Source organism: Diceros bicornis, chromosome 27 (genome assembly GCF_020826845.1).
Source record: "Diceros bicornis minor isolate mBicDic1 chromosome 27, mDicBic1.mat.cur, whole genome shotgun sequence".
Classification (NCBI taxonomy): domain Eukaryota; kingdom Metazoa; phylum Chordata; class Mammalia; order Perissodactyla; family Rhinocerotidae; genus Diceros; species Diceros bicornis.
Window position 1 is genome coordinate 416,249 of NC_080766.1, and position 288,358 is coordinate 704,606.

Here is a 288,358-nt window from a genome sequence, read left to right on the forward strand (position 1 = left end):
ATGTTATTTCTAGGAGTTGGAGACATACAACGTTTAGCTCAGTTCTTGGCATCTTTGAAATACCTATACAAACTTGTTCCTACATAGTAACTTGCAACTTTGAATGAGAATGTGCTTGCTTACAGCAACGTGCTACATGTTCAGAATGCCCGAATTGGGAATCTGTGTCAAAACTTTGTTAGGAATTATGTGATCCTTACTAGCTGGAAGTAAGGGAGATGGGGCATGAAGGTTTTTCTAGGAGTTGGAGACATACAACGTTTAGCTCAGTTCTGGGCATCTTTGAAATACCTATACAAACTTGTTCCTACATAGTAACTTGCAACATTGAATGAGAATGTGCTTGCTTACAGCAACGTGCTATATGTTCTGAATGCCCGAATTGGGAATCTCTGTCAAAACTTTGTTAGGAATTATGTGATCCTTACTAGCTGGAAGTAAGGGAGATTGGGCATGAAGTTATTTCTAGCAGTTGGAGACATACAACGTTTAGCTCAGTTCTGGGCATCTTTGAAATACCTATACAAACTTGTTCCTACATAGTACCTTGCAACTTTGAATGAGAATGTGCTTGCTTACAGCAACTTACTATATGTTCTGAATGCCTGAATTGGGAATCTGTGTCAAAACTTTGTTAGGAATTATGCGATCCTTACTAGCTGGAAGTAAGTGAGTTGGGGCATGAAGTTATTTCTAGGAGTTGGAGACATACAACGTTTAGCTCAGTTCTGGGCATCTTTGAAATACCTATACAAACTTGTTCCTACATAGTAACTTGCAACTTTGAATGAGAATGTGCTTGCTTACAGCAACGTGCTATATGTTCTGAATGCCCGAATTGGGAATCTCTGTTAAAACTTTGTTAGAAATTATGTGATCCTTACTGGTTGGAAGTAAGGGAGATGGGGCATGAAGTTATTTCTAGGAGTTGGAGATATACAACGTTTAGCTCAGTTCTGGGCATCTTTGAAATACCTATACAAACTTGTTCCTACATAGTAACTTGCAACTTTGAATGAGAATGTGCTTGCTTACAGCAACGTGCTATATGTTCTGAATGCCCGAATTGGGAATCTGTGTCAAAACTTTGTTAGGAATTATGTGATCCTTACTAGCTGGAAGTAAGGGAGATGGGGCATGAAGTTATTTCTCGTAGTTGGAGAAATACCAAGTTTAGCTCAGTTCTGGGCATCTTTGAAATACCTATTCAAACTTGTTCCTACATAGTAACTTGCAACTTTGAATGAGAATGTGCTTGCTTACAGCAACGTGCTATATGTTCTGAATGCCCGAATTGGGAATCTGTGTCAAAACTTTGTTAGGAATTATGTGATCCTTACTGGCTGGAAGTAAGGGAGTGGGGGCATGAAGGTATTTCTAGGAGTTGGACACATACCAAGTTTAGCACAGTTCTGGGCATCTTTGAAATACCTATACAAACTTTTTCCTACATAATAACTTGCAACTTTGAATGAGAATGTGCTTGCTTACAGCAACGTGCTATATGTTCTGAATGCCCGAATTGGGAATCTGTGTCAAAACTTTGTTAGGAATTATGTGATCCTTACTGGCTAGAAGTAAGGGAGTTGGGTCATGAAGTTATTTCTAGAGGTTGGACACATACCACGTTTAGCTCAGTTCTGGAAATCTTTAAAATACCTATACAAACTTGTTCCTACATAGTAACTTGCAACTTTGAATGAGAATGTGCTTGCTTACAGCAACGTGCTATATGTTCTGAATGCCCGAATTGTGAATCTGTGTCAAAACTTTGTTAGGAATTATGTGATCCTTACTGGCTGGAAGTAAGGGTGATGGGGCATGAAGTTATTTCTAGGAGTTGGGGACATACAACGTTTAGCTCAGTTCTGGTCATCTTTGAAATACCTTTACAAACTTGTTCCTACATAGTAAATTGCAACTTTGAATGAGTATGTGCTTGCTTACAGAAACGTGCTATATGTTCTGAATGCCCGAATTGGGAATCTCTGTTAAAACTTTGTTAGAAATTATGTGATCCTTACTGGTTGGAAGTAAGGGAGATGGGGCATGAAGTTATTTCTAGGAGTTGGAGACATACAACGTTTAGCTCAGTTCTGGGCATCTTTGAAATACCTATACAAACTTGTTCCTACATAGTAACTTGCAACTTTGAATGAGAATGTGCTTGCTTACAGCAACGTGCTATATGTTCTGAATGCCCGAATTGGGAATCTGTGTCAAAACTTTGTTAGGAATTATGTGATCCTTACTAGCTGGAAGTAAGGGAGATGGGGCATGAAGTTAATTCTCGTAGTTGGAGAAATACCAAGTTTAGCTCAGTTCTGGGCATCTTTGAAATACCTATAAAAACTTGTTCCTACATAGTAACTTGCAACTTTGAATGAGAATGTGCTTGCTTACAGCAACGTGCTATATGTTCTGAATGCCCGAATTGGGAATCTGTGTCAAAATTTTGTTAGGAATTATGTGATCCTTACTAGCTGGAAGTAAGGGAGTTGGGGCATGAAGGTATTTCTAGGAGTTGAATACATACCAAGTTTAGCACAGTTCTGGGCATCTTTGAAATACCTATACAAACTTGTTCCTACATAGTAACTTGCAACTTTGAATGAGAATGTGCTTGCTTACAGCAATGTGCTATATGTTCTGAATGCCCGAATTGGGAATCTGTGTCAAAACTTTGTTAGGAATTATGTGATCCTTACTAGCTGGAAGTAAGGGAGATGGGGCATGAAGTTATTTCTAGGAGTTGGACACATACCAAGTTTCGCTCAGTTCTGGGCATCTTTGAAATACCTATACAAACTTGTTCCTACATAGTAAATTGCAACTTTGAATGAGAATGTGCTTGCTTACAGCAACGTGCTATATATTCTGAATGCCCGAATTGGGAATCTGTGTCAAAACTTTGTTAGGAATTATGTGATCCTTACTAGCTGGAAGTAAGGGAGTTGGGGCATGAAGTTCTTTCTAGAGGTTGGACACATACCAAGTTTAGCTCAGTTCTGGGCATCTTTGAAATACCTATACATCTTGTTCCTACATAGTAACTTGCAACTTTGAATGAGAATGTGCTTGCTTACAGCAACGTGCTGTATGTTCTGAATGCCCGAATTGGGAATCTGTGTCAAAACTTTGTTAGGAATTATGTGATCCTTACTAGCTGGAATTAAGGGAGATGGGGCATGAAGTTCTTTCTAGGAGTTGGACACATACCAAGTTTAGCTCAGTTCTGGGCATCTTTGAAATACCTATACAAACTTGTTCCTACATAGTAACTTGCAACTTTGAATGAGAATGTGCTTGCTTACAGCAACGTGCTACATGTTCAGAATGCCCGAATTGGGAATCTGTGTCAAAACTTTGTTAGGAATTATGTGATCCTTACTAGCTGGAAGTAAGGGAGATGGGGCATGATGTTATTTCTAGGAGTTGGAGACATACAACGTTTAGCTCAGTTCTGGGCATCTTTGAAATACCTATACAAACTTGTTCCTACATAGTAACTTGCAACTTTGAATGAGAATGTGCTTGCATACAGCAACGTGCTACATGTTCTGAATGCCCGAATTGGGAATCTGTGTCAAAACTTTGTTAGAAATTATGTGATCCTTACTAGCTGGAAGTAAGTGAGAGGGGGCATGAAGTTATTTCTAGGATTTGGAGACATACATCGTTTAGCTCAGTTCTGGGCATCTTTGAAATACCTATACAAACATGTTCCTACATAGTAACTTGCAACTTTGAATGAGAATGTGCTTGCTTACAGCAACGTGCTACATGTTCTGAATGCCTGAATTGGGAATCTGTGTCAAAACTTTGTTAGGAATACTGTGATCCTTACTAGCTGGAAGTAAGGGAGATGAGGCATGAAGTTATTTCTAGGAGTTGGAGACATACCAAGTTTAGCTCAGTTCTGGGCATCGTTGAAATACCTATACAAACTTGTTCCTACATAGTAACTTGCAACTTTGAATGAGAATGTGCTTGCATACAGCAACGTGCTACATGTTCTAAATGCCGGAATTGGGAATCTGTGTCAAAACTTTGTTAGAAATTATGTGATCCTTATTAGCTGGAAGTAAGGGAGATGGGGCCTGAAGTTATTTCTGGGAGTTGGACACATACCAAGTTTAGCTCAGTTCTGGGCATCTTTGACAGTCCTATTCAAACTTGTTCCTACATAGTAACTTGCAACTTTGAATGAGAATGTGCTTGCTTACAGCAACGTGCTATATGTTCTGAATGCCCGAATTGGGAATCTGTGTTAAAACTTTGTTAGGAATTATGTGATCCTTACTGGCTGGAAGTAAGGGAGTGGGGGCATGAAGGTATTTCTAGGAGTTGGACACATACCAAGTTTAGCACAGTTCTGGGCATCTTTGAAATACCTATACAAACTTGTTCCTACATAGTACCTTGCAACTTTGAATGAGAATGTGCTTGCTTACAGCAACTTACTATATGTTCTGAATGCCTGAATTGGGAATCTGTGTCAAAACTTTGTTAGGAATTATGCGATCCTTACTAGCTGGAAGTAAGTGAGTTGGGGCATGAAGGTATTTCTAGGAGTTGGAGACATACAACGTTTAGCTCAGTTCTGGGCATCTTTGAAATACCTTTACAAACTTGTTCCTACATAGTAACTTGCAACTTTGAATGAGAATGTGCTTGCTTACAGCAACGTGCTATATGTTCTGAATGCCCGAATTGGGAATCTCTGTTAAAACTTTGTTAGAAATTATGTGATCCTTACTGGTTGGAAGTAAGGGAGATGGGGCATGAAGTTATTTCTAGGAGTTGGAGACATACAACGTTTAGCTCAGTTCTGGGCATCTTTGAAATACCTATACAAACTTGTTCCTACATAGTAACTTGCAACTTTGAATGAGAATGTGCTTGCATACAGCAACGTGCTATATGTTCTGAATGCCCGAATTGGGAATCTGTGTCAAAATTTTGTTAGGAATTATGTGATCCTTACTAGCTGGAAGTAAGGGAGTTGGGGCATGAAGGTATTTCTAGGAGTTGGATACATACCTAGTTTAGCACAGTTCTGGGCATCTTTGAAATACCTATACAAACTTGTTCCTACATAGTAACATGCAACTTTGAATGAGAATGTGCTTACTTACAGCAACGTGCTATATGTTCTGAATGCCCGAATTGGGAATCTGTGTCAAAACTTTGTTAGGAATTATGTGATCCTTACTAGCTGGAATTAAGGGAGATGGGGCATGAAGTTATTTCTAGGAGTTGGACACATACCAAGTTTAGCTCAGTTCTGGGCATCTTTGAAATACCTATACAAACTTGTTCCTACATAGTAAATTGCAACTTTGAATGAGAATGTGCTTGCTTACAGCAACGTGCTATATGTTCTGAATGCCCGAATTGGGTATCTGTGTCAAAACTTTGTTAGGAATTATGTGATCCTTACTAGCTGGAAGTAAGGGAGTTGGGGCATGAAGTTCTTTCTAGAGGTTGGACACATACCAAGTTTAGCTCAGTTCTGGGCATCTTTGAAATACCTATACATCTTGTTCCTACATAGTAACTTGCAACTTTGAATGAGAATGTGCTTGCTTACAGCAACGTGCTGTATGTTCTGAATGCCCGAATTGGGAATCTGTGTCAAAACTTTGTTAGGAATTATGTGATCCTTACTAGCTGGAATTAAGGGAGATGGGGCATGAAGTTCTTTCTAGGAGTTGGACACATACCAAGTTTAGCTCAGTTCTGGGCATCTTTGAAATACCTATACAAACTTGTTCCTACATAGTAACTTGCAACTTTGAATGAGAATGTGCTTGCTTACAGCAACGTGCTACATGTTCAGAATGCCCGAATTGGGAATCTGTGTCAAAACTTTGTTAGGAATTATGTGATCCTTACTAGCTGGAAGTAAGGGAGATGGGGCATGATGTTATTTCTAGGAGTTGGAGACATACAACGTTTAGCTCAGTTCTGGGCATCTTTGAAATACCTATACAAACTTGTTCCTACATATTAACTTGCAACTTTGAATGAGAATGTGCTTGCTTACAGCAACGTGCTACATGTTCAGAATGCCCGAATTGGGAATCTGTGTCAAAACTTTGTTAGGAATTATGTGATCCTTACTAGCTGGAAGTAAGGGAGATGGGGCATGATGTTATTTCTAGGAGTTGGACACATACAACGTTTAGCTCAGTTCTGGGCATCTTTGAAATACCTATACAAACTTGTTCCTACATATTAACTTGCAACTTTGAATGAGAATGTGCTTGCTTACAGCAACGTGCTATATGTTCTGAATGCCCGAATTGGGAATCTGTGTCAAAACTTTGTTAGGAATTATGTGATCCTTACTAGCTGGAAGTAAGGGAGATTGGGCATGAAGTTATTTCTAGCAGTTGGAGACATACAACGTTTAGCTCAGTTCTGGGCATCTTTGAAATACCTATACAAACTTGTTCCTACATAGTACCTTGCAACTTTGAATGAGAATGTGCTTGCTTACAGCAACTTACTATATGTTCTGAATGCCTGAATTGGGAATCTGTGTCAAAACTTTGTTAGGAATTATGCGATCCTTACTAGCTGGCAGTAAGTGAGTTGGGGCATGAAGTTATTTCTAGGAGTTGGAGACATACAACGTTTAGCTCAGTTCTGGGCATCTTTGAAATACCTATACAAACTTGTTCCTACATAGTAACTTGCAACTTTGAATGAGAATGTGCTTGCTTACAGCAACGTGCTATATGTTCTGAATGCCCGAATTGGGAATCTCTGTTAAAACTTTGTTAGAAATTATGTGATCCTTACTGGTTGGAAGTAAGGGAGATGGGGCATGAAGTTATTTCTCGTAGTTGGAGAAATACCAAGTTTAGCTCAGTTCTCGGCATCTTTGAAATACCTATACAAACTTGTTCCTACATAGTAACTTGCAACATTGAATGAGAATGTGCTTGCTTACAGCAACGTGCTATATGTTCTGAATGCCCGAATTGGGAATCTGTGTCAAAATTTTGTTAGGAATTATGTGATCCTTACTAGCTGGAATTAAGGGAGTTGGGGCATGAAGGTATTTCTAGGAGTTGGATACATACCAAGTTTAGCACAGTTCTGGGCATCTTTGAAATACCTATACAAACTTGTTCCTACATAGTAACTTGCAACTTTGAATGAGAATGTGCTTGCTTACAGCAACGTGCTATATGTTCTGAATGCCCGAATTGGGAATCTGTGTCAAAACTTTGTTAGGAATTATGTGATCCTTACTAGCTGGAATTAAGGGAGATGGGGCATGAAGTTATTTCTAGGAGTTGGACACATACCAAGTTTAGCTCAGTTCTGGGCATCTTTGAAATACCTATACAAACTTGTTCCTACATAGTAAATTGCAACTTTGAATGAGAATGTGCTTGCTTACAGCAACGTGCTATATGTTCTGAATGCCCGAATTGGGAATCTGTGTCAAAACTTTGTTAGGAATTATGTGATCCTTACTAGCTGGAAGTAAGGGAGTTGGGGCATGAAGTTCTTTCTAGAGGTTGGACACATACCAAGTTTAGCTCAGTTCTGGGCATCTTTGAAATACCTATACATCTTGTTCCTACATAGTAACTTGCAACTTTGAATGAGAATGTGCTTGCTTACAGCAACGTGCTGTATGTTCTGAATGCCCGAATTGGGAATCTGTGTCAAAACTTTGTTAGGAATTATGTGATCCTTACTAGCTGGAAGTAAGGGAGATGGGGCATGATGTTATTTCTAGGAGTTGGAGACATACAACGTTTAGCTCAGTTCTGGGCATCTTTGAAATACCTATACAAACTTGTTCCTACATAGTAACTTGCAACTTTGAATGAGAATGTGCTTGCATACAGCAACGTGCTACATGTTCTGAATGCCCGAATTGGGAATCTGTGTCAAAACTTTGTTAGAAATTATGTGATCCTTACTAGCTGGAAGTAAGTGAGAGGGGGCATGAAGTTATTTCTAGGATTTGGAGACATACATCGTTTAGCTCAGTTCTGGGCATCTTTGAAATACCTATACAAACATGTTCCTACATAGTAACTTGCAACTTTGAATGAGAATGTGCTTGCTTACAGCAACGTGCTACATGTTCTGAATGCCTGAATTGGGAATCTGTGTCAAAACTTTGTTAGGAATACTGTGATCCTTACTAGCTGGAAGTAAGGGAGATGAGGCATGAAGTTATTTCTAGGAGTTGGAGACATACCAAGTTTAGCTCAGTTCTGGGCATCGTTGAAATACCTATACAAACTTGTTCCTACATAGTAACTTGCAACTTTGAATGAGAATGTGCTTGCATACAGCAACGTGCTACATGTTCTAAATGCCGGAATTGGGAATCTGTGTCAAAACTTTGTTAGAAATTATGTGATCCTTATTAGCTGGAAGTAAGGGAGATGGGGCCTGAAGTTATTTCTGGGAGTTGGACACATACCAAGTTTAGCTCAGTTCTGGGCATCTTTGACAGTCCTATTCAAACTTGTTCCTACATAGTAACTTGCAACTTTGAATGAGAATGTGCTTGCTTACAGCAACGTGCTATATGTTCTGAATGCCCGAATTGGGAATCTGTGTTAAAACTTTGTTAGGAATTATGTGATCCTTACTGGCTGGAAGTAAGGGAGTGGGGGCATGAAGGTATTTCTAGGAGTTGGACACATACCAAGTTTAGCACAGTTCTGGGCATCTTTGAAATACCTATACAAACTTGTTCCTACATAGTACCTTGCAACTTTGAATGAGAATGTGCTTGCTTACAGCAACTTACTATATGTTCTGAATGCCTGAATTGGGAATCTGTGTCAAAACTTTGTTAGGAATTATGCGATCCTTACTAGCTGGAAGTAAGTGAGTTGGGGCATGAAGTTATTTCTAGGAGTTGGAGACATACAACGTTTAGCTCAGTTCTGGGCATCTTTGAAATACCTATACAAACTTGTTCCTACATAGTAACTTGCAACTTTGAATGAGAATGTGCTTGCTTACAGCAACGTGCTATATGTTCTGAATGCCCGAATTGGGAATCTCTGTTAAAACTTTGTTAGAAATTATGTGATCCTTACTGGTTGGAAGTAAGGGAGATGGGGCATGAAGTTATTTCTAGGAGTTGGAGACATACAACGTTTAGCTCAGTTCTGGGCATCTTTGAAATACCTATACAAACTTGTTCCTACATAGTAACTTGCAACTTTGAATGAGAATGTGCTTGCATACAGCAACGTGCTATATGTTCTGAATGCCCGAATTGGGAATCTGTGTCAAAATTTTGTTAGGAATTATGTGATCCTTACTAGCTGGAAGTAAGGGAGTTGGGGCATGAAGGTATTTCTAGGAGTTGGATACATACCTAGTTTAGCACAGTTCTGGGCATCTTTGAAATACCTATACAAACTTGTTCCTACATAGTAACATGCAACTTTGAATGAGAATGTGCTTGCTTACAGCAACGTGCTATATGTTCTGAATGCCCGAATTGGGAATCTGTGTCAAAACTTTGTTAGGAATTATGTGATCCTTACTAGCTGGAATTAAGGGAGATGGGGCATGAAGTTATTTCTAGGAGTTGGACACATACCAAGTTTAGCTCAGTTCTGGGCATCTTTGAAATACCTATACAAACTTGTTCCTACATAGTAAATTGCAACTTTGAATGAGAATGTGCTTGCTTACAGCAACGTGCTATATGTTCTGAATGCCCGAATTGGGTATCTGTGTCAAAACTTTGTTAGGAATTATGTGATCCTTACTAGCTGGAAGTAAGGGAGTTGGGGCATGAAGTTCTTTCTAGAGGTTGGACACATACCAAGTTTAGCTCAGTTCTGGGCATCTTTGAAATACCTATACATCTTGTTCCTACATAGTAACTTGCAACTTTGAATGAGAATGTGCTTGCTTACAGCAACGTGCTGTATGTTCTGAATGCCCGAATTGGGAATCTGTGTCAAAACTTTGTTAGGAATTATGTGATCCTTACTAGCTGGAATTAAGGGAGATGGGGCATGAAGTTCTTTCTAGGAGTTGGACACATACCAAGTTTAGCTCAGTTCTGGGCATCTTTGAAATACCTATACAAACTTGTTCCTACATAGTAACTTGCAACTTTGAATGAGAATGTGCTTGCTTACAGCAACGTGCTACATGTTCAGAATGCCCGAATTGGGAATCTGTGTCAAAACTTTGTTAGGAATTATGTGATCCTTACTAGCTGGAAGTAAGGGAGATGGGGCATGATGTTATTTCTAGGAGTTGGAGACATACAACGTTTAGCTCAGTTCTGGGCATCTTTGAAATACCTATACAAACTTGTTCCTACATATTAACTTGCAACTTTGAATGAGAATGTGCTTGCTTACAGCAACGTGCTACATGTTCAGAATGCCCGAATTGGGAATCTGTGTCAAAACTTTGTTAGGAATTATGTGATCCTTACTAGCTGGAAGTAAGGGAGATGGGGCATGATGTTATTTCTAGGAGTTGGAGACATACAACGTTTAGCTCAGTTCTGGGCATCTTTGAAATACCTATACAAACTTGTTCCTACATATTAACTTGCAACTTTGAATGAGAATGTGCTTGCTTACAGCAACGTGCTATATGTTCTGAATGCCCGAATTGGGAATCTGTGTCAAAACTTTGTTAGGAATTATGTGATCCTTACTAGCTGGAAGTAAGGGAGATTGGGCATGAAGTTATTTCTAGCAGTTGGAGACATACAACGTTTAGCTCAGTTCTGGGCATCTTTGAAATACCTATACAAACTTGTTCCTACATAGTACCTTGCAACTTTGAATGAGAATGTGCTTGCTTACAGCAACTTACTATATGTTCTGAATGCCTGAATTGGGAATCTGTGTCAAAACTTTGTTAGGAATTATGCGATCCTTACTAGCTGGCAGTAAGTGAGTTGGGGCATGAAGTTATTTCTAGGAGTTGGAGACATACAACGTTTAGCTCAGTTCTGGGCATCTTTGAAATACCTATACAAACTTGTTCCTACATAGTAACTTGCAACTTTGAATGAGAATGTGCTTGCTTACAGCAACGTGCTATATGTTCTGAATGCCCGAATTGGGAATCTCTGTTAAAACTTTGTTAGAAATTATGTGATCCTTACTGGTTGGAAGTAAGGGAGATGGGGCATGAAGTTATTTCTCGTAGTTGGAGAAATACCAAGTTTAGCTCAGTTCTCGGCATCTTTGAAATACCTATACAAACTTGTTCCTACATAGTAACTTGCAACATTGAATGAGAATGTGCTTGCTTACAGCAACGTGCTATATGTTCTGAATGCCCGAATTGGGAATCTGTGTCAAAATTTTGTTAGGAATTATGTGATCCTTACTAGCTGGAATTAAGGGAGTTGGGGCATGAAGGTATTTCTAGGAGTTGGATACATACCAAGTTTAGCACAGTTCTGGGCATCTTTGAAATACCTATACAAACTTGTTCCTACATAGTAACTTGCAACTTTGAATGAGAATGTGCTTGCTTACAGCAACGTGCTATATGTTCTGAATGCCCGAATTGGGAATCTGTGTCAAAACTTTGTTAGGAATTATGTGATCCTTACTAGCTGGAATTAAGGGAGATGGGGCATGAAGTTATTTCTAGGAGTTGGACACATACCAAGTTTAGCTCAGTTCTGGGCATCTTTGAAATACCTATACAAACTTGTTCCTACATAGTAAATTGCAACTTTGAATGAGAATGTGCTTGCTTACAGCAACGTGCTATATGTTCTGAATGCCCGAATTGGGAATCTGTGTCAAAACTTTGTTAGGAATTATGTGATCCTTACTAGCTGGAAGTAAGGGAGTTGGGGCATGAAGTTCTTTCTAGAGGTTGGACACATACCAAGTTTAGCTCAGTTCTGGGCATCTTTGAAATACCTATACATCTTGTTCCTACATAGTAACTTGCAACTTTGAATGAGAATGTGCTTGCTTACAGCAACGTGCTGTATGTTCTGAATGCCCGAATTGGGAATCTGTGTCAAAACTTTGTTAGGAATTATGTGATCCTTACTAGCTGGAATTAAGGGAGATGGGGCATGAAGTTCTTTCTAGGAGTTGGACACATACCAAGTTTAGCTCAGTTCTGGGCATCTTTGAAATACCTATACAAACTTGTTCCTACATAGTAACTTGCAACTTTGAATGAGAATGTGCTTGCTTACAGCAACGTGCTACATGTTCAGAATGCCCGAATTGGGAATCTGTGTCAAAACTTTGTTAGGAATTATGTGATCCTTACTAGCTGGAAGTAAGGGAGATGGGGCATGATGTTATTTCTAGGAGTTGGAGACATACAACGTTTAGCTCAGTTCTGGGCATCTTTGAAATACCTATACAAACTTGTTCCTACATATTAACTTGCAACATTGAATGAGAATGTGCTTGCTTACAGCAACGTGCTACATGTTCAGAATGCCCGAATTGGGAATCTGTGTCAAAACTTCGTTAGGAATTATGTGATCCTTACTAGCTGGAAGTAAGGGAGATGGGGCATGATGTTATTTCTAGGAGTTGGAGACATACAACGTTTAGCTCAGTTCTGGGCATCTTTGAAATACCTATACAAACTTGTTCCTACATATTAACTTGCAACTTTGAATGAGAATGTGCTTGCTTACAGCAACGTGCTATATGTTCTGAATGCCCGAATTGGGAATCTGTGTCAAAACTTTGTTAGGAATTATGTGATCCTTACTAGCTGGAAGTAAGGGAGATTGGGCATGAAGTTATTTCTAGCAGTTGGAGACATACAACGTTTAGCTCAGTTCTGGGCATCTTTGAAATACCTATACAAACTTGTTCCTACATAGTACCTTGCAACTTTGAATGAGAATGTGCTTGCTTACAGCAACTTACTATATGTTCTGAATGCCTGAATTGGGAATCTGTGTCAAAACTTTGTTAGGAATTATGCGATCCTTACTAGCTGGAAGTAAGTGAGTTGGGGCATGAAGTTATTTCTTGGAGTTGGAGACATACAACGTTTAGCTCAGTTCTGGGCATCTTTGAAATACCTTTACAAACTTGTTCCTACATAGTAACTTGCAACTTTGAATGAGAATGTGCTTGCTTGCAGCAACGTGCTATATGTTCTGAATGCCCGAATTGGGAATCTCTGTTAAAACTTTGTTAGAAATTATGTGATCCTTACTGGTTGGAAGTAAGGGAGATGGGGCATGAAGTTATTTCTAGGAGTTGGAGACATACAACGTTTAGCTCAGTTCTGGGCATCTTTGAAATACCTATACAAACTTGTTCCTACATATTAACTTGCAACTTTGAATGAGAATGTGCTTGCTTACAGCAACGTGCTATATGTTCTGAATGCCCGAATTGGGAATCTGTGTCAAAACTTTGTTAGGAATTATGTGATCCTTACTAGCTGGAAGTAAGGGAGATGGGGCATGAAGTTATTTCTCGTAGTTGGAGAAATACCAAGTTTAGCTCAGTTCTGGGCATCTTTGAAATACCTATACAAACTTGTTCCTACATAGTAACTTGCAACTTTGAATGAGAATGTGCTTGCTTACAGCAACGTGCTATATGTTCTGAATGCCCGAATTGGGAATCTGTGTCAAAATTTTGTTAGGAATTATGTGATCCTTACTAGCTGGAAGTAAGGGAGTTGGGGCATGAAGGTATTTCTAGGAGTTGGATACATACCAAGTTTAGCACAGTTCTGGGCATCTTTGAAATACCTATACAAACTTGTTCCTACATAGTAACTTGCAACTTTGAATGAGAATGTGCTTGCTTACAGCAACGTGCTATATGTTCTGAATGCCCGAATTGGGAATCTGTGTCAAAACTTTGTTAGGAATTATGTGATCCTTACTAGCTGGAATTAAGGGAGATGGGGCATGATGTTATTTCTAGGAGTTGGACACATACCAAGTTTAGCTCAGTTCTGGGCATCTTTGAAATACCTATACAAACTTGTTCCTACATAGTAAATTGCAACTTTGAATGAGAATGTGCTTGCTTACAGCAACGTGCTATATGTTCTGAATGCCCGAATTGGGAATCTGTGTCAAAACTTTGTTAGGAATTATGTGATCCTTACTAGCTGGAAGTAAGGGAGTTAGGGCATGAAGTTCTTTCTAGAGGTTGGACACATACCAAGTTTAGCTCAGTTCTGGGCATCTTTGAAATACCTATACATCTTGTTCCTACATAGTAACTTGCAACTTTGAATGAGAATGTGCTTGCTTACAGCAACGTGCTGTATGTTCTGAATGCCCGAATTGGGAATCTGTGTCAAAACTTTGTTAGGAATTATGTGATCCTTACTAGCTGGAATTAAGGGAGATGGGGCATGAAGTTCTTTCTAGGAGTTGGACACATACCAAGTTTAGCTCAGTTCTGGGCATCTTTGAAATACCTATACAAACTTGTTCCTACATAGTAACTTGCAACTTTGAATGAGAATGTGCTTGCTTACAGCAACGTGCTACATGTTCAGAATGCCCGAATTGGGAATCTGTGTCAAAATTTTGTTAGGAGTTATGTGATCCTTACTAGCTGGAAGTAAGGGAGATGGGGCATGATGTTATTTCTAGGAGTTGGAGACATACAACGTTTAGCTCAGTTCTGGGCATCTTTGAAATACCTATACAAACTTGTTCCTACATATTAACTTGCAACTTTGAATGAGAATGTGCTTGCTTACAGCAACGTGCTACATGTTCAGAATGCCCGAATTGGGAATCTGTGTCAAAACTTTGTTAGGAATTATGCGATCCTTACTAGCTGGAAGTAAGGGAGATGGGGCATGATGTTATTTCTAGGAGTTGGAGACATACAACGTTTAGCTCAGTTCTGGGCATCTTTGAAATACCTATACAAACTTGTTCCTACATATTAACTTGCAACTTTGAATGAGAATGTGCTTGCTTACAGCAACGTGCTATATGTTCTGAATGCCCGAATTGGGAATCTGTGTCAAAACTTGGTTAGGAATTATGTGATCCTTACTAGCTGGAAGTAAGGGAGATGGGGCATGAAGTTATTTCTAGCAGTTGGAGACATACAACGTTTAGCTCAGTTCTGGGCATCTTTGAAATACCTATACAAACTTGTTCCTACATAGTACCTTGCAACTTTGAATGAGAATGTGCTTGCTTACAGCAACTTACTATATGTTCTGAATGCCTGAATTGGGAATCTGTGTCAAAACTTTGTTAGGAATTATGCGAACCTTACTAGCTGGAAGTAAGTGAGTTGGGGCATGAAGTTATTTCTAGGAGTTGGAGACATACAACGTTTAGCTCAGTTCTGGGCATCTTTGAAATACCTATACAAACTTGTTCCTACATAGTACCTTGCAACTTTGAATGAGAATGTGCTTGCTTACAGCAACTTACTATATGTTCTGAATGCCCGAATTGGGAATCTGTGTCAAAACTTTGTTAGGAATTATGCGATCCTTACTAGCTGGAAGTAAGTGAGTTGGGGCATGAAGTTATTTCTAGGAGTTGGAGACATACAACGTTTAGCTCAGTTCTGGGCATCTTTGAAATACCTATACAAACTTGTTCCTACATAGTAACTTGCAACTTTGAATGAGAATGTGCTTGCTTACAGCAACGTGCTATATGTTCTGAATGCCCGAATTGGGAATCTCTGTTAAAACTTTGTTAGAAATTATGTGATCCTTACTGGTTGGAAGTAAGGGAGATGGGGCATGAAGTTATTTCTAGGAGTTGGAGACATACAACGTTTAGCTCAGTTCTGGGCATCTTTGAAATACCTATACAAACTTGTTCCTACATAGTAACTTGCAACTTTGAATGAGAATGTGCTTGCTTACAGCAACGTGCTATATGTTCTGAATGCCCGAATTGGGAATCTGTGTCAAAACTTTGTTAGGAATTATGTGATCCTTACTAGCTGGAAGTAAGGGAGATGGGGCATGAAGGTATTTCTAGGAGTTGGATACATACCAAGTTTAGCACAGTTCTGGGCATCTTTGAAATACCTATACAAACTTGTTCCTACATAGTAACTTGCAACTTTGAATGAGAATGTGCTTGCTTACAGCAACGTGCTATATGTTCTGAATGCCCGAATTGGGAATCTGTGTCAAATCTTTGTTAGGAATTATGTGATCCTTACTAGCTGGAAGTAAGGGAGTTGGGGCATGAAGGTATTTCTAGGAGTTGGATACATACCAAGTTTAGCACAGTTCTGGGCATCTTTGAAATACCTATACAAACTTGTTCCTACATAGTAACTTGCAACTTTGAATGAGAATGTGCTTGCTTACAGCAACGTGCTATATGTTCTGAATGCCCGAATTGGGAATCTGTGTCAAAAGTTTGTTAGGAATTATGTGATCCTTACTAGCTGGAAGTAAGGGAGATGGGGCATGAAGGTATTTCTAGGAGTTGGATACATACCAAGTTTAGCACAGTTCTGGGCATCTTTGAAATACCTATACAAACTTGTTCCTACATAGTAACTTGCAACTTTGAATGAGAATGTGCTTGCTTACAGCAACGTGCTATATGTTCTGAATGCCCGAATTGGGAATCTGTGTCAAAACTTTGTTAGGAATTATGTGATCCTTACTAGCTGGAAGTAAGGGAGTTGGGGCATGAAGGTATTTCTAGGAGTTGGATACATACCAAGTTTAGCACAGTTCTGGGCATCTTTGAAATACCTATACAAACTTGTTCCTACATAGTAACTTGCAACTTTGAATGAGAATGTGCTTGCTTACAGCAACGTGCTATATGTTCTGAATGCCCGAATTGGGAATCTCTGTTAAAACTTTGTTAGAAATTATGTGATCCTTACTGGTTGGAAGTAAGGGAGATGGGGCATGAAGTTATTTCTCGTAGTTGGAGAAATACCAAGTTTAGCTCAGTTCTCGGCATCTTTGAAATACCTATACAAACTTGTTCCTACATAGTAACTTGCAACATTGAATGAGAATGTGCTTGCTTACAGCAACGTGCTATATGTTCTGAATGCCCGAATTGGGAATCTGTGTCAAAATTTTGTTAGGAATTATGTGATCCTTACTAGCTGGAAGTAAGGGAGTTGGGGCATGAAGGTATTTCTAGGAGTTGGATACATACCAAGTTTAGCACAGTTCTGGGCATCTTTGAAATACCTATACAAACTTGTTCCTACATAGTAACTTGCAACTTTGAATGAGAATGTGCTTGCTTACAGCAACGTGCTATATGTTCTGAATGCCCGAATTGGGAATCTGTGTCAAAACTTTGTTAGGAATTATGTGATCCTTACTAGCTGGAATTAAGGGAGATGGGGCATGAAGTTATTTCTAGGAGTTGGACACATACCAAGTTTAGCTCAGTTCTGGGCATCTTTGAAATACCTATACAAACTTGTTCCTACATAGTAAATTGCAACTTTGAATGAGAATGTGCTTGCTTACAGCAACGTGCTATATGTTCTGAATGCCCGAATTGGGAATCTGTGTCAAAACTTTGTTAGGAATTATGTGATCCTTACTAGCTGGAAGTAAGGGAGTTGGGGCATGAAGTTCTTTCTAGAGGTTGGACACATACCAAGTTTAGCTCAGTTCTGGGCATCTTTGAAATACCTATACATCTTGTTCCTACATAGTAACTTGCAACTTTGAATGAGAATTTGCTTGCTTACAGCAACGTGCTGTATGTTCTGAATGCCCGAATTGGGAATCTGTGTCAAAACTTTGTTAGGAATTATGTGATCCTTACTAGCTGGAATTAAGGGAGATGGGGCATGAAGTTCTTTCTAGGAGTTGGACACATACCAAGTTTAGCTCAGTTCTGGGCATCTTTGAAATACCTATACAAACTTGTTCCTACATAGTAACTTGCAACTTTGAATGAGAATGTGCTTGCTTACAGCAACGTGCTACATGTTCAGAATGCCCGAATTGGGAATCTGTGTCAAAACTTTGTTAGGAATTATGTGATCCTTACTAGCTGGAAGTAAGGGAGATGGGGCATGATGTTATTTCTAGGAGTTGGAGACATACAACGTTTAGCTCAGTTCTGGGCATCTTTGAAATACCTATACAAACTTGTTCCTACATATTAACTTGCAACATTGAATGAGAATGTGCTTGCTTACAGCAACGTGCTACATGTTCAGAATGCCCGAATTGGGAATCTGTGTCAAAACTTCGTTAGGAATTATGTGATCCTTACTAGCTGGAAGTAAGGGAGGTGGGGCATGATGTTATTTCTAGGAGTTGGAGACATACAACGTTTAGCTCAGTTCTGGGCATCTTTGAAATACCTATACAAACTTGTTCCTACATATTAACTTGCAACTTTGAATGAGAATGTGCTTGCTTACAGCAACGTGCTATATGTTCTGAATGCCCGAATTGGGAATCTGTGTCAAAACTTTGTTAGGAATTATGTGATCCTTACTAGCTGGAAGTAAGGGAGATTGGGCATGAAGTTATTTCTAGCAGTTGGAGACATACAACGTTTAGCTCAGTTCTGGGCATCTTTGAAATACCTATACAAACTTGTTCCTACATAGTACCTTGCAACTTTGAATGAGAATGTGCTTGCTTACAGCAACTTACTATATGTTCTGAATGCCTGAATTGGGAATCTGTGTCAAAACTTTGTTAGGAATTATGCGATCCTTACTAGCTGGAAGTAAGTGAGTTGGGGCATGAAGTTATTTCTTGGAGTTGGAGACATACAACGTTTAGCTCAGTTCTGGGCATCTTTGAAATACCTTTACAAACTTGTTCCTACATAGTAACTTGCAACTTTGAATGAGAATGTGCTTCCTTGCAGCAACGTGCTATATGTTCTGAATGCCCGAATTGGGAATCTCTGTTAAAACTTTGTTAGAAATTATGTGATCCTTACTGGTTGGAAGTAAGGGAGATGGGGCATGAAGTTATTTCTCGTAGTTGGAGAAATACCAAGTTTAGCTCAGTTCTCGGCATCTTTGAAATACCTATACAAACTTGTTCCTACATAGTAACTTGCAACATTGAATGAGAATGTGCTTGCTTACAGCAACGTGCTATATGTTCTGAATGCCCGAATTGGGAATCTGTGTCAAAATTTTGTTAGGAATTATGTGATCCTTACTAGCTGGAAGTAAGGGAGTTGGGGCATGAAGGTATTTCTAGGAGTTGGATACATACCAAGTTTAGCACAGTTCTGGGCATCTTTGAAATACCTATACAAACTTGTTCCTACATAGTAACTTGCAACTTTGAATGAGAATGTGCTTGCTTACAGCAACGTGCTATATGTTCTGAATGCCCGAATTGGGAATCTGTGTCAAAACTTTGTTAGGAATTATGTGATCCTTACTAGCTGGAATTAAGGGAGATGGGGCATGAAGTTATTTCTAGGAGTTGGACACATACCAAGTTTAGCTCAGTTCTGGGCATCTTTGAAATACCTATACAAACTTGTTCCTACATAGTAAATTGCAACTTTGAATGAGAATGTGCTTGCTTACAGCAACGTGCTATATGTTCTGAATGCCCGAATTGGGAATCTGTGTCAAAACTTTGTTAGGAATTATGTGATCCTTACTAGCTGGAAGTAAGGGAGTTGGGGCATGAAGTTCTTTCTAGAGGTTGGACACATACCAAGTTTAGCTCAGTTCTGGGCATCTTTGAAATACCTATACATCTTGTTCCTACATAGTAACTTGCAACTTTGAATGAGAATTTGCTTGCTTACAGCAACGTGCTGTATGTTCTGAATGCCCGAATTGGGAATCTGTGTCAAAACTTTGTTAGGAATTATGTGATCCTTACTAGCTGGAATTAAGGGAGATGGGGCATGAAGTTCTTTCTAGGAGTTGGACACATACCAAGTTTAGCTCAGTTCTGGGCATCTTTGAAATACCTATACAAACTTGTTCCTACATAGTAACTTGCAACTTTGAATGAGAATGTGCTTGCTTACAGCAACGTGCTACATGTTCAGAATGCCCGAATTGGGAATCTGTGTCAAAACTTTGTTAGGAATTATGTGATCCTTACTAGCTGGAAGTAAGGGAGATGGGGCATGATGTTATTTCTAGGAGTTGGAGACATACAACGTTTAGCTCAGTTCTGGGCATCTTTGAAATACCTATACAAACTTGTTCCTACATATTAACTTGCAACATTGAATGAGAATGTGCTTGCTTACAGCAACGTGCTACATGTTCAGAATGCCCGAATTGGGAATCTGTGTCAAAACTTCGTTAGGAATTATGTGATCCTTACTAGCTGGAAGTAAGGGAGATGGGGCATGATGTTATTTCTAGGAGTTGGAGACATACAACGTTTAGCTCAGTTCTGGGCATCTTTGAAATACCTATACAAACTTGTTCCTACATATTAACTTGCAACTTTGAATGAGAATGTGCTTGCTTACAGCAACGTGCTATATGTTCTGAATGCCCGAATTGGGAATCTGTGTCAAAACTTTGTTAGGAATTATGTGATCCTTACTAGCTGGAAGTAAGGGAGATTGGGCATGAAGTTATTTCTAGCAGTTGGAGACATACAACGTTTAGCTCAGTTCTGGGCATCTTTGAAATACCTATACAAACTTGTTCCTACATAGTACCTTGCAACTTTGAATGAGAATGTGCTTGCTTACAGCAACTTACTATATGTTCTGAATGCCTGAATTGGGAATCTGTGTCAAAACTTTGTTAGGAATTATGCGATCCTTACTAGCTGGAAGTAAGTGAGTTGGGGCATGAAGTTATTTCTTGGAGTTGGAGACATACAACGTTTAGCTCAGTTCTGGGCATCTTTGAAATACCTTTACAAACTTGTTCCTACATAGTAACTTGCAACTTTGAATGAGAATGTGCTTCCTTGCAGCAACGTGCTATATGTTCTGAATGCCCGAATTGGGAATCTCTGTTAAAACTTTGTTAGAAATTATGTGATCCTTACTGGTTGGAAGTAAGGGAGATGGGGCATGAAGTTATTTCTAGGAGTTGGAGACATACAACGTTTAGCTCAGTTCTGGGCATCTTTGAAATACCTATACAAACTTGTTCCTACATAGTAACTTGCAACTTTGAATGAGAATGTGCTTGCTTACAGCAACGTGCTATATGTTCTGAATGCCCGAATTGGGAATCTGTGTCAAAACTTTGTTAGGAATTATGTGATCCTTACTAGCTGGAAGTAAGGGAGATGGGGCATGAAGTTATTTCTCGTAGTTGGAGAAATACCAAGTTTAGCTCAGTTCTGGGCATCTTTGAAATACCTATACAAACTTGTTCCTACATAGTAACTTGCAACTTTGAATGAGAATGTGCTTGCTTACAGCAACGTGCTATATGTTCTGAATGCCCGAATTGGGAATCTGTGTCAAAATTTTGTTAGGAATTATGTGATCCTTACTAGCTGGAAGTAAGGGAGTTGGGGCATGAAGGTATTTCTAGGAGTTGGATACATACCAAGTTTAGCACAGTTCTGGGCATCTTTGAAATACCTATACAAACTTGTTCCTACATAGTAACTTGCAACTTTGAATGAGAATGTGCTTGCTTACAGCAACGTGCTATATGTTCTGAATGCCCGAATTGGGAATCTGTGTCAAAACTTTGTTAGGAATTATGTGATCCTTACTAGCTGGAATTAAGGGAGATGGGGCATGATGTTATTTCTAGGAGTTGGACACATACCAAGTTTAGCTCAGTTCTGGGCATCTTTGAAATACCTATACAAACTTGTTCCTACATAGTAAATTGCAACTTTGAATGAGAATGTGCTTGCTTACAGCAACGTGCTATATGTTCTGAATGCCCGAATTGGGAATCTGTGTCAAAACTTTGTTAGGAATTATGTGATCCTTACTAGCTGGAAGTAAGGGAGTTAGGGCATGAAGTTCTTTCTAGAGGTTGGACACATACCAAGTTTAGCTCAGTTCTGGGCATCTTTGAAATACCTATACATCTTGTTCCTACATAGTAACTTGCAACTTTGAATGAGAATGTGCTTGCTTACAGCAACGTGCTGTATGTTCTGAATGCCCGAATTGGGAATCTGTGTCAAAACTTTGTTAGGAATTATGTGATCCTTACTAGCTGGAATTAAGGGAGATGGGGCATGAAGTTCTTTCTAGGAGTTGGACACATACCAAGTTTAGCTCAGTTCTGGGCATCTTTGAAATACCTATACAAACTTGTTCCTACATAGTAACTTGCAACTTTGAATGAGAATGTGCTTGCTTACAGCAACGTGCTACATGTTCAGAATGCCCGAATTGGGAATCTGTGTCAAAATTTTGTTAGGAGTTATGTGATCCTTACTAGCTGGAAGTAAGGGAGATGGGGCATGATGTTATTTCTAGGAGTTGGAGACATACAACGTTTAGCTCAGTTCTGGGCATCTTTGAAATACCTATACAAACTTGTTCCTACATATTTACTTGCAACTTTGAATGAGAATGTGCTTGCTTACAGCAACGTGCTACATGTTCAGAATGCCCGAATTGGGAATCTGTGTCAAAACTTTGTTAGGAATTATGCGATCCTTACTAGCTGGAAGTAAGGGAGATGGGGCATGATGTTATTTCTAAGAGTTGGAGACATACAACGTTTAGCTCAGTTCTGGGCATCTTTGAAATACCTATACAAACTTGTTCCTACATATTAACTTGCAACTTTGAATGAGAATGTGCTTGCTTACAGCAACGTGCTATATGTTCTGAATGCCCGAATTGGGAATCTGTGTCAAAACTTTGTTAGGAATTATGTGATCCTTACTAGCTGGAAGTAAGGGAGATTGGGCATGAAGTTATTTCTAGCAGTTGGAGACATACAACGTTTAGCTCAGTTCTGGGCATCTTTGAAATACCTATACAAACTTGTTCCTACATAGTACCTTGCAACTTTGAATGAGAATGTGCTTGCTTACAGCAACTTACTATATGTTCTGAATGCCTGAATTGGGAATCTGTGTCAAAACTTTGTTAGGAATTATGCGAACCTTACTAGCTGGAAGTAAGTGAGTTGGGGCATGAAGTTATTTCTAGGAGTTGGAGACATACAACGTTTAGCTCAGTTCTGGGCATCTTTGAAAGACCTATACAAACTTGTTCCTACATAGTACCTTGCAACTTTGAATGAGAATGTGCTTGCTTACAGCAACTTACTATATGTTCTGAATGCCCGAATTGGGAATCTGTGTCAAAACTTTGTTAGGAATTATGCGATCCTTACTAGCTGGAAGTAAGTGAGTTGGGGCATGAAGTTATTTCTAGGAGTTGGAGACATACAACGTTTAGCTCAGTTCTGGGCATCTTTGAAATACCTATACAAACTTGTTCCTACATAGTAACTTGCAACTTTGAATGAGAATGTGCTTGCTTACAGCAACGTGCTATATGTTCTGAATGCCCGAATTGGGAATCTCTGTTAAAACTTTGTTAGAAATTATGTGATCCTTACTGGTTGGAAGTAAGGGAGATGGGGCATGAAGTTATTTCTAGGAGTTGGAGACATACAACGTTTAGCTCAGTTCTGGGCATCTTTGAAATACCTATACAAACTTGTTCCTACATAGTAACTTGCAACTTTGAATGAGAATGTGCTTGCTTACAGCAACGTGCTATATGTTCTGAATGCCCGAATTGGGAATCTGTGTCAAAACTTTGTTAGGAATTATGTGATCCTTACTAGCTGGAAGTAAGGGAGATGGGGCATGAAGGTATTTCTAGGAGTTGGATACATACCAAGTTTAGCACAGTTCTGGGCATCTTTGAAATACCTATACAAACTTGTTCCTACATAGTAACTTGCAACTTTGAATGAGAATGTGCTTGCTTACAGCAACGTGCTATATGTTCTGAATGCCCGAATTGGGAATCTGTGTCAAAACTTTGTTAGGAATTATGTGATCCTTACTAGCTGGAAGTAAGGGAGTTGGGGCATGAAGGTATTTCTAGGAGTTGGATACATACCAAGTTTAGCACAGTTCTGGGCATCTTTGAAATACCTATACAAACTTGTTCCTACATAGTAACTTGCAACTTTGAATGAGAATGTGCTTGCTTACAGCAACGTGCTATATGTTCTGAATGCCCGAATTGGGAATCTGTGTCAAAACTTTGTTAGGAATTATGTGATCCTTACTAGCTGGAAGTAAGGGAGATGGGGCATGAAGGTATTTCTAGGAGTTGGATACATACCAAGTTTAGCACAGTTCTGGGCATCTTTGAAATACCTATACAAACTTGTTCCTACATAGTAACTTGCAACTTTGAATGAGAATGTGCTTGCTTACAGCAACGTGCTATATGTTCTGAATGCCCGAATTGGGAATCTGTGTCAAAACTTTGTTAGGAATTATGTGATCCTTACTAGCTGGAAGTAAGGGAGTTGGGGCATGAAGGTATTTCTAGGAGTTGGATACATACCAAGTTTAGCACAGTTCTGGGCATCTTTGAAATACCTATACAAACTTGTTCCTACATAGTAACTTGCAACTTTGAATGAGAATGTGCTTGCTTACAGCAACGTGCTATATGTTCTGAATGCCCGAATTGGGAATCTGTGTCAAAACTTTGTTAGGAATTATGTGATCCTTACTAGCTGGAATTAAGGGAGATGGGGCATGAAGTTATTTCTAGGAGTTGGACACATACCAAGTTTAGCTCAGTTCTGGGCATCTTTGAAATACCTATACAAACTTGTTCCTACATAGTAAATTGCAACTTTGAATGAGAATGTGCTTGCTTACAGCAACGTGCTATATGTTCTGAATGCCCGAATTGGGAATCTGTGTCAAAACTTTGTTAGGAATTATGTGATCCTTACTAGCTGGAAGTAAGGGAGTTGGGGCATGAAGTTCTTTCTAGAGGTTGGACACATACCAAGTTTAGCTCAGTTCTGGGCATCTTTGAAATACCTATACATCTTGTTCCTACATAGTAACTTGCAACTTTGAATGAGAATGTGCTTGCTTACAGCAACGTGCTGTATGTTCTGAATGCCCGAATTGGGAATCTGTGTCAAAACTTTGTTAGGAATTATGTGATCCTTACAAGCTGGAATTAAGGGAGATGGGGGATGAAGTTCTTTCTAGGAGTTGGACACATACCAAGTTTAGCTCAGTTCTGGGCATCTTTGAAATACCTATACAAACTTTTTCCTACATAGTAACTTGCAACTTTGAATGAGAATGTGCTTGCTTACAGCAACGTGCTACATGTTCAGAATGCCCGAATTGGGAATCTGTGTCAAAACTTTGTTAGGAATTATGTGATCCTTACTAGCTGGAAGTAAGGGAGATGGGGCATGATGTTATTTCTAGGAGTTGGAGACATACAACGTTTAGCTCAGTTCTGGGCATCTTTGAAATACCTATACAAACTTGTTCCTACATATTAACTTGCAACTTTGAATGAGAATGTGCTTGCTTACAGCAACGTGCTACATGTTCAGAATGCCCGAATTGGGAATCTGTGTCAAAACTTTGTTAGGAATTATGTGATCCTTACTAGCTGGAAGTAAGGGAGATTGGGCATGAAGTTATATCTAGCAGTTGGAGACATACAACGTTTAGCTCAGTTCTGGGCATCTTTGAAATACCTATACAAACTTGTTCCTACATAGTACCTTGCAACTTTGAATGAGAATGTGCTTGCTTACAGCAACTTACTATATGTTCTGAATGCCCGAATTGGGAATCTGTGTCAAAACTTTGTTAGGAATTATGCGATCCTTACTAGCTGGAAGTAAGTGAGTTGGGGCATGAAGTTATTTCTAGGAGTTGGAGACATACAACGTTTAGCTCAGTTCTGGGCATCTTTGAAATACCTATACAAACTTGTTCCTACATAGTAACTTGCAACTTTGAATGAGAATGTGCTTGCTTACAGCAACGTGCTATATGTTCTGAATGCCCGAATTGGGAATCTCTGTTAAAACTTTGTTAGAAATTATGTGATCCTTACTGGTTGGAAGTAAGGGAGATGGGGCATGTAGTTATTTCTAGGAGTTGGAGACATACAACGTTTAGCTCAGTTCTGGGCATCTTTGAAATACCTATACAAACTTGTTCCTACATAGTAACTTGCAACTTTGAATGAGAATGTGCTTGCTTACAGCAACGTGCTATATGTTCTGAATGCCCGAATTGGGAATCTGTGTCAAAACTTTGTTAGGAATTATGTGATCCTTACTAGCTGGAAGTAAGGGAGATGGGGCATGAAGTTATTTCTCGTAGTTGGAGAAATACCAAGTTTAGCTCAGTTCTGGGCATCTTTGAAATACCTATACAAACTTGTTCCTACATAGTAACTTGCAACTTTGAATGAGAATGTGCTTGCTTACAGCAACGTGCTATATGTTCTGAATGCCCGAATTGGGAATCTGTGTCAAAACTTTGTTAGGAATTATGTGATCCTTACTAGCTGGAAGTAAGGGAGTTGGGGCATGAAGGTATTTCTAGGAGTTGGATACATACCAAGTTTAGCACAGTTCTGGGCATCTTTGAAATACCTATACAAACTTGTTCCTACATAGTAACTTGCAACTTTGAATGAGAATGTGCTTGCTTACAGCAACGTGCTATATGTTCTGAATGCCCGAATTGGGAATCTGTGTCAAAACTTTGTTAGGAATTATGTGATCCTTACTAGCTGGAATTAAGGGAGATGGGGCATGAAGTTATTTCTAGGAGTTGGACACATACCAAGTTTAGCTCAGTTCTGGGCATCTTTGAAATACCTATACAAACTTGTTCCTACATAGTAAATTGCAACTTTGAATGAGAATGTGCTTGCTTACAGCAACGTGCTATATGTTCTGAATGCCCGAATTGGGAATCTGTGTCAAAACTTTGTGAGGAATTATGTGATCCTTACTAGCTGGAAGTAAGGGAGTTGGGGCATGAAGTTCTTTCTAGAGGTTGGACACATACCAAGTTTAGCTCAGTTCTGGGCATCTTTGAAATACCTATACATCTTGTTCCTACATAGTAACTTGCAACTTTGAATGAGAATGTGCTTGCTTACAGCAACGTGCTACATGTTCAGAATGCCCGAATTGGGAATCTGTGTCAAAACTTTGTGAGGAATTATGTGATCCTTACTAGCTGGAAGTAAGGGAGTTGGGGCATGAAGTTCTTTCTAGAGGTTGGACACATACCAAGTTTAGCTCAGTTCTGGGCATCTTTGAAATACCTATACAAACTTGTTCCTACATAGTAACTTGCAACTTTGAATGAGAATGTGCTTGCTTACAGCAACGTGCTACATGTTCAGAATGCCCGAATTGGGAATCTGTGCCAAAACTTTGTTAGGAATTATGTGATCCTTACTAGCTGGAAGTAAGGGAGATGGGGCATGATGTTATTTCTAGGAGTTGGAGACATACAACGTTTAGCTCAGTTCTGGGCATCTTTGAAATACCTATACAAACTTGTTCCTACATATTAACTTGCAACTTTGAATGAGAATGTGCTTGCTTACAGCAACGTGCTACATGTTCAGAATGCCCGAATTGGGAATCTGTGTCAAAACTTTGTTAGGAATTATGTGATCCTTACTAGCTGGAAGTAAGGGAGATGGGGCATGATGTTATTTCTAGGAGTTGGAGACATACAACGTTTAGCTCATTTCTGGGCATCTTTGAAATACCTATACAAACTTGTTCCTACATATTAACTTGCAACTTTGAATGAGAATGTGCTTGCTTACAGCAACGTGCTATATGTTCTGAATGCCCGAATTGGGAATCTGTGTCAAAACTTTGTTAGGAATTATGTGATCCTTACTAGCTGGAAGTAAGGGAGATTGGGCATGAAGTTATTTCTAGCAGTTGGAGACATACAACGTTTAGCTCAGTTCTGGGCATCTTTGAAATACCTATACAAACTTGTTCCTACATAGTACCTTGCAACTTTGAATGAGAATGTGCTTGCTTACAGCAACTTACTATATGTTCTGAATGCCTGAATTGGGAATCTGTGTCAAAACTTTGTTAGGAATTATGCGCTCCTTACTAGCTGGAAGTAAGTGAGTTGGGGCATGAAGTTATTTCTAGGAGTTGGAGACATACAACGTTTAGCTCAGTTCTGGGCATCTTTGAAATACCTATACAAACTTGTTCCTACATAGTAACTTGCAACTTTTAATGAGAATGTTCTTGCTTACAGCAACGTGCTATATGTTCTGAATGCCCGAATTGGGAATCTCTGTTAAAACTTTGTTAGAAATTATGTGATCCTTACTGGTTGGAAGTAAGGGAGATGGGGCATGAAGTTATTTCTAGGAGTTGGAGACATACATCGTTTAGCTCAGTTCTGGGCATCTTTGAAATACCTATACAAACTTGTTCCTACATAGTAACTTGCAACTTTGAATGAGAATGTGCTTGCTTACAGCAACGTGCTATATGTTCTGAATGCCCGAATTGGGAATCTGTGTCAAAACTTTGTTAGGAATTATGTGATACTTACTAGCTGGAAGTAAGGGAGATGGGGCATGAAGTTATTTCTCGTAGTTGGAGAAATACCAAGTTTAGCTCAGTTCTGGGCATCTTTGAAATACCTATACAAACTTGTTCCTACATAGTAACTTGCAACTTTGAATGAGAATGTGCTTGCTTACAGCAACGTGCTATATGTTCTGAATGCCCGAATTGGGAATCTGTGTCAAAATTTTGTTAGGAATTATGTGATCCTTACTAGCTGGAAGTAAGGGAGTTGGGGCATGAAGGTATTTCTAGGAGTTGGATACAAACCAAGTTTAGCACACTTCTGGGCATCTTTGAAATACCTATACAAACTTGTTCCTACATAGTAACTTGCAACTTTGAATGAGAATGTGCTTGCTTACAGCAACGTGCTATATGTTCTGAATCCCGAATTGGGAATCTGTGTCAAAACTTTGTTAGGAATTATGTGATCCTTACTAGCTGGAATTAAGGGAGATGGGGCATGAAGTTATTTCTAGGAGTTGGACACATACCAAGTTTAGCTCAGTTCTGGGCATCTTTGAAATACCTATACAAACTTGTTCCTACATAGTAAATTGCAACTTTGAATGAGAATGTGCTTGCTTACAGCAACGTGCTGTATGTTCTGAATGCCCGAATTGGGAATCTGTGTCAAAACTTTGTTAGGAATTATGTGATCCTTACTATCTGGAAGTAAGGGAGATGGGGCATGAAGTTATTTCTAGGAGTTGGAGACATACAACGTTTAGCTCAGTTCTGGGCATCTTTGAAATACCTATACAATCTTGTTCCTACATAGTAACTTGCAACTTTGAATGAGAATGTGCTTGCTTACAGCAACGTGCTACATGTTCAGAATGCCCGAATTGGGAATCTGTGTCAAAACTTTGTTAGGAATTTTGTGATCCTTACAAGCTGGAAGTAAGGGAGATGGGGCATGATGTTATTTCTAGGAGTTGGAGACATACAACGTTTAGCTCAGTTCTGGGCATCTTTGAAATACCTATTCAAACTTGTTCCTACATATTAACTTGCAACTTTGAATGAGAATGTGCTTGCTTACAGCAACGTGCTATATGTTCTGAATGCCCGAATTGGGAATATCTGTTAAAACTTTGTTAGAAATTATGTGATCCTTACTGGTTGGAAGTAAGGGAGATGGGGCATGAAGTTATTTCTAGGAGTTGGAGACATACAACGTTTAGCTCAGTTCTGGGCATCTTTGAAATACCTATACAAACTTGTTCCTACATAGTAACTTGCAACTTTGAATGAGAATGTGCTTGCTTACAGCACCGTGCTACATGTTCAGAATGCCCGAATTGGGAATCTGTGTCAAAACTTTGTTAGGAATTATGTGATCCTTACTAGCTGGAAGTAAGGGAGATGGGGCATGATGTTATTTCTAGGAGTTGGAGACATACAACGTTTAGCTCAGTTCTGGGCATCTTTGAAATACCTATACAAACTTGTTCCTACATATTAACTTGCAACTTTGAATGAGAATGTGCTTGCTTACAGCAACGTGCTATATGTTCTGAATGCCCGAATTGGGAATGTGTGTCAAAACTTTGTTAGGAATTATGTGATCCTTACTAGCTGGAAGTAAGGGAGATTGGGCATGAAGATATTTCTAGCAGTTGGAGACATACAACGTTTAGCTCAGTTCTGGGCATCTTTGAAATACCTATACAAACTTGTTCCTACATAGTACCTTGCAACTTTGAATGAGAATGTGCTTGCTTACAGCAACTTACTATATGTTCTGAATGCCTGAATTGGGAATCTGTGTCAAAACTTTGTTAGGAATTATGCGCTCCTTACTAGCTGGAAGTAAGTGAGTTGGGGCATGAAGTTATTTCTAGGAGTTGGAGACATACAACGTTTAGATCAGTTCTGGGCATCTTTGAAATACCTATACAAACTTGTTCCTACATAGTAACTTGCAACTTTCAATGAGAATGTGCTTGCTTACAGCAACGTGCTATATGTTCTGAATGCCCGAATTGGGAATCTCTGTTAAAACTTTGTTAGAAATTATGTGATCCTTACTGGTTGGAAGTAAGGGAGATGGGGCATGAAGTTATTTCTAGGAGTTGGAGACATACAACGTTTAGCTCAGTTCTGGGCATCTTTGAAATACCTATACAAACTTGTTCCTACATAGTAACTTGCAACTTTGAATGAGAATGTGCTTGCTTACAGCAACGTGCTATATGTTCTGAATGCCCGAATTGGGAATCTGTGTCAAAAATTTGTTAGGAATTATGTGATCCTTACTAGCTGGAAGTAAGGGAGATGGGGCATGAAGTTATTTCTAGGAGTTGGACACATACCAAGTTTAGCTCAATTCTGGGCATCTTTGAAATACCTATACATCTTGTTCCTACATAGTAACTTGCAACTTTGAATGAGAATGTGCTTGCTTACAGCAACGTGCTGTATGTTCTGAATGCCCGAATTGGGAATCTGTGTCAAAACTTTGTTAGGAATTATGTGATCCTTACTATCTGGAAGTAAGGGAGATGCGGCATGAAGTTATTTCTAGGAGTTGGAGACATACAACGTTTAGCTCAGTTCTGGGCCTCTTTGAAATACCTATACAAACTTGTTCCTACATAGTAACTTGCAACTTTGAATGAGAATGTGCTTGCTTACAGCAACGTGCTATATGTTCTGAATGCCCGAATTGGGAAACTGTGTCAAAACTTTGTTAGGAATTATGTGATCCTTACTAGCTGGAATTAAGGGAGATGGGGCATGAAGTTATTTCTAGGAGTTGGACACATACCAAGTTTAGCTCAGTTCTGGGCCTCTTTGAAATACCTATACAAACTTGTTCCTACATAGTAACTTGCAACTTTGAATGAGAATGTGCTTGCTTACAGCAACGTGCTATCTCTTCTGAATGCCCGAATTGCGAATCTGTGTCAAAGCTTTGTTAGGAATTATGTGATCCTTACTAGATGGAAGTAAGGGAGATGGGGCATGAAGTTATTTCTAGGAGTTGGAGACATACAACGTTTAGCTCAGTTCTGGGCATCTTTGAAATACCTATACAAACTTGTTCCTACATAGTAACTTGCAACTTTGAATGAGAATGTGCTTGCTTACATCAACGTGCTATATGTTCTGAATGCCCGAATTGGGAATCTGTGTCAAATCTTTCTTAGGAATTATGTGATCCCTACTAGCTGGAAGTAAGGGAGATGGGGCATGAAGTTATTTCTAGGAGTTGGAGACATACAACGTTTAGCTCAGTTCTGGGCATCTTTGAAATACCTATACAAACTTGTTCCTACATAGTAACTTGCAACTTTGAATGAGAATGTGCTTGCTTACAGCAACATGCTACATGTTCTGAATGCCCGAATTGGGAATCTGTGTCAAAACTTTGTTAGGAATTATGTGATCATAACTACCTGGAAGTAGGGGGATGGGGCATGAAGTTATTTCTAGGAGTTGGAGACATACCAAGTTTAGCTCAGTTCTGGGCATCTTTGAAATACCTAAGAAACTTGTTCCTACATAGTAACTTGCAACTTTGAATGAGAATGTGCTTGCTTACAGCAACGTGCTACATGTTCTGAATGCCCGAATTGGGAATCTGTGTCAAAACTTTTTAGAAATTATGTGATCCTTACTAGCTTGAAGTAAGGGAGATTGGGCATGAAGTTATTTCTAGGAGTTGGAGACATACAACGTTTAGCTCAGTTCTGGGGATCTTTGAAATACCTATACAAACTTGTTCCTACATATTAACTTGCAACTTTGAATGAGAATGTGCTTGCTTACAGCAACGTGCTATATGTTCTGAATGCCCGAATTGGGAATCTGTGTCAAAACTTTGTTAGGAATTATGTGATCCTTACTAGCTGGAATTAAGGGAGAAGGGGCATGAAGTTATTTCTAGGAGTTGGACACATACCAATTTAGCTCAGTTCTGGGCATCTTTGAAATACCTATACAAACTTGTTCCTACATAGTAACTTGCAACTTTGAATGAGAATGTGCTTGCTTACAGCAACGTGCTATATGTTCTGAATGACCGAATTGGGAATCTGTGTCAAAATTTTGTTAGGAATTATGTGATCCTTACTGGCTGGAAGTAAGGGAGTTGGGGCATGAAGTTTTTTCTAGAGGTTGGACACATACCAAGTTTAGCTCAGTTCTGGAAATCTTTGAAATACCTATACAAACTTGTTCCTACATAGTAACTTGCAACTTTGAATGAGAATGTTCTTGCTTACAGAAACGTGCTATATGTTCTGAATGCCCGAATTGGGAATCTGTGTCAAAACTTTGTTAGGAATTATGTGATCCTTACTAGCTGGAAGTAAGGGCGTTGGGGCATGAAGTTATTTCTAGAGGTAGGACACATACCAACTTTAGCTCAGTTCTGGGCATCTTTGAAATACCTATACAAACTTGTTCCTACATAGAAACTTGCAACTTTGAATGAGAATGTGCTTGCTTACAGCAACGTGCTATATGTTCTGAATGTCCGAATTGGGAATCTGTGTCAAAACTTTGTTAGGAATTATGTGATCCTTACTAGCTGGAAGTAAGTGAGATGGGGCATGAAGTTATTTCTAGAAGTTGGAGACATACAACATTTAACTCAGTTCTCGGCATCTTTGAAATACCTATACAAACTTGTTCCTACATAGTAACTTGCAACTTTGAATTGAATGTGCTTGCTTACAGCAACGTGCTACATGTTCTGAATGCCCGAATTGGGAATCTGTGTCAAAACTTTGTTAGGAATTATGTGATCCTTACTAGCTGGAAGTAAGGGAGATGGGGCATGAAGTTATTTCTATGAGTTGGAGACATACCAAGTTTAGCTCAGTTCTGGGCATCTTTGATATACCTATACAAACTTGTTCCTACATAGTAACTTGCAACTTTGAATGAGAATGTGCTTGCTTACAGCAACGTGCTATATGTTCTGAATGCCCGAATTGGGAATCTGTGTCAAAACTTTGTTAGGAATTATGTGATCCTTACTAGCTGGAAGTAAGGGAGTTGGGGCATGAAGTTATTTCTAGAGGTTGGACACATACCAAGTTCAGCTCAGTTCTGGGAATCTTTGAAATACCTATACACACTTGTTCTTACATATTAACTTGCAACTTTGAATGAGAATGTGCTTGCTTACAGCAACGTGCTATATGTTCTGAATGCCCGAATTGAGAATCTGTGTCAAAACTTTGTTAGGAATTTTGTGATCCTTACTACCTGGAATTAAGTGAGAAGGGGCATGAAGTTATTTCTAGGAGTTGGACACATACCAAGTTTAGCTCAGTTCTGGGCATCTTTGAAATACCTATACAAACTTGTTCCTACATAGTAACTTTCAACTTTGAATGAGAATGTGCTTGCTTACAGCAACGTGCTATATGTTCTGAATGCCCGAATTGGGAATCTGTGTCAAAATATTGTTAGGAATTATGTGATCCTTACTAGCTGGAATTAAGGGAGATGGGGCATGAAGTTATTTCTAGGAGTTGGACACATACCAAGTTTAGCTCAGTTCTGGGCATCTTTGAAATACCTATACAAACTTGTTCCTACATAGTAACTTGCAACTTTGAATGAGAATGTGCTTGCTTACAGCAACGTGCTATATGTTCTGAATGCCCGAATAGGGAGTCTGTGTCAAAACTTTCTTAGGAATTATGTGATCCTTACTAGCTGGAAGTAAGGGAGATGGGGCATGAAGTTATTTCTAGGAGTTGGACACATACCAAGTTTAGCTCCGTTCTGGGCATCTTTGAAATACCTATACAAACTTGTTCCTACATAGTAACTTGCAACTTTGAATGAGAATGTGCTTGCTTACAGCAACGTGCTATATGTTCTGAATGCCCGAATTGGGAATCTGTGTCATAATTTTGTTAGGAATTATGTGATCCTTACTAGCTGGAAGTAAGGGTGATGGGGCATGAAGTTATTTCTAGGAGTTGATGACATACCAAGTTTAGCTCAGTTCTGGGCATCTTTGAAATATCTTTACAAACTTGTTCCTACATAGTAACTTGCAACTTGGAATGAGAATGTGCTTGCTTACAGCAACGTGCTATACGTTCTGAATGCCCGAATTTGGAATTTGTGTCAAATCTTTGTTAGAAATTATGTGATCCTTACTAGATGGAAGTAAGGGAGATGGGGCATGAAGTTATTTCTAGGAGTTGGAGATATACAACATTTAGCTCAGTTCTGGGCATCTTTGAAATACCTATACAAACTTGTTCCTACATAGTAACTTGCAACTTTGAATGAGAATGTGCTTGCTTACAGCAACGTGCTATATGTTCTGAATGCCCGAATTGGGAATCTGTGTCAAAACTTTGTTAGGAATTATGTGATCCTTACTGGCGGAAGTAAGGGAATTGGGGCATGAAGTTATTTCTAGATGTTGGACACATACCAAGTTTAGCTCAGTTCTGGAAATCTTTGAAATACCTATACAAACTTGTTCCTACATAGTAACTTGCAACTTTGAATGAGAATGTGCTTGCTTACAGAAACGTGCTATATGTTCTGATTGCCCGAATTGGGAATCTTTGTAAAAACTTTGTTAGGAATTATGTGATCCTTACTAGCTGGAAGTAAGGGAGTTGGGGCATGAAGTTATATCTAGAGGCAGGACACATACCAAGTTTAGCTCAGTTCTGGGCATCTTTGAAATACCTAAACAAACTTGTTCCTACATAGAAACTTGCAACTTTGAATGAGAATGTGCTTGCTTACAGCAACGTGCTATGTGTTCTGAATGCCCGAATTGGGAATCTGTGTCAAAACTTTGTTAGGAATTATGTGATCCTTACTAGCTGGAATTAAGGGAGATGGGGCATGAAGTTATTTCTAGGAGTTGGACACATACCAAGTTTAGCTCAGTTCTGGGCATCTTTGAAATACCTATACAAACTTGTTCCTACATAGTAACTTGCAACTTTGAATGAGAATGTGCTTGCTTACAGCAACGTGCTATATGTTCTGAATGCCCGAATTGGGAATCTGTGTCAAAACTTTGTTAGGAATTATGTAATCCTTACTAGCTGGAAGTAAGGGAAATGGGGCATGAAGTTATTTCTAGGAGTTGGACACATACCAAGTTTAGCTCAGTTCTGGGCATCTTTGAAATACCTATACAAACTTGTTCCTACATAGTAACTTTCAACTTTGAATGAGAATGTGCTTGCTTACAGCAACGTGCTATATGTTCTGAATGCCCGAATTCGGAATCTGTGTCAAAACATTGTTAGGAATTATGTGATCCTTACTAGCTGGAATTAAGGGAGATGGGGCATGAAGTTATTTCTAGGAGTTGGACACATACCAAGTTTAGCTCAGTTCTGGGCATCTTTGAAATACCTATACAAACTTGTTCCTACATAGTAACTTGCAACTTTGAATGAGAATGTGCTTGCTTACAGCAACGTGCTATATGTTCTGAATGCCCGAATTGGGAATCTGTGTCAAAACTTTGTTAGGAATTATGTGATCCTTACTAGCTGGAAGTAAGGGTGATGGGGCATGAAGTTATTTCTAGGAGTTGGAGACATACATCGTTTAGCTCAGTTCTGGGCATCTTTGAAATACCTATACAAACTTGTTCCTACATAGTAACTTGCAACTTTGAATGAGAATGTGCTTGCTTACAGCAACGTGCTATATGTTCTGAATGCCCGAATTGGGAATCTGTGTCAAAACTTTGTTAGGAATTATGTGATACTTACTAGCTGGAAGTAAGGGAGATGGGGCATGAAGTTATTTCTCGTAGTTGGAGAAATACCAAGTTTAGCTCAGTTCTGGGCATCTTTGAAATACCTATACAAACTTGTTCCTACATAGTAACTTGCAACTTTGAATGAGAATGTGCTTGCTTACAGCAACGTGCTATATGTTCTGAATGCCCGAATTGGGAATCTGTGTCAAAATTTTGTTAGGAATTATGTGATCCTTACTAGCTGGAAGTAAGGGAGTTGGGGCATGAAGGTATTTCTAGGAGTTGGATACAAACCAAGTTTAGCACACTTCTGGGCATCTTTGAAATACCTATACAAACTTGTTCCTACATAGTAACTTGCAACTTTGAATGAGAATGTGCTTGCTTACAGCAACGTGCTATATGTTCTGAATCCCGAATTGGGAATCTGTGTCAAAACTTTGTTAGGAATTATGTGATCCTTACTAGCTGGAATTAAGGGAGATGGGGCATGAAGTTATTTCTAGGAGTTGGACACATACCAAGTTTAGCTCAGTTCTGGGCATCTTTGAAATACCTATACAAACTTGTTCCTACATAGTAAATTGCAACTTTGAATGAGAATGTGCTTGCTTACAGCAACGTGCTGTATGTTCTGAATGCCCGAATTGGGAATCTGTGTCAAAACTTTGTTAGGAATTATGTGATCCTTACTATCTGGAAGTAAGGGAGATGGGGCATGAAGTTATTTCTAGGAGTTGGAGACATACAACGTTTAGCTCAGTTCTGGGCATCTTTGAAATACCTATACAATCTTGTTCCTACATAGTAACTTGCAACTTTGAATGAGAATGTGCTTGCTTACAGCAACGTGCTACATGTTCAGAATGCCCGAATTGGGAATCTGTGTCAAAACTTTGTTAGGAATTTTGTGATCCTTACAAGCTGGAAGTAAGGGAGATGGGGCATGATGTTATTTCTAGGAGTTGGAGACATACAACGTTTAGCTCAGTTCTGGGCATCTTTGAAATACCTATTCAAACTTGTTCCTACATATTAACTTGCAACTTTGAATGAGAATGTGCTTGCTTACAGCAACGTGCTATATGTTCTGAATGCCCGAATTGGGAATATCTGTTAAAACTTTGTTAGAAATTATGTGATCCTTACTGGTTGGAAGTAAGGGAGATGGGGCATGAAGTTATTTCTAGGAGTTGGAGACATACAACGTTTAGCTCAGTTCTGGGCATCTTTGAAATACCTATACAAACTTGTTCCTACATAGTAACTTGCAACTTTGAATGAGAATGTGCTTGCTTACAGCACCGTGCTACATGTTCAGAATGCCCGAATTGGGAATCTGTGTCAAAACTTTGTTAGGAATTATGTGATCCTTACTAGCTGGAAGTAAGGGAGATGGGGCATGATGTTATTTCTAGGAGTTGGAGACATACAACGTTTAGCTCAGTTCTGGGCATCTTTGAAATACCTATACAAACTTGTTCCTACATATTAACTTGCAACTTTGAATGAGAATGTGCTTGCTTACAGCAACGTGCTATATGTTCTGAATGCCCGAATTGGGAATGTGTGTCAAAACTTTGTTAGGAATTATGTGATCCTTACTAGCTGGAAGTAAGGGAGATTGGGCATGAAGATATTTCTAGCAGTTGGAGACATACAACGTTTAGCTCAGTTCTGGGCATCTTTGAAATACCTATACAAACTTGTTCCTACATAGTACCTTGCAACTTTGAATGAGAATGTGCTTGCTTACAGCAACTTACTATATGTTCTGAATGCCTGAATTGGGAATCTGTGTCAAAACTTTGTTAGGAATTATGCGCTCCTTACTAGCTGGAAGTAAGTGAGTTGGGGCATGAAGTTATTTCTAGGAGTTGGAGACATACAACGTTTAGATCAGTTCTGGGCATCTTTGAAATACCTATACAAACTTGTTCCTACATAGTAACTTGCAACTTTCAATGAGAATGTGCTTGCTTACAGCAACGTGCTATATGTTCTGAATGCCCGAATTGGGAATCTCTGTTAAAACTTTGTTAGAAATTATGTGATCCTTACTGGTTGGAAGTAAGGGAGATGGGGCATGAAGTTATTTCTAGGAGTTGGAGACATACAACGTTTAGCTCAGTTCTGGGCATCTTTGAAATACCTATACAAACTTGTTCCTACATAGTAACTTGCAACTTTGAATGAGAATGTGCTTGCTTACAGCAACGTGCTATATGTTCTGAATGCCCGAATTGGGAATCTGTGTCAAAAATTTGTTAGGAATTATGTGATCCTTACTAGCTGGAAGTAAGGGAGATGGGGCATGAAGTTATTTCTAGGAGTTGGACACATACCAAGTTTAGCTCAATTCTGGGCATCTTTGAAATACCTATACATCTTGTTCCTACATAGTAACTTGCAACTTTGAATGAGAATGTGCTTGCTTACAGCAACGTGCTGTATGTTCTGAATGCCCGAATTGGGAATCTGTGTCAAAACTTTGTTAGGAATTATGTGATCCTTACTATCTGGAAGTAAGGGAGATGCGGCATGAAGTTATTTCTAGGAGTTGGAGACATACAACGTTTAGCTCAGTTCTGGGCCTCTTTGAAATACCTATACAAACTTGTTCCTACATAGTAACTTGCAACTTTGAATGAGAATGTGCTTGCTTACAGCAACGTGCTATATGTTCTGAATGCCCGAATTGGGAAACTGTGTCAAAACTTTGTTAGGAATTATGTGATCCTTACTAGCTGGAATTAAGGGAGATGGGGCATGAAGTTATTTCTAGGAGTTGGACACATACCAAGTTTAGCTCAGTTCTGGGCCTCTTTGAAATACCTATACAAACTTGTTCCTACATAGTAACTTGCAACTTTGAATGAGAATGTGCTTGCTTACAGCAACGTGCTATCTCTTCTGAATGCCCGAATTGCGAATCTGTGTCAAAGCTTTGTTAGGAATTATGTGATCCTTACTAGATGGAAGTAAGGGAGATGGGGCATGAAGTTATTTCTAGGAGTTGGAGACATACAACGTTTAGCTCAGTTCTGGGCATCTTTGAAATACCTATACAAACTTGTTCCTACATAGTAACTTGCAACTTTGAATGAGAATGTGCTTGCTTACATCAACGTGCTATATGTTCTGAATGCCCGAATTGGGAATCTGTGTCAAATCTTTCTTAGGAATTATGTGATCCCTACTAGCTGGAAGTAAGGGAGATGGGGCATGAAGTTATTTCTAGGAGTTGGAGACATACAACGTTTAGCTCAGTTCTGGGCATCTTTGAAATACCTATACAAACTTGTTCCTACATAGTAACTTGCAACTTTGAATGAGAATGTGCTTGCTTACAGCAACATGCTACATGTTCTGAATGCCCGAATTGGGAATCTGTGTCAAAACTTTGTTAGGAATTATGTGATCATAACTACCTGGAAGTAGGGGGATGGGGCATGAAGTTATTTCTAGGAGTTGGAGACATACCAAGTTTAGCTCAGTTCTGGGCATCTTTGAAATACCTAAGAAACTTGTTCCTACATAGTAACTTGCAACTTTGAATGAGAATGTGCTTGCTTACAGCAACGTGCTACATGTTCTGAATGCCCGAATTGGGAATCTGTGTCAAAACTTTTTAGAAATTATGTGATCCTTACTAGCTTGAAGTAAGGGAGATTGGGCATGAAGTTATTTCTAGGAGTTGGAGACATACAACGTTTAGCTCAGTTCTGGGGATCTTTGAAATACCTATACAAACTTGTTCCTACATATTAACTTGCAACTTTGAATGAGAATGTGCTTGCTTACAGCAACGTGCTATATGTTCTGAATGCCCGAATTGGGAATCTGTGTCAAAACTTTGTTAGGAATTATGTGATCCTTACTAGCTGGAATTAAGGGAGAAGGGGCATGAAGTTATTTCTAGGAGTTGGACACATACCAATTTAGCTCAGTTCTGGGCATCTTTGAAATACCTATACAAACTTGTTCCTACATAGTAACTTGCAACTTTGAATGAGAATGTGCTTGCTTACAGCAACGTGCTATATGTTCTGAATGACCGAATTGGGAATCTGTGTCAAAATTTTGTTAGGAATTATGTGATCCTTACTGGCTGGAAGTAAGGGAGTTGGGGCATGAAGTTTTTTCTAGAGGTTGGACACATACCAAGTTTAGCTCAGTTCTGGAAATCTTTGAAATACCTATACAAACTTGTTCCTACATAGTAACTTGCAACTTTGAATGAGAATGTTCTTGCTTACAGAAACGTGCTATATGTTCTGAATGCCCGAATTGGGAATCTGTGTCAAAACTTTGTTAGGAATTATGTGATCCTTACTAGCTGGAAGTAAGGGCGTTGGGGCATGAAGTTATTTCTAGAGGTAGGACACATACCAACTTTAGCTCAGTTCTGGGCATCTTTGAAATACCTATACAAACTTGTTCCTACATAGAAACTTGCAACTTTGAATGAGAATGTGCTTGCTTACAGCAACGTGCTATATGTTCTGAATGTCCGAATTGGGAATCTGTGTCAAAACTTTGTTAGGAATTATGTGATCCTTACTAGCTGGAAGTAAGTGAGATGGGGCATGAAGTTATTTCTAGAAGTTGGAGACATACAACATTTAACTCAGTTCTCGGCATCTTTGAAATACCTATACAAACTTGTTCCTACATAGTAACTTGCAACTTTGAATTGAATGTGCTTGCTTACAGCAACGTGCTACATGTTCTGAATGCCCGAATTGGGAATCTGTGTCAAAACTTTGTTAGGAATTATGTGATCCTTACTAGCTGGAAGTAAGGGAGATGGGGCATGAAGTTATTTCTATGAGTTGGAGACATACCAAGTTTAGCTCAGTTCTGGGCATCTTTGATATACCTATACAAACTTGTTCCTACATAGTAACTTGCAACTTTGAATGAGAATGTGCTTGCTTACAGCAACGTGCTATATGTTCTGAATGCCCGAATTGGGAATCTGTGTCAAAACTTTGTTAGGAATTATGTGATCCTTACTAGCTGGAAGTAAGGGAGTTGGGGCATGAAGTTATTTCTAGAGGTTGGACACATACCAAGTTCAGCTCAGTTCTGGGAATCTTTGAAATACCTATACACACTTGTTCTTACATATTAACTTGCAACTTTGAATGAGAATGTGCTTGCTTACAGCAACGTGCTATATGTTCTGAATGCCCGAATTGAGAATCTGTGTCAAAACTTTGTTAGGAATTTTGTGATCCTTACTACCTGGAATTAAGTGAGAAGGGGCATGAAGTTATTTCTAGGAGTTGGACACATACCAAGTTTAGCTCAGTTCTGGGCATCTTTGAAATACCTATACAAACTTGTTCCTACATAGTAACTTTCAACTTTGAATGAGAATGTGCTTGCTTACAGCAACGTGCTATATGTTCTGAATGCCCGAATTGGGAATCTGTGTCAAAATATTGTTAGGAATTATGTGATCCTTACTAGCTGGAATTAAGGGAGATGGGGCATGAAGTTATTTCTAGGAGTTGGACACATACCAAGTTTAGCTCAGTTCTGGGCATCTTTGAAATACCTATACAAACTTGTTCCTACATAGTAACTTGCAACTTTGAATGAGAATGTGCTTGCTTACAGCAACGTGCTATATGTTCTGAATGCCCGAATAGGGAGTCTGTGTCAAAACTTTCTTAGGAATTATGTGATCCTTACTAGCTGGAAGTAAGGGAGATGGGGCATGAAGTTATTTCTAGGAGTTGGACACATACCAAGTTTAGCTCCGTTCTGGGCATCTTTGAAATACCTATACAAACTTGTTCCTACATAGTAACTTGCAACTTTGAATGAGAATGTGCTTGCTTACAGCAACGTGCTATATGTTCTGAATGCCCGAATTGGGAATCTGTGTCATAATTTTGTTAGGAATTATGTGATCCTTACTAGCTGGAAGTAAGGGTGATGGGGCATGAAGTTATTTCTAGGAGTTGATGACATACCAAGTTTAGCTCAGTTCTGGGCATCTTTGAAATATCTTTACAAACTTGTTCCTACATAGTAACTTGCAACTTGGAATGAGAATGTGCTTGCTTACAGCAACGTGCTATACGTTCTGAATGCCCGAATTTGGAATTTGTGTCAAATCTTTGTTAGAAATTATGTGATCCTTACTAGATGGAAGTAAGGGAGATGGGGCATGAAGTTATTTCTAGGAGTTGGAGATATACAACATTTAGCTCAGTTCTGGGCATCTTTGAAATACCTATACAAACTTGTTCCTACATAGTAACTTGCAACTTTGAATGAGAATGTGCTTGCTTACAGCAACGTGCTATATGTTCTGAATGCCCGAATTGGGAATCTGTGTCAAAACTTTGTTAGGAATTATGTGATCCTTACTGGCGGAAGTAAGGGAATTGGGGCATGAAGTTATTTCTAGATGTTGGACACATACCAAGTTTAGCTCAGTTCTGGAAATCTTTGAAATACCTATACAAACTTGTTCCTACATAGTAACTTGCAACTTTGAATGAGAATGTGCTTGCTTACAGAAACGTGCTATATGTTCTGATTGCCCGAATTGGGAATCTTTGTAAAAACTTTGTTAGGAATTATGTGATCCTTACTAGCTGGAAGTAAGGGAGTTGGGGCATGAAGTTATATCTAGAGGCAGGACACATACCAAGTTTAGCTCAGTTCTGGGCATCTTTGAAATACCTAAACAAACTTGTTCCTACATAGAAACTTGCAACTTTGAATGAGAATGTGCTTGCTTACAGCAACGTGCTATGTGTTCTGAATGCCCGAATTGGGAATCTGTGTCAAAACTTTGTTAGGAATTATGTGATCCTTACTAGCTGGAATTAAGGGAGATGGGGCATGAAGTTATTTCTAGGAGTTGGACACATACCAAGTTTAGCTCAGTTCTGGGCATCTTTGAAATACCTATACAAACTTGTTCCTACATAGTAACTTGCAACTTTGAATGAGAATGTGCTTGCTTACAGCAACGTGCTATATGTTCTGAATGCCCGAATTGGGAATCTGTGTCAAAACTTTGTTAGGAATTATGTAATCCTTACTAGCTGGAAGTAAGGGAAATGGGGCATGAAGTTATTTCTAGGAGTTGGACACATACCAAGTTTAGCTCAGTTCTGGGCATCTTTGAAATACCTATACAAACTTGTTCCTACATAGTAACTTTCAACTTTGAATGAGAATGTGCTTGCTTACAGCAACGTGCTATATGTTCTGAATGCCCGAATTCGGAATCTGTGTCAAAACATTGTTAGGAATTATGTGATCCTTACTAGCTGGAATTAAGGGAGATGGGGCATGAAGTTATTTCTAGGAGTTGGACACATACCAAGTTTAGCTCAGTTCTGGGCATCTTTGAAATACCTATACAAACTTGTTCCTACATAGTAACTTGCAACTTTGAATGAGAATGTGCTTGCTTACAGCAACGTGCTATATGTTCTGAATGCCCGAATTGGGAATCTGTGTCAAAACTTTGTTAGGAATTATGTGATCCTTACTAGCTGGAAGTAAGGGTGATGGGGCATGAAGTAATTTCTAGGAGTTGGAGACATACAAAGTTTAGCTCAGTTCTGGGCATCTTTGAAATACCTATACAAACTTGTTCCTACATAGTAACTTGAAACTTTGAATTGAATGTGCTTGCTTACAGCAACGTGCTACATGTTCTGAATGCCCGAATTGGGAATCTGTGTCAAAACTTTGTTAGGAATTATGTGATCGTTACTAGCTGGAAGTAAGGGAGTTGGGGCATGAAGGTATTTCTAGGAGTTGGATACATACCAAGTTTAGCACAGTTCTGGGCATCTTTGAAATACCTATACAAACTTGTTCCTACATAGTAACTTGCAACTTTGAATGAGAATGTGCTTGCTTACAGCAACGTGCTATATGTTCTGAATGCCCGAATTGGGAATCTGTGTCAAAACTTTGTTAGGAATTATGTGATCCTTACTAGCTGGAATTATGGGAGATGGGGCATGAAGTTATTTCTAGGAGTTGGACACATACCAAGTTTAGTTCAGTTCTGGGCATCTTTGAAATACCTTTACAAACTTGTTCCTACATAGTAACTTGCAACTTTGAATGAGAATGTGCTTGCTTGCAGCAACGTGCTATATGTTCTGAATGCCCGAATTGGGAATCTGTGTCAAAACTTTGTTAGGAATTATGTGATCCTTACTAGCTGGAAGTAAGGGAGTTGGGGCATGAAGTTATTTCTAGGAGTTGGAGACATACCAAGTTTAGCTCAGTTCTGGGCATCTTTGAAATACCTATACAAACTTGTTCCTACATAGTAACTTGCAACTTTGAATGAGAATGTGCTTGCTTACAGCAACGTGCTCCATGTTCTGAATGCCCGAATTGGGAATCTGTGTCAAAACTTTGTTAGAAATTATGTGATCCTTACTAGCTGGAAGTAAGGGAGATTGGGCATGAAGTTATTTCTAGGAGTTGGAGACATACAATGTTTAGCTCAGTTCTGGGGATCTTTGAAATACCTATACGAACTTGTTCCTACATAGTAACTTGAAACTTTGAATGAGAATGTGCTTGCATACAGCAACGTGCTATATGTTCTGAATGCCCGAATTGGGAATCTGTGTCAAAACTTTGTTAGGAATTATGTGATCCTTACTAGCTGGAGGTAGGGGAGTTGGGGCATGAAGTTATTTCTAGAGGTTGGACACACACCAAGTTTAGCTCAGTTCTGGGCATCTTTGAAATACCTATACAAACTTGTTCCTACATAGTAACTTGCAACTTTGAATGAGAATGTGCTTGCTTACAGCAACGTGCTTTATGTTCTGAATGCCCGAATTGGGAATCTGTGTCAAAACTTTCTTAGGAATTATGTGATCCTTACTAGCTGGAAGTAAGGGAGATGGGCCATGCAGTTATTTCTAGGAGTTGGACACATACCAAGTTTAGCTCACTTCTGGGCATCTTTGAAAGACCTATACAAACTTGTTCCTACATAGTAACTTGCAACTTTGAATGAGAATGTGCTTGCTTATAGCAACGTGCTATATGTTCTGAATGCCCGAATTGGGAATCTGTGTCAAAACTTTGTTAGGAATTATGTGATCCTTACTAGCTGGAAGTAAGGGAGTTGGGGCATGAAGTTATTTGTAAAGGTAGGACACATACCAAGTTTAGCTCAGTTCTGGGCATCTTTGAAATACCTATACAAACTTGTTCCTACATAGTAACTTGCATCTTTGAATGAGAATGTGCTTGCTTACAGCAACGTGCTATATGTTCTGAATGCCCGAATTGGGAATCTGTGTCAAAACTTTGTTAGGAATTATGTGATCCTTACTAGCTGGAAGTAAGGGAGATGGGGCATGAAGTTAATTCTAGGAGTTGGAGACATACCAAGTTTAGCTCTTTTCTGGGCATGTTTGAAATACCTACACAAGCTTGTTCCTACATAGTAACTTGCAACTTTGAATGAGAATGTGCTTGCTTACATCAACGTGCTACATTTTCTGAATGCCCGATTTGGCATTCTGTGTCAAAACTTTGTTAGAAATTATGTGATCCTTACTAGCTGGATTTAAGGGAGATGGGGCATGAAGTTATTTCTAGGAGTTGGAGACATACAACGTTTAGCTCAGTTCTGGGCATCTTTGAAATACCTATACAAACTTGTTCCTACATAGTAACTTGAAACTTTGAATGAGAATGTGCTTGCTTACAGCAACGTGCTACATGTTCTAAATGCCCGAATTGGGAATCTGTGTCAAAACTTTGTTAGAAATTATGTGATCCTTACTAGCTGGAAGTAAGGGAGATGGGGCATGAAGTTATTTCTACGAGTTGGAGACATACAACGTTTAGCTCAGTTCTGGGCATCTTTGAAATACCTATACAAACCTGTTCCTACATAGTAACTTGCAACATTGAATGAGAATGTGCTTGCTTACAGCAACGTGCTATATGTTCTGAATGCCCGAATTGGGAATCTGTGTCAAAACTTTGTTAGGAATTATGTGATCCTTACTAGCTGGAAGTAAGGGAGATGGGGCATGAAGTTATTTCTAGGAGTTGGACACATACCAAGTTTAGCTCAGTTCTGGGCATCTTTGAAATACCTATACAAACTTGTTCCTACATAGTAACTTGCAACTTTGAATGAGAATGTGCTTGCTTACAGCAACGTGCTATATGTTCTGAATGCCCGAATTGGGAATCTGTGTCAAAATTTTGTTAGGAATTATGTGATCCTTACTAGCTGGAAGTAAGGGAGATGGGATATGAAGTTATTTCTAGGAGTTGATGACATACCGGGTTTAGCTCAGTTCTGGGCATCTTTGAAATACCTTTACAAACTTGTTCCTACATAGTAACTTGCAACTTTGAATGAGAATGTGCTTGCTTACAGCAACGTGCTATATGTTCTGAATGCCCGAATTTGGAATTTGTGTCAAAACTTTGTTAGAAATTATGTTATCCTTACTAGATGGAAGTAAGGGAGATGGGGCATGAAGTTATTTCTAGGAGTTGGAGACATACAACATTTAGCTCAGTTCTGGGCATCTTTGAAATACCTATACAAACTTGTTCCTACATAGTAACTTGCAACTTTGAATTGAATGTGCTTGCTTACAGCAACGTGCTACATGTTCTGAATGCCCGAATTGGGAATCTGTGTCAAAACTTTGTTAGGAATTATGTGATCCTTACTTGCTGGAAGTAAGGGAGATGGGGCATGAAGTTGTTTCTAGTAGTTGGAGACATACCAAGTTTAGCTCAGTTCTGGGCATCTTTGATACACCTATACAAACTTGTTCCTACATAGTAACTTGCAACTTTGAATGAGAATGTGCTTGCTTACAGCAACGTGCTATATGTTCTGAATGCCCGAATTGGGAATCTGTGTCAAAACTTTGTTAGGAATTATGTGATCCTTACTGGCTGGAAGTAAGGGTGATGGGGCATGAAGTTATTTCTAGGAGTTGGAGACATACAACGTTTAGCTCAGTTCTGGGCATCTTTGAAATACCTTTACAAACTTGTTCCTACACAGTAACTTGCAACTTTGAATGAGAATGTGCTTGCTTACAGAAACGTGCTACATGTTCTGAATGCCCTAATTGGGAATCTGAGTCAAAACTTTGTCAGAAATTTTGTGATCCTTACTAGCTGGAAGTAAGGGTGATGGTGCATGAAGTTATTTCTAGGAGTTGATGACATACCAAGTTTAGCTCAGTTCTGGGCATCTTTGAAATACCTTTACAAACTTGTTCCTACATAGTAACTTGCAACTTTGAATGAGAATGTGCTTGCTTACAGCAACGTGCTATATGTTCTGAATGCCCGAATTTGGAATTTGTGTCAAAACTTTGTTAGAAATTATGTGATCCTTACTAGATGAAAGTAAGGGAGATGGGGCATGAAGTTATTTCTAGGAGTTGGAGACATACAACATTTAGCTCAGTTCTGGGCATCTTTGAAATACCTATACAAACTTGTTCCTACATAGTAACTTGCAACTTTGAATTGAATGTGCTTGCTTACAGCAACGTGCTATATGTTCTGAATGCCCGAATGGGAATCTGTGTCAAAACTTTGTTAGGAATTATGTGATCCTTACTGGCTGGAAGTAAGGGAGTTGGGGCATGAAGTTATTTCTAGAGGTTGGACACATACCAAGTTTAGCTCAGTTCTGGAAATCTTTGAAATACCTATACAAACTTGTTCCTACATAGTAACTTGCAACTTTGAATGAGAATGTGCTTGCTTACAACAACGTGCTATATGTTCTGAATGCCCGAATTTGGAATTTGTGTCAAAACTTTGTTAGGAATTATGTGATCCTTACTAGCTGGAAGTATGGGAGATGGGGCATGAAGTTATTTCTAGAGGTTGGAGACATACAACGTTTAGCTCAGTTCTGGGCATCTTTGAAATACCTATACAAACTTGTTCCTACATAGTAACTTGCAACTTTGAATGAGAATGTGCTTGCTTACAGCAACGTGCTATATGTTCTGAATGCCCGAATTGGGAATCTGTGTCAAAACTTTGTTAGGAATTATGTGATCCTTACTGGCTGGAAGTAAGGGAGTTGGGGCATGAAGTTATTTCTAGAGGTTGGACACATACCAAGTTTAGCTCAGTTCTGGAAATCTTTGAAATACCTATACAAACTTGTTCCTACATAGTAACTTGCAACTTTGAATGAGAATGTGCTTGCTTACAGCAACGTGCTATATGTTCTGAATGCCCGAATTGGGAATCTGTGTCAAAACTTTGTTAGGAATTATGTGATCCTTACTAGATGGAAGTAAGGGAGATGGGGCATGAAGTTATTTCTAGGAGTTGGAGACATACAACGTTTAGCTCAGTTCTGGGCATCTTTGAAATACCTATACAAACTTGTTCCTACATAGTAACTTGCAACTTTGAATGAGAATGTGCTTGCTTACATCAACGTGCTATATGTTCTGAATGCCCGAATTGGGAATCTGTGTCAAATCTTTGTTAGGAATTATGTGATCCTTACTAGCTGGAAGTAAGGGAGATGGGGCATGAAGTTATTTCTAGGAGTTGGAGACATACAACGTTTAGCTCAGTTCTGGGCATCTTTGAAATACCTATACAAACTTGTTCCTACATAGTAACTTGCAACTTTGAATGAGAATGTGCTTGCTTACAGCAACGTGCTACATGTTCTGAATGCCCGAATTGGGAATCTGTGTCAAAACTTTGTTAGGAATTATGTGATCCTTACTACCTGGAAGTAGGGGGATGGGGCATGAAGTTATTTCTAGGAGTTAGAGACATACAACTTTTAGCTCAGTTCTGGGCATCTTTGAAATACCTATACAAACTTGTTCCTACATAGTAACTTGCAACTTTGAATGAGAATGTGCTTGCTTACAGCAACGTGCTATATGTTCTGAATGCCCGAATTGGGAATCTGTGTCAAAATATTGTTAGGAATTATGTGATCCTTACTAGCTGAAATTAAGGGAGATGGGGCATGAAGTTATTTCTAGGAGTTGGACACATACCAAGTTTAGCTCAGTTCTGGGCATCTTTGAAATACCTATACAAACTTGTTCCTACATAGTAACTTGCAACTTTGAATGAGAATGTGCTTGCTTACAGCAACGTGCTATATGTTCTGAATGCCCGAATTGGGAATCTGTTTCAAAACTTTCTTAGGAATTATGTGATCCTTACTAGCTGGAAGTAAGGGAGAAGGGGCATGAAGTTATTTCTAGGAGTTGGACACATACCAAGTTTAGCTCAGTTCTGGGCATCTTTGAAATACCTATACAAACTTGTTCCTACATAGTAACTTGCAACTTTGAATGAGAATGTGCTTGCTTACAGCAACGTGCTATATGTTCTGAATGCCCGAATTGGGAATGTGTGTCAAAATTTTGTTAGAAATTATGTGATCCTTACTAGCTGGAAGTAAGGGAGATGGGATATGAAGTTATTTCTAGGAATTGATGACATACCAAGTTTAGCTCAGTTCTGGGCATCTTTGAAATACCTATACAAACTTGTTCCTACATAGTAACTTGCAACTTTGAATGAGAATGTGCTTGCTTACAACAACGTGCTATATGTTCTGAATGCCCGAATTTGGAATTTGTGTCAAAACTTTGTTAGAAATTATGTGATCCTTACTAGATGGAAGTAAGGGAGATGGGGCATGAAGTTATTTCTAGGAGTTGGAGACATACAACATTTAGCTCAGTTCTGGGCATCTTTGAAATACCTATACAAACTTGTTCCTACATAGTAACTTGCAACATTGAATTGAATGTGCTTGCTTACAGCAACGTGCTACATGTTCTGAATGCCCGAATTGGGAATGTGTTTCAAAACTTTGTTAGGAATTATGTGATCCTTACTAGCTGGAAGTAAGGGAGATGAGGCATGAAGTTATTTCTAGTAGTTGGAGACATACCAAGTTTAGCTCAGTTCTGGGCATCTTTGATATACCTATACAAACTTGTTCCTACATAGTAACTTGCAACTTTGAATGAGAATGTGCTTGCTTACATCAACGTACTATATGTTCTGAATGCCCGAATTGGGAATCTGTGTCAAAACTTTGTTAGGAATTATGTGATCCTTACTAGCTGGAAGTATGGGAGATGGGGCATGAAGTTATTTCTAGAGGTTGGAGACATACAACGTTTAGCTCAGTTCTGGGCATCTTTGAAATACCTATACAAACTTTTTCCTACATAGTAACTTGCAACTTTGAATGAGAATGTGCTTGCTTACAGCAACGTGCTATATGTTCTGAATGCCCGAATTGGGAATCTGTGTCAAAACTTTGTTAGGAATTATGTGATCCTTACTAGCTGGAAGTATGGGAGATGGGGCATGAAGTTATTTCTAGGAGTTGGACACATACCAAGTTTAGCTCAGTTCTGGGCATCTTTGAAATACCTATACAAACTTGTTCCTACATAGTAACTTGCAACTTTGAATGAGAATGTGCTTGCTTACAGCAACGAGCTATATGTTCTGAATGCCCGAATTTGGAATTTGTATCAAATCTTTGTTAGAAATTATGTGATCCTTACTAGATGGAAGTAAGGGAGATGGGGCATGAAGTTATTTCTAGGAGTTGGAGACATACAACATTTAGCTCAGTTCTGGGCATCTTTGAAATACCTATACAAACTTGTTCCTACATAGTAACTTGCAACTTTGAATTGAATGTGCTTGATTACAGCAACGTGCTATATGTTCTGAATGCCCGAATTGGGAATCTGTGTCAAAACTTTGTTAGGAATTATGTGATCCTTACTAGCTGGAAGTAAGGGAGATGGGGCATGAAGTTATTTCTAGGAGTTGGACACATACCAAGTTTAGCTCAGTTCTGGGCATCTTTGAAATACCTATACAAACTTGTTCCTACATAGTAACTTGCATCTTTGAATGAGAATGTGCTTGCTTACAGCAACGTGCTATATGTTCTGAATGCCCGAATTGGGAATCTGTGTCAAAACTTTGTTAGGAATTATGTGATCCTTACTAGCTGGAAGTAAGGGAGATGGGGCATGAAGTTATTTCTAGGAGTTGGACACATACCAAGTTTAGCTCAGTTCTGGGCATCTTTGAAATACCTATACAAACTTGTTCCTACATAGTAACTTGCATCTTTGAATGAGAATGTGCTTGCTTACAGCAACGTGCTATATGTTCTGAATGCCCGAATTGGGAATCTGTGTCAAAACTTTGTTAGGAATTATGTGATCCTTACTAGCTGGAAGTAAGGGAGATGGGGCATGAAGTTATTTCTCGGAGTTGGACACTTACCAAGTTTAGCTCAGTTCTGGGCATCCTTGAAATACCTATACAAACTTGTTCCTACATAGTAACTTGCATCTTTGAATGAGAATGTGCTTGCTTACAGCAACGTGCTATATGTTCTGAATGCCCGAATTGGGAATCTGTGTCAAAACTTTGTTAGGAATTATGTGATCCTTACTAGCTGGAAGTAAGGGAGATGGGGCATGAAGTTATTTCTCGGAGTTGGACACATACCAAGTTTAGCTCAGTTCTGGGCATCTTTGAAATACCTATACAAACTTGTTCCTACATAGTAACTTGCATCTTTGAATGAGAATGTGCTTGCTTACAGCAACGTGCTATATGTTCTGAATGCCCGAATTGGGAATCTGTGTCAAAACTTTGTTAGGAATTATGTGATCCTTACTAGCTGGAAGTAAGGGAGATGGGGCATGAAGTTATTTCTAGGAGTTGGACACATACCAAGTTTAGCTCAGCTCTGGGCATCTTTGAAATACCTATACAAACTTGTTCCTACATAGTAACTTGCATCGTTGAATGAGAATGTGCTTGCTTACAGCAACGTGCTATATGTTCTGAATGCCCGAATTGGGAATCTGTGTCAAAACTTTGTTAGGAATTATGTGATCCTTACTAGCTGGAAGTAAGGGAGATGGGGCATGAAGTTATTTCTCGGAGTTGGACACTTACCAAGTTTAGCTCAGTTCTGGGCATCCTTGAAATACCTATACAAACTTGTTCCTACATAGTAACTTGCATCTTTGAATGAGAATGTGCTTGCTTACAGCAACGTGCTATATGTTCTGAATGCCCGAATTGGGAATCTGTGTCAAAACTTTGTTAGGAATTATGTGATCCTTACTAGCTGGAAGTAAGGGAGATGGGGCATGAAGTTATTTCTCGGAGTTGGACACATACCAAGTTTAGCTCAGTTCTGGGCATCTTTGAAATACCTATACAAACTTGTTCCTACATAGTAACTTGCATCTTTGAATGAGAATGTGCTTGCTTACAGCAACGTGCTATATGTTCTGAATGCCCGAATTGGGAATCTGTGTCAAAACTTTGTTAGGAATTATGTGATCCTTACTAGCTGGAAGTAAGGGAGATGGGGCATGAAGTTATTTCTAGGAGTTGGACACATACCAAGTTTAGCTCAGCTCTGGGCATCTTTGAAATACCTATACAAACTTGTTCCTACATAGTAACTTGCATCTTTGAATGAGAATGTGCTTGCTTACAGCAACGTGCTATATGTTCTGAATGCCCGAATTGGGAATCTGTGTCAAAACTTTGTTAGGAATTATGTGATCCTTACTAGCTGGAAGTAAGGGAGATGGGGCATGAAGTTATTTCTAGGAGTTGGACACATACCAAGTTTAGCTCAGCTCTGGGCATCTTTGAAATACCTATACAAACTTGTTCCTACATAGTAACTTGCATCTTTGAATGAGAATGTGCTTGCTTACAGCAACGTGCTATATGTTCTGATTGCCCGAATAGGCAATCTGTGTCAAAACTTTGTTAGGAATTATGTGATCCGTACTAGCTGGAAGTAAGGGAGATGGGGCATGAAGTTATTTCTAGGAGTTGGACACATACCAAGTTTAGCTCAGTTCTGGGCATCTTTGAAATACCTATACAAACTTGTTCCTACATAGTAACTTGCATCTTTAATGAGAATCTGCTTGCTTACAGCAACGTGCTATATGTTCTGAATGCCCGAATTGGGAATCTGTGTCAAAACTTTGTTAGGAATTATGTGATCCTTACTAGCTGGAAGTAAGGGAGATGGGGCATGAAGTTATTTCTAGGAGTTGGACACATACCAAGTTTAGCTCAGTTCTGGGCATCTTTGAAATACCTATACAAACTTGTTCCTACATAGTAACTTGCATCTTTGAATGAGAATCTGCTTGCTTACAGCAACGTGCTATATGTTCTGAATGCCCGAATTGGGAATCTGTGTCAAAACTTTGTTAGGAATTATATGATCCTTACTAGCTGGAAGTAAGGCAGATGGGGCATGAAGTTATTTCTAGGAGTTGGACACATACCAAGTTTAGCTCAGTTCTGGGCATCTTTGAAATACCTATACAAACTTGTTCCTACATAGTAACTTGCAACTTTGAATGAAAATGTGCTTGCTTACAGCAACGTGCTATATGTTCTTAATGCCCGAATTGGGAATCTGTGTCAAAACTTTGTTAGGAATTATGTGATCCTTACTAGCTGGAAGTAAGGGAGATGGGGCATGAAGTTATTTCTAGGAGTTGGACACATACCAAGTTTAGCTCAGTTCTGGGCATCTTTGAAATACCTATACAAACTTGTTCCTACATAGTAACTTGCAACTTTTAATGAAAATGTGCTTGCTTACAGCAACGTGCTATATGTTCTGAATGCCCGAATTGGGAATCTGTGTCAAAACTTTGTTAGGAATTATGTGATCCTTACTAGCTGGAAGTAAGGGAGATGGGGCATGAAGTTATTTCTAGGAGTTGGACACATACCAAGTTTAGCTCAGTTCTGGGCATCTTTGAAATACCTATACAAACTTGTTCCTACATAGTAACTTGCATCTTTGAATGAGAATGTGCTTGCTTACAGCAACGTGCTATATGTTCTGAATGCCCGAATTGGGAATCTGTGTCAAAACTTTGTTAGGAATTATGTGATCCTTACTAGCTGGAAGTAAGGGAGATGGGGCATGAAGTTATTTCTCGGAGTTGGACACATACCAAGTTTAGCTCAGTTCTGGGCATCCTTGAAATACCTATACAAACTTGTTCCTACATAGTAACTTGCATCTTTGAATGAGAATGTGCTTGCTTACAGCAACGTGCTATATGTTCTGAATGCCCGAATTGGGAATCTGTGTCAAAACTTTGTTAGGAATTATGTGATCCTTACTAGCTGGAAGTAAGGGAGATGGGGCATGAAGTTATTTCTCGGAGTTGGACACATACCAAGTTTAGCTCAGTTCTGGGCATCTTTGAAATACCTATACAAACTTGTTCCTACATAGTAACTTGCATCTTTGAATGAGAATGTGCTTGCTTACAGCAACGTGCTATATGTTCTGAATGCCCGAATTGGGAATCTGTGTCAAAACTTTGTTAGGAATTATGTGATCCTTACTAGCTGGAAGTAAGGGAGATGGGGCATGAAGTTATTTCTAGGAGTTGGACACATACCAAGTTTAGCTCAGCTCTTGGCATCTTTGAAATACCTATACAAACTTGTTCCTACATAGTAACTTGCATCTTTGAATGAGAATGTGCTTGCTTACAGCAACGTGCTATATGTTCTGAATGCCCGAATTGGGAATCTGTGTCAAAACTTTGTTAGGAATTATGTGATCCTTACTAGCTGGAAGTAAGGGAGATGGGGCATGAAGTTATTTCTAGGAGTTGGACACATACCAAGTTTAGCTCAGCTCTGGGCATCTTTGAAATACCTATACAAACTTGTTCCTACATAGTAACTTGCATCTTTGAATGAGAATGTGCTTGCTTACAGCAACGTGCTATATGTTCTGATTGCCCGAATAGGCAATCTGTGTCAAAACTTTGTTAGGAATTATGTGATCCGTACTAGCTGGAAGTAAGGGAGATGGGGCATGAAGTTATTTCTAGGAGTTGGACACATACCAAGTTTAGCTCAGTTCTGGGCATCTTTGAAATACCTATACAAACTTGTTCCTACATAGTAACTTGCATCTTTAATGAGAATCTGCTTGCTTACAGCAACGTGCTATATGTTCTGAATGCCCGAATTGGGAATCTGTGTCAAAACTTTGTTAGGAATTATGTGATCCTTACTAGCTGGAAGTAAGGGAGATGGGGCATGAAGTTATTTCTAGGAGTTGGACACATACCAAGTTTAGCTCAGTTCTGGGCATCTTTGAAATACCTATACAAACTTGTTCCTACATAGTAACTTGCATCTTTGAATGAGAATCTGCTTGCTTACAGCAACGTGCTATATGTTCTGAATGCCCGAATTGGGAATCTGTGTCAAAACTTTGTTAGGAATTATATGATCCTTACTAGCTGGAAGTAAGGCAGATGGGGCATGAAGTTATTTCTAGGAGTTGGACACATACCAAGTTTAGCTCAGTTCTGGGCATCTTTGAAATACCTATACAAACTTGTTCCTACATAGTAACTTGCAACTTTGAATGAAAATGTGCTTGCTTACAGCAACGTGCTATATGTTCTTAATGCCCGAATTGGGAATCTGTGTCAAAACTTTGTTAGGAATTATGTGATCCTTACTAGCTGGAAGTAAGGGAGATGGGGCATGAAGTTATTTCTAGGAGTTGGACACATACCAAGTTTAGCTCAGTTCTGGGCATCTTTGAAATACCTATACAAACTTGTTCCTACATAGTAACTTGCAACTTTTAATGAAAATGTGCTTGCTTACAGCAACGTGCTATATGTTCTGAATGCCCGAATTGGGAATCTGTGTCAAAACTTTGTTAGGAATTATATGATTCTTACTAGCTGGAAGTAAGGGAGATGGGGCATGAAGTTATTTCTAGGAGTTGGACACATACCAAGTTTAGCTCAGTTCTGGACATCTTTGAAATACCTATACAAACTTGTTCCTACATAGTAACTTGCAACTTTGAATGAGAATGTGCTTGCTTACAGCAACGTGCTATATGTTCTGAATGCCCGAATTGGGAATCTGTGTCAAAACTTTGTTAGGAATTATGTGATCCTTACTAGCTGGAAGTAAGGGAGATGGGGCATGAAGTTATTTCTAGGAGTTGGACACATACCAAGTTTAGCTCAGTTCTGGGCATCTTTGAAATACCTATACAAACTTGTTCCTACATAGTAACTTGCATCTTTGAATGAGAATGTGCTTGCTTACAGCAACGTGCTATATGTTCTGAATGCCCGAATTGGGAATCTGTGTCAAAACTTTGTTAGGAATTATGTGATCCTTACTAGCTGCAAGTAAGAGAGATGGGGCACGAAGTTATTTCTAGGAGATGGACACATACCAAGTTTAGCTCAGTTCTGGGCATCTTTGAAATACCTATACAAACTTGTTCCTACATAGTAACTTGCATCTTTGAATGAGAATGTGCTTGCTTACAGCAACGTGCTATATGTTCTGAATGCCCGAATTGGGAATCTGTGTCAAAACTTTGTTAGGAATTATGTGATCCTTACTAGCTGGAAGTAAGGGAGATGGGGCATGAAGTTATTTCTAGGAGTTGGACACATACCAAGTTTAGCTCAGTTCTGGGCATCTTTGAAATACCTATACAAACTTGTTCCTACATAGTAACTTGCATCTTTGAATGAGAATGTGCTTGCTTACAGCAACGTGCTATATGTTCTGATTGCCCGAATTGGGAATCTGTGTCAAAACTTTGTTAGGAATTATGTGATCCTTACTAGCTGGAAGTAAGAGAGATGGGGCATGAAGTTATTTCTAGGAGTTGGACACATACCAAGTTTAGCTCAGTTCTGGGCATCTTTGAAATACCTATACAAACTTGTTCCTACATAGTAACTTGCATCTTTGAATGAGAATGTGCTTGCTTACAGCAACGTGCTATATGTTCTGAATGCCCGAATTGGGAATCTGTGTCAAAACTTTGTTAGGAATTATGTGATCCTTACTAGCTGGAAGTAAGGGAGATGGGGCATGAAGTTATTTCTAGGAGTTGGACACATACCAAGTTTAGCTCAGTTCTGGGCATCTTTGAAATACCTATACAAACTTGTTCCTACATAGTAACTTGCATCTTTGAATGAGAATGTGCTTGCTTACAGCAACGTGCTATATGTTCTGAATGCCCGAATTGGGAATCTGTGTCAAAACTTTGTTAGGAATTATGTGATCCTTACTAGCTGGAAGTAAGGGAGATGGGATATGAAGTTATTTCTAGGAATTGATGACATACCAAGTTTAGCTCAGTTCTGGGCATCTTTGAAATACCTATACAAACTTGTTCCTACATAGTAACTTGCAACTTTGAATGAGAATGTGCTTGCTTACAACAACGTGCTATATGTTCTGAATGCCCGAATTTGGAATTTGTGTCAAAACTTTGTTAGAAATTATGTGATCCTTACTAGATGGAAGTAAGGGAGATGGGGCATGAAGTTATTTCTAGGAGTTGGAGACATACAACATTTAGCTCAGTTCTGGGCATCTTTGAAATACCTATACAAACTTGTTCCTACATAGTAACTTGCAACATTGAATTGAATGTGCTTGCTTACAGCAACGTGCTACATGTTCTGAATGCCCGAATTGGGAATGTGTTTCAAAACTTTGTTAGGAATTATGTGATCCTTACTAGCTGGAAGTAAGGGAGATGAGGCATGAAGTTATTTCTAGTAGTTGGAGACATACCAAGTTTAGCTCAGTTCTGGGCATCTTTGATATACCTATACAAACTTGTTCCTACATAGTAACTTGCAACTTTGAATGAGAATGTGCTTGCTTACATCAACGTACTATATGTTCTGAATGCCCGAATTGGGAATCTGTGTCAAAACTTTGTTAGGAATTATGTGATCCTTACTAGCTGGAAGTATGGGAGATGGGGCATGAAGTTATTTCTAGAGGTTGGAGACATACAACGTTTAGCTCAGTTCTGGGCATCTTTGAAATACCTATACAAACTTTTTCCTACATAGTAACTTGCAACTTTGAATGAGAATGTGCTTGCTTACAGCAACGTGCTATATGTTCTGAATGCCCGAATTGGGAATCTGTGTCAAAACTTTGTTAGGAATTATGTGATCCTTACTAGCTGGAAGTATGGGAGATGGGGCATGAAGTTATTTCTAGGAGTTGGACACATACCAAGTTTAGCTCAGTTCTGGGCATCTTTGAAATACCTATACAAACTTGTTCCTACATAGTAACTTGCAACTTTGAATGAGAATGTGCTTGCTTACAGCAACGAGCTGTATGTTCTGAATGCCCGAATTTGGAATTTGTATCAAAACTTTGTTAGAAATTATGTGATCCTTACTAGATGGAAGTAAGGGAGATGGGGCATGAAGTTATTTCTAGGAGTTGGAGACATACAACATTTAGCTCAGTTCTGGGCATCTTTGAAATACCTATACAAACTTGTTCCTACATAGTAACTTGCAACTTTGAATTGAATGTGCTTGATTACAGCAACGTGCTATATGTTCTGAATGCCCGAATTGGGAATCTGTGTCAAAACTTTGTTAGGAATTATGTGATCCTTACTAGCTGGAAGTAAGGGAGATGGGGCATGAAGTTATTTCTCGGAGTTGGACACATACCAAGTTTAGCTCAGTTCTGGGCATCTTTGAAATACCTATACAAACTTGTTCCTACATAGTAACTTGCATCTTTGAATGAGAATGTGCTTGCTTACAGCAACGTGCTATATGTTCTGAATGCCCGAATTGGGAATCTGTGTCAAAACTTTGTTAGGAATTATGTGATCCTTACTAGCTGGAAGTAAGGGAGATGGGGCATGAAGTTATTTCTCGGAGTTGGACACATACCAAGTTTAGCTCAGTTCTGGGCATCTTTGAAATACCTATACAAACTTGTTCCTACATAGTAACTTGCATCTTTGAATGAGAATGTGCTTGCTTACAGCAACGTGCTATATGTTCTGAATGCCCGAATTGGGAATCTGTGTCAAAACTTTGTTAGGAATTATGTGATCCTTACTAGCTGGAAGTAAGGGAGATGGGGCATGAAGTTATTTCTAGGAGTTGGACACATACCAAGTTTAGCTCAGCTCTGGGCATCTTTGAAATACCTATACAAACTTGTTCCTACATAGTAACTTGCATCTTTGAATGAGAATGTGCTTGCTTACAGCAACGTGCTATATGTTCTGAATGCCCGAATTGGGAATCTGTGTCAAAACTTTGTTAGGAATTATGTGATCCTTACTAGCTGGAAGTAAGGGAGATGGGGCATGAAGTTATTTCTAGGAGTTGGACACATACCAAGTTTAGCTCAGCTCTGGGCATCTTTGAAATACCTATACAAACTTGTTCCTACATAGTAACTTGCATCTTTGAATGAGAATGTGCTTGCTTACAGCAACGTGCTATATGTTCTGATTGCCCGAATAGGCAATCTGTGTCAAAACTTTGTTAGGAATTATGTGATCCGTACTAGCTGGAAGTAAGGGAGATGGGGCATGAAGTTATTTCTAGGAGTTGGACACATACCAAGTTTAGCTCAGTTCTGGGCATCTTTGAAATACCTATACAAACTTGTTCCTACATAGTAACTTGCATCTTTAATGAGAATCTGCTTGCTTACAGCAACGTGCTATATGTTCTGAATGCCCGAATTGGGAATCTGTGTCAAAACTTTGTTAGGAATTATGTGATCCTTACTAGCTGGAAGTAAGGGAGATGGGGCATGAAGTTATTTCTAGGAGTTGGACACATACCAAGTTTAGCTCAGTTCTGGGCATCTTTGAAATACCTATACAAACTTGTTCCTACATAGTAACTTGCAACTTTGAATGAAAATGTGCTTGCTTACAGCAACGTGCTATATGTTCTTAATGCCCGAATTGGGAATCTGTGTCAAAACTTTGTTAGGAATTATGTGATCCTTACTAGCTGGAAGTAAGGGAGATGGGGCATGAAGTTATTTCTAGGAGTTGGACACATACCAAGTTTAGCTCAGTTCTGGGCATCTTTGAAATACCTATACAAACTTGTTCCTACATAGTAACTTGCAACTTTTAATGAAAATGTGCTTGCTTACAGCAACGTGCTATATGTTCTGAATGCCCGAATTGGGAATCTGTGTCAAAACTTTGTTAGGAATTATATGATCCTTACTAGCTGGAAGTAAGGGAGATGGGGCATGAAGTTATTTCTAGGAGTTGGACACATACCAAGTTTAGCTCAGTTCTGGACATCTTTGAAATACCTATACAAACTTGTTCCTACATAGTAACTTGAAACTTTGAATGAGAATGTGCTTGCTTACAGCAACGTGCTATATGTTCTGAATGCCCGAATTGGGAATCTGTGTCAAAACTTTGTTAGGAATTATGTGATCCTTACTAGCTGGAAGTAAGGGAGATGGGGCATGAAGTTATTTCTAGGAGTTGGACACATACCAAGTTTAGCTCAGTTCTGGGCATCTTTGAAATACCTATACAAACTTGTTCCTACATAGTAACTTGCATCTTTGAATGAGAATGTGCTTGCTTACAGCAACGTGCTATATGTTCTGAATGCCCGAATTGGGAATCTGTGTCAAAACTTTGTTAGGAATTATGTGATCCTTACTAGCTGCAAGTAAGAGAGATGGGGCATGAAGTTATTTCTAGGAGATGGACACATACCAAGTTTAGCTCAGTTCTGGGCATCTTTGAAATACCTATACAAACTTGTTCCTACATAGTAACTTGCATCTTTGAATGAGAATGTGCTTGCTTACAGCAACGTGCTATATGTTCTGAATGCCCGAATTGGGAATCTGTGTCAAAACTTTGTTAGGAATTATGTGATCCTTACTAGCTGGAAGTAAGGGAGATGGGGCATGAAGTTATTTCTAGGAGTTGGACACATACCAAGTTTAGCTCAGTTCTGGGCATCTTTGAAATACCTATACAAACTTGTTCCTACATAGTAACTTGCATCTTTGAATGAGAATGTGCTTGCTTACAGCAACGTGCTATATGTTCTGATTGCCCGAATTGGGAATCTGTGTCAAAACTTTGTTAGGAATTATGTGATCCTTACTAGCTGGAAGTAAGAGAGATGGGGCATGAAGTTATTTCTAGGAGTTGGACACATACCAAGTTTAGCTCAGTTCTGGGCATCTTTGAAATACCTATACAAACTTGTTCCTACATAGTAACTTGCATCTTTGAATGAGAATGTGCTTGCTTACAGCAACGTGCTATATGTTCTGAATGCCCGAATTGGGAATCTGTGTCAAAACTTTGTTAGGAATTATGTGATCCTTACTAGCTGGAAGTAAGGGAGATGGGGCATGAAGTTATTTCTAGGAGTTGGACACATACCAAGTTTAGCTCAGTTCTGGGCATCTTTGAAATACCTATACAAACTTGTTCCTACATAGTAACTTGCATCTTTGAATGAGAATGTGCTTGCTTACAGCAACGTGCTATATGTTCTGAATGCCCGAATTGGGAATCTGTGTCAAAACTTTGTTAGGAATTATGTGATCCTTACTAGCTGGAAGTAAGGGAGATGGGGCATGAAGTTATTTCTAGGAGTTGGACACATACCAAGTTTAGCTCAGTTCTGGGCATCTTTGAAATACCTATACAAACTTGTTCCTACATAGTAACTTGCATCTTTGAATGAGAATGTGCTTGCTTACAGCAACGTGCTATATGTTCTGATTGCCCGAATTGGGAATCTGTGTCAAAACTTTGTTAGGAATTATGTGATCCTTACTAGCTGGAAGTAAGAGAGATGGGGCATGACGTTATTTCTAGGAGTTGGACACATACCAAGTTTAGCTCAGTTCTGGGCATCTTTGAAATACCTATACAAACTTGTTCCTACATAGTAACTTGCATCTTTGAATGAGAATGTGCTTGCTTACAGCAACGTGCTATATGTTCTGAATGCCCGAATTGGGAATCTGTGTCAAAACTTTGTTAGGAATTATGTGATCCTTACTAGCTGGAAGTAAGGGAGATGGGGCATGAAGTTATTTCTCGGAGTTGGACACATACCAAGTTTAGCTCAGTTCTGGGCATCTTTGAAATACCTATACAAACTTGTTCCTACATAGTAACTTGCATCTTTGAATGAGAATGTGCTTGCTTACAGCAACGTGCTATATGTTCTGAATGCCCGAATTGGGAATCTGTGTCAAAACTTTGTTAGGAATTATGTGATCCTTACTAGCTGGAAGTAAGGGAGATGGGGCATGAAGTTATTTCTAGGAGTTGGACACATACCAAGTTTAGCTCAGCTCTGGGCATCTTTGAAATACCTATACAAACTTGTTCCTACATAGTAACTTGCATCTTTGAATGAGAATGTGCTTGCTTACAGCAACGTGCTATATGTTCTGAATGCCCGAATTGGGAATCTGTGTCAAAACTTTGTTAGGAATTATGTGATCCTTACTAGCTGGAAGTAAGGGAGATGGGGCATGAAGTTATTTCTAGGAGTTGGACACATACCAAGTTTAGCTCAGCTCTGGGCATCTTTGAAATACCTATACAAACTTGTTCCTACATAGTAACTTGCATCTTTGAATGAGAATGTGCTTGCTTACAGTAACGTGCTATATGTTCTGATTGCCCGAATAGGCAATCTGTGTCAAAACTTTGTTAGGAATTATGTGATCCGTACTAGCTGGAAGTAAGGGAGATGGGGCATGAAGTTATTTCTAGGAGTTGGACACATACCAAGTTTAGCTCAGTTCTGGGCATCTTTGAAATACCTATACAAACTTGTTCCTACATAGTAACTTGCATCTTTGAATGAGAATGTGCTTGCTTACAGCAACGTGCTATATGTTCTGATTGCCCGAATTGGGAATCTGTGTCAAAACTTTGTTAGGAATTATGTGATCCTTACTAGCTGGAAGTAAGAGAGATGGGGCATGACGTTATTTCTAGGAGTTGGACACATACCAAGTTTAGCTCAGTTCTGGGCATCTTTGAAATACCTATACAAACTTGTTCCTACATAGTAACTTGCATCTTTGAATGAGAATGTGCTTGCTTACAGCAACGTGCTATATGTTCTGAATGCCCGAATTGGGAATCTGTGTCAAAACTTTGTTAGGAATTATGTGATCCTTACTAGCTGGAAGTAAGGGAGATGGGGCATGAAGTTATTTCTCGGAGTTGGACACATACCAAGTTTAGCTCAGTTCTGGGCATCTTTGAAATACCTATACAAACTTGTTCCTACATAGTAACTTGCATCTTTGAATGAGAATGTGCTTGCTTACAGCAACGTGCTATATGTTCTGAATGCCCGAATTGGGAATCTGTGTCAAAACTTTGTTAGGAATTATGTGATCCTTACTAGCTGGAAGTAAGGGAGATGGGGCATGAAGTTATTTCTAGGAGTTGGACACATACCAAGTTTAGCTCAGCTCTGGGCATCTTTGAAATACCTATACAAACTTGTTCCTACATAGTAACTTGCATCTTTGAATGAGAATGTGCTTGCTTACAGCAACGTGCTATATGTTCTGAATGCCCGAATTGGGAATCTGTGTCAAAACTTTGTTAGGAATTATGTGATCCTTACTAGCTGGAAGTAAGGGAGATGGGGCATGAAGTTATTTCTAGGAGTTGGACACATACCAAGTTTAGCTCAGCTCTGGGCATCTTTGAAATACCTATACAAACTTGTTCCTACATAGTAACTTGCATCTTTGAATGAGAATGTGCTTGCTTACAGTAACGTGCTATATGTTCTGATTGCCCGAATAGGCAATCTGTGTCAAAACTTTGTTAGGAATTATGTGATCCGTACTAGCTGGAAGTAAGGGAGATGGGGCATGAAGTTATTTCTAGGAGTTGGACACATACCAAGTTTAGCTCAGTTCTGGGCATCTTTGAAATACCTATACAAACTTGTTCCTACATAGTAACTTGCATCTTTAATGAGAATCTGCTTGCTTACAGCAACGTGCTATATGTTCTGAATGCCCGAATTGGGAATCTGTGTCAAAACTTTGTTAGGAATTATGTGATCCTTACTAGCTGGAAGTAAGGGAGATGGGGCATGAAGTTATTTCTAGGAGTTGGACACATACCAAGTTTAGCTCAGTTCTGGGCATCTTTGAAATACCTATACAAACTTGTTCCTACATAGTAACTTGCATCTTTGAATGAGAATCTGCTTGCTTACAGCAACGTGCTATATGTTCTGAATGCCCGAATTGGGAATCTGTGTCAAAACTTTGTTAGGAATTATATGATCCTTACTAGCTGGAAGTAAGGCAGATGGGGCATGAAGTTATTTCTAGGAGTTGGACACATACCAAGTTTAGCTCAGTTCTGGGCATCTTTGAAATACCTATACAAACTTGTTCCTACATAGTAACTTGCAACTTTGAATGAAAATGTGCTTGCTTACAGCAACGTGCTATATGTTCTTAATGCCCGAATTGGGAATCTGTGTCAAAATTTTGTTAGGAATTATGTGATCCTTACTAGCTGGAAGTAAGGGAGATGGGGCATGAAGTTATTTCTAGGAGTTGGACACATACCAAGTTTAGCTCAGTTCTGGGCATCTTTGAAATACCTATACAAACTTGTTCCTACATAGTAACTTGCAACTTTTAATGAAAATGTGCTTGCTTACAGCAACGTGCTATATGTTCTGAATGCCCGAATTGGGAATCTGTGTCAAAACTTTGTTAGGAATTATATGATCCTTACTAGCTGGGAGTAAGGGAGATGGGGCATGAAGTTATTTCTAGGAGTTGGACACATACCAAGTTTAGCTCAGTTCTGGACATCTTTGAAATACCTATACAAACTTGTTCCTACATAGTAACTTGAAACTTTGAATGAGAATGTGCTTGCTTACAGCAACGTGCTATATGTTCTGAATGCCCGAATTGGGAATCTGTGTCAAAACTTTGTTAGGAATTATGTGATCCTTACTAGCTGGAAGTAAGGGAGATGGGGCATGAAGTTATTTCTAGGAGTTGGACACATACCAAGTTTAGCTCAGTTCTGGGCATCTTTGAAATACCTATACAAACTTGTTCCTACATAGTAACTTGCATCTTTGAATGAGAATGTGCTTGCTTACAGCAACGTGCTATATGTTCTGAATGCCCGAATTGGGAATCTGTGTCAAAACTTTGTTAGGAATTATGTGATCCTTATTAGCTGCAAGTAAGAGAGATGGGGCATGAAGTTATTTCTAGGAGATGGACACATACCAAGTTTAGCTCAGTTCTGGGCATCTTTGAAATACCTATACAAACTTGTTCCTACATAGTAACTTGCATCTTTGAATGAGAATGTGCTTGCTTACAGCAACGTGCTATATGTTCTGAATGCCCGAATTGGGAATCTGTGTCAAAACTTTGTTAGGAATTATGTGATCCTTACTAGCTGGAAGTAAGGGAGATGGGGCATGAAGTTATTTCTAGGAGTTGGACACATACCAAGTTTAGCTCAGTTCTGGGCATCTTTGAAATACCTATACAAACTTGTTCCTACATAGTAACTTGCATCTTTGAATGAGAATGTGCTTGCTTACAGCAACGTGCTATATGTTCTGATTGCCCGAATTGGGAATCTGTGTCAAAACTTTGTTAGGAATTATGTGATCCTTACTAGCTGGAAGTAAGAGAGATGGGGCATGAAGTTATTTCTAGGAGTTGGACACATACCAAGTTTAGCTCAGTTCTGGGCATCTTTGAAATACCTATACAAACTTGTTCCTACATAGTAACTTGCATCTTTGAATGAGAATGTGCTTGCTTACAGCAACGTGCTATATGTTCTGAATGCCCGAATTGGGAATCTGTGTCAAAACTTTGTTAGGAATTATGTGATCCTTACTAGCTGGAAGTAAGGGAGATGGGGCATGAAGTTATTTCTAGGAGTTGGACACATACCAAGTTTAGCTCAGTTCTGGGCATCTTTGAAATACCTATACAAACTTGTTCCTACATAGTAACTTGCATCTTTGAATGAGAATGTGCTTGCTTACAGCAACGTGCTATATGTTCTGAATGCCCGAATTGGGAATCTGTGTCAAAACTTTGTTAGGAATTATGTGATCCTTACTAGCTGGAAGTAAGGGAGATGGGGCATGAAGTTATTTCTAGGAGTTGGACACATACCAAGTTTAGCTCAGTTCTGGGCATCTTTGAAATACCTATACAAACTTGTTCCTACATAGTAACTTGCATCTTTGAATGAGAATGTGCTTGCTTACAGCAACGTGCTATATGTTCTGATTGCCCGAATTGGGAATCTGTGTCAAAACTTTGTTAGGAATTATGTGATCCTTACTAGCTGGAAGTAAGAGAGATGGGGCATGACGTTATTTCTAGGAGTTGGACACATACCAAGTTTAGCTCAGTTCTGGGCATCTTTGAAATACCTATACAAACTTGTTCCTACATAGTAACTTGCATCTTTGAATGAGAATGTGCTTGCTTACAGCAACTTGCTATATGTTCTGAATGCCCGAATTGGGAATCTGTGTCAAAAATTTGTTAGGAATTATGTGATCCTTACTAGCTGGAAGTAAGGGAGATGGGGCATGAAGTTATTTCTAGGAGTTGGACACATACCAAGTTTAGCTCAGTTCTGGGCATCTTTGAAATACCTACACAAACTTGTTCCTACATAGTAACTTGCATCTTTGAATGAGAATGTGCTTGCTTACAGCAACGTGCTATATGTTCTGAATGCCCGAATTGGGAATCTGTGTCAAAACTTTGTTAGGAATTATGTGATCCTTACTAGCTGGAAGTAAGGGAGATGGGGCATGAAGTTATTTCTAGGAGTTGGACACATACCAAGTTTAGCTCAGTTCTGGGCATCTTTGAAATACCTATACAAACTTGTTCCTACATAGTAACTTGCATCTTTGAATGAAAATGTGCTTGCTTACAGCAACGTGCTATATGTTCTGAATGCCCGAATCGGGAATCTGTGTCAAAACTTTGTTAGGAATTATGTGATCCTTACTAGCTGGAAGTAAGGGAGATGGGGCATGAAGTTATTTCTAGGAGTTGGACACATACCAAGTTTAGCTCAGTTCTGGGCATCTTTGAAATACCTATACAAACTTGTTCCTACATAGTAACTTGCATCTTTGAATGAGAATGTGCTTGCTTACAGCAACGTGCTATATGTTCTGAATGCCCGAATTGGGAATCTGTGTCAAAACTTTGTTAGGAATTATGTGATCCTTACTAGCTGGAAGTAAGGGAGATGGGGCATGAAGTTATTTCTAGGAGTTGGACACATACCAAGTTTAGCTCAGTTCTGGGCATCTTTGAAATACCTATACAAACTTGTTCCTACATAGTAACTTGCATCTTTGAATGAGAATGTGCTTGCTTACAGCAACGTGCTATATGTTCTGAATGCCCGAATTGGGAATCTGTGTCAAAACTTTGTTAGGAATTATGTGATCCTTACTAGCTGGAAGTAAGGGAGATGGGGCATGAAGTTATTTCTAGGAGTTGGACACATACCAAGTTTAGCTCAGTTCTGGGCATCTTTGAAATACCTATACAAACTTGTTCCTACATAGTAACTTGCATCTTTGAATGAAAATGTGCTTGCTTACAGCAACGTGCTATATGTTCTGAATGCCCGAATCGGGAATCTGTGTCAAAACTTTGTTAGGAATTATGTGATCCTTACTAGCTGGAAGTAAGGGAGATGGGGCATGAAGTTATTTCTAGGAGTTGGACACATACCAAGTTTAGCTCAGTTCTGGGCATCTTTGAAATACCTATACAAACTTGTTCCTACATAGTAACTTGCATCTTTGAATGAGAATGTGCTTGCTTACAGCAACGTGCTATATGTTCTGAATGCCCGAATTGGGAATCTGTGTCAAAACTTTGTTAGGAATTATGTGATCCTTACTAGCTGGAAGTAAGGGAGATGGGGCATGAAGTTATTTCTAGGAGTTGGACACATACCAAGTTTAGCTCAGTTCTGGGCATCTTTGAAATACCTATACAAACTTGTTCCTACATAGTAACTTGCATCTTTGAATGAGAATGTGCTTGCTTACAGCAACGTGCTATATGTTCTGAATGCCCGAATTGGGAATCTGTGTCAAAACTTTGTTAGGAATTATGTGATCCTTACTAGCTGGAAGTAAGGGAGATGGGGCATGAAGTTATTTCTAGGAGTTGGACACATACCAAGTTTAGCTCAGTTCTGGGCATCTTTGAAATACCTATACAAACTTGTTCCTACATAGTAACTTGCATCTTTGAATGAGAATGTGCTTGCTTACAGCAACGTGCTATATGTTCTGAATGCCCGAATTGGGAATCTGTGTCAAAACTTTGTTAGGAATTATGTGATCCTTACTAGCTGGGAGTAAGGGAGATGGGGCATGAAGTTATTTCTAGGAGTTGGACACGTACCAAGTTTAGCTCAGTTCTGGGCATCCTTGAAATACCTATACAAACTTGTTCCTACATAGTAACTTGCATCTTTGAATGAGAATGTGCTTGCTTACAGCAACGTGCTATATGTTCTAAATGCCCGAATTGGGAATCTGTGTCAAAACTTTGTTAGGAATTATGTGATCCTTACTAGCTGGAAGTAAGGGAGATGGGGCATGAAGTTATTTCTAGGAGTTGGACACGTACCAAGTTTAGCTCAGTTCTGGGCATCTTTGAAATACCTATACAAACTTGTTCCTAAATAGTAACTTGCAACTTTGAATGAGAATGTGCTTGCTTACAGCAACGTGCTATATGTTCTGAATGCCCGAATAGGGAATCTGTGTCAAAACTTTGTTAGGAATTATGTGATCCTTACTAGCTGGAAGTAAGGGAGATGGGGCATGAAGTTATTTCTAGGAGTTGGACACATACCAAGTTTAGCTCAGTTCTGGGCATCTTTGAAATACCTATACAAACTTGTTCCTACATAGTAACTTGCATCTTTGAATCAGAATCTGCTTGCTTACAGCAACGTGCTATATGTTCTGAATGCCCGAATTGGCAATCTGTGTCAAAACTTTGTTAGGAATTATGTGATCCTTACTAGCTGGAAGTAAGGGAGATGGGGCATGAAGTTATTTCTAGGAGTTGGACACATACCAAGTTTAGCTCAGTTCTGGGCATCTTTGAAAAACCTATACAAACTTGTTCCTACATAGTAACTTGCATCTTTGAATGAGAATGTGCTTGCTTACAGCAACGTGCTATATGTTCTGAATGCCCGAATTGGCAATCTGTGTCAAAACTTTGTTAGGAATTATGTGATCCTTACTAGCTGGAAGTAAGGGAGATGGGGCATGAAGTTATTTCTAGGAGTTGGACACATACCAAGTTTAGCTCAGTTCTGTGCATCTTTGAAATACCTATACAAACTTGTTGTTACATAGTAACTTGCATCATTAATGAGAATGTGCTTGCTTACAGCAACGTGCTATATGTTCTGAATGCCCGAATTGGGAATCTGTGTCAAAACTTTGTTAGGAATTATGTGATCCTTACTAGCTGGAAGTAAGGGAGATGGGGCATGAAGTTATTTCTAGGAGTTGGACACATACCAAGTTTAACTCAGTTCTGGGCATCTTTGAAATACCTATACAAACTTGTTCCTACATAGTAACTTGCAACTTTGAATGAGAATGTGCTTGCTTACAGCAACGTGCTATATGTTCTGAATGCCCGAATTGGGAATCTGTGTCAAAACTTTGTTAGGAATTATGTGATCCTTACTAGCTGGAAGTAAGGGAGATGGGGCATGAAGTTATTTCTAGGAGTTGGACACATACCAAGTTTAGCTCAGTTCTGGGCATCTTTGAAATACCTATACAAACTTGTTCCTAAATAGTAACTTGCAACTTTGAATGAGAATGTGCTTGCTTACAGCAACGTGCTATATGTTCTGAATGCCCGAATAGGGAATCTGTGTCAAAACTTTGTTAGGAATTATGTGATCCTTACTAGCTGGAAGTAAGGGAGATGGGGCATGAAGTTATTTCTAGGAGTTGGACACATACCAAGTTTAGCTCAGTTCTGGGCATCTTTGAAATACCTATACAAACTTGTTCCTACATAGTAACTTGCATCTTTGAATGAGAATCTGCTTGCTTACAGCAACGTGCTATATGTTCTGAATGCCCGAATTGGGAATCTGTGTCAAAACTTTGTTAGGAATTATGTGATCCTTACTAGCTGGAAGTAAGGGAGATGGGGCATGAAGTTATTTCTAGGAGTTGGACACATACCAAGTTTAGCTCAGTTCTGGGCATCTTTGAAAAACCTATACAAACTTGTTCCTACATAGTAACTTGCATCTTTGAATGAGAATCTGCTTGCTTACAGCAACGTGCTATATGTTCTGAATGCCCGAATTGGCAATCTGTGTCAAAACTTTGTTAGGAATTATGTGATCCTTACTAGCTGGAAGTAAGGGAGATGGGGCATGAAGTTATTTCTAGGAGTTGGACACATACCAAGTTTAGCTCAGTTCTGTGCATCTTTGAAATACCTATACAAACTTGTTGTTACATAGTAACTTGCATCATTAATGAGAATGTGCTTGCTTACAGCAACGTGCTATATGTTCTGAATGCCCGAATTGGGAATCTGTGTCAAAACTTTGTTAGGAATTATGTGATCCTTACTAGCTGGAAGTAAGGGAGATGGGGCATGAAGTTATTTCTAGGAGTTGGACACATACCAAGTTCAGCTCAGTTCTGGGCATCTTTGAAATACCTATACAAACTTGTTCCTACATAGTAACTTGCAACTTTGAATGAGAATGTGCTTGCTTACAGCAACGTGCTATATGTTCTGAATGCCCGAATTGGGAATCTGTGTCAAAACTTTGTTAGGAATTATGTGATCCTTACTAGCTGGAAGTAAGGGAGATGGGGCATGAAGTTATTTCTAGGAGTTGGACACATACCAAGTTTAGCTCAGTTCTGGACATCTTTGAAATACCTATACAAACTTGTTCCTACATAGTAACTTGCATCTTTGAATGAGAATCTGCTTGCTTACAGCAACGTGCTATATGTTCTGAATGCCCGAATTGGGAATCTGTGTCAAAACTTTGTTAGGAATTATGTGATCCTTACTAGCTGGAAGTAAGGGAGATGGGGCATGAAGTTATTTCTAGGAGTTGGACACATACCAAGTTTAGCTCAGTTCTGGGCATCTTTGAAATACCTATACAAACTTGTTCCTACATAGTAACTTGCATCTTTGAATGAGAATGTGCTTGCTTACAGCAACGTGCTATATGTTCTGAATGCCCGAATTGGGAATCTGTGTCAAAACTTTGTTAGGAATTATGTGATCCTTACTAGCTGGAAGTAAGGGAGATGGGGCATGAAGTTATTTCTAGGAGTTGGACACATACCAAGTTTAGCTCAGTTCTGGACATCTTTGAAATACCTATACAAACTTGTTCCTACATAGTAACTTGCATCTTTGAATGAGAATGTGCTTGCTTACAGCAACGTGCTATATGTTCTGAATGCCCGAATTGGGAATCTGTGTCAAAACTTTGTTAGGAATTATGTGATCCTTACTAGCTGGAAGTAAGGGAGATGGGGCATGAAGTTATTTCTAGGAGTTGGACACATACCAAGTTTAGCTCAGTTCTGGGCATCTTTGAAATACCTATACAAACTTGTTCCTACATAGTAACTTGCATCTTTGAATGAGAATGTGCTTGCTTACAGCAACGTGCTATATGTTCTGATTGCCCGAATAGGCAATCTGTGTCAAAACTTTGTTAGGAATTATGTGATCCGTACTAGCTGGAAGTAAGGGAGATGGGGCATGAAGTTATTTCTAGGAGTTGGACACATACCAAGTTTAGCTCAGTTCTGGGCATCTTTGAAATACCTATACAAACTTGTTCCTACATAGTAACTTGCATCTTTGAATGAGAATGTGCTTGCTTACAGCAACGTGCTATATGTTCTGAATGCCCGAATTGGGAATCTGTGTCAAAACTTTGTTAGGAATTATGTGATCCTTACTAGCTGGAAGTAAGGGAGATGGGGCATGAAGTTATTTCTAGGAGTTGGACACATACCAAGTTTAGCTCAGTTCTGGGCATCTTTGAAATACCTATACAAACTTGTTCCTACATAGTAACTTGCATCTTTGAATGAGAATGTGCTTGCTTACAGCAACGTGCTATATGTTCTGAATGCCCGAATTGGGAATCTGTGTCAAAACTTTGTTAGGAATTATGTGATCCTTACTAGCTGGAAGTAAGGGAGATGGGGCATGAAGTTATTTCTAGGAGTTGGACACATACCAAGTTTAGCTCAGTTCTGGGCATCTTTGAAATACCTATACAAACTTGTTCCTACATAGTAACTTGCATCTTTGAATGAGAATGTGCTTGCTTACAGCAACGTGCTATATGTTCTGATTGCCCGAATAGGCAATCTGTGTCAAAACTTTGTTAGGAATTATGTGATCCGTACTAGCTGGAAGTAAGGGAGATGGGGCATGAAGTTATTTCTAGGAGTTGGACACATACCAAGTTTAGCTCAGTTCTGGGCATCTTTGAAATACCTATACAAACTTGTTCCTACATAGTAACTTGCATCTTTAATGAGAATCTGCTTGCTTACAGCAATGTGCTATATGGTCTGAATGCCCGAATTGGGAATCTGTGTCAAAACTTTGTTAGGAATTATGTGATCCTTACTAGCTGGAAGTAAGGGAGATGGGGCATGAAGTTATTTCTAGGAGTTGGACACATACCAAGTTTAGCTCAGTTCTGGGCATCTTTGAAATACCTATACAAACTTGTTCCTACTTAGTAACTTGCAACTTTGAATGAAAATGTGCTTGCTTACAGCAACGTGCTATATGTTCTGAATGCCCGAATTGGGAATCTGTGTCAAAACTTTGTTAGGAATTATGTGATCCTTACTAGCTGGAAGTAAGGGAGATGGGGCATGAAGTTATTTCTAGGAGTTGGACACATACCAAGTTTAGCTCAGTTCTGGACATCTTTGAAATACCTATACAAACTTGTTCCTACATAGTAACTTCCAACTTTGAATGAGAATGTGCTTGCTTACAGCAACGTGCTATATGTTCTGAATGCCCGAATTGGGAATCTGTGTCAAAACTTTGTTAGGAATTATATGATCCCTACTAGCTGGAAGTAAGGGAGATGGGGCATGAAGTTATTTCTAGCAGTTGGACACATACCAAGTTTAGCTCAGTTCTGGGCATCTTTGAAATACCTATACAAACTTGTTCCTACATAGTAACTTGCAACTTTGAATGAGAATGTGCTTGCTTACAGCAACGTGCTATATGTTCTGAATGCCCGAATTGGGAATCTGTGTCAAAACTTTGTTAGGAATTATGTGATCCTTACTAGCTGGAAGTAAGGGAGATGGGGCATGAAGTTATTTCTAGGAGTTGGACACATACCAAGTTTAGCTCAGTTCTGGGCATCTTTGAAATACCTATACAAACTTGTTCCTACATAGTAACTTGCATCTTTGAATGAGAATGTGCTTGCTTACAGCAACGTGCTATATGTTCTGAATGCCCGAATTGGCAATCTGTGTCAAAACTTTGTTAGGAATTATGTGATCCTTACTAGCTGGAAGTAAGGGAGATGGGGCATGAAGTTATTTCTAGGAGTTGGACACATACCAAGTTTAGCTCAGTTCTGGGCATCTTTGAAATACCTATACAAACTTGTTCCTACATAGTAACTTGCATCTTTGAATGAGAATGTGCTTGCTTACAGCAACGTGCTATATGTTCTGAATGCCCGAATTGGGAATCTGTGTCAAAACTTTGTTAGGAATTATGTGATCCTTACTAGCTGGAAGTAAGGGAGATGGGGCATGAAGTTATTTCTAGGAGTTGGACACATACCAAGTTTAGCTCAGTTCTGGGCATCTTTGAAATACCTATACAAACTTGTTCCTACATAGTAACTTGCATCTTTGAATGAGAATCTGCTTGCTTACAGCAACGTGCTATATGTTCTGAATGCCCGAATTGGGAATCTGTGTCAAAACTTTGTTAGGAATTATGTGATCCTTACTAGCTGGAAGTAAGGGAGATGGGGCATGAAGTTATTTCTAGGAGTTGGACACATACCAAGTTTAGCTCAGTTCTGGGCATCTTTGAAATACCTATACAAACTTGTTCCTACATAGTAACTTGCATCTTTGAATGAGAATCTGCTTGCTTACAGCAACGTGCTATATGTTCTGAATGCCCGAATTGGCAATCTGTGTCAAAACTTTGTTAGGAATTATGTGATCCTTACTAGCTGGAAGTAAGGGAGATGGGGCATGAAGTTATTTCTAGGAGTTGGACACATACCAAGTTTAGCTCAGTTCTGGGCATCTTTGAAATACCTATACAAACTTGTTCCTACATAGTAACTTGCATCTTTGAATGAGAATGTGCTTGCTTACAGCAACGTGCTATATGTTCTGAATGCCCGAATTGGGAATCTGTGTAAAAACTTTGTTAGGAATTATGTGATCCTTACTAGCTGGAAGTAAGGGAGATGGGGCATGAAGTTATTTCTAGGAGTTGGACACATACCAAGTTTAGCTCAGTTCTGGGCATCTTTGAAATACCTATACAAACTTGTTCCTACATAGTAACTTGCATCTTTGAATGAGAATGTGCTTGCTTACAGCAACGTGCTATATGTTCTGAATGCCCGAATTGGGATTCTGTGTCAAAACTTTGTTAGGAATTATGTGATCCTTACTAGCTGGAAGTAAGGGAGATGGGGCATGAAGTTATTTCTAGGAGTTAGACACATACCAAGTTTAGCTCAGTTCTGGGCATCTTTGAAATACCTATACAAACTTGTTCCTACATAGTAACTTGCATCTTTGAATGAGAATGTGCTTGCTTACAGCAACGTGCTATATGTTCTGAATGCCCGAATTGGGATTCTGTGTCAAAACTTTGTTAGGAATTATGTGATCCTTACTAGCTGGAAGTAAGGGAGATGGGGCATGAAGTTATTTCTAGGAGTTGGACACATACCAAGTTTAGCTCAGTTCTGGGCATCTTTGGAATACCTATACAAACTTGTTCCTACATAGTAACTTGCATCTTTGAATGAGAATGTGCTTGCTTACAGCAACGTGCTATATGTTCTGAATGCCCGAATTGGGAATCTGTGTCAAAACTTTGTTAGGAATTACGTGATCCTTACTAGCTGGAAGTAAGGGAGATGGGGCATGAAGTTATTTCTAGGAGTTGGACACATACCAAGTTTAGCTCAGTTCTGGGCATCTTTGAAATACCTATACAAACTTGTTCCTACATAGTAACTTGCATCTTTGAATGAGAATCTGCTTGCTTACAGCAACGTGCTATATGTTCTGAATGCCCGAATTGGGAATCTGTGTCAAAACTTTGTGAGGAATTACGTGATCCTTACTAGCTGGAAGTAAGGGAGATGGGGCATGAAGTTATTTCTAGGAGTTGGACACATACCAAGTTTAGCTCAGTTCTGGGCATCTTTGAAATACCTATACAAACTTGTTCCTACATAGTAACTTGCATCTTTGCATGAGAATGTGCTTGCTTGCAGCAACGTGCTATATGTTCTGAATGCCCGAATTGGGAATCTGTGTCAAAACTTTGTTAGGAATTATGTGATCCTTACTAGCTGGAAGTAAGGGAGATGGGGCATGAAGTTATTTCTAGGAGTTGGACACATACCAAGTTTAGCTCAGTTCTGGGCATCTTTGAAATACCTATACAAACTTGTTCCTACATAGTAACTTGCAACTTTGAATGAGAATGTGCTTGCTTACAGCAACGTGCTATATGTTCTGAATGCCCGAATAGGGAATCTGTGTCAAAACTTTGTTAGGAATTATGTGATCCTTACTAGCTGGAAGTAAGGGAGATGGGGCATGAAGTTATTTCTAGGAGTTGGACACATACCAAGTTTAACTCAGTTCTGGGCATCTTTGAAATACCTATACAAACTTGTTCCTACATGGTAACTTGCATCTTTGAATGAGAATCTGCTTGCTTACAGCAACGTGCTATATGTTCTGAATGCCCGAATTGGGAATCTGTGTCAAAACTTTGTTAGGAAGTATGTGATCCTTACTAGCTGGAAGTAAGGGAGATGGGGCATGAAGTTATTTCTAGGAGTTGGACACATACCAAGTTTAGCTCAGTTCTGGGCATCTTTGAAATACCTATACAAACTTGTTCCTACATAGTAACTTGCATCTTTGAATGAGAATCTGCTTGCTTACAGCAACGTGCTATATGTTCTGAAAGCCCGAATTGGCAATCTGTGTCAAAACTTTGTTAGGAATTATGTGATCCTTACTAGCTGGAAGTAAGGGAGATGGGGCATGAAGTTATTTCTAGGAGTTGGACACATACCAAGTTTAGCTCAGTTCTGGGCATCTTTGAAATACCTATACAAACTTGTTGTTACATAGTAACTTGCATCATTAATGAGAATGTGCTTGCTTACAGCAACGTGCTATATGTTCTGAATGCCCGAATTGGGAATCTGTGTCAAAACTTTGTTAGGAATTATGTGATCCTTACTAGCTGGAAGTAAGGGAGATGGGGCATGAAGTTATTTCTAGGAGTTGGACACATACCAAGTTTAGCTCAGTTCTGGGCATCTTTGAAATACCTATACAAACTTGTTCCTACATAGTAACTTGCAACTTTGAATGAGAATGTGCTTGCTTACAGCAACGTGCTATATGTTCTGAATGCCCGAATTGGGAATCTGTGTCAAAACTTTGTTAGGAATTATGTGATCCTTACTAGCTGGAAGTAAGGGAGATGGGGCATGAAGTTATTTCTAGGAGTTGGACACATACCAAGTTTAGCTCAGTTCTGGGCATCTTTGAAATACCTATACAAACTTGTTCCTACATAGTAACTTGCATCTTTGAATGAGAATGTGCTTGCTTACAGCAACGTGCTATATGTTCTGAATGCCCGAATTGGGAATCTGTGTCAAAACTTTGTTAGGAATTATGTGATCCTTACTAGCTGGAAGTAAGGGAGATGGGGCATGAAGTTATTTCTAGGAGTTAGACACATACCAAGTTTAGCTCAGTTCTGGGCATCTTTGAAATACCTATACAAACTTGTTCCTACATAGTAACTTGCATCTTTGAATGAGAATGTGCTTGCTTACAGCAACGTGCTATATGTTCTGAATGCCCGAATTGGGAATCTGTGTCAAAACTTTGTTAGGAATTATGTGATCCTTACTAGCTGGAAGTAAGGGAGATGGGGCATGAAGTTATTTATAGGAGTTGGACACATACCAAGTTTAGCTCAGTTCTGGGCATCTTTGAAATACCTATACAAACTTGTTCCTACATAGTAACTTGCATCTTTGAATGAGAATCTGCTTGCTTACAGCAACGTGCTATATGTTCTGAATGCCCGAATTGGCAATCTGTGTCAAAACTTTGTTAGGAATTATGTGATCCTTACTAGCTGGAAGTAAGGGAGATGGGGCATGAAGTTATTTCTAGGAGTTGGACACATACCAAGTTTAGCTCAGTTCTGGGCATCTTTGAAATACCTATACAAACTTGTTCCTACATAGTAACTTGCATCTTTGAATGAGAATGTGCTTGCTTACAGCAACGTGCTATATGTTCTGAATGCCCGAATTGGGAATCTGTGTCAAAACTTTGTTAGGAATTATGTGATCCTTACTAGCTGGGAGTAAGGGAGATGGGGCATGAAGTTATTTCTAGGAGTTGGACACGTACCAAGTTTAGCTCAGTTCTGGGCATCCTTGAAATACCTATACAAACTTGTTCCTACATAGTAACTTGCATCTTTGAATGAGAATGTGCTTGCTTACAGCAACGTGCTATATGTTCTAAATGCCCGAATTGGGAATCTGTGTCAAAACTTTGTTAGGAATTATGTGATCCTTACTAGCTGGAAGTAAGGGAGATGGGGCATGAAGTTATTTCTAGGAGTTGGACACGTACCAAGTTTAGCTCAGTTCTGGGCATCTTTGAAATACCTATACAAACTTGTTCCTAAATAGTAACTTGCAACTTTGAATGAGAATGTGCTTGCTTACAGCAACGTGCTATATGTTCTGAATGCCCGAATAGGGAATCTGTGTCAAAACTTTGTTAGGAATTATGTGATCCTTACTAGCTGGAAGTAAGGGAGATGGGGCATGAAGTTATTTCTAGGAGTTGGACACATACCAAGTTTAGCTCAGTTCTGGGCATCTTTGAAATACCTATACAAACTTGTTCCTACATAGTAACTTGCATCTTTGAATCAGAATCTGCTTGCTTACAGCAACGTGCTATATGTTCTGAATGCCCGAATTGGCAATCTGTGTCAAAACTTTGTTAGGAATTATGTGATCCTTACTAGCTGGAAGTAAGGGAGATGGGGCATGAAGTTATTTCTAGGAGTTGGACACATACCAAGTTTAGCTCAGTTCTGGGCATCTTTGAAAAACCTATACAAACTTGTTCCTACATAGTAACTTGCATCTTTGAATGAGAATGTGCTTGCTTACAGCAACGTGCTATATGTTCTGAATGCCCGAATTGGCAATCTGTGTCAAAACTTTGTTAGGAATTATGTGATCCTTACTAGCTGGAAGTAAGGGAGATGGGGCATGAAGTTATTTCTAGGAGTTGGACACATACCAAGTTTAGCTCAGTTCTGGGCATCTTTGAAATACCTATACAAACTTGTTCCTACATAGTAACTTGCATCTTTGAATGAGAATGTGCTTGCTTACAGCAACGTGCTATATGTTCTGAATGCCCGAATTGGGAATCTGTGTCAAAACTTTGTTAGGAATTATGTGATCCTTACTAGCTGGAAGTAAGGGAGATGGGGCATGAAGTTATTTCTAGGAGTTGGACACATACCAAGTTTAACTCAGTTCTGGGCATCTTTGAAATACCTATACAAACTTGTTCCTACATAGTAACTTGCAACTTTGAATGAGAATGTGCTTGCTTACAGCAACGTGCTATATGTTCTGAATGCCCGAATTGGGAATCTGTGTCAAAACTTTGTTAGGAATTATGTGATCCTTACTAGCTGGAAGTAAGGGAGATGGGGCATGAAGTTATTTCTAGGAGTTGGACACATACCAAGTTTAGCTCAGTTCTGGGCATCTTTGAAATACCTATACAAACTTGTTCCTAAATAGTAACTTGCAACTTTGAATGAGAATGTGCTTGCTTACAGCAACGTGCTATATGTTCTGAATGCCCGAATAGGGAATCTGTGTCAAAACTTTGTTAGGAATTATGTGATCCTTACTAGCTGGAAGTAAGGGAGATGGGGCATGAAGTTATTTCTAGGAGTTGGACACATACCAAGTTTAGCTCAGTTCTGGGCATCTTTGAAATACCTATACAAACTTGTTCCTACATAGTAACTTGCATCTTTGAATGAGAATCTGCTTGCTTACAGCAACGTGCTATATGTTCTGAATGCCCGAATTGGGAATCTGTGTCAAAACTTTGTTAGGAATTATGTGATCCTTACTAGCTGGAAGTAAGGGAGATGGGGCATGAAGTTATTTCTAGGAGTTGGACACATACCAAGTTTAGCTCAGTTCTGGGCATCTTTGAAAAACCTATACAAACTTGTTCCTACATAGTAACTTGCATCTTTGAATGAGAATCTGCTTGCTTACAGCAACGTGCTATATGTTCTGAATGCCCGAATTGGCAATCTGTGTCAAAACTTTGTTAGGAATTATGTGATCCTTACTAGCTGGAAGTAAGGGAGATGGGGCATGAAGTTATTTCTAGGAGTTGGACACATACCAAGTTTAGCTCAGTTCTGTGCATCTTTGAAATACCTATACAAACTTGTTGTTACATAGTAACTTGCATCATTAATGAGAATGTGCTTGCTTACAGCAACGTGCTATATGTTCTGAATGCCCGAATTGGGAATCTGTGTCAAAACTTTGTTAGGAATTATGTGATCCTTACTAGCTGGAAGTAAGGGAGATGGGGCATGAAGTTATTTCTAGGAGTTGGACACATACCAAGTTCAGCTCAGTTCTGGGCATCTTTGAAATACCTATACAAACTTGTTCCTACATAGTAACTTGCAACTTTGAATGAGAATGTGCTTGCTTACAGCAACGTGCTATATGTTCTGAATGCCCGAATTGGGAATCTGTGTCAAAACTTTGTTAGGAATTATGTGATCCTTACTAGCTGGAAGTAAGGGAGATGGGGCATGAAGTTATTTCTAGGAGTTGGACACATACCAAGTTTAGCTCAGTTCTGGACATCTTTGAAATACCTATACAAACTTGTTCCTACATAGTAACTTGCATCTTTGAATGAGAATCTGCTTGCTTACAGCAACGTGCTATATGTTCTGAATGCCCGAATTGGGAATCTGTGTCAAAACTTTGTTAGGAATTATGTGATCCTTACTAGCTGGAAGTAAGGGAGATGGGGCATGAAGTTATTTCTAGGAGTTGGACACATACCAAGTTTAGCTCAGTTCTGGGCATCTTTGAAATACCTATACAAACTTGTTCCTACATAGTAACTTGCATCTTTGAATGAGAATGTGCTTGCTTACAGCAACGTGCTATATGTTCTGAATGCCCGAATTGGGAATCTGTGTCAAAACTTTGTTAGGAATTATGTGATCCTTACTAGCTGGAAGTAAGGGAGATGGGGCATGAAGTTATTTCTAGGAGTTGGACACATACCAAGTTTAGCTCAGTTCTGGACATCTTTGAAATACCTATACAAACTTGTTCCTACATAGTAACTTGCATCTTTGAATGAGAATGTGCTTGCTTACAGCAACGTGCTATATGTTCTGAATGCCCGAATTGGGAATCTGTGTCAAAACTTTGTTAGGAATTATGTGATCCTTACTAGCTGGAAGTAAGGGAGATGGGGCATGAAGTTATTTCTAGGAGTTGGACACATACCAAGTTTAGCTCAGTTCTGGGCATCTTTGAAATACCTATACAAACTTGTTCCTACATAGTAACTTGCATCTTTGAATGAGAATGTGCTTGCTTACAGCAACGTGCTATATGTTCTGATTGCCCGAATAGGCAATCTGTGTCAAAACTTTGTTAGGAATTATGTGATCCGTACTAGCTGGAAGTAAGGGAGATGGGGCATGAAGTTATTTCTAGGAGTTGGACACATACCAAGTTTAGCTCAGTTCTGGGCATCTTTGAAATACCTATACAAACTTGTTCCTACATAGTAACTTGCATCTTTGAATGAGAATGTGCTTGCTTACAGCAACGTGCTATATGTTCTGAATGCCCGAATTGGGAATCTGTGTCAAAACTTTGTTAGGAATTATGTGATCCTTACTAGCTGGAAGTAAGGGAGATGGGGCATGAAGTTATTTCTAGGAGTTGGACACATACCAAGTTTAGCTCAGTTCTGGGCATCTTTGAAATACCTATACAAACTTGTTCCTACATAGTAACTTGCATCTTTGAATGAGAATGTGCTTGCTTACAGCAACGTGCTATATGTTCTGAATGCCCGAATTGGGAATCTGTGTCAAAACTTTGTTAGGAATTATGTGATCCTTACTAGCTGGAAGTAAGGGAGATGGGGCATGAAGTTATTTCTAGGAGTTGGACACATACCAAGTTTAGCTCAGTTCTGGGCATCTTTGAAATACCTATACAAACTTGTTCCTACATAGTAACTTGCATCTTTGAATGAGAATGTGCTTGCTTACAGCAACGTGCTATATGTTCTGATTGCCCGAATAGGCAATCTGTGTCAAAACTTTGTTAGGAATTATGTGATCCGTACTAGCTGGAAGTAAGGGAGATGGGGCATGAAGTTATTTCTAGGAGTTGGACACATACCAAGTTTAGCTCAGTTCTGGGCATCTTTGAAATACCTATACAAACTTGTTCCTACATAGTAACTTGCATCTTTAATGAGAATCTGCTTGCTTACAGCAACGTGCTATATGGTCTGAATGCCCGAATTGGGAATCTGTGTCAAAACTTTGTTAGGAATTATGTGATCCTTACTAGCTGGAAGTAAGGGAGATGGGGCATGAAGTTATTTCTAGGAGTTGGACACATACCAAGTTTAGCTCAGTTCTGGGCATCTTTGAAATACCTATACAAACTTGTTCCTACTTAGTAACTTGCAACTTTGAATGAAAATGTGCTTGCTTACAGCAACGTGCTATATGTTCTGAATGCCCGAATTGGGAATCTGTGTCAAAACTTTGTTAGGAATTATGTGATCCTTACTAGCTGGAAGTAAGGGAGATGGGGCATGAAGTTATTTCTAGGAGTTGGACACATACCAAGTTTAGCTCAGTTCTGGACATCTTTGAAATACCTATACAAACTTGTTCCTACATAGTAACTTCCAACTTTGAATGAGAATGTGCTTGCTTACAGCAACGTGCTATATGTTCTGAATGCCCGAATTGGGAATCTGTGTCAAAACTTTGTTAGGAATTATATGATCCCTACTAGCTGGAAGTAAGGGAGATGGGGCATGAAGTTATTTCTAGCAGTTGGACACATACCAAGTTTAGCTCAGTTCTGGGCATCTTTGAAATACCTATACAAACTTGTTCCTACATAGTAACTTGCAACTTTGAATGAGAATGTGCTTGCTTACAGCAACGTGCTATATGTTCTGAATGCCCGAATTGGGAATCTGTGTCAAAACTTTGTTAGGAATTATGTGATCCTTACTAGCTGGAAGTAAGGGAGATGGGGCATGAAGTTATTTCTAGGAGTTGGACACATACCAAGTTTAGCTCAGTTCTGGGCATCTTTGAAATACCTATACAAACTTGTTCCTACATAGTAACTTGCATCTTTGAATGAGAATGTGCTTGCTTACAGCAACGTGCTATATGTTCTGAATGCCCGAATTGGGAATCTGTGTCAAAACTTTGTTAGGAATTATGTGATCCTTACTAGCTGGAAGTAAGGGAGATGGGGCATGAAGTTATTTCTAGGAGTTGGACACATACCAAGTTTAGCTCAGTTCTGGGCATCTTTGAAATACCTATACAAACTTGTTCCTACATAGTAACTTGCATCTTTGAATGAGAATGTGCTTGCTTACAGCAACGTGCTATATGTTCTGAATGCCCGAATTGGGAATCTGTGTCAAAACTTTGTTAGGAATTATGTGATCCTTACTAGCTGGAAGTAAGGGAGATGGGGCATGAAGTTATTTCTAGGAGTTGGACACATACCAAGTTTAGCTCAGTTCTGGGCATCTTTGAAATACCTATACAAACTTGTTCCTACATAGTAACTTGCATCTTTGAATGAGAATCTGCTTGCTTACAGCAACGTGCTATATGTTCTGAATGCCCGAATTGGGAATCTGTGTCAAAACTTTGTTAGGAATTATGTGATCCTTACTAGCTGGAAGTAAGTGAGATGGGGCATGAAGTTATTTCTAGGAGTTGGACACATACCAAGTTTAGCTCAGTTCTGGGCATCTTTGAAATACCTATACAAACTTGTTCCTACATAGTAACTTGCATCTTTGAATGAGAATCTGCTTGCTTACAGCAACGTGCTATATGTTCTGAATGCCCGAATTGGCAATCTGTGTCAAAACTTTGTTAGGAATTATGTGATCCTTACTAGCTGGAAGTAAGGGAGATGGGGCATGAAGTTATTTCTAGGAGTTGGACACATACCAAGTTTAGCTCAGTTCTGGGCATCTTTGAAATACCTATACAAACTTGTTCCTACATAGTAACTTGCATCTTTGAATGAGAATGTGCTTGCTTACAGCAACGTGCTATATGTTCTGAATGCCCGAATTGGGAATCTGTGTAAAAACTTTGTTAGGAATTATGTGATCCTTACTAGCTGGAAGTAAGGGAGATGGGGCATGAAGTTATTTCTAGGAGTTGGACACATACCAAGTTTAGCTCAGTTCTGGGCATCTTTGAAATACCTATACAAACTTGTTCCTACATAGTAACTTGCATCTTTGAATGAGAATGTGCTTGCTTACAGCAACGTGCTATATGTTCTGAATGCCCGAATTGGGATTCTGTGTCAAAACTTTGTTAGGAATTATGTGATCCTTACTAGCTGGAAGTAAGGGAGATGGGGCATGAAGTTATTTCTAGGAGTTAGACACATACCAAGTTTAGCTCAGTTCTGGGCATCTTTGAAATACCTATACAAACTTGTTCCTACATAGTAACTTGCATCTTTGAATGAGAATGTGCTTGCTTACAGCAACGTGCTATATGTTCTGAATGCCCGAATTGGGATTCTGTGTCAATACTTTGTTAGGAATTATGTGATCCTTACTAGCTGGAAGTAAGGGAGATGGGGCATGAAGTTATTTCTAGGAGTTGGACACATACCAAGTTTAGCTCAGTTCTGGGCATCTTTGGAATACCTATACAAACTTGTTCCTACATAGTAACTTGCATCTTTGAATGAGAATGTGCTTGCTTACAGCAACGTGCTATATGTTCTGAATGCCCGAATTGGGAATCTGTGTCAAAACTTTGTTAGGAATTACGTGATCCTTACTAGCTGGAAGTAAGGGAGATGGGGCATGAAGTTATTTCTAGGAGTTGGACACATACCAAGTTTAGCTCAGTTCTGGGCATCTTTGAAATACCTATACAAACTTGTTCCTACATAGTAACTTGCATCTTTGAATGAGAATCTGCTTGCTTACAGCAACGTGCTATATGTTCTGAATGCCCGTATTGGGAATCTGTGTCAAAACTTTGTGAGGAATTACGTGATCCTTACTAGCTGGAAGTAAGGGAGATGGGGCATGAAGTTATTTCTAGGAGTTGGACACATACCAAGTTTAGCTCAGTTCTGGGCATCTTTGAAATACCTATACAAACTTGTTCCTACATAGTAACTTGCATCTTTGCATGAGAATGTGCTTGCTTGCAGCAACGTGCTATATGTTCTGAATGCCCGAATTGGGAATCTGTGTCAAAACTTTGTTAGGAATTATGTGATCCTTACTAGCTGGAAGTAAGGGAGATGGGGCATGAAGTTATTTCTAGGAGTTGGACACATACCAAGTTTAGCTCAGTTCTGGGCATCTTTGAAATACCTATACAAACTTGTTCCTACATAGTAACTTGCAACTTTGAATGAGAATGTGCTTGCTTACAGCAACGTGCTATATGTTCTGAATGCCCGAATAGGGAATCTGTGTCAAAACTTTGTTAGGAATTATGTGATCCTTACTAGCTGGAAGTAAGGGAGATGGGGCATGAAGTTATTTCTAGGAGTTGGACACATACCAAGTTTAGCTCAGTTCTGGGCATCTTTGAAATACCTATACAAACTTGTTCCTACATGGTAACTTGCATCTTTGAATGAGAATCTGCTTGCTTACAGCAACGTGCTATATGTTCTGAATGCCCGAATTGGGAATCTGTGTCAAAACTTTGTTAGGAAGTATGTGATCCTTACTAGCTGGAAGTAAGGGAGATGGGGCATGAAGTTATTTCTAGGAGTTGGACACATACCAAGTTTAGCTCAGTTCTGGGCATCTTTGAAATACCTATACAAACTTGTTCCTACATAGTAACTTGCATCTTTGAATGAGAATCTGCTTGCTTACAGCAACGTGCTATATGTTCTGAAAGCCCGAATTGGCAATCTGTGTCAAAACTTTGTTAGGAATTATGTGATCCTTACTAGCTGGAAGTAAGGGAGATGGGGCATGAAGTTATTTCTAGGAGTTGGACACATACCAAGTTTAGCTCAGTTCTGGGCATCTTTGAAATACCTATACAAACTTGTTGTTACATAGTAACTTGCATCATTAATGAGAATGTGCTTGCTTACAGCAACGTGCTATATGTTCTGAATGCCCGAATTGGGAATCTGTGTCAAAACTTTGTTAGGAATTATGTGATCCTTACTAGCTGGAAGTAAGGGAGATGGGGCATGAAGTTATTTCTAGGAGTTGGACACATACCAAGTTTAGCTCAGTTCTGGGCATCTTTGAAATACCTATACAAACTTGTTCCTACATAGTAACTTGCAACTTTGAATGAGAATGTGCTTGCTTACAGCAACGTGCTATATGTTCTGAATGCCCGAATTGGGAATCTGTGTCAAAACTTTGTTAGGAATTATGTGATCCTTACTAGCTGGAAGTAAGGGAGATGGGGCATGAAGTTATTTCTAGGAGTTGGACACATACCAAGTTTAGCTCAGTTCTGGGCATCTTTGAAATACCTATACAAACTTGTTCCTACATAGTAACTTGCATCTTTGAATGAGAATGTGCTTGCTTACAGCAACGTGCTATATGTTCTGAATGCCCGAATTGGGAATCTGTGTCAAAACTTTGTTAGGAATTATGTGATCCTTACTAGCTGGAAGTAAGGGAGATGGGGCATGAAGTTATTTCTAGGAGTTAGACACATACCAAGTTTAGCTCAGTTCTGGGCATCTTTGAAATACCTATACAAACTTGTTCCTACATAGTAACTTGCATCTTTGAATGAGAATGTGCTTGCTTACAGCAACGTGCTATATGTTCTGAATGCCCGAATTGGGAATCTGTGTCAAAACTTTGTTAGGAATTATGTGATCCTTACTAGCTGGAAGTAAGGGAGATGGGGCATGAAGTTATTTATAGGAGTTGGACACATACCAAGTTTAGCTCAGTTCTGGGCATCTTTGAAATACCTATACAAACTTGTTCCTACATAGTAACTTGCATCTTTGAATGAGAATCTGCTTGCTTACAGCAACGTGCTATATGTTCTGAATGCCCGAATTGGCAATCTGTGTCAAAACTTTGTTAGGAATTATGTGATCCTTACTAGCTGGAAGTAAGGGAGATGGGGCATGAAGTTATTTCTAGGAGTTGGACACATACCAAGTTTAGCTCAGTTCTGGGCATCTTTGAAATACCTATACAAACTTGTTTCTACATAGTAACTTGCAACTTTGAATGAGAATCTGCTTGCTTACAGCAACGTGCTATATGTTCTGAATGCCCGAATTGGGAATCTGTGTCAAAACTTTGTTAGGAATTATGTGATCCTTACTAGCTGGAAGTAAGGGAGATGGGGCATGAAGTTATTTCTAGGAGTTGGACACATACCAAGTTTAGCTCAGTTCTGGGCATCTTTGAAATACCTATACAAACTTGTTCCTACATAGTAACTTGCAACTTTGAATGAGAATGTGCTTGCTTACAGCAACGTGCTATATGTTCTGAATGCCCGAATAGGGAATCTGTGTCAAAACTTTGTTAGGAATTATGTGATCCTTACTAGCTGGAAGTAAGGGAGATGGGGCATGAAGTTATTTCTAGGAGTTGGACACATACCAAGTTTAGCTCAGTTCTGGGCATCTTTGAAATACCTATACAAACTTGTTCCTACATAGCAACTTGCAACTTTGAATGAGAATGTGCTTGCTTACAGCAACGTGCTATATGTTCTGAATGCCCGAATTGGGAATCTGTGTCAAAACTTTGTTAGGAATTATGTGATCCTTACTAGCTGGAAGTAAGGGAGATGGGGCATGAAGTTATTTCTAGGAGTTGGACACATACCAAGTTTAGCTCAGTTCTGGGCATCTTTGAAATACCTATACAAACTTGTTCCTACATAGTAACTTGCATCTTTGAATGAGAATGTGCTTGCTTACAGCAACGTGCTATATGTTCTGAATGCCCGAATTGGGAATCTGTGTCAAAACTTTGTTAGGAATTATGTGATCCTTACTAGCTGGAAGTAAGGGAGATGGGGCATGAAGTTATTTCTAGGAGTTAGACACATACCAAGTTTAGCTCAGTTCTGGGCATCTTTGAAATACCTATACAAACTTGTTCCTACATAGTAACTTGCATCTTTGAATGAGAATGTGCTTGCTTACAGCAACGTGCTATATGTTCTGAATGCCCGAATTGGGATTCTGTGTCAAAACTTTGTTAGGAATTATGTGATCCTTACTAGCTGGAAGTAAGGGAGATGGGGCATGAAGTTATTTCTAGGAGGTGGACACATACCAAGTTTAGCTCAGTTCTGGGCATCTTTGAAATACCTATACAAACTTGTTCCTACATAGTAACTTGCATCTTTGAATGAGAATGTGCTTGCTTACAGCAACGTGCTATATGTTCTGAATGCCCGAATTGGGAATCTGTGTCAAAACTTTGTTAGGAATTATGTGATCCTTACTAGCTGGAAGTAAGGGAGATGGAGCATGAAGTTATTTCTAGTAGTTGGACACATACCAAGTTTAGCTCAGTTCTGGGCATCTTTGAAATACGTATACAAACTTGTTCCTACATAGTAACTTGCAACTTTGAATGAAAATGTGCTTGCTTACAGCAACGTGCTATATGTTCTGAATGCCCGAATTGGGAATCTGTGTCAAAACTTTGTTAGGAATTATATGATCCTTACTAGCTGGAAGTAAGGGAGATGGGGCATGAAGTTATTTCTAGGAGTTGGACACATACCAAGTTTAGCTCAGTTCTGGACATCTTTGAAATACCTATACAAACTTGTTTCTACATAGTAACTTGCAACTTTGAATGAGAATGTGCTTGCTTACAGCAACGTGCTATATGTTCTGAATGCCCGAATTGGGAATCTGTGTCAAAACTTTGTTAGGAATTATGTGATCCTTACTAGCTGGAAGTAAGGGAGATGGGGCATGAAGTTATTTCTAGGAGTTGGACACATACCAAGTTTAGCTCAGTTCTGGGCATCTTTGAAATACCTATACAAACTTGTTCCTACATAGTAACTTGCATCTTTGAATGAGAATGTGCTTGCTTACAGCAACGTGCTATATGTTCTGAATGCCCGAATTGGGAATCTGTGTCAAAACTTTGTTAGGAATTATGTGATCCTTACTAGCTGGAAGTAAGGGAGATGGGGCATGAAGTTATTTCTAGGAGTTGGACACATACCAAGTTTAGCTCAGTTCTGGGCATCTCTGAAATACCTATACAAACTTGTTCCTACATAGTAACTTGCATCTTGGAATGAGAATGTGCTTGCTTACAGCAACGTGCTATATGTTCTGAATGCCCGAATTGGGAATCTGTGTCAAAACTTTGTTATTAATTATGTGATCCTTACTAGCTGGAAGTAAGGGAGATGGGGCATGAAGTTATTTCTAGGAGTTGGACACATACCAAGTTTAGCTCAGTTCTGGGCATCTCTGAAATACCTATACAAACTTGTTCCTACATAATAACTTGCATCTTTGAATGAGAATGTGCTTGCTTACAGCAACGTGCTATATGTTCTGAATGCCCGAATTGGGAATCTGTGTCAAAACTTTGTTAGGAATTATGTGATCCTTACTAGCTGGAAGTAAGGGAGATGGGGCATGAAGTTATTTCTAGGAGTTTGACACATACCTAGTTTAGCTCAGTTCTGGGCATCTCTGAAATACCTATACAAACTTGTTCCTACATAGTAACTTGCATCTTTGAATGAGAATGTGCTTGCTTACAGCAACGTGCTATATGTTCTGAATGCCCGAATTGGGAATCTGTGTCAAAACTTTGTTAGGAATTATGTGATCCTTACTAGCTGGAAGTAAGGGAGATGGGGCATGAAGTTATTTCTAGGAGTTGGACACATACCAAGTTTAGCTCAGTTCTGGGCATCTTTGAAATACCTATACAAACTTGTTCCTACATAGCAACTTGCAACTTTGAATGAGAATGTGCTTGCTTACAGCAACGTGCTATATGTTCTGAATGCCCGAATTGGGATTCTGTGTCAAAACTTTGTTAGGAATTATGTGATCCTTACTAGCTGGAAGTAAGGGAGATGGGGCATGAAGTTATTTCTAGGAGTTGGACACATACCAAGTTTAGCTCAGTTCTGGGCATCTTTGAAATACCTATACAAACTTGTTCCTACATAGTAACTTGCATCTTTGAATGAGAATGTGCTTGCTTACAGCAACGTGCTATATGTTCTGAATGCCCGAATTGGGAATCTGTGTCAAAACTTTGTTAGGAATTATGTGATCCTTACTAGCTGGAAGTAAGGGAGATGGGGCATGAAGTTATTTCTAGGAGTTAGACACATACCAAGTTTAGCTCAGTTCTGGGCATCTTTGAAATACCTATACAAACTTGTTCCTACATAGTAACTTGCATCTTTGAATGAGAATGTGCTTGCTTACAGCAACGTGCTATATGTTCTGAATGCCCGAATTGGGATTCTGTGTCAAAACTTTGTTAGGAATTATGTGATCCTTACTAGCTGGAAGTAAGGGAGATGGGGCATGAAGTTATTTCTAGGAGTTGGACACATACCAAGTTTAGCTCAGTTCTGGGCATCTTTGAAATACCTATACAAACTTGTTCCTACATAGTAACTTGCATCTTTGAATGAGAATGTGCTTGCTTACAGCAACGTGCTATATGTTCTGAATGCCCGAATTGGGAATCTGTGTCAAAACTTTGTTAGGAATTATGTGATCCTTACTAGCTGGAAGTAAGGGAGATGGAGCATGAAGTTATTTCTAGGAGTTGGACACATACCAAGTTTAGCTCAGTTCTGGGCATCTTTGAAATACGTATACAAACTTGTTCCTACATAGTAACTTGCAACTTTGAATGAAAATGTGCTTGCTTACAGCAACGTGCTATATGTTCTGAATGCCCGAATTGGGAATCTGTGTCAAAACTTTGTTAGGAATTATATGATCCTTACTAGCTGGAAGTAAGGGAGATGGGGCATGAAGTTATTTCTAGGAGTTGGACACATACCAAGTTTAGCTCAGTTCTGGACATCTTTGAAATACCTATACAAACTTGTTTCTACATAGTAACTTGCAACTTTGAATGAGAATGTGCTTGCTTACAGCAACGTGCTATATGTTCTGAATGCCCGAATTGGGAATCTGTGTCAAAACTTTGTTAGGAATTATGTGATCCTTACTAGCTGGAAGTAAGGGAGATGGGGCATGAAGTTATTTCTAGGAGTTGGACACATACCAAGTTTAGCTCAGTTCTGGGCATCTTTGAAATACCTATACAAACTTGTTCCTACATAGTAACTTGCATCTTTGAATGAGAATGTGCTTGCTTACAGCAACGTGCTATATGTTCTGAATGCCCGAATTGGGAATCTGTGTCAAAACTTTGTTAGGAATTATGTGATCCTTACTAGCTGGAAGTAAGGGAGATGGGGCATGAAGTTATTTCTAGGAGTTGGACACATACCAAGTTTAGCTCAGTTCTGGGCATCTCTGAAATACCTATACAAACTTGTTCCTACATAGTAACTTGCATCTTGGAATGAGAATGTGCTTGCTTACAGCAACGTGCTATATGTTCTGAATGCCCGAATTGGGAATCTGTGTCAAAACTTTGTTATTAATTATGTGATCCTTACTAGCTGGAAGTAAGGGAGATGGGGCATGAAGTTATTTCTAGGAGTTGGACACATACCAAGTTTAGCTCAGTTCTGGGCATCTCTGAAATACCTATACAAACTTGTTCCTACATAATAACTTGCATCTTTGAATGAGAATGTGCTTGCTTACAGCAACGTGCTATATGTTCTGAATGCCCGAATTGGGAATCTGTGTCAAAACTTTGTTAGGAATTATGTGATCCTTACTAGCTGGAAGTAAGGGAGATGGGGCATGAAGTTATTTCTAGGAGTTTGACACATACCTAGTTTAGCTCAGTTCTGGGCATCTCTGAAATACCTATACAAACTTGTTCCTACATAGTAACTTGCATCTTTGAATGAGAATGTGCTTGCTTACAGCAACGTGCTATATGTTCTGAATGCCCGAATTGGGAATCTGTGTCAAAACTTTGTTAGGAATTATGTGATCCTTACTAGCTGGAAGTAAGGGAGATGGGGCATGAAGTTATTTCTAGGAGTTGGACACATACCAAGTTTAGCTCAGTTCTGGGCATCTTTGAAATACCTATACAAACTTGTTCCTACATAGTAACTTGCATCTTTGAATGAGAATGTGCTTGCTTACAGCAACGTGCTATATGTTCTGAATGCCCGAATTGGGAATCTGTGTCAAAACTTTGTTAGGAATTATGTGATCCTTACTAGCTGGAAGTAAGGGAGATGGGGCATGAAGTTATTTCTAGGAGTTGGACACATACCAAGTTTAGCTCAGTTCTGGGCATCTTTGAAATACCTATACAAACTTGTTCCTACATAGTAACTTGCATCTTTGAATGAGAATGTGCTTGCTTACAGCAACGTGCTATATGTTCTGAATGCCCGAATTGGGAATCTGTGTCAAAACTTTGTTAGGAATTATGTGATCCTTACTAGCTGGAAGTAAGGGAGATGGGGCATGAAGTTATTTCTAGGAGTTGGACACATACCAAGTTTAGCTCAGTTCTGGGCATCTTTGAAATACCTATACAAACTTGTTCCTACATAGTAACTTGCAACTTTGAATGAGAATCTGCTTGCTTACAGCAACGTGCGATATGGTCTGAATGCCCGAATTGGGAATCTGTGTCAAAACTTTGTTAGGAATTATGTGATCCTTACTAGCTGGAAGTAAGGGAGATGGGGCATGAAGTTATTTCTAGGAGTTGGACACATACCAAGTTTAGCTCAGTTCTGGGCATCTTTGAAATACCTATACAAACTTGTTCCTACATAGTAACTTGCAACTTTGAATGAGAATGTGCTTGCTTACAGCAACGTGCTATATGTTCTGAATGCCCGAATTGGGAATCTGTGTGAAAACTTTGTTAGGAATTATGTGATCCTTACTAGCTGGAAGTAAGGGAGATGGGGCATGAAGTTATTTCTAGGAGTTGGACACATACCAAGTTTAGCTCAGTTCTGGGCATCTTTGAAATACCTATACAAACTTGTTCCTACATAGTAACTTGCATCTTTGAATGAGAATCTGCTTGCTTACAGCAACGTGCTATATGTTCTGAATGCCCGAATTGGCAATCTGTGTCAAAACTTTGTTAGGAAGTATGTGATCCTTACTAGCTGGAAGTAAGGGAGATGGGGCATGAAGTTATTTCTAGGAGTTGGACACATACCAAGTTTAGCTCAGTTCTGGGCATCTTTGAAAAACCTATACAAACTTGTTCCTACATAGTAACTTGCATCTTTGAATGAGAATCTGCTTGCTTACAGCAACGTGCTATATGTTCTGAAAGCCCGAATTGGCAATCTGTGTCTAAACTTTGTTAGGAATTATGTGATCCTTACTAGCTGGAAGTAAGGGAGATGGGGCATGAAGTTATTTCTAGGAGTTGGACTCATACCAAGTTTAGCTCAGTTCTGGGCATCTTTGAAATACCTATACAAACTTGTTCCTACATAGTAACTTGCATCTTTGAATGAGAATGTGCTTGCTTACAGCAACGTGCTATATGTTCTGAATGCCCGAATTGGGAATCTGTGTCAAAACTTTGTTAGGAATTATGTGATCCTTACTAGCTGGAAGTAAGGGAGATGGGGCATGAAGTTATTTCTAGGAGTTAGACACATACCAAGTTTAGCTCAGTTCTGGGCATCTTTGAAATACCTATACAAACTTGTTCCTACATAGTAACTTGCAACTTTGAATGAGAATGTGCTTGCTTACAGCAACGTGCTATATGTTCTGAATGCCCGAATTGGGAATCTGTGTCAAAACTTTGTTAGGAATTATGTGATCCTTACTAGCTGGAAGTAAGGGAGATGGGGCATGAAGTTATTTATAGGAGTTGGACACATACCAAGTTTAGCTCAGTTCTGGGCATCTTTGAAATACCTATACAAACTTGTTCCTACATAGTAACTTGCATCTTTGAATGAGAATCTGCTTGCTTACAGCAACGTGCTATATGTTCTGAATGCCCGAATTGGCAATCTGTGTCAAAACTTTGTTAGGAATTATGTGATCCTTACTAGCTGGAAGTAAGGGAGATGGGGCATGAAGTTATTTCTAGGAGTTGGACACATACCAAGTTTAGCTCAGTTCTGGGCATCTTTGAAATACCTATACAAACTTGTTTCTACATAGTAACTTGCAACTTTGAATGAGAATCTGCTTGCTTACAGCAACGTGCTATATGTTCTGAATGCCCGAATTGGGAATCTGTGTCAAAACTTTGTTAGGAATTATGTGATCCTTACTAGCTGGAAGTAAGGGAGATGGGGCATGAAGTTATTTCTAGGAGTTGGACACATACCAAGTTTAGCTCAGTTCTGGGCATCTTTGAAATACCTATACAAACTTGTTCCTACATAGTAACTTGCAACTTTGAATGAGAATGTGCTTGCTTACAGCAACGTGCTATATGTTCTGAATGCCCGAATAGGGAATCTGTGTCAAATTTTTGTTAGGAATTATGTGATCCTTACTAGCTGGAAGTAAGGGAGATGGGGCATGAAGTTATTTCTAGGAGTTGGACACATACCAAGTTTAGCTCAGTTCTGGGCATCTTTGAAATACCTATACAAACTTGTTCCTACATAGCAACTTGCAACTTTGAATGAGAATGTGCTTGCTTACAGCAACGTGCTATATGTTCTGAATGCCCGAATTGGGAATCTGTGTCAAAACTTTGTTAGGAATTATGTGATCCTTACTAGCTGGAAGTAAGGGAGATGGGGCATGAAGTTATTTCTAGGAGTTGGACACATACCAAGTTTAGCTCAGTTCTGGGCATCTTTGAAATACCTATACAAACTTGTTCCTACATAGTAACTTGCATCTTTGAATGAGAATGTGCTTGCTTACAGCAACGTGCTATATGTTCTGAATGCCCGAATTGGGAATCTGTGTCAAAACTTTGTTAGGAATTATGTGATCCTTACTAGCTGGAAGTAAGGGAGATGGGGCATGAAGTTATTTCTAGGAGTTAGACACATACCAAGTTTAGCTCAGTTCTGGGCATCTTTGAAATACCTATACAAACTTGTTCCTACATAGTAACTTGCATCTTTGAATGAGAATGTGCTTGCTTACAGCAACGTGCTATATGTTCTGAATGCCCGAATTGGGATTCTGTGTCAAAACTTTGTTAGGAATTATGTGATCCTTACTAGCTGGAAGTAAGGGAGATGGGGCATGAAGTTATTTCTAGGAGTTGGACACATACCAAGTTTAGCTCAGTTCTGGGCATCTTTGAAATACCTATACAAACTTGTTCCTACATAGTAACTTGCATCTTTGAATGAGAATGTGCTTGCTTACAGCAACGTGCTATATGTTCTGAATGCCCGAATTGGGAATCTGTGTCAAAACTTTGTTAGGAATTATGTGATCCTTACTAGCTGGAAGTAAGGGAGATGGAGCATGAAGTTATTTCTAGGAGTTGGACACATACCAAGTTTAGCTCAGTTCTGGGCATCTTTGAAATACGTATACAAACTTGTTCCTACATAGTAACTTGCAACTTTGAATGAAAATGTGCTTGCTTACAGCAACGTGCTATATGTTCTGAATGCCCGAATTGGGAATCTGTGTCAAAACTTTGTTAGGAATTATATGATCCTTACTAGCTGGAAGTAAGGGAGATGGGGCATGAAGTTATTTCTAGGAGTTGGACACATACCAAGTTTAGCTCAGTTCTGGGCATCTCTGAAATACCTATACAAACTTGTTCCTACATAGTAACTTGCATCTTGGAATGAGAATGTGCTTGCTTACAGCAACGTGCTATATGTTCTGAATGCCCGAATTGGGAATCTGTGTCAAAACTTTGTTATTAATTATGTGATCCTTACTAGCTGGAAGTAAGGGAGATGGGGCATGAAGTTATTTCTAGGAGTTGGACACATACCAAGTTTAGCTCAGTTCTGGGCATCTCTGAAATACCTATACAAACTTGTTCCTACATAATAACTTGCATCTTTGAATGAGAATGTGCTTGCTTACAGCAACGTGCTATATGTTCTGAATGCCCGAATTGGGAATCTGTGTCAAAACTTTGTTAGGAATTATGTGATCCTTACTAGCTGGAAGTAAGTGAGATGGGGCATGAAGTTATTTCTAGGAGTTTGACACATACCAAGTTTAGCTCAGTTCTGGGCATCTCTGAAATACCTATACAAACTTGTTCCTACATAGTAACTTGCATCTTTGAATGAGAATGTGCTTGCTTACAGCAACGTGCTATATGTTCTGAATGCCCGAATTGGGAATCTGTGTCAAAACTTTGTTAGGAATTATGTGATCCTTACTAGCTGGAAGTAAGGGAGATGGGGCATGAAGTTATTTCTAGGAGTTGGACACATACCAAGTTTAGCTCAGTTCTGGGCATCTTTGAAATACCTATACAAACTTGTTCCTACATAGTAACTTGCATCTTTGAATGAGAATGTGCTTGCTTACAGCAACGTGCTATATGTTCTGAATGCCCGAATTGGGAATCTGTGTCAAAACTTTGTTAGGAATTATGTGATCCTTACTAGCTGGAAGTAAGGGAGATGGGGCATGAAGTTATTTCTAGGAGTTGGACACATACCAAGTTTAGCTCAGTTCTGGGCATCTTTGAAATACCTATACAAACTTGTTCCTACATAGTAACTTGCATCTTTGAATGAGAATGTGCTTGCTTACAGCAACGTGCTATATGTTCTGAATGCCCGAATTGGGAATCTGTGTCAAAACTTTGTTAGGAATTATGTGATCCTTACTAGCTGGAAGTAAGGGAGATGGGGCATGAAGTTATTTCTAGGAGTTGGACACATACCAAGTTTAGCTCAGTTCTGGGCATCTTTGAAATACCTATACAAACTTGTTCCTACATAGTAACTTGCAACTTTGAATGAGAATCTGCTTGCTTACAGCAACGTGCGATATGGTCTGAATGCCCGAATTGGGAATCTGTGTCAAAACTTTGTTAGGAATTATGTGATCCTTACTAGCTGGAAGTAAGGGAGATGGGGCATGAAGTTATTTCTAGGAGTTGGACACATACCAAGTTTAGCTCAGTTCTGGGCATCTTTGAAATACCTATACAAACTTGTTCCTACATAGTAACTTGCATCTTTGAATGAGAATGTGCTTGCTTACAGCAACGTGCTATATGTTCTGAATGCCCGAATTGGCAATCTGTGTCAAAACTTTGTTAGGAAGTATGTGATCCTTACTAGCTGGAAGTAAGGGAGATGGGGCATGAAGTTATTTCTAGGAGTTGGACACATACCAAGTTTAGCTCAGTTCTGGGCATCTTTGAAAAACCTATACAAACTTGTTCCTACATAGTAACTTGCATCTTTGAATGAGAATCTGCTTGCTTACAGCAACGTGCTATATGTTCTGAAAGCCCGAATTGGCAATCTGTGTCAAAACTTTGTTAGGAATTATGTGATCCTTACTAGCTGGAAGTAAGGGAGATGGGGCATGAAGTTATTTCTAGGAGTTGGACACATACCAAGTTTAGCTCAGTTCTGGGCATCTTTGAAATACCTATACAAACTTGTTGTTACATAGTAACTTGCATCATTAATGAGAATGTGCTTGCTTACAGCAACGTGCTATATGTTCTGAATGCCCGAATTGGGAATCTGTGTCAAAACTTTGTTAGGAATTATGTGATCCTTACTAGCTGGAAGTAAGGGAGTTGGGGCATGAAGTTATTTCTAGGAGTTGGACACATACCAAGTTTAGCTCAGTTCTGGGCATCTTTGAAATACCTATACAAACTTGTTCCTACATAGTAACTTGCAACTTTGAATGAGAATGTGCTTGCTTACAGCAACGTGCTATATGTTCTGAATGCCCGAATTGGGAATCTGTGTCAAAACTTTGTTAGGAATTATGTGATCCTTACTAGCTGGAAGTAAGGGAGATGGGGCATGAAGTTATTTCTAGGAGTTGGACACATACCAAGTTTAGCTCAGTTCTGGGCATCTTTGAAATACCTATACAAACTTGTTCCTACATAGTAACTTGCATCTTTGAATGAGAATGTGCTTGCTTACAGCAACGTGCTATATGTTCTGAATGCCCGAATTGGGAATCTGTGTCAAAACTTTGTTAGGAATTATGTGATCCTTACTAGCTGGAAGTAAGGGAGATGGGGCATGAAGTTATTTCTAGGAGTTAGACACATACCAAGTTTAGCTCAGTTCTGGGCATCTTTGAAATACCTATACAAACTTGTTCCTACATAGTAACTTGCATCTTTGAATGAGAATGTGCTTGCTTACAGCAACGTGCTATATGTTCTGAATGCCCGAATTGGGAATCTGTGTCAAAACTTTGTTAGGAATTATGTGATCCTTACTAGCTGGAAGTAAGGGAGATGGGGCATGAAGTTATTTCTAGGAGTTGGACACATACCAAGTTTAGCTCAGTTCTGGGCATCTTTGAAATACCTATACAAACTTGTTCCTACATAGTAACTTGCATCTTGGAATGAGAATGTGCTTGCTTACAGCAACGTGCTATATGTTCTGAATGCCCGAATTGGGAATCTGTGTCAAAACTTTGTTAGGAATTATGTGATCCTTACTAGCTGGAAGTAAGGGAGATGGGGCATGAAGTTATTTCTAGGAGTTGGACACATACCAAGTTTAGCTCAGTTCTGGGCATCTTTGAAATACCTATACAAACTTGTTCCTACATAGTAACTTGCATCTTTGAATGAGAATGTGCTTGCTTACAGCAACGTGCTATATGTTCTGATTGCCCGAATAGGCAATCTGTGTCAAAACTTTGTTAGGAATTATGTGATCCTTACTAGCTGGAAGTAAGGGAGATGGGGCATGAAGTTATTTCTAGGAGTTGGACACATACCGAGTTTAGCTCAGTTCTGGGCATCTTTGAAATACCTATAAAAACTTGTTCCTACATAGTAACTTGCAACTTTGAATGAGAATCTGCTTGCTTACAGCAACGTGCGATATGGTCTGAATGCCCGAATTGGGAATCTGTGTCAAAACTTTGTTAGGAATTATGTGATCCTTACTAGCTGGAAGTAAGGGAGATGGGGCATGAAGTTATTTCTAGGAGTTGGACACATACCAAGTTTAGCTCAGTTCTGGGCATCTTTGAAATACCTATACAAACTTGTTCCTACATAGTAACTTGCATCTTTGAATGAGAATGTGCTTGCTTACAGCAACGTGCTATATGTTCTGAATGCCCGAATTGGGAATCTGTGTCAAAACTTTGTTAGGAATTATGTGATCCTTACTAGCTGGAAGTAAGGGAGATGGGGCATGAAGTTATTTCTAGGAGTTGGACACATACCAAGTTTAGCTCAGTTCTGGGCATCTTTGAAATACCTATACAAACTTGTTCCTACATAGTAACTTGCATCTTTGAATGAGAATGTGCTTGCTTACAGCAACGTGCTATATGTTCTGAATGCCCGAATTGGGAATCTGTGTCAAAACTTTGTTAGGAATTATGTGATCCTTACTAGCTGGAAGTAAGGGAGATGGGGCATGAAGTTATTTCTAGGAGTTGGACACATACCAAGTTTAGCTCAGTTCTGGGCATCTTTGAAATACCTATACAAACTTGTTCCTACATAGTAACTTGCATCTTTGAATGAGAATGTGCTTGCTTACAGCAACGTGCTATATGTTCTGAATGCCCGAATTGGGAATCTGTGTCAAAACTTTGTTAGGAATTATGTGATCCTTACTAGCTGGAAGTAAGGGAGATGGGGCATGAAGTTATTTCTAGGAGTTGGACACATACCAAGTTTAGCTCAGTTCTGGGCATCTTTGAAATACCTATACAAACTTGTTCCTACATAGTAACTTGCATCTTTGAATGAGAACGTGCTTGCTTACAGCAACGTGCTATATGTTCTGAATGCCCGAATTGGGAATCTGTGTCAAATCTTTGTTAGGAATTATGTGATCCTTACTAGCTGGAAGTAAGGGAGATGGGGCATGAAGTTATTTCTAGGAGTTGGACACATACCAAGTTTAGCTCAGTTCTGGGCATCTTTGAAATACCTATACAAACTTGTTCCTACATAGTAACTTGCATCTTTGAATGAGAATGTGCTTGCTTACAGCAACGTGCTATATGTTCTGAATGCCCGAATTGGGAATCTGTGTCAAAACTTTGTTAGGAATTATGTGATCCTTACTAGCTGGAAGTAAGGGAGATGGGGCATGAAGTTATTTCTAGGAGTTGGACACATACCAAGTTTAGCTCAGTTCTGGGCATCTTTGAAATACCTATACAAACTTGTTCCTACATAGTAACTTGCATCTTTGAATGAGAATCTGCTTGCTTACAGCAACGTGCTATATGTTCTGAATGCCCGAATTGGGAATCTGTGTCAAAACTTTGTTAGGAATTATGTGATCCTTACTAGCTGGCAGTAAGAGAGATGGGGCATGAAGTTATTTCTAGGAGTTGGACACATACCAAGTTTAGCTCAGTTCTGGGCATCTTTGAAATACCTATACAAACTTGTTCCTACATAGTAACTTGCATCTTTGAATGAGAATGTGCTTGCTACAGCAACGTGCTATATGTTCTGAATGCCCGAATTGGGAATCTGTGTCAAAACTTTGTTAGGAATTATGTGATCCTTACTAGCTGGAAGTAAGGGAGATGGGGCATGAAGTTATTTCTAGGAGTTGGACACATACCAAGTTTAGCTCAGTTCTGGGCATCTTTGAAATACCTATACAAACTTGTTCCTACATAGTAACTTGCATCTTTGAATGAGAATGTGCTTGCTTACAGCAACGTGCTATATGTTCTGAATGCCCGAATTGGGAATCTGTGTCGAAACTTTGTTAGGAATTATGTGATCCTTACTAGCTGGAAGTAAGGGAGATGGGGCATGAAGTTATTTCTAGGAGTTGGACACATACCAAGTTTAGCTCAGTTCTGGGCATCTTTGAAATACCTATACAAACTTGTTCCTACATAGTAACTTGCAACTTTGAATGAGAATCTGCTTGCTTACAGCAACGTGCGATATGGTCTGAATGCCCGAATTGGGAATCTGTGTCAAAACTTTGTTAGGAATTATGTGATCCTTACTAGCTGGAAGTAAGGGAGATGGGGCATGAAGTTATTTCTAGGAGTTGGACACATACCAAGTTTAGCTCAGTTCTGGGCATCTTTGAAATACCTATACAAACTTGTTCCTACATAGTAACTTGCAACTATGAATGAGAATGTGCTTGCTTACAGCAACGTGCTATATGTTCTGAATGCCCGAATAGGGAATCTGTGTCAAAACTTTGTTAGGAATTATGTGATCCTTACTAGCTGGAAGTAAGGGAGATGGGGCATGAAGTTATTTCTAGGAGTTGGACACATACCAAGTTTAGCTCAGTTCTGGGCATCTTTGAAATACCTATACAAACTTGTTCCTACATAGTAACTTGCATCTTTGAATGAGAATCTGCTTGCTTACAGCAACGTGCTATATGTTCTGAATGCCCGAATTGGCAATCTGTGTCAAAACTTTGTTAGGAAGTATGTGATCCTTACTAGCTGGAAGTAAGGGAGATGGGGCATGAAGTTATTTCTAGGAGTTGGACACATACCAAGTTTAGCTCAGTTCTGGGCATCTTTGAAAAACCTATACAAACTTGTTCCTACATAGTAACTTGCATCTTTGAATGAGAATCTGCTTGCTTACAGCAACGTGCTATATGTTCTGAAAGCCCGAATTGGCAATCTGTGTCAAAACTTTGTTAGGAATTATGTGATCCTTACTAGCTGGAAGTAAGGGAGATGGGGCATGAAGTTATTTCTCGGAGTTGGACACATACCAAGTTTAGCTCAGTTCTGGGCATCTTTGAAATACCTATACAAACTTGTTGTTACATAGTAACTTGCATCATTAATGAGAATGTGCTTGCTTACAGCAACGTGCTATATGTTCTGAATGCCCGAATTGGGAATCTGTGTCAAAACTTTGTTAGGAATTATGTGATCCTTACTAGCTGGAAGTAAGGGAGATGGGGCATGAAGTTATTTCTAGGAGTTGGACACATACCAAGTTTAGCTCAGTTCTGGGCATCTTTGAAATACCTATACAAACTTGTTCCTACATAGTAACTTGCAACTTTGAATGAGAATGTGCTTGCTTACAGCAACGTGCTATATATTCTGAATGCCCGAATTGGGAATCTGTGTCAAAACTTTGTTAGGAATTATGTGATCCTTACTAGCTGGAAGTAAGGGATATGGGGCATGAAGTTATTTCTAGGAGTTGGACACATACCAAGTTTAGCTCAGTTCTGGGCATCTTTGAAATACCTATACAAACTTGTTCCTACATAGTAACTTGCATCTTTGAATGAGAATGTGCTTGCTTACAGCAACGTGCTATATGTTCTGAATGCCCGAATTGGGAATCTGTGTCAAAACTTTGTTAGGAATTATGTGATCCTTACTAGCTGGAAGTAAGGGAGATGGGGCATGAAGTTATTTCTAGGAGTTAGACACATACCAAGTTTAGCTCAGTTCTGGGCATCTTTGAAATACCTATACAAACTTGTTCCTACATAGTAACTTGCATCTTTGAATGAGAATGTGCTTGCTTACAGCAACGTGCTATATGTTCTGAATGCCCGAATTGGGAATCTGTGTCAAAACTTTGTTAGGAATTATGTGATCCTTACTAGCTGGAAGTAAGGGAGATGGGGCATGAAGTTATTTCTAGGAGTTGGACACATACCAAGTTTAGCTCAGTTCTGGGCATCTTTGAAATACCTATACAAACTTGTTCCTACATAGTAACTTGCATCTTGGAATGAGAATGTGCTTGCTTACAGCAACGTGCTATATGTTCTGAATGCCCGAATTGGGAATCTGTGTCAAAACTTTGTTAGGAATTATGTGATCCTTACTAGCTGGAAGTAAGGGAGATGGGGCATGAAGTTATTTCTAGGAGTTGGACACATACCGAGTTTAGCTCAGTTCTGGGCATCTTTGAAATACCTATAAAAACTTGTTCCTACATAGTAACTTGCAACTTTGAATGAGAATCTGCTTGCTTACAGCAACGTGCGATATGGTCTGAATTCCCGAATTGGGAATCTGTGTCAAAACTTTGTTAGGAATTATGTGATCCTTACTAGCTGGAAGTAAGGGAGATGGGGCATGAAGTTATTTCTAGGAGTTGGACACATACCAAGTTTAGCTCAGTTCTGGGCATCTTTGAAATACCTATAAAAACTTGTTCCTACATAGTAACTTGCAACTTTGAATGAGAATGTGCTTGCTTACAGCAACGTGCTATATGTTCTGAATGCCCGAATAGGGAATCTGTGTCAAAACTTTGTTAGGAATTATGTGATCCTTACTAGCTGGAAGTAAGGGAGATGGGGCATGAAGTTATTTCTAGGAGTTGGACACATACCAAGTTTAGCTCAGTTCTGGGCATCTTTGAAATACCTATACAAACTTGTTCCTACATAGTAACTTGCATCTTTGAATGAGAATGTGCTTGCTTACAGCAACGTGCTATATGTTCTGAATGCCCGAATTGGCAATCTGTGTCAAAACTTTGTTAGGAAGTATGTGATCCTTACTAGCTGGAAGTAAGGGAGATGGGGCATGAAGTTATTTCTAGGAGTTGGACACATACCAAGTTTAGCTCAGTTCTGGGCATCTTTGAAATACCTATACAAACTTGTTCCTACATAGTAACTTGCATCTTTGAATGAGAATCTGCTTGCTTACAGCAACGTGCTATATGTTCTGAAAGCCCGAATTGGGAATCTGTGTCAAAACTTTGTTAGGAATTATGTGATCCTTACTAGCTGGAAGTAAGGGAGATGGGGCATGAAGTTATTTCTAGGAGTTGGACACATACCAAGTTTAGCTCAGTTCTGGGCATCTTTGAAATACCTATACAAACTTGTTCCTACATAGTAACTTGCATCATTAATGAGAATGTGCTTGCTTACAGCAACGTGCTATATGTTCTGAATGCCCGAATTGGGAATCTGTGTCAAAACTTTGTTAGGAATTATGTGATCCTTACTAGCTGGAAGTAAGGGAGATGGGGCATGAAGTTATTTCTAGGAGTTGGACACATACCAAGTTTAGCTCAGTTCTGGGCATCTTTGAAATACCTATACAAACTTGTTCCTACATAGTAACTTGCAACTTTGAATGAGAATGTGCTTGCTTACAGCAACGTGCTATATGTTCTGAATGCCCGAATTGGGAATCTGTGTCAAAACTTTGTTAGGAATTATGTGATCCTTACTAGCTGGAAGTAAGGGAGATGGGGCATGAAGTTATTTCTAGGAGTTGGATACATACCAAGTTTAGCTCAGTTCTGGGCATCTTTGAAATACCTATACACACTTGTTCCTACATAGTAACTTGCATCTTTGAATGAGAATGTGCTTGCTTACAGCAACGTGCTATATGTTCTGAATGCCCGAATTGGGAATCTGTGTCAAAACTTTGTTAGGAATTATGTGATCCTTACTAGCTGGAAGTAAGGGAGATGGGGCATGAAGTTATTTCTAGGAGTTGGACACATACCAAGTTTAGCTCAGTTCTGGGCATCTTTGAAATACCTATACAAACTTGTTCCTACATAGTAACTTGCATCTTTGAATGAGAATGTGCTTGCTTACAGCAACGTGCTATATGTTCTGAATGCCCGAATTGGGAATCTGTGTCAAAACTTTGTTAGGAATTATGTGATCCGTACTGGCTGGAAGTAAGGGAGATGGAGCATGAAGTTATTTCTAGGAGTTGGACACATATCAAGTTTAGCTCAGTTCTGGGTATCTTTGAAATACCTATACAAACTTGTTCCTACATAGTAACTTGCATCTTTGAATGAGAATGTGCTTGCTTACAGCAACGTGCTATATGTTCTGATTGCCCGAATAGGCAATCTGTGTCAAAACTTTGTTAGGAATTATGTGATCCGTACTAGCTGGAAGTAAGGGAGATGGGGCATGAAGTTATTTCTAGGAGTTGGACACATACCAAGTTTAGCTCAGTTCTGGACATCTTTGAAATACCTATACAAACTTGTTCCTACATAGTAACTTCCAACTTTGAATGAGAATGTGCTTGCTTACAGCAACGTGCTATATGTTCTGTATGCCTGAATTGGGAATCTGTGTCAAAACTTTGTTAGGAATTATGTGATCCTTACTAGCTGGAAGTAAGGGAGATGGGGCATGAAGTTATTTCTAGGAGTTGGACACATACCAAGTTTAGCTCAGTTCTGGGCATCTTTGAAATACCTATACAAACTTGTTCCTACATAGTAACTTGCATCTTTGAATGAGAATGTGCTTGCTTACAGCAACGTGCTATATGTTCTGAAAGCCCGAATTGGCAATCTGTGTCAAAACTTTGTTAGGAATTATGTGATCCTTACTAGCTGGAAGTAAGGGAGATGGGGCATGAAGTTATTTCTAGGAGTTGGACACATACCAAGTTTAGCTCAGTTCTGGGCATCTTTGAAATACCTATACAAACTTGTTCCTACATAGTAACTTGCATCTTTGAATGAGAATGTGCTTGCTTACAGCAACGTGCTATATGTTCTGAATGCCCGAATTGGGAATCTGTGTCAAAACTTTGTTAGGAATTATGTGATCCTTACTAGCTGGAAGTAAGAGAGATGGGGCATGAAGTTATTTCTAGGAGTTGGACACATACCAAGTTTAGCTCAGTTCTGGGCATCTTTGAAATACCTATACAAACTTGTTCCTACATAGTAACTTGCATCTTTGAATGAGAATGTGCTTGCTTACAGCAACGTGCTATATGTTCTGAATGCCCGAATTGGGAATCTGTGTCAAAACTTTGTTAGGAATTATGTGATCCTTACTAGCTGGAAGTAAGGGAGATGGGGCATGAAGTTATTTCTAGGAGTTGGACACATACCAAGTTTAGCTCAGTTCTGGGCATCTTTGAAATACCTATACAAACTTGTTCCTACATAGTAACTTGCATCTTTGAATGAGAATGTGCTTGCTTACAGCAACGTGCTATATGTTCTGAATGCCCGAATTGGGAATCTGTGTCAAAACTTTGTTAGGAATTATGTGATCCTTACTAGCTGGAAGTAAGGGAGATGGGGCATGAAGTTATTTCTAGGAGTTGGACACATACCAAGTTTAGCTCAGTTCTGGGCATCTTTGAAATACCTATACAAACTTGTTCCTACATAGTAACTTGCATCTTTGAATGAGAATGTGCTTGCTTACAGCAACGTGCTATATGTTCTGATTGCCCGAATTGGGAATCTGTGTCAAAACTTTGTTAGGAATTATGTGATCCTTACTAGCTGGAAGTAAGAGAGATGGGGCATGAAGTTATTTCTAGGAGTTGGACACATACCAAGTTTAGCTCAGTTCTGGGCATCTTTGAAATACCTATACAAACTTGTTCCTACATAGTAACTTGCATCTTTGAATGAGAATGTGCTTGCTTACAGCAACGTGCTATATGTTCTGAATGCCCGAATTGGGAATCTCTGTCAAAACTTTGTTAGGAATTATGTGATCCTTACTAGCTGGAAGTAAGGGAGATGGGGCATGAAGTTATTTCTAGGAGTTGGACACATACCAAGTTTAGCTCAGTTCTGGGCATCTTTGAAATACCTATACAAACTTGTTCCTGCATAGTAACTTGCATCTTTGAATGAGAATGTGCTTGCTTACAGCAACGTGCTATATGTTCTGAATGCCCGAATTGGGAATCTGTGTCAAAACTTTGTTAGGAATTATGTGATCCTTACTAGCTGGAAGTAAGGGAGATGGGGCATGAAGTTATTTCTAGGAGTTGGACACATACCAAGTTTAGCTCAGTTCTGGGCATCTTTGAAATACCTATACAAACTTGTTCCTGCATAGTAACTTGCATCTTTGAATGAGAATCTGCTTGCTTACAGCAACGTGCTATATGTTCTGAATGCCCGAATTGGGAATCTGTGTCAAAACTTTGTGAGGAATTATGTGATCCTTACTAGCTGGAAGTAAGGGAGATGGGGCATGAAGTTATTTCTAGGAGTTGGACACATACCAAGTTTAGCTCAGTTCTGGGCATCTTTGAAATACCTATACAAACTTGTTCCTGCATAGTAACTTGCATCTTTGAATGAGAATGTGCTTGCTTACAGCAACGTGCTATATGTTCTGAATGCTCGAATTGGGAATCTGTGTCAAAACTTTGTGAGGAATTATGTGATCCTTACTAGCTGGAAGTAAGGGAGATGGGGCATGAAGTTATTTCTAGGAGTTGGACACATACCAAGTTTAGCTCAGTTCTGGGCATCTTTGAAATACCTATACAAACTTGTTCCTACATAGTAACTTGCATCTTTGAATGAGAATGTGCTTGCTTACAGCAACGTGCTATATGTTCTGAATGCCCGAATTGGGAATCTGTGTCAAAACTTTGTGAGGAATTATGTGATCCTTACTAGCTGGAAGTAAGGGAGATGGGGCATGAAGTTATTTCTAGGAGTTGGACACATACCAAGTTTAGCTCAGTTCTGGGCATCTTTGAAATACCTATACAAACTTGTTCCTACATAGTAACTTGCATCTTTGAATGAGAATGTGCTTGCTTACAGCAACGTGCTATATGTTCTGAATGCCCGAATTGGGAATCTGTGTCAAAACTTTGTGAGGAATTATGTGATCCTTACTAGCTGGAAGTAAGGGAGATGGGGCATGAAGTTATTTCTAGGAGTTGGACACATACCAAGTTTAGCTCAGTTCTGGGCATCTTTGAAATACCTATACAAACTTGTTCCTACATAGTAACTTGCATCTTTGAATGAGAATGTGCTTGCTTACAGCAACGTGCTATATGTTCTGAATGCCCGAATTGGGAATCTGTGTCAAAACTTTGTGAGGAATTATGTGATCCTTACTAGCTGGAAGTAAGGGAGATGGGGCATGAAGTTATTTCTAGGAGTTGGACACATACCAAGTTTAGCTCAGTTCTGGGCATCTTTGAAATACCTATACAAACTTGTTCCTACATAGTAACTTGCATCTTTGAATGAGAATGTGCTTGCTTACAGCAACGTGCTATATGTTCTGAATGCTCGAATTGGGAATCTGTGTCAAAATTTTGTGAGGAATTATGTGATCCTTACTAGATGGAAGTAAGGGAGATGGGGCATGAAGTTATTTCTAGGAGTTGGACACATACCAAGTTTAGCTCAGTTCTGGGCATCTTTGAAATACCTATACAAACTTGTTCCTACATAGTAACTTGCATCTTTGAATGAGAATGTGCTTGCTTACAGCAACGTGCTATATGTTCTGAATGCCCGAATTGGGAATCTGTGTCAAAACTTTGTGAGGAATTATGTGATCCTTACTAGCTGGAAGTAAGGGAGATGGGGCATGAAGTTATTTCTAGGAGTTGGACACATACCAAGTTTAGCTCAGTTCTGGGCATCTTTGAAATACCTATACAAACTTGTTCCTACATAGTAACTTGCATCTTTGAATGAGAATGTGCTTGCTTACAGCAACGTGCTATATGTTCTGAATGCCCGAATTGGGAATCTGTGTCAAAACTTTGTGAGGAATTATGTGATCCTTACTAGCTGGAAGTAAGGGAGATGGGGCATCAAGTTATTTCTAGGAGTTGGACACATACCAAGTTTAGCTCAGTTCTGGGCATCTTTGAAATACCTATACAAACTTGTTCCTACATAGTAACTTGCATCTTTGAATGAGAATGTGCTTGCTTACAGCAACGTGCTATATGTTCTGAATGCCCGAATTGGGAATCTGTGTCAAAACTTTGTGAGGAATTATGTGATCCTTACTAGCTGGAAGTAAGGGAGATGGGGCATGGAGTTATTTCTAGGAGTTGGACACATACCAAGTTTAGCTCAGTTCTGGGCATCTTTGAAATACCTATACAAACTTGTTCCTACATAGTAACTTGCATCTTTGAATGAGAATGTGCTTGCTTACAGCAACGTGCTATATGTTCTGAATGCCCGAATTGGGAATCTGTGTCAAAACTTTGTGAGGAATTATGTGATCCTTACTAGCTGGAAGTAAGGGAGATGGGGCATGAAGTTATTTCTAGGAGTTGGACACATACCAAGTTTAGCTCAGTTCTGGGCATCTTTGAAATACCTATACAAACTTGTTCCTACATAGTAACTTGCATCTTTGAATGAGAATCTGCTTGCTTACAGCAACGTGCTATATGTTCTGAATGCCCGAATTGGGAATCTGTGTCAAAACTTTGTGAGGAATTATGTGATCCTTACTAGCTGGAAGTAAGGGAGATGGGGCATGAAGTTATTTCTAGGAGTTGGACACATACCAAGTTTAGCTCAGTTCTGGGCATCTTTGAAATACCTATACAAACTTGTTCCTACATAGTAACTTGCATCTTTGAATGAGAATGTGCTTGCTTACAGCAACGTGCTATATGTTCTGAATGCCCGAATTGGGAATCTGTGTCAAAACTTTGTGAGGAATTATGTGATCCTTACTAGCTGGAAGTAAGGGAGATGGGGCATGAAGTTATTTCTTGGAGTTGGACACATACCAAGTTTAGCTCAGTTCTGGGCATCTTTGAAATACCTATACAAACTTGTTCCTGCATAGTAACTTGCATCTTTGAATGAGAATCTGCTTGCTTACAGCAACGTGCTATATGTTCTGAATGCCCGAATTGGGAATCTGTGTCAAAACTTTGTGAGGAATTATGTGATCCTTACTAGCTGGAAGTAAGGGAGATGGGGCATGAAGTTATTTCTAGGAGTTGGACACATACCAAGTTTAGCTCAGTTCTGGGCATCCTTGAAATACCTATACAAACTTGTTCCTGCATAGTAACTTGCATCTTTGAATGAGAATGTGCTTGCTTACAGCAACGTGCTATATGTTCTGAATGCCCGAATTGGGAATCTGTGTCAAAACTTTGTTAGGAATTATGTGATCCTTACTAGCTGGAAGTAAGGGAGATGGGGCATGAAGTTATTTCTAGGAGTTGGACACATACCAAGTTTAGCTCAGTTCTGGGCATCCTTGAAATACCTATACAAACTTGTTCCTGCATAGTAACTTGCATCTTTGAATGAGAATGTGCTTGCTTACAGCAACGTGCTATATGTTCTGAATGCCCGAATTGGGAATCTGTGTCAAAACTTTGTTAGGAATTATGTGATCCTTACTAGCTGGAAGTAAGGGAGATGGGGCATGAAGTTATTTCTAGGAGTTGGGCACATACCAAGTTTAGCTCAGTTCCGGGCATCCTTGAAATACCTATACAAACTTGTTCCTACATAGTAACTTGCATCTTTGAATGAGAATGTGCTTGCTTGCAGCAACGTGCTATATGTTCTGAATGCCCGAATTGGGAATCTGTGTCAAAACTTTGTTAGGAATTACGTGATCCTTACTAGCTGGAAGTAAGGGAGATGGGGCATGAAGTTATTTCTAGGAGTTGGGCACATACCAAGTTTAGCTCAGTTCCGGGCATCTTTGAAATACCTATACAAACTTGTTCCTACATAGTAACTTGCATCTTTGAATGAGAATGTGCTTGCTTACAGCAACGTGCTATATGTTCTGAATGCACGAATTGGGAATCTGTGTCAAAACTTTGTTAGGAATTACGTGATCCTTACTAGCTGGAAGTAAGGGAGATGGGGCATGAAGTTATTTCTAGGAGTTGGGCACATACCGAGTTTAGCTCAGTTCTGGGCATCTTTGAAATACCTATACAAACTTGTTCCTACATAGTAACTTGCATCTTTGAATGAGAATGTGCTTGCTTACAGCAACGTGCTATATGTTCTGAATGCCCGAATTGGGAATCTGTGTCAAAACTTTGTTAGGAATTATGTGATCCTTACTAGCTGGAAGTAAGGGAGATGGGGCATGAAGTTATTTCTAGGAGTTGGGCACATACCGAGTTTAGCTCAGTTCTGGGCATCTTTGAAATACCTATACAAACTTGTTCCTACATAGTAACTTGCATCTTTGAATGAGAATGTGCTTGCTTACAGCAACGTGCTATATGTTCTGAATGCCCGAATTGGGAATCTGTGTCAAAACTTTGTTAGGAATTATGTGATCCTTACTAGCTGGAAGTAAGGGAGATGGGGCATGAAGTTATTTCTAGGAGTTGGGCACATACCGAGTTTAGCTCAGTTCTGGGCATCTTTGAAATACCTATACAAACTTGTTCCTACATAGTAACTTGCATCTTTGAATGAGAATGTGCTTGCTTACAGCAACGTGCTATATGTTCTGAATGCCCGAATTGGGAATCTGTGTCAAAACTTTGTTAGGAATTATGTGATCCTTACTAGCTGGAAGTAAGGGAGATGGGGCATGAAGTTATTTCTAGGAGTTCGACACATACCGAGTTTAGCTCAGTTCTGGGCATCTTTGAAATACCTATACAAACTTGTTCCTACATAGTAACTTGCATCTTTGAATGAGAATGTGCTTGCTTACAGCAACGTGCTATATGTTCTGAATGCCCGAATTGGGAATCTGTGTCAAAACTTTGTTAGGAATTACGTGATCCTTACTAGCTGGAAGTAAGGGAGATGGGGCATGAAGTTATTTCTAGGAGTTGGACACATACCGAGTTTAGCTCAGTTCTGGGCATCTTTGAAATACCTATACAAACTTGTTCCTACATAGTAACTTGCATCTTTGAATGAGAATGTGCTTGCTTACAGCAACGTGCTATATGTTCTGAATGCCCGAATTGGGAATCTGTGTCAAAACTTTGTTAGGAATTACGTGAGCCTTACTAGCTGGAAGTAAGGGAGATGGGGCATGAAGTTATTTCTAGGAGTTGGACACATACCGAGTTTAGCTCAGTTCTGGGCATCTTTGAAATACCTATACAAACTTGTTCCTACATAGTAACTTGCATCTTTGAATGAGAATGTGCTTGCTTGCAGCAACGTGCTATATGTTCTGAATGCCCGAATTGGGAATCTGTGTCAAAACTTTGTTAGGAATTACGTGATCCTTACTAGCTGGAAGTAAGGGAGATGGGGCATGAAGTTATTTCTAGGAGTTGGACACATACCAAGTTTAGCTCAGTTCTGGGCATCTTTGAAATACCTATACAAACTTGTTCCTACATAGTATCTTGCATCTTTGAATGAGAATGTTCTTGCTTGCAGCAACGTGCTATATGTTCTGAATGCCCGAATTGGGAATCTGTGTCAAAACTTTGTTAGGAATTACGTGATCCTTACTAGCTGGAAGTAAGGGAGATGGGGCATGAAGTTATTTCTAGGAGTTGGACACATACCAAGTTTAGCTCAGTTCTGGGCATCTTTGAAATACCTATACAAACTTGTTCCTACATAGTAACTTGCATCTTTGAATGAGAATGTGCTTGCTTGCAGCAACGTGCTATATGTTCTGAATGCCCGAATTGGGAATCTGTGTCAAAACTTTGTTAGGAATTATGTGATCCTTACTAGCTGGAAGTAAGGGAGATGGGGCATGAAGTTATTTCTAGGAGTTGGACACATACCGAGTTTAGCTCAGTTCTGGGCATCTTTGAAATACCTATACAAACTTGTTCCTACATAGTAACTTGCATCTTTGAATGAGAATGTGCTTGCTTACAGCAACGTGCTATATGTTCTGAATGCCCGAATTGGGAATCTGTGTCAAAACTTTGTTAGGAATTATGTGATCCTTACTAGCTGGAAGTAAGGGAGATGGGGCATGAAGTTATTTCTAGGAGTTGGACACATACCGAGTTTAGCTCAGTTCTGGGCATCTTTGAAATACCTATACAAACTTGTTCCTACATAGTAACTTGCATCTTTGAATGAGAATGTGCTTGCTTACAGCAACGTGCTATATGTTCTGAATGCCCGAATTGGGAATCTGTGTCAAAACTTTGTTAGGAATTATGTGATCCTTACTAGCTGGAAGTAAGGGAGATGGGGCATGAAGTTATTTCTAGGAGTTGGACACATACCGAGTTTAGCTCAGTTCTGGGCATCTTTGAAATACCTATACAAACTTGTTCCTACATAGTAACTTGCAACTTTGAATGAGAATGTGCTTGCTTACAGCAACGTGCTATATGTTCTGAATGCCCGAATTGGGAATCTGTGTCAAAACTTTGTTAGGAATTACGTGATCCTTACTAGCTGGAAGTAAGGGAGATGGGGCATGAAGTTATTTCTAGGAGTTGGACACATACCGAGTTTAGCTCAGTTCTGGGCATCTTTGAAATACCTATACAAACTTGTTCCTACATAGTAACTTGCATCTTTGAATGAGAATGTGCTTGCTTACAGCAACGTGCTATATGTTCTGAATGCCCGAATTGGGAATCTGTGTCAAAACTTTGTTAGGAATTACGTGATCCTTACTAGCTGGAAGTAAGGGAGATGGGGCATGAAGTTATTTCTAGGAGTTGGACACATACCGAGTTTAGCTCAGTTCTGGGCATCTTTGAAATACCTATACAAACTTGTTCCTACATAGTAACTTGCATCTTTGAATGAGAATGTGCTTGCTTACAGCAACGTGCTATATGTTCTGAATGCCCGAATTGGGAATCTGTGTCAAAACTTTGTTAGGAATTACGTGATCCTTACTAGCTGGAAGTAAGGGAGATGGGGCATGAAGTTATTTCTAGGAGTTGGACACATACCGAGTTTAGCTCAGTTCTGGGCATCTTTGAAATACCTATACAAACTTGTTCCTACATAGTAACTTGCATCTTTGAATGAGAATGTGCTTGCTTACAGCAACGTGCTATATGTTCTGAATGCCCGAATTGGGAATCTGTGTCAAAACTTTGTTAGGAATTACGTGATCCTTACTAGCTGGAAGTAAGGGAGATGGGGCATGAAGTTATTTCTAGGAGTTGGACACATACCGAGTTTAGCTCAGTTCTTGGCATCTTTGAAATACCTATACAAACTTGATCCTACATAGTAACTTGCATCTTTGAATGAGAATGTGCTTGCTTACAGCAACGTGCTATATGTTCTGATTGCCCGAATTGGGGATCTGTGTCAAAACTTTGTTAGAAATTATGTGATCCTTACTAGCTGGAAGTAAGGGAGATGGGGCATGAAGTTATTTCTAGGAGTTGGACACATACCAAGTTTAGCTCAGTTCTGGGCATCCTTGAAATACCTATACAAACTTGTTCCTGCATAGTAACTTGCATCTTTGAATGAGAATGTGCTTGCTTACAGCAACGTGCTATATGTTCTGAATGCCCGAATTGGGAATCTGTGTCAAAACTTTGTTAGGAATTATGTGATCCTTACTAGCTGGAAGTAAGGGAGATGGGGCATGAAGTTATTTCTAGGAGTTGGACACATACCAAGTTTAGCTCAGTTCTGGGCATCCTTGAAATACCTATACAAACTTGTTCCTGCATAGTAACTTGCATCTTTGAATGAGAATGTGCTTGCTTACAGCAACGTGCTATATGTTCTGAATGCCCGAATTGGGAATCTGTGTCAAAACTTTGTTAGGAATTACGTGATCCTTACTAGCTGGAAGTAAGGGAGATGGGGCATGAAGTTATTTCTAGGAGTTGGACACATACCAAGTTTAGCTCAGTTCTGGGCATCTTTGAAATACCTATACAAACTTGTTCCTACATAGTAACTTGCATCTTTGAATGAGAATGTGCTTGCTTGCAGCAACGTGCTATATGTTCTGAATGCCCGAATTGGGAATCTGTGACAAAACTTTGTTAGGAATTATGTGATCCTTACTAGCTGGAAGTAAGGGAGATGGGGCATGAAGTTATTTCAAGGAGTTGGACGCATACCGAGTTTAGCTCAGTTTTGGGCATCTTTGAAATACCTATACAAACTTGTTCCTACATAGTAACTTGCATCTTTGAATGAGAATGTGCTTGCTTACAGCAACGTGCTATATGTTCTGAATGCCCGAATTGGGAATCTGTGTCAAAACTTTGTTAGGAATTATGTGATCCTTACTAGCTGGAAGTAAGGGAGATGGGGCATGAAGTTATTTCTAGGAGTTGGACACATACCGAGTTTAGCTCAGTTCTGGGCATCTTTGAAATACCTATACAAACTTGTTCCTACATAGTAACTTGCATCTTTGAATGAGAATGTGCTTGCTTACAGCAACGTGCTATATGTTCTGAATGCCCGAATTGGGAATCTGTGTCAAAACTTTGTTAGGAATTATGTGATCCTTACTAGCTGGAAGTAAGGGAGATGGGGCATGAAGTTATTTCTAGGAGTTGGACACATACCGAGTTTAGCTCAGTTCTGGGCATCTTTGAAATACCTATACAAACTTGTTCCTACATAGTAACTTGCATCTTTGAATGAGAATGTGCTTGCTTACAGCAACGTGCTATATGTTCTGAATGCCCGAATTGGGAATCTGTGTCAAAACTTTGTTAGGAATTATGTGATCCTTACTAGCTGGAAGTAAGGGAGATGGGGCATGAAGTTATTTCTAGGAGTTGGACACATACCGAGTTTAGCTCAGTTCTGGGCATCTTTGAAATACCTATACAAACTTGTTCCTACATAGTAACTTGCATCTTTGAATGAGAATGTGCTTGCTTACAGCAACGTGCTATATGTTCTGAATGCCCGAATTGGGAATCTGTGTCAAAACTTTGTTAGGAATTATGTGATCCTTACTAGCTGGAAGTAAGGGAGATGGGGCATGAAGTTATTTCTAGGAGTTGGACACATACCGAGTTTAGCTCAGTTCTGGGCATCTTTGAAATACCTATACAAACTTGTTCCTACATAGTAACTTGCATCTTTGAATGAGAATGTGCTTGCTTACAGCAACGTGCTATATGTTCTGAATGCCCGAATTGGGAATCTGTGTCAAAACTTTGTTAGGAATTATGTGATCCTTACTAGCTGGAAGTAAGGGAGATGGGGCATGAAGTTATTTCTAGGAGTTGGACACATACCGAGTTTAGCTCAGTTCTGGGCATCTTTGAAATACCTATACAAACTTGTTCCTACATAGTAACTTGCAACTTTGAATGAGAATGTGCTTGCTTACAGCAACGTGCTATATGTTCTGAATGCCCGAATTGGGAATCTGTGTCAAAACTTTGTTAGGAATTACGTGATTCTTACAAGCTGGAAGTAAGGGAGATGGGGCATGAAGTTATTTCTAGGAGTTGGACACATACCGAGTTTAGCTCAGTTCTGGGCATCTTTGAAATACCTATACAAACTTGTTCCTACATAGTAACTTGCATCTTTGAATGAGAATGTGCTTGCTTACAGCAACGTGCTATATGTTCTGAATGCCCGAATTGGGAATCTGTGTCAAAACTTTGTTAGGAATTACGTGATCCTTACTAGCTGGAAGTAAGGGAGATGGGGCATGAAGTTATTTCTAGGAGTTGGACACATACCGAGTTTAGCTCAGTTCTGGGCATCTTTGAAATACCTATACAAACTTGTTCCTACATAGTAACTTGCAACTTTGAATGAGAATGTGCTTGCTTACAGCAACGTGCTATATGTTCTGAATGCCCGAATTGGGAATCTGTGTCAAAACTTTGTTAGGAATTACGTGATCCTTACAAGCTGGAAGTAAGGGAGATGGGGCATGAAGTTATTTCTAGGAGTTGGACACATACCGAGTTTAGCTCAGTTCTGGGCATCTTTGAAATACCTATACAAACTTGTTCCTACATAGTAACTTGCATCTTTGAATGAGAATGTGCTTGCTTACAGCAACGTGCTATATGTTCTGAATGCCCGAATTGGGAATCTGTGTCAAAACTTTGTTAGGAATTATGTGATCCTTACTAGCTGGAAGTAAGGGAGATGGGGCATGAAGTTATTTCTAGGAGTTGGACACATACCGAGTTTAGCTCAGTTCTGGGCATCTTTGAAATACCTATACAAACTTGTTCCTACATAGTAACTTGCAACTTTGAATGAGAATGTGCTTGCTTACAGCAACGTGCTATATGTTCTGAATGCCCGAATTGGGAATCTGTGTCAAAACTTTGTTAGGAATTACGTGATTCTTACAAGCTGGAAGTAAGGGAGATGGGGCATGAAGTTATTTCTAGGAGTTGGACACATACCGAGTTTAGCTCAGTTCTGGGCATCTTTGAAATACCTATACAAACTTGTTCCTACATAGTAACTTGCATCTTTGAATGAGAATGTGCTTGCTTACAGCAACGTGCTATATGTTCTGAATGCCCGAATTGGGAATCTGTGTCAAAACTTTGTTAGGAATTACGTGATCCTTACTAGCTGGAAGTAAGGGAGATGGGGCATGAAGTTATTTCTAGGAGTTGGACACATACCGAGTTTAGCTCAGTTCTGGGCATCTTTGAAATACCTATACAAACTTGATCCTACATAGTAACTTGCATCTTTGAATGAGAATGTGCTTGCTTACAGCAACGTGCTATATGTTCTGATTGCCCGAATTGGGAATCTGTGTCAAAACTTTGTTAGAAATTACGTGATCCTTACTAGCTGGAAGTAAGGGAGATGGGGCATGAAGTTATTTCTAGGAGTTGGACACATACCAAGTTTAGCTCAGTTCTGGGCATCTTTGAAATACCTATACAAACTTGATCCTACATAGTAACTTGCATCTTTGAATGAGAATCTGCTTGCTTACAGCAACGTGCTATATGTTCTGATTGCCCGAATTGGGAATCTGTGTCAAAACTTTGTTAGGAATTATGTGATCCTTACTAGCTGGAAGTAGGCACATGGGGCATGAAGTTATTTCTAGGAGTTGGACACATACCAAGTTTAGCTCAGTTCTGGGCATCTTTGAAATACCTATACAAACTTGTTCCTACATAGTAACTTGCATCTTTGAATGAGAATCTGCTTGCTTACAGCAACGTGCTATATGTTCTGATTGCCCGAATTGGGAATCTGTGTCAAAACTTTGTTAGGAATTATGTGATCCTTACTAGCTGGAAGTAAGGGAGATGGGGCATGAAGTTATTTCTAGGAGTTGGACACATACCAAGTTTAGCTCAGTTCTGGGCATCTTTGAAATACCTATACAAACTTGTTCCTACATAGTAACTTGCATCTTTGAATGAGAATGTGCTTGCTTACAGCAACGTGCTATATGTTCTGAATGCCCGAATTGGGAATCTGTGTCAAAACTTTGTTAGGAATTATGTGATCCTTACTAGGTGGAAGTAAGGGAGATGGGGCATGAAGTTATTTCTAGGAGTTGGACACATACCAAGTTTAGCTCAGTTCTGGGCATCTTTGAAATACCTATACAAACTTGTTCCTACATAGTAACTTGCATCTTTGCATGAGAATGTGCTTGCTTACAGCAACGTGCTATATGTTCTGAATGCCCGAATTGGGAATCTGTGTCAAAACTTTGTTAGGAATTATGTGATCCTTACTAGGTGGAAGTAAGGGAGATGGGGCATGAAGTTATTTCTAGGAGTTGGACACATACCGAGTTTAGCTCAGTTCTGGGCATCTTTGAAATACCTATACAAACTTGTTCCTACATAGTAACTTGCAACTTTGAATGAGAATGTGCTTGCTTACAGCAACGTGCTATATGTTCTGAATGCCCGAATTGGGAATCTGTGTCAAAACTTTGTTAGGAATTACGTGATCCTTACTAGCTGGAAGTAAGGGAGATGGGGCATGAAGTTATTTCTAGGAGTTGGACACATACCGAGTTTAGCTCAGTTCTGGGCATCTTTGAAATACCTATACAAACTTGTTCCTACATAGTAACTTGCATCTTTGAATGAGAATGTGCTTGCTTACAGCAACGTGCTATATGTTCTGAATGCCCGAATTGGGAATCTGTGTCAAAACTTTGTTAGGAATTACGTGATCCTTACTAGCTGGAAGTAAGGGAGATGGGGCATGAAGTTATTTCTAGGAGTTGGACACATACCGAGTTTAGCTCAGTTCTGGGCATCTTTGAAATACCTATACAAACTTGTTCCTACATAGTAACTTGCATCTTTGAATGAGAATGTGCTTGCTTACAGCAACGTGCTATATGTTCTGAATGCCCGAATTGGGAATCTGTGTCAAAACTTTGTTAGGAATTACGTGATCCTTACTAGCTGGAAGTAAGGGAGATGGGGCATGAAGTTATTTCTAGGAGTTGGACACATACCGAGTTTAGCTCAGTTCTTGGCATCTTTGAAATACCTATACAAACTTGTTCCTACATAGTAACTTGCATCTTTGAATGAGAATGTGCTTGCTTACAGCAACGTGCTATATGTTCTGAATGCCCGAATTGGGAATCTGTGTCAAAACTTTGTTAGGAATTACGTGATCCTCACTAGCTGGAAGTAAGGGAGATGGGGCATGAAGTTATTTCTAGGAGTTGGACACATACCGAGTTTAGCTCAGTTCTGGGCATCTTTGAAATACCTATACAAACTTGATCCTACATAGTAACTTGCATCTTTGAATGAGAATGTGCTTGCTTACAGCAACGTGCTATATGTTCTGATTGCCCGAATTGGGAATCTGTGTCAAAACTTTGTTAGAAATTACGTGATCCTTACTAGCTGGAAGTAAGGGAGATGGGGCATGAAGTTATTTCTAGGAGTTGGACACATATCAAGTTTAGCTCAGTTCTGGGCATCTTTGAAATACCTATACAAACTTGATGCTACATAGTAACTTGCATCTTTGAATGAGAATCTGCTTGCTTACAGCAACGTGCTATATGTTCTGATTGCCCGAATTGGGAATCTGTGTCAAAACTTTGTTAGGAATTATGTGATCCTTACTAGCTGGAAGTAAGGCAGATGGGGCATGAAGTTATTTCTAGGAGTTGGACACATACCAAGTTTAGCTCAGTTCTGGGCATCTTTGAAATACCTATACAAACTTGTTCCTACATAGTAACTTGCATCTTTGAATGAGAATCTGCTTGCTTACAGCAACGTGCTATATGTTCTGATTGCCCGAATTGGGAATCTGTGTCAAAACTTTGTTAGGAATTATGTGATCCTTACTAGCTGGAAGTAAGGGAGATGGGGCATGAAGTTATTTCTAGGAGTTGGACACATACCAAGTTTAGCTCAGTTCTGGGCATCTTTGAAATACCTATACAAACTTGTTCCTACATAGTAACTTGCATCTTTGAATGAGAATGTGCTTGCTTACAGCAACGTGCTATATGTTCTGAATGCCCGAATTGGGAATCTGTGTCAAAACTTTGTTAGGAATTATGTGATCCTTACTAGGTGGAAGTAAGGGAGATGGGGCATGAAGTTATTTCTAGGAGTTGGACACATACCAAGTTTAGCTCAGTTCTGGGCATCTTTGAAATACCTATACAAACTTGTTCCTACATAGTAACTTGCATCTTTGCATGAGAATGTGCTTGCTTACAGCAACGTGCTATATGTTCTGAATGCCCGAATTGGGAATCTGTGTCAAAACTTTGTTAGGAATTATGTGATCCTTACTAGGTGGAAGTAAGGGAGATGGGGCATGAAGTTATTTCTAGGAGTTGGACACATACCAAGGTTAGCTCAGTTCTGGGCATCTTTGAAATACATATACAAACTTGTTCCTACATAGTAACTTGCATCTTTGCATGAGAATGTGCTTGCTTACAGCAACGTGCTATATGTTCTGAATGCCCGAATTGGGAATCTGTGTCAAAACTTTGTTAGGAATTATGTGATCCTTACTAGCTGGAAGTAAGGGAGATGGGGCATGAAGTTATTTCTAGGAGTTGGACACATACCGAGTTTAGCTCAGTTCTGGGCATCTTTGAAATACCTATACAAACTTGTTCCTACATAGAAACTTGCATCTTTGAATGAGAATGTGCTTGCTTGCAGCAACGTGCTATATGTTCTGAATGCCCGAATTGGGAATCTGTGTCAAAACTTTGTTAGGAATTATGTGATCCTTACTAGCTGGAAGTAAGGGAGATGGGGCATGAAGTTATTTCTAGGAGTTGGACACATACCGAGTTTAGCTCAGTTCTGGGCATCTTTGAAATACCTATACAAACTTGTTCCTACATAGTAACTTGCATCTTTGAATGAGAATGTGCTTGCTTACAGCAACGTGCTATATGTTCTGAATGCCCGAATTGGGAATCTGTGTCAAAACTTTGTTAGGAATTATGTGATCCTTACTAGCTGGAAGTAAGAGAGATGGGGCATGAAGTTATTTCTAGGAGTTGGACACATACCGAGTTTAGCTCAGTTCTGGGCATCTTTGAAATACCTATACAAACTTGTTCCTACATAGTAACTTGCATCTTTGAATGAGAATGTGCTTGCTTACAGCAACGTGCTATATGTTCTGAATGCCCGAATTGGGAATCTGTGTCAAAACTTTGTTAGGAATTATGTGATCCTTACTAGCTGGAAGTAAGGGAGATGGGGCATGAACTTATTTCTAGGAGTTGGACACATACCGAGTTTAGCTCAGTTCTGGGCATCTTTGAAATACCTATACAAACTTGTTCCTACATAGTAACTTGCAACTTTGAATGAGAATCTGCTTGCTTACAGCAAGGTGCTATATGTTCTGAATGCCCGAATTGGGAATCTGTGTCAAAACTTTGTTAGGAATTATGTGATCCTTACTAGCTGGAAGTAAGGGAGATGGGGCATGAAGTTATTTCTAGGAGTTGGACACATACCAAGTTTAGCTCAGTTCTGGGCATCTTTGAAATACCTATACAAACTTGTTCCTACATAGTAACTTGCATCTTTGCATGAGAATGTGCTTGCTTACAGCAACGTGCTATATGTTCTGAATGCCCGAATTGGGAATCTGTGTCAAAACTTTGTTAGGAATTATGTGATCCTTACTAGCTGGAAGTAAGGGAGATGGGGCATGAAGTTATTTCTAGGAGTTGGACACATACCAAGTTTAGCTCAGTTCTGGGCATCTTTGAAATACCTATACAAACTTGTTCCTACATAGTAACTTGCATCTTTGAATGAGAATGTGCTTGCTTACAGCAACGTGCTATATGTTCTGAATGCCCGAATTAGCAATCTGTGTCAAAACTTTGTTAGGAATTATGTGACCCTTACTAGCTGGAAGTAAGGGAGATGGGGCATGAAGTTATTTCTAGGAGTTGGACACATACCAAGTTTAGCTCAGTTCTGGGCATCTTTGAAATACCTATACAAACTTGTTGCTACATAGTAACTTGCATCATTAATGAGAATGTGCTTGCTTACAGCAACGTGCTATATGTTCTGAATGCCCGAATTGGGAATCTGTGTCAAAACTTTGTTAGGAATTATGTGATCCTTACTAGCTGGAAGTAAGGGAGATCGGGCATGAAGTTATTTCTAGGAGTTGGACAGATACCAAGTTTAGCTCAGTTCTGGGCATCTTTGAAATACCTATACAAACTTGTTGCTACATAGTAACTTGCAACTTTGCATGAGATTGTGCTTGCTTACAGCAACGTGCTATATGTTCTGAATGCCCGAATTGGGAATCTGTGTCAAAACTTTGTTAGGAATTATGTGATCCTTACTAGCTGGAAGTAAGGGAGATGGGGCATGAAGTTATTTCTAGGAGTTGGGCACATACCAAGTTTAGCTCAGTTCTGGGCATCTTTGAAATACCTATACAAACTTGTTCCTACATAGTAACTTGCAACTTTGAATGAGAATGTGCTTGCTTGCAGCAACGTGCTATATGTTCTGAATGCCCGAATTGGGAATCTGTGTCAAAACTTTGTTAGGAATTATGTGATCCTTACTAGCTGGAAGTAAGGGAGATGGGGCATGAAGTTATTTCTAGGAGTTGGACACATACCGAGTTTAGCTCAGTTCTGGGCATCTTTGAAATACCTATACAAACTTGTTCCTACATAGTAACTTGCATCTTTGAATGAGAATGTGCTTGCTTACAGCAACGTGCTATATGTTCTGAATGCCCGAATTGGGAATCTGTGTCAAAACTTTGTTAGGAATTACGTGATCCTTACTAGCTGGAAGTAAGGGAGATGGGGCATGAAGTTATTTCTAGGAGTTGGACACATACCGAGTTTAGCTCAGTTCTGGGCATCTTTGAAATACCTATACAAACTTGTTCCTACATAGTAACTTGCATCTTTGAATGAGAATCTGCTTGCTTACAGCAACGTGCTATATGTTCTGATTGCCCGAATTGGGAATCTGTGTCAAAACTTTGTTAGGAATTATGTGATCCTTACTAGCTGGAAGTAAGGGAGATGGGGCATGAAGTTATTTCTAGGAGTTGGACACATACCAAGTTTAGCTCAGTTCTGGGCATCTTTGAAATACCTATACAAACTTGTTCCTACATAGTAACTTGCATCTTTGAATGAGAATGTGCTTGCTTACAGCAACGTGCTATATGTTCTGAATGCCCGAATTGGGAATCTGTGTCAAAACTTTGTTAGGAATTATGTGATCCTTACTAGGTGGAAGTAAGGGAGATGGGGCATGAAGTTATTTCTAGGAGTTGGACACATACCAAGTTTAGCTCAGTTCTGGGCATCTTTGAAATACCTATACAAACTTGTTCCTACATAGTAACTTGCATCTTTGCATGAGAATGTGCTTGCTTACAGCAACGTGCTATATGTTCTGAATGCCCGAATTGGGAATCTGTGTCAAAACTTTGTTAGGAATTATGTGATCCTTACTAGGTGGAAGTAAGGGAGATGGGGCATGAAGTTATTTCTAGGAGTTGGACACATACCGAGTTTAGCTCAGTTCTGGGCATCTTTGAAATACCTATACAAACTTGTTCCTACATAGTAACTTGCATCTTTGAATGAGAATGTGCTTGCTTACAGCAACGTGCTATATGTTCTGAATGCCCGAATTGGGAATCTGTGTCAAAACTTTGTTAGGAATTATGTGATCCTTACTAGCTGGAAGTAAGGGAGATGGGGCATGAACTTATTTCTAGGAGTTGGACACATACCGAGTTTAGCTCAGTTCTGGGCATCTTTGAAATACCTATACAAACTTGTTCCTACATAGTAACTTGCAACTTTGAATGAGAATCTGCTTGCTTACAGCAACGTGCTATATGTTCTGAATGCCCGAATTGGGAATCTGTGTCAAAACTTTGTTAGGAATTATGTGATCCTTACTAGCTGGAAGTAAGGGAGATGGGGCATGAAGTTATTTCTAGGAGTTGGACACATACCAAGTTTAGCTCAGTTCTGGGCATCTTTGAAATACCTATACAAACTTGTTCCTACATAGTAACTTGCATCTTTGCATGAGAATGTGCTTGCTTACAGCAACGTGCTATATGTTCTGAATGCCCGAATTGGGAATCTGTGTCAAAACTTTGTTAGGAATTATGTGATCCTTACTAGCTGGAAGTAAGGGAGATGGGGCATGAAGTTATTTCTAGGAGTTGGACACATACCAAGTTTAGCTCAGTTCTGGGCATCTTTGAAATACCTATACAAACTTGTTCCTACATAGTAACTTGCATCTTTGAATGAGAATGTGCTTGCTTACAGCAACGTGCTATATGTTCTGAATGCCCGAATTAGCAATCTGTGTCAAAACTTTGTTAGGAATTATGTGACCCTTACTAGCTGGAAGTAAGGGAGATGGGGCATGAAGTTATTTCTAGGAGTTGGACACATACCAAGTTTAGCTCAGTTCTGGGCATCTTTGAAATACCTATACAAACTTGTTGCTACATAGTAACTTGCATCATTAATGAGAATGTGCTTGCTTACAGCAACGTGCTATATGTTCTGAATGCCCGAATTGGGAATCTGTGTCAAAACTTTGTTAGGAATTATGTGATCCTTACTAGCTGGAAGTAAGGGAGATCGGGCATGAAGTTATTTCTAGGAGTTGGACAGATACCAAGTTTAGCTCAGTTCTGGGCATCTTTGAAATACCTATACAAACTTGTTGCTACATAGTAACTTGCAACTTTGCATGAGATTGTGCTTGCTTACAGCAACGTGCTATATGTTCTGAATGCCCGAATTGGGAATCTGTGTCAAAACTTTGTTAGGAATTATGTGATCCTTACTAGCTGGAAGTAAGGGAGATGGGGCATGAAGTTATTTCTAGGAGTTGGGCACATACCAAGTTTAGCTCAGTTCTGGGCATCTTTGAAATACCTATACAAACTTGTTCCTACATAGTAACTTGCAACTTTGAATGAGAATGTGCTTGCTTGCAGCAACGTGCTATATGTTCTGAATGCCCGAATTGGGAATCTGTGTCAAAACTTTGTTAGGAATTATGTGATCCTTACTAGCTGGAAGTAAGGGAGATGGGGCATGAAGTTATTTCTAGGAGTTGGACACATACCGAGTTTAGCTCAGTTCTGGGCATCTTTGAAATACCTATACAAACTTGTTCCTACATAGTAACTTGCATCTTTGAATGAGAATGTGCTTGCTTACAGCAACGTGCTATATGTTCTGAATGCCCGAATTGGGAATCTGTGTCAAAACTTTGTTAGGAATTACGTGATCCTTACTAGCTGGAAGTAAGGGAGATGGGGCATGAAGTTATTTCTAGGAGTTGGACACATACCGAGTTTAGCTCAGTTCTGGGCATCTTTGAAATACCTATACAAACTTGTTCCTACATAGTAACTTGCATCTTTGAATGAGAATCTGCTTGCTTACAGCAACGTGCTATATGTTCTGATTGCCCGAATTGGGAATCTGTGTCAAAACTTTGTTAGGAATTATGTGATCCTTACTAGCTGGAAGTAAGGGAGATGGGGCATGAAGTTATTTCTAGGAGTTGGACACATACCAAGTTTAGCTCAGTTCTGGGCATCTTTGAAATACCTATACAAACTTGTTCCTACATAGTAACTTGCATCTTTGAATGAGAATGTGCTTGCTTACAGCAACGTGCTATATGTTCTGAATGCCCGAATTGGGAATCTGTGTCAAAACTTTGTTAGGAATTATGTGATCCTTACTAGGTGGAAGTAAGGGAGATGGGGCATGAAGTTATTTCTAGGAGTTGGACACATACCAAGTTTAGCTCAGTTCTGGACATCTTTGAAATACCTATACAAACTTGTTCCTACATAGTAACTTGCATCTTTGCATGAGAATGTGCTTGCTTACAGCAACGTGCTATATGTTCTGAATGCCCGAATTGGGAATCTGTGTCAAAACTTTGTTAGGAATTATGTGATCCTTACTAGGTGGAAGTAAGGGAGATGGGGCATGAAGTTATTTCTAGGAGTTGGACACATACCAAGTTTAGCTCAGTTCTGGGCATCTTTGAAATACATATACAAACTTGTTCCTACATAGTAACTTGCATCTTTGCATGAGAATGTGCTTGCTTACAGCAACGTGCTATATGTTCTGAATGCCCGAATTGGGAATCTGTGTCAAAACTTTGTTAGGAATTATGTGATCCTTACTAGCTGGAAGTAAGGGAGATGGGGCATGAAGTTATTTCTAGGAGTTGGACACATACCGAGTTTAGCTCAGTTCTGGGCATCTTTGAAATACCTATACAAACTTGTTCCTACATAGAAACTTGCATCTTTGAATGAGAATGTGCTTGCTTGCAGCAACGTGCTATATGTTCTGAATGCCCGAATTGGGAATCTGTGTCAAAACTTTGTTAGGAATTATGTGATCCTTACTAGCTGGAAGTAAGGGAGATGGGGCATGAAGTTATTTCTAGGAGTTGGACACATACCGAGTTTAGCTCAGTTCTGGGCATCTTTGAAATACCTATACAAACTTGTTCCTACATAGTAACTTGCATCTTTGAATGAGAATGTGCTTGCTTACAGCAACGTGCTATATGTTCTGAATGCCCGAATTGGGAATCTGTGTCAAAACTTTGTTAGGAATTATGTGATCCTTACTAGCTGGAAGTAAGAGAGATGGGGCATGAAGTTATTTCTAGGAGTTGGACACATACCGAGTTTAGCTCAGTTCTGGGCATCTTTGAAATACCTATACAAACTTGTTCCTACATAGTAACTTGCATCTTTGAATGAGAATGTGCTTGCTTACAGCAACGTGCTATATGTTCTGAATGCCCGAATTGGGAATCTGTGTCAAAACTTTGTTAGGAATTATGTGATCCTTACTAGCTGGAAGTAAGGGAGATGGGGCATGAACTTATTTCTAGGAGTTGGACACATACCGAGTTTAGCTCAGTTCTGGGCATCTTTGAAATACCTATACAAACTTGTTCCTACATAGTAACTTGCAACTTTGAATGAGAATCTGCTTGCTTACAGCAACGTGCTATATGTTCTGAATGCCCGAATTGGGAATCTGTGTCAAAACTTTGTTAGGAATTATGTGATCCTTACTAGCTGGAAGTAAGGGAGATGGGGCATGAAGTTATTTCTAGGAGTTGGACACATACCAAGTTTAGCTCAGTTCTGGGCATCTTTGAAATACCTATACAAACTTGTTCCTACATAGTAACTTGCATCTTTGCATGAGAATGTGCTTGCTTACAGCAACGTGCTATATGTTCTGAATGCCCGAATTGGGAATCTGTGTCAAAACTTTGTTAGGAATTATGTGATCCTTACTAGCTGGAAGTAAGGGAGATGGGGCATGAAGTTATTTCTAGGATTTGGACACATACCAAGTTTAGCTCAGTTCTGGGCATCTTTGAAATACCTATACAAACTTGTTCCTACATAGTAACTTGCATCTTTGAATGAGAATGTGCTTGCTTACAGCAACGTGCTATATGTTCTGAATGCCCGAATTAGCAATCTGTGTCAAAACTTTGTTAGGAATTATGTGACCCTTACTAGCTGGAAGTAAGGGAGATGGGGCATGAAGTTATTTCTAGGAGTTGGACACATACCAAGTTTAGCTCAGTTCTGGGCATCTTTGAAATACCTATACAAACTTGTTGCTACAGAGTAACTTGCATCATTAATGAGAATGTGCTTGCTTACAGCAACGTGCTATATGTTCTGAATGCCCGAATTGGGAATCTGTGTCAAAACTTTGTTAGGAATTATGTGATCCTTACTAGCTGGAAGTAAGGGAGATCGGGCATGAAGTTATTTCTAGGAGTTGGACAGATACCAAGTTTAGCTCAGTTCTGGGCATCTTTGAAATACCTATACAAACTTGTTGCTACATAGTAACTTGCAACTTTGCATGAGATTGTGCTTGCTTACAGCAACGTGCTATATGTTCTGAATGCCCGAATTGGGAATCTGTGTCAAAACTTTGTTAGGAATTATGTGATCCTTACTAGCTGGAAGTAAGGGAGATGGGGCATGAAGTTATTTCTAGGAGTTGGGCACATACCAAGTTTAGCTCAGTTCTGGGCATCTTTGAAATACCTATACAAACTTGTTCCTACATAGTAACTTGCAACTTTGAATGAGAATGTGCTTGCTTGCAGCAACGTGCTATATGTTCTGAATGCCCGAATTGGGAATCTGTGTCAAAACTTTGTTAGGAATTATGTGATCCTTACTAGCTGGAAGTAAGGGAGATGGGGCATGAAGTTATTTCTAGGAGTTGGACACATACCGAGTTTAGCTCAGTTCTGGGCATCTTTGAAATACCTATACAAACTTGTTCCTACATAGTAACTTGCATCTTTGAATGAGAATGTGCTTGCTTACAGCAACGTGCTATATGTTCTGAATGCCCGAATTGGGAATCTGTGTCAAAACTTTGTTAGGAATTACGTGATCCTTACTAGCTGGAAGTAAGGGAGATGGGGCATGAAGTTATTTCTAGGAGTTGGACACATACCGAGTTTAGCTCAGTTCTGGGCATCTTTGAAATACCTATACAAACTTGTTCCTACATAGTAACTTGCATCTTTGAATGAGAATCTGCTTGCTTACAGCAACGTGCTATATGTTCTGATTGCCCGAATTGGGAATCTGTGTCAAAACTTTGTTAGGAATTATGTGATCCTTACTAGCTGGAAGTAAGGGAGATGGGGCATGAAGTTATTTCTAGGAGTTGGACACATACCAAGTTTAGCTCAGTTCTGGGCATCTTTGAAATACCTATACAAACTTGTTCCTACATAGTAACTTGCATCTTTGAATGAGAATGTGCTTGCTTACAGCAACGTGCTATATGTTCTGAATGCCCGAATTGGGAATCTGTGTCAAAACTTTGTTAGGAATTATGTGATCCTTACTAGGTGGAAGTAAGGGAGATGGGGCATGAAGTTATTTCTAGGAGTTGGACACATACCAAGTTTAGCTCAGTTCTGGGCATCTTTGAAATACCTATACAAACTTGTTCCTACATAGTAACTTGCATCTTTGCATGAGAATGTGCTTGCTTACAGCAACGTGCTATATGTTCTGAATGCCCGAATTGGGAATCTGTGTCAAAACTTTGTTAGGAATTATGTGATCCTTACTAGGTGGAAGTAAGGGAGATGGGGCATGAAGTTATTTCTAGGAGTTGGACACATACCAAGTTTAGCTCAGTTCTGGGCATCTTTGAAATACATATACAAACTTGTTCCTACATAGTAACTTGCATCTTTGCATGAGAATGTGCTTGCTTACAGCAACGTGCTATATGTTCTGAATGCCCGAATTGGGAATCTGTGTCAAAACTTTGTTAGGAATTATGTGATCCTTACTAGCTGGAAGTAAGGGAGATGGGGCATGAAGTTATTTCTAGGAGTTGGACACATACCGAGTTTAGCTCAGTTCTGGGCATCTTTGAAATACCTATACAAACTTGTTCCTACATAGAAACTTGCATCTTTGAATGAGAATGTGCTTGCTTGCAGCAACGTGCTATATGTTCTGAATGCCCGAATTGGGAATCTGTGTCAAAACTTTGTTAGGAATTATGTGATCCTTACTAGCTGGAAGTAAGGGAGATGGGGCATGAAGTTATTTCTAGGAGTTGGACACATACCGAGTTTAGCTCAGTTCTGGGCATCTTTGAAATACCTATACAAACTTGTTCCTACATAGTAACTTGCATCTTTGAATGAGAATGTGCTTGCTTACAGCAACGTGCTATATGTTCTGAATGCCCGAATTGGGAATCTGTGTCAAAACTTTGTTAGGAATTATGTGATCCTTACTAGCTGGAAGTAAGAGAGATGGGGCATGAAGTTATTTCTAGGAGTTGGACACATACCGAGTTTAGCTCAGTTCTGGGCATCTTTGAAATACCTATACAAACTTGTTCCTACATAGTAACTTGCATCTTTGAATGAGAATGTGCTTGCTTACAGCAACGTGCTATATGTTCTGAATGCCCGAATTGGGAATCTGTGTCAAAACTTTGTTAGGAATTATGTGATCCTTACTAGCTGGAAGTAAGGGAGATGGGGCATGAACTTATTTCTAGGAGTTGGACACATACCGAGTTTAGCTCAGTTCTGGGCATCTTTGAAATACCTATACAAACTTGTTCCTACATAGTAACTTGCAACTTTGAATGAGAATCTGCTTGCTTACAGCAACGTGCTATATGTTCTGAATGCCCGAATTGGGAATCTGTGTCAAAACTTTGTTAGGAATTATGTGATCCTTACTAGCTGGAAGTAAGGGAGATGGGGCATGAAGTTATTTCTAGGAGTTGGACACATACCAAGTTTAGCTCAGTTCTGGGCATCTTTGAAATACCTATACAAACTTGTTCCTACATAGTAACTTGCATCTTTGCATGAGAATGTGCTTGCTTACAGCAACGTGCTATATGTTCTGAATGCCCGAATTGGGAATCTGTGTCAAAACTTTGTTAGGAATTATGTGATCCTTACTAGCTGGAAGTAAGGGAGATGGGGCATGAAGTTATTTCTAGGATTTGGACACATACCAAGTTTAGCTCAGTTCTGGGCATCTTTGAAATACCTATACAAACTTGTTCCTACATAGTAACTTGCATCTTTGAATGAGAATGTGCTTGCTTACAGCAACGTGCTATATGTTCTGAATGCCCGAATTAGCAATCTGTGTCAAATCTTTGTTAGGAATTATGTGACCCTTACTAGCTGGAAGTAAGGGAGATGGGGCATGAAGTTATTTCTAGGAGTTGGACACATACCAAGTTTAGCTCAGTTCTGGGCATCTTTGAAATACCTATACAAACTTGTTGCTACATAGTAACTTGCATCATTAATGAGAATGTGCTTGCTTACAGCAACGTGCTATATGTTCTGAATGCCCGAATTGGGAATCTGTGTCAAAACTTTGTTAGGAATTATGTGATCCTTACTAGCTGGAAGTAAGGGAGATCGGGCATGAAGTTATTTCTAGGAGTTGGACAGATACCAAGTTTAGCTCAGTTCTGGGCATCTTTGAAATACCTATACAAACTTGTTGCTACATAGTAACTTGCAACTTTGCATGAGATTGTGCTTGCTTACAGCAACGTGCTATATGTTCTGAATGCCCGAATTGGGAATCTGTGTCAAAACTTTGTTAGGAATTATGTGATCCTTACTAGCTGGAAGTAAGGGAGATGGGGCATGAAGTTATTTCTAGGAGTTGGGCACATACCAAGTTTAGCTCAGTTCTGGGCATCTTTGAAATACCTATACAAACTTGTTCCTACATAGTAACTTGCAACTTTGAATGAGAATGTGCTTGCTTGCAGCAACGTGCTATATGTTCTGAATGCCCGAATTGGGAATCTGTGTCAAAACTTTGTTAGGAATTATGTGATCCTTACTAGCTGGAAGTAAGGGAGATGGGGCATGAAGTTATTTCTAGGAGTTGGACACATACCGAGTTTAGCTCAGTTCTGGGCATCTTTGAAATACCTATACAAACTTGTTCCTACATAGTAACTTGCATCTTTGAATGAGAATGTGCTTGCTTACAGCAACGTGCTATATGTTCTGAATGCCCGAATTGGGAATCTGTGTCAAAACTTTGTTAGGAATTACGTGATCCTTACTAGCTGGAAGTAAGGGAGATGGGGCATGAAGTTATTTCTAGGAGTTGGGCACATACCGAGTTTAGCTCAGTTCTGGGCATCTTTGAAATACCTATACAAACTTGTTCCTACATAGTAACTTGCATCTTTGAATGAGAATGTGCTTGCTTACAGCAACGTGCTATATGTTCTGAATGCCCGAATTGGGAATCTGTGTCAAAACTTTGTTAGGAATTACGTGATCCTTACTAGCTGGAAGTAAGGGAGATGGGGCCTGAAGTTATTTCTAGGAGCTGGACACATACCGAGTTTAGCTCAGTTCTGGGCATCTTTGAAATACCTATACAAACTTGTTCCTACATAGTAACTTGCATCTTTGAATGAGAATGTGCTTGCTTGCAGCAACGTGCTATATGTTCTGAATGCCCGAATTGGGAATCTGTGTCAAAACTTTGTTAGGAATTACGTGATCCTTACTAGCTGGAAGTAAGGGAGATGGGGCATGAAGTTATTTCTAGGAGTTGGACACATACCGAGTTTAGCTCAGTTCTGGGCATCTTTGAAATACCTATACAAACTTGTTCCTACATAGTAACTTGCATCTTTGAATGAGAATGTGCTTGGTTGCAGCAACGTGCTATATGTTCTGAATGCCCGAATTGGGAATCTGTGTCAAAACTTTGTTAGGAATTACGTGATCCTTACTAGCTGGAAGTAAGGGAGATGGGGCATGAAGTTATTTCTAGGAGTTGGACACATACCGAGTTTAGCTCAGTTCTGGGCATCTTTGAAATACCTATACAAACTTGTTCCTACATAGTAACTTGCATCTTTGAATGAGAATGTGCTTGCTTGCAGCAACGTGCTATATGTTCTGAATGCCCGAATTGGGAATCTGTGTCAAAACTTTGTTAGGAATTACGTGATCCTTACTAGCTGGAAGTAAGGGAGATGGGGCATGAAGTTATTTCTAGGAGTTGGACACATACCAAGTTTAGCTCAGTTCTGGGCATCTTTGAAATACCTATACAAACTTGTTCCTACATAGTAACTTGCATCTTTGAATGAGAATGTGCTTGCTTGCAGCAACGTGCTATATGTTCTGAATGCCCGAATTGGGAATCTGTGTCAAAACTTTGTTAGGAATTACGTGATCCTTACTAGCTGGAAGTAAGGGAGATGGGGCATGAAGTTATTTCTAGGAGTTGGACACATACCAAGTTTAGCTCAGTTCTGGGCATCTTTGAAATACCTATACAAACTTGTTCCTACATAGTAACTTGCAACTTTGAATGAGAATGTGCTTGCTTGCAGCAACGTGCTATATGTTCTGAATGCCCGAATTGGGAATCTGTGTCAAAACTTTGGTAGGAATTACGTGATCCTTACTAGCTGGAAGTAAGGGAGATGGGGCATGAAGTTATTTCTAGGAGTTGGGCACATACCAAGTTTAGCTCAGTTCTGGGCATCTTTGAAATACCTATACAAACTTGTTCCTACATAGTAACTTGCATCTTTGAATGAGAATGTGCTTGCTTACAGCAATGTGCTATATGTTCTGAATGCCCGAATTGGGAATCTGTGTCAAAACTTTGTTAGGAATTACGTGATCCTTACTAGCTGGAAGTAAGGGAGATGGGGCATGAAGTTATTTCTAGGAGTTGGGCACATACCGAGTTTAGCTCAGTTCTGGGCATCTTTGAAATACCTATACAAACTTGTTCCTACATAGTAACTTGCATCTTTGAATGAGAATGTGCTTGCTTACAGCAACGTGCTATATGTTCTGAATGCCCGAATTGGGAATCTGTGTCAAAACTTTGTTAGGAATTACGTGATCCTTACTAGCTGGAAGTAAGGGAGATGGGGCATGAAGTTATTTCTAGGAGTTGGGCACATACCGAGTTTAGCTCAGTTCTGGGCATCTTTGAAATACCTATACAAACTTGTTCCTACATAGTAACTTGCATCTTTGAATGAGAATGTGCTTGCTTACAGCAACGTGCTATATGTTCTGAATGCCCGAATTGGGAATCTGTGTCAAAACTTTGTTAGGAATTATGTGATCCTTACTAGCTGGAAGTAAGGGAGATGGGGCATGAAGTTATTTCTAGGAGTTGGGCACATACCGAGTTTAGCTCAGTTCTGGGCATCTTTGAAATACCTATACAAACTTGTTCCTACATAGTAACTTGCATCTTTGAATGAGAATGTGCTTGCTTACAGCAACGTGCTATATGTTCTGAATGCCCGAATTGGGAATCTGTGTCAAAACTTTGTTAGGAATTATGTGATCCTTACTAGCTGGAAGTAAGGGAGATGGGGCATGAAGTTATTTCTAGGAGTTGGGCACATACCGAGTTTAGCTCAGTTCTGGGCATCTTTGAAATACCTATACAAACTTGTTCCTACATAGTAACTTGCATCTTTGAATGAGAATGTGCTTGCTTACAGCAACGTGCTATATGTTCTGAATGCCCGAATTGGGAATCTGTGTCAAAACTTTGTTAGGAATTATGTGATCCTTACTAGCTGGAAGTAAGGGGGATGGGGCATGAAGTTATTTCTAGGAGTTGGGCACATACCGAGTTTAGCTCAGTTCTGGGCATCTTTGAAATACCTATACAAACTTGTTCCTACATAGTAACTTGCATCTTTGAATGAGAATGTGCTTGCTTACAGCAACGTGCTATATGTTCTGAATGCCCGAATTGGGAATCTGTGTCAAAACTTTGTTAGGAATTACGTGATCCTTACTAGCTGGAAGTAAGGGAGATGGGGCCTGAAGTTATTTCTAGGAGCTGGACACATACCGAGTTTAGCTCAGTTCTGGGCATCTTTGAAATACCTATACAAACTTGTTCCTACATAGTAACTTGCATCTTTGAATGAGAATGTGCTTGCTTGCAGCAACGTGCTATATGTTCTGAATGCCCGAATTGGGAATCTGTGTCAAAACTTTGTTAGGAATTACGTGATCCTTACTAGCTGGAAGTAAGGGAGATGGGGCATGAAGTTATTTCTAGGAGTTGGACACATACCGAGTTTAGCTCAGTTCTGGGCATCTTTGAAATACCTATACAAACTTGTTCCTACATAGTAACTTGCATCTTTGAATGAGAATGTGCTTGGTTGCAGCAACGTGCTATATGTTCTGAATGCCCGAATTGGGAATCTGTGTCAAAACTTTGTTAGGAATTACGTGATCCTTACTAGCTGGAAGTAAGGGAGATGGGGCATGAAGTTATTTCTAGGAGTTGGACACATACCGAGTTTAGCTCAGTTCTGGGCATCTTTGAAATACCTATACAAACTTGTTCCTACATAGTAACTTGCAACTTTGAATGAGAATGTGCTTGCTTGCAGCAACGTGCTATATGTTCTGAATGCCCGAATTGGGAATCTGTGTCAAAACTTTGGTAGGAATTACGTGATCCTTACTAGCTGGAAGTAAGGGAGATGGGGCATGAAGTTATTTCTAGGAGTTGGGCACATACCAAGTTTAGCTCAGTTCTGGGCATCTTTGAAATACCTATACAAACTTGTTCCTACATAGTAACTTGCATCTTTGAATGAGAATGTGCTTGCTTACAGCAATGTGCTATATGTTCTGAATGCCCGAATTGGGAATCTGTGTCAAAACTTTGTTAGGAATTACGTGATCCTTACTAGCTGGAAGTAAGGGAGATGGGGCATGAAGTTATTTCTAGGAGTTGGGCACATACCGAGTTTAGCTCAGTTCTGGGCATCTTTGAAATACCTATACAAACTTGTTCCTACATAGTAACTTGCATCTTTGAATGAGAATGTGCTTGCTTACAGCAACGTGCTATATGTTCTGAATGCCCGAATTGGGAATCTGTGTCAAAACTTTGTTAGGAATTACGTGATCCTTACTAGCTGGAAGTAAGGGAGATGGGGCATGAAGTTATTTCTAGGAGTTGGGCACATACCGAGTTTAGCTCAGTTCTGGGCATCTTTGAAATACCTATACAAACTTGTTCCTACATAGTAACTTGCATCTTTGAATGAGAATGTGCTTGCTTACAGCAACGTGCTATATGTTCTGAATGCCCGAATTGGGAATCTGTGTCAAAACTTTGTTAGGAATTATGTGATCCTTACTAGCTGGAAGTAAGGGAGATGGGGCATGAAGTTATTTCTAGGAGTTGGGCACATACCGAGTTTAGCTCAGTTCTGGGCATCTTTGAAATACCTATACAAACTTGTTCCTACATAGTAACTTGCATCTTTGAATGAGAATGTGCTTGCTTACAGCAACGTGCTATATGTTCTGAATGACCGAATTGGGAATCTGTGTCAAAACTTTGTTAGGAATTATGTGATCCTTACTAGCTGGAAGTAAGGGAGATGGGGCATGAAGTTATTTCTAGGAGTTGGGCACATACCGAGTTTAGCTCAGTTCTGGGCATCTTTGAAATACCTATACAAACTTGTTCCTACATAGTAACTTGCATCTTTGAATGAGAATGTGCTTGCTTACAGCAACGTGCTATATGTTCTGAATGCCCGAATTGGGAATCTGTGTCAAAACTTTGTTAGGAATTATGTGATCCTTACTAGCTGGAAGTAAGGGGGATGGGGCATGAAGTTATTTCTAGGAGTTGGGCACATACCGAGTTTAGCTCAGTTCTGGGCATCTTTGAAATACCTATACAAACTTGTTCCTACATAGTAACTTGCATCTTTGAATGAGAATGTGCTTGCTTGCAGCAACGTGCTATATGTTCTGAATGCCCGAATTGGGAATCTGTGTCAAAACTTTGGTAGGAATTACGTGATCCTTACTAGCTGGAAGTAAGGGAGATGGGGCATGAAGTTATTTCTAGGAGTTGGGCACATACCAAGTTTAGCTCAGTTCTGGGCATCTTTGAAATACCTATACAAACTTGTTCCTACATAGTAACTTGCATCTTTGAATGAGAATGTGCTTGCTTACAGCAATGTGCTATATGTTCTGAATGCCCGAATTGGGAATCTGTGTCAAAACTTTGTTAGGAATTACGTGATCCTTACTAGCTGGAAGTAAGGGAGATGGGGCATGAAGTTATTTCTAGGAGTTGGGCACATACCGAGTTTAGCTCAGTTCTGGGCATCTTTGAAATACCTATACAAACTTGTTCCTACATAGTAACTTGCATCTTTGAATGAGAATGTGCTTGCTTACAGCAACGTGCTATATGTTCTGAATGCCCGAATTGGGAATCTGTGTCAAAACTTTGTTAGGAATTACGTGATCCTTACTAGCTGGAAGTAAGGGAGATGGGGCATGAAGTTATTTCTAGGAGTTGGGCACATACCGAGTTTAGCTCAGTTCTGGGCATCTTTGAAATACCTATACAAACTTGTTCCTACATAGTAACTTGCATCTTTGAATGAGAATGTGCTTGCTTACAGCAACGTGCTATAGGTTCTGAATGCCCGAATTGGGAATCTGTGTCAAAACTTTGTTAGGAATTATGTGATCCTTACTAGCTGGAAGTAAGGGAGATGGGGCATGAAGTTATTTCTAGGAGTTGGGCACATACCGAGTTTAGCTCAGTTCTGGGCATCTTTGAAATACCTATACAAACTTGTTCCTACATAGTAACTTGCATCTTTGAATGAGAATGTGCTTGCTTACAGCAACGTGCTATATGTTCTGAATGCCCGAATTGGGAATCTGTGTCAAAACTTTGTTAGGAATTATGTGATCCTTACTAGCTGGAAGTAAGGGAGATGGGGCATGAAGTTATTTCTAGGAGTTGGGCACATACCGAGTTTAGCTCAGTTCTGGGCATCTTTGAAATACCTATACAAACTTGTTCCTACATAGTAACTTGCATCTTTGAATGAGAATGTGCTTGCTTACAGCAACGTGCTATATGTTCTGAATGCCCGAATTGGGAATCTGTGTCAAAACTTTGTTAGGAATTATGTGATCCTTACTAGCTGGAAGTAAGGGGGATGGGGCATGAAGTTATTTCTAGGAGTTGGGCACATACCGAGTTTAGCTCAGTTCTGGGCATCTTTGAAATACCTATACAAACTTGTTCCTACATAGTAACTTGCATCTTTGAATGAGAATGTGCTTGCTTGCAGCAACGTGCTATATGTTCTGAATGCCCGAATTGGGAATCTGTGTCAAAACTTTGTTAGGAATTACGTGATCCTTACTAGCTGGAAGTAAGGGAGATGGGGCATGAAGTTATTTCTAGGAGTTGGACACATACCGAGTTTAGCTCAGTTCTGGGCATCTTTGAAATACCTATACAAACTTGTTCCTACATAGTAACTTGCATCTTTGAATGAGAATGTGCTTGCTTGCAGCAACGTGCTATATGTTCTGAATGCCCGAATTGGGAATCTGTGTCAAAACTTTGTTAGGAATTACGTGATCCTTACTAGCTGGAAGTAAGGGAGATGGGGCATGAAGTTATTTCTAGGAGTTGGACACATACCGAGTTTAGCTCAGTTCTGGGCATCTTTGAAATACCTATACAAACTTGTTCCTACATAGTAACTTGCATCTTTGAATGAGAATGTGCTTGCTTGCAGCAACGTGCTATATGTTCTGAATGCCCGAATTGGGAATCTGTGTCAAAACTTTGTTAGGAATTACGTGATCCTTACTAGCTGGAAGTAAGGGAGATGGGGCATGAAGTTATTTCTAGGAGTTGGACACATACCGAGTTTAGCTCAGTTCTGGGCATCTTTGAAATACCTATACAAACTTGTTGCTACATAGTAACTTGCATCATTAATGAGAATGTGCTTGCTTACAGCAACGTGCTATATGTTCTGAATGCCCGAATTGGGAATCTGTGTCAAAACTTTGTTAGGAATTATGTGATCCTTACTAGCTGGAAGTAAGGGAGATCGGGCATGAAGTTATTTCTAGGAGTTGGACAGATACCAAGTTTAGCTCAGTTCTGGGCATCTTTGAAATACCTATACAAACTTGTTGCTACATAGTAACTTGCAACTTTGCATGAGATTGTGCTTGCTTACAGCAACGTGCTATATGTTCTGAATGCCCGAATTGGGAATCTGTGTCAAAACTTTGTTAGGAATTATGTGATCCTTACTAGCTGGAAGTAAGGGAGATGGGGCATGAAGTTATTTCTAGGAGTTGGGCACATACCAAGTTTAGCTCAGTTCTGGGCATCTTTGAAATACCTATACAAACTTGTTCCTACATAGTAACTTGCAACTTTGAATGAGAATGTGCTTGCTTGCAGCAACGTGCTATATGTTCTGAATGCCCGAATTGGGAATCTGTGTCAAAACTTTGTTAGGAATTATGTGATCCTTACTAGCTGGAAGTAAGGGAGATGGGGCATGAAGTTATTTCTAGGAGTTGGACACATACCGAGTTTAGCTCAGTTCTGGGCATCTTTGAAATACCTATACAAACTTGTTCCTACATAGTAACTTGCATCTTTGAATGAGAATGTGCTTGCTTACAGCAACGTGCTATATGTTCTGAATGCCCGAATTGGGAATCTGTGTCAAAACTTTGTTAGGAATTACGTGATCCTTACTAGCTGGAAGTAAGGGAGATGGGGCATGAAGTTATTTCTAGGAGTTGGACACATACCGAGTTTAGCTCAGTTCTGGGCATCTTTGAAATACCTATACAAACTTGTTCCTACATAGTAACTTGCATCTTTGAATGAGAATCTGCTTGCTTACAGCAACGTGCTATATGTTCTGATTGCCCGAATTGGGAATCTGTGTCAAAACTTTGTTAGGAATTATGTGATCCTTACTAGCTGGAAGTAAGGGAGATGGGGCATGAAGTTATTTCTAGGAGTTGGACACATACCAAGTTTAGCTCAGTTCTGGGCATCTTTGAAATACCTATACAAACTTGTTCCTACATAGTAACTTGCATCTTTGAATGAGAATGTGCTTGCTTACAGCAACGTGCTATATGTTCTGAATGCCCGAATTGGGAATCTGTGTCAAAACTTTGTTAGGAATTATGTGATCCTTACTAGGTGGAAGTAAGGGAGATGGGGCATGAAGTTATTTCTAGGAGTTGGACACATACCAAGTTTAGCTCAGTTCTGGGCATCTTTGAAATACCTATACAAACTTGTTCCTACATAGTAACTTGCATCTTTGCATGAGAATGTGCTTGCTTACAGCAACGTGCTATATGTTCTGAATGCCCGAATTGGGAATCTGTGTCAAAACTTTGTTAGGAATTATGTGATCCTTACTAGGTGGAAGTAAGGGAGATGGGGCATGAAGTTATTTCTAGGAGTTGGACACATACCAAGTTTAGCTCAGTTCTGGGCATCTTTGAAATACATATACAAACTTGTTCCTACATAGTAACTTGCATCTTTGCATGAGAATGTGCTTGCTTACAGCAACGTGCTATATGTTCTGAATGCCCGAATTGGGAATCTGTGTCAAAACTTTGTTAGGAATTATGTGATCCTTACTAGCTGGAAGTAAGGGAGATGGGGCATGAAGTTATTTCTAGGAGTTGGACACATACCGAGTTTAGCTCAGTTCTGGGCATCTTTGAAATACCTATACAAACTTGTTCCTACATAGAAACTTGCATCTTTGAATGAGAATGTGCTTGCTTGCAGCAACGTGCTATATGTTCTGAATGCCCGAATTGGGAATCTGTGTCAAAACTTTGTTAGGAATTATGTGATCCTTACTAGCTGGAAGTAAGGGAGATGGGGCATGAAGTTATTTCTAGGAGTTGGACACATACCGAGTTTAGCTCAGTTCTGGGCATCTTTGAAATACCTATACAAACTTGTTCCTACATAGTAACTTGCATCTTTGAATGAGAATGTGCTTGCTTACAGCAACGTGCTATATGTTCTGAATGCCCGAATTGGGAATCTGTGTCAAAACTTTGTTAGGAATTATGTGATCCTTACTAGCTGGAAGTAAGAGAGATGGGGCATGAAGTTATTTCTAGGAGTTGGACACATACCGAGTTTAGCTCAGTTCTGGGCATCTTTGAAATACCTATACAAACTTGTTCCTACATAGTAACTTGCATCTTTGAATGAGAATGTGCTTGCTTACAGCAACGTGCTATATGTTCTGAATGCCCGAATTGGGAATCTGTGTCAAAACTTTGTTAGGAATTATGTGATCCTTACTAGCTGGAAGTAAGGGAGATGGGGCATGAACTTATTTCTAGGAGTTGGACACATACCGAGTTTAGCTCAGTTCTGGGCATCTTTGAAATACCTATACAAACTTGTTCCTACATAGTAACTTGCAACTTTGAATGAGAATCTGCTTGCTTACAGCAACGTGCTATATGTTCTGAATGCCCGAATTGGGAATCTGTGTCAAAACTTTGTTAGGAATTATGTGATCCTTACTAGCTGGAAGTAAGGGAGATGGGGCATGAAGTTATTTCTAGGAGTTGGACACATACCAAGTTTAGCTCAGTTCTGGGCATCTTTGAAATACCTATACAAACTTGTTCCTACATAGTAACTTGCATCTTTGCATGAGAATGTGCTTGCTTACAGCAACGTGCTATATGTTCTGAATGCCCGAATTGGGAATCTGTGTCAAAACTTTGTTAGGAATTATGTGATCCTTACTAGCTGGAAGTAAGGGAGATGGGGCATGAAGTTATTTCTAGGAGTTGGGCACATACCAAGTTTAGCTCAGTTCTGGGCATCTTTGAAATACCTATACAAACTTGTTCCTACATAGTAACTTGCATCTTTGAATGAGAATGTGCTTGCTTACAGCAACGTGCTATATGTTCTGAATGCCCGAATTAGCAATCTGTGTCAAAACTTTGTTAGGAATTATGTGACCCTTACTAGCTGGAAGTAAGGGAGATGGGGCATGAAGTTATTTCTAGGAGTTGGACACATACCAAGTTTAGCTCAGTTCTGGGCATCTTTGAAATACCTATACAAACTTGTTGCTACATAGTAACTTGCATCATTAATGAGAATGTGCTTGCTTACAGCAACGTGCTATATGTTCTGAATGCCCGAATTGGGAATCTGTGTCAAAACTTTGTTAGGAATTATGTGATCCTTACTAGCTGGAAGTAAGGGAGATCGGGCATGAAGTTATTTCTAGGAGTTGGACAGATACCAAGTTTAGCTCAGTTCTGGGCATCTTTGAAATACCTATACAAACTTGTTGCTACATAGTAACTTGCAACTTTGCATGAGATTGTGCTTGCTTACAGCAACGTGCTATATGTTCTGAATGCCCGAATTGGGAATCTGTGTCAAAACTTTGTTAGGAATTATGTGATCCTTACTAGCTGGAAGTAAGGGAGATGGGGCATGAAGTTATTTCTAGGAGTTGGGCACATACCAAGTTTAGCTCAGTTCTGGGCATCTTTGAAATACCTATACAAACTTGTTCCTACATAGTAACTTGCAACTTTGAATGAGAATGTGCTTGCTTGCAGCAACGTGCTATATGTTCTGAATGCCCGAATTGGGAATCTGTGTCAAAACTTTGTTAGGAATTATGTGATCCTTACTAGCTGGAAGTAAGGGAGATGGGGCATGAAGTTATTTCTAGGAGTTGGACACATACCGAGTTTAGCTCAGTTCTGGGCATCTTTGAAATACCTATACAAACTTGTTCCTACATAGTAACTTGCATCTTTGAATGAGAATGTGCTTGCTTACAGCAACGTGCTATATGTTCTGAATGCCCGAATTGGGAATCTGTGTCAAAACTTTGTTAGGAATTACGTGATCCTTACTAGCTGGAAGTAAGGGAGATGGGGCATGAAGTTATTTCTAGGAGTTGGGCACATACCGAGTTTAGCTCAGTTCTGGGCATCTTTGAAATACCTATACAAACTTGTTCCTACATAGTAACTTGCATCTTTGAATGAGAATGTGCTTGCTTACAGCAACGTGCTATATGTTCTGAATGCCCGAATTGGGAATCTGTGTCAAAACTTTGTTAGGAATTACGTGATCCTTACTAGCTGGAAGTAAGGGAGATGGGGCCTGAAGTTATTTCTAGGAGCTGGACACATACCGAGTTTAGCTCAGTTCTGGGCATCTTTGAAATACCTATACAAACTTGTTCCTACATAGTAACTTGCATCTTTGAATGAGAATGTGCTTGCTTGCAGCAATGTGCTATATGTTCTGAATGCCCGAATTGGGAATCTGTGTCAAAACTTTGTTAGGAATTACGTGATCCTTACTAGCTGGAAGTAAGGGAGATGGGGCATGAAGTTATTTCTAGGAGTTGGACACATACCGAGTTTAGCTCAGTTCTGGGCATCTTTGAAATACCTATACAAACTTGTTCCTACATAGTAACTTGCATCTTTGAATGAGAATGTGCTTGGTTGCAGCAACGTGCTATATGTTCTGAATGCCCGAATTGGGAATCTGTGTCAAAACTTTGTTAGGAATTACGTGATCCTTACTAGCTGGAAGTAAGGGAGATGGGGCATGAAGTTATTTCTAGGAGTTGGACACATACCGAGTTTAGCTCAGTTCTGGGCATCTTTGAAATACCTATACAAACTTGTTCCTACATAGTAACTTGCATCTTTGAATGAGAATGTGCTTGCTTGCAGCAACGTGCTATATGTTCTGAATGCCCGAATTGGGAATCTGTGTCAAAACTTTGTTAGGAATTACGTGATCCTTACTAGCTGGAAGTAAGGGAGATGGGGCATGAAGTTATTTCTAGGAGTTGGACACATACCAAGTTTAGCTCAGTTCTGGGCATCTTTGAAATACCTATACAAACTTGTTCCTACATAGTAACTTGCATCTTTGAATGAGAATGTGCTTGCTTGCAGCAACGTGCTATATGTTCTGAATGCCCGAATTGGGAATCTGTGTCAAAACTTTGTTAGGAATTACGTGATCCTTACTAGCTGGAAGTAAGGGAGATGGGGCATGAAGTTATTTCTAGGAGTTGGACACATACCAAGTTTAGCTCAGTTCTGGGCATCTTTGAAATACCTATACAAACTTGTTCCTACATAGTAACTTGCAACTTTGAATGAGAATGTGCTTGCTTGCAGCAACGTGCTATATGTTCTGAATGCCCGAATTGGGAATCTGTGTCAAAACTTTGGTAGGAATTACGTGATCCTTACTAGCTGGAAGTAAGGGAGATGGGGCATGAAGTTATTTCTAGGAGTTGGGCACATACCAAGTTTAGCTCAGTTCTGGGCATCTTTGAAATACCTATACAAACTTGTTCCTACATAGTAACTTGCATCTTTGAATGAGAATGTGCTTGCTTACAGCAATGTGCTATATGTTCTGAATGCCCGAATTGGGAATCTGTGTCAAAACTTTGTTAGGAATTACGTGATCCTTACTAGCTGGAAGTAAGGGAGATGGGGCATGAAGTTATTTCTAGGAGTTGGGCACATACCGAGTTTAGCTCAGTTCTGGGCATCTTTGAAATACCTATACAAACTTGTTCCTACATAGTAACTTGCATCTTTGAATGAGAATGTGCTTGCTTACAGCAACGTGCTATATGTTCTGAATGCCCGAATTGGGAATCTGTGTCAAAACTTTGTTAGGAATTACGTGATCCTTACTAGCTGGAAGTAAGGGAGATGGGGCATGAAGTTATTTCTAGGAGTTGGGCACATACCGAGTTTAGCTCAGTTCTGGGCATCTTTGAAATACCTATACAAACTTGTTCCTACATAGTAACTTGCATCTTTGAATGAGAATGTGCTTGCTTACAGCAACGTGCTATATGTTCTGAATGCCCGAATTGGGAATCTGTGTCAAAACTTTGTTAGGAATTATGTGATCCTTACTAGCTGGAAGTAAGGGAGATGGGGCATGAAGTTATTTCTAGGAGTTGGGCACATACCGAGTTTAGCTCAGTTCTGGGCATCTTTGAAATACCTATACAAACTTGTTCCTACATAGTAACTTGCATCTTTGAATGAGAATGTGCTTGCTTACAGCAACGTGCTATATGTTCTGAATGCCCGAATTGGGAATCTGTGTCAAAACTTTGTTAGGAATTATGTGATCCTTACTAGCTGGAAGTAAGGGAGATGGGGCATGAAGTTATTTCTAGGAGTTGGGCACATACCGAGTTTAGCTCAGTTCTGGGCATCTTTGAAATACCTATACAAACTTGTTCCTACATAGTAACTTGCATCTTTGAATGAGAATGTGCTTGCTTACAGCAACGTGCTATATGTTCTGAATGCCCGAATTGGGAATCTGTGTCAAAACTTTGTTAGGAATTATGTGATCCTTACTAGCTGGAAGTAAGGGGGATGGGGCATGAAGTTATTTCTAGGAGTTGGGCACATACCGAGTTTAGCTCAGTTCTGGGCATCTTTGAAATACCTATACAAACTTGTTCCTACATAGTAACTTGCATCTTTGAATGAGAATGTGCTTGCTTACAGCAACGTGCTATATGTTCTGAATGCCCGAATTGGGAATCTGTGTCAAAACTTTGTTAGGAATTACGTGATCCTTACTAGCTGGAAGTAAGGGAGATGGGGCCTGAAGTTATTTCTAGGAGCTGGACACATACCGAGTTTAGCTCAGTTCTGGGCATCTTTGAAATACCTATACAAACTTGTTCCTACATAGTAACTTGCATCTTTGAATGAGAATGTGCTTGCTTGCAGCAACGTGCTATATGTTCTGAATGCCCGAATTGGGAATCTGTGTCAAAACTTTGTTAGGAATTACGTGATCCTTACTAGCTGGAAGTAAGGGAGATGGGGCATGAAGTTATTTCTAGGAGTTGGACACATACCGAGTTTAGCTCAGTTCTGGGCATCTTTGAAATACCTATACAAACTTGTTCCTACATAGTAACTTGCATCTTTGAATGAGAATGTGCTTGGTTGCAGCAACGTGCTATATGTTCTGAATGCCCGAATTGGGAATCTGTGTCAAAACTTTGTTAGGAATTACGTGATCCTTACTAGCTGGAAGTAAGGGAGATGGGGCATGAAGTTATTTCTAGGAGTTGGACACATACCGAGTTTAGCTCAGTTCTGGGCATCTTTGAAATACCTATACAAACTTGTTCCTACATAGTAACTTGCATCTTTGAATGAGAATGTGCTTGCTTGCAGCAACGTGCTATATGTTCTGAATGCCCGAATTGGGAATCTGTGTCAAAACTTTGTTAGGAATTACGTGATCCTTACTAGCTGGAAGTAAGGGAGATGGGGCATGAAGTTATTTCTAGGAGTTGGACACATACCAAGTTTAGCTCAGTTCTGGGCATCTTTGAAATACCTATACAAACTTGTTCCTACATAGTAACTTGCATCTTTGAATGAGAATGTGCTTGCTTGCAGCAACGTGCTATATGTTCTGAATGCCCGAATTGGGAATCTGTGTCAAAACTTTGTTAGGAATTACGTGATCCTTACTAGCTGGAAGTAAGGGAGATGGGGCATGAAGTTATTTCTAGGAGTTGGACACATACCAAGTTTAGCTCAGTTCTGGGCATCTTTGAAATACCTATACAAACTTGTTCCTACATAGTAACTTGCAACTTTGAATGAGAATGTGCTTGCTTGCAGCAACGTGCTATATGTTCTGAATGCCCGAATTGGGAATCTGTGTCAAAACTTTGGTAGGAATTACGTGATCCTTACTAGCTGGAAGTAAGGGAGATGGGGCATGAAGTTATTTCTAGGAGTTGGGCACATACCAAGTTTAGCTCAGTTCTGGGCATCTTTGAAATACCTATACAAACTTGTTCCTACATAGTAACTTGCATCTTTGAATGAGAATGTGCTTGCTTACAGCAATGTGCTATATGTTCTGAATGCCCGAATTGGGAATCTGTGTCAAAACTTTGTTAGGAATTACGTGATCCTTACTAGCTGGAAGTAAGGGAGATGGGGCATGAAGTTATTTCTAGGAGTTGGGCACATACCGAGTTTAGCTCAGTTCTGGGCATCTTTGAAATACCTATACAAACTTGTTCCTACATAGTAACTTGCATCTTTGAATGAGAATGTGCTTGCTTACAGCAACGTGCTATATGTTCTGAATGCCCGAATTGGGAATCTGTGTCAAAACTTTGTTAGGAATTACGTGATCCTTACTAGCTGGAAGTAAGGGAGATGGGGCATGAAGTTATTTCTAGGAGTTGGGCACATACCGAGTTTAGCTCAGTTCTGGGCATCTTTGAAATACCTATACAAACTTGTTCCTACATAGTAACTTGCATCTTTGAATGAGAATGTGCTTGCTTACAGCAACGTGCTATATGTTCTGAATGCCCGAATTGGGAATCTGTGTCAAAACTTTGTTAGGAATTATGTGATCCTTACTAGCTGGAAGTAAGGGAGATGGGGCATGAAGTTATTTCTAGGAGTTGGGCACATACCGAGTTTAGCTCAGTTCTGGGCATCTTTGAAATACCTATACAAACTTGTTCCTACATAGTAACTTGCATCTTTGAATGAGAATGTGCTTGCTTACAGCAACGTGCTATATGTTCTGAATGCCCGAATTGGGAATCTGTGTCAAAACTTTGTTAGGAATTATGTGATCCTTACTAGCTGGAAGTAAGGGAGATGGGGCATGAAGTTATTTCTAGGAGTTGGGCACATACCGAGTTTAGCTCAGTTCTGGGCATCTTTGAAATACCTATACAAACTTGTTCCTACATAGTAACTTGCATCTTTGAATGAGAATGTGCTTGCTTACAGCAACGTGCTATATGTTCTGAATGCCCGAATTGGGAATCTGTGTCAAAACTTTGTTAGGAATTATGTGATCCTTACTAGCTGGAAGTAAGGGGGATGGGGCATGAAGTTATTTCTAGGAGTTGGGCACATACCGAGTTTAGCTCAGTTCTGGGCATCTTTGAAATACCTATACAAACTTGTTCCTACATAGTAACTTGCATCTTTGAATGAGAATGTGCTTGCTTGCAGCAACGTGCTATATGTTCTGAATGCCCGAATTGGGAATCTGTGTCAAAACTTTGTTAGGAATTACGTGATCCTTACTAGCTGGAAGTAAGGGAGATGGGGCATGAAGTTATTTCTAGGAGTTGGACACATACCGAGTTTAGCTCAGTTCTGGGCATCTTTGAAATACCTATACAAACTTGTTCCTACATAGTAACTTGCATCTTTGAATGAGAATGTGCTTGCTTGCAGCAACGTGCTATATGTTCTGAATGCCCGAATTGGGAATCTGTGTCAAAACTTTGTTAGGAATTACGTGATCCTTACTAGCTGGAAGTAAGGGAGATGGGGCATGAAGTTATTTCTAGGAGTTGGACACATACCGAGTTTAGCTCAGTTCTGGGCATCTTTGAAATACCTATACAAACTTGTTCCTACATAGTAACTTGCATCTTTGAATGAGAATGTGCTTGCTTGCAGCAACGTGCTATATGTTCTGAATGCCCGAATTGGGAATCTGTGTCAAAACTTTGTTAGGAATTACGTGATCCTTACTAGCTGGAAGTAAGGGAGATGGGGCATGAAGTTATTTCTAGGAGTTGGACACATACCGAGTTTAGCTCAGTTCTGGGCATCTTTGAAATACCTATACAAACTTGTTCCTACATAGTAACTTGCATCTTTGAATGAGAATGTGCTTGCTTGCAGCAACGTGCTATATGTTCTGAATGCCCGAATTGGGAATCTGTGTCAAAACTTTGTTAGGAATTACGTGATCCTTACTAGCTGGAAGTAAGGGAGATGGGGCATGAAGTTATTTCTAGGAGTTGGACACATACCGAGTTCAGCTCAGTTCTGGGCATCTTTGAAATACCTATACAAACTTGTTCCTACATAGTAACTTGCATCTTTGAATGAGAATGTGCTTGCTTGCAGCAACGTGCTATATGTTCTGAATGCCCGAATTGGGAATCTGTGTCAAAACTTTGTTAGGAATTATGTGATCCTTACTAGCTGGAAGTAAGGGAGATGGGGCATGAAGTTATTTCTAGGAGTTGGACACATACCGAGTTTAGCTCAGTTCTGGGCATCTTTGAAATACCTATACAAACTTGTTCCTACATAGTAACTTGCAACTTTGAATGAGAATGTGCTTGCTTACAGCAACGTGCTATATGTTCTGAATGCCCGAATTGGGAATCTGTGTCAAAACTTTGTTAGGAATTATGTGATCCTTACTAGCTGGAAGTAAGGGAGATGGGGCATGAAGTTATTTCTAGGAGTTGGACACATACCGAGTTTAGCTCAGTTCTGGGCATCTTTGAAATACCTATACAAACTTGTTCCTACATAGTAACTTGCATCTTTGAATGAGAATGTGCTTGCTTACAGCAACGTGCTATATGTTCTGAATGCCCGAATTGGGAATCTGTGTCAAAACTTTGTTAGGAATTATGTGATCCTTACTAGCTGGAAGTAAGGGAGATGGGGCATGAAGTTATTTCTAGGAGTTGGACACATACCGAGTTTAGCTCAGTTCTGGGCATCTTTGAAATACCTATACAAACTTGTTCCTACATAGTAACTTGCATCTTTGAATGAGAATGTGCTTGCTTACAGCAACGTGCTATATGTTCTGAATGCCCGAATTGGGAATCTGTGTCAAAACTTTGTTAGGAATTATGTGATCCTTACTAGCTGGAAGTAAGGGAGATGGGGCATGAAGTTATTTCTAGGAGTTGGACACATACCGAGTTTAGCTCAGTTCTGGGCATCTTTGAAATACCTATACAAACTTGTTCCTACATAGTAACTTGCATCTTTGAATGAGAATGTGCTTGCTTACAGCAACGTGCTATATGTTCTGAATGCCCGAATTGGGAATCTGTGTCAAAACTTTGTTAGGAATTACGTGATCCTTACTAGCTGGAAGTAAGGGAGATGGGGCATGAAGTTATTTCTAGGAGTTGGACACATACCGAGTTTAGCTCAGTTCTGGGCATCTTTGAAATACCTATACAAACTTGTTCCTACATAGTAACTTGCATCTTTGAATTAGAATGTGCTTGCTTACAGCAACGTGCTATATGTTCTGAATGCCCGAATTGGGAATCTGTGTCAAAACTTTGTTAGGAATTACGTGATCCTTACTAGCTGGAAGTAAGGGAGATGGGGCATGAAGTTATTTCTAGGAGTTGGACACATACCGAGTTTAGCTCAGTTCTGGGCATCTTTGAAATACCTATACAAACTTGTTCCTACATAGTAACTTGCAACTTTGAATGAGAATGTGCTTGCTTACAGCAACGTGCTATATGTTCTGAATGCCCGAATTGGGAATCTGTGTCAAAACTTTGTTAGGAATTACGTGATCCTTACTAGCTGGAAGTAAGGGAGATGGGGCATGAAGTTATTTCTAGGAGTTGGACACATACCGAGTTTAGCTCAGTTCTGGGCATCTTTGAAATACCTATACAAACTTGTTCCTACATAGTAACTTGCATCTTTGAATGAGAATGTGCTTGCTTACAGCAACGTGCTATATGTTCTGAATGCCCGAATTGGGAATCTGTGTCAAAACTTTGTTAGGAATTACGTGATCCTTACTAGCTGGAAGTAAGGGAATGGGGCATGAAGTTATTTCTAGGAGTTGGACACATACCGAGTTTAGCTCAGTTCTGGGCATCTTTGAAATACCTATACAAACTTGTTCCTACATAGTAACTTGCATCTTTGAATGAGAATGTGCTTGCTTACAGCAACGTGCTATATGTTCTGAATGCCCGAATTGGGAATCTGTGTCAAAACTTTGTTAGGAATTATGTGATCCTTACTAGCTGGAAGTAAGGGAGATGGGGCATGAAGTTATTTCTAGGAGTTGGACACATACCGAGTTTAGCTCAGTTCTGGGCATCTTTGAAATACCTATACAAACTTGTTCCTACATAGTAACTTGCATCTTTGAATGAGAATCTGCTTGCTTACAGCAACGTGCTATATGTTCTGATTGCCCGAATTGGGAATCTGTGTCAAAACTTTGTTAGGAATTACGTGATCCTTACTAGCTGGACGTAAGGCAGATGGGGCATGAAGTTATTTCTAGGAGTTGGACACATACCAAGTTTAGCTCAGTTCTGGGCATCTTTGAAATACCTATACAAACTTGTTCCTACATAGTAACTTGCATCTTTGAATGAGAATGTGCTTGCTTACAGCAACGTGCTATATGTTCTGAATGCCCGAATTGGGAATCTGTGTCAAAACTTTGTTAGGAATTATGTGATCCTTACTAGCTGGAAGTAAGGGAGATGGGGCATGAAGTTATTTCTAGGAGTTGGACACATACCAAGTTTAGCTCAGTTCTGGGCATCTTTGAAATACCTATACAAACTTGTTCCTACATAGTAACTTGCATCTTTGAATGAGAATGTGCTTGCTTACAGCAACGTGCTATATGTTCTGAATGCCCGAATTGGGAATCTGTGTCAAAACTTTGTTAGGAATTATGTGATCCTTACTAGCTGGAAGTAAGGGAGATGGGGCATGAAGTTATTTCTAGGAGTTGGACACATACCAAGTTTAGCTCAGTTCTGGGCATCTTTGAAATACCTATACAAACTTGTTCCTACATAGTAACTTGCATCTTTGAATGAGAATGTGCTTGCTTACAGCAACGTGCTATATGTTCTGAATGCCCGAATTGGGAATCTGTGTCAAAACTTTGTTAGGAATTATGTGATCCTTACTAGCTGGAAGTAAGGGAGATGGGGCATGAAGTTATTTCTAGGAGTTGGACACATACCAAGTTTAGCTCAGTTCTGGGCATCTTTGAAATACCTATACAAACTTGTTCCTACATAGTAACTTGCATCTTTGCATGAGAATGTGCTTGCTTACAGCAACGTGCTATATGTTCTGAATGCCCGAATTGGGAATCTGTGTCAAAACTTTGTTAGGAATTATGTGATCCTTACTAGCTGGAAGTAAGGGAGATGGGGCATGAAGTTATTTCTAGGAGTTGGACACATACCAAGTTTAGCTCAGTTCTGGGCATCTTTGAAATACCTATACAAACTTGTTCCTACATAGTAACTTGCATCTTTGCATGAGAATGTGCTTGCTTGCAGCAACGTGCTATATGTTCTGAATGCCCGAATTGGGAATCTGTGTCAAAACTTTGTTAGGAATTATGTGATCCTTACTAGCTGGAAGTAAGGGAGATGGGGCATGAAGTTATTTCTAGGAGTTGGACACATACCAAGTTTAGCTCAGTTCTGGGCATCTTTGAAATACCTATACAAACTTGTTGCTACATAGTAACTTGCATCTTTGAATGAGAATGTGCTTGCTTACAGCAACGTGCTATATGTTCTGAATGCCCGAATTGGGAATCTGTGTCAAAACTTTGTTAGGAATTATGTGATCCTTACTAGCTGGAAGTAAGGGAGATGGGGCATGAAGTTATTTCTAGGAGTTGGACACATACCAAGTTTAGCTCAGTTCTGGGCATCTTTGAAATACCTATACAAACTTGTTGCTACATAGTAACTTGCATCATTGAATGAGAATCTGCTTGCTTACAGCAACGTGCTATATGTTCTGAATGCCCGAATTGGGAATCTGTGTCAAAACTTTGTTAGGAATTATGTGATCCTTACTAGCTGGAAGTAAGGGAGATGGGGCATGAAGTTATTTCTAGGAGTTGGACACATACCAAGTTTAGCTCAGTTCTGGGCATCTTTGAAATACCTATACAAACTTGTTGCTACATAGTAACTTGCATCATTGAATGAGAATCTGCTTGCTTACAGCAACGTGCTATATGTTCTGAATGCCCGAATTGGGAATCTGTGTCAAAACTTTGTTAGGAATTATGTGATCCTTACTAGCTGGAAGTAAGGGAGATGGGGCATGAAGTTATTTCTAGGAGTTGGACACATACCAAGTTTAGCTCAGTTCTGGGCATCTTTGAAATACCTATACAAACTTGTTGCTACATAGTAACTTGCAACATTGAATGAGAATCTGCTTGCTTACAGCAACGTGCTATATGTTCTGAATGCCCGAATTGGGAATCTGTGTCAAAACTTTGTTAGGAATTATGTGATCCTTACTAGCTGGAAGTAAGGGAGATGGGGCATGAAGTTATTTCTAGGAGTTGGACACATACCAAGTTTAGCTCAGTTCTGGGCATCTTTGAAATACCTATACAAACTTGTTCCTACATAGTAACTTGCAACTTTGAATGAGAATCTGCTTGCTTACAGCAACGTGCTATATGTTCTGAATGCCCGAATTGGGAATCTGTGTCAAAACTTTGTTAGGAATTATGTGATCCTTACTAGCTGGAAGTAAGGGAGATGGGGCATGAAGTTATTTCTAGGAGTTGGACACATACCAAGTTTAGCTCAGTTCTGGGCATCTTTGAAATACCTATACAAACTTGTTCCTACATAGTAACTTGCAACTTTGAATGAGAATGTGCTTGCTTACAGCAACGTGCTATATGTTCTGAATGCCCGAATTGGGAATCTGTGTCAAAACTTTGTTAGGAATTATGTCATCCTTACTAGGTGGAAGTAAGGGAGATGGGGCATGAAGTTATTTCTAGGAGTTGGACACATACCAAGTTTAGCTCAGTTCTGGGCATCTTTGAAATACCTATACAAACTTGTTCCTACATAGTAACTTGCATCTTTGAATGAGAATGTGCTTGCTTACAGCAACGTGCTATATGTTCTGAATGCCTGAATTGGGAATCTGTGTCAAAACTTTGTTAGGAATTATGTGATCCTTACTAGCTGGAAGTAAGGGAGATGGGGCATGAAGTTATTTCTAGGAGTTGGACACATACCAATTTAGCTCAGTTCTGGGCATCTTTGAAATACCTATACAAACTTGTTCCTACATAGTAACTTGCATCTTTGAATGAGAATGTGCTTGCTTGCAGCAACGTGCTATATGTTCTGAATGCCCGAATTGGGAATCTGTGTCAAAACTTTGTTAGGAATTATGTGATCCTTACTAGCTGGAAGTAAGGGAGATGGGGCATGAAGTTATTTCTAGGAGTTGGACACATACCAAGTTTAGCTCAGTTCTGGGCATCTTTGAAATACCTATACAAACTTGTTCCTACATAGTAACTTGCATCATTGAATGAGAATGTGCTTGCTTACAGCAACGTGCTATATGTTCTGAATGCCCGAATTGGGAATCTGTGTCAAAACTTTGTTAGGAATTATGTGATCCTTACTAGCTGGAAGTAAGGGAGATGGGGCATGAAGTTATTTCTAGGAGTTGGACACATACCAAGTTTAGCTCAGTTCTGGGCATCTTTGAAATACCTATACAAACTTGTTGCTACATAGTAACTTGCATCATTGAATGAGAATCTGCTTGCTTACAGCAACGTGCTATATGTTCTGAATGCCCGAATTGGGAATCTGTGTCAAAACTTTGTTAGGAATTATGTGATCCTTACTAGCTGGAAGTAAGGGAGATGGTGCATGAAGTTATTTCTAGGAGTTGGACACATACCAAGTTTAGCTCAGTTCTGGGCATCTTTGAAATACCTATACAAACTTGTTCCTACATAGTAACTTGCAACTTTGAATGAGAATGTGCTTGCTTACAGCAACGTGCTATATGTTCTGAATGCCCGAATTGGGAATCTGTGTCAAAACTTTGTTAGGAATTATGTGATCCTTACTAGCTGGAAGTAAGGGAGATGGTGCATGAAGTTATTTCTAGGAGTTGGACACATACCAAGTTTAGCTCAGTTCTGGGCATCTTTGAAATACCTATACAAACTTGTTCCTACATAGTAACTTGCATCTTTGAATGAGAATGTGCTTGCTTACAGCAACGTGCTATATGTTCTGAATGCCCGAATTGGGAATCTGTGTCAAAACTTTGTTAGGAATTATGTGATCCTTACTAGCTGGAAGTAAGGCAGATGGGGCATGAAGTTATTTCTAGGAGTTGGACACATACCAAGTTTAGCTCAGTTCTGGGCATCTTTGAAATACCTATACAAACTTGTTCCTACATAGTAACTTGCATCTTTGAATGAGAATGTGCTTGCTTACAGCAACGTGCTATATGTTCTGAATGCCCGAATTGGGAATCTGTGTCAAAACTTTGTTAGGAATTATGTGATCCTTACTAGCTGGAAGTAAGGGAGATGGGGCATGAAGTTATTTCTAGGAGTTGGACACATACCAAGTTTAGCTCAGTTCTGGGCATCTTTGAAATACCTATACAAACTTGTTCCTACATAGTAACTTGCATCTTTGCATGAGAATGTGCTTGCTTACAGCAACGTGCTATATGTTCTGAATGCCCGAATTGGGAATCTGTGTCAAAACTTTGTTAGGAATTATGTGATCCTTACTAGCTGGAAGTAAGGGAGATGGGGCATGAAGTTATTTCTAGGAGTTGGACACATACCAAGTTTAGCTCAGTTCTGGGCATCTTTGAAATACCTATACAAACTTGTTCCTACATAGTAACTTGCATCTTTGAATGAGAATGTGCTTGCTTACAGCAACGTGCTATATGTTCTGAATGCCCGAATTGGGAATCTGTGTCAAAACTTTGTTAGGAATTATGTGATCCTTACTAGCTGGAAGTAAGGGAGATGGGGCATGAAGTTATTTCTAGGAGTTGGACACATACCAAGTTTAGCTCAGTTCTGGGCATCTTTGAAATACCTATACAAACTTGTTCCTACATAGTAACTTGCATCTTTGCATGAGAATGTGCTTGCTTGCAGCAACGTGCTATATGTTCTGAATGCCCGAATTGGGAATCTGTGTCAAAACTTTGTTAGGAATTATGTGATCCTTACTAGCTGGAAGTAAGGGAGATGGGGCATGAAGTTATTTCTAGGAGTTGGACACATACCAAGTTTAGCTCAGTTCTGGGCATCTTTGAAATACCTATACAAACTTGTTCCTACATAGTAACTTGCATCTTTGAATGAGAATGTGCTTGCTTACAGCAACGTGCTATATGTTCTGAATGCCCGAATTGGGAATCTGTGTCAAAACTTTGTTAGGAATTATGTGATCCTTACTAGCTGGAAGTAAGGGAGATGGGGCATGAAGTTATTTCTAGGAGTTGGACACATACCAAGTTTAGCTCAGTTCTGGGCATCTTTGAAATACCTATACAAACCTGTTGCTACATAGTAACTTGCATCATTGAATGAGAATGTGCTTGCTTACAGCAACGTGCTATATGTTCTGAATGCCCGAATTGGGAATCTGTGTCAAAACTTTGTTAGGAATTATGTGATCCTTACTAGCTGGAAGTAAGGGAGATGGGGCATGAAGTTATTTCTAGGAGTTGGACACATACCAAGTTTAGCTCAGTTCTGGGCATCTTTGAAATACCTATACAAACTTGTTGCTACATAGTAACTTGCAACATTGAATGAGAATCTGCTTGCTTACAGCAACGTGCTATATGTTCTGAATGCCCGAATTGGGAATCTGTGTCAAAACTTTGTTAGGAATTATGTGATCCTTACTAGCTGGAAGTAAGGGAGATGGGGCATGAAGTTATTTCTAGGAGTTGGACACATACCAAGTTTAGCTCAGTTCTGGGCATCTTTGAAATACCTATACAAACTTGTTCCTACATAGTAACTTGCATCTTTGCATGAGAATGTGCTTGCTTACAGCAACGTGCTATATGTTCTGAATGCCCGAATTGGGAATCTGTGTCAAAACTTTGTTAGGAATTATGTGATCCTTACTAGCTGGAAGTAAGGGAGATGGGGCATGAAGTTATTTCTAGGAGTTGGACACATACCAAGTTTAGCTCAGTTCTGGGCATCTTTGAAATACCTATACAAACTTGTTCCTACATAGTAACTTGCATCTTTGAATGAGAATGTGCTTGCTTACAGCAACGTGCTATATGTTCTGAATGCCCGAATTGGGAATCTGTGTCAAAACTTTGTTAGGAATTATGTGATCCTTACTAGCTGGAAGTAAGGGAGATGGGGCATGAAGTTATTTCTAGGAGTTGGACACATACCAAGTTTAGCTCAGTTCTGGGCATCTTTGAAATACCTATACAAACTTGTTCCTACATAGTAACTTGCATCTTTGCATGAGAATGTGCTTGCTTGCAGCAACGTGCTATATGTTCTGAATGCCCGAATTGGGAATCTGTGTCAAAACTTTGTTAGGAATTATGTGATCCTTACTAGCTGGAAGTAAGGGAGATGGGGCATGAAGTTATTTCTAGGAGTTGGACACATACCAAGTTTAGCTCAGTTCTGGGCATCTTTGAAATACCTATACAAACTTGTTCCTACATAGTAACTTGCATCTTTGAATGAGAATGTGCTTGCTTACAGCAACGTGCTATATGTTCTGAATGCCCGAATTGGGAATCTGTGTCAAAACTTTGTTAGGAATTATGTGATCCTTACTAGCTGGAAGTAAGGGAGATGGGGCATGAAGTTATTTCTAGGAGTTGGACACATACCAAGTTTAGCTCAGTTCTGGGCATCTTTGAAATACCTATACAAACCTGTTGCTACATAGTAACTTGCATCATTGAATGAGAATGTGCTTGCTTACAGCAACGTGCTATATGTTCTGAATGCCCGAATTGGGAATCTGTGTCAAAACTTTGTTAGGAATTATGTGATCCTTACTAGCTGGAAGTAAGGGAGATGGGGCATGAAGTTATTTCTAGGAGTTGGACACATACCAAGTTTAGCTCAGTTCTGGGCATCTTTGAAATACCTATACAAACTTGTTGCTACATAGTAACTTGCAACATTGAATGAGAATCTGCTTGCTTACAGCAACGTGCTATATGTTCTGAATGCCCGAATTGGGAATCTGTGTCAAAACTTTGTTAGGAATTATGTGATCCTTACTAGCTGGAAGTAAGGGAGATGGGGCATGAAGTTATTTCAAGGAGTTGGACACATACCAAGTTTAGCTCAGTTCTGGGCATCTTTGAAATACCTATACAAACTTGTTGCTACATAGTAACTTGCAACTTTGAATGAGAATCTGCTTGCTTACAGCAACGTGCTATATGTTCTGAATGCCCGAATTGGGAATCTGTGTCAAAACTTTGTTAGGAATTATGTGATCCTTACTAGCTGGAAGTAAGGGAGATGGGGCATGAAGTTATTTCTAGGAGTTGGACACATACCAAGTTTAGCTCAGTTCTGGGCATCTTTGAAATACCTATACAAACTTGTTCCTACATAGTAACTTGCAACTTTGAATGAGAATGTGCTTGCTTACAGCAACGTGCTATATGTTCTGAATGCCCGAATTGGGAATCTGTGTCAAAACTTTGTTAGGAATTATGTGATCCTTACTAGCTGGAAGTAAGGGAGATGGGGCATGAAGTTATTTCTAGGAGTTGGACACATACCAAGTTTAGCTCAGTTCTGGGCATCTTTGAAATACCTATACAAACTTGTTCCTACATAGTAACTTGCAACTTTGAATGAGAATGTGCTTGCTTACAGCAACGTGCTATATGTTCTGAATGCCCGAATTGGGAATCTGTGTCAAAACTTTGTTAGGAATTATGTGATCCTTACTAGCTGGAAGTAAGGGAGATGGGGCATGAAGTTATTTCTAGGAGTTGGACACATACCAAGTTTAGCTCAGTTCTGGGCATCTTTGAAATACCTATACAAACTTGTTCCTACATAGTAACTTGCATCTTTGAATGAGAATGTGCTTGCTTACAGCAACGTGCTATATGTTCTGAATGCCCGAATTGGGAATCTGTGTCAAAACTTTGTTAGGAATTATGTGATCCTTACTAGCTGGAAGTAAGGGAGATGGGGCATGAAGTTATATCTAGGAGTTGGACACATACCAAGTTTAGCTCAGTTCTGGGCATCTTTGAAATACCTATACAAACTTGTTCCTACATAGTAACTTGCATCTTTGAATGAGAATGTGCTTGCTTACAGCAACGTGCTATATGTTCTGAATGCCCGAATTGGGAATCTGTGTCAAAACTTTGTTAGGAATTATGTGATCCTTACTAGCTGGAAGTAAGGGAGATGGGGCATGAAGTTATTTCTAGGAGTTGGACACATACCAAGTTTAGCTCAGTTCTGGGCATCTTTGAAATACCTATACAAACTTGTTCCTACATAGTAACTTGCATCTTTGAATGAGAATGTGCTTGCTTACAGCAACGTGCTATATGTTCTGAATGCCCGAATTGGGAATCTGTGTCAAAACTTTGTTAGGAATTATGTGATCCTTACTAGCTGGAAGTAAGGGAGATGGGGCATGAAGTTATTTCTAGGAGTTGGACACATACCAAGTTTAGCTCAGTTCTGGGCATCTTTGAAATACCTATACAAACTTGTTCCTACATAGTAACTTGCATCTTTGAATGAGAATGTGCTTGCTTACAGCAACGTGCTATATGTTCTGATTGCCCGAATTGGCAATCTGTGTCAAAACTTTGTTAGGAATTATGTGATCCTTACTAGCTGGAAGTAAGGGAGATGGGGCATGAAGTTATTTCTAGGAGTTGGACACATAACAAGTTTAGCTCAGTTCTGGGCATCTTTGAAATACCTATACAAACTTGTTCCTACATAGTAACTTGCATCTTTGAATGAGAATGTGCTTGCTTACAGCAACGTGCTATATGTTCTGAATGCCCGAATTGGGAATCTGTGTCAAAACTTTGTTAGGAATTATGTGATCCTTACTAGCTGGAAGTAAGGGAGATGGGGCATGAAGTTATTTCTAGGAGTTGGACACATAACAAGTTTAGCTCAGTTCTGGGCATCTTTGAAATACCTATACAAACTTGTTCCTACATAGTAACTTGCATCTTTAATGAGAATCTGCTTGCTTGCAGCAACGTGCTATATGTTCTGAATGCCCGAATTGGGAATCTGTGTCAAAATTTGTTAGGAATTATGTGATCCTTACTAGCTGGAAGTAAGGCAGATGGGGCATGAAGTTATTTCTAGGAGTTGGACACATATCAAGTTTAGCTCAGTTCTGGGCATCTTTGAAATACCTATACAAACTTGTTGCTACATAGTAACTTGCATCTTTGCATGAGAATCTGCTTGCTTACAGCAACGTGCTATATGTTCTGAATGCCCGAATTGGGAATCTGTGTCAAAACTTTGTTAGGAATTATGTGATCCTTACTAGCTGGAAGTAAGGGAGATGGGGCATGAAGTTATTTCTAGGAGTTGGACACATACCAAGTTTAGCTCAGTTCTGGGCATCTTTGAAATACCTATACAAACTTGTTGCTACATAGTAACTTGCAACCTTGAATGAGAATCTGCTTGCTTACAACAACGTGCTATATGTTCTGAGCCCGAATTGGCAATCTGTGTCAAAACTTTGTTAGGAATTATGTGATCCTTACTAGCTGGAAGTAAGGGAGATGGGGCATGAAGTTATTTCTAGGAGTTGGACACATACCAAGTTTAGCTCAGTTCTGGGCATCTTTGAAATACCTATACAAACTTGTTCCTACATAGTAACTTGCAACTTTGAATGAGAATGTGCTTGCTTACACAACGTGCTATATGTTCTGAATGCCCGAATTGGGAATCTGTGTCAAAACTTTGTTAGGAATTATGTGATCCTTACTAGCTGGAAGTAAGGGAGATGGGGCATGAAGTTATTTCTCGGAGTTGGACACATACCAAGTTTAGCTCAGTTCTGGGCATCTTTGAAATACCTATACAAACTTGTTCCTACATAGTAACTTGCAACTTTGAATGAGAACCTGCTTGCTTACAGCAACGTGCTATATGTTCTGAATGCCCGAATTGGGAATCTGTGTCAAAACTTTGTTAGGAATTATGTGATCCTTACTAGCTGGAAGTAAGGGAGATGGGGCATGAAGTTATTTCTAGGAGTTGGACACATACCAAGTTTAGCTCAGTTCTGGGCATCTTTGAAATACCTATACAAACTTGTTCCTACATAGTAACTTCCATCTTTGAATGAGAATGTGCTTGCTTACAGCAACGTGCTATATGTTCTGAATGCCCGAATTGGGAATCTGTGTCAAAACTTTGTTAGGAATTATGTGATCCTTACTAGCTGGAAGTAAGGCAGATGGGGCATGAAGTTATTTCTAGGAGTTGGACACATATCAAGTTTAGCTCAGTTCTGGGCATCTTTGAAATACCTATACAAACTTGTTGCTACATAGTAACTTGCATCTTTAATGAGAATCTGCTTGCTTACAGCAACGTGCTATATGTTCTGAATGCCCGAATTGGGAATCTGTGTCAAAACTTTGTTAGGAATTATGTGATCCTTACTAGCTGGAAGTAAGGGAGATGGGGCATGAAGTTATTTCTAGGAGTTGGACACATACCAAGTTTAGCTCAGTTCTGGGCATCTTTGAAATACCTATACAAACTTGTTGCTACCTAGTAACTTGCAACATTGAATGAGAATCTGCTTGCTTACAGCAACGTGCTATATGTTCTGAATGCCCGAATTGGCAATCTGTGTCAAAACTTTGTTAGGAATTATGTGATCCTTACTAGCTGGAAGTAAGGGAGATGGGGCATGAAGTTATTTCTAGGAGTTGGACACATACCAAGTTTAGCTCAGTTCTGGGCATCTTTGAAATACCTATACAAACTTGTTCCTACATAGTAACTTGCAACTTTGAATGAGAATGTGCTTGCTTACACAACGTGCTATATGTTCTGAATGCCCGAATTGGGAATCTGTGTCAAAACTTTGTTAGGAATTATGTGATCCTTACTAGCTGGAAGTAAGGGAGATGGGGCATGAAGTTATTTCTAGGAGTTGGACACATACCAAGTTTAGCTCAGTTCTGGGCATCTTTGAAATACCTATACAAACTTGTTCCTACATAGTAACTTGCAACTTTGAATGAGAATGTGCTTGCTTACAGCAACGTGCTATATGTTCTGAATGCCCGAATTGGGAATCTGTGTCAAAACTTTGTTAGGAATTATGTGATCCTTACTAGCTGGAAGTAAGGGAGATGGGGCATGAAGTTATTTCTAGGAGTTGGACACATACCAAGTTTAGCTCAGTTCTGGGCATCTTTGAAATACCTATACAAACTTGTTCCTACATAGTAACTTGCATCTTTGAATGAGAATGTGCTTGCTTACAGCAACGTGCTATATGTTCTGAATGCCCGAATTGGGAATCTGTGTCAAAACTTTCTTAGGAATTATGTGATCCTTACTAGCTGGAAGTAAGGGAGATGGGGCATGAAGTTATTTCTAGGAGTTGGACACATACCAAGTTTAGCTCAGTTCTGGGCATCTTTGAAATACCTATACAAACTTGTTCCTACATAGTAACTTGCAACTTTGAATGAGAATGTGCTTGCTTACAGCAACGTGCTATATGTTCTGATTGCCCGAATTGGCAATCTGTGTCAAAACTTTGTTAGGAATTATGTGATCCTTACTAGCTGGAAGTAAGGGAGATGGGGCATGAAGTTATTTCTAGGAGTTGGACACATACCAAGTTTAGCTCAGTTCTGGGCATCTTTGAAATACCTATACAAACTTGTTCCTACATAGTAACTTGCATCTTTAATGAGAATCTGCTTGCTTACAGCAACGTGCTATATGTTCTGAATGCCCGAATTGGGAATCTGTGTCAAAATTTGTTAGGAATTATGTGATCCTTACTAGCTGGAAGTAAGGGAGAAGGGGCATGAAGTTATTTCTAGGAGTTGGACACATACCACGTTTAGCTCAGTTCTGGGCATCTTTGAAATACCTATACAAACTTGTTCCTACATAGTAACTTGCATCTTTGAATGAGAATCTGCTTGCTTACAGCAACGTGCTATATGTTCTGAATGCCCGAATTGGGAATCTGTGTCAAAACTTTGTTAGGAATTATGTGATCCTTACTAGCTGGAAGTAAGGCAGATGGGGCATGAAGTTATTTCTAGGAGTTGGACACATACCAAGTTTAGCTCAGTTCTGGGCATCTTTGAAATACCTATACAAACTTGTTCCTACATAGTAACTTGCAACTTTGAATGAAAATGTGCTTGCTTACAGCAACGTGCTATATGTTCAGAATGCCCGAATTGGGAATCTGTGTCAAAACTTTGTTAGGAATTATGTGATCCTTACTAGCTGGAAGTAAGGGAGATGGGGCATGAAGTTATTTCTAGGAGTTGGACACATACCAAGTTTAGCTCAGTTCTGGGCATCTTTGAAATACCTATACAAACTTGTTCCTACATAGTAACTTGCAACTTTGAATGAAAATGTGCTTGCTTACAGCAACGTGCTATATGTTCTGAATGCCCGAATTGGGAATCTGTGTCAAAACTTTGTTAGGAATTATGTGATCCTTACTAGCTGGAAGTAAGGGAGATGGGGCATGAAGTTATTTCTAGGAGTTGGACACATACCAAGTTTAGCTCAGTTCTGGGCATCTTTGAAATACCTATACAAACTTGTTCCTACATAGTAACTTGCATCTTTGAATGAGAATGTGCTTGTTTACAGAAACGTGCTATATGTTCTGAATGCCCGAATTGGGAATCTGTGTCAAAACTTTGTTAGGAATTATGTGATCCTTACTAGCTGGAAGTAAGAGAGATGGGGCATGAAGTTATTTCTAGGAGTTGGACACATACCAAGTTTAGCTCAGTTCTGGGCATCTTTGAAATACCTATACAAACTTGTTCCTACATAGTAACTTGCAACTTTGAATGAAAATGTGCTTGCTTACAGCAACGTGCTATATGTTCTGAATGCCCGAATTGGGAATCTGTGTCAAAACTTTGTTAGGAATTATGTGATCCTTACTAGCTGGAAGTAAGGGAGATGGGGCATGAAGTTATTTCTAGGAGTTGGACACATACCAAGTTTAGCTCAGTTCTGGGCATCTTTGAACTACCTATACAAACTTGTTCCTACATAGTAACTTGCATCTTTGAATGAGAATGTGCTTGCTTACAGCAACGTGCTATATGTTCTGAATGCCCGAATTGGGAATCTGTGTCAAAACTTTGTTAGGAATTATGTGATCCTTACTAGCTGGAAGTAAGGGAGATGGGGCATGAAGTTATTTCTAGGAGTTGGACACATACCAAGTTTAGCTCAGTTCTGGGCATCTTTGAAATACCTATACAAACTTGTTCCTACATAGTAACTTGCATCTTTTAATGAGAATGTGCTTGCTTACAACAACGTGCTATATGTTCTGAATGCCCGAATTGGGAATCTGTGTCAAAACTTTGTTAGGAATTATGTGATCCTTACTAGCTGGAAGTAAGGGAGATGGGGCATGAAGTTATTTCTAGGAGTTGGACACATACCAAGTTTAGCTCAGTTCTGGGCATCTTTGAAATACCTATACAAACTTGTTCCTACATAGTAACTTGCATCTTTGAATGAGAATGTGCTTGCTTACAGCAACGTGCTATATGTTCTGAATGCCCGAATTGGGGATCTGTGTCAAAACTTTGTTAGGAATTATGTGATCCTTACTAGCTGGAAGTAAGGGAGATGGGGCATGAAGTTATTTCTAGGAGTTGGACACATACCAAGTTTAGCTCAGTTCTGGGCATCTTTGAAATACCTATACAAACTTGTTCCTACATAGTAACTTGCATCTTTGAATGAGAATGTGCTTGCTTACAGCAACGTGCTATATGTTCTGATTGCCCGAATTGGGAATCTGTGTCAAAACTTTGTTAGGAATTATGTGATCCTTACTAGCTGGAAGTAAGGGAGATGGGGCATGAAGTTATTTCTAGGAGTTGGACACATACCAAGTTTAGCTCAGTTCTGGGCATCTTTGAAATACCTATACAAACTTGTTCCTACATAGTAACTTGCAACTTTGAATGAAAATGTGCTTGCTTACAGCAACGTGCTATATGTTCTGATTGCCCGAATTGGGAATCTGTGTCAAAACTTTGTTAGGAATTATGTGATCCTTACTAGCTGGAAGTAAGGCAGATGGGGCATGAAGTTATTTCTAGGAGTTGGACACATACCAAGTTTAGCTCAGTTCTGGGCATCTTTGAAATACCTGTACAAACTTGTTCCTACATAGTAACGTGCATCTTTGAATGAGAATCTGCTTGCTTACAGCAACGTGCTATATGTTCTGATTGCCCGAATTGGGAATCTGTGTCAAAACTTTGTTAGGAATTATGTGATCCTTACTAGCTGGAAGTAAGGGAGATGGGGCATGAAGTTATTTCTAGGAGTTGGACACATACCGAGTTTAGCTCAGTTCTGGGCATCTTTGAAATACCTATACAAACTTGTTCCTACATAGTAACTTGCAACTTTGAATGAGAATCTGCTTGCTTACAGCAACGTGCTATATGTTCTGAATGCCCGAATTGGGAATCTGTGTCAAAACTTTGTTAGGAATTATGTGATCCTTACTAGCTGGAAGTAAGGGAGATGGGGCATGAAGTTATTTCTAGGAGTTGGACACATACCAAGTTTAGCTCAGTTCTGGGCATCTTTGAAATACCTATACAAACTTGTTCCTACATAGTAACTTGCAACTTTGAATGAAAATGTGCTTGCTTACAGCAACGTGCTATATGTTCTGAATGCCCGAATTGGGAATCTGTGTCAAAACTTTGTTAGGAATTATGTGATCCTTACTAGCTGGAAGTAAGGCAGATGGGGCATGAAGTTATTTCTAGGAGTTGGACACATACCGAGTTTAGCTCAGTTCTGGGCATCTTTGAAATACCTATACAAACTTGTTCCTACATAGTAACTTGCATCTTTGAATGAGAATGTGCTTGCTTACAGCAACGTGCTATATGTTCTGAATGCCCGAATTGGGAATCTGTGTAAAAACTTTGTTAGGAATTATGTGATCCTTCCTAGCTGGAAGTAAGAGAGATGGGGCATGAAGTTATTTCTAGGAGTTGGACACATACCGAGTTTAGCTCAGTTCTGGGCATCTTTGAAATACCTATACAAACTTGTTCCTACATAGTAACTTGCATCTTTGAATGAGAATGTGCTTGCTTACAGCAACGTGCTATATGTTCTGAATGCCCGAATTGGGAATCTGTGTCAAAACTTTGTTAGGAATTATGTGATCCTTCCTAGCTGGAAGTAAGCGAGATGGGGCATGAAGTTATTTCTAGGAGTTGGACACATACCAAGTTTAGCTCAGTTCTGGGCATCTTTGAAATACCTATACAAACTTGTTCCTACATAGTAACTTGCATCTTTGAATGAGAATGTGCTTGCTTACAGCAACGTGCTATATGTTCTGAATGCCCGAATTGGGAATCTGTGTCAAAACTTTGTTAGGAATTATGTGATCCTTACTAGCTGGAAGTAAGGGAGATGGGGCATGAAGTTAATTCTAGGAGTTGGACACATACCAAGTTTAGCTCAGTTCTGGGCATCTTTGAAATACCTATACAAACTTGTTCCTACATAGTAACTTGCATCTTTGAATGAGAATCTGCTTGCTTACAGCAACGTGCTATGTGTTCTGAATGCCCGAATTGGGAATCTGTGTCAAAACTTTGTTAGGAATTATGTGATCCTTACTAGCTGGAAGTAAGGGAGATGGGGCATGAAGTTATTTCTAGGAGTTGGACACATACCAAGTTTAGCTCAGTTCTGGGCATCTTTGAAATACCTATACAAACTTGTTCCTACATAGTAACTTGCATCTTTGAATGAGAATGTGCTTGCTTACAGCAACGTGCTATATGTTCTGAATGCCCGAATTGGGAATCTGTGTCAAAACTTTGTTAGGAATTATGTGATCCTTACTAGCTGGAAGTAAGGGAGATGGGGCATGAAGTTATTTCTAGGAGTTGGACACATACCGAGTTTAGCTCAGTTCTGGGCATCTTTGAAATACCTATACAAACTTGTTCCTACATAGTAACTTGCATCTTTGAATGAGAATGTGCTTGCTTACAGCAACGTGCTATATGTTCTGATTGCCCGAATTGGGAATCTGTGTCAAAACTTTGTTAGGAATTATGTGATCCTTACTAGCTGAAAGTAAGGGAGATGGGGCATGAAGTTATTTCTAGGAGTTGGACACATACCAAGTTTAGCTCAGTTCTGGGCATCTTTGAAATACCTATACAAACTTGTTCCTACATAGTAACTTGCATCTTTGAATGAGAATGTGCTTGCTTACAGCAACGTGCTATATGTTCTGATTGCCCGAATTGGGAATCTGTGTCAAAACTTTGTTAGGAATTATGTGATCCTTACTAGCTGGAAGTAAGGGAGATGGGGCATGAAGTTATTTCTAGGAGTTGGACACATACCGAGTTTAGCTCAGTTCTGGGCATCTTTGAAATACCTATACAAACTTGTTCCTACATAGTAACTTGCATCTTTGAATGAGAATGTGCTTGCTTACAGCAACGTGCTATATGTTCTGATTGCCCGAATTGGGAATCTGTGTCAAAACTTTGTTAGGAATTATGTGATCCTTACTAGCTGGAAGTAAGGCAGATGGGGCATGAAGTTATTTCTAGGAGTTGGACACATACCGAGTTTAGCTCAGTTCTGGGCATCTTTGAAATACCTATACAAACTTGTTCCTACATAGTAACTTGCATCTTTGAATGAGAATGTGCTTGCTTACAGCAACGTGCTATATGTTCTGATTGCCCGAATTGGGAATCTGTGTCAAAACTTTGTTAGGAATTATGTGATCCTTACTAGCTGGAAGTAAGGGAGATGGGGCATATAGTTATTTCTAGGAGTTGGACACATACCGAGTTTAGCTCAGTTCTGGGCATCTTTGAAATACCTATACAAACTTGTTCCTACATAGTAACTTGCATCTTTGAATGAGAATGTGCTTGCTTACAGCAACGTGCTATATGTTCTGAATGCCCGAATTGGGAATCTGTGTCAAAACTTTGTTAGGAATTATGTGATCCTTACTAGCTGGAAGTAAGGCAGATGGGGCATGAAGTTATTTCTAGGAGTTGGACACATACCAAGTTTAGCTCAGTTCTGGGCATCTTTGAAATACCTATACAAACTTGTTCCTACATAGTAACTTGCAACTTTGAATGAGAATGTGCTTGCTTACAGCAACGTGCTATATGTTCTGAATGCCCGAATTGGGAATCTGTGTCAAAACTTTGTTAGGAATTATGTGATCCTTACTAGCTGGAAGTAAGGGAGATGGGGCATGAAGTTATTTCTAGGAGTTGGACACATACCAAGTTTAGCTCAGTTCTGGGCATCTTTGAAATACCTATACAAACTTGTTCCTACATAGTAACTTGCAACTTTGAATGAAAATGTGCTTGCTTACAGCAACGTGCTCTATGTTCTGAATGCCCGAATTGGGAATCTGTGTCAAAACTTTGTTAGGAATTATGTGATCCTTACTAGCTGGAAGTAAGGCAGATGGGGCATGAAGTTATTTCTAGGAGTTGGACACATACCGAGTTTAGCTCAGTTCTGGGCATCTTTGAAATACCTATACAAACTTGTTCCTACATAGTAACTTGCATCTTTGAATGAGAATGTGCTTGCTTACAGCAACGTGCTATATGTTCTGATTGCCCGAATTGGGAATCTGTGTCAAAACTTTGTTAGGAATTATGTGATCCTTACTAGCTGGAAGTAAGGGAGATGGGGCATATAGTTATTTCTAGGAGTTGGACACATACCGAGTTTAGCTCAGTTCTGGGCATCTTTGAAATACCTATACAAACTTGTTCCTACATAGTAACTTGCATCTTTGAATGAGAATGTGCTTGCTTACAGCAACGTGCTATGTTCTGAATGCCCGAATTGGGAATCTGTGTCAAAACTTTGTTAGGAATTATGTGATCCTTACTAGCTGGAAGTAAGGCAGATGGGGCATGAAGTTATTTCTAGGAGTTGGACACATACCAAGTTTAGCTCAGTTCTGGGCATCTTTGAAATACCTATACAAACTTGTTCCTACATAGTAACTTGCAACTTTGAATGAGAATGTGCTTGCTTACAGCAACGTGCTATATGTTCTGAATGCCCGAATTGGGAATCTGTGTCAAAACTTTGTTAGGAATTATGTGATCCTTACTAGCTGGAAGTAAGGGAGATGGGGCATGAAGTTATTTCTAGGAGTTGGACACATACCAAGTTTAGCTCAGTTCTGGGCATCTTTGAAATACCTATACAAACTTGTTCCTACATAGTAACTTGCAACTTTGAATGAGAATGTGCTTGCTTACAGCAACGTGCTATATGTTCTGAATGCCCGAATTGGGAATCTGTGTCAAAACTTTGTTAGGAATTATGTGATCCTTACTAGCTGGAAGTAAGGCAGATGGGGCATGAAGTTATTTCTAGGAGTTGGACACATACCAAGTTTAGCTCAGTTCTGGGCATCTTTGAAATACCTATACAAACTTGTTCCTACATAGTAACTTGCAACTTTGAATGAAAATGTGCTTGCTTACAGCAACGTGCTATATGTTCTGAATGCCCGAATTGGGAATCTGTGTCAAAACTTTGTTAGGAATTATGTGATCCTTACTAGCTGGAAGTAATGGAGATGGGGCATGAAGTTATTTCTAGGAGTTGGACACATACCAAGTTTAGCTCAGTTCTGGGCATCTTTGAAATACCTATACAAACTTGTTCCTACATAGTAACTTGCATCTTTGAATGAGAATGTGCTTGCTTACAGCAACGTGCTATATGTTCTGAATGCCCGAATTGGGAATCTGTGTCAAAACTTTGTTAGGAATTATGTGATCCTTACTAGCTGGAAGTAAGGGAGATGGGGCATGAAGTTATTTCTAGGAGTTGGACACATACCAAGTTTAGCTCAGTTCTGGGCATCTTTGAAATACCTATACAAACTTGTTCCTACATAGTAACTTGCATCTTTGAATGAGAATGTGCTTGCTTACAACAACGTGCTATATGTTCTGAATGCCCGAATTGGGAATCTGTGTCAAAACTTTGTTAGGAATTATGTGATCCTTACTAGCTGGAAGTAAGGGAGATGGGGCATGAAGTTATTTCTAGGAGTTGGACACATACCAAGTTTAGCTCAGTTCTGGGCATCTTTGAAATACCTATACAAACTTGTTCCTACATAGTAACTTGCATCTTTGAATGAGAATGTGCTTGCTTACAGCAACGTGCTATATGTTCTGAATGCCCGAATTGGGAATCTGTGTCAAAACTTTGTTAGGAATTATGTGATCCTTACTAGCTGGAAGTAAGGGAGATGGGGCATGAAGTTATTTCTAGGAGTTGGACACATACCAAGTTTAGCTCAGTTCTGGGCATCTTTGAAATACCTATACAAACTTGTTCCTACATAGTAACTTGCATCTTTGAATGAGAATGTGCTTGCTTACAGCAACGTGCTATATGTTCTGATTGCCCGAATTGGGAATCTGTGTCAAAACTTTGTTAGGAATTATGTGATCCTTACTAGCTGGAAGTAAGGGAGATGGGGCATGAAGTTATTTCTAGGAGTTGGACACATACCAAGTTTAGCTCAGTTCTGGGCATCTTTGAAATACCTATACAAACTTGTTCCTACATAGTAACTTGCAACTTTGAATGAAAATGTGCTTGCTTACAGCAACGTGCTATATGTTCTGATTGCCCGAATTGGGAATCTGTGTCAAAACTTTGTTAGGAATTATGTGATCCTTACTAGCTGGAAGTAAGGCAGATGGGGCATGAAGTTATTTCTAGGAGTTGGACACATACCAAGTTTAGCTCAGTTCTGGGCATCTTTGAAATACCTGTACAAACTTGTTCCTACATAGTAACGTGCATCTTTGAATGAGAATCTGCTTGCTTACAGCAACGTGCTATATGTTCTGATTGCCCGAATTGGGAATCTGTGTCAAAACTTTGTTAGGAATTATGTGATCCTTACTAGCTGGAAGTAAGGGAGATGGGGCATGAAGTTATTTCTAGGAGTTGGACACATACCGAGTTTAGCTCAGTTCTGGGCATCTTTGAAATACCTATACAAACTTGTTCCTACATAGTAACTTGCAACTTTGAATGAGAATCTGCTTGCTTACAGCAACGTGCTATATGTTCTGAATGCCCGAATTGGGAATCTGTGTCAAAACTTTGTTAGGAATTATGTGATCCTTACTAGCTGGAAGTAAGGGAGATGGGGCATGAAGTTATTTCTAGGAGTTGGACACATACCGAGTTTAGCTCAGTTCTGGGCATCTTTGAAATACCTATACAAACTTGTTCCTACATAGTAACTTGCAACTTTGAATGAGAATCTGCTTGCTTACAGCAACGTGCTATATGTTCTGAATGCCCGAATTGGGAATCTGTGTCAAAACTTTGTTAGGAATTATGTGATCCTTACTAGCTGGAAGTAAGGGAGATGGGGCATGAAGTTATTTCTAGGAGTTGGACACATACCAAGTTTAGCTCAGTTCTGGGCATCTTTGAAATACCTATACAAACTTGTTCCTACATAGTAACTTGCAACTTTGAATGAAAATGTGCTTGCTTACAGCAACGTGCTATATGTTCTGAATGCCCGAATTGGGAATCTGTGTCAAAACTTTGTTAGGAATTATGTGATCCTTACTAGCTGGAAGTAAGGCAGATGGGGCATGAAGTTATTTCTAGGAGTTGGACACATACCGAGTTTAGCTCAGTTCTGGGCATCTTTGAAATACCTATACAAACTTGTTCCTACATAGTAACTTGCATCTTTGAATGAGAATGTGCTTGCTTACAGCAACGTGCTATATGTTCTGAATGCCCGAATTGGGAATCTGTGTCAAAACTTTGTTAGGAATTATGTGATCCTTCCTAGCTGGAAGTAAGAGAGATGGGGCATGAAGTTATTTCTAGGAGTTGGACACATACTGAGTTTAGCTCAGTTCTGGGCATCTTTGAAATACCTATACAAACTTGTTCCTACATAGTAACTTGCATCTTTGAATGAGAATGTGCTTGCTTACAGCAACGTGCTATATGTTCTGAATGCCCGAATTGGGAATCTGTGTCAAAACTTTGTTAGGAATTATGTGATCCTTACTAGCTGGAAGTAAGGGAGATGGGGCATGAAGTTATTTCTAGGAGTTGGACACATACCAAGTTTAGCTCAGTTCTGGGCATCTTTGAAATACCTATACAAACTTGTTCCTACATAGTAACTTGCATCTTTGAATGAGAATCTGCTTGCTTACAGCAACGTGCTATATGTTCTGAATGCCCGAATTGGGAATCTGTGTCAAAACTTTGTTAGGAATTATGTGATCCTTACTAGCTGGAAGTAAGGGAGATGGGGCATGAAGTTATTTCTAGGAGTTGGACACATACCAAGTTTAGCTCAGTTCTGGGCATCTTTGAAATACCTATACAAACTTGTTCCTACATAGTAACTTGCATCTTTGAATGAGAATGTGCTTGCTTACAGCAACGTGCTATATGTTCTGAATGCCCGAATTGGGAATCTGTGTCAAAACTTTGTTAGGAATTATGTGATCCTTACTAGCTGGAAGTAAGGGAGATGGGGCATGAAGTTATTTCTAGGAGTTGGACACATACCGAGTTTAGCTCAGTTCTGGGCATCTTTGAAATACCTATACAAACTTGTTCCTACATAGTAACTTGCATCTTTGAATGAGAATGTGCTTGCTTACAGCAACGTGCTATATGTTCTGATTGCCCGAATTGGGAATCTGTGTCAAAACTTTGTTAGGAATTATGTGATCCTTACTAGCTGAAGGTAAGGGAGATGGGGCATGAAGTTATTTCTAGGAGTTGGACACATACCGAGTTTAGCTCAGTTCTGGGCATCTTTGAAATACCTATACAAACTTGTTCCTACATAGTAACTTGCATCTTTGAATGAGAATGTGCTTGCTTACAGCAACGTGCTATATGTTCTGATTGCCCGAATTGGGAATCTGTGTCAAAACTTTGTTAGGAATTATGTGATCCTTACTAGCTGGAAGTAAGGGAGATGGGGCATGAAGTTATTTCTAGGAGTTGGACACATACCGAGTTTAGCTCAGTTCTGGGCATCTTTGAAATACCTATACAAACTTGTTCCTACATAGTAACTTGCATCTTTGAATGAGAATGTGCTTGCTTACAGCAACGTGCTATATGTTCTGATTGCCCGAATTGGGAATCTGTGTCAAAACTTTGTTAGGAATTATGTGATCCTTACTAGCTGGAAGTAAGGCAGATGGGGCATGAAGTTATTTCTAGGAGTTGGACACATACCGAGTTTAGCTCAGTTCTGGGCATCTTTGAAATACCTATACAAACTTGTTCCTACATAGTAACTTGCATCTTTGAATGAGAATGTGCTTGCTTACAGCAACGTGCTATATGTTCTGATTGCCCGAATTGGGAATCTGTGTCAAAACTTTGTTAGGAATTATGTGATCCTTACTAGCTGGAAGTAAGGGAGATGGGGCATATAGTTATTTCTAGGAGTTGGACACATACCGAGTTTAGCTCAGTTCTGGGCATCTTTGAAATACCTATACAAACTTGTTCCTACATAGTAACTTGCATCTTTGAATGAGAATGTGCTTGCTTACAGCAACGTGCTATATGTTCTGAATGCCCGAATTTTGAATCTGTGTCAAAACTTTGTTAGGAATTATGTGATCCTTACTAGCTGGAAGTAAGGCAGATGGGGCATGAAGTTATTTCTAGGAGTTGGACACATACCAAGTTTAGCTCAGTTCTGGGCATCTTTGAAATACCTATACAAACTTGTTCCTACATAGTAACTTGCAACTTTGAATGAGAATGTGCTTGCTTACAGCAACGTGCTATATGTTCTGAATGCCCGAATTGGGAATCTGTGTCAAAACTTTGTTAGGAATTATGTGATCCTTACTAGCTGGAAGTAAGGGAGATGGGGCATGAAGTTATTTCTAGGAGTTGGACACATACCAAGTTTAGCTCAGTTCTGGGCATCTTTGAAATACCTATACAAACTTGTTCCTACATAGTAACTTGCATCTTTGAATGAGAATGTGCTTGCTTACAGCAACGTGCTATGTTCTGAATGCCCGAATTGGGAATCTGTGTCAAAACTTTGTTAGGAATTATGTGATCCTTACTAGCTGGAAGTAAGGCAGATGGGGCATGAAGTTATTTCTAGGAGTTGGACACATACCAAGTTTAGCTCAGTTCTGGGCATCTTTGAAATACCTATACAAACTTGTTCCTACATAGTAACTTGCAACTTTGAATGAGAATGTGCTTGCTTACAGCAACGTGCTATATGTTCTGAATGCCCGAATTGGGAATCTGTGTCAAAACTTTGTTAGGAATTATGTGATCCTTACTAGCTGGAAGTAAGGGAGATGGGGCATGAAGTTATTTCTAGGAGTTGGACACATACCAAGTTTAGCTCAGTTCTGGGCATCTTTGAAATACCTATACAAACTTGTTCCTACATAGTAACTTGCAACTTTGAATGAAAATGGGCTTGCTTACAGCAACGTGCTCTATGTTCTGAATGCCCGAATTGGGAATCTGTGTCAAAACTTTGTTAGGAATTATGTGATCCTTACTAGCTGGAAGTAAGGCAGATGGGGCATGAAGTTATTTCTAGGAGTTGGACACATACCAAGTTTAGCTCAGTTCTGGGCATCTTTGAAATACCTATACAAACTTGTTCCTACATAGTAACTTGCATCTTTGAGTGAGAATCTGCTTGCTTACAGCAACGTGCTATATGTTCTGAATGCCCGAATTGGGAATCTGTGTCAAAACTTTGTTAGGAATTATGTGATCCTTACTAGCTGGAAGTAAGAGAGATGGGGCATGAAGTTATTTCTAGGAGTTGGACACATACCGAGTTTAGCTCAGTTCTGGGCATCTTTGAAATACCTATACAAACTTGTTCCTACATAGTAACTTGCAACTTTGAATGAGAATCTGCTTGCTTACAGCAACGTGCTATATGTTCTGAATGCCCGAATTGGGAATCTGTGTCAAAACTTTGTTAGGAATTATGTGATCCTTACTAGCTGGAAGTAAGGGAGATGGGGCATGAAGTTATTTCTAGGAGTTGGACACATACCAAGTTTAGCTCAGTTCTGGGCATCTTTGAAATACCTATACAAACTTGTTCCTACATAGTAACTTGCATCTTTGCATGAGAATGTGCTTGCTTACAGCAACGTGCTATATGTTCTGAATGCCCGAATTGGGAATCTGTGTCAAAACTTTGTTAGGAATTATGTGATCCTTACTAGCTGGAAGTAAGGGAGATGGGGCATGAAGTTATTTCTAGGAGTTGGACACATACCAAGTTTAGCTCATTTCTGGGCATCTTTGAAATACCTATACAAACTTGTTCCTACATAGTAACTTGCATCTTTGAATGAGAATGTGCTTGCTTACAGCAACGTGCTATATGTTCTGATTGCCCGAATTGGGAATCTGTGTCAAAACTTTGTTAGGAATTATGTGATCCTTCCTAGCTGGAAGTAAGGGAGATGGGGCATGAAGTTATTTCTAGGAGTTGGACACATACCAAGTTTAGCTCAGTTCTGGGCATCTTTGAAATACCTATACAAACTTGTTGCTACATAGTAACTTGCATCATTAATGAGAATGTGCTTGCTTACAGCAACGTGCTATATGTTCTGAATGCCCGAATTGGGAATCTGTGTCAAAACTTTGTTAGGAATTATGTGATCCTTACTAGCTGGAAGTAAGGGAGATGGGGCATGAAGTTATTTCTAGGAGTTGGACAGATACCAAGTTTAGCTCAGTTCTGGGCATCTTTGAAATACCTATACAAACTTGTTCCTACATAGTAACTTGCAACTTTGCATGAGATTGTGCTTGCTTACAGCAACGTGCTATATGTTCTGAATGCCCGAATTGGGAATCTGTGTCAAAACTTTGTTAGGAATTATGTGATCCTTACTAGCTGGAAGTAAGGGAGATGGGGCATGAAGTTATTTCTAGGAGTTGGACACATACCAAGTTTAGCTCAGTTCTGGGCATCTTTGAAATACCTATACAAACTTGTTCCTACATAGTAACTTGCATCTTTGAATGAGAATGTGCTTGCTTACAGCAACGTGCTATATGTTCTGAATGCCCGAATTGGGAATCTGTGTCAAAACTTTGTTAGGAATTATGTGATCCTTACTAGCTGGAAGTAAGGGAGATGGGGCATGAAGTTATTTCTAGGAGTTGGGCACATACCGAGTTTAGCTCAGTTCTGGGCATCTTTGAAATACCTATACAAACTTGTTCCTACATAGTAACTTGCATCTTTGAATGAGAATGTGCTTGCTTACAGCAACGTGCTATATGTTCTGAATGCCCGAATTGGGAATCTGTGTCAAAACTTTGTTAGGAATTATGTGATCCTTACTAGCTGGAAGTAAGGGAGATGGGGCATGAAGTTATTTCTAGGAGTTGGACACATACCGTGTTTAGCTCAGTTCTGGGCATCTTTGAAATACCTATACAAACTTGTTCCTACATAGTAACTTGCATCTTTGAATGAGAATGTGCTTGCTTACAGCAACGTGCTATATGTTCTGAATGCCCGAATTGGGAATCTGTGTCAAAACTTTGTTAGGAATTATGTGATCCTTACTAGCTGGAAGTAAGGGATATGGGGCATGAAGTTATTTCTAGGAGTTGGACACATACCGAGTTTAGCTCAGTTCTGGGCATCTTTGAAATACCTATACAAACTTGTTCCTACATAGTAACTTGCATCTTTGAATGAGAATGTGCTTGCTTACAGCAACGTGCTATATGTTCTGAATGCCCGAATTGGCAATCTGTGTCAAAACTTTGTTAGGAATTATGTGATCCTTACTAGCTGGAAGTAAGGGAGATGGGGCATGAAGTTATTTCTAGGAGTTGGACACATACCGAGTTTAGCTCAGTTCTGGGCATCTTTGAAATACCTATACAAACTTGTTCCTACATAGTAACTTGCATCTTTGAATGAGAATGTGCTTGCTTACAGCAACGTGCTATATGTTCTGAATGCCCGAATTGGGAATCTGTGTCAAAACTTTGTTAGGAATTATGTGATCCTTACTAGCTGGAAGTAAGGGAGATGGGGCATGAAGTTATTTCTAGGAGTTGGACACATACCGAGTTTAGCTCAGTTCTGGGCATCTTTGAAATACCTATACAAACTTGTTCCTACATAGTAACTTGCATCTTTGAATGAGAATGTGCTTGCTTACAGCAACGTGCTATATGTTCTGAATGCCCGATTTGGGAATCTGTGTCAAAACTTTGTTAGGAATTATGTGATCCTTACTAGCTGGAAGTAAGGGAGATGGGGCATGAAGTTATTTCTAGGAGTTGGACACATACCGAGTTTAGCTCAGTTCTGGGCATCTTTGAAATACCTATACAAACTTGTTCCTACATAGTAACTTGCATCTTTGAATGAGAATGTGCTTGCTTACAGCAACGTGCTATATGTTCTGAATGCCCGAATTGGGAATCTGTGTCAAAACTTTGTTAGGAATTATGTGATCCTTACTAGCTGGAAGTAAGGGAGATGGGGCATGAAGTTATTTCTAGGAGTTGGACACATACCGAGTTTAGCTCAGTTCTGGGCATCTTTGAAATACCTATACAAACTTGTTCCTACATAGTAACTTGCATCTTTGAATGAGAATGTGCTTGCTTACAGCAACGTGCTATATATTCTGAATGCCCGAATTGGGAATCTGTGTCAAAACTTTGTTAGGAATTATGTGATCCTTACTAGCTGGAAGTAAGGGAGATGGGGCATGAAGTTATTTCTAGGAGTTGGACACATACCGAGTTTAGCTCAGTTCTGGGCATCTTTGAAATACCTATACAAACTTGTTCCTACATAGTAACTTGCATCTTTGAATGAGAATGTGCTTGCTTACAGCAACGTGCTATATGTTCTGAATGCCCGATTTGGGAATCTGTGTCAAAACTTTGTTAGGAATTATGTGATCCTTACTAGCTGGAAGTAAGGGAGATGGGGCATGAAGTTATTTCTAGGAGTTGGACACATACCAAGTTTAGCTCAGTTCTGGGCATCTTTGAAATACCTATACAAACTTGTTCCTACATAGTAACTTGCATCTTTGAATGAGAATGTGCTTGCTTACAGCAACGTGCTATATGTTCTGAATGCCCGAATTGGGAATCTGTGTCAAAACTTTGTTAGGAATTACGTGATCCTTACTAGCTGGAAGTAAGGGAGATGGGGCATGAAGTTATTTCTAGGAGTTGGACACATACCAAGTTTAGCTCAGTTCTGGGCATCTTTGAAATACCTATACAAACTTGTTCCTACATAGTAACTTGCATCTTTGAATGAGAATGTGCTTGCTTACAGCAACGTGCTATATGTTCTGAATGCCCGAATTGGGAATCTGTGTCAAAACTTTGTTAGGAATTACGTGATCCTTACTCGCTGGAAGTAAGGGAGATGGGGCATGAAGTTATTTCTAGGAGTTGGACACATACCAAGTTTAGCTCAGTTCTGGGCATCTTTGAAATACCTATACAAACTTGTTCCTACATAGTAACTTGCATCTTTGAATGAGAATGTGCTTGCTTGCAGCAACGTGCTATATGTTCTGAATGCCCGAATTGGGAATCTGTGTCAAAACTTTGTTAGGAATTACGTGATCCTTACTAGCTGGAAGTAAGGGAGATGGGGCATGAAGTTATTTCTAGGAGTTGGACACATACCAAGTTTAGCTCAGTTCTGGGCATCTTTGAAATACCTATACAAACTTGTTCCTACATAGTAACTTGCAACTTTGAATGAAAATGTGCTTGCTTACAGCAACGTGCTATATGTTCTGAATGCCCGAATTGGGAATCTGTGTCAAAACTTTGTTAGGAATTATGTGATCCTTACTAGCTGGAAGTAAGGGAGATGGGGCATGAAGTTATTTCTAGGAGTTGGACACATACCAAGTTTAGCTCAGTTCTGGGCATCTTTGAAATACCTATACAAACTTGTTCCTACATAGTAACTTGCAACTTTGAATGAAAATGGGCTTGCTTACAGCAACGTGCTCTATGTTCTGAATGCCCGAATTGGGAATCTGTGTCAAAACTTTGTTAGGAATTATGTGATCCTTACTAGCTGGAAGTAAGGCAGATGGGGCATGAAGTTATTTCTAGGAGTTGGACACATACCAAGTTTAGCTCAGTTCTGGGCATCTTTGAAATACCTATACAAACTTGTTCCTACATAGTAACTTGCATCTTTGAGTGAGAATCTGCTTGCTTACAGCAACGTGCTATATGTTCTGAATGCCCGAATTGGGAATCTGTGTCAAAACTTTGTTAGGAATTATGTGATCCTTACTAGCTGGAAGTAAGAGAGATGGGGCATGAAGTTATTTCTAGGAGTTGGACACATACCGAGTTTAGCTCAGTTCTGGGCATCTTTGAAATACCTATACAAACTTGTTCCTACATAGTAACTTGCATCTTTGAATGAGAATGTGCTTGCTTACAGCAACGTGCTCTATGTTCTGAATGCCCGAATTGGGAATCTGTGTCAAAACTTTGTTAGGAATTATGTGATCCTTACTAGCTGGAAGTAAGGGAGATGGGGCATGAAGTTATTTCTAGGAGTTGGACACATACCGAGTTTAGCTCAGTTCTGGGCATCTTTGAAATACCTATACAAACTTGTTCCTACATAGTAACTTGCAACTTTGAATGAGAATCTGCTTGCTTACAGCAACGTGCTATATGTTCTGAATGCCCGAATTGGGAATCTGTGTCAAAACTTTGTTAGGAATTATGTGATCCTTACTAGCTGGAAGTAAGGGAGATGGGGCATGAAGTTATTTCTAGGAGTTGGACACATACCAAGTTTAGCTCAGTTCTGGGCATCTTTGAAATACCTATACAAACTTGTTCCCACATAGTAACTTGCATCTTTGCATGAGAATGTGCTTGCTTACAGCAACGTGCTATATGTTCTGAATGCCCGAATTGGGAATCTGTGTCAAAACTTTGTTAGGAATTATGTGATCCTTACTAGCTGGAAGTAAGGGAGATGGGGCATGAAGTTATTTCTAGGAGTTGGACACATACCAAGTTTAGCTCATTTCTGGGCATCTTTGAAATACCTATACAAACTTGTTCCTACATAGTAACTTGCATCTTTGAATGAGAATGTGCTTGCTTACAGCAACGTGCTATATGTTCTGATTGCCCGAATTGGGAATCTGTGTCAAAACTTTGTTAGGAATTATGTGATCCTTCCTAGCTGGAAGTAAGGGAGATGGGGCATGAAGTTATTTCTAGGAGTTGGACACATACCAAGTTTAGCTCAGTTCTGGGCATCTTTGAAATACCTATACAAACTTGTTGCTACATAGTAACTTGCATCATTAATGAGAATGTGCTTGCTTACAGCAACGTGCTATATGTTCTGAATGCCCGAATTGGGAATCTGTGTCAAAACTTTGTTAGGAATTATGTGATCCTTACTAGCTGGAAGTAAGGGAGATGGGGCATGAAGTTATTTCTAGGAGTTGGACAGATACCAAGTTTAGCTCAGTTCTGGGCATCTTTGAAATACCTATACAAACTTGTTCCTACATAGTAACTTGCAACTTTGCATGAGATTGTGCTTGCTTACAGCAACGTGCTATATGTTCTGAATGCCCGAATTGGGAATCTGTGTCAAAACTTTGTTAGGAATTATGTGATCCTTACTAGCTGGAAGTAAGGGAGATGGGGCATGAAGTTATTTCTAGGAGTTGGACACATACCAAGTTTAGCTCAGTTCTGGGCATCTTTGAAATACCTATACAAACTTGTTCCTACATAGTAACTTGCATCTTTGAATGAGAATGTGCTTGCTTACAGCAACGTGCTATATGTTCTGAATGCCCGAATTGGGAATCTGTGTCAAAACTTTGTTAGGAATTATGTGATCCTTACTAGCTGGAAGTAAGGGAGATGGGGCATGAAGTTATTTCTAGGAGTTGGGCACATACCGAGTTTAGCTCAGTTCTGGGCATCTTTGAAATACCTATACAAACTTGTTCCTACATAGTAACTTGCATCTTTGAATGAGAATGTGCTTGCTTACAGCAACGTGCTATATGTTCTGAATGCCCGAATTGGGAATCTGTGTCAAAACTTTGTTAGGAATTATGTGATCCTTACTAGCTGGAAGTAAGGGAGATGGGGCATGAAGTTATTTCTAGGAGTTGGACACATACCGTGTTTAGCTCAGTTCTGGGCATCTTTGAAATACCTATACAAACTTGTTCCTACATAGTAACTTGCATCTTTGAATGAGAATGTGCTTGCTTACAGCAACGTGCTATATGTTCTGAATGCCCGAATTGGGAATCTGTGTCAAAACTTTGTTAGGAATTATGTGATCCTTACTAGCTGGAAGTAAGGGATATGGGGCATGAAGTTATTTCTAGGAGTTGGACACATACCGAGTTTAGCTCAGTTCTGGGCATCTTTGAAATACCTATACAAACTTGTTCCTACATAGTAACTTGCATCTTTGAATGAGAATGTGCTTGCTTACAGCAACGTGCTATATGTTCTGAATGCCCGAATTGGCAATCTGTGTCAAAACTTTGTTAGGAATTATGTGATCCTTACTAGCTGGAAGTAAGGGAGATGGGGCATGAAGTTATTTCTAGGAGTTGGACACATACCGAGTTTAGCTCAGTTCTGGGCATCTTTGAAATACCTATACAAACTTGTTCCTACATAGTAACTTGCATCTTTGAATGAGAATGTGCTTGCTTACAGCAACGTGCTATATGTTCTGAATGCCCGAATTGGGAATCTGTGTCAAAACTTTGTTAGGAATTATGTGATCCTTACTAGCTGGAAGTAAGGGAGATGGGGCATGAAGTTATTTCTAGGAGTTGGACACATACCGAGTTTAGCTCAGTTCTGGGCATCTTTGAAATACCTATACAAACTTGTTCCTACATAGTAACTTGCATCTTTGAATGAGAATGTGCTTGCTTACAGCAACGTGCTATATGTTCTGAATGCCCGATTTGGGAATCTGTGTCAAAACTTTGTTAGGAATTATGTGATCCTTACTAGCTGGAAGTAAGGGAGATGGGGCATGAAGTTATTTCTAGGAGTTGGACACATACCGAGTTTAGCTCAGTTCTGGGCATCTTTGAAATACCTATACAAACTTGTTCCTACATAGTAACTTGCATCTTTGAATGAGAATGTGCTTGCTTACAGCAACGTGCTATATGTTCTGAATGCCCGAATTGGGAATCTGTGTCAAAACTTTGTTAGGAATTATGTGATCCTTACTAGCTGGAAGTAAGGGAGATGGGGCATGAAGTTATTTCTAGGAGTTGGACACATACCGAGTTTAGCTCAGTTCTGGGCATCTTTGAAATACCTATACAAACTTGTTCCTACATAGTAACTTGCATCTTTGAATGAGAATGTGCTTGCTTACAGCAACGTGCTATATGTTCTGAATGCCCGAATTGGGAATCTGTGTCAAAACTTTGTTAGGAATTATGTGATCCTTACTAGCTGGAAGTAAGGGAGATGGGGCATGAAGTTATTTCTAGGAGTTGGACACATACCGAGTTTAGCTCAGTTCTGGGCATCTTTGAAATACCTATACAAACTTGTTCCTACATAGTAACTTGCATCTTTGAATGAGAATGTGCTTGCTTACAGCAACGTGCTATATGTTCTGAATGCCCGATTTGGGAATCTGTGTCAAAACTTTGTTAGGAATTATGTGATCCTTACTAGCTGGAAGTAAGGGAGATGGGGCATGAAGTTATTTCTAGGAGTTGGACACATACCAAGTTTAGCTCAGTTCTGGGCATCTTTGAAATACCTATACAAACTTGTTCCTACATAGTAACTTGCATCTTTGAATGAGAATGTGCTTGCTTACAGCAACGTGCTATATGTTCTGAATGCCCGAATTGGGAATCTGTGTCAAAACTTTGTTAGGAATTACGTGATCCTTACTAGCTGGAAGTAAGGGAGATGGGGCATGAAGTTATTTCTAGGAGTTGGACACATACCAAGTTTAGCTCAGTTCTGGGCATCTTTGAAATACCTATACAAACTTGTTCCTACATAGTAACTTGCATCTTTGAATGAGAATGTGCTTGCTTACAGCAACGTGCTATATGTTCTGAATGCCCGAATTGGGAATCTGTGTCAAAACTTTGTTAGGAATTACGTGATCCTTACTCGCTGGAAGTAAGGGAGATGGGGCATGAAGTTATTTCTAGGAGTTGGACACATACCAAGTTTAGCTCAGTTCTGGGCATCTTTGAAATACCTATACAAACTTGTTCCTACATAGTAACTTGCATCTTTGAATGAGAATGTGCTTGCTTGCAGCAACGTGCTATATGTTCTGAATGCCCGAATTGGGAATCTGTGTCAAAACTTTGTTAGGAATTACGTGATCCTTACTAGCTGGAAGTAAGGGAGATGGGGCATGAAGTTATTTCTAGGAGTTGGACACATACCAAGTTTAGCTCAGTTCTGGGCATCTTTGAAATACCTATACAAACTTGTTCCTACATAGTAACTTGCAACTTTGAATGAAAATGTGCTTGCTTACAGCAACGTGCTATATGTTCTGAATGCCCGAATTGGGAATCTGTGTCAAAACTTTGTTAGGAATTATGTGATCCTTACTAGCTGGAAGTAAGGGAGATGGGGCATGAAGTTATTTCTAGGAGTTGGACACATACCGAGTTTAGCTCAGTTCTGGGCATCTTTGAAATACCTATACAAACTTGTTCCTACATAGTAACTTGCAACTTTGAATGAAAATGTGCTAGCTTACAGCAACGTGCTATATGTTCTGAATGCCCGAATTGGGAATCTGTGTCAAAACTTTGTTAGGAATTATGTGATCCTTACTAGCTGGAAGTAAGGCAGATGGGGCATGCAGTTATTTCTAGGAGTTGGACACATACCAAGTTTAGCTCAGTTCTGGGCATCTTTGAAATACCTATACAAACTTGTTCCTACATAGTAACTTGCATCTTTGAATGAGAATGTGCTTGCTTACAGCAACGTGCTATATGTTCTGAATGCCCGAATTGGGAATCTGTGTCAAAACTTTGTTAGGAATTATGTGATCCTTACTAGCTGGAAGTAAGAGAGATGGGGCATGAAGTTATTTCTAGGAGTTGGACACATACCGAGTTTAGCTCAGTTCTGGGCATCTTTGAAATACCTATACAAACTTGTTCCTACATAGTAACTTGCATCTTTGCATGAGAATGTGCTTGCTTACAGCAACGTGCTATATGTTCTGAATGCCCGAATTGGGAATCTGTGTCAAAACTTTGTTAGGAATTATGTGATCCTTACTAGCTGGAAGTAAGGGAGATGGGGCATGAAGTTATTTCTAGGAGTTGGACAGATACCAAGTTTAGCTCAGTTCTGGGCATCTTTGAAATACCTATACAAACTTGTTCCTACATAGTAACTTGCATCTTTGAATGAGAATGTGCTTGCTTACAGCAACGTGCTATATGTTCTGAATGCCCGAATTGGGAATCTGTGTCAAAACGTTGTTAGGAATTATGTGATCCTTACTAGCTGGAAGTAAGGGAGATGGGGCATGAAGTTATTTCTAGGAGTTGGACACATACCGAGTTTAGCTCAGTTCTGGGCATCTTTGAAATACCTATACAAACTTGTTCCTACATAGTAACTTGCATCTTTGAATGAGAATGTGCTTGCTTACAGCAACGTGCTATATGTTCTGAATGCCCGAATTGGGAATCTGTGTCAAAACTTTGTTAGGAATTATGTGATCCTTACTAGCTGGAAGTAAGGGAGATGGGGCATGAAGTTATTTCTAGGAGTTGGGCACATACCGAGTTTAGCTCAGTTCTGGGCATCTTTGAAATACCTATACAAACTTGTTCCTACATAGTAACTTGCATCTTTGAATGAGAATGTGCTTGCTTACAGCAACGTGCTATATGTTCTGAATGCCCGAATTGGGAATCTGTGTCAAAACTTTGTTAGGAATTATGTGATCCTTACTAGCTGGAAGTAAGGGAGATGGGGCATGAAGTTATTTCTAGGAGTTGGACACATACCGAGTTTAGCTCAGTTCTGGGCATCTTTGAAATACCTATACAAACTTGTTCCTACATAGTAACTTGCATCTTTGAATGAGAATGTGCTTGCTTACAGCAACGTGCTATATGTTCTGAATGCCCGAATTGGGAATCTGTGTCAAAACTTTGTTAGGAATTATGTGATCCTTACTAGCTGGAAGTAAGGGATATGGGGCATGAAGTTATTTCTAGGAGTTGGACACATACCGAGTTTAGCTCAGTTCTGGGCATCTTTGAAATACCTATACAAACTTGTTCCTACATAGTAACTTGCATCTTTGAATGAGAATGTGCTTGCTTACAGCAACGTGCTATATGTTCTGAATGCCCGAATTGGGAATCTGTGTCAAAACTTTGTTAGGAATTATGTGATCCTTACTAGCTGGAAGTAAGGGAGATGGGGCATGAAGTTATTTCTAGGAGTTGGACACATACCGAGTTTAGCTCAGTTCTGGGCATCTTTGAAATACCTATACAAACTTGTTCCTACATAGTAACTTGCATCTTTGAATGAGAATGTGCTTGCTTACAGCAACGTGCTATATGTTCTGAATGCCCGAATTGGGAATCTGTGTCAAAACTTTGTTAGGAATTATGTGATCCTTACTAGCTGGAAGTAAGGGAGATGGGGCATGAAGTTATTTCTAGGAGTTGGACACATACCGAGTTTAGCTCAGTTCTGGGCATCTTTGAAATACCTATACAAACTTGTTCCTACATAGTAACTTGCATCTTTGAATGAGAATGTGCTTGCTTACAGCAACGTGCTATATGTTCTGAATGCCCGATTTGGGAATCTGTGTCAAAACTTTGTTAGGAATTATGTGATCCTTACTAGCTGGAAGTAAGGGAGATGGGGCATGAAGTTATTTCTAGGAGTTGGACACATACCGAGTTTAGCTCAGTTCTGGGCATCTTTGAAATACCTATACAAACTTGTTCCTACATAGTAACTTGCATCTTTGAATGAGAATGTGCTTGCTTACAGCAACGTGCTATATGTTCTGAATGCCCGAATTGGGAATCTGTGTCAAAACTTTGTTAGGAATTATGTGATCCTTACTAGCTGGAAGTAAGGGAGATGGGGCATGAAGTTATTTCTAGGAGTTGGACACATACCGAGTTTAGCTCAGTTCTGGGCATCTTTGAAATACCTATACAAACTTGTTCCTACATAGTAACTTGCATCTTTGAATGAGAATGTGCTTGCTTGCAGCAACGTGCTATATGTTCTGAATGCCCGAATTGGGAATCTGTGTCAAAACTTTGTTAGGAATTATGTGATCCTTACAAGCTGGAAGTAAGGGAGATGGGGCATGAAGTTATTTCTAGGAGTTGGACACATACCGAGTTTAGCTCAGTTCTGGGCATCTTTGAAATACCTATACAAACTTGTTCCTACATAGTAACTTGCATCTTTGAATGAGAATGTGCTTGCTTACAGCAACGTGCTATATGTTCTGAATGCCCGATTTGGGAATCTGTGTCAAATCTTTGTTAGGAATTATGTGATCCTTACTAGCTGGAAGTAAGGGAGATGGGGCATGAAGTTATTTCTAGGAGTTGGACACATACCAAGTTTAGCTCAGTTCTGGGCATCTTTGAAATACCTGTACAAACTTGTTCCTACATAGTAACTTGCATCTTTGAATGAGAATGTGCTTGCTTACAGCAACGTGCTATATGTTCTGAATGCCCGAATTGGGAATCTGTGTCAAAACTTTGTTAGGAATTACGTGATCCTTACTAGCTGGAAGTAAGGGAGATGGGGCATGAAGTTATTTCTAGGAGTTGGACACATACCAAGTTTAGCTCAGTTCTGGGCATCTTTGAAATACCTATACAAACTTGTTCCTACATAGTAACTTGCATCTTTGAATGAGAATGTGTTTGCTTACAGCAACGTGCTATATGTTCTGAATGCCCGAATTGGGAATCTGTGTCAAAACTTTGTTAGGAATTACGTGATCCTTACTAGCTGGAAGTAAGGGAGATGGGGCATGAAGTTATTTCTAGGAGTTGGACACATACCGAGTTTAGCTCAGTTCTGGGCATCTTTGAAATACCTATACAAACTTGTTCCTACATAGTAACTTGCAACTTTGAATGAAAATGTGCTTGCTTACAGCAACGTGCTATATGTTCTGAATGCCCGAATTGGGAATCTGTGTCAAAACTTTGTTAGGAATTATGTGATCCTTACTAGCTGGAAGTAAGGGAGATGGGGCATGAAGTTATTTCTAGGAGTTGGACACATACCGAGTTTAGCTCAGTTCTGGGCATCTTTGAAATACCTATACAAACTTGTTCCTACATAGTAACTTGCAACTTTGAATGAAAATGTGCTTGCTTACAGCAACGTGCTATATGTTCTGAATGCCCGATTTGGGAATCTGTGTCAAAACTTTGTTAGGAATTATGTGATCCTTACTAGCTGGAAGTAAGGCAGATGGGGCATGCAGTTATTTCTAGGAGTTGGACACATACCAAGTTTAGCTCAGTTCTGGGCATCTTTGAAATACCTATACAAACTTGTTCCTACATAGTAACTTGCATCTTTGAATGAGAATCTGCTTGCTTACAGCAACGTGCTATATGTTCTGAATGCCCGAATTGGGAATCTGTGTCAAAACTTTGTTAGGAATTATGTGATCCTTACTAGCTGGAAGTAAGAGAGATGGGGCATGAAGTTATTTCTAGGAGTTGGACACATACCGAGTTTAGCTCAGTTCTGGGCATCTTTGAAATACCTATACAAACTTGTTCCTACATAGTAACTTGCATCTTTGCATGAGAATGTGCTTGCTTACAGCAACGTGCTATATGTTCTTAATGCCCGAATTGGGAATCTGTGTCAAAACTTTGTTAGGAATTATGTGATCCTTACTAGCTGGAAGTAAGGGAGATGGGGCATGAAGTTATTTCTAGGAGTTGGACACATACCGAGTTTAGCTCAGTTCTGGGCATCTTTGAAATACCTATACAAACTTGTTCCTACATAGTAACTTGCATCTTTGAATGAGAATCTGCTTGCTTACAGCAACGTGCTATATGTTCTGAATGCCCGAATTGGGAATCTGTGTCAAAACTTTGTTAGGAATTATGTGATCCTTACTAGCTGGAAGTAAGGGAGATGGGGCATGAAGTTATTTCTAGGAGTTGGACACATACCGAGTTTAGCTCAGTTCTGGGCATCTTTGAAATACCTATACAAACTTGTTCCTACATAGTAACTTGCATCTTTGAATGAGAATCTGCTTGCTTACAGCAACGTGCTATATGTTCTGAATGCCCGAATTGGGAATCTGTGTCAAAACTTTGTTAGGAATTATGTGATCCTTACTAGCTGGAAGTAAGGGAGATGGGGCATGAAGTTATTTCTAGGAGTTGGACACATACCGAGTTTAGCTCAGTTCTGGGCATCTTTGAAATACCTATACAAACTTGTTCCTACATAGTAACTTGCATCTTTGCATGAGAATGTGCTTGCTTACAGCAACGTGCTATATGTTCTGAATGCCCGAATTGGGAATCTGTGTCAAAACTTTGTTAGGAATTATGTGATCCTTACTAGCTGGAAGTAAGGGAGATGGGGCATGAAGTTATTTCTAGGAGTTGGACACATACCAAGTTTAGCTCAGTTCTGGGCATCTTTGAAATACCTATACAAACTTGTTCCTACATAGTAACTTGCATCTTTGAATGAGAATGTGCTTGCTTACAGCAACGTGCTATATGTTCTGAATGCCCGAATTGGGAATCTGTGTCAAAACTTTGTTAGGAATTATGTGATCCTTACTAGCTGGAAGTAAGGGAGATGGGGCATGAAGTTATTTCTAGGAGTTGGACACATACCAAGTTTAGCTCAGTTCTGGGCATCTTTGAAATACCTATACAAACTTGTTCCTACATAGTAACTTGCAACTTTGAATGAAAATGTGCTTGCTTACAGCAACGTGCTATATGTTCTGAATGCCCGAATTGGGAATCTGTGTCAAAACTTTGTTAGGAATTATGTGATCCTTACTAGCTGGAAGTAAGGCAGATGGGGCATGAAGTTATTTCTAGGAGTTGGACACACCAAGTTTAGCTCAGTTCTGGGCATCTTTGAAATACCTATACAAACTTGTTCCTACATAGTAACTTGCATCTTTGAATGAGAATGTGCTTGCTTACAGCAACGTGCTATATGTTCTGAATGCCCGAATTGGGAATCTGTGTCAAAACTTTGTTAGGAATTATGTGATCCTTCCTAGCTGGAAGTAAGAGAGATGGGGCATGAAGTTATTTCTAGGAGTTGGACACATACCGAGTTTAGCTCAGTTCTGGGCATCTTTGAAATACCTATACAAACTTGTTCCTACATAGTAACTTGCATCTTTGAATGAGAATGTGCTTGCTTACAGCAACGTGCTATATGTTCTGAATGCCCGAATTGGGATCTGTGTCAAAACTTTGTTAGGAATTATGTGATCCTTACTAGCTGGAAGTAAGGGAGATGGGGCATGAAGTTATTTCTAGGAGTTGGACACATACCAAGTTTAGCTCAGTTCTGGGCATCTTTGAAATACCTATACAAACTTGTTCCTACATAGTAACTTGCATCTTTGAATGAGAATGTGCTTGCTTACAGCAACGTGCTATATGTTCTGAATGCCCGAATTGGGAATCTGTGTCAAAACGTTGTTAGGAATTATGTGATCCTTACTAGCTGGAAGTAAGGGAGATGGGGCATGAAGTTATTTCTAGGAGTTGGACACATACCAAGTTTAGCTCAGTTCTGGGCATCTTTGAAATACCTATACAAACTTGTTCCTACATAGTAACTTGCATCTTTGAATGAGAATGTGCTTGCTTACAGCAACGTGCTATATGTTCTGATTGCCCGAATTGGGAATCTGTGTCAAAACTTTGTTAGGAATTATGTGATCCTTACTAGCTGGAAGTAAGGGAGATGGGGCATGAAGTTATTTCTAGGAGTTGGACACATACCGAGTTTAGCTCAGTTCTGGGCATCTTTGAAATACCTATACAAACTTGTTCCTACATAGTAACTTGCATCTTTGAATGAGAATGTGCTTGCTTACAGCAACGTGCTATATGTTCTGAATGCCCGAATTGGGAATCTGTGTCAAAACTTTGTTAGGAATTACGTGATCCTTACTAGCTGGAAGTAAGGGAGATGGGGCATGAAGTTATTTCTAGGAGTTGGACACATACCAAGTTTAGCTCAGTTCTGGGCATCTTTGAAATACCTATACAAACTTGTTCCTACATAGTAACTTGCATCTTTGAATGAGAATGTGCTTGCTTACAGCAACGTGCTATATGTTCTGAATGCCCGAATTGGGAATCTGTGTCAAAACTTTGTTAGGAATTACGTGATCCTTACTAGCTGGAAGTAAGGGAGATGGGGCATGAAGTTATTTCTAGGAGTTGGACACATACCAAGTTTAGCTCAGTTCTGGGCATCTTTGAAATACCTATACAAACTTGTTCCTACATAGTAAATTGCATCTTTGAATGAGAATGTGCTTGCTTACAGCAACGTGCTATATGTTCTGAATGCCCGAATTGGGAATCTGTGTCAAAACTTTGTTAGGAATTACGTGATCCTTACTAGCTGGAAGTAAGGGAGATGGGGCATGAAGTTATTTCTAGGAGTTGGACACATACCAAGTTTAGCTCAGTTCTGGGCATCTTTGAAATACCTATACAAACTTGTTCCTACATAGTAACTTGCATCTTTGAATGAGAATGTGCTTGCTTGCAGCAACGTGCTATATGTTCTGAATGCCGAATTGGGAATCTGTGTCAAAACTTTGTTAGGAATTACGTGATCCTCACTAGCTGGAAGTAAGGGAGATTGGGCATGAAGTTATTTCTAGGAGTTGGACACATACCAAGTTTAGCTCAGTTCTGGGCATCTTTGAAATACCTATACAAACTTGTTCCTACATAGTAACTTGCAACTTTGAATGAAAATGTGCTTGCTTGCAGCAACGTGCTATATGTTCTGATTGCCCGAATTGGGAATCTGTGTCAAAACTTTGTTAGGAATTATGTGATCCTCACTAGCTGGAAGTAAGGCAGATGGGGCATGAAGTTATTTCTAGGAGTTGGACACATACCGAGTTTAGCTCAGTTCTGGGCATCTTTGAAATACCTATACAAACTTGTTCCTACATAGTAACTTGCATCTTTGAATGAGAATCTGCTTGCTTACAGCAACGTGCTATATGTTCTGATTGCCCGAATTGGGAATCTGTGTCAAAACTTTGTTAGGAATTATGTGATCCTTACTAGCTGGAAGTAAGGGAGATGGGGCATGAAGTTATTTCTAGGAGTTGGACACATACCGAGTTTAGCTCAGTTCTGGGCATCTTTGAAATACCTATACAAACTTGTTCCTACATAGTAACTTGCATCTTTGAATGAGAATGTGCTTGCTTACAGCAACGTGCTATATGTTCTGAATGCCCGAATTGGGAATCTGTGTCAAAACTTTGTTAGGAATTATGTGATCCTTACTAGCTGGAAGTAAGGCAGATGGGGCATGAAGTTATTTCTAGGAGTTGGACACATACCGAGTTTAGCTCAGTTCTGGGCATCTTTGAAATACCTATACAAACTTGTTCCTACATAGTAACTTGCAACTTTGAATGAAAATGTGCTTGCTTACAGCAACGTGCTATATGTTCTGAATGCCCGAATTGGGAATCTGTGTCAAAACTTTGTTAGGAATTATGTGATCCTTACTACCTGGCAGTAAGGCAGATGGGGCATGAAGTTATTTCTAGGAGTTGGACACATACCAAGTTTAGCTCAGTTCTGGGCATCTTTGAAATACCTATACAAACTTGTTCCTACATAGTAACTTGCATCTTTGAATGAGAATCTGCTTGCTTACAGCAACGTGCTATATGTTCTGAATGCCCGAATTGGGAATCTGTGTCAAAACTTTGTTAGGAATTATGTGATCCTTACTAGCTGGAAGTAAGAGAGATGGGGCATGAGGTTATTTCTAGGAGTTGGACACATACCGAGTTTAGCTCAGTTCTGGGCATCTTTGAAATACCTATACAAACTTGTTCCTACATAGTAACTTGCATCTTTGAATGAGAATGTGCTTGCTTACAGCAACGTGCTATATGTTCTGAATGCCCGAATTGGGAATCTGTGTCAAAACTTTGTTAGGAATTATGTGATCCTTACTAGCTGGAAGTAAGGGAGATGGGGCATGAAGTTATTTCTAGGAGTTGGACACATACCGAGTTTAGCTCAGTTCTGGGCATCTTTGAAATACCTATACAAACTTGTTCCTACATAGTAACTTGCAACTTTGAATGAGAATCTGCTTGCTTACAGCAACGTGCTATATGTTCTGAATGCCCGAATTGGGAATCTGTGTCAAAACTTTGTTAGGAATTATGTGATCCTTACTAGCTGGAAGTAAGGGAGATGGGGCATGAAGTTATTTCTAGGAGTTGGACACATACCAAGTTTAGCTCAGTTCTGGGCATCTTTGAAATACCTATACAAACTTGTTCCTACATAGTAACTTGCATCTTTGCATGAGAATGTGCTTGCTTACAGCAACGTGCTATATGTTCTGAATGCCCGAATTGGGAATCTGTGTCAAAACTTTGTTAGGAATTACGTGATCCTTACTAGCTGGAAGTAAGGGAGATGGGGCATGAAGTTATTTCTAGGAGTTGGACACATACCAAGTTTAGCTCAGTTCTGGGCATCTTTGAAATACCTATACAAACTTGTTCCTACATAGTAACTTGCAACTTTGAATGAAAATGTGCTTGCTTGCAGCAACGTGCTATATGTTCTGATTGCCCGAATTGGGAATCTGTGTCAAAACTTTGTTAGGAATTATGTGATCCTCACTAGCTGGAAGTAAGGCAGATGGGGCATGAAGTTATTTCTAGGAGTTGGACACATACCGAGTTTAGCTCAGTTCTGGGCATCTTTGAAATACCTATACAAACTTGTTCCTACATAGTAACTTGCATCTTTGAATGAGAATCTGCTTGCTTACAGCAACGTGCTATATGTTCTGATTGCCCGAATTGGGAATCTGTGTCAAAACTTTGTTAGGAATTATGTGATCCTTACTAGCTGGAAGTAAGGGAGATGGGGCATGAAGTTATTTCTAGGAGTTGGACACATACCGAGTTTAGCTCAGTTCTGGGCATCTTTGAAATACCTATACAAACTTGTTCCTACATAGTAACTTGCATCTTTGAATGAGAATGTGCTTGCTTACAGCAACGTGCTATATGTTCTGAATGCCCGAATTGGGAATCTGTGTCAAAACTTTGTTAGGAATTATGTGATCCTTACTAGCTGGAAGTAAGGCAGATGGGGCATGAAGTTATTTCTAGGAGTTGGACACATACCGAGTTTAGCTCAGTTCTGGGCATCTTTGAAATACCTATACAAACTTGTTCCTACATAGTAACTTGCAACTTTGAATGAAAATGTGCTTGCTTACAGCAACGTGCTATATGTTCTGAATGCCCGAATTGGGAATCTGTGTCAAAACTTTGTTAGGAATTATGTGATCCTTACTACCTGGCAGTAAGGCAGATGGGGCATGAAGTTATTTCTAGGAGTTGGACACATACCAAGTTTAGCTCAGTTCTGGGCATCTTTGAAATACCTATACAAACTTGTTCCTACATAGTAACTTGCATCTTTGAATGAGAATCTGCTTGCTTACAGCAACGTGCTATATGTTCTGAATGCCCGAATTGGGAATCTGTGTCAAAACTTTGTTAGGAATTATGTGATCCTTACTAGCTGGAAGTAAGAGAGATGGGGCATGAGGTTATTTCTAGGAGTTGGACACATACCGAGTTTAGCTCAGTTCTGGGCATCTTTGAAATACCTATACAAACTTGTTCCTACATAGTAACTTGCATCTTTGAATGAGAATGTGCTTGCTTACAGCAACGTGCTATATGTTCTGAATGCCCGAATTGGGAATCTGTGTCAAAACTTTGTTAGGAATTATGTGATCCTTACTAGCTGGAAGTAAGGGAGATGGGGCATGAAGTTATTTCTAGGAGTTGGACACATACCGAGTTTAGCTCAGTTCTGGGCATCTTTGAAATACCTATACAAACTTGTTCCTACATAGTAACTTGCAACTTTGAATGAGAATCTGCTTGCTTACAGCAACGTGCTATATGTTCTGAATGCCCGAATTGGGAATCTGTGTCAAAACTTTGTTAGGAATTATGTGATCCTTACTAGCTGGAAGTAAGGGAGATGGGGCATGAAGTTATTTCTAGGAGTTGGACACATACCAAGTTTAGCTCAGTTCTGGGCATCTTTGAAATACCTATACAAACTTGTTCCTACATAGTAACTTGCATCTTTGCATGAGAATGTGCTTGCTTACAGCAACGTGCTATATGTTCTGAATGCCCGAATTGGGAATCTGTGTCAAAACTTTGTTAGGAATTACGTGATCCTTACTAGCTGGAAGTAAGGGAGATGGGGCATGAAGTTATTTCTAGGAGTTGGACACATACCAAGTTTAGCTCAGTTCTGGGCATCTTTGAAATACCTATACAAACTTGTTCCTACATAGTAACTTGCATCTTTGAATGAGAATGTGCTTGCTTGCAGCAACGTGCTATATGTTCTGAATGCCGAATTGGGAATCTGTGTCAAAACTTTGTTAGGAATTACGTGATCCTCACTAGCTGGAAGTAAGGGAGATGGGGCATGAAGTTATTTCTAGGAGTTGGACACATACCAAGTTTAGCTCAGTTCTGGGCATCTTTGAAATACCTATACAAACTTGTTCCTACATAGTAACTTGCAACTTTGAATGAAAATGTGCTTGCTTGCAGCAACGTGCTATATGTTCTGATTGCCCGAATTGGGAATCTGTGTCAAAACTTTGTTAGGAATTATGTGATCCTCACTAGCTGGAAGTAAGGCAGATGGGGCATGAAGTTATTTCTAGGAGTTGGACACATACCGAGTTTAGCTCAGTTCTGGGCATCTTTGAAATACCTATACAAACTTGTTCCTACATAGTAACTTGCATCTTTGAATGAGAATCTGCTTGCTTACAGCAACGTGCTATATGTTCTGATTGCCCGAATTGGGAATCTGTGTCAAAACTTTGTTAGGAATTATGTGATCCTTACTAGCTGGAAGTAAGGGAGATGGGGCATGAAGTTATTTCTAGGAGTTGGACACATACCGAGTTTAGCTCAGTTCTGGGCATCTTTGAAATACCTATACAAACTTGTTCCTACATAGTAACTTGCATCTTTGAATGAGAATGTGCTTGCTTACAGCAACGTGCTATATGTTCTGAATGCCCGAATTGGGAATCTGTGTCAAAACTTTGTTAGGAATTATGTGATCCTTACTAGCTGGAAGTAAGGGAGATGGGGCATGAAGTTATTTCTAGGAGTTGGACACATACCGAGTTTAGCTCAGTTCTGGGCATCTTTGAAATACCTATACAAACTTGTTCCTACATAGTAACTTGCAACTTTGAATGAAAATGTGCTTGCTTACAGCAACGTGCTATATGTTCTGAATGCCCGAATTGGGAATCTGTGTCAAAACTTTGTTAGGAATTATGTGATCCTTACTACCTGGCAGTAAGGCAGATGGGGCATGAAGTTATTTCTAGGAGTTGGACACATACCAAGTTTAGCTCAGTTCTGGGCATCTTTGAAATACCTATACAAGCTTGTTCCTACATAGTAACTTGCATCTTTGAATGAGAATCTGCTTGCTTACAGCAACGTGCTATATGTTCTGAATGCCCGAATTGGGAATCTGTGTCAAAACTTTGTTAGGAATTATGTGATCCTTACTAGCTGGAAGTAAGAGAGATGGGGCATGAGGTTATTTCTAGGAGTTGGACACATACCGAGTTTAGCTCAGTTCTGGGCATCTTTGAAATACCTATACAAACTTGTTCCTACATAGTAACTTGCATCTTTGAATGAGAATGTGCTTGCTTACAGCAACGTGCTATATGTTCTGAATGCCCGAATTGGGAATCTGTGTCAAAACTTTGTTAGGAATTATGTGATCCTTACTAGCTGGAAGTAAGGGAGATGGGGCATGAAGTTATTTCTAGGAGTTGGACACATACCGAGTTTAGCTCAGTTCTGGGCATCTTTGAAATACCTATACAAACTTGTTCCTACATAGTAACTTGCAACTTTGAATGAGAATCTGCTTGCTTACAGCAACGTGCTATATGTTCTGAATGCCCGAATTGGGAATCTGTGTCAAAACTTTGTTAGGAATTATGTGATCCTTACTAGCTGGAAGTAAGGGAGATGGGGCATGAAGTTATTTCTAGGAGTTGGACACATACCAAGTTTAGCTCAGTTCTGGGCATCTTTGAAATACCTATACAAACTTGTTCCTACATAGTAACTTGCATCTTTGCATGAGAATGTGCTTGCTTACAGCAACGTGCTATATGTTCTGAATGCCCGAATTGGGAATCTGTGTCAAAACTTTGTTAGGAATTATGTGATCCTTACTAGCTGGAAGTAAGGGAGATGGGGCATGAAGTTATTTCTAGGAGTTGGACACATACCAAGTTTAGCTCATTTCTGGGCATCTTTGAAATACCTATACAAACTTGTTCCTACATAGTAACTTGCATCTTTGAATGAGAATGTGCTTGCTTACAGCAACGTGCTATATGTTCTGATTGCCCGAATTGGGAATCTGTGTCAAAACTTTGTTAGGAATTATGTGATCCTTACTAGCTGGAAGTAAGGGAGATGGGGCATGAAGTTATTTCTAGGAGTTGGACACATACCAAGTTTAGCTCAGTTCTGGGCATCTTTGAAATACCTATACAAACTTGTTCCTACATAGTAACTTGCATCTTTGAATGAGAATGTGCTTGCTTACAGCAACGTGCTATATGTTCTGAATGCCCGAATTGGCAATCTGTGTCAAAACTTTGTTAGGAATTATGTGACCCTTACTAGCTGGAAGTAAGGGAGATGGGGCATGAAGTTATTTCTAGGAGTTGGACACATACCAAGTTTAGCTCAGTTCTGGGCATCTTTGAAATACCTATACAAACTTGTTGCTACATAGTAACTTGCATCATTAATGAGAATGTGCTTGCTTACAGCAACGTGCTATATGTTCTGAATGCCCGAATTGGTAATCTGTGTCAAAACTTTGTTAGGAATTATGTGATCCTTACTAGCTGGAAGTAAGGGAGATGGGGCATGAAGTTATTTCTAGGAGTTGGACACATACCAAGTTTAGCTCAGTTCTGGGCATCTTTGAAATACCTATACAAACTTGTTCCTACATAGTAACTTGCATCTTTGAATGAGAATGTGCTTGCTTGCAGCAACGTGCTATATGTTCTGAATGCCCGAATTGGGAATCTGTGTCAAAACTTTGTTAGGAATTACGTGATCCTTACTAGCTGGAAGTAAGGGAGATGGGGCATGAAGTTATTTCTAGGAGTTGGACACATACCAAGTTTAGCTCAGTTCTGGGCATCTTTGAAATACCTATACAAACTTGTTCCTACATAGTAACTTGCAACTTTGAATGAAAATGTGCTTGCTTGCAGCAACGTGCTATATGTTCTGAATGCCCGAATTGGCAATCTGTGTCAAAACTTTGTTAGGAATTACGTGATCCTTACTAGCTGGAAGTAAGAGAGATGGGGCATGAAGTTATTTCTAGGAGTTGGACACATACCGAGTTTAGCTCAGTTCTGGGCATCTTTGAAATACCTATACAAACTTGTTCCTACATAGTAACTTGCATCTTTGAATGAGAATGTGCTTGCTTACAGCAACGTGCTATATGTTCTGAATGCCCGAATTGGGAATCTGTGTCAAAACTTTGTTAGGAATTATGTGATCCTTACTAGCTGGAAGTAAGGGAGATGGGGCATGAAGTTATTTCTAGGAGTTGGACACATACCGAGTTTAGCTCAGTTCTGGGCATCTTTGAAATACCTATACAAACTTGTTCCTACATAGTAACTTGCATCTTTGCATGAGAATGTGCTTGCTTACAGCAACGTGCTATATGTTCTGAATGCCCGAATTGGGAATCTGTGTCAAAACTTTGTTAGGAATTATGTGATCCTTACTAGCTGGAAGTAAGGGAGATGGGGCATGAAGTTATTTCTAGGAGTTGGACACATACCAAGTTTAGCTCATTTCTGGGCATCTTTGAAATACCTATACAAACTTGTTCCTACATAGTAACTTGCATCTTTGAATGAGAATCTGCTTGCTTACAGCAACGTGCTATATGTTCTGATTGCCCGAATTGGGAATCTGTGTCAAAACTTTGTTAGGAATTATGTGATCCTTACTAGCTGGAAGTAAGGGAGATGGGGCATGAAGTTATTTCTAGGAGTTGGACACATACCAAGTTTAGCTCAGTTCTGGGCATCTTTGAAATACCTATACAAACTTGTTCCTACATAGTAACTTGCATCTTTGAATGAGAATGTGCTTGCTTACAGCAACGTGCTATATGTTCTGAATGCCCGAATTGGCAATCTGTGTCAAAACTTTGTTAGGAATTATGTGACCCTTACTAGCTGGAAGTAAGGGAGATGGGGCATGAAGTTATTTCTAGGAGTTGGACACATACCAAGTTTAGCTCAGTTCTGGGCATCTTTGAAATACCTATACAAACTTGTTGCTACATAGTAACTTGCATCATTAATGAGAATGTGCTTGCTTACAGCAACGTGCTATATGTTCTGAATGCCCGAATTGGGAATCTGTGTCAAAACTTTGTTAGGAATTATGTGATCCTTACTAGCTGGAAGTAAGGGAGATGGGGCATGAAGTTATTTCTAGGAGTTGGAAAGATACCAAGTTTAGCTCAGTTCTGGGCATCTTTGAAATACCTATACAAACTTGTTCCTACATAGTAACTTGCAACTTTGCATGAGAATGTGCTTGCTTACAGCAACGTGCTATATGTTCTGAATGCCCGAATTGGGAATCTGTGTCAAAACTTTGTTAGGAATTATGTGATCCTTACTAGCTGTAAGTAAGGGAGATGGGGCATGAAGTTATTTCTAGGAGTTGGACACATACCGAGTTTAGCTCAGTTCTGGGCATCTTTGAAATACCTATACAAACTTGTTCCTACATAGTAACTTGCATCTTTGAATGAGAATGTGCTTGCTTGCAGCAACGTGCTATATGTTCTGAATGCCCGAATTGGGAATCTGTGTCAAAACTTTGTTAGGAATTATGTGATCCTTACTAGCTGGAAGTAAGGGAGATGGGGCATGAAGTTATTTCTAGGAGTTGGACACATACCGAGTTTAGCTCAGTTCTGGGCATCTTTAAAATACCTATACAAACTTGTTCCTACATAGTAACTTGCATCTTTGAATGAGAATGTGCTTGCTTACAGCAACGTGCTATATGTTCTGAATGCCCGAATTGGGAATCTGTGTCAAAACTTTGTTAGGAATTACGTGATCCTTACTAGCTGGAAGTAAGGGAGATGGGGCATGAAGTTATTTCTAGGAGTTGGGCACATACCGAGTTTAGCTCAGTTCTGGGCATCTTTGAAATACCTATACAAACTTGTTCCTACATAGTAACTTGCATCTTTGAATGAGAATGTGCTTGCTTACAGCAACGTGCTATATGTTCTGAATGCCCGAATTGGGAATCTGTGTCAAAACTTTGTTAGGAATTACGTGATCCTTACTAGCTGGAAGTAAGGGAGATGGGGCATGAAGTTATTTCTAGGAGTTGGACACATACCAAGTTTAGCTCAGTTCTGGGCATCTTTGAAATACCTATACAAACTTGTTCCTACATAGTAACTTGCATCTTTGAATGAGAATGTGCTTGCTTGCAGCAACGTGCTATATGTTCTGAAGGCCCGAATTGGGAATCTGTGTCAAAACTTTGTTAGGAATTACGTGATCCTTACTAGCTGGAAGTAAGGGAGATGGGGCATGAAGTTATTTCTAGGAGTTGGACACATACCAAGTTTAGCTCAGTTCTGGGCATCTTTGAAATACCTATACAAACTTGTTCCTACATAGTAACTTGCAACTTTGAATGAAAATGTGCTTGCTTGCAGCAACGTGCTATATGTTCTGAATGCCCGAATTGGCAATCTGTGTCAAAACTTTGTTAGGAATTACGTGATCCTTACTAGCTGGAAGTAAGGGAGATGGGGCATGAAGTTATTTCTAGGAGTTGGACACATACCAAGTTTAGCTCAGTTCTGGGCATCTTTGAAATACCTATGCAAACTTGTTCCTACATAGTAACTTGCAACTTTGAATGAGAATGTGCTTGCTTGCAGCAACGTGCTATATGTTCTGATTGCCCGAATTGGGAATCTGTGTCAAAACTTTGTTAGGAATTATGTGATCCTTACTAGCTGGAAGTAAGGCAGATGGGGCATGAAGTTATTTCTAGGAGTTGGACACATACCTAGTTTAGCTCAGTTCTGGGCATCTTTGAAATACCTATACAAACTTGTTCCTACATAGTAACTTGCATCTTTGAATGAGAATCTGCTTGCTTACAGCAACGTGCTATATGTTCTGATTGCCCGAATTGGGAATCTGTGTCAAAACTTTGTTAGGAATTATGTGATCCTTACTAGCTGGAAGTAAGGGAGATGGGGCATGAAGTTATTTCTAGGAGTTGGACACATACCGAGTTTAGCTCAGTTCTGGGCATCTTTGAAATACCTATACAAACTTGTTCCTACATAGTAACTTGCATCTTTGAATGAGAATCTGCTTGCTTACAGCAACGTGCTATATGTTCTGATTGCCCGAATTGGGAATCTGTGTCAAAACTTTGTTAGGAATTATGTGATCCTTACTAGCTGGAAGTAAGGGAGATGGGGCATGAAGTTATTTCTAGGAGTTGGACACATACCGAGTTTAGCTCAGTTCTGGGCATCTTTGAAATACCTATACAAACTTGTTCCTACATAGTAACTTGAATCTTTGAATGAGAATGTGCTTGCTTACAGCAACGTGCTATATGTTCTGAATGCCCGAATTGGGAATCTGTGTCAAAACTTTGTTAGGAATTATGTGATCCTTACTAGCTGGAAGTAAGGCAGATGGGGCATGAAGTTATTTCTAGGAGTTGGACACATACCGAGTTTAGCTCAGTTCTGGGCATCTTTGAAATACCTATACAAACTTGTTCCTACATAGTAACTTGCAACTTTGAATGAAAATGTGCTTGCTTACAGCAACGTGCTATATGTTCTGAATGCCCGAATTGGGAATCTGTGTCAAAACTTTGATAGGAATTATGTGATCCTTACTAGCTGGAAGTAAGGGAGATGGGGCATGAAGTTATTTCTAGGAGTTGGACACATACCGAGTTTAGCTCAGTTCTGGGCATCTTTGAAATACCTATACAAACTTGTTCCTACATAGTAACTTGCATCTTTGAATGAGAATGTGCTTGCTTACAGCAACGTGCTATATGTTCTGAATGCCCGAATTGGGAATCTGTGTCAAAACTTTGTTAGGAATTATGTGATCCTTACTAGCTGGAAGTAAGGGAGATGGGGCATGAATTTATTTCTAGGAGTTGGACACATACCGAGTTTAGCTCAGTTCTGGGCATCTTTGAAATACCTATACAAACTTGTTCCTACATAGTAACTTGCAACTTTGAATGAGAATCTGCTTGCTTACAGCAACGTGCTATATGTTCTGAATGCCCGAATTGGGAATCTGTGTCAAAACTTTGTTAGGAATTATGTGATCCTTACTAGCTGGAAGTAAGGGAGATGGGGCATGAAGTTATTTCTAGGAGTTGGACACATACCAAGTTTAGCTCAGTTCTGGGCATCTTTGAAATACCTATACAAACTTGTTCCTACATAGTAACTTGCATCTTTGCATGAGAATGTGCTTGCTTACAGCAACGTGCTATATGTTTTGAATGCCCGAATTGGCAATCTGTGTCAAAACTTTGTTAGGAATTATGTGATCCTTACTAGCTGGAAGTAAGGGAGATGGGGCATGAAGTTATTTCTAGGAGTTGGACACATACCAAGTTTAGCTCAGTTCTGGGCATCTTTGAAATACCTATACAAACTTGTTGCTACATAGTAACTTGCATCATTAATGAGAATGTGCTTGCTTACAGCAACGTGCTATATGTTCTGAATGCCCGAATTGGGAATCTGTGTCAAAACTTTGTTAGGAATTATGTGATCCTTACTAGCTGGAAGTAAGGGAGATGGGGCATGAAGTTATTTCTAGGAGTTGGACAGATACCAAGTTTAGCTCAGTTCTGGGCATCTTTGAAATACCTATACAAACTTGTTCCTACATAGTAACTTGCAACTTTGCATGAGATTGTGCTTGCTTACAGCAACGTGCTATATGTTCTGAATGCCCGAATTGGGAAACTGTGTCAAAACTTTGTTAGGAATTATGTGATCCTTACTAGCTGGAAGTAAGGGAGATGGGGCATGAAGTTATTTCTAGGAGTTGGACACATACCAAGTTTAGCTCAGTTCTGGGCATCTTTGAAATACCTATACAAACTTGTTCCTACATAGTAACTTGCAACTTTGCATGAGAATGTGCTTGCTTGCAGCAACGTGCTATATGTTCTGAATGCCCGAATTGGGAATCTGTGTCAAAACTTTGTTAGGAATTATGTGATCCTTACTAGCTGGAAGTAAGGGAGATGGGGCATGAAGTTATTTCTAGGAGTTGGAAAGATACCAAGTTTAGCTCAGTTCTGGGCATCTTTGAAATACCTATACAAACTTGTTCCTACATAGTAACTTGCATCTTTGAATGAGAATGTGCTTGCTTACAGCAACGTGCTATATGTTCTGAATGCCCGAATTGGGAATCTGTGTCAAAACTTTGTTAGGAATTATGTGATCCTTACTAGCTGGAAGTAAGGGAGATGGGGCATGAAGTTATTTCTAGGAGTTGGACACATACCGAGTTTAACTCAGTTCTGGGCATCTTTGAAATACCTATACAAACTTGTTCCTACATAGTAACTTGCATCTTTGAATGAGAATGTGCTTGCTTACAGCAACGTGCTATATGTTCTGAATGCCCGAATTGGGAATCTGTGTCTAAAGTTTGTTAGGAATTATGTGATCCTTACTAGCTGGAAGTAAGGGAGATGGGGCATGAAGTTATTTCTAGGAGTTGGACACATACCGAGTTTAGCTCAGTTCTGGGCATCTTTGAAATACCTATACAAACTTGTTCCTACATAGTAACTTGCATCTTTGAATTAGAATGTGCTTGCTTACAGCAACGTGCTATATGTTCTGAATGCCCGAATTGGGAATCTGTGTCAAAACTTTGTTAGGAATTATGTGATCCTTACTAGCTGGAAGTAAGGGATATGGGGCATGAAGTTATTTCTAGGAGTTGGACACATACCGAGTTTAGCTCAGTTCTGGGCATCTTTGAAATACCTATACAAACTTGTTCCTACATAGTAACTTGCATCTTTGAATGAGAATGTGCTTGCTTACAGCAACGTGCTATATGTTCTTAATGCCCGAATTGGGAATCTGTGTCAAAACTTTGTTAGGAATTATGTGATCCTTACTAGCTGGAAGTAAGGGATATGGGGCATGAAGTTATTTCTAGGAGTTGGACACATACCGAGTTTAGCTCAGTTCTGGGCATCTTTGAAATACCTATACAAACTTGTTCCTACATAGTAACTTGCAACTTTGAATGAGAATGTGCTTGCTTACAGCAACGTGCTGTATGTTCTGAATGCCCGAATTGGGAATCTGTGTCAAAACTTTGTTAGGAATTATGTGATCCTTACTAGCTGGAAGTAAGGGAGATGGGGCATGAAGTTATTTCTAGGAGTTGGACACATACCGAGTTTAGCTCAGTTCTGGGCATCTTTGAAATACCTATACAAACTTTTTCCTACATAGTAACTTGCAACTTTGAATGAGAATGTGCTTGCTTACAGCAACGTGCTATATGTTCTGAATGCCCGAATTGGGAATCTGTGTCAAAACTTTGTTAGGAATTACGTGATCCTTACTAGCTGGAAGTAAGGGAGATGGGGCATGAAGTTATTTCTAGGAGTTGGACACATACCGAGTTTAGCTCAGTTCTGGGCATCTTTGAAATACCTATACAAACTTGTTCCTACATAGTAACTTGCAACTTTGAATGAGAATGTGCTTGCTTGCAGCAACGTGCTATATGTTCTGAATGCCCGAATTGGCAATCTGTGTCAAAACTTTGTTAGGAATTACGTGATCCTTACAAGCTGGAAGTAAGGGAGATGGGGCATGAAGTTATTTCTAGGAGTTGGACACATACCAAGTTTAGCTCAGTTCTGGGCATCTTTGAAATACCTATACAAACTTGTTCCTACATAGTAACTTGCAACTTTGAATGCGAATGTGCTTGCTTGCAGCAACGTGCTATATGTTCTGAATGCCCGAATTGGCAATCTGTGTCAAAACTTTGTTAGGAATTATGTGATCCTTACTAGCTGGAAGTAAGGGAGATGGGGCATGAAGTTATTTCTAGGAGTTGGACACATACCAAGTTTAGCTCAGTTCTGGGCATCTTTGAAATACCTATACAAACTTGTTCCTACATAGTAACTTGCAACTTTGAATGAGAATGTGCTTGCTTGCAGCAACGTGCTAGATGTTCTGAATGCCCGAATTGGGAATCTGTGTCAAAACTTTGTTAGGAATTATGTGATCCTTACTAGCTGGAAGTAAGGGAGATGGGGCATGAAGTTATTTCTAGGAGTTGGACACATACCAAGTTTAGCTCAGTTCTGGGCATCTTTGAAATACCTATACAAACTTGTTCCTACATAGTAACTTGCAACTTTGAATGAGAATGTGCTTGCTTGCAGTAACGTGCTATATGTTCTGAATGCCCGAATTGGGAATCTGTGTCAAAACTTTGTTAGGAATTATGTGATCCTTACTAGCTGGAAGTAAGGGAGATGGGGCATGAAGTTATTTCTAGGAGTTGGACACATACCAAGTTTAGCTCAGTTCTGGGCATTTTTGAAATACCTATACAAACTTGTTCCTACATAGTAACTTGCATCTTTGAATGAGAATGTGCTTGCTTACAGCAACGTGCTATATGTTCTGAATGCCCGAATTGGGAATCTGTGTCAAAACTTTGTTAGGAATTATGTGATCCTTACTAGCTGGAAGTAAGGGAGATGGGGCATGAAGTTATTTCTAGGAGTTGGACACATACCGAGTTTAGCTCAGTTCTGGGCATCTTTGAAATACCTATACAAACTTGTTCCTAATTAGTAACTTGCATCTTTGAATGAGAATCTGCTTGCTTACAGCAACGTGCTATATGTTCTGATTGCCCGAATTGGGAATCTGTGTCTAAACTTTGTTAGGAATTATGTGATCCTTACTAGCTGGAAGTAAGGCAGATGGGGCATGAAGTTATTTCTAGGAGTTGGACACATACCGAGTTTAGCTCAGTTCTGGGCATCTTTGAAATACCTATACAAACTTGTTCCTACATAGTAACTTGCAACTTTGAATGAAAATGTGCTTGCTTACAGCAACGTGCTATATGTTCTGAATGCCCGAATTGGGAATCTGTGTCAAAACTTTGATAGGAATTATGTGATCCTTACTAGCTGGGAGTAAGGGAGATGGGGCATGAAGTTATTTCTAGGAGTTGGACACATACCAAGTTTAGCTCAGTTCTGGGCATCTTTGAAATACCTATACAAACTTGTTCCTACATAGTAACTTGCAACTTTGAATGAAAATGTGCTTGCTTACAGCAACGTGCTATATGTTCTGAATGCCCGAATTGGGAATCTGTGTCAAAACTTTGTTAGGAATTATGTGATCCTTACTAGCTGGAAGTAAGGCAGATGGGGCATGAAGTTATTTCTAGGAGTTGGACACATACCAAGTTTAGCTCAGTTCTGGGCATCTTTGAAATACCTATACAAACTTGTTCCTACATAGTAACTTGCATCTTTGAATGAGAATCTGCTTGCTTACAGCAACGTGCTATATGTTCTGAATGCCCGAATTGGGAATCTGTGTCAAAACTTTGTTAGGAATTATGTGATCCTTACTAGCTGGAAGTAAGGGAGATGGGGCATGAAGTTATTTCTAGGAGTTGGACACATACCGAGTTTAGCTCAGTTCTGGGCATCTTTGAAATACCTATACAAACTTGTTCCTACATAGTAACTTGCATCTTTGCATGAGAATGTGCTTGCTTACAGCAACGTGCTATATGTTCTGAATGCCCGAATTGGGAATCTGTGTCAAAACTTTGTTAGAAATTATGTGATCCTTACTAGCTGGAAGTAAGGGAGATGGGGCATGAAGTTATTTCTAGGAGTTGGACACATACCAAGTTTAGCTCATTTCTGGGCATCTTTGAAATACCTATACAAACTTGTTCCTACATAGTAACTTGCATCTTTGAATGAGAATGTGCTTGCTTACAGCAAGGTGCTATATGTTCTGATTGCCCGAATTGGGAATCTGTGTCAAAACTTTGTTAGGAATTATGTGATCCTTACTAGCTGGAAGTAAGGGAGATGGGGCATGAAGTTATTTCTAGGAGTTGGACACATACCAAGTTTAGCTCAGTTCTGGGCATCTTTGAAATACCTATACAAACTTGTTCCTACATAGTAACTTGCATCTTTGAATGAGAATGTGCTTGCTTACAGCAACGTGCTATATGTTCTGAATGCCCGAATTGGCAATCTGTGTCAAAACTTTGTTAGGAATTATGTGATCCTTACTAGCTGGAAGTAAGGGAGATGGGGCATGAAGTTATTTCTAGGAGTTGGACACATACCAAGTTTAGCTCAGTTCTGGGCATCTTTGAAATACCTATACAAAATTGTTGCTACATAGTAACTTGCATCATTAATGAGAATGTGCTTGCTTACAGCAACGTGCTATATGTTCTGAATGCCCGAATTGGGAATCTGTGTCAAAACTTTGTTAGGAATTATGTGATCCTTACTAGCTGGAAGTAAGGGAGATGGGGCATGAAGTTATTTCTAGGAGTTGGACAGATACCAAGTTTAGCTCAGTTCTGGGCATCTTTGAAATACCTATACAAACTTGTTCCTACATAGTAACTTGCAACTTTGCATGAGATTGTGCTTGCTTACAGCAACGTGCTATATGTTCTGAATGCCCGAATTGGGAATCTGTGTCAAAACTTTGTTAGGAATTATGTGATCCTTACTAGCTGGAAGTAAGGGAGATGGGGCATGAAGTTATTTCTAGGAGTTGGACACATACCAAGTTTAGCTCAGTTCTGGGCATCTTTGAAATACCTATACAAACTTGTTCCTACATAGTAACTTGCAACTTTGCATGAGAATGTGCTTGCTTGCAGCAACGTGCTATATGTTCTGAATGCCCGAATTGGGAATCTGTGTCAAAACTTTGTTAGGAATTATGTGATCCTTACTAGCTGGAAGTAAGGGAGATGGGGCATGAAGTTATTTCTAGGAGTTGGACACATACCAAGTTTAGCTCAGTTCTGGGCATCTTTGAAATACCTATACAAACTTGTTCCTACATAGTAACTTGCATCTTTGAATGAGAATGTGCTTGCTTACAGCAACGTGCTATATGTTCTGAATGCCGGAATTGGGAATCTGTGTCAAAACTTTGTTAGGAATTATGTGATCCTTACTAGCTGGAAGTAAGGGAGATGGGGCATGAAGTTATTTCTAGGAGTTGGACACATACCGAGTTTAGCTCAGTTCTGGGCATCTTTGAAATACCTATACAAACTTGTTCCTACATAGTAACTTGCATCTTTGAATGAGAAGGTGCTTGCTTACAGCAACGTGCTATATGTTCTGAATGCCCGAATTGGGAATCTGTGTCAAAACTTTGTTAGGAATTATGTGATCCTTACTAGCTGGAAGTAAGGGAGATGGGGCATGAAGTTATTTCTAGGAGTTGGACACATACCGAGTTTAGCTCAGTTCTGGGCATCTTTGAAATACCTATACAAACTTGTTCCTACATAGTAACTTGCATCTTTGAATGAGAATGTGCTTGCTTACAGCAACGTGCTATATGTTCTGAATGCCCGAATTGGGAATCTGTGTCAAAACTTTGTTAGGAATTATGTGATCCTTACTAGCTGGAAGTAAGGGAGATGGGGCATGAAGTTATTTCTAGGAGTTGGACACATACCGAGTTTAGCTCAGTTCTGGGCATCTTTGAAATACCTATACAAACTTGTTCCTACATAGTAACTTGCATCTTTGAATGAGAATGTGCTTGCTTACAGCAACGTGCTATATGTTCTGAGTGCCCGAATTGGGAATCTGTGTCAAAACTTTGTTAGGAATTACGTGATCCTTACTAGCTGGAAGTAAGGGAGATGGGGCATGAAGTTATTTCTAGGAGTTGGACACATACCGAGTTTAGCTCAGTTCTGGGCATCTTTGAAATACCTATACAAACTTGTTCCTACATAGTAACTTGCATCTTTGAATGAGAATGTGCTTGCTTGCAGCAACGTGCTATATGTTCTGAATGCCCGAATTGGGAATCTGTGTCAAAACTTTGTTAGGAATTACGTGATCCTTACTAGCTGGAAGTAAGGGAGATGGGGCATGAAGTTATTTCTAGGAGTTGGACACATACCGAGTTTAGCTCAGTTCTGGGCATCTTTGAAATACCTATACAAACTTGTTCCTACATAGTAACTTGCAACTTTGAATGAGAATGTGCTTGCTTGCAGCAACGTGCTATATGTTCTGAATGCCCGAATTGGGAATCTGTGTCAAAACTTTGTTAGGAATTACGTGATCCTTACTAGCTGGAAGTAAGGGAGATGGGGCATGAAGTTATTTCTAGGAGTTGGACACATACCGAGTTTAGCTCAGTTCTGGGCATCTTTGAAATACCTATACAAACTTGTTCCTACATAGAAACTTGCAACTTTGAATGCGAATGTGCTTGCTTGCAGCAACGTGCTATATGTTCTGAATGCCCGAATTGGCAATCTGTGTCAAAACTTTGTTAGGAATTATGTGATCCTTACTAGCTGGAAGTAAGGGAGATGGGGCATGAAGTTATTTCTAGGAGTTGGACACATACCGAGTTTAGCTCAGTTCTGGGCATCTTTGAAATACCTATACAAACTTGTTCCTACATAGTAACTTGCAACTTTGAATGAGAATGTGCTTGCTTGCAGCAACGTGCTATATGTTCTGAATGCCCGAATTGGGAATCTGTGTCAAAACTTTGTTAGGAATTATGTGATCCTTACTAGCTGGAAGTAAGGGAGATGGGGCATGAAGTTATTTCTAGGAGTTGGACACATACCAAGTTTAGCTCAGTTCTGGGCATCTTTGAAATACCTATACAAACTTGTTCCTACATAGTAACTTGCAACTTTGAATGAGAATGTGCGTGCTTGCAGTAACGTGCTATATGTTCTGAATGCCCGAATTGGAAATCTGTGTCAAAACTTTGTTAGGAATTATGTGATCCTTACTAGCTGGAAGTAAGGGAGATGGGGCATGAAGTTATTTCTAGGAGTTGGACACATACCGAGTTTAGCTCAGTTCTGGGCATCTTTGAAATACCTATACAAACTTGTTCCTACCTAGTAACTTGCATCTTTGAATGAGAATGTGCTTGCTTACAGCAACGTGCTATATGTTCTGAATGCCCGAATTGGGAATCTGTGTCAAAACTTTGTTAGGAATTATGTGATCCTTACTAGCTGGAAGTAAGGGAGATGGGGCATGAAGTTATTTCTAGGAGTTGGACACATACCGAGTTTAGCTCAGTTCTGGGCATCTTTGAAATACCTATACAAACTTGTTCCTACATAGTAACTTGCATCTTTGAATGAGAATCTGCTTGCTTACAGCAACGTGCTATATGTTCTGATTGCCCGAATTGGGAATCTGTGTCAAAACTTTGTTAGGAATTATGTGATCCTTACTAGCTGGCAGTAAGGCAGATGGGGCATGAAGTTATTTCTAGGAGTTGGACACATACCGAGTTTAGCTCAGTTCTGGGCATCTTTGAAATACCTATACAAACTTGTTCCTACATAGTAACTTGCAACTTTGAATGAAAATGTGCTTGCTTACAGCAACGTGCTATATGTTCTGAATGCCAGAATTGGGAATCTGTGTCAAAACTTTGATAGGAATTATGTGATCCTTACTAGCTGGGAGTAAGGGAGATGGGGCATGAAGTTATTTCTAGGAGTTGGACACATACCGAGTTTAGCTCAGTTCTGGGCATCTTTGAAATACCTATACAAACTTGTTCCTACATAGTAACTTGCAACTTTGAATGAAAATGTGCTTGCTTACAGCAACGTGCTATATGTTCTGAATGCCCGAATTGGGAATCTGTGTCAAAACTTTGTTAGGAATTATGTGATCCTTACTAGCTGGAAGTAAGGGAGATGGGGCATGAAGTTATTTCTAGGAGTTGGACACATACCGAGTTTAGCTCAGTTCTGGGCATCTTTGAAATACCTATACAAACTTGTTCCTACATAGTAACTTGCATCTTTGAATGAGAATGTGCTTGCTTACAGCAACGTGCTATATGTTCTGAATGCCCGAATTGGCAATCTGTGTCAAAACTTTGTTAGGAATTATGTGATCCTTACTAGCTGGAAGTAAGGGAGATGGGGCATGAAGTTATTTCTAGGAGTTGGACACATACCAAGTTTAGCTCAGTTCTGGGCATCTTTGAAATACCTATACAAAATTGTTGCTACATAGTAACTTGCATCATTAATGAGAATGTGCTTGCTTACAGCAACGTGCTATATGTTCTGAATGCCCGAATTGGGAATCTGTGTCAAAACTTTGTTAGGAATTATGTGATCCTTACTAGCTGGAAGTAAGGGAGATGGGGCATGAAGTTATTTCTAGGAGTTGGACAGATACCAAGTTTAGCTCAGTTCTGGGCATCTTTGAAATACCTATACAAACTTGTTCCTACATAGTAACTTGCAACTTTGCATAAGATTGTGCTTGCTTACAGCAACGTGCTATATGTTCTGAATGCCCGAATTGGGAATCTGTGTCAAAACTTTGTTAGGAATTATGTGATCCTTACTAGCGGGAAGTAAGGGAGATGGGGCATGAAGTTATTTCTAGGAGTTGGACACATACCGAGTTTAGCTCAGTTCTGGGCATCTTTGAAATACCTATACAAACTTGTTCCTACATAGTAACTTGCATCTTTGAATGAGAATGTGCTTGCTTACAGCAACGTGCTATATGTACTGAATGCCCGAATTGGGAATCTGTGTCAAAACTTTGTTAGGAATTATGTGATCCTTACTAGCTGGAAGTAAGGGAGATGGGGCATGAAGTTATTTCTAGGAGTTGGACACATACCGAGTTTAGCTCAGTTCTGGGCATCTTTGAAATACCTATACAAACTTGTTCCTACATAGTAACTTGCATCTTTGAATGAGAATGTGCTTGCTTACAGCAACGTGCTATATGTTCTGAATGCCCGAATTGGGAATCTGTGTCAAAACTTTGTTAGGAATTATGTGATCCTTACTAGCTGGAAGTAAGGGAGATGGGGCATGAAGTTATTTCTAGGAGTTGGACACATACCGAGTTTAGCTCAGTTCTGGGCATCTTTGAAATACCTATACAAACTTGTTCCTACATAGTAACTTGCATCTTTGAATGAGAATGTGCTTGCTTACAGCAACGTGCTATATGTTCTGAATGCCCGAATTGGGAATCTGTGTCAAAACTTTGTTAGGAATTACGTGATCCTTACTAGCTGGAAGTAAGGGAGATGGGGCATGAAGTTATTTCTAGGAGTTGGACACATACCGAGTTTAGCTCAGTTCTGGGCATCTTTGAAATACCTATACAAACTTGTTCCTACATAGTAACTTGCAACTTCGAATGAGAATGTGCTTGCTTACAGCAACGTGCTATATGTTCTGAATGCCCGAATTGGGAATCTGTGTCAAAACTTTGTTAGGAATTACGTGATCCTTACTAGCTGGAAGTAAGGGAGATGGGGCATGAAGTTATTTCTAGGAGTTGGACACATACCGAGTTTAGCTCAGTTCTGGGCATCTTTGAAATACCTATACAAACTTGTTCCTACATAGTAACTTGCATCTTTGAATGAGAATGTGCTTGCTTACAGCAACGTGCTATATGTTCTGAATGCCCGAATTGGGAATCTGTGTCAAAACTTTGTTAGGAATTACGTGATCCTTACTAGCTGGAAGTAAGGGAGATGGGGCATGAAGTTATTTCTAGGAGTTGGACACATACCGAGTTTAGCTCAGTTCTGGGCATCTTTGAAATACCTATACAAACTTGTTCCTACATAGTAACTTGCATCTTTGAATGAGAATGTGCTTGCTTACAGCAACGTGCTATATGTTCTGAATGCCCGAATTGGGAATCTGTGTCAAAACTTTGTTAGGAATTACGTGATCCTTACTAGCTGGAAGTAAGGGAGATGGGGCATGAAGTTATTTCTAGGAGTTGGACACATACCGAGTTTAGCTCAGTTCTGGGCATCTTTGAAATACCTATACAAACTTGTTCCTACATAGTAACTTGCATCTTTGAATGAGAATGTGCTTGCTTACAGCAACGTGCTATATGTTCTGAATGCCCGAATTGGGAATCTGTGTCAAAACTTTGTTAGGAATTACGTGATCCTTACTAGCTGGAAGTAAGGGAGATGGGGCATGAAGTTATTTCTAGGAGTTGGACACATACCGAGTTTAGCTCAGTTCTGGGCATCTTTGAAATACCTATACAAACTTGTTCCTACATAGTAACTTGCATCTTTGAATGAGAATGTGCTTGCTTACAGCAACGTGCTATATGTTCTGAATGCCCGAATTGGGAATCTGTGTCAAAACTTTGTTAGGAATTATGTGATCCTTACTAGCTGGAAGTAAGGCAGATGGGGCATGAAGTTATTTCTAGGAGTTGGACACATACCGAGTTTAGCTCAGTTCTGGGCATCTTTGAAATACCTATACAAACTTGTTCCTACATAGTAACTTGCAACTTTGAATGAGAATGTGCTTGCTTACAGCAACGTGCTATATGTTCTGAATGCCCGAATTGGAAATCTGTGTCAAAACTTTGTTAGGAATTACGTGATCCTTACTAGCTGGAAGTAAGGGAGATGGGGCATGAAGTTATTTCTAGGAGTTGGACACATACCGAGTTTAGCTCAGTTCTGGGCATCTTTGAAATACCTATACAAACTTGTTCCTACATAGTAACTTGCATCTTTGAATGAGAATGTGCTTGCTTACAGCAACGTGCTATATGTTCTGAATGCCCGAATTGGGAATCTGTGTCAAAACTTTGTTAGGAATTACGTGATCCTTACTAGCTGGAAGTAAGGGAGATGGGGCATGAAGTTATTTCTAGGAGTTGGACACATACCGAGTTTAGCTCAGTTCTGGGCATCTTTGAAATACCTATACAAACTTGTTCCTACATAGTAACTTGCATCTTTGAATGAGAATGTGCTTGCTTACAGCAACGTGCTATATGTTCTGATTGCCCGAATTGGGAATCTGTGTCAAAACTTTGTTAGGAATTACGTGATCCTTACTAGCTGGAAGTAAGGGAGATGGGGCATGAAGTTATTTCTAGGAGTTGGACACATACCGAGTTTAGCTCAGTTCTGGGCATCTTTGAAATACCTATACAAACTTGTTCCTACATAGTAACTTGCATCTTTGAATGAGAATGTGCTTGCTTACAGCAACGTGCTATATGTTCTGATTGCCCGAATTGGGAATCTGTGTCAAAACTTTGTTAGGAATTACGTGATCCTTACTAGCTGGAAGTAAGGGAGATGGGGCATGAAGTTATTTCTAGGAGTTGGACACATACCAAGTTTAGCTCAGTTCTGGGCATCTTTGAAATACCTATACAAACTTGTTCCTACATAGTAACTTGCATCTTTGAATGAGAATGTGCTTGCTTACAGCAACGTGCTATATGTTCTGAATGCCCGAATTGGCAATCTGTGTCAAAACTTTGTTAGGAATTATGTGATCCTTACTAGCTGGAAGTAAGGGAGATGGGGCATGAAGTTATTTCTAGGAGTTGGACACATACCGAGTTTAGCTCAGTTCTGGGCATCTTTGAAAACCTATACAAACTTGTTCCTACATAGTAACTTGCATCTTTGAATGAGAATGTGCTTGCTTACAGCAACGTGCTATATGTTCTGAATGCCCGAATTGGGAATCTGTGTCAAAACTTTGTTAGGAATTATGTGATCCTTACTAGCTGGAAGTAAGGGAGATGGAGCATGAAGTTATTTCTAGGAGTTGGACACATACCGAGTTTAGCTCAGTTCTGGGCATCTTTGAAATACCTATACAAACTTGTTCCTACATAGTAACTTGCATCTTTGAATGAGAATGTGCTTGCTTACAGCAACGTGCTATATGTTCTGAATGCCCGAATTGGGAATCTGTGTCAAAACTTTGTTAGGAATTATGTGATCCTTACTAGCTGGAAGTAAGGGAGATGGGGCATGAAGTTATTTCTAGGAGTTGGACACATACCGAGTTTAGCTCAGTTCTGGGCATCTTTGAAATACCTATACAAACTTGTTCCTACATAGTAACTTGCATCTTTGAATGAGAATGTGCTTGCTTACAGCAACGTGCTATATGTTCTGAATGCCCGAATTGGGAATCTGTGTCAAAACTTTGTTAGGAATTATGTGATCCTTACTAGCTGGAAGTAAGGGAGATGGGGCATGAAGTTATTTCTAGGAGTTGGACACATACCGAGTTTAGCTCAGTTCTGGGCATCTTTGAAATACCTATACAAACTTGTTCCTACATAGTAACTTGCATCTTTGAATGAGAATGTGCTTGCTTACAGCAACGTGCTATATGTTCTGAATGCCCGAATTGGGAATCTGTGTCAAAACTTTGTTAGGAATTATGTGATCCTTACTAGCTGGAAGTAAGGGAGATGGGGCATGAAGTTATTTCTAGGAGTTGGACACATACCGAGTTTAGCTCAGTTCTGGGCATCTTTGCAATACCTATACAAACTTGTTCCTACATAGTAACTTGCAACTTTGAATGAGAATGTGCTTGCTTGCAGCAACGTGCTATATGTTCTGAATGCCCGAATTGGCAATCTGTGTCAAAACTTTGTTAGGAATTACGTGATCCTTACTAGCTGGAAGTAAGGGAGATGGGGCATGAAGTTATTTCTAGGAGTTGGACACATACCGAGTTTAGCTCAGTTCTGGGCATCTTTGAAATACCTATACAAACTTGTTCCTACATAGTAACTTGCATCTTTGAATGAGAATGTGCTTGCTTACAGCAACGTGCTATATGTTCTGAATGCCCGAATTGGGAATCTGTGTCAAAACTTTGTTAGGAATTACGTGATCCTTACTAGCTGGAAGTAAGGGAGATGGGGCATGAAGTTATTTCTAGGAGTTGGACACATACCGAGTTTAGCTCAGTTCTGGGCATCTTTGAAATACCTATACAAACTTGTTCCTACATAGTAACTTGCATCTTTGAATGAGAATGTGCTTGCTTACAGCAACGTGCTATATGTTCTGAATGCCCGAATTGGGAATCTGTGTCAAAACTTTGTTAGGAATTACGTGATCCTTACTAGCTGGAAGTAAGGGAGATGGGGCATGAAGTTATTTCTAGGAGTTGGACACATACCGAGTTTAGCTCAGTTCTGGGCATCTTTGAAATACCTATACAAACTTGTTCCTACATAGTAACTTGCATCTTTGAATGAGAATGTGCTTGCTTACAGCAACGTGCTATATGTTCTGAATGCCCGAATTGGGAATCTGTGTCAAAACTTTGTTAGGAATTACGTGATCCTTACTAGCTGGAAGTAAGGGAGATGGGGCATGAAGTTATTTCTAGGAGTTGGACACATACCGAGTTTAGCTCAGTTCTGGGCATCTTTGAAATACCTATACAAACTTGTTCCTACATAGTAACTTGCATCTTTGAATGAGAATGTGCTTGCTTACAGCAACGTGCTATATGTTCTGAATGCCCGAATTGGGAATCTGTGTCAAAACTTTGTTAGGAATTACGTGATCCTTACTAGCTGGAAGTAAGGGAGATGGGGCATGAAGTTATTTCTAGGAGTTGGACACATACCGAGATTAGCTCAGTTCTGGGCATCTTTGAAATACCTATACAAACTTGTTCCTACATAGTAACTTGCATCTTTGAATGAGAATGTGCTTGCTTACAGCAACGTGCTATATGTTCTGATTGCCCGAATTGGGAATCTGTGTCAAAACTTTGTTAGGAATTACGTGATCCTTACTAGCTGGAAGTAAGGGAGATGGGGCATGAAGTTATTTCTAGGAGTTGGACACATACCGAGTTTAGCTCAGTTCTGGGCATCTTTGAAATACCTATACAAACTTGTTCCTACATAGTAACTTGCATCTTTGAATGAGAATGTGCTTGCTTACAGCAACGTGCTATATGTTCTGATTGCCCGAATTGGGAATCTGTGTCAAAACTTTGTTAGGAATTACGTGATCCTTACTAGCTGGAAGTAAGGGAGATGGGGCATGAAGTTATTTCTAGGAGTTGGACACATACCAAGTTTAGCTCAGTTCTGGGCATCTTTGAAATACCTATACAAACTTGTTCCTACATAGTAACTTGCATCTTTGAATGAGAATGTGCTTGCTTACAGCAACGTGCTATATGTTCTGAATGCCCGAATTGGCAATCTGTGTCAAAACTTTGTTAGGAATTATGTGATCCTTACTAGCTGGAAGTAAGGGAGATGGGGCATGAAGTTATTTCTAGGAGTTGGACACATACCGAGTTTAGCTCAGTTCTGGGCATCTTTGAAAACCTATACAAACTTGTTCCTACATAGTAACTTGCATCTTTGAATGAGAATGTGCTTGCTTACAGCAACGTGCTATATGTTCTGAATGCCCGAATTGGGAATCTGTGTCAAAACTTTGTTAGGAATTATGTGATCCTTACTAGCTGGAAGTAAGGGAGATGGGGCATGAAGTTATTTCTAGGAGTTGGACACATACCGAGTTTAGCTCAGTTCTGGGCATCTTTGAAATACCTATACAAACTTGTTCCTACATAGTAACTTGCATCTTTGAATGAGAATGTGCTTGCTTACAGCAACGTGCTATATGTTCTGAATGCCCGAATTGGGAATCTGTGTCAAAACTTTGTTAGGAATTATGTGATCCTTACTAGCTGGAAGTAAGGGAGATGGGGCATGAAGTTATTTCTAGGAGTTGGACACATACCGAGTTTAGCTCAGTTCTGGGCATCTTTGAAATACCTATACAAACTTGTTCCTACATAGTAACTTGCATCTTTGAATGAGAATGTGCTTGCTTACAGCAACGTGCTATATGTTCTGAATGCCCGAATTGGGAATCTGTGTCAAAACTTTGTTAGGAATTATGTGATCCTTACTAGCTGGAAGTAAGGGAGATGGGGCATGAAGTTATTTCTAGGAGTTGGACACATACCGAGTTTAGCTCAGTTCTGGGCATCTTTGAAATACCTATACAAACTTGTTCCTACATAGTAACTTGCATCTTTGAATGAGAATGTGCTTGCTTACAGCAACGTGCTATATGTTCTGAATGCCCGAATTGGGAATCTGTGTCAAAACTTTGTTAGGAATTATGTGATCCTTACTAGCTGGAAGTAAGGGAGATGGGGCATGAAGTTATTTCTAGGAGTTGGACACATACCGAGTTTAGCTCAGTTCTGGGCATCTTTGAAATACCTATACAAACTTGTTCCTACATAGTAACTTGCAACTTTGAATGAGAATGTGCTTGCTTGCAGCAACGTGCTATATGTTCTGAATGCCCGAATTGGGAATCTGTGTCAAAACTTTGTTAGGAATTACGTGATCCTTACTAGCTGGAAGTAAGGGAGATGGGGCATGAAGTTATTTCTAGGAGTTGGACACATACCGAGTTTAGCTCAGTTCTGGGCATCTTTGAAATACCTATACAAACTTGTTCCTACATAGTAACTTGCATCTTTGAATGAGAATGTGCTTGCTTGCAGCAACGTGCTATATGTTCTGAATGCCCGAATTGGGAATCTGTGTCAAAACTTTGTTAGGAATTACGTGATCCTTACTAGCTGGAAGTAAGGGAGATGGGGCATGAAGTTATTTCTAGGAGTTGGACACATACCGAGTTTAGCTCAGTTCTGGGCATCTTTGAAATACCTATACAAACTTGTTCCTACATAGTAACTTGCAACTTTGAATGAGAATGTGCTTGCTTGCAGCAACGTGCTATATGTTCTGAATGCCCGAATTGGGAATCTGTGTCAAAACTTTGTTAGGAATTACGTGATCCTTACTAGCTGGAAGTAAGGGAGATGGGGCATGAAGTTATTTCTAGGAGTTGGACACATACCGAGTTTAGCTCAGTTCTGGGCATCTTTGAAATACCTATACAAACTTGTTCCTACATAGTAACTTGCATCTTTGAATGAGAATGTGCTTGCTTACAGCAACGTGCTATATGTTCTGCTTGCCCGAATTGGGAATCTGTGTCAAAACTTTGTTAGGAATTACGTGATCCTTACTAGCTGGAAGTAAGGGAGATGGGGCATGAAGTTATTTCTAGGAGTTGGACACATACCAAGTTTAGCTCAGTTCTGGGCATCTTTGAAATACCTATACAAACTTGTTCCTACATAGTAACTTGCATCTTTGAATGAGAATGTGCTTGCTTACAGCAACGTGCTATATGTTCTGATTGCCCGAATTGGGAATCTGTGTCAAAACTTTGTTAGGAATTACGTGATCCTTACTAGCTGGAAGTAAGGGAGATGGGGCATGAAGTTATTTCTAGGAGTTGGACACATACCGAGTTTAGCTCAGTTCTGGGCATCTTTGAAATACCTATACAAACTTGTTCCTACATAGTAACTTGCATCTTTGAATGAGAATGTGCTTGCTTACAGCAACGTGCTATATGTTCTGATTGCCCGAATTGGGAATCTGTGTCAAAACTTTGTTAGGAATTACGTGATCCTTACTAGCTGGAAGTAAGGGAGATGGGGCATGAAGTTATTTCTAGGAGTTGGACACATACCAAGTTTAGCTCAGTTCTGGGCATCTTTGAAATACCTATACAAACTTGTTCCTACATAGTAACTTGCATCTTTGAATGAGAATGTGCTTGCTTACAGCAACGTGCTATATGTTCTGAATGCCCGAATTGGCACTCTGTGTCAAAACTTTGTTAGGAATTATGTGATCCTTACTAGCTGGAAGTAAGGGAGATGGGGCATGAAGTTATTTCTAGGAGTTGGACACATACCGAGTTTAGCTCAGTTCTGGGCATCTTTGAAAACCTATACAAACTTGTTCCTACATAGTAACTTGCATCTTTGAATGAGAAAGTGCTTGCTTACAGCAACGTGCTATATGTTCTGAATGCCCGAATTGGGAATCTGTGTCAAAACTTTGTTAGGAATTATGTGATCCTTACTAGCTGGAAGTAAGGGAGATGGGGCATGAAGTTATTTCTAGGAGTTGGACACATACCGAGTTTAGCTCAGTTCTGGGCATCTTTGAAATACCTATACAAACTTGTTCCTACATAGTAACTTGCATCTTTGAATGAGAATGTGCTTGCTTACAGCAACGTGCTATATGTTCTGAATGCCCGAATTGGGAATCTGTGTCAAAACTTTGTTAGGAATTATGTGATCCTTACTAGCTGGAAGTAAGGGAGATGGGGCATGAAGTTATTTCTAGGAGTTGGACACATACCGAGTTTAGCTCAGTTCTGGGCATCTTTGAAATACCTATACAAACTTGTTCCTACATAGTAACTTGCATCTTTGAATGAGAATGTGCTTGCTTACAGCAACGTGCTATATGTTCTGAATGCCCGAATTGGGAATCTGTGTCAAAACTTTGTTAGGAATTATGTGATCCTTACTAGCTGGAAGTAAGGGAGATGGGGCATGAAGTTATTTCTAGGAGTTGGACACATACCGAGTTTAGCTCAGTTCTGGGCATCTTTGAAATACCTATACAAACTTGTTCCTACATAGTAACTTGCATCTTTGAATGAGAATGTGCTTGCTTACAGCAACGTGCTATATGTTCTGAATGCCCGAATTGGGAATCTGTGTCAAAACTTTGTTAGGAATTATGTGATCCTTACTAGCTGGAAGTAAGGGAGATGGGGCATGAAGTTATTTCTAGGAGTTGGACACATACCGAGTTTAGCTCAGTTCTGGGCATCTTTGAAATACCTATACAAACTTGTTCCTACATAGTAACTTGCAACTTTGAATGAGAATGTGCTTGCTTGCAGCAACGTGCTATATGTTCTGAATGCCCGAATTGGGAATCTGTGTCAAAACTTTGTTAGGAATTACGTGATCCTTACTAGCTGGAAGTAAGGGAGATGGGGCATGAAGTTATTTCTAGGAGTTGGACACATACCGAGTTTAGCTCAGTTCTGGGCATCTTTGAAATACCTATACAAACTTGTTCCTACATAGTAACTTGCATCTTTGAATGAGAATGTGCTTGCTTGCAGCAACGTGCTATATGTTCTGAATGCCCGAATTGGGAATCTGTGTCAAAACTTTGTTAGGAATTACGTGATCCTTACTAGCTGGAAGTAAGGGAGATGGGGCATGAAGTTATTTCTAGGAGTTGGACACATACCGAGTTTAGCTCAGTTCTGGGCATCTTTGAAATACCTATACAAACTTGTTCCTACATAGTAACTTGCAACTTTGAATGAGAATGTGCTTGCTTGCAGCAACGTGCTATATGTTCTGAATGCCCGAATTGGGAATCTGTGTCAAAACTTTGTTAGGAATTACGTGATCCTTACTAGCTGGAAGTAAGGGAGATGGGGCATGAAGTTATTTCTAGGAGTTGGACACATACCGAGTTTAGCTCAGTTCTGGGCATCTTTGAAATACCTATACAAACTTGTTCCTACATAGTAACTTGCAACTTTGAATGAGAATGTGCTTGCTTGCAGCAACGTGCTATATGTTCTGAATGCCCGAATTGGCAATCTGTGTCAAAACTTTGTTAGGAATTACGTGATCCTTACTAGCTGGAAGTAAGGGAGATGGGGCATGAAGTTATTTCTAGGAGTTGGACACATACCGAGTTTAGCTCAGTTCTGGGCATCTTTGAAATACCTATACAAACTTGTTCCTACATAGTAACTTGCAACTTTGAATGAGAATGTGCTTGCTTGCAGCAACGTGCTATATGTTCTGAATGCCCGAATTGGCAATCTGTGTCAAAACTTTGTTAGGAATTACGTGATCCTTACTAGCTGGAAGTAAGGGAGATGGGGCATGAAGTTATTTCTAGGAGTTGGACACATACCGAGTTTAGCTCAGTTCTGGGCATCTTTGAAATACCTATACAAACTTGTTCCTACATAGTAACTTGCATCTTTGAATGAGAATGTGCTTGCTTACAGCAACGTGCTATATGTTCTGAATGCCCGAATTGGGAATCTGTGTCAAAACTTTGTTAGGAATTACGTGATCCTTACTAGCTGGAAGTAAGGGAGATGGGGCATGAAGTTATTTCTAGGAGTTGGACACATACCGAGTTTAGCTCAGTTCTGGGCATCTTTGAAATACCTATACAAACTTGTTCCTACATAGTAACTTGCATCTTTGAATGAGAATGTGCTTGCTTACAGCAACGTGCTATATGTTCTGAATGCCCGAATTGGGAATCTGTGTCAAAACTTTGTTAGGAATTACGTGATCCTTACTAGCTGGAAGTAAGGGAGATGGGGCATGAAGTTATTTCTAGGAGTTGGACACATACCGAGTTTAGCTCAGTTCTGGGCATCTTTGAAATACCTATACAAACTTGTTCCTACATAGTAACTTGCATCTTTGAATGAGAATGTGCTTGCTTACAGCAACGTGCTATATGTTCTGAATGCCCGAATTGGCAATCTGTGTCAAAACTTTGTTAGGAATTATGTGATCCTTACTAGCTGGAAGTAATGGAGATGGGGCATGAAGTTATTTCTAGGAGTTGGACACATACCGAGTTTAGCTCAGTTCTGGGCATCTTTGAAATACCTATACAAACTTGTTCCTACATAGTAACTTGCAACTTTGAATGAGAATGTGCTTGCTTACAGCAACGTGCTATATGTTCTGAATGCCCGAATTGGGAATCTGTGTCAAAACTTTGTTAGGAATTACGTGATCCTTACTAGCTGGAAGTAAGGGAGATGGGGCATGAAGTTATTTCTAGGAGTTGGACACATACCGAGTTTAGCTCAGTTCTGGGCATCTTTGAAATACCTATACAAACTTGTTCCTACATAGTAACTTGCATCTTTGCATGAGAATGTGCTTGCTTACAGCAACGTGCTATATGTTCTGAATGCCCGAATTGGGAATCTGTGTCAAAACTTTGTTAGGAATTACGTGATCCTTACTACCTGGAAGTAAGGGAGATGGGGCATGAAGTTATTTCTAGGAGTTGGACACATACCGAGTTTAGCTCAGTTCTGGGCATCTTTGAAATACCTATACAAACTTGTTCCTACATAGTAACTTGCATCTTTGAATGAGAATGTGCTTGCTTACAGCAACGTGCTATATGTTCTGAATGCCCGAATTGGGAATCTGTGTCAAAACTTTGTTAGGAATTACGTGTTCCTTACTAGCTGGAAGTAAGGGAGATGGGGCATGAAGTTATTTCTAGGAGTTTGACACATACCGAGTTTAGCTCAGTTCTGGGCATCTTTGAAATACCTATACAAACTTGTTCCTACATAGTAACTTGCATCTTTGAATGAGAATGTGCTTGCTTACAGCAACGTGCTATATGTTCTGAATGCCCGAATTGGGAATCTGTGTCAAAACTTTGTTAGGAATTACGTGATCCTTACTAGCTGGAAGTAAGGGAGATGGGGCATGAAGTTATTTCTAGGAGTTGGACACATACCGAGTTTAGCTCAGTTCTGGGCATCTTTGAAATACCTATACAAACTTGTTCCTACATAGTAACTTGCATCTTTGAATGAGAATGTGCTTGCTTACAGCAACGTGCTATATGTTCTGATTGCCCGAAATAGGAATCTGTGTCAAAACTTTGTTAGGAATTACGTGATCCTTACTAGCTGGAAGTAAGGGAGATGGGGCATGAAGTTATTTCTAGGAGTTGGACACATACCGAGTTTAGCTCAGTTCTGGGCATCTTTGAAATACCTATACAAACTTGTTCCTACATAGTAACTTGCATCTTTGAATGAGAATGTGCTTGCTTACAGCAACGTGCTATATGTTCTGAATGCCCGAATTGGCAATCTGTGTCAAAACTTTGTTAGGAATTACGTGATCCTTACTAGCTGGAAGTAAGGGAGATGGGGCATGAAGTTATTTCTAGGAGTTGGACACATACCGAGTTTAGCTCAGTTCTGGGCATCTTTGAAATACCTATACAAACTTGTTCCTACATAGTAACTTGCATCTTTGAATGAGAATGTGCTTGCTTACAGCAACGTGCTATATGTTCTGAATGCCCGAATTGGGAATCTGTGTCAAAACTTTGTTAGGAATTACGTGATCCTTACTAGCTGGAAGTAAGGGAGATGGGGCATGAAGTTATTTCTAGGAGTTGGACACATACCGAGTTTAGCTCAGTTCTGGGCATCTTTGAAATACCTATACAAACTTGTTCCTACATAGTAACTTGCATCTTTGAATGAGAATGTGCTTGCTTACAGCAACGTGCTATATGTTCTGAATGCCCGAATTGGGAATCTGTGTCAAAACTTTGTTAGGAATTATGTGATCCTTACTAGCTGGAAGTAAGGGAGATGGGGCATGAAGTTATTTCTAGGAGTTGGACACATACCGAGTTTAGCTCAGTTCTGGGCATCTTTGAAATACCTATACAAACTTGTTCCTACATAGTAACTTGCAACTTTGAATGAGAATGTGCTTGCTTGCAGCAACGTGCTATATGTTCTGAATGCCCGAATTGGGAATCTGTGTCAAAACTTTGTTAGGAATTATGTGATCCTTACTAGCTGGAAGTAAGGGAGATGGGGCATGAAGTTATTTCTAGGAGTTGGACACATACCGAGTTTAGCTCAGTTCTGGGCATCTTTGAAATACCTATACAAACTTGTTCCTACATAGTAACTTGCATCTTTGAATGAGAATGTGCTTGCTTGCAGCAACGTGCTATATGTTCTGAATGCCCGAATTGGGAATCTGTGTCAAAACTTTGTTAGGAATTACGTGATCCTTACTAGCTGGAAGTAAGGGAGATGGGGCATGTAGTTATTTCTAGGAGTTGGACACATACCAAGTTTAGCTCAGTTCTGGGCATCTTTGAAATACCTATACAAACTTGTTCCTACATAGTAACTTGCAACTTTGAATGAGAATGTGCTTGCTTGCAGCAACGTGCTATATGTTCTGAATGCCCGAATTGGGAATCTGTGTCAAAACTTTGTTAGGAATTACGTGATCCTTACTAGCTGGAAGTAAGGGAGATGGGGCATGAAGTTATTTCTAGGAGTTGGACACATACCAAGTTTAGCTCAGTTCTGGGCATCTTTGAAATACCTATACAAACTTGTTCCTACATAGTAACTTGCAACTTTGAATGAGAATGTGCTTGCTTGCAGCAACGTGCTATATGTTCTGAATGCCCGAATTGGCAATCTGTGTCAAAACTTTGTTAGGAATTACGTGATCCTTACTAGCTGGAAGTAAGGGAGATGGGGCATGAAGTTATTTCTAGGAGTTGGACACATACCAAGTTTAGCTCAGTTCTGGGCATCTTTGAAATACCTATACAAACTTGTTCCTACATAGTAACTTGCAACTTTGAATGAGAATGTGCTTGCTTGCAGCAACGTGCTATATGTTCTGAATGCCCGAATTGGCAATCTGTGTCAAAACTTTGTTAGGAATTACGTGATCCTTACTAGCTGGAAGTAAGGGAGATGGGGCATGAAGTTATTTCTAGGAGTTGGACACATACCAAGTTTAGCTCAGTTCTGGGCATCTTTGAAATACCTATACAAACTTGTTCCTACATAGTAACTTGCAACTTTGAATGAGAATGTGCTTGCTTGCAGCAACGTGCTATATGTTCTGAATGCCCGAATTGGCAATCTGTGTCAAAACTTTGTTAGGAATTACGTGATCCTTACTATTTGGAAGTAAGGGAGATGGGTCATGAAGTTATTTCTAGGAGTTGGACACATACCGAGTTTAGCTCAGTTCTGGGCATCTTTGAAATACCTATACAAACTTGTTCCTACATAGTAACTTGCAACTTTGAATGAGAATGTGCTTGCTTGCAGCAACGTGCTATATGTTCTGAATGCCCGAATTGGGAATCTGTGTCAAAACTTTGTTAGGAATTACGTGATCCTTACTAGCTGGAAGTAAGGGAGATGGGGCATGAAGTTATTTCTAGGAGTGGGACACATACCGAGTTTAGCTCAGTTCTGGGCATCTTTGAAATACCTATACAAACTTGTTCCTACTTAGTAACTTGCAACTTTGAATGAGAATGTGCTTGCTTGCAGCAACGTGCTATATGTTCTGAATGCCCGAATTGGGAATCTGTGTCAAAACTTTGTTAGGAATTACGTGATCCTTACTAGCTGGAAGTAAGGGAGATGGGGCATGAAGTTATTTCTAGGAGTTGGACACATACCGAGTTTAGCTCAGTTCTGGGCATCTTTGAAATACCTATACAAACTTGTTCCTACATAGTAACTTGCATCTTTGAATGAGAATGTGCTTGCTTACAGCAACGTGCTATATGTTCTGAATGCCCGAATTGGGAATCTGTGTCAAAACTTTGTTAGGAATTATGTGATCCTTACTAGCTGGAAGTAAGGGAGATGGGGCATGAAGTTATTTCTAGGAGTTGGACACATACCGAGTTTAGCTCAGTTCTGGGCATCTTTGAAATACCTATACAAACTTGTTCCTACATAGTAACTTGCAACTTTGAATGAGAATGTGCTTGCTTACAGCAACGTGCTATATGTTCTGAATGCCCGAATTGGCAATCTGTGTCAAAACTTTGTTAGGAATTACGTGATCCTTACTAGCTGGAAGTAAGGGAGATGGGGCATGAAGTTATTTCTAGGAGTTGGACACATACCGAGTTTAGCTCAGTTCTGGGCATCTTTGAAATACCTATACAAACTTGTTCCTACATAGTAACTTGCATCTTTGCATGAGAATGTGCTTGCTTACAGCAACGTGCTATATGTTCTGAATGCCCGAATTGGGAATCTGTGTCAAAACTTTGTTAGGAATTACGTGATCCTTACTAGCTGGAAGTAAGGGAGATGGGGCATGAAGTTATTTCTAGGAGTTGGACACATACCGAGTTTAGCTCAGTTCTGGGCATCTTTGAAATACCTATACAAACTTGTTCCTACATAGTAACTTGCATCTTTGAATGAGAATGTGCTTGCTTACAGCAACGTGCTATATGTTCTGAATACCCGAATTGGGAATCTGTGTCAAAACTTTGTTAGGAATTACGTGATCCTTACTAGCTGGAAGTAAGGGAGATGGGGCATGAAGTTATTTCTAGGAGTTGGACACATACCGAGTTTAGCTCAGTTCTGGGCATCTTTGAAATACCTATACAAACTTGTTCCTACATAGTAACTTGCATCTTTGAATGAGAATGTGCTTGCTTACAGCAACGTGCTATATGTTCTGATTGCCCGAATTGGGAATCTGTGTCAAAACTTTGTTAGGAATTACGTGATCCTTACTAGCTGGAAGTAAGGGAGATGGGGCATGAAGTTATTTCTAGGAGTTGGACACATACCGAGTTTAGCTCAGTTCTGGGCATCTTTGAAATACCTATACAAACTTGTTCCTACATAGTAACTTGCATCTTTGAATGAGAATGTGCTTGCTTACAGCAACGTGCTATATGTTCTGATTGCCCGAATTGGGAATCTGTGTCAAAACTTTGTTAGGAATTACGTGATCCTTACTAGCTGGAAGTAAGGGAGATGGGGCATGAAGTTATTTCTAGGAGTTGGACACATACCGAGTTTAGCTCAGTTCTGGGCATCTTTGAAATACCTATACAAACTTGTTCCTACATAGTAACTTGCATCTTTGAATGAGAATGTGCTTGCTTACAGCAACGTGCTATATGTTCTGATTGCCCGAATTGGGAATCTGTGTCAAAACTTTGTTAGGAATTACGTGATCCTTACTAGCTGGAAGTAAGGGAGATGGGGCATGAAGTTATTTCTAGGAGTTGGACACATACCGAGTTTAGCTCAGTTCTGGGCATCTTTGAAATACCTATACAAACTTGTTCCTACATAGTAACTTGCATCTTTGAATGAGAATGTGCTTGCTTACAGCAACGTGCTATATGTTCTGAATGCCCGAATTGGGAATCTGTGTCAAAACTTTGTTAGGAATTACGTGATCCTTACTAGCTGGAAGTAAGGGAGATGGGGCATGAAGTTATTTCTAGGAGTTGGACACATACCGAGTTTAGCTCAGTTCTGGGCATCTTTGAAATACCTATACAAACTTGTTCCTACATAGTAACTTGCATCTTTGAATGAGAATGTGCTTGCTTACAGCAACGTGCTATATGTTCTGAATGCCCGAATTGGGAATCTGTGTCAAAACTTTGTTAGGAATTATGTGATCCTTACTAGCTGGAAGTAAGGGAGATGGGGCATGAAGTTATTTCTAGGAGTTGGACACATACCGAGTTTAGCTCAGTTCTGGGCATCTTTGAAATACCTATACAAACTTGTTCCTACATAGTAACTTGCATCATTAATGAGAATGTGCTTGCTTACAGCAACGTGCTATATGTTCTGAATGCCCGAATTGGGAATCTGTGTCAAAACTTTGTTAGGAATTATGTGATCCTTACTAGCTGGAAGTAAGGGAGATGGGGCATGAAGTTATTTCTAGGAGTTGGACACATACCGAGTTTAGCTCAGTTCTGGGCATCTTTGAAATACCTATACAAACTTGTTCCTACATAGTAACTTGCAACTTTGAATGAGAATGTGCTTGCTTACAGCAACGTGCTATATGTTCTGAATGCCCGAATTGGGAATCTGTGTCAAAACTTTGTTAGGAATTACGTGATCCTTACTAGCTGGAAGTAAGGGAGATGGGGCATGAAGTTATTTCTAGGAGTTGGACACATACCGAGTTTAGCTCAGTTCTGGGCATCTTTGAAATACCTATACAAACTTGTTCCTACATAGTAACTTGCAACTTTGAATGAGAATGTGCTTGCTTGCAGCAACGTGCTATATGTTCTGAATGCCCGAATTGGGAATCTGTGTCAAAACTTTGTTAGGAATTACGTGATCCTTACTAGCTGGAAATAAGGGAGATGGGGCATGAAGTTATTTCTAGGAGTTGGACACATACCGAGTTTAGCTCAGTTCTGGGCATCTTTGAAATACCTATACAAACTTGTTCCTACATAGTAACTTGCAACTTTGAATGAGAATGTGCTTGCTTGCAGCAACGTGCTATATGTTCTGAATGCCCGAATTGGGAATCTGTGTCAAAACTTTGTTAGGAATTACGTGATCCTTACTAGCTGGAAGTAAGGGAGATGGGGCATGAAGTTATTTCTAGGAGTTGGACACATACCAAGTTTAGCTCAGTTCTGGGCATCTTTGAAATACCTATACAAACTTGTTCCTACATAGTAACTTGCAACTTTGAATGAGAATGTGCTTGCTTGCAGCAACGTGCTATATGTTCTGAATGCCCGAATTGGGAATCTGTGTCAAAACTTTGTTAGGAATTATGTGATCCTTACTAGCTGGAAGTAAGGGAGATGGGGCATGAAGTTATTTCTAGGAGTTGGACACATACCAAGTTTAGCTCAGTTCTGGGCATCTTTGAAATACCTATACAAACTTGTTCCTACATAGTAACTTGCATCTTTGAATGAGAATGTGCTTGCTTGCAGCAACGTGCTATATGTTCTGAATGCCCGAATTGGGAATCTGTGTCAAAAGTTTGTTAGGAATTATGAGATCCTTACTAGCTGGAAGTAAGGGAGATGGGGCATGAAGTTATTTCTAGGAGTTGGACACATACCAAGTTTAGCTCAGTTCTGGGCATCTTTGAAATACCTATACAAACTTGTTCCTACATAGTAACTTGCATCTTTGAATGAGAATGTGCTTGCTTGCAGCAACGTGCTATATGAACTGAATGCCCGAATTGGGAATCTGTGTCAAAAGTTTGTTAGGAATTATGTGATCCTTACTAGCTGGAAGTAAGGGAGATGGGGCATGAAGTTATTTCTAGGAGTTGGACACATACCAAGTTTAGCTCAGTTCTGGGCATCTTTGAAATACCTATACAAACTTGTTCCTACATAGTAACTTGCATCTTTGAATGAGAATGTGCTTGCTTGCAGCAACGTGCTATATGTTCTGAATGCCCGAATTGGGAATCTGTGTCAAAAGTTTGTTAGGAATTATGTGATCCTTACTAGCTGGAAGTAAGGGAGATGGGGCATGAAGTTATTTCTAGGAGTTGGACACATACCAAGTTTAGCTCAGTTCTGGGCATCTTTGAAATACCTATACAAACTTGTTCCTACATAGTAACTTGCATCTTTGAATGAGAATGTGCTTGCTTGCAGCAACGTGCTATATGTTCTGAATGCCCGAATTGGGAATCTGTGTCAAAACTTTGTTAGGAATTATGTGATCCTTACTAGCTGGAAGTAAGGGAGATGGGGCATGAAGTTATTTCTAGGAGTTGGACACATACCAAGTTTAGCTCAGTTCTGGGCATCTTTGAAATACCTATACAAACTTGTTCCTACATAGTAACTTGCATCTTTGAATGAGAATGTGCTTGCTTGCAGCAACGTGCTATATGTTCTGAATGCCCGAATTGGGAATCTGTGTCAAAACTTTGTTAGGAATTATGTGATCCTTACTAGCTGGAAGTAAGGGAGATGGGGCATGAAGTTATTTCTAGGAGTTGGACACATACCAAGTTTAGCTCAGTTCTGGGCATCTTTGAAATACCTATACAAACTTGTTCCTACATAGTAACTTGCATCTTTGAATGAGAATGTGCTTGCTTACAGCAACGTGCTATATGTTCTGAATGCCCGAATTGGGAATCTGTGTCAAAACTTTGTTAGGAATTATGTGATCCTTACTAGCTGGAAGTAAGGGAGATGGGGCATGAAGTTATTTCTAGGAGTTGGACACATACCAAGTTTAGCTCAGTTCTGGGCATCTTTGAAATACCTATACAAACTTGTTCCTACATAGTAACTTGCATCTTTGAATGAGAATGTGCTTGCTTACAGCAACGTGCTATATGTTCTGAATGCCCGAATTGGGAATCTGTGTCAAAAGTTTGTTAGGAATTATGTGATCCTTACTAGCTGGAAGTAAGGGAGATGGGGCATGAAGTTATTTCTAGGAGTTGGACACATACCAAGTTTAGCTCAGTTCTGGGCATCTTTGAAATACCTATACAAACTTGTTCCTACATAGTAACTTGCATCTTTGAATGAGAATGTGCTTGCTTACAGCAACGTGCTATATGTTCTGAATGCCCGAATTGGGAATCTGTGTCAAAAGTTTGTGAGGAATTATGTGATCCTTACTAGCTGGAAGTACGGGAGATGGGGCATGAAGTTATTTCTAGGAGTTGGACACATACCAAGTTTAGCTCAGTTCTGGGCATCTTTGAAATACCTATACAAACTTGTTCCTACATAGTAACTTGCATCTTTGAATGAGAATGTGCTTGCTTACAGCAACGTGCTATATGTTCTGAATGCCCGAATTGGGAATCTGTGTCAAAACTTTGTTAGGAATTATATGATCCTTACTAGCTGGAAGTAAGGGAGATGGGGCATGAAGTTATTTCTAGGAGTTGGACACATACCAAGTTTAGCTCAGTTCTGGGCATCTTTGAAATACCTATACAAACTTGTTCCTACATAGTAACTTGCATCTTTGAATGAGAATCTGCTTGCTTACAGCAACGTGCTATATGTTCTGAATGCCCGAATTGGGAATCTGTGTCAAAACTTTGTTAGGAATTATGTGATCCTTACTAGCTGGAAGTAAGGCAGATGGGGCATGAAGTTATTTCTAGGAGGTGGACACATACCAAGTTTAGCTCAGTTCTGGGCATCTTTGAAATACCTATACAAACTTGTTCCTACATAGTAACTTGCATCTTTGAATGAGAATCTGCTTGCTTACAGCAACGTGCTATATGTTCTGATTGCCCGAATTGGGAATCTGTGTCAAAACTTTGTTAGGAATTATGTGATCCTTACTAGCTGGAAGTAAGGCAGATGGGGCATGAAGTTATTTCTAGGAGTTGGACACATACCAAGTTTAGCTCAGTTCTGGGCATCTTTGAAATACCTATACAAACTTGTTCCTACATAGTAACTTGCATCTTTGAATGAGAATCTGCTTGCTTACAGCAACGTGCTATATGTTCTGAATGCCCGAATTGGGAATCTGTGTCAAAACTTTGTTAGGAATTATGTGATCCTTACTAGCTGGAAGTAAGGCAGATGGGGCATGAAGTTATTTCTAGGAGTTGGACACATACCAAGTTTAGCTCAGTTCTGGGCATCTTTGAAATACCTATACAAACTTGTTCCTACATAGTAACTTGCATCTTTGAATGAGAATCTGCTTGCTTACAGCAACGTGCTATATGTTCTGAATGCCCGAATTGGGAATCTGTGTCAAAACTTTGTTAGGAATTATGTGATCCTTACTAGCTGGAAGTAAGGCAGATGGGGCATGAAGTTATTTCTAGGAGTTGGACACATACCAAGTTTAGCTCAGTTCTGGGCATCTTTGAAATACCTATACAAACTTGTTCCTACATAGTAACTTGCATCTTTAATGAGAATCTGCTTGCTTACAGCAACGTGCTATATGTTCTGAATGCCCGAATTGGGAATCTGTGTCAAAACTTTGTTAGGAATTATGTGATCCTTACTAGCTGGAAGTAAGGCAGATGGGGCATGAAGTTATTTCTAGGAGTTGGACACATACCAAGTTTAGCTCAGTTCTGGGCATCTTTGAAATACCTATACAAACTTGTTCCTACATAGTAACTTGCAACTTTGAATGAGAATCTGCTTGCTTACAGCAACGTGCTATATGTTCTGAATGCCCGAATTGGGAATCTGTGTCAAAACTTTGTTAGGAATTATGTGATCCTTACTAGCTGGAAGAAAGGCAGATGGGGCATGAAGTTATTTCTAGGAGTTGGACACATACCAAGTTTAGCTCAGTTCTGGGCATCTTTGAAATACCTATACAAACTTGTTCCTACATAGTAACTTGCAACTTTGAATGAAAATGTGCTTGCTTACAGCAACGTGCTATATGTTCTGAATGCCCGAATTGGGAATCTGTGTCAAAACTTTGTTAGGAATTATGTGATCCTTACTAGCTGGAAGTAAGGGAGATGGGGCATGAAGTTATTTCTAGGAGTTGGACACATACCAAGTTTAGCTCAGTTCTGGGCATCTTTGAAATACCTATACAAACTTGTTCCTACATAGTAACGTGCAACTTTGAATGAGAATGTGCTTGCTTACAGCAACGTGCTATATGTTCTGAATGCCCGAATTGGGAATCTGTGTCAAAACTTTGTTAGGAATTATGTGATCCTTACTAGCTGGAAGTAAGGGAGATGGGGCATGAAGTTATTTCTAGGAGTTGGACACATACCAAGTTTAGCTCAGTTCTGGGCATCTTTGAAATACCTATACAAACTTGTTCCTACATAGTAACTTGCATCTTTGAATGAGAATGTGCTTGCTTACAGCAACGTGCTATATGTTCTGAATGCCCGAATTGGGAATCTGTGTCAAAACTTTGTTAGGAATTATGTGATCCTTACTAGCTGGAAGTAAGGCAGATGGGGCATGAAGTTATTTCTAGGAGTTGGACACATACCAAGTTTAGCTCAGTTCTGGGCATCTTTGAAATACCTATACAAACTTGTTCCTACATAGTAACTTGCATCTTTGAATGAGAATCTGCTTGCTTACAGCAACGTGCTATATGTTCTGAATGCCCGAATTGGGAATCTGTGTCAAAACTTTGTTAGGAATTATGTGATCCTTACTAGCTGGAAGTAAGGGAGATGGGGCATGAAGTTATTTCTAGGAGTTGGACACATACCAAGTTTAGCTCAGTTCTGGGCATCTTTGAAATAACTATACAAACTTGTTCCTACATAGTAACTTGCATCTTTGAATGAGAATCTGCTTGCTTACAGCAACGTGCTATATGTTCTGAATGCCCGAATTGGGAATCTGTGTCAAAACTTTGTTAGGAATTATGTGATCCTTACTAGCTGGAAGTAAGGGAGATGGGGCATGAAGTTATTTCTAGGAGTTGGACACATACCAAGTTTAGCTCAGTTCTGGGCATCTTTGAAATACCTATACAAACTTGTTCCTACATAGTAACTTGCATCTTTGAATGAGAATCTGCTTGCTTACAGCAACGTGCTATATGTTCTGATTGCCCGAATTGGGAATCTGTGTCAAAACTTTGTTAGGAATTATGTGATCCTTACTAGCTGGAAGTAAGGGAGATGGGGCATGAAGTTTTTTCTAGGAGTTGGACACATACCGAGTTTAGCTCAGTTCTGGGCATCTTTGAAATACCTATACAAACTTGTTCCTACATAGTAACTTGCATCTTTGAATGAGAATCTGCTTGCTTACAGCAACGTGCTATATGTTCTGAATGCCCGAATTGGGAATCTGTGTCAAAACTTTGTTAGGAATTATGTGATCCTTACTAGCTGGAAGTAAGGCAGATGGGGCATGAAGTTATTTCTAGGAGTTGGACACATACCGAGTTTAGCTCAGTTCTGGGCATCTTTGAAATACCTATACAAACTTGTTCCTACATAGTAACTTGTATCTTTGCATGAGAATGTGCTTGCTTACAGCAACGTGCTATATGTTCTGATTGCCCGAATTGGGAATCTGTGTCAAAACTTTGTTAGGAATTATGTGATCCTTACTAGCTGGAAGTAAGGGAGATGGGGCATGAAGTTATTTCTAGGAGTTGGACACATACCAAGTTTAGCTCAGTTCTGGGCATCTTTGAAATACCTATACAAACTTGTTCCTACATAGTAACTTGCATCTTTGAATGAGAATGTGCTTGCTTACAGCAACGTGCTATATGTTCTGAATGCCCGAATTGGGAATCTGTGTCAAAACTTTGTTAGGCATTATGTGATCCTTACTAGCTGGAAGTAAGGGAGATGGGGCATGAAGTTATTTCTAGGAGTTGGACACATACCAAGTTTAGCTCAGTTCTGGGCATCTTTGAAATACCTATACAAACTTGTTGATACATAGTAACTTGCATCATTAATGAGAATGTGCTTGCTTACAGCAACGTGCTATATGTTCTGAATGCCCGAATTGGGAATCTGTCTCAAAACTTTGTTAGGAATTATGTGATCCTTACTAGCTGGAAGTAAGGGAGATGGGGCATGAAGTTATTTCTAGGAGTTGGACAGATACCAAGTTTAGCTCAGTTCTGGGCATCTTTGAAATACCTATACAAACTTGTTCCTACATAGTAACTTGCAACTTTGCATGAGATTGTGCTTGCTTACAGCAACGTGCTATATGTTCTGAATGCCCGAATTGGGAATCTGTGTCAAATCTTTGTTAGGAATTATGTGATCCTTACTAGCTGGAAGTAAGGGAGATGGGGCATGAAGTTATTTCTAGGAGTTGGACACATACCGAGTTTAGCTCAGTTCTGGGCATCTTTGAAATACCTATACAAACTTGTTCCTACATAGTAACTTGCATCTTTGAATGAGAATCTGCTTGCTTACAGCAACGTGCTATATGTTCTGAATGCCCGAATTGGGAATCTGTGTCAAAACTTTGTTAGGAATTATGTGATCCTTACTAGCTGGAAGTAAGGGAGATGGGGCATGAAGTTATTTCTAGGAGTTGGACACATACCGAGTTTAGCTCAGTTCTGGGCATCTTTGAAATACCTATACAAACTTGTTCCTACATAGTAACTTGCATCTTTGAATGAGAATGTGCTTGCTTACAGCAACGTGCTATATGTTCTGAATGCCCGAATTGGGAATCTGTGTCAAAACTTTGTTAGGAATTATGTGATCCTTACTAGCTGGAAGTAAGGGAGATGGGGCATGAAGTTATTTCTAGGAGTTGGACACATACCAAGTTTAGCTCAGTTCTGGGCATCTTTGAAATACCTATACAAACTTGTTGATACATAGTAACTTGCATCATTAATGAGAATGTGCTTGCTTACAGCAACGTGCTATATGTTCTGAATGCCCGAATTGGGAATCTGTCTCAAAACTTTGTTAGGAATTATGTGATCCTTACTAGCTGGAAGTAAGGGAGATGGGGCATGAAGTTATTTCTCGGAGTTGGACAGATACCAAGTTTAGCTCAGTTCTGGGCATCTTTGAAATACCTATACAAACTTGTTCCTACATAGTAACTTGCAACTTTGCATGAGATTGTGCTTGCTTACAGCAACGTGCTATATGTTCTGAATGCCCGAATTGGGAATCTGTGTCAAATCTTTGTTAGGAATTATGTGATCCTTACTAGCTGGAAGTAAGGGAGATGGGGCATGAAGTTATTTCTAGGAGTTGGACACATACCGAGTTTAGCTCAGTTCTGGGCATCTTTGAAATACCTATACAAACTTGTTCCTACATAGTAACTTGCATCTTTGAATGAGAATCTGCTTGCTTACAGCAACGTGCTATATGTTCTGAATGCCCGAATTGGGAATCTGTGTCAAAACTTTGTTAGGAATTATGTGATCCTTACTAGCTGGAAGTAAGGGAGATGGGGCATGAAGTTATTTCTAGGAGTTGGACACATACCGAGTTTAGCTCAGTTCTGGGCATCTTTGAAATACCTATACAAACTTGTTGATACATAGTAACTTGCATCATTAATGAGAATGTGCTTGCTTACAGCAACGTGCTATATGTTCTGAATGCCCGAATTGGGAATCTGTGTCAAAACTTTGTTAGGAATTATGTGATCCTTACTAGCTGGAAGTAAGGGAGATGGGGCATGAAGTTATTTCTAGGAGTTGGACAGATACCAAGTTTAACTCAGTTCTGGGCATCTTTGAAATACCTATACAAACTTGTTCCTACATAGTAACTTGCAACTTTGCATGAGATTGTGCTTGCTTACAGCAACGTGCTATATGTTCTGAATGCCCGAATTGGGAATCTGTGTCAAAACTTTGTTAGGAATTATGTGATCCTTACTAGCTGGAAGTAAGGGAGATGGGGCATGAAGTTATTTCTAGGAGTTGGACAGATACCAAGTTTAGCTCAGTTCTGGGCATCTTTGAAATACCTATACAAACTTGTTCCTACATAGTAACTTGCAACTTTGCATGAGAATGTGCTTGCTTGCAGCAACGTGCTATATGTTCTGAATGCCCGAATTGGGAATCTGTGTCAAAACTTTGTTAGGAATTATGTGATCCTTACTAGCTGGAAGTAAGGGAGATGGGGCATGAAGTTATTTCTAGGAGTTGGACACATACCGAGTTTAGCACAGTTCTGGGCATCTTTGAAATACCTATACAAACTTGTTCCTACATAGTAACTTGCATCTTTGAATGAGAATGTGCTTGCTTGCAGCAACGTGCTATATGTTCTGAATGCCCGAATTGGGAATCTGTGTCAAAACTTTGTTAGGAATTATGTGATCCTTACTAGCTGGAAGTAAGGGAGATGGGGCATGAAGTTATTTCTAGGAGTTGGACACATACCGAGTTTAGCTCAGTTCTGGGCATCTTTGAAATACCTATACAAACTTGTTCCTACATACTAACTTGCATCTTTGAATGAGAATGTGCTTGCTTACAGCAACGTGCTATATGTTCTGAATGCCCGAATTGGGAATCTGTGTCAAAACTTTGTTAGGAATTATGTGATCCTTACTAGCTGGAAGTAAGGGATATGGGGCATGAAGTTATTTCTAGGAGTTGGACACATACCGAGTTTAGCTCAGTTCTGGGCATCTTTGAAATACCTATACAAACTTGTTCCTACATAGTAACTTGCATCTTTGCATGAGAATGTGCTTGCTTACAGCAACGTGCTATATGTTCTGAATGCCCGAATTGGGAATCTGTGTCAAAACTTTGTTAGGATTTATGTGATCCTTACTAGCTGGAAGTAAGGGAGATGGGGCATGAAGTTATTTCTAGGAGTTGGACACATACCAAGTTTAGCTCAGTTCTGGGCATCTTTGAAATACCTATACAAACTTGTTCCTACATAGTAACTTGCATCTTTGAATGAGAATGTGCTTGCTTACAGCAACGTGCTATATGTTCTGAATGCCCGAATTGGGAATCTGTGTCAAAACTTTGTTAGGAATTATGTGATCCTTACTAGCTGGAAGTAAGGGAGATGGGGCATGAAGTTATTTCTAGGAGTTGGACACATACCAAGTTTAGCTCAGTTCTGGGCATCTTTGAAATACCTATACAAACTTGTTCCTACATAGTAACTTGCATCTTTGCATGAGAATGTGCTTGCTTACAGCAACGTGCTATATGTTCTGAATGCCCGAATTGGGAATCTGTGTCAAAACTTTGTTAGGAATTATGTGATCCTTACTAGCTGGAAGTAAGGGAGATGGGGCATGAAGTTATTTCTAGGAGTTGGACACATACCAAGTTTAGCTCAGTTCTGGGCATCTTTGAAATACCTATACAAACTTGTTCCTACATAGTAACTTGCATCTTTGATTGAGAATGTGCTTGCTTACAGCAACGTGCTATATGTTCTGAATGCCCGAATTGGGAATCTGTGTCAAAACTTTGTTAGGAATTATGTGATCCTTACTAGCTGGAAGTAAGGGAGATGGGGCATGAAGTTATTTCTAGGAGTTGGACACATACCAAGTTTAGCTCAGTTCTGGGCATCTTTGAAATACCTATACAAACTTGTTCCTACATAGTAACTTGCATCTTTAATGAGAATCTGCTTGCTTACAGCAACGTGCTATATGGTCTGAATGCCCGAATTGGGAATCTGTGTCAAAACTTTGTTAGGAATTATGTGATCCTTACTAGCTGGAAGTAAGGGAGATGGGGCATGAAGTTATTTCTAGGAGTTGGACACATACCAAGTTTAGCTCAGTTCTGGGCATCTTTGAAATACCTATACAAACTTGTTCCTACATAGTAACTTGCATCTTTGAATGAGAATGTGCTTGCTTACAGCAACGTGCTATATGTTCTGATTGCCCGAATTGGGAATCTGTGTCAAAACTTTGTTAGGAATTATGTGATCCTTACTAGCTGGAAGTAAGGGAGATGGGGCATGAAGTTATTTCTAGGAGTTGGACACATACCAAGTTTAGCTCAGTTCTGGGCATCTTTGAAATACCTATACAAACTTGTTCCTACATAGTAACTTGCATCTTTGAATGAGAATGTGCTTGCTTACAGCAACGTGCTATATGTTCTGATTGCCCGAATTGGGAATCTGTGTCAAAACTTTGTTAGGAATTATGTGATCCTTACTAGCTGGAAGTAAGGGAGATGGGGCATGAAGTTATTTCTAGGAGTTGGACACATACCGAGTTTAGCTCAGTTCTGGGCATCTTTGAAATACCTATACAAACTTGTTCCTACATAGTAACTTGCATCTTTGAATGAGAATCTGCTTGCTTACAGCAACGTGCTATATGTTCTGATTGCCCGAATTGGGAATCTGTGTCAAAACTTTGTTAGGAATTATGTGATCCTTACTAGCTGGAAGTAAGGCAGATGGGGCATGAAGTTATTTCTAGGAGTTGGACACATACCGAGTTTAGCTCAGTTCTGGGCATCTTTGAAATACCTATACAAACTTGTTCCTACATAGTAACTTGCATCTTTGAATGAGAATGTGCTTGCTTACAGCAACGTGCTATATGTTCTGAATGCCCGAATTGGGAATCTGTGTCAAAACTTTCTTAGGAATTATGTGATCCTTACTAGCTGGAAGTAAGGCAGATGGGGCATGAAGTTATTTCTAGGAGTTGGACACATACCGAGTTTAGCTCAGTTCTGGGCATCTTTGAAATACCTATACAAACTTGTTCCTACATAGTAACTTGCATCTTTGAATGAGAATGTGCTTGCTTACAGCAACGTGCTATATGTTCTGAATGCCCGAATTGGGAATCTGTGTCAAAACTTTGTTAGGAATTATGTGATCCTTACTAGCTGGAAGTAAGGCAGATGGGGCATGAAGTTATTTCTAGGAGTTGGACACATACCGAGTTTAGCTCAGTTCTGGGCATCTTTGAAATACCTATACAAACTTGTTCCTACATAGTAACTTGCAACTTTGAATGAAAATGTGCTTGCTTACAGCAACGTGCTATATGTTCTGAATGCCCGAATTGGGAATCTGTGTCAAAACTTTGTTAGGAATTATGTGATCCTTACTAGCTGGAAGTAAGGGAGATGGGGCATGAAGTTATTTCTAGGAGTTGGACACATACCGAGTTTAGCTCAGTTCTGGGCATCTTTGAAATACCTATACAAACTTGTTCCTACATAGTAACTTGCATCTTTGAATGAGAATCTGCTTGCTTACAGCAACGTGCTATATGTTCTGAATGCCCGAATTGGGAATCTGTGTCAAAACTTTGTTAGGAATTATGTGATCCTTACTAGCTGGAAGTAAGGGAGATGGGGCATGAAGTTATTTCTAGGAGTTGGACACATACCGAGTTTAGCTCAGTTCTGGGCATCTTTGAAATACCTATACAAACTTGTTCCTACATAGTAACTTGCATCTTTGAATGAGAATCTGCTTGCTTACAGCAACGTGCTATATGTTCTGAATGCCCGAATTGGGAATCTGTGTCAAAACTTTGTTAGGAATTATGTGATCCTTACTAGCTGGAAGTAAGGCAGATGGGGCATGAAGTTATTTCTAGGAGTTGGACACATACCGAGTTTAGCTCAGTTCTGGGCATCTTTGAAATACCTATACAAACTTGTTCCTACATAGTAACTTGCATCTTTGAATGAGAATCTGCTTGCTTACAGCAACGTGCTATATGTTCTGAATGCCCGAATTGGGAATCTGTGTCAAAACTTTGTTAGGAATTATGTGATCCTTACTAGCTGGAAGTAAGGGAGATGGGGCATGAAGTTATTTCTAGGAGTTGGACACATACCAAGTTTAGCTCAGTTCTGGGCATCTTTGAAATACCTATACAAACTTGTTCCTACATAGTAACTTGCATCTTTGCATGAGAATGTGCTTGCTTACAGCAACGTGCTATATGTTCTGATTGCCCGAATTGGGAATCTGTGTCAAAACTTTGTTAGGAATTATGTGATCCTTACTAGCTGGAAGTAAGGGAGATGGGGCATGAAGTTATTTCTAGGAGTTGGACACATACCAAGTTTAGCTCAGTTCTGGGCATCTTTGAAATACCTATACAAACTTGTTCCTACATAGTAACTTGCATCTTTGCATGAGAATGTGCTTGCTTACAGCAACGTGCTATATGTTCTGAATGCCCGAATTGGGAATCTGTGTCAAAACTTTGTTAGGAATTATGTGATCCTTACTAGCTGGAAGTAAGGGAGATGGGGCATGAAGTTATTTCTAGGAGTTGGACACATACCAAGTTTAGCTCAGTTCTGGGCATCTTTGAAATACCTATACAAACTTGTTGATACATAGTATCTTGCATCATTAATGAGAATGTGCTTGCTTACAGCAACGTGCTATATGTTCTGAATGCCCGAATTGGGAATCTGTGTCAAAACTTTGTTAGGAATTATGTGATCCTTACTAGCTGGAAGTAAGGGAGATGGGGCATGAAGTTATTTCTAGGAGTTGGACAGATACCAAGTTTAGCTCAGTTCTGGGCATCTTTGAAATACCTATACAAACTTGTTCCTACATAGTAACTTGCAACTTTGCATGAGAATGTGCTTGCTTGCAGCAACGTGCTATATGTTCTGAATGCCCGAATTGGGAATCTGTGTCAAAACTTTGTTAGGAATTATGTGATCCTTACTAGCTGGAAGTAAGGGAGATGGGGCATGAAGTTATTTCTAGGAGTTGGACACATACCGAGTTTAGCATAGTTCTGGGCATCTTTGAAATACCTATACAAACTTGTTCCTACATAGTAACTTGCAACTTTGCATGAGAATGTGCTTGCTTGCAGCAACGTGCTATATGTTCTGAATGCCCGAATTGGGAATCTGTGTCAAAACTTTGTTAGGAATTATGTGATCCTTACTAGCTGGAAGTAAGGGAGATGGGGCATGAAGTTATTTCTAGGAGTTGGACACATACCGAGTTTAGCACAGTTCTGGGCATCTTTGAAATACCTATACAAACTTGTTCCTACATAGTAACTTGCATCTTTGAATGAGAATGTGCTTGCTTGCAGCAACGTGCTATATGTTCTGAATGCCCGAATTGGGAATCTGTGTCAAAACTTTGTTAGGAATTATGTGATCCTTACTAGCTGGAAGTAAGGGAGATGGGGCATGAAGTTATTTCTAGGAGTTGGACACATACCGAGTTTAGCTCAGTTCTGGGCATCTTTGAAATACCTATACAAACTTGTTCCTACATAGTAACTTGCATCTTTGAATGAGAATGTGCTTGCTTACAGCAACGTGCTATATGTTCTGAATGCCCGAATTGGGAATCTGTGTCAAAACTTTGTTAGGAATTATGTGATCCTTACTAGCTGGAAGTAAGGGAGATGGGGCATGAAGTTATTTCTAGGAGTTGGACACATACCGAGTTTAGCTCAGTTCTGGGCATCTTTGAAATACCTATACAAACTTGTTCCTACATAGTAACTTGCATCTTTGAATGAGAATGTGCTTGCTTACAGCAACGTGCTATATGTTCTGAATGCCCGAATTGGGAATCTGTGTCAAAACTTTGTTAGGAATTATGTGATCCTTACTAGCTGGAAGTAAGGGAGATGGGGCATGAAGTTATTTCTAGGAGTTGGACACATACCGAGTTTAGCTCAGTTCTGGGCATCTTTGAAATACTTATACAAACTTGTTCCTACATAGTAACTTGCATCTTTGCATGAGAATGTGCTTGCTTACAGCAACGTGCTATATGTTCTGAATGCCCGAATTGGGAATCTGTGTCAAAACTTTGTTAGGAATTATGTGATCCTTACTAGCTGGAAGTAAGGGAGATGGGGCATGAAGTTATTTCTAGGAGTTGGACACATACCGAGTTTAGCTCAGTTCTGGGCATCTTTGAAATACCTATACAAACTTGTTCCTACATAGTAACTTGCATCTTTGCATGAGAATGTGCTTGCTTACAGCAACGTGCTATATGTTCTGAATGCCCGAATTGGGAATCTGTGTCAAAAGTTTGTTAGGAATTATGTGATCCTTACTAGCTGGAAGTAAGGGAGATGGGGCATGAAGTTATTTCTAGGAGTTGGACACATACCGAGTTTAGCTCAGTTCTGGGCATCTTTGAAATACCTATACAAACTTGTTCCTACATAGTAACTTGCATCTTTGCATGAGAATGTGCTTGCTTACAGCAACGTGCTATATGTTCTGAATGCCCGAATTGGGAATCTGTGTCAAAACTTTGTTAGTAATTATGTGATCCTTACTAGCTGGAAGTAAGGGAGATGGGGCATGAAGTTATTTCTAGGAGTTGGACACATACCGAGTTTAGCTCAGTTCTGGGCATCTTTGAAATACCTATACAAACTTGTTCCTACATAGTAACTTGCATCTTTGAATGAGAATGTGCTTGCTTACAGCAACGTGCTATATGTTCTGAATGCCCGAATTGGGAATCTCTGTCAAAACTTTGTTAGGAATTATGTGATCCTTACTAGCTGGAAGTAAGGGAGATGGGGCATGAAGTTATTTCTAGGAGTTGGACACATACCAAGTTTAGCTCAGTTCTGGGCATCTTTGAAATACCTATACAAACTTGTTGATACATAGTAACTTGCATCATTAATGAGAATGTGCTTGCTTACAGCAACGTGCTATATGTTCTGAATGCCCGAATTGGGAATCTGTCTCAAAACTTTGTTAGGAATTATGTGATCCTTACTAGCTGGAAGTAAGGGAGATGGGGCATGAAGTTATTTCTAGGAGTTGGACAGATACCAAGTTTAGCTCAGTTCTGGGCATCTTTGAAATACCTATACAAACTTGTTCCTACATAGTAACTTGCAACTTTGCATGAGATTGTGCTTGCTTACAGCAACGTGCTATATGTTCTGAATGCCCGAATTGGGAATCTGGGTCAAAACTTTGTTAGGAATTATGTGATCCTTACTAGCTGGAAGTAAGGGAGATGGGGCATGAAGTTATTTCTAGGAGTTGGACAGATACCAAGTTTAGCTCAGTTCTGGGCATCTTTGAAATACCTATACAAACTTGTTCCTACATAGTAACTTGCAACTTTGCATGAGAATGTGCTTGCTTGCAGCAACGTGCTATATGTTCTGAATGCCCGAATTGGGAATCTGTGTCAAATCTTTGTTAGGAATTATGTGATCCTTACTAGCTGGAAGTAAGGGAGATGGGGCATGAAGTTATTTCTAGGAGTTGGACACATACCGCGTTTAGCACAGTTCTGGGCATCTTTGAAATACCTATACAAACTTGTTCCTACATAGTAACTTGCATCTTTGAATGAGAATGTGCTTGCTTGCAGCAACGTGCTATATGTTCTGAATGCCCGAATTGGGAATCTGTGTCAAAACTTTGTTAGGAATTATGTGATCCTTAATAGCTGGAAGTAAGGGAGATGGGGCATGAAGTTATTTCTAGGAGTTGGACACATACCGAGTTTAGCTCAGTTCTGGGCATCTTTGAAATACCTATACAAACTTGTTCCTACATAGTAACTTGCATCTTTGAATGAGAATGTGCTTGCTTACAGCAACGTGCTATATGTTCTGAATGCCCGAATTGGGAATCTGTGTCAAAACTTTGTTAGGAATTATGTGATCCTTACTAGCTGGAAGTAAGGGAGATGGGGCATGAAGTTATTTCTAGGAGTTGGACACATACCGAGTTTAGCTCAGTTCTGGGCATCTTTGAAATACCTATACAAACTTGTTCCTACATAGTAACTTGGATCTTTGAATGAGAATGTGCTTGCTTACAGCAACGTGGTATATGTTCTGATTGCCCGAATTGGGAATCTGTGTCAAAACTTTGTTAGGAATTATGTGATCCTTACTAGCTGGAAGTAAGGGAGATGCGGCATGAAGTTATTTCTAGGAGTTGGACACATACCAAGTTTAGCTCAGTTCTGGGCATCTTTGAAATACCTATACAAACTTGTTCCTACATAGTAACTTGCATCTTTGCATGAGAATGTGCTTGCTTACAGCAACGTGCTATATGTTCTGAATGCCCGAATTGGGAATCTGTGTCAAAAGTTTGTTAGGAATTATGTGATCCTTACTAGCTGGAAGTAAGGGAGATGGGGCATGAAGTTATTTCTAGGAGTTGGACACATACCAAGTTTAGCTCATTTCTGGGCATCTTTGAAATACCTACACAAACTTGTTCCTACATAGTAACTTGCAACTTTGAATGAGAATGTGCTTGCTTACAGCAACGTGCTATATGTTCTGAATGCCCGAATTGGGAATCTGTGTCAAAACTTTGTTAGGAATTATGTGATCCTTACTAGCTGGAAGTAAGGGAGATGGGGCATGAAGTTATTTCTAGGAGTTGGACACATACCAAGTTTAGCCAAGTTCTGGGCATCTTTGAAATACCTATACAAACTTGTTCCTACATAGTAACTTGCAACTTTGAATGAGAATGTGCTTGCTTACAGCAACGTGCTATATGTTCTGAATGCCCGAATTGGGAATCTGTGTCAAAACTTTGTTAGGAATTATGTGATCCTTACTAGCTGGAAGTAAGGGAGATGGGGCATGAAGTTATTTCTAGGAGTTGGACACATACCAAGTTTAGCTCAGTTCTGGGCATCTTTGAAATACCTATACAAACTTGTTCCTACATAGTAACTTGCATCTTTGCATGAGAATGTGCTTGCTTACAGCAACGTGCTATATGTTCTGAATGCCCGATTTGGGAATCTGTGTCAAAACTTTGTTAGGAATTATGTGATCCTTACTAGCTGGAAGTAAGGGAGATGGGGCATGAAGTTATTTCTAGGAGTTGGACACATACCAAGTTTAGCTCAGTTCTGGGCATCTTTGAAATACCTATACAAACTTGTTCCTACATAGTAACTTGCATCTTTGCATGAGAATGTGCTTGCTTACAGCAACGTGCTATATGTTCTGAATGCCCGAATTGGGAATCTGTGTCAAAACTTTGTTAGGAATTATGTGATCCTTACTAGCTGGAAGTAAGGGAGATGGGGCATGAAGTTATTTCTAGGAGTTGGACACATACCAAGTTTAGCTCAGTTCTGGGCATCTTTGAAATACCTATACAAACTTGTTCCTACATAGTAACTTGCATCTTTGAATGAGAATGTGCTTGCTTACAGCAACGTGCTATATGTTCTGATTGCCCGAATTGGGAATCTGTGTCAAAACTTTGTTAGGAATTATGTGATCCTTACTAGCTGGAAGTAAGGGAGATGGGGCATGAAGTTATTTCTAGGAGTTGGACACATACCAAGTTTAGCTCAGTTCTGGGCATCTTTGAAATACCTATACAAACTTGTTCCTACATAGTAACTTGCATCTTTGAATGAGAATGTGCTTGCTTACAGCAACGTGCTATATGTTCTGATTGCCCGAATTGGGAATCTGTGTCAAAACTTTGTTAGGAATTATGTGATCCTTACTAGCTGGAAGTAAGGCAGATGGGGCATGAAGTTATTTCTAGGAGTTGGACACATACCGAGTTTAGCTCAGTTCTGGGCATCTTTGAAATACCTATACAAACTTGTTCCTACATAGTAACTTGCATCTTTGAATGAGAATCTGCTTGCTTACAGCAACGTGCTATATGTTCTGATTGCCCGAATTGGGAATCTGTGTCAAAACTTTGTTAGGAATTATGTGATCCTTACTAGCTGGAAGTAAGGGAGATGGGGCATGAAGTTATTTCTAGGAGTTGGACACATACCGAGTTTAGCTCAGTTCTGGGCATCTTTGAAATACCTATACAAACTTGTTCCTACATAGTAACTTGCATCTTTGAATGAGAATGTGCTTGCTTACAGCAACGTGCTATATGTTCTGAATGCCCGAATTGGGAATCTGTGTCAAAACTTTGTTAGGAATTATGTGATCCTTACTAGCTGGAAGTAAGGCAGATGGGGCATGAAGTTATTTCTAGGAGTTGGACACATACCGAGTTTAGCTCAGTTCTGGGCATCTTTGAAATACCTATACAAACTTGTTCCTACATAGTAACTTGCAACTTTGAATGAGAATGTGCTTGCTTACAGCAACGTGCTATATGTTCTGAATGCCCGAATTGGGAATCTGTGTCAAAACTTTGTTAGGAATTATGTGATCCTTACTAGCTGGAAGTAAGGCAGATGGGGCATGAAGTTATTTCTAGGAGTTGGACACATACCGAGTTTAGCTCAGTTCTGGGCATCTTTGAAATACCTATACAAACTTGTTCCTACATAGTAACTTGCAACTTTGAATGAGAATGTGCTTGCTTACAGCAACGTGCTATATGTTCTGAATGCCCGAATTGGGAATCTGTGTCAAAACTTTGTTAGGAATTATGTGATCCTTACTAGCTGGAAGTAAGGGAGATGGGGCATGAAGTTATTTCTAGGAGTTGGACACATACCAAGTTTAGCTCAGTTCTGGGCATCTTTGAAATACCTATACAAACTTGTTCCTACATAGTAACTTGCATCTTTGAATGAGAATCTGCTTGCTTACAGCAACGTGCTATATGTTCTGAATGCCCGAATTGGGAATCTGTGTCAAAACTTTGTTAGGAATTATGTGATCCTTACTAGCTGGAAGTAAGGGAGATGGGGCATGAAGTTATTTCTAGGAGTTGGACACATACCGAGTTTAGCTCAGTTCTGGGCATCTTTGAAATACCTATACAAACTTGTTCCTACATAGTAACTTGCATCTAAGAATGAGAATCTGCTTGCTTACAGCAACGTGCTATATGTTCTGAATGCCCGAATTGGGAATCTGTGTCAAAACTTTGTTAGGAATTATGTGATCCTTACTAGCTGGAAGTAAGGGAGATGGGGCATGAAGTTATTTCTAGGAGTTGGACACATACCGAGTTTAGCTCAGTTCTGGGCATCTTTGAAATACCTATACAAACTTGTTCCTACATAGTAACTTGCATCTTTGAATGAGAATCTGCTTGCTTACAGCAACGTGCTATATGTTCTGAATGCCCGAATTGGGAATCTGTGTCAAAACTTTGTTAGGAATTATGTGATCCTTACTAGCTGGAAGTAAGGGAGATGGGGCATGAAGTTATTTCTAGGAGTTGGACACATACCGAGTTTAGCTCAGTTCTGGGCATCTTTGAAATACCTATACAAACTTGTTCCTACATAGTAACTTGCATCTTTGAATGAGAATCTGCTTGCTTACAGCAACGTGCTATATGTTCTGAATGCCCGAATTGGGAATCTGTGTCAAAACTTTGTTAGGAATTATGTGATCCTTACTAGCTGGAAGTAAGGGAGATGGGGCATGAAGTTATTTCTAGGAGTTGGACACATACCAAGTTTAGCTCAGTTCTGGGCATCTTTGAAATACCTATACAAACTTGTTCCTACATAGTAACTTGCATCTTTGCATGAGAATGTGCTTGCTTACAGCAACGTGCTATATGTTCTGATTGCCCGAATTGGGAATCTGTGTCAAAACTTTGTTAGGAATTATGTGATCCTTACTAGCTGGAAGTAAGGGAGATGGGGCATGAAGTTATTTCTAGGAGTTGGACACATACCAAGTTTAGCTCAGTTCTGGGCATCTTTGAAATACCTATACAAACTTGTTCCTACATAGTAACTTGCATCTTTGCATGAGAATGTGCTTGCTTACAGCAACGTGCTATATGTTCTGAATGCCCGAATTGGGAATCTGTGTCAAAACTTTGTTAGGAATTATCTGATCCTTACTAGCTGGAAGTAAGGGAGATGGGGCATGAAGTTATTTCTAGGAGTTGGACACATACCAAGTTTAGCTCAGTTCTGGGCATCTTTGAAATACCTATACAAACTTGTTGATACATAGTATCTTGCATCATTAATGAGAATGTGCTTGCTTACAGCAACGTGCTATATGTTCTGAATGCCCGAATTGGGAATCTGTGTCAAAACTTTGTTAGGAATTATGTGATCCTTACTAGCTGGAAGTAAGGGAGATGGGGCATGAAGTTATTTCTAGGAGTTGGACAGATACCAAGTTTAGCTCAGTTCTGGGCATCTTTGAAATACCTATACAAACTTGTTCCTACATAGTAACTTGCAACTTTGCATGAGAATGTGCTTGCTTGCAGCAACGTGCTATATGTTCTGAATGCCCGAATTGGGAATCTGTGTCAAAACTTTGTTAGGAATTATGTGATCCTTACTAGCTGGAAGTAAGGGAGATGGGGCATGAAGTTATTTCTAGGAGTTGGACACATACCGAGTTTAGCACAGTTCTGGGCATCTTTGAAATACCTATACAAACTTGTTCCTACATAGTAACTTGCAACTTTGCATGAGAATGTGCTTGCTTGCAGCAACGTGCTATATGTTCTGAATGCCCGAATTGGGAATCTGTGTCAAAACTTTGTTAGGAATTATGTGATCCTTACTAGCTGGAAGTAAGGGAGATGGGGCATGAAGTTATTTCTAGGAGTTGGACACATACCGAGTTTAGCACAGTTCTGGGCATCTTTGAAATACCTATACAAACTTGTTCCTACATAGTAACTTGCATCTTTGAATGAGAATGTGCTTGCTTGCAGCAACGTGCTATATGTTCTGAATGCCCGAATTGGGAATCTGTGTCAAAACTTTGTTAGGAATTATGTGATCCTTACTAGCTGGAAGTAAGGGAGATGGGGCATGAAGTTATTTCTAGGAGTTGGACACATACCGAGTTTAGCTCAGTTCTGGGCATCTTTGAAATACCTATACAAACTTGTTCCTACATAGTAACTTGCATCTTTGAATGAGAATGTGCTTGCTTACAGCAACGTGCTATATGTTCTGAATGCCCGAATTGGGAATCTGTGTCAAAACTTTGTTAGGAATTATGTGATCCTTACTAGCTGGAAGTAAGGGAGATGGGGCATGAAGTTATTTCTAGGAGTTGGACACATACCGAGTTTAGCTCAGTTCTGGGCATCTTTGAAATACCTATACAAACTTGTTCCTACATAGTAACTTGCATCTTTGAATGAGAATGTGCTTGCTTACAGCAACGTGCTATATGTTCTGAATGCCCGAATTGGGAATCTGTGTCAAAACTTTGTTAGGAATTATGTGATCCTTACTAGCTGGAAGTAAGGGAGATGGTTCATGAAGTTATTTCTAGGAGTTGGACACATACCGAGTTTAGCTCAGTTCTGGGCATCTTTGAAATACCTATACAAACTTGTTCCTACATAGTAACTTGCATCTTTGCATGAGAATGTGCTTGCTTACAGCAACGTGCTATATGTTCTGAATGCCCGAATTGGGAATCTGTGTCAAAACTTTGTTAGGAATTATGTGATCCTTACTAGCTGGAAGTAAGGGAGATGGGGCATGAAGTTATTTCTAGGAGTTGGACACATACCGAGTTTAGCTCAGTTCTGGGCATCTTTGAAATACCTATACAAACTTGTTCCTACATAGTAACTTGCATCTTTGCATGAGAATGTGCTTGCTTACAGCAACGTGCTATATGTTCTGAATGCCCGAATTGGGAATCTGTGTCAAAACTTTGTTAGTAATTATGTGATCCTTACTAGCTGGAAGTAAGGGAGATGGGGCATGAAGTTATTTCTAGGAGTTGGACACATACCGAGTTTAGCTCAGTTCTGGGCATCTTTGAAATACCTATACAAACTTGTTCCTACATAGTAACTTGCATCTTTGAATGAGAATGTGCTTGCTTACAGCAACGTGCTATATGTTCTGAATGCCCGAATTGGGAATCTGTGTCAAAACTTTGTTAGGAATTACGTGATCCTTACTAGCTGGAAGTAAGGGAGATGGGGCATGAAGTTATTTCTAGGAGTTGGACACATACCGAGTTTAGCTCAGTTCTGGGCATCTTTGAAATACCTATACAAACTTGTTCCTACATAGTAACTTGCATCTTTGAATGAGAATGTGCTTGCTTGCAGCAACGTGCTATATGTTCTGAATGCCCGAATTGGGAATCTGTGTCAAAACTTTGTTAGGAATTACGTGATCCTTACTAGCTGGAAGTAAGGGAGACGGGGCATGAAGTTATTTCTAGGAGTTGGACACATACCAAGTTTAGCTCAGTTCTGGGCATCTTTGAAATACCTATACAAACTTGTTCCTACATAGTAACTTGCATCTTTGAATGAGAATGTGCTTGCTTGCAGCAACGTGCTATATGTTCTGAATGCCCGAATTGGGAATCTGTGTCAAAACTTTGTTAGGAATTACGTGATCCTTACTAGCTGGAAGTAAGGAAGATGGGGCATGAAGTTATTTCTAGGAGTTGCACACATACCAAGTTTAGCTCTGTTCTGGGCATCTTTGAAATACCTATACAAACTTGTTCCTACATAGTAACTTGCATCTTTGAATGAGAATGTGCTTGCTTGCAGCAACGTGCTATATGTTCTGAATGCCCGAATTGGGAATCTGTGTCAAAACTTTGTTAGGAATTACGTGATCCTTACTAGCTGGAAGTAAGGGAGATGGGGCATGAAGTTATTTCTAGGAGTTGGACACATACCAAGTTTAGCTCAGTTCTGGGCATCTTTGAAATACCTATACAAACTTGTTCCTACATAGTAACTTGCATCTTTGAATGAGAATGTGCTTCCTTGCAGCAACGTGCTATATGTTCTGAATGCCCGAATTGGGAATCTGTGTCAAAACTTTGTTAGGAATTACGTGATCCTTACTAGCTGGAAGTAAGGCAGATGGGGCATGAAGTTATTTCTAGGAGTTGGACACATACCAAGTTTAGCTCAGTTCTGGGCATCTTTGAAATACCTATACAAACTTGTTCCTACATAGTAACTTGCAACTTTGAATGAGAATGTGCTTGCTTGCAGCAACGTGCTATATGTTCTGAATGCCCGAATTGGCAATCTGTGTCAAAACTTTGTTAGGAATTACGTGATCCTTACTAGCTGGAAGTAAGGGAGATGGGGCATGAAGTTATTTCTAGGAGTTGGACACATACCAAGTTTAGCTCAGTTCTGGGCATCTTTGAAATACCTATACAAACTTGTTCCTACATAGTAACTTGCAACTTTGAATGAGAATGTGCTTGCTTGCAGCAACGTGCTATATGTTCTGAATGCCCGAATTGGGAATCTGTGTCAAAACTTTGTTAGGAATTATGTGATCCTTACTAGCTGGAAGTAAGGGAGATGGGGCATGAAGTTATTTCTAGGAGTTGGACACATACCAAGTTTAGCTCAGTTCTGGGCATCTTTGAAATACCTATACAAACTTGTTCCTACATAGTAACTTGCATCTTTGAATGAGAATGTGCTTGCTTGCAGCAACGTGCTATATGTTCTGAATGCCCGAATTGGGAATCTGTGTCAAAACTTTGTTAGGAATTATGTGATCCTTACTAGCTGGAAGTAAGGGAGATGGGGCATGAAGTTATTTCTAGGAGTTGGACACATACCAAGTTTAGCTCAGTTCTGGGCATCTTTGAAATACCTATACAAACTTGTTCCTACATAGTAACTTGCATCTTTGAATGAGAATGTGCTTGCTTACAGCAACGTGCTATATGTTCTGAATGCCCGAATTGGGAATCTGTGTCAAAAGTTTGTTAGGAATTATGTGATCCTTACTAGCTGGAAGTAAGGGAGATGGGGCATGAAGTTATTTCTAGGAGTTGGACACATACCAAGTTTAGCTCAGTTCTGGGCATCTTTGAAATACCTATACAAACTTGTTCCTACATAGTAACTTGCATCTTTGAATGAGAATCTGCTTGCTTACAGCAACGTGCTATATGTTATGAATGCCCGAATTGGGAATCTGTGTCAAAACTTTGTTAGGAATTATGTGATCCTTACTAGCTGGAAGTAAGGGAGATGGGGCATGAAGTTATTTCTAGGAGTTGGACACATACCAAGTTTAGCTCAGTTCTGGGCATCTTTGAAATACCTATACAAACTTGTTCCTACATAGTAACTTGCAACTTTGAATGAGAATGTGCTTGCTTACAGCAACGTGCTATATGTTCTGAATGCCCGAATTGGGAATCTGTGTCAAAACTTTGTTAGGAATTATGTGATCCTTACTAGCTGGAAGTAAGGGAGATGGGGCATGAAGTTATTTCTAGGAGTTGGACACATACCAAGTTTAGCTCAGTTCTGGGCATCTTTGAAATACCTATACAAACTTGTTCCTACATAGTAACTTGCATCTTTGAATGAGAATCTGCTTGCTTACAGCAACGTGCTATATGTTCTGAATGCCCGAATTGGCAATCTGTGTCAAAACTTTGTTAGGAATTATGTGATCCTTACTAGCTGGAAGTAAGGGAGATGGGGCATGAAGTTATTTCTAGGAGTTGGACACATACCAAGTTTAGCTCAGTTCTGGGCATCTTTGAAATACCTATACAAACTTGTTCCTACATAGTAACTTGCATCTTTGAATGAGAATCTGCTTGCTTACAGCAACGTGCTATATGTTCTGAATGCCCGAATTGGGAATCTGTGTCAAAACTTTGTTAGGAATTATGTGATCCTTACTAGCTGGAAGTAAGGGAGATGGGGCATGAAGTTATTTCTAGGAGTTGGACACATACCAAGTTTAGCTCAGTTCTGGGCATCTTTGAAATACCTATACAAACTTGTTCCTACATAGTAACTTGCATCTTTGAATGAGAATGTGCTTGCTTACAGCAACGTGCTATATGTTCTGAATGCCCGAATTGGGAATCTGTGTCAAAACTTTGTTAGGAATTATGTGATCCTTACTAGCTGGAAGTAAGGGAGATGGGGCATGAAGTTATTTCTAGGAGTTGGACACATACCAAGTTTAGCTCAGTTCTGGGCATCTTTGAAATACCTATACAAACTTGTTCCTACATAGTAACTTGCAACTTTGAATGAGAATGTGCTTGCTTACAGCAACGTGCTATATGTTCTGAATGCCCGAATTGGGAATCTGTGTCAAAACTTTGTTAGGAATTATGTGATCCTTACTAGCTGGAAGTAAGGGAGATGGGGCATGAAGTTATTTCTAGGAGTTGGACACATACCAAGTTTAGCTCAGTTCTGGGCATCTTTGAAATACCTATACAAACTTGTTCCTACATAGTAACTTGCAACTTTGAATGAGAATGTGCTTGCTTACAGATATGTTCTGAATGCCCGAATTGGGAATCTGTGTCAAAACTTTGTTAGGAATTATGTGATCCTTACTAGCTGGAAGTAAGGGAGATGGGGCATGAAGTTATTTCTAGGAGTTGGACACATACCAAGTTTAGCTCAGTTCTGGGCATCTTTGAAACACCTATACAAACTTGTTCCTACATAGTAACTTGCATCTTTGAATGAGAATCTGCTTGCTTACAGCAACGTGCTATATGTTCTGAATGTCCGAATTGGGAATCTGTGTCAAAACTTTGTTAGGAATTATGTGATCCTTACTAGCTGGAAGTAAGGGAGATGGGGCATGAAGTTATTTCTAGGAGTTGGACACATACCAAGTTTAGCTCAGTTCTGGGCATCTTTGAAATACCTATACAAACTTGTTCCTACATAGTAACTTGCATCTTTGAATGAGAATGTGCTTGCTTACAGCAACGTGCTATATGTTCTGATTGCCCGAATTGGCAATCTGTGTCAAAACTTTGTTAGGAATTATGTGATCCTTACTAGCTGGAAGTAAGGGAGATGGGGCATGAAGTTATTTCTAGGAGTTGGACACATACCAAGTTTAGCTCAGTTCTGGGCATCTTTGAAATACCTATACAAACTTGTTCCTACATAGTAACTTGCATCTTTAATGAGAATCTGCTTGCTTACAGCAACGTGCTATATGTTCTGAATGCCCGGATTGGGAATCTGTGTCAAAACTTTGTTAGGAATTATGTGATCCTTACTAGCTGGAAGTAAGGGAGATGGGGCATGAAGTTATTTCTAGGAGTTGGACACATACCAAGTTTAGCTCAGTTCTGGGCATCTTTGAAATACCTATACAAACTTGTTCCTACATAGTAACTTGCATCTTTGAATGAGAATGTGCTTGCTTACAGCAACGTGCTATATGTTCTGATTGCCCGAATTGGGAATCTGTGTCAAAACTTTGTTAGGAATTATGTGATCCTTACTAGCTGGAAGTAAGGGAGATGGGGCATGAAGTTATTTCTAGGAGTTGGACACATACCAAGTTTAGCTCAGTTCTGGGCATCTTTGAAATACCTATACAAACTTGTTCCTACATAGTAACTTGCATCTTTAATGAGAATCTGCTTGCTTACAGCAACGTGCTATATGTTCTGAATGCCCGGATTGGGAATCTGTGTCAAAATTTTGTTAGGAATTATGTGATCCTTACTAGCTGGAAGTAAGGGAGATGGGGCATGAAGTTATTTCTAGGAGTTGGACACATACCAAGTTTAGCTCAGTTCTGGGCATCTTTGAAATACCTATACAAACTTGTTCCTACATAGTAACTTGCATCTTTGAATGAGAATGTGCTTGCTTACAGCAACGTGCTATATGTTCTGAATTCCCGAATTGGGAATCTGTGTCAAAACTTTGTTAGGAATTATGTGATCCTTACTAGCTGGAAGTAAGGGAGATGGGGCATGAAGTTATTTCTAGGAGTTGGACACATACCAAGTTTAGCTCAGTTCTGGGCATCTTTGAAATACCTATACAAACTTGTTCCTACATAGTAACTTGCAACTTTGAATGAAAATGTGCTTGCTTACAGCAACGTGCTATATGTTCTGAATGCCCGAATTGGGAATCTGTGTCAAAACTTTGTTAGGAATTATGTGATCCTTACTAGCTGGAAGTAAGGGAGATGGGGCATGAAGTTATTTCTAGGAGTTGGACACATACCAAGTTTAGCTCAGTTCTGGGCATCTTTGAAATACCTATACAAACTTGTTCCTACATAGTAACTTGCATCTTTGAATGAGAATCTGCTTGCTTACAGCAACGTGCTATATGTTCTGAATGCCCGAATTGGCAATCTGTGTCAAAACTTTGTTAGGAATTATGTGATCCTTACTAGCTGGAAGTAAGGGAGATGGGGCATGAAGTTATTTCTAGGAATTGGACACATACCAAGTTTAGCTCAGTTCTGTGCATCTTTGAAATACCTATACAAACTTGTTGTAACATAGGAACTTGCATCATTAATGAGAATGTGCTTGCTTACAGCAACGTGCTATATGTTCTGAATGCCCGAATTGGGAATCTGTGTCAAAACATTGTTAGGAATTATGTGATCCTTACTAGCTGGAACTAAGGGAGATGGGGCATGATGTCATTTCTAGGAGTTGGACACATACCAAGTTTAGCTCAGTTCTGGGCATCTTTGAAATACCTATACAAACTTGTTCCTAAATAGTAACTTGCAACTTTGAATGAGAATGTGCTTGCTTGCAGCAACGTGCTATATGTTCTGAATGCCCGAATAGGGAATCTGTGTCAAAACTTTGTTAGGAATTATGTGATCCCTACTAGCTGGAAGTAAGGGAGATGGGGCATGAAGTTATTTCTAGGAGTTGGACACATACCAAGTTTAGCTCAGTTCTGGGCATCTTTGAAATACCTATACAAACTTGTTCCTACATAGTAACTTGCATCTTTGAATGAGAATCTGCTTGCTTACAGCAACGTGCTATATGTTCTGAATGCCCGAATTGGGAATCTGTGTCAAAACTTTGTTAGGAATTATATGATCCTTACTAGCTGGAAGTAAGGGAGATGGGGCATGAAGTTATTTCTAGGAGTTGGACACATACCAAGTTTAGCTCAGTTCTGGGCATCTTTGAAATACCTATACAAACTTGTTGCTACATAGTAACTTGCATCATTAATGAGAATCTGCTTGCTTACAGCAACGTGCTATATGTTCTGAATGCCCGAATTGGGAATCTGTGTCAAAACTTTGTTAGGAATTATGTGATCCTTACTAGCTGGAAGTAAGGGAGATGGGGCATGAAGTTATTTCTAGGAGTTGGACACATACCAAGTTTAGCTCAGTTCTGGGCATCTTTGAAATACCTATACAAACTTGTTCCTACATAGTAACTTGCAACTTTGAATGAGAATGTGCTTGCTTACAGCAACGTGCTATATGTTCTAAATGCCCGAATTGGGAATCTGTGTCAAAACTTTGTTAGGAATTATGTGATCCTTACTAGCTGGAAGTAAGGGAGATGGGGCATGAAGTTATTTCTAGGAGTTGGACACATACCAAGTTTAGCTCAGTTCTGGGCATCTTTGAAATACCTATACAAACTTGTTCCAAAATAGTAACTTGCATCTTTAATGAGAATCTGCTTGCTTACAGCAACGTGCTATATGTTCTGAATGCCCGAATTGGGAATCTGTGTCAAAACTTTGTTAGGAATTATGTGATCCTTACTAGCTGGAAGTAAGGGAGATGGGGCATGAAGTTATTTCTAGGAGTTGGACACATACCAAGTTTAGCTCAGTTCTGGGCATCTTTGAAATACCTATACAAACTTGTTCCTACATAGTAACTTGCATCTTTGAATGAGAATCTGCTTGCTTACAGCAACGTGCTATATGTTCTGAATGCCCAAATTGGGAATCTGTGTCAAATCTTTGTTAGGAATTATGTGATCCCTACTAGCTGGAAGTAAGGGAGATGGGGCATGAAGTTATTTCTAGGAGTTGGACACATACCAAGTTTAGCTCAGTTCTGGGCATCTTTGAAATACCTATACAAACTTGTTCCTACATAGTAACTTGCATCTTTGAATGAGAATCTGCTTGCTTACAGCAACGTGCTATATGTTCTGAATGCCCGAATTGGGAATCTGTGTCAAAACTTTGTTAGGAATTATATGATCCTTACTAGCTGGAAGTAAGGGAGATGGGGCATGAAGTTATTTCTAGGAGTTGGACACATACCAAGTTTAGCTCAGTTCTGGGCATCTTTGAAATACCTATACAAACTTGTTCCTACATAGTAACTTGCATCTTTGAATGAGAATGTGCTTGCTTACAGCAACGTGCTATATGTTCTGAATGCCCGAATTGGCAATCTGTGTCAAAACTTTGTTAGGAATTATGTGATCCTTACTAGCTGGAAGTAAGGGAGATGGGGCATGAAGTTATTTCTAGGAGTTGGACACATACCAAGTTTAGCTCAGTTCTGGGCATCTTTGAAATACCTATACAAACTTGTTCCTACATAGTAACTTGCATCTTTGAATGAGAATGTGCTTGCTTACAGCAACGTGCTATATGTTCTGAATGCCCGAATTGGGAATCTGTGTCAAAACTTTGTTAGGAATTATGTGATCCTTACTAGCTGGAAGTAAGGGAGATGGGGCATGAAGTTATTTCTAGGAGTTGGACACATACCAAGTTTAGCTCAGTTCTGGGCATCTTTGAAATACCTATACAAACTTGTTCCTACATAGTAACTTGCATCTTTGAATGAGAATCTGCTTGCTTACAGCAACGTGCTATATGTTCTGAATGCCCGAATTGGCAATCTGTGTCAAAACTTTGTTAGGAATTATGTGATCCTTACTAGCTGGAAGTAAGGGAGATGGGGCATGAAGTTATTTCTAGGAGTTGGACACATACCAAGTTTAGCTCAGTTCTGGGCATCTTTGAAATACCTATACAAACTTGTTCCTACATAGTAACTTGCATCTTTGAATGAGAATGTGCTTGCTTACAGCAACGTGCTATATGTTCTGAATGCCCGAATTGGGAATCTGTGTCAAAACTTTGTGAGGAATTATGTGATCCTTACTAGCTGGAAGTAAGGGAGATGGGGCATGAAGTTATTTCTAGGAGTTGGACACATACCAAGTTTAGCTCAGTTCTGGGCATCTTTGAAATACCTATACAAACTTGTTCCTACATAGTAACTTACATCTTTGAATGAGAATGTGCTTGCTTACAGCAACGTGCTATATGTTCTGAATGCCCGAATTGGCAATCTGTGTCAAAACTTTGTTAGGAATTATGTGATCCTTACTAGCTGGAAGTAAGGGAGATGGGGCATGAAGTTATTTCTAGGAGTTGGACACATACCAAGTTTAGCTCAGTTCTGGGCATCTTTGAAATACCTATACAAACTTGTTCCTACATAGTAACTTGCATCTTTGAATGAGAATGTGCTTGCTTACAGCAACGTGCTATATGTTCTGAATGCCCGAATTGGGAATCTGTGTCAAAACTTTGTTAGGAATTATGTGATCCTTACTAGATGGAAGTAAGGGAGATGGGGCATGAAGTTATTTCTAGGAGTTGGACACATACCAAGTTTAGCTCAGTTCTGGGCATCTTTGAAATACCTATACAAACTTGTTCCTACATAGTAACTTGCATCTTTGAATGAGAATGTGCTTGCTTACAGCAACGTGCTATATGTTCTGATTGCCCGAATTGGGAATCTGTGTCAAAACTTTGTTAGGAATTATGTGATCCTTACTAGCTGGAAGTAAGGGAGATGGGGCATGAAGTTATTTCTAGGAGTTGGACACATACCAAGTTTAGCTCAGTTCTGGGCATCTTTGAAATACCTATACAAACTTGTTCCTACATAGTAACTTGCATCTTTGAATGAGAATGTGCTTGCTTACAGCAACGTGCTATATGTTCTGAATGCCCGAATTGGGAATCTGTGTCAAAACTTTGTTAGGAATTATGTGATCCTTACTAGCTGGAAGTAAGGGAGATGGGGCATGAAGTTATTTCTAGGAGTTGGACACATACCAAGTTTAGCTCAGTTCTGGGCATCTTTGAAATACCTATACAAACTTGTTCCTACATAGTAACTTGCAACTTTGAATGAGAATGTGCTTGCTTACAGCAACGTGCTATATGTTCTGAATGCCCGAATTGGGAATCTGTGTCAAAACTTTGTTAGGAATTATGTGATCCTTACTAGCTGGAAGTAAGGGAGATGGGGCATGAAGTTATTTCTAGGAGTTGGACACATACCAAGTTTAGCTCAGTTCTGGGCATCTTTGAAATACCTATACAAACTTGTTCCTACATAGTAACTTGCATCTTTGAATGAGAATGTGCTTGCTTACAGCAACGTGCTATATGTTCTGAATGCCCGAATTGGGAATCTGTGTCAAAACTTTGTTAGGAATTATGTGATCCTTACTAGCTGGAAGTAAGGGAGATGGGGCATGAAGTTATTTCTAGGAGTTGGACACATACCAAGTTTAGCTCAGTTCTGGGCATCTTTGAAATACCTATACAAACTTGTTCCTACATAGTAACTTGCATCTTTGAATGAGAATGTGCTTGCTTACAGCAACGTGCTATATGTTCTGAATGCCCGAATTGGGAATCTGTGTCAAAACTTTGTTAGGAATTATGTGATCCTTACTAGCTGGAAGTAAGGGAGATGGGGCATGAAGTTATTTCTAGGAGTTGGACACATACCAAGTTTAGCTCAGTTCTGGGCATCTTTGAAATACCTATACAAACTTGTTCCTACATAGTAACTTGCATCTTTGAATGAGAATGTGCTTGCTTACAGCAACGTGCTATATGTTCTGAATGCCCGAATTGGGAATCTGTGTCAAAACTTTGTTAGGAATTATGTGATCCTTACTAGCTGGAAGTAAGGGAGATGGGGCATGAAGTTATTTCTAGGAGTTGGACACATACCAAGTTTAGCTCAGTTCTGGGCATCTTTGAAATACCTATACAAACTTGTTCCTACATAGTAACTTGCAACTTTGAATGAGAATGTGCTTGCTTACAGCAACGTGCTATATGTTCTGAATGCCCGAATTGGGAATCTGTGTCAAAACTTTGTTAGGAATTATGTGATCCTTACTAGCTGGAAGTAAGGGAGATGGGGCATGAAGTTATTTCTAGGAGTTGGACACATACCAAGTTTAGCTCAGTTCTGGGCATCTTTGAAATACCTATACAAACTTGTTCCTACATAGTAACTTGCATCTTTGAATGAGAATGTGCTTGCTTACAGCAACGTGCTATATGTTCTGAATGCCCGAATTGGGAATCTGTGTCAAAACTTTGTTAGGAATTATGTGATCCTTACTAGCTGGAAGTAAGGCAGATGGGGCATGAAGTTATTTCTAGGAGTTGGACACATACCAAGTTTAGCTCAGTTCTGGGCATCTTTGAAATACCTATACAAACTTGTTCCTACATAGTAACTTGCATCTTTGAATGAGAATGTGCTTGCTTACAGCAACGTGCTATATGTTCTGAATGCCCGAATTGGGAATCTGTGTCAAAACTTTGTTAGGAATTATGTGATCCTTACTAGCTGGAAGTAAGGGAGATGGGGCATGAAGTTATTTCTAGGAGTTGGACACATACCAAGTTTAGCTCAGTTCTGGGCATCTTTGAAATACCTATACAAACTTGTTCCTACATAGTAACTTGCAACTTTGAATGAGAATGTGCTTGCTTACAGCAACGTGCTATATGTTCTGAATGCCCGAATTGGGAATCTGTGTCAAAACTTTGTTAGGAATTATGTGATCCTTACTAGCTGGAAGTAAGGGAGATGGGGCATGAAGTTATTTCTAGGAGTTGGACACATACCAAGTTTAGCTCAGTTCTGGGCATCTTTGAAATACCTATACAAACTTGTTCCTACATAGTAACTTGCAACTTTGAATGAGAATGTGCTTGCTTACAGATATGTTCTGAATGCCCGAATTGGGAATCTGTGTCAAACTTTGTTAGGAATTATGTGATCCTTACTAGCTGGAAGTAAGGGAGATGGGGCATGAAGTTATTTCTAGGAGTTGGACACATACCAAGTTTAGCTCAGTTCTGGGCATCTTTGAAATACCTATACAAACTTGTTCCTACATAGTAACTTGCATCTTTGAATGAGAATGTGCTTGCTTACAGCAACGTGCTATATGTTCTCAATGCCCGAATTGGCAATCTGTGTCAAAACTTTGTTAGGAATTATGTGATCCTTACTAGCTGGAAGTAAGGGAGATGGGGCATGAAGTTATTTCTAGGAGTTGGACACATACCAAGTTTAGCTCAGTTCTGGGCATCTTTGAAATACCTATACAAACTTGTTCCTACATAGTAACTTGCATCTTTGAATGAGAATCTGCTTGCTTACAGCAACGTGCTATATGTTCTGAATGCCCGAATTGGGAATCTGTGTCAAAACTTTGTTAGGAATTATGTGATCCTTACTAGCTGGAAGTAAGGGAGATGGGGCATGAAGTTATTTCTAGGAGTTGGACACATACCAAGTTTAGCTCAGTTCTGGGCATCTTTGAAATACCTATACAAACTTGTTCCTACATAGTAACTTGCAACTTTGAATGAGAATGTGCTTGCTTACAGATATGTTCTGAATGCCCGAATTGGGAATCTGTGTCAAAACTTTGTTAGGAATTATGTGATCCTTACTAGCTGGAAGTAAGGGAGATGGGGCATGAAGTTATTTCTAGGAGTTGGACACATACCAAGTTTAGCTCAGTTCTGGGCATCTTTGAAATACCTATACAAACTTGTTCCTACATAGTAACTTGCATCTTTGAATGAGAATCTGCTTGCTTACAGCAACGTGCTATATGTTCTCAATGCCCGAATTGGCAATCTGTGTCAAAACTTTGTTAGGAATTATGTGATCCTTACTAGCTGGAAGTAAGGGAGATGGGGCATGAAGTTATTTCTAGGAGTTGGACACATACCAAGTTTAGCTCAGTTCTGGGCATCTTTGAAATACCTATACAAACTTGTTCCTACATAGTAACTTGCATCTTTGAATGAGAATCTGCTTGCTTACAGCAACGTGCTATATGTTCTGAATGCCCGAATTGGGAATCTGTGTCAAAACTTTGTTAGGAATTATGTGATCCTTACTAGCTGGAAGTAAGGGAGATGGGGCATGAAGTTATTTCTAGGAGTTGGACACATACCAAGTTTAGCTCAGTTCTGGGCATCTTTGAAATACCTATACAAACTTGTTCCTACATAGTAACTTGCAACTTTGAATGAGAATGTGCTTGCTTACAGATATGTTCTGAATGCCCGAATTGGGAATCTGTGTCAAAACTTTGTTAGGAATTATGTGATCCTTACTAGCTGGAAGTAAGGGAGATGGGGCATGAAGTTATTTCTAGGAGTTGGACACATACCAAGTTTAGCTCAGTTCTGGGCATCTTTGAAATACTTATACAAACTTGTTCCTACATAGTAACTTGCATCTTTGAATGAGAATGTGCTTGCTTGCAGCAACGTGCTATATCTTCTGAATGCCCGAATTGGGAATCTGTGTCAAAACTTTGTTAGGAATTATGTGATCCTTACTAGCTGGAAGTAAGGGAGATGGGGCATGAAGTTATTTCTAGGCGTTGGACACATACCAAGTTTAGCTCAGTTCTGGGCATCTTTGAAATACCTATACAAACTTGTTCCTACATAGTAACTTGCATCTTTGAATGAGAATGTGCTTGCTTACAGCAACGTGCTATATGTTCTGAATGCCCGAATTGGCAATCTGTGTCAAAACTTTGTTAGGAATTATGTGATCCTTACTAGCTGGAAGTAAGGGAGATGGGGCATGAAGTTATTTCTAGGAGTTGGACACATACCAAGTTTAGCTCAGTTCTGGGCATCTTTGAAACACCTACACAAACTTGTTCCTACATAGTAACTTGCATCTTTGAATGAGAATGTGCTTGCTTACAGCAACGTGCTATATGTTCTGAATGTCCGAATTGGGAATCTGTGTCAAAACTTTGTTAGGAATTATGTGATCCTTACTAGCTGGAAGTAATGGAGATGGGGCATGAAGTTATTTCTAGGAGTTGGACACATACCAAGTTTAGCTCAGTTCTGGGCATCTTTGAAATACCTATACAAACTTGTTCCTACATAGTAACTTGCATCTTTGAATGAGAATGTGCTTGCTTACAGCAACGTGCTATATGTTCTGATTGCCCGAATTGGCAATCTGTGTCAAAACTTTGTTAGGAATTATGTGATCCTTACTAGCTGGAAGTAAGGGAGATGGGGCATGAAGTTATTTCTAGGAGTTGGACACATACCAAGTTTAGCTCAGTTCTGGGCATCTTTGAAATACCTATACAAACTTGTTCCTACATAGTAACTTGCATCTTTAATGAGAATCTGCTTGCTTACAGCAACGTGCTATATGTTCTGAATGCCCGGATTGGGAATCTGTGTCAAAACTTTGTTAGGAATTATGTGATCCTTACTAGCTGGAAGTAAGGGAGATGGGTCATGAAGTTATTTCTAGGAGTTGGACACATACCAAGTTTAGCTCAGTTCTGGGCATCTTTGAAATACCTATACAAACTTGTTCCTACATAGTAACTTGCATCTTTGAATGAGAATGTGCTTGCTTACAGCAACGTGCTATATGTTCTGAATTCCCGAATTGGGAATCTGTGTCAAAACTTTGTTAGGAATTATGTGATCCTTACTAGCTGGAAGTAAGGGAGATGGGGCATGAAGTTATTTCTAGGAGTTGGACACATACCAAGTTTAGCTCAGTTCTGGGCATCTTTGAAATACCTATACAAACTTGTTCCTACATAGTAACTTGCAACTTTGAATGAAAATGTGCTTGCTTACAGCAACGTGCTATATGTTCTGAATGCCCGAATTGGGAATCTGTGTCAAAACTTTGTTAGGAATTATGTGATCCTTACTAGCTGGAAGTAAGGGAGATGGGGCATGAAGTTATTTCTAGGAGTTGGACACATACCAAGTTTAGCTCAGTTCTGGGCATCTTTGAAATACCTATACAAACTTGTTCCTACATAGTAACTTGCATCTTTGAATGAGAATCTGCTTGCTTACAGCAACGTGCTATATGTTCTGAATGCCCGAATTGGCAATCTGTGTCAAAACTTTGTTAGGAATTATGTGATCCTTACTAGCTGGAAGTAAGGGAGATGGGGCATGAAGTTATTTCTAGGAATTGGACACATACCAAGTTTAGCTCAGTTCTGTGCATCTTTGAAATACCTATACAAACTTGTTGTAACATAGGAACTTGCATCATTAATGAGAATGTGCTTGCTTACAGCAACGTGCTATATGTTCTGAATGCCCGAATTGGGAATCTGTGTCAAAACATTGTTAGGAATTATGTGATCCTTACTAGCTGGAACTAAGGGAGATGGGGCATGATGTCATTTCTAGGAGTTGGACACATACCAAGTTTAGCTCAGTTCTGGGCATCTTTGAAATACCTATACAAACTTGTTCCTACATAGTAACTTGCATCTTTGAATGAGAATGTGCTTGCTTACAGCAACGTGCTATATGTTCTGAATGCCCGAATTGGGAATCTGTGTCAAAACTTTGTTAGGAATTATGTGATCCTTACTAGCTGGAAGTAAGGGAGATGGGGCATGAAGTTATTTCTAGGAGTTGGACACATACCAAGTTTAGCTCAGTTCTGGGCATCTTTGAAATACCTATACAAACTTGTTGCTACATAGTAACTTGCATCATTAATGAGAATCTGCTTGCTTACAGCAACGTGCTATATGTTCTGAATGCCCGAATTGGGAATCTGTGTCAAAACTTTGTTAGGAATTATGTGATCCTTACTAGCTGGAAGTAAGGGAGATGGGGCATGAAGTTATTTCTAGGAGTTGGACACATACCAAGTTTAGCTCAGTTCTGGGCATCTTTGAAATACCTATACAAACTTGTTCCTACATAGTAACTTGCAACTTTGAATGAGAATGTGCTTGCTTACAGCAACGTGCTATATGTTCTAAATGCCCGAATTGGGAATCTGTGTCAAAACTTTGTTAGTAATTATGTGATCCTTACTAGCTGGAAGTAAGGGAGATGGGGCATGAAGTTATTTCTAGGAGTTGGACACATACCAAGTTTAGCTCAGTTCTGGGCATCTTTGAAATACCTATACAAACTTGTTCCAAAATAGTAACTTGCATCTTTAATGAGAATCTGCTTGCTTACAGCAACGTGCTATATGTTCTGAATGCCCGAATTGGGAATCTGTGTCAAAACTTTGTTAGGAATTATGTGATCCTTACTAGCTGGAAGTAAGGGAGATGGGGCATGAAGTTATTTCTAGGAGTTGGACACATACCAAGTTTAGCTCAGTTCTGGGCATCTTTGAAATACCTATACAAACTTGTTCCTACATAGTAACTTGCATCTTTGAATGAGAATCTGCTTGCTTACAGCAACGTGCTATATGTTCTGAATGCCCGAATTGGGAATCTGTGTCAAAACTTTGTTAGGAATTATGTGATCCCTACTAGCTGGAAGTAAGGGAGATGGGGCATGAAGTTATTTCTAGGAGTTGGACACATACCGAGTTTAGCTCAGTTCTGGGCATCTTTGAAATACCTATACAAAGTTGTTCCTACATAGTAACTTGCATCTTTGAATGAGAATCTGCTTGCTTACAGCAACGTGCTATATGATCTGAATGCCCGAATTGGGAATCTGTGTCAAAACTTTGTTAGGAATTATATGATCCTTACTAGCTGGAAGTAAGGGAGATGGGGCATGAAGTTATTTCTAGGAGTTGGACACATACCAAGTTTAGCTCAGTTCTGGGCATCTTTGAAATACCTATACAAACTTGTTCCTACATAGTAACTTGCATCTTTGAATGAGAATGTGCTTGCTTACAGCAACGTGCTATATGTTCTGAATGCCCGAATTGGCAATCTGTGTCAAAACTTTGTTAGGAATTATGTGATCCTTACTAGCTGGAAGTAAGGGAGATGGGGCATGAAGTTATTTCTAGGAGTTCGACACATACCAAGTTTAGCTCAGTTCTGGGCATCTTTGAAATACCTATACAAACTTGTTCCTACATAGTAACTTGCATCTTTGAATGAGAATGTGCTTGCTTACAGCAACGTGCTATATGTTCTGAATGCCCGAATTGGGAATCTGTGTCAAAACTTTGTTAGGAATTATGTGATCCTTACTAGCTGGAAGTAAGGGAGATGGGGCATGAAGTTATTTCTAGGAGTTGGACACATACCAAGTTTAGCTCAGTTCTGGGCATCTTTGAAATACCTATACAAACTTGTTCCTACATAGTAACTTGCATCTTTGAATGAGAATGTGCTTGCTTACAGCAACGTGCTATATGTTCTGAATGCCCGAATTGGGAATCTGTGTCAAAACTTTGTTAGGAATTATGTGATCCTTACTAGCTGGAAGTAAGGGAGATGGGGCATGAAGTTATTTCTAGGAGTTGGACACATACCAAGTTTAGCTCAGTTCTGGGCATCTTTGAAATACCTATACAAACTTGTTCCTACATAGTAACTTGCATCTTTGAATGAGAATGTGCTTGCTTACAGCAACGTGCTATATGTTCTGAATGCCCGAATTGGGAATCTGTGTCAAATCTTTGTGAGGAATTATGTGATCCTTACTAGCTGGAAGTAAGGGAGATGGGGCATGAAGTTATTTCTAGGAGTTGGACACATACCAAGTTTAGCTCAGTTCTGGGCATCTTTGAAATACCTATACAAACTTGTTCCTACATAGTAACTTGCATCTTTGAATGAGAATGTGCTTGCTTACAGCAACGTGCTATATGTTCTGAATGCCCGAATTGGCAATCTGTGTCAAAACTTTGTTAGGAATTATGTGATCCTTACTAGCTGGAAGTAAGGGAGATGGGGCATGAAGTTATTTCTAGGAGTTGGACACATACCAAGTTTAGCTCAGTTCTGGGCATCTTTGAAATACCTATACAAACTTGTTCCTACATAGTAACTTGCATCTTTGAATGAGAATGTGCTTGCTTACAGCAACGTGCTATATGTTCTGAATGCCCGAATTGGGAATCTGTGTCAAAACTTTGTTAGGAATTATGTGATCCTTACTAGATGGAAGTAAGGGAGATGGGGCATGAAGTTATTTCTAGGAGTTGGACACATACCAAGTTTAGCTCAGTTCTGGGCATCTTTGAAATACCTATACAAACTTGTTCCTACATAGTAACTTGCATCTTTGAATGAGAATGTGCTTGCTTACAGCAACGTGCTATATGTTCTGAATGCCCGAATTGGGAATCTGTGTCAAAACTTTGTTAGGAATTATGTGATCCTTACTAGCTGGAAGTAAGGGAGATGGAGCATGAAGTTATTTCTAGGAGGTGGACACATACCAAGTTTAGCTCAGTTCTGGGCATCTTTGAAATACCTATACAAACTTGTTCCTACATAGTAACTTGCATCTTTGAATGAGAATGTGCTTGCTTACAGCAACGTGCTATATGTTCTGATTGCCCGAATTGGCAATCTGTGTCAAAACTTTGTTAGGAATTATGTGATCCTTACTAGCTGGAAGTAAGGGAGATGGGGCATGAAGTTATTTCTAGGAGTTGGACACATACCAAGTTTAGCTCAGTTCTGGGCATCTTTGAAATACCTATACAAACTTGTTCCTACATAGTAACTTGCATCTTTAATGAGAATCTGCTTGCTTACAGCAACGTGCTATATGTTCTGAATGCCCGAATTGGGAATCTGTGTCAAAACTTTGTTAGGAATTATGTGATCCTTACTAGCTGGAAGTAAGGGAGATGGGGCATGAAGTTATTTCTAGGAGTTGGACACATACCAAGTTTAGCTCAGTTCTGGGCATCTTTGAAATACCTATACAAACTTGTTCCTACATAGTAACTTGCATCTTTGAATGAGAATGTGCTTGTTTACAGCAACGTGCTATATGTTCTGAATGCCCGAATTGGGAATCTGTGTCAAAACTTTGTGAGGAATTATGTGATCCTTACTAGCTGGAAGTAAGGGAGATGGGGCATGAAGTTATTTCTAGGAGTTGGACACATACCAAGTTTAGCTCAGTTCTGGGCATCTTTGAAATACCTATACAAACTTGTTCCTACATAGTAACTTGCATCTTTGAATGAGAATGTGCTTGCTTACAGCAACGTGCTATATGTTCTGATTGCCCGAATTGGCAATCTGTGTCAAAACTTTGTTAGGAATTATGTGATCCTTACTAGCTGGAAGTAAGGGAGATGGGGCATGAAGTTATTTCTAGGAGTTGGACACATACCAAGTTTAGCTCAGTTCTGGGCATCTTTGAAATACCTATACAAACTTGTTCCTACATAGTAACTTGCATCTTTGAATGAGAATGTGCTTGCTTACAGCAACGTGCTATATGTTCTGAATGCCCGGATTGGGAATCTGTGTCAAAACTTTGTTAGGAATTATGTGATCCTTACTAGCTGGAAGTAAGGGAGATGGGGCATGAAGTTATTTCTAGGAGTTGGACACATACCAAGTTTAGCTCAGTTCTGGGCATCTTTGAAATACCTATACAAACTTGTTCCTACATAGTAACTTGCATCTTTGAATGAGAATCTGCTTGCTTACAGCAACGTGCTATATGTTCTGAATGCCCGAATTGGGAATCTGTGTCAAAACTTTGTTAGGAATTATGTGATCCTTACTAGCTGGAAGTAAGGGAGATGGGGCATGAAGTTATTTCTAGGAGTTGGACACATACCAAGTTTAGCTCAGTTCTGGGCATCTTTGAAATACCTATACAAACTTGTTCCTACATAGTAACTTGCATCTTTAATGAGAATCTAGTTGCTTACAGCAACGTGCTATATGTTCTGAATGCTCGGATTGGGAATCTGTGTCAAAACTTTGTTAGGAATTATGTGATCCTTACTAGCTGGAAGTAAGGGAGATGGGGCATGAAGTTATTTCTAGGAGTTGGACACATACCAAGTTTAGCTCAGTTCTGGGCATCTTTGAAATACCTATACAAACTTGTTCCTACATAGTAACTTGCATCTTTGAATGAGAATCTGCTTGCTTACAGCAACGTGCTATATGTTCTGAATGCCCGAATTGGGAATCTGTGTCAAAACTTTGTGAGGAATTATGTGATCCTTACTAGCTGGAAGTAAGGCAGATGGGGCATGAAGTTATTTCTAGGAGTTGGACACATACCAAGTTTAGCTCAGTTCTGGGCATCTTTGAAATACCTATACAAACTTGTTCCTACATAGTAACTTGCAACTTTGAATGAAAATGTGCTTGCTTACAGCAACGTGCTATATGTTCTGAATGCCCGAATTGGGAATCTGTGTCAAAACTTTGTTAGGAATTATATGATCCTTACTAGCTGGAAGTAAGGGAGATGAGGCATGAAGTTATTTCTAGGAGTTGGACACATACCAAGTTTAGCTCAATTCTGGGCATCTTTGAAATACCTATACAAACTTGTTCCTACATAGTAACTTGCATCTTTGAATGAGAATCTGCTTGCTTACAGCAACGTGCTATATGTTCTGAATGCCGGAATTGGGAATCTGTGTCAAAACTTTGTTAGGAATTATGTGATCCTTACTAGCTGGAAGTAAGGGAGATGGGGCATGAAGTTATTTCTAGGAGTTGGACACATACCAAGTTTAGCTCAGTTCTGGGCATCTTTGAAATACCTATACAAACTTGTTCCTACATAGTAACTTGCAACTTTGAATGAGAATGTGCTTGCTTACAGCAACGTGCTATATGTTCTAAATGCCCGAATTGGGAATCTGTGTCAAAACTTTGTTAGGAATTATGTGATCCTTACTAGCTGGAAGTAAGGGAGATGGGGCATGAAGTTATTTCTAGGAGTTGGACACATACCAAGTTTAGCTCAGTTCTGGGCATCTTTGAAATACCTATACAAACTTGTTCCTAAATAGTAACTTGCAACTTTGAATGAGAATGTGCTTGCTTGCAGCAACGTGCTATATGTTATGAATGCCCGAATAGGGAATCTGTGTCAAAACTTTGTTAGGAATTATGTGATCCTTACTAGCTGGAAGTAAGGGAGATGGGGCATGATGTCATTTCTAGGAGTTGGACACATACCAAGTTTAGCTCAGTTCTGGGCATCTTTGAAATACCTATACAAACTTGTTCCTACATAGTAACTTGCAACTTTGAATGAGAATGTGCTTGCTTGCAGCAACGTGCTATATGTTCTGAATGCCCGAATAGGGAATCTGTGTCAAAACTTTGTTAGGAATTATGTGATCCTTACTAGCTGGAAGTAAGGGAGATGGGGCATGAAGTTATTTCTAGGAGTTGGACACATACCAAGTTTAGCTCAGTTCTGGGCATCTTTGAAATACCTATACAAACTTGTTCCTACATAGTAACTTGCATCTTTGAATGAGAATGTGCTTGCTTGCAGCAACGTGCTATATGTTATGAATGCCCGAATAGGGAATCTGTGTCAAAACTTTGTTAGGAATTATGTGATCCTTACTAGCTGGAAGTAAGGGAGATGGGGCATGATGTCATTTCTACGAGTTGGACACATACCAAGTTTAGCTCAGTTCTGGGCATCTTTGAAATACCTATACAAACTTGTTCCTACATAGTAACTTGCAACTTTGAATGAGAATGTGCTTGCTTGCAGCAACGTGCTATATGTTCTGAATGCCCGAATAGGGAATCTGTGTCAAAACTTTGTTAGGAATTATGTGATCCTTACTAGCTGGAAGTAAGGGAGATGGGGCATGAAGTTATTTCTAGGAGTTGGACACATACCAAGTTTAGCTCAGTTCTGGGCATCTTTGAAATACCTATACAAACTTGTTCCTACATAGTAACTTGCATCTTTGAATGAGAATGTGCTTGCTTACAGCAACGTGCTATATGTTCTGAATGCCCGAATTGGCAATCTGTGTCAAAACTTTGTTAGGAATTATGTGATCCTTACTAGCTGGAAGTAAGGGAGATGGGGCATGAAGTTATTTCTAGGAGTTGGACACATACCAAGTTTAGCTCAGTTCTGGGCATCTTTGAAATACCTATACAAACTTGTTGCTACATAGTAACTTGCATCATTAATGAGAATCTGCTTGCTTACAGCAACGTGCTATATGTTCTGAATGCCCGAATTGGGAATCTGTGTCAAAACTTTGTTAGGAATTATGTGATCCTTACTAGCTGGAAGTAAGGGAGATGGGGCATGAAGTTATTTCTAGGAGTTGGACACATACCAAGTTTAGCTCAGTTCTGGGCATCTTTGAAATACCTATACAAACTTGTTCCTACATAGTAACTTGCAACTTTGAATGAGAATGTGCTTGCTTACAGCAACGTGCTATATGTTCTAAATGCCCGAATTGGGAATCTGTGTCAAAACTTTGTTAGGAATTATGTGATCCTTACTAGCTGGAAGTAAGGGAGATGGGGCATGAAGTTATTTCTAGGAGTTGGACACATACCAAGTTTAGCTCAGTTCTGGGCATCTTTGAAACACCTATACAAACTTGTTCCTAAATAGTAACTTGCATCTTAATGAGAATCTGCTTTCTTACAGCAACGTGCTATATGTTCTGAATGCCCGAATTGGGAATCTGTGTCAAAACTTTGTTAGGAATTATGTGATCCTTACTAGCTGGAAGTAAGGGAGATGGGGCATGAAGTTATTTCTAGGAGTTGGACACATACCAAGTATAGCTCAGTTCTGGGCATCTTTGAAATACCTATACAAACTTGTTCCTACATAGTAACTTGCATCTTTGAATGAGAATCTGCTTGCTTACAGCAACGTGCTATATGTTCTGAATGCCCGAATTGGGAATCTGTGTCAAAACTTTGTTAGGAATTATGTGATCCTTACTAGCTGGAAGTAAGGGAGATGGGGCATGAAGTTATTTCTAGGAGTTGGACACATACCAAGTTTAGCTCAGTTCTGGGCATCTTTGAAATACCTATACAAACTTGTTCCTACATAGTAACTTGCATCTTTGAATGAGAATGTGCTTGCTTACAGCAACGTGCTATATGTTCTGAATGCCCGAATTGGGAATCTGTGTCAAAACTTTGTTAGGAATTATGTGATCCTTACTAGCTGGAAGTAAGGGAGATGGGGCATGAAGTTATTTCTAGGAGTTGGACACATACCAAGTTTAGCTCAGTTCTGGGCATCTTTGAAATACCTATACAAACTTGTTCCTACATAGGAACTTGCATCTTTGAATGAGAATGTGCTTGCTTACAGCAACGTGCTATATGTTCTGAATGCCCGAATTGGGAATCTGTGTCAAAACTTTGTTAGGAATTATGTGATCCTTACTAGCTGGAAGTAAGGGAGATGGGGCATGAAGTTATTTCTAGGAGTTGGACACATACCAAGTATAGCTCAGTTCTGGGCATCCTTGAAATACCTATACAAACTTGTTCCTACATAGTAACTTGCATCTTTGAATGAGAATCTGCTTGCTTACAGCAACGTGCTATATGTTCTGAATGCCCGAATTGGGAATCTGTGTCAAAACTTTGTTAAGAATTATGTGATCCTTACTAGCTGGAAGTAAGGGAGATGGGGCATGAAGTTATTTCTAGGAGTTGGACACATACCAAGTTTAGCTCAGTTCTGGGCATCTTTGAAATACCTATACAAACTTGTTCCTACATAGTAACTTGCATCTTTGAATGAGAATGTGCTTGCTTACAGCAACGTGCTATATGTTCTGAATGCCCGAATTGGGAATCTGTGTCAAAACTTTGTTAGGAATTATGTGATCCTTACTAGCTGGAAGTAAGGGAGATGGGGCATGAAGTTATTTCTAGGAGTTGGACACATACCAAGTTTAGCTCAGTTCTGGGCATCTTTGAAATACCTATACAAACTTGTTCCTACATAGTAACTTGCATCTTTGAATGAGAATGTGCTTGCTTACAGCAACGTGTTATATGTTCTGAATGCCCGAATTGGGAATCTGTGTCAAAACTTTGTTAGGAATTATGTGATCCTTACTAGCTGGAAGTAAGGGAGATGGGGCATGAAGTTATTTCTAGGAGTTGGACACATACCAAGTTTAGCTCAGTTCTGGGCATCTTTGAAATACCTATACAAACTTGTTCCTACATAGTAACTTGCATCTTTGAATGAGAATGTGCTTGCTTACAGCAACCTGCTATATGTTCTGAATGCCCGAATTGGCAATCTGTGTCAAAACTTTGTTAGGAATTATGTGATCCTTACTAGCTGGAAGTAAGGGAGATGGGGCATGAAGTTATTTCTAGGAGTTGGACACATACCAAGTTTAGCTCAGTTCTGGGCATCTTTGAAATACCTATACAAACTTGTTCCTACATAGTAACTTGCAACTTTGAATGAGAATGTGCTTGCTTACAGCAACGTGCTATATGTTCTGAATGCCCGAATTGGGAATCTGTGTCAAAACTTTGTTAGGAATTATGTGATCCTTACTAGCTGGAAGTAAGGGAGATGGGGCATGAAGTTATTTCTAGGAGTTGGACACATACCAAGTTTAGCTCAGTTCTGGGCATCTTTGAAATACCTATACAAACTTGTTCCTACATAGTAACTTGCAACTTTGAATGAGAATGTGCTTGCTTACAGATATGTTCTGAATGCCCGAATTGGGAATCTGTGTCAAAACTTTGTTAGGAATTATGTGATCCTTACTAGCTGGAAGTAAGGGAGATGGGGCATGAAGTTATTTCTAGGAGTTGGACACATACCAAGTTTAGCTCAGTTCTGGGCATCTTTGAAATACCTATACAAACTTGTTCCTACATAGTAACTTGCATCTTTGAATGAGAATGTGCTTGCTTACAGCAACGTGCTATATGTTCTGAATGCCCGAATTGGGAATCTGTGTCAAAACTTTGTTAGGAATTATGTGATCCTTACTAGCTGGAAGTAAGGGAGATGGGGCATGAAGTTATTTCTAGGAGTTGGACACATACCAAGTTTAGCTCAGTTCTGGGCATCTTTGAAATACCTATACAAACTTGTTCCTACATAGTAACTTGCATCTTTGAATGAGAATCTGCTTGCTTACAGCAACGTGCTATATGTTCTGAATGCCCGAATTGGCAATCTGTGTCAAAACTTTGTTAGGAATTATGTGATCCTTACTAGCTGGAAGTAAGGGAGATGGGGCATGAAGTTATTTCTAGGAGTTGGACACATACCAAGTTTAGCTCAGTTCTGGGCATCTTTGAAATACCTATACAAACTTGTTCCTACATAGTAACTTGCATCTTTGAATGAGAATCTGCTTGCTTACAGCAACGTGCTATATGTTCTGAATGCCCGAATTGGGAATCTGTGTCAAAACTTTGTTAGGAATTATGTGATCCTTACTAGCTGGAAGTAAGGGAGATGGGGCATGAAGTTATTTCTAGGAGTTGGACACATACCAAGTTTAGCTCAGTTCTGGGCATCTTTGAAATACCTATACAAACTTGTTCCTACATAGTAACTTGCATCTTTGAATGAGAATCTGCTTGCTTACAGCAACGTGCTATATGTTCTGAATGCCCGAATTGGGAATCTGTGTCAAAACTTTGTTAGGAATTATGTGATCCTAACTAGCTGGAAGTAAGGGAGATGGGGCATGAAGTTATTTCTAGGAGTTGGACACATACCAAGTTTAGCTCAGTTCTGGGCATCTTTGAAATACCTATACAAACTTGTTCCTAAATAGTAACTTGCAACTTTGAATGAGAATGTGCTTGCTTGCAGCAACGTGCTATATGTTCTGAATGCCCGAATAGGGAATCTGTGTCAAAACTTTGTTAGGAATTATGTGATCCTTACTAGCTGGAAGTAAGGGAGATGGGGCATGAAGTTATTTCTAGGAGTTGGACACATACCAAGTTTAGCTCAGTTGTGGGCATCTTTGAAATACCTATACAAACTTGTTCCTAAATAGTAACTTGCATCTTTAATGAGAATCTGCTTGCTTACAGCAACGTGCTATATGTTCTGAATGCCCGAATTGGGAATCTGTGTCAAAACTTTGTTAGGAATTATGTGATCCTTACTAGCTGGAAGTAAGGGAGATGGGGCATGAAGTTATTTCTAGGAGTTGGACACATACCAAGTTTAGCTCAGTTCTGGGCATCTTTGAAATACCTATACAAACTTGTTCCTACATAGTAACTTGCATCTTTGAATGAGAATCTGCTTGCTTAGAGCAACGTGCTATATGTTCTGAATGCCCGAATTGGGAATCTGTGTCAAAACTTTGTTAGGAATTATGTGATCCTTAGTAGCTGGAAGTAAGGGAGATGGGGCATGAAGTTATTTCTAGGAGTTGGACACATACCAAGTTTAGCTCAGTTCTGGGCATCTTTGAAATACCTATGCAAACTTGTTCCTACATAGTAACTTGCATCTTTGAATGAGAATGTGCTTGCTTACAGCAACGTGCTATATGTTCTGAATGCCCGAATTGGCAATCTGTGTCAAAACTTTGTTAGGAATTATGTGATCCTTACTAGCTGGAAGTAAGGGAGATGGAGCATGAAGTTATTTCTAGGAGTTGGACACATACCAAGTTTAGCTCAGTTCTTGGCATCTTTGAAATACCTATACAAACTTGTTCCTACATAGTAACTTGCATCTTTGAATGAGAATGTGCTTGCTTACAGCAACGTGCTATATGTTCTGAATGCCCGAATTGGGAATCTGTGTCAAAACTTTGTTAGGAATTATGTGATCCTTACTAGCTGGAAGTAAGGGAGATGGGGCATGAAGTTATTTCTAGGAGTTGGACACATACCAAGTTTAGCTCAGTTCTGGGCATCTTTGAAATACCTATACAAACTTGTTCCTACATAGTAACTTGCATCTTTGAATGAGAATGTGCTTGCTTACAGCAACGTGCTATATGTTCTGAATGCCCGAATTGGGAATCTGTGTCAAAACTTTGTTAGGAATTATGTGATCCTTACTAGCTGGAAGTAAGGGAGATGGGGCATGAAGTTATTTCTAGGAGTTGGACACATATCAAGTTTAGCTCAGTTCTGGGCATCTTTGAAATACCTATACAAACTTGTTCCTACATAGTAACTTGCATCTTTGAATGAGAATGTGCTTGCTTACAGCAACGTGCTATATGTTCTGAATGCCCGAATTGGGAATCTGTGTCAAAACTTTGTTAGGAATTATGTGATCCTTACTAGCTGGAAGTAAGGGAGATGGAGCATGAAGTTATTTCTAGGAGGTGGACACATACCAAGTTTAGCTCAGTTCTGGGCATCTTTGAAATACCTATACAAACTTGTTCCTACATAGTAACTTGCATCTTTGAATGAGAATGTGCTTGCTTACAGCAACGTGCTATATGTTCTGATTGCCCGAATTGGCAATCTGTGTCAAAACTTTGTTAGGAATTATGTGATCCTTACTAGCTGGAAGTAAGGGAGATGGGGCATGAAGTTATTTCTAGGAGTTGGACACATACCAAGTTTAGCTCAGTTCTGGGCATCTTTGAAATACCTATACAAACTTGTTCCTACATAGTAACTTGCATCTTTAATGAGAATCTGCTTGCTTACAGCAACGTGCTATATGTTCTGAATGCCCGAATTGGGAATCTGTGTCAAAACTTTGTTAGGAATTATGTGATCCTTACTAGCTGGAAGTAAGGGAGATGGGGCATGAAGTTATTTCTAGGAGTTGGACACATACCAAGTTTAGCTCAGTTCTGGGCATCTTTGAAATACCTATACAAACTTGTTCCTACATAGTAACTTGCAGCTTTGAATGAGAATGTGCTTGCTTACAGCAACGTGCTATATGTTCTGAATGCCCGAATTGGGAATCTGTGTCAAAACTTTGTGAGGAATTATGTGATCCTTACTAGCTGGAAGTAAGGGAGATGGGGCATGAAGTTATTTCTAGGAGTTGGACACATACCAAGTTTAGCTCAGTTCTGGGCATCTTTGAAATACCTATACAAACTTGTTCCTACATAGTAACTTGCATCTTTGAATGAGAATCTGCTTGCTTACAGCAACGTGCTATATGTTCTGAATGCCCGAATTGGGAATCTGTGTCAAAACTTTGTTAGGAATTATATGATCCTTACTAGCTGGAAGTAAGGGAGATGGGGCATGAAGTTATTTCTAGGAGTTGGACACATACCAAGTTTAGCTCAGTTCTGGGCATCTTTGAAATACCTATACAAACTTGTTCCTACATAGTAACTTGCATCTTTGAATGAGAATGTGCTTGCTTACAGCAACGTGCTATATGTTCTGAATGCCCGAATTGGCAATCTGTGTCAAAACTTTGTTAGGAATTATGTGATCCTTACTAGCTGGAAGTAAGGGAGATGGGGCATGAAGTTATTTCTAGGAGTTGGACACATACCAAGTTTAGCTCAGTTCTGGGCATCTTTGAAATACCTATACAAACTTGTTCCTACATAGTAACTTGCATCTTTGAATGAGAATGTGCTTGCTTACAGCAACGTGCTATATGTTCTAAATGCCCGAATTGGGAATCTGTGTCAAAACTTTGTTAGGAATTATGTGATCCTTACTAGCTGGAAGTAAGGGAGATGGGGCATGAAGTTATTTCTAGGAGTTGGACACATACCAAGTTTAGCTCAGTTCTGGGCATCTTTGAAATACCTATACAAACTTGTTCCTAAATAGTAACTTGCAACTTTGAATGAGAATGTGCTTGCTTGCAGCAACGTGCTATATGTTCTGAATGCCCGAATAGGGAATCTGTGTCAAAACTTTGTTAGGAATTATGTGATCCTTACTAGCTGGAAGTAAGGGAGATGGGGCATGAAGTTATTTCTAGGAGTTGGACACATACCAAGTTTAGCTCAGTTCTGGGCATCTTTGAAATACCTATACAAACTTGTTCCTACATAGTAACTTGCATCTTTGAATGAGAATGTGCTTGCTTACAGCAACGTGCTATATGTTCTGAATGCCCGAATTGGCAATCTGTGTCAAAACTTTGTTAGGAATTATGTGATCCTTACTAGCTGGAAGTAAGGGAGATGGGGCATGAAGTTATTTCTAGGAGTTGGACACATACCAAGTTTAGCTCAGTTCTGGGCATCTTTGAAATACCTATACAAACTTGTTCCTACATAGTAACTTGCATCTTTGAATGAGAAAGTGCTTGCTTACAGCAACGTGCTATATGTTCTGAATGCCCGAATTGGCAATCTGTGTCAAAACATTGTTAGGAATTATGTGATCCTTACTAGCTGGAAGTAAGGGAGATGGGGCATGAAGTTATTTCTAGGAGTTGGACACATACCAAGTTTAGCTCGGTTCTGTGCATCTTTGAAATACCTATACAAACTTGTTGTTACATAGTAACTTACATCATTAATGAGAATGTGCTTGCTTACAGCAACGTGCTATATGTTCTGAATGCCCGAATTGGGAATCTGTGTCAAAACTTTGTTAGGAATTATGTGATCCTTACTAGCTGGAAGTAAGGGAGATGGGGCATGAAGTTATTTCTAGGAGTTGGACACATACCAAGTTTAGCTCAGTTCTGGGCATCTTTGAAATACCTATACAAACTTGTTCCTACATAGTAACTTGCAACTTTGAATGAGAATGTGATTGCTTACAGCAACGTGCTATATGTTCTGAATGCCCGAATTGGGAATCTGTGTCAAAACTTTGTTAGGAATTATGTGATCCTTACTAGCTGGAAGTAAGGGAGATGGGGCATGAAGTTATTTCTAGGAGTTGGACACATACCAAGTTTAGCTCAGTTCTGGGCATCTTTGAAATACCTATACAAACTTGTTCCTACATAGTAACTTGCAACTTTGAATGAGAATGTGCTTGCTTACAGCAACGTGCTATATGTTCTGAATGCCCGAATTGGGAATCTGTGTCAAAACTTTGTTAGGAATTATGTGATCCTTACTAGCTGGAAGTAAGGGAGATGGGGCATGAAGTTATTTCTAGGAGTTGGACACATACCAAGTTTAGCTCAGTTCTGGGCATCTTTGAAATACCTATACAAACTTGTTCCTACATAGTAACTTGCATCTTTGAATGAGAATGTGCTTGCTTACAGCAACGTGCTATATGTTCTGAATGCCCGAATTGGGAATCTGTGTCAAAACTTTGTTAGGAATTATGTGATCCTTACTAGCTGGAAGTAAGGGAGATGGGGCATGAAGTTATTTCTAGGAGTTGGACACATACCTAGTTTAGCTCAGTTCTGGGCATCTTTGAAATACCTATACAAACTTGTTCCTACATAGTAACTTGCATCTTTGAATGAGAATGTGCTTGCTTACAGCAACGTGCTATATGTTCTGAATGCCCGAATTGGGAATCTGTGTCAAAACTTTGTTAGGAATTATGTGATCCTTACTAGCTGGAAGTAAGGGAGATGGGGCATGAAGTTATTTCTAGGAGTTGGACACATACCAAGTTTAGCTCAGTTCTGGGCATCTTTGAAATACCTGTACAAACTTGTTCCTACATAGTAACTTGCATCTTTGAATGAGAATGTGCTTGCTTACAGCAACGTGCTACATGTTCTGAATGCCCGAATTGGGAATGTGTGTCAAAACTTTGTTAGGAATTATGTGATCCTTACTAGCTGGAAGTAAGGGAGATGGAGCATGAAGTTATTTCTAGGAGTTGGACACATACCAAGTTTAGCTCAGTTCTGGGCATCTTTGAAATACCTATACAAACTTGTTCCTACATAGTAACTTGCATCTTTGAATGAGAATGTGCTTGCTTACAGCAACGTGCTATATGTTCTAATTGCCCGAATAGGCAATATGTGTCAAAACTTTGTTAGGAATTATGTGATCCGTACTAGCTGGAAGTAAGGGAGATGGGGCATGAAGTTATTTCTAGGAGTTGGACACATACCAAGTTTAGCTCAGTTCTGGGCATCTTTGAAATATCTATACAAACTTGTTCCTACATAGTAACTTGCATCTTTAATGAGAATCTGCTTGCTTACAGCAACGTGCTATATGTTCTGAATGCCCGAATTGGGAATCTGTGTCAAAACTTTGTTAGGAATTATGTGATCCTTACTAGCTGGAAGTAAGGGAGATGGGGCATGAAGTTATTTCTAAGAGTTGGACACATACCAAGTTTAGCTCAGTTCTGGGCATCTTTGAAATACCTAAACAAACTTGTTCCTACATAGTAACTTGCATCTTTGAATGAGAATGTGCTTGCTTGCAGCAACGTGCTATATCTTCTGAATGCCCGAATTGGGAATCTGTGTCAAAACTTTGTTAGGAATTACGTGATCCTTACTAGCTGGAAGTAAGGGAGATGGGGCATGAAGTTATTTCTAGGAGTTGGACACATACCGAGTTTAGCTCAGTTCTGGGCATCTTTGAAATACCTAAACAAACTTGTCCCTACATAGTAACTTGCATCTTTGAATGAGAATGTGCTTGCTTGCAGCAACGTGCTATATGTTCTGAATGCCCGAATTGGGAATCTGTGTCAAAACTTTGTTAGGAATTACGTGATCCTTACTAGCTGGAAGTAAGGGAGATGGGGCATGAAGTTATTTCTAGGAGTTGGACACATACCGAGTTTAGCTCAGTTCTGGGCATCTTTGAAATACCTATACAAATTTGTTCCTACATAGTAACTTGCATCTTTGAATGAGAATGTGCTTGCTTGCAGCAACGTGCTATATGTTCTGGATGCCCGAATTGGGAATCTGTGTCAAAACTTTGTTAGGAATTACGTGATCCTTACTAGCTGGAAGTAAGGGAGATGGGGCATGAAGTTATTTCTAGGAGTTGGACACATACCGAATTTAGCTCAGTTCTGGGCATCTTTGAAATACCTATACAAACTTGTTCCTACATATTAACATGCATCTTTGAATGAGAATGTGCTTGCTTGCAGCAACGTGCTATATGTTCTGGATGCCCGAATTGGGAATCTGTGTCAAAACTTTGTTAGGAATTACGTGATCCTTACTAGCTGGAAGTAAGGGAGATGGGGCATGAAGTTATTTCTAGGAGTTGGACACATACCGAGTTTAGCTCAGTTCTGGGCATCTTTGAAATACCTATACAAACTTGTTCCTACATAGTAACTTGCATCTTTGAATGAGAATGTGCTTGCTTGCAGCAACGTGCTATATGTTCTGGATGCCCGAATTGGGAATCTGTGTCAAAACTTTGTTAGGAATTACGTGATCCTTACTAGCTGGAAGTAAGGGAGATGGGGCATGAAGTTATTTCTAGGAGTTGGACACATACCAAGTTTAGCTCATTTCTGGGCATCTTTGAAATACCTATACAAACTTGTTCCTACATAGTAACTTGCATCTTTGAATGAGAATGTGCTTGCTTACAGCAACGTGCTATATGTTCTGAATGCCCGAATTGGGAATCTGTGTCAAAACTTTGTTAGGAATTATGTGATCCTTACTAGCTGGAAGTAAGGGAGATGGGGCATGAAGTTATTTCTAGGAGTTGGACACATATCAAGTTTAGCTCAGTTCTGGGCATCTTTGAAATACCTATACAAACTTGTTCCTACATAGTAACTTGCATCTTTGAATGAGAATGTGCTTGCTTACAGCAACGTGCTATATGTTCTGAATGCCCGAATTGGGAATCTGTGTCAAAACTTTGTGAGGAATTATGTGATCCTTACTAGCTGGAAGTAAGGCAGATGGGGCATGAAGTTATTTCTAGGAGTTGGACACATACCAAGTTTAGCTCAGTTCTGGGCATCTTTGAAATACCTATACAAACTTGTTCCTACATAGTAACTTGCAACTTTGAATGAAAATGTGCTTGCTTACAGCAACGTGCTATATGTTCTGAATGCCCGAATTGGGAATCTGTGTCAAAACTTTGTTAGGAATTATATGATCCTTACTAGCTGGAAGTAAGGGAGATGAGGCATGAAGTTATTTCTAGGAGTTGGACACATACCAAGTTTAGCTCAATTCTGGGCATCTTTGAAATACCTATACAAACTTGTTGCTACATAGTAACTTGCATCTTTGAATGAGAATCTGCTTGCTTACAGCAACGTGCTATATGTTCTGAATGCCGGAATTGGGAATCTGTGTCAAAACTTTGTTAGGAATTATGTGATCCTTACTAGCTGGAAGTAAGGGAGATGGGGCATGAAGTTATTTCTAGGAGTTGGACACATACCAAGTTTAGCTCAGTTCTGGGCATCTTTGAAATACCTATACAAACTTGTTCCTACATAGTAACTTGCAACTTTGAATGAGAATGTGCTTGCTTACAGCAACGTGCTATATGTTCTAAATGCCCGAATTGGGAATCTGTGTCAAAACTTTGTTAGGAATTATGTGATCCTTACTAGCTGGAAGTAAGGGAGATGGGGCATGAAGTTATTTCTAGGAGTTGGACACATACCAAGTTTAGCTCAGTTCTGGGCATCTTTGAAATACCTATACAAACTTGTTCCTAAATAGTAACTTGCAACTTTGAATGAGAATGTGCTTGCTTGCAGCAACGTGCTATATGTTATGAATGCCCGAATAGGGAATCTGTGTCAAAACTTTGTTAGGAATTATGTGATCCTTACTAGCTGGAAGTAAGGGAGATGGGGCATGATGTCATTTCTAGGAGTTGGACACATACCAAGTTTAGCTCAGTTCTGGGCATCTTTGAAATACCTATACAAACTTGTTCCTACATAGTAACTTGCAACTTTGAATGAGAATGTGCTTGCTTGCAGCAACGTGCTATATGTTCTGAATGCCCGAATAGGGAATCTGTGTCAAAACTTTGTTAGGAATTATGTGATCCTTACTAGCTGGAAGTAAGGGAGATGGGGCATGAAGTTATTTCTAGGAGTTGGACACATACCAAGTTTAGCTCAGTTCTGGGCATCTTTGAAATACCTATACAAACTTGTTCCTACATAGTAACTTGCATCTTTGAATGAGAATGTGCTTGCTTGCAGCAACGTGCTATATGTTATGAATGCCCGAATAGGGAATCTGTGTCAAAACTTTGTTAGGAATTATGTGATCCTTACTAGCTGGAAGTAAGGGAGATGGGGCATGATGTCATTTCTAGGAGTTGGACACATACCAAGTTTAGCTCAGTTCTGGGCATCTTTGAAATACCTATACAAACTTGTTCCTACATAGTAACTTGCAACTTTGAATGAGAATGTGCTTGCTTGCAGCAACGTGCTATATGTTCTGAATGCCCGAATAGGGAATCTGTGTCAAAACTTTGTTAGGAATTATGTGATCCTTACTAGCTGGAAGTAAGGGAGATGGGGCATGAAGTTATTTCTAGGAGTTGGACACATACCAAGTTTAGCTCAGTTCTGGGCATCTTTGAAATACCTATACAAACTTGTTCCTACATAGTAACTTGCATCTTTGAATGAGAATGTGCTTGCTTACAGCAACGTGCTATATGTTCTGAATGCCCGAATTGGCAATCTGTGTCAAAACTTTGTTAGGAATTATGTGATCCTTACTAGCTGGAAGTAAGGGAGATGGGGCATGAAGTTATTTCTAGGAGTTGGACACATACCAAGTTTAGCTCAGTTCTGGGCATCTTTGAAATACCTATACAAACTTGTTCCTACATAGTAACTTGCATCTTTGAATGAGAATGTGCTTGCTTGCAGCAACGTGCTATATGTTCTGGATGCCCGAATTGGCAATCTGTGTCAAAACTTTGTTAGGAATTACGTGATCCTTACTAGCTGGAAGTTAGGGAGATGGGGCATGAAGTTATTTCTAGGAGTTGGACACATACCAAGTTTAGCTCAGTTCTGGGCATCTTTGAAATACCTATACAAACTTGTTCCTACATAGTAACTTGCATCTTTGAATGAGAATGTGCTTGCTTGCAGCAACGTGCTATATGTTCTGGATGCCCGAATTGGCAATCTGTGTCAAAACTTTGTTAGGAATTACGTGATCCTTACTAGCTGGAAGTAAGGGAGATGGGGCATGAAGTTATTTCTAGGAGTTGGACACATACCAAGTTTAGCTCAGTTCTGGGCATCTTTGAAATACCTATACAAACTTGTTCCTACATAGTAACTTGCAACTTTGAATGAGAATGTGCTTGCCTGCAGCAACGTGCTATATGTTCTGAATGCCCGAATTGGCAATCTGTGTCAAAACTTTGTTAGGAATTACGTGATCCTTACTAGCTGGAAGTAAGGGAGATGGGGCATGAAGTTATTTCTAGGAGTTGGACACATACCAAGTTTAGCTCAGTTCTGGGCATCTTTGAAATACCTATACAAACTTGTTCCTACATAGTAACTTGCAACTTTGAATGAGAATGTGCTTGCTTGCAGCAACGTGCTATATGTTCTGAATGCCCGAATTGGCAATCTGTGTCAAAACTTTGTTAGGAATTACGTGATCCTTACTAGCTGGAAGTAAGGGAGATGGGGCATGAAGTTATTTCTAGGAGTTGGACACATACCAAGTTTAGCTCAGTTCTGGGCATCTTTGAAATACCTATACAAACTTGTTCCTACATAGTAACTTGCAACATTGAATGAGAATGTGCTTGCTTACAGCAACGTGCTATATGTTCTGAATGCCCGAATTGGCAATCTGTGTCAAAACTTTGTTAGGAATTACGTGATCCTTACTAGCTGGAAGTAAGGGAGATGGGGCATGAAGTTATTTCTAGGAGTTGGACACATACCAAGTTTAGCTCAGTTCTGGGCATCTTTGAAATACCTATACAAACTTGTTCCTACATAGTAACTTGCATCTTTGCATGAGAATGTGCTTGCTTACAGCAACGTGCTATATGTTCTGAATGCCCGAATTGGGAATCTGTGTCAAAACTTTGTTAGGAATTACGTGATCCTTACTAGCTGGAAGTAAGGGAGATGGGGCATGAAGTTATTTCTAGGAGTTGGACACATACCAAGTTTAGCTCAGTTCTGGGCATCTTTGAAATACCTATACAAACTTGTTCCTACATAGTAACTTGCAACTTTGAATGAGAATGTGCTTGCTTGCAGCAACGTGCTATATGTTCTGAATGCCCGAATTGGCAATCTGTGTCAAAACTTTGTTAGGAATTACGTGATCCTTACTAGCTGGAAGTAAGGGAGATGGGGCATGAAGTTATTTCTAGGAGTTGGACACATACCAAGTTTAGCTCAGTTCTGGGCATCTTTGAAATACCTATACAAACTTGTTCCTACATAGTAACTTGCAACTTTGAATGAGAATGTGCTTGCTTACAGCAACGTGCTATATGTTCTGAATGCCCGAATTGGGAATCTGTGTCAAAACTTTGTTAGGAATTACGTGATCCTTACTAGCTGGAAGTAAGGGAGATGGGGCATGAAGTTATTTCTAGGAGTTGGACACATACCAAGTTTAGCTCAGTTCTGGGCATCTTTGAAATACCTATACAAACTTGTTCCTACATAGTAACTTGCATCTTTGCATGAGAATGTGCTTGCTTACAGCAACGTGCTATATGTTCTGAATGCCCGAATTGGGAATCTGTGTCAAAAGTTTGTTAGGAATTACGTGATCCTTACTAGCTGGAAGTAAGGGAGATGGGGCATGAAGTTATTTCTAGGAGTTGGACACATACCAAGTTTAGCTCAGTTCTGGGCATCTTTGAAATACCTATACAAACTTGTTCCTACATAGTAACTTGCATCTTTGCATGAGAATGTGCTTGCTTACAGCAACGTGCTATATGTTCTGAATGCCCGAATTGGGAATCTGTGTCAAAACTTTGTTAGGAATTATGTGATCCTTACTAGCTGGAAGTAAGGGAGATGGGGCATGAAGTTATTTCTAGGAGTTGGACACATACCAAGTTTAGCTCAGTTCTGGGCATCTTTGAAATACCTATACAAACTTGTTCCTACATAGTAACTTGCATCTTTGCATGAGAATGTGCTTGCTTACAGCAACGTGCTATATGTTCTGAATGCCCGAATTGGGAATCTGTGTCAAAACTTTGTTAGGAATTATGTGATCCTTACTAGCTGGAAGTAAGGGAGATGGGGCATGAAGTTATTTCTAGGAGTTGGACACATACCAAGTTTAGCTCAGTTCTGGGCATCTTTGAAATACCTATACAAACTTGTTCCTACATAGTAACTTGCATCTTTGCATGAGAATCTGCTTGCTTACAGCAACGTGCTATATGTTCTGAATGCCCGAATTGGCAATCTGTGTCAAAACTTTGTTAGGAATTATGTGATCCTTACTAGCTGGAAGTAAGGGAGATGGGGCATGAAGTTATTTCTAGGAGTTGGACACATACCAAGTTTAGCTCAGTTCTGGGCATCTTTGAAATACCTATACAAACTTGTTCCTACATAGTAACTTGCATCTTTGCATGAGAATCTGCTTGCTTACAGCAACGTGCTATATGTTCTGAATGCCCGAATTGGGAATCTGTGTCAAAACTTTGTTAGGAATTATGTGATCCTTACTAGCTGGAAGTAAGGGAGATGGGGCATGAAGTTATTTCTAGGAGTTGGACACATACCAAGTTTAGCTCAGTTCTGGGCATCTTTGAAATACCTATACAAACTTGTTCCTACATAGTAACTTGCATCTTTGCATGAGAATCTGCTTGCTTACAGCAACGTGCTATATGTTCTGAATGCCCGAATTGGGAATCTGTGTCAAAACTTTGTTAGGAATTATGTGATCCTTACTAGCTGGAAGTAAGGGAGATGGGGCATGAAGTTATTTCTAGGAGTTGGACACATACCAAGTTTAGCTCAGTTCTGGGCATCTTTGAAATACCTATACAAACTTGTTCCTACATAGTAACTTGCATCTTTGCATGAGAATCTGCTTGCTTACAGCAACGTGCTATATGTTCTGAATGCCCGAATTGGGAATCTGTGTCAAAACTTTGTTAGGAATTATGTGATCCTTACTAGCTGGAAGTAAGGGAGATGGGGCATGAAGTTATTTCTAGGAGTTGGACACATACCAAGTTTAGCTCAGTTCTGGGCATCTTTGAAATACCTATACAAACTTGTTCCTACATAGTAACTTGCATCTTTGCATGAGAATCTGCTTGCTTACAGCAACGTGCTATATGTTCTGAATGCCCGAATTGGGAATCTGTGTCAAAACTTTGTTAGGAATTATGTGATCCTTACTAGCTGGAAGTAAGGGAGATGGGGCATGAAGTTATTTCTAGGAGTTGGACACATACCAAGTTTAGCTCAGTTCTGGGCATCTTTGAAATACCTATACAAACTTGTTCCTACATAGTAACTTGCATCTTTGCATGAGAATCTGCTTGCTTACAGCAACGTGCTATATGTTCTGAATGCCCGAATTGGGAATCTGTGTCAAAACTTTGTTAGGAATTATGTGATCCTTACTAGCTGGAAGTAAGGGAGATGGGGCATGAAGTTATTTCTAGGAGTTGGACACATACCAAGTTTAGCTCAGTTCTGGGCATCTTTGAAATACCTATACAAACTTGTTCCTACATAGTAACTTGCATCTTTGCATGAGAATCTGCTTGCTTACAGCAACGTGCTATATGTTCTGAATGCCCGAATTGGGAATCTGTGTCAAAACTTTGTTAGGAATTATGTGATCCTTACTAGCTGGAAGTAAGGGAGATGGGGCATGAAGTTATTTCTAGGAGTTGGACACATACCAAGTTTAGCTCAGTTCTGGGCATCTTTGAAATACCTATACAAACTTGTTCCTACATAGTAACTTGCATCTTTGCATGAGAATGTGCTTGCTTACAGCAACGTGCTATATGTTCTGAATGCCCGAATTGGGAATCTGTGTCAAAACTTTGTTAGGAATTATGTGATCCTTACTAGCTGGAAGTAAGGGAGATGGGGCATGAAGTTATTTCTAGGAGTTGGACACATACCAAGTTTAGCTCAGTTCTGGGCATCTTTGAAATACCTATACAAACTTGTTCCTACATAGTAACTTGCATCTTTGCATGAGAATGTGCTTGCTTACAGCAACGTGCTATATGTTCTGAATGCCCGAATTGGGAATCTGTGTCAAAACTTTGTTAGGAATTATGTCATCCTTACTAGCTGGAAGTAAGGGAGATGGGGCATGAAGTTATTTCTAGGAGTTGGACACATACCAAGTTTAGCTCAGTTCTGGGCATCTTTGAAATACCTATACAAACTTGTTCCTACATAGTAACTTGCATCT